General features: G+C 43.6%; 2 long non-coding RNA genes and 2 other non-coding genes across 11 annotated transcripts; 3 read left to right on the top strand and 1 right to left on the bottom strand.

Annotated features, from left to right (window-relative positions):
- Positions 1–11,450: 11,450 nt before the first annotated feature.
- trnav-aac (transfer RNA valine (anticodon AAC)) lies at positions 11,451–11,523 on the top strand. The gene has a single exon. It is a non-coding gene; the product is annotated as a tRNA-Val (tRNA).
- Positions 11,524–35,674: 24,151 nt separating this feature from the next.
- trnar-ucg (transfer RNA arginine (anticodon UCG)) lies at positions 35,675–35,756 on the top strand. Its single transcript has one exon. It is a non-coding gene; the product is annotated as a tRNA-Arg (tRNA).
- A 2,289-nt stretch (positions 35,757–38,045) lies between these two features.
- LOC148135949 (uncharacterized) lies at positions 38,046–117,141 on the bottom strand. Of its 5 annotated transcripts, XR_015754950.1 has the most exons (18): positions 117,014–117,141; positions 115,796–115,893; positions 115,581–115,680; positions 107,609–107,715; positions 104,818–104,900; positions 102,631–102,730; positions 101,568–101,654; positions 97,733–97,855; positions 83,795–83,903; positions 78,691–78,797; positions 72,054–72,622; positions 62,706–62,803; positions 51,103–51,172; positions 49,882–49,925; positions 47,435–47,483; positions 46,192–46,257; positions 44,446–44,528; positions 38,046–39,865 (listed from the first exon to the last, which is right to left on the bottom strand). It is a non-coding gene; the product is annotated as an uncharacterized LOC148135949 (long non-coding RNA). The 5 variants fall into 5 exon arrangements; XR_015754949.1 differs by lacking the exons at positions 115,581–115,680; positions 115,796–115,893; positions 117,014–117,141 and adding an exon at positions 108,337–108,403 and having other exon boundaries at positions 38,048–39,865; XR_015754953.1 differs by lacking the exons at positions 97,733–97,855; positions 115,581–115,680; positions 115,796–115,893; positions 117,014–117,141 and adding an exon at positions 108,337–108,403.
- Positions 117,142–126,536: 9,395 nt separating this feature from the next.
- LOC148135950 (uncharacterized) lies at positions 126,537–179,150 on the top strand. 4 transcript variants are annotated; one of them, XR_015754817.1, is made up of 4 exons: positions 126,537–126,637; positions 148,996–149,130; positions 166,573–166,676; positions 177,777–179,150. It is a non-coding gene; the product is annotated as an uncharacterized LOC148135950 (long non-coding RNA). The 4 variants fall into 4 exon arrangements; XR_015754816.1 differs by lacking the exon at positions 126,537–126,637 and adding an exon at positions 127,569–127,683; XR_015754819.1 differs by lacking the exons at positions 126,537–126,637; positions 177,777–179,150 and adding exons at positions 127,569–127,683; positions 175,350–175,575.
- The last annotated feature ends 109,208 nt before the right edge of the window (positions 179,151–288,358 follow it).

Consider the following 288,358-nt stretch of genomic DNA (forward strand, 5'->3'; position numbering starts at 1 on the left):
AAAATGTCTCTCGTGTCGTGTTCGTGTTCACCTCCCGCTCGGAAAATTGCAATCAGTTCTGCCGTCCCAGGCAAGTTGAGCTTTTACTGGAACTGAACGGAGACTGTTATTTTATCGCTGTTGTGAAACCAAGTCCTACGGTGACTCTACTCGTTGTTATTTGGGTTTCTAGCTGATGGGAAAATCGTTCCAATGAATTTCGATGTCATACCTTGTTGAATTTCTCCCATTTCCTTCATTTCCGTCCTGGAAGCATCGGCAGGGAAAGGTAATCTAATCGAGACTGTGTGTGGTGAAATTCACTTTTTACGGCCAATTCTTATTATGTTCTTTCTTTCTCTCTTTTCAGCATTGTCTGGAAAATGGTGGTGCACTAAGGCTGCAGAATGTTTGAAAGAGTCGTTTGGAAATGCCCTGTTGTTAGTTGTGAGATTACTTTATGACTCATGCCCTCGGATTGTATCACATTTAGCATTCATGCATCTCTGTGTCTGAAAATGCATGAGGTATGCCAGTTTTGTTTGTGTTCCGTGTTAAATGTTTTCTGTTTTGCGATTCGCTCAATACATTTCGATTTAACTGGGTTTCTGAGGTAACTTCTAGCAGCAAAAATCCCCATCTGAGGATCTGGCAAAAATTCACAGAGTATGGTCAGTCGGAGCTAAAGTAAGGAAGTCGTTCGTTTCAGCAGTGTTTCACAATACTACCTTTCCCGTGAGCAGTCGAACAGGCTAAATGATTGTGCCACAGACTGCGACGGCAAACTCCGCTAAAAAGTAATCCTTTAAAGCCTGTCGAAGCAACATGACGTTATTGGGGTAGATCGTGAAAAAAGATATTCCGGTGGACTTCGTCCACGCTCACCACATAGCCAAAATTAAACAAGTCGCGTTCCCTAGCATTTGGCCCCAATCCCTTTTAACGCATCCTATCCAGAAACTCACCCGATTACCTTTGCATTTTTCTGAGTGTAATAGCCTCCTCCACTTCCTCTGGTAGATCATTCCAAACACGCACAACCTTCTTTACAGGAAATGTGTCTCAGGTCCTTTGTCACTTTCAGCCCACTCACATTAAAGCTATGCTGTCGAGTTTTCAACTCACACCAACTTGGGTAAAACACGTAAGTATTCAGTTTACCACCCATCCAGAAGGTCATGTCGCAGCTGTTACGCTGCTGGGAAAGTCGTCCCAGCCGATTCCACCTCGCCGTACGGTACAAACATCGACGACATCTTTGTCTATATTTTGTCATCAATTTAACGTGGCTTTTTGTTTACGTTTTCAGGATGTCGATTACGCTGGACACCAACGAGCTATTGGAAACAGAAATGTGAAAAGAAGAACGGATTCAACTTTCACTGCCGGATGCCACTGTGCAGCCGCACGCCCGGCTGCGGCTGGTTTCTGCAGTGTAGTGGTCGTCACATTCGCCCAACACAGAAAGGTCCCCAGTTCGAAACTGGGCAGAAACCGCTTTGTTCTTCAACTGCAGGCTTTTATATGGACAAAAGCTGAGCTTTCTTGCATGCTTTCCCATCTGCAAACCTGCCTTCGAATTTGCTTGAACAAATCTGCTCTGGCAGTGAAATGAAATGCAATTCCATTTAATTACAGTGCAAAGCGTTGTTAAGTTTTTCTCCAACCTGGTTCTGATCATATGCCATTCTGTTCCTTCCACGAAAAGCAAGACTGCATTTGCCTTCCTTTGCGCAAGCGGCTCGGTTCAAAAACAAGAAAGAAGCAGATGCTCTGGTGTCACAGCGCACCACGAATTCCTGAACTTGTCTGTCAAATGTACACCAAGGTCGTCTCAGAAAGACCTCATTTGGAAACTGTCAATCGTTATTCAACGTGCGAGAATTGGCACCAGATATCCTGAATCATGTTTTGGTGCAATTCGCACGTTAGTGGCTCATTCAATCAGGAACAGCAATGAAAGAAATTACACTCTCAGAGGATCCTTTCGACTTGCGCATTCATAACGTCGCTAGTATTAAGTTCCGCCCCGAGATCTAAGTCATGTTGGAACTGAAACGGAGGAATCGACAGAGAGGCTACAGAATGACATCGCATTCGTTTGCTTTTCTTTAAATCACTGACGAGCAGGAAAATGTAAACGGGGAGGGCGAGTGGAGAAGTGAGGCAGTTGCAGCTCTGGTGAAATTTCTTCTTTGTGATTCACTCAGCAACCAGAGACGTGAAGGTGACTCAGGCGTAAAAGCTCTTCACATCGAGAACAAAAAGCACTCAAGGGCAGTTAGCACCTCTTTTGGAATGGGGGTGGGGTGAGGTAATTGCCTTTTGACTTCTGTCACTATGTTCAGAAACTGGCTTTTAGCTTGAGGTGAACAGAAACTGCATTTCTAAAAAGCACCACGGAATTTAGCAAAATGTATTGAGTCGCTTCTCCTCGATTCCCACACAGGTTTCCAACTCAGTTGGTATCCATGTGGCTCATGTCCAGGAGTGAACATCTCAGCAGCAAATTGCACGGTTAAGGTAAAAGGCAAGGAAAGTGGCATCTCGAACTGGCTCCGAGGCCAGAGCATTCTCACAATGTGATCTGTCGTTCTCATGTGATCTGTCGTTCTCGGATTGTAATGATACCTCCGGTTTTAGGTGGAGAACATTCTTTGGGACTCTTATTCTGAAAAAAACAGACACAGTGACTGAAACTATGCTGCACGGTATGATGTGGATCACGGCCTGCTCAGGTTTGTGCATTTTCCCTGTAGTCCGGTGTGTTTCGTGTTCCGTGTAAACGTGAAAGTCGTCCTGTTTCGAGCAATGGGTGAAATCATTTAGCAAAGCAAGAACTGAAATTCCAGTAATGTCAAGCAACTCATGGTTATTTGACCAAATCAGAAGCGAACCCATATTCTCACGCACTCACAGATACATTTGTAGCTGAAAGAAGTCTGAGAAGATAGACTCAGCTTACCATTGATTTTTGTCTGGATTGATGGGCTATCAATATCTGCTGCGAAATTGACATTGTAGCCGGGCACATTCCAGCAGCTGTGCGAGTCCGAGCGGAATCATGGAACACTTTTCATGTGACTTTGCATCTGTTGATATGCTGGAGCACAATTGGAAATAGAAGAAAATGAGGCGGTGCTGCCGAATGGTAGTGTGGCCGAGCGGTCTAAGGCGCTGGATCCAGGTTCCAGTCTCGAAAGGGGCGTGGGTTCAAAACCCACCACTGCCATTTCTGCTGATCCACTCCAACGCTGCAGCTTGTTAAAATGCTGTTTCGGTGCCCACTGTATATTGATGTTGAAAACAAAAGTAAAATGGGTTTGCATCCCAGGGAACCCTCTGTGGTTTGGGATACTGCCAAATATTTCAAAATGTCTCTCGTGTCGTGTTCGTGTTCACCTCCCGCTCGGAAAATTGCAATCAGTTCTGCCGTCCCAGGCAAGTTGAGCTTTTACTGGAACTGAACGGAGACTGTTATTTTATCGCTGTTGTGAAACCAAGTCCTACGGTGACTCTACTCGTTGTTATTTGGGTTTCTAGCTGATGGGAAAATCGTTCCAATGAATTTCGATGTCATACCTTGTTGAATTTCTCCCATTTCCTTCATTTCCGTCCTGGAAGCATCGGCAGGGAAAGGTAATCTAATCGAGACTGTGTGTGGTGAAATTCACTTTTTACGGCCAATTCTTATTATGTTCTTTCTTTCTCTCTTTTCAGCATTGTCTGGAAAATGGTGGTGCACTAAGGCTGCAGAATGTTTGAAAGAGTCGTTTGGAAATGCCCTGTTGTTAGTTGTGAGATTACTTTATGACTCATGCCCTCGGATTGTATCACATTTAGCATTCATGCATCTCTGTGTCTGAAAATGCATGAGGTATGCCAGTTTTGTTTGTGTTCCGTGTTAAATGTTTTCTGTTTTGCGATTCGCTCAATACATTTCGATTTAACTGGGTTTCTGAGGTAACTTCTAGCAGCAAAAATCCCCATCTGAGGATCTGGCAAAAATTCACAGAGTATGGTCAGTCGGAGCTAAAGTAAGGAAGTCGTTCGTTTCAGCAGTGTTTCACAATACAACCTTTCCCGTGAGCAGTCGAACAGGCTAACTGATTGTGCCACAGACTGCGACGGCAAACTCCGCTAAAAAGTAATCCTTTAAAGCCTGTCGAAGCAACATGACGTTATTGGGGTAGATCGTGAAAAAAGATATTCCGGTGGACTTCGTCCACGCTCACCACATAGCCAAAATTAAACAAGTCGCGTTCCCTAGCATTTGGCCCCAATCCCTTTTAACGCATCCTATCCAGAAACTCACCCGATTACCTTTGCATTTTTCTGAGTGTAATAGCCTCCTCCACTTCCTCTGGTAGATCATTCCAAACACGCACAACCTTCTTTACAGGAAATGTGTCTCAGGTCCTTTGTCACTTTCAGCCCACTCACATTAAAGCTATGCTGTCGAGTTTTCAACTCACACCAACTTGGGTAAAACACGTAAGTATTCAGTTTACCACCCATCCATAAGGTCATGTCGCAGCTGTTACGCTGCTGGGAAAGTCGTCCCAGCCGATTCCACCTCGCCGTACGGTACAAACATCGACGACATCTTTATCTATATTTTGTCATCAATTTAACGTGGCTTTTTGTTTACGTTTTCAGGATGTCGATTACGCTGGACACCAACGAGCTATTGGAAACAGAAATGTGAAAAGAAGAACGGATTCAACTTTCACTGCCGGATGCCACTGTGCAGCCGCACGCCCGGCTGCGGCTGGTTTCTGTAGTGTAGTGGTCGTCACGTTCGCCCAACACAGAAAGGTCCGCAGTTCGAAACTGGGCAGAAACCGCTTTGTTCTTCAACTGCAGGCTTTTATATGGACAAAAGCTGAGCTTTCTTGCATGCTTTCCCATCTGCAAACCTGCCTTCGAATTTGCTTGAACAAATCTGCTCTGGCAGTGAAATGAAATGCAATTCCATTTAATTACAGTGCAAAGCGTTGTTAAGTTTTTCTCCAACCTGGTTCTGATCATATGCCATTCTGTTCCTTCCACGAAAAGCAATACTGCATTTGCCTTACTTTGCGCAAGCGGCTCGGTTCAAAAACAAGAAAGAAGCAGATGCTCTGGTGTCACAGCGCACCACGAATTCCTGAACTTGTCTGTCAAATGTACACCAAGGTCGTCTCAGAAAGACCTCATTTGGAAACTGTCAATCGTTATTCAACGTGCGAGAATTGGCACCAGATATCCTGAATCATGTTTTGGTGCAATTCGCACGTTAGTGGCTCATTCAATCAGGAACAGCAATGAAAGAAATTACACACTCAGAGGATCCTTTCGACTTGCGCATTCATAACGTCGCTAGTATTAAGTTCCGCCCCGAGATCTAAGTCATGTTGGAACTGAAACGGAGGAATCGACAGAGAGGCTACAGAATGACATCGCATTCGTTTGCTTTTCTTTAAATCACTGACGAGCAGGAAAATGTAAACGGGGAGGCCGAGTGGAGAAGTGAGGCAGTTGCAGCTCTGGTGAAATTTCTTCTTTGTGATTCACTCAGCAACCAGAGACGTGAAGGTGACTCAGGCGTAAAAGCTCTTCACATCGAGAACAAAAAGCACTCAAGGGCAGTTATCACCTCTTTTGGAATGGGGGTGGGGTGAGGTAATTGCCTTTTGACTTCTGTCACTATGTTCAGAAACTGGCTTTTAGCTTGAGGTGAACAGAAACTGCATTTCTAAAAAGCACCACGAAATTTAGCAAAATGTATTGAGTCGCTTCTCCTCGATTTCCACACAGGTTTCCAACTCAGTTGGTATCCATGTGGGTCATGTCCAGGAGTGAACATCTCAGCAGCAAATTGCACGGTTAAGGTAAAAGGCAAGGAAAGTGGCATCTCGAACTGGCTCCGAGGTCAGAGCATCCTCACAATGTGATCTGTCGTTCTCATGTGATCTGTCGTTCTCGGATTGTAATGATACCTCCGGTTTTAGGGTGGAGAACATTCTTTGGGACTCTTATTCTGAAGAAAAACAGAAACTGAAACTATGCTGCACGGTATGATGTGGATCACGGCCTGCTCAGGTTTGTGCATTTTCCCTGTAGTCCGGTGTGTTTCGTGTTCCGTGTAAACGTGAAAGTCGTCCTGTTTCGAGCAATGGGTGAAATCATTTAGCAAAGCAAGAACTGAAATTCCAGTAATGTCAAGCAACTCATGGTTATTTGACCAAATCACCAGCGAACTCACATTCTCACGCACGCACAGATACATTTGTAGCTGAAAGAATTCTGAGAAGATACTCAGCTTACCATTGATTTTTGTCTGGATTGATGGGCTATCAATATCTGCTGCGACATTGACATTGTAGCCGGGCACATTCCAGCAGCTGTGCGAGTCCGAGCGGAATCATGGAACACTTTTCATGTGACTTTGCATCTGTTGATATGCAGGGGCACAATTGGAAATAGAAGAAAATGCAGGCTGCCCAGCCGAATGGTAGTGTGTCCGAGCGGTCTAAGGCGCTGGATCCAAGTTCCAGTTTCGAAAGGGGCGTAGGTTCGAATCCCGCCACTGCCATTTCTGCTGATCAACTCCAATGCTGCAGCTTGTTAAAATGCTGTTTCGGTGCCGACTGTATATTGATGCTGAAAACGAAAGTAAAATGGGTTTGCATCCCAGGGAACCCTCTGTGGTTTGGGATACTGCCAAATATTTCAAAATGTCTCTCGTGTCGTGTTCGTGTTCACCTCCCGCTCGGAAAATTGCAATCAGTTCTGCCGTCCCAGGCAAGTTGAGCTTTTACTGGAACTGAACGGAGACTGTTATTTTATCGCTGTTGTGAAACCAAGTCCTACGGTGACTCTACTCGTTGTTATTTGGGTTTCTAGCTGATGGGAAAATCGTTCCAATGAATTTCGATGTCATACCTTGTTGAATTTCTCCCATTTCCTTCATTTCCGTCCTGGAAGCATCGGCAGGGAAAGGTAATCTAATCGAGACTGTGTGTGGTGAAATTCACTTTTTACGGCCAATTCTTATTATGTTCTTTCTTTCTCTCTTTTCAGCATTGTCTGGAAAATGGTGGTGCACTAAGGCTGCAGAATGTTTGAAAGAGTCGTTTGGAAATGCCCTGTTGTTAGTTGTGAGATTACTTTATGACTCATGCCCTCGGATTGTATCACATTTAGCATTCATGCATCTCTGTGTCTGAAAATGCATGAGGTATGCCAGTTTTGTTTGTGTTCCGTGTTAAATGTTTTCTGTTTTGCGATTCGCTCAATACATTTCGATTTAACTGGGTTTCTGAGGTAACTTCTAGCAGCAAAAATCCCCATCTGAGGATCTGGCAAAAATTCACAGAGTATGGTCAGTCGGAGCTAAAGTAAGGAAGTCGTTCGTTTCAGCAGTGTTTCACAATACTACCTTTCCCGTGAGCAGTCGAACAGGCTAAATGATTGTGCCACAGACTGCGACGGCAAACTCCGCTAAAAAGTAATCCTTTAAAGCCTGTCGAAGCAACATGACGTTATTGGGGTAGATCGTGAAAAAAGATATTCCGGTGGACTTCGTCCACGCTCACCACATAGCCAAAATTAAACAAGTCGCGTTCCCTAGCATTTGGCCCCAATCCCTTTTAACGCATCCTATCCAGAAACTCACCCGATTACCTTTGCATTTTTCTGAGTGTAATAGCCTCCTCCACTTCCTCTGGTAGATCATTCCAAACACGCACAACCTTCTTTACAGGAAATGTGTCTCAGGTCCTTTGTCACTTTCAGCCCACTCACATTAAAGCTATGCTGTCGAGGTTTCAACTCACACCAACTTGGGTAAAACACGTAAGTATTCAGTTTACCACCCATCCAGAAGGTCATGTCGCAGCTGTTACGCTGCTGGGAAAGTCGTCCCAGCCGATTCCACCTCGCCGTACGGTACAAACATCGACGACATCTTTGTCTATATTTTGTCATCAATTTAACGTGGCTTTTTGTTTACGTTTTCAGGATGTCGATTACGCTGGACACCAACGAGCTATTGGAAACAGAAAGGTGAAAAGAAGAACGGATTCAACTTTCACTGCCGGATGCCACTGTGCAGCCGCACGCCCGGCTGCGGCTGGTTTCTGTAGTGTAGTGGTCGTCACGTTCGCCCAACACAGAAAGGTCCCCAGTTCGAAACTGGGCAGAAACCGCTTTGTTCTTCAACTGCAGGCTTTTATATGGACAAAAGCTGAGCTTTCTTGCATGCTTTCCCATCTGCAAACCTGCCTTCGAATTTGCTTGAACAAATCTGCTCTGGCAGTGAAATGAAATGCAATTCCATTTAATTACAGTGCAAAGCGTTGTTAAGTTTTTCTCCAACCTGGTTCTGATCATATGCCATTCTGTTCCTTCCACGAAAAGCAATACTGCATTTGCCTTCCTTTGCGCAAGCGGCTCGGTTCAAAAACAAGAAAGAAGCAGATGCTCTGGTGTCACAGCGCACCACGAATTCCTGAACTTGTCTGTCAAATGTACACCAAGGTCGTCTCAGAAAGACCTCATTTGGAAACTGTCAATCGTTATTCAACGTGCGAGAATTGGCACCAGATATCCTGAATCATGTTTTGGTGCAATTCGCACGTTAGTGGCTCATTCAATCAGGAACAGCAATGAAAGAAATTACACACTCAGAGGATCCTTTCGACTTGCGCATTCATAACGTCGCTAGTATTAAGTTCCGCCCCGAGATCTAAGTCATGTTGGAACTGAAACGGAGGAATCGACAGAGAGGCTACAGAATGACATCGCATTCGTTTGTTTTTCTTTAAATCACTGACGAGCATGAAAATGTAAACGGGGAGGCCGAGTGGAGAAGTGAGGCAGTTGCAGCTCTGGTGAAATTCCTTCTTTGTGATTCACTCAGCAACCAGAGACGTGAAGGTGACTCAGGCGTAAAAGCTCTTCACATCGAGAACAAAAAGCACTCAAGGGCAGTTAGCACCTCTTTTGGAATGGGGGTGGGGTGAGGTAATTGCCTTTTGACTTCTGTCACTATGTTCAGAAACTGGCTTTTAGCTTGAGGTGAACAGAAACTGCATTTCTAAAAAGCACCACGAAATTTAGCAAAATGTATTGAGTCGCTTCTCCTCGATTCCCACACAGGTTTCCAACTCAGTTGGTATCCATGTGGCTCATGTCCAGGAGTGAACATCTCAGCAGCAAATTGCACGGTTAAGGTAAAAGGCAAGGAAAGTGGCATCTCGAACTGGCTCCGAGGCCAGAGCATTCTCACAATGTGATCTGTCGTTCTCATGTGATCTGTCGTTCTCGGATTGTAATGATACCTCCGGTTTTAGGGTGGAGAACATTCTTTGGGACTCTTATTCTTAAAAAAAACAGACACAGTGACTGAAACTATGCTGCACGGTATGATGTGGATCACGGCCTGCTCAGGTTTGTGCATTTTCCCTGTAGTCCGGTGTGTTTCGTGTTCCGTGTAAACGTGAAAGTCGTCCTGTTTCGAGCAATGGGTGAAATCATTTAGCAAAGCAAGAACTGAAATTCCAGTAATGTCAAGCAACTCATGGTTATTTGACCAAATCATAAGCGAACCCATATTCTCACGCACTCACAGATACATTTGTAGCTGAAAGAAGTCTGAGAAGATAGACTCAGCTTACCATTGATTTTTGTCTGGATTGATGGGCTATCAATATCTGCTGTGAAATTGACATTGTAGCCGGGCACATTCCAGCAGCTGTGCGAGTCCGAGCGGAATCATGGAACACTTTTCATGTGACTTTGCATCTGTTGATATGCTGGAGCACAATTGGAAATAGAAGAAAATGAGGCGGTGCTGCCGAATGGTAGTGTGGCCGAGCGGTCTAAGGCGCTGGATCCAGGTTCCAGTCTCGAAAGGGGCGTGGGTTCAAAACCCACCACTGCCATTTCTGCTGATCCACTCCAACGCTGCAGCTTGTTAAAATGCTGTTTCGGTGCCCACTGTATATTGATGTTGAAAACAAAAGTAAAATGAGTTTGCATCCCAGGGAACCCTCTGTGGTTTGGGATCCTGCCAAATATTTCAAAATGTCTCTCGTGTCGTGTTCGTGTTCGCCTCCCGCTCGGAAAATTGCAATCAGTTCTGCCGTCCCAGGCAAGTTGAGCTTTTACTGGAACTGAACGGAGACTGTTATTTTATCGCTGTTGTGAAACCAAGTCCTACGGTGACTCTACTCGTTGTTATTTGGGTTTCTAGCTGATGGGAAAATCGTTCCAATGAATTTCGATGTCATACCTTGTTGAATTTCTCCCATTTCCTTCATTTCCGTCCTGGAATCATCGGCAGGGAAAGGTAATCTAATCGAGACTGTGTGTGGTGAAATTCACTTTTTACGGCCAATTCTTATTATGTTCTTTCTTTCTCTCTTTTCAGCATTGTCTGGAAAGTGGTGGTGCACTAAGGCTGCAGAATGTTTGAAAGAGTCGTTTGGAAATGCCCTGTTGTTAGTTGTGAGATTACTTTATGACTCATGCCCTCGGATTGTATCACATTTAGCATTCATGCATCTCTGTGTCTGAAAATGCATGAGGTATGCCAGTTTTGTTTGTGTTCCGTGTTAAATGTTTTCTGTTTTGCGATTCGCTCAATACATTTCGATTTAACAGGGTTTCTGAGGTAACTTCCAGCAGCAAAAATCCTCAGCTGAGGATCTGGCAAAAATTCACAGAGTATGGTCAGTCGGAGCTAAAGTAAGGAAGTCGTTCGTTTCAGCAGTGTTTCACAATACTACCTTTCCCGTGAGCAGTCGAACAGGCTAAATGATTGTGCCACAGACTGCGACGGCAAACTCCGCTAAAAAGTAATCCTTTAAAGCCTGTCGAAGCAACATAACGTTATTTGGGTAGATCGTGAAAAAAGATATTCCGGTGGACTTCGTCCACGCTCACCACATAGCCAAAATTAAACAAGTCGCGTTCCCCAGCATTTGGCCCCAATCCCTTTTAACGCATCCTATCCAGAAACTCACCCGATTACATTTGCAATTTTCTGAGTGTAATAGCCTCCTCCACTTCCTCTGGTAGATCATTCCAAACACGCACAACCTTCTTTACAGGAAATGTGTCTCAGGTCCTTTGTCACTTTCAGCCCACTCACATTAAAGCTATGCTGTCGAGTTTTCAACTCACACCAACTTGGGTAAAACACGTAAGTATTCAGTTTACCACCCATCCATAAGGTCATGTCGCAGCTGTTACGCTGCTGGGAAAGTCGTCCCAGCCTATTCCACCTCGCCCTACGGTACAAACATCGACGACATCTTTGTCTATATTTTGTCATCAATTTAACGTGTCTTTTTGTTTACGTTTTCAGAATGTCGATTACGCTGGACACCAACGAGCTATTGGAAACAGAAAGGTGAAAAGAAGAACGGATTCAACTTTCACTGCCGGATGCCACTGTGCAGCCGCACGCCCGGCAGCGGCTGGTTTCTGTAGTGTAGTGGTCATCACGTTCGCCTAACACGCGAAAGGTCCCCAGTTCGAAACTGGGCAGAAACTGCTTTGTTCTTCAACTGCACTCTTTCATGTGGACAAAAGCTGAGCTTTCTTGCATGCTTTCCCATCTGCAAACCTGCCTTCGAATTTGCTTGAACAAATCTGCTCTGGTAGTGAAATGTCATGCAATTCCATTGTTAAGTTTTTCTCCAACTTGATTCTGATCATATGCCATTCTTTTCCTTCCACGAAAAGCAGTACCGCATTTGCCTTCCTTCGCGCAAGCGGCTCGGTTCAAAGACAAGAAAGAAGCAGATGCACTGGTGTCATAGCGCACCACGAATTCCTGAACTTGTCTGTCTGTCAAATGTACACCAAGGTCGTCTCAGAAAGACCTCATTTGGAAACTGTCAATCGTTATTCAACGTGCGAGAATTGGCACCAAATATCCTGAATCATGTTTTGGTGCAATTCGCACGTTAGTGGCTCATTCAATCAGCAACAGCAATGAAAGAAATTACACTCTCAGAGGATCCTTTCCACTTGCGCATTCATAGCGTCGCTAGTATTAAGTTCCGCCCCGAGATCTAAGTCATGTTGGAACTGAAACGGAGGAATCGACAGAGAGGCTACAGAATGACATCGCATTCGTTTGGTTTTCTTTAAATCACTGACGAGCAGGAAAATGTAAACGGGGGTGGCGAGTGGAGAAGTGAGGCAGTTGCAGCTCTGGTGAAATTCCTTCTTTGTGATTCACTCAGCAACCAGAGACGTGAAGGTGACTCAGGCGTGAAAGCTCTTCAGATCGAGAACAAACAGCACTCAAGGGCAGTTAGCGCCTCTTCCGGAGTGGGGGTGGGGTGAGGTAATTGCCTTTTGACTTCTGTTACTATGTTCAGAAACTTGCTTTTAGCTTGAGGTGAACAGAAACTGCATTTCTAAAAAGCACCACGGAATTTAGCAAAATGTATTGAGTCAGTTTGGGAAGCAAACCAGAAGCACTCCCAGCCTTAGCATTTCACGCGCTTGGATAAATAGACAAAGTCTTTTACCTGTTTAGGGGAGTCCAGAACGAGAGGGCATAGATTTAGGTTGAGAATGGAAACATATTAAAGAAACCTAAAGGTTTTCTTTTTCACACAGAGGGTGATGCGTGTATGGAATGAGCGGCCAGAGAAAGTGGTGGAGGCTGGTACAATTGCAACATTTCAAAGGAATTTGGATGGGTATGTGAATAAGAAGGGTTTGGAGAGATATCGGCCGGGTTCTGGCAGGTGGGACAAGTTGGATTGGGATATCTGATCTGCATGGACGGGTTGGACCAAAGAGTCTGTTTCCATGCTGTACATCTATATAACTCTATGACTCTATGACTGCACCTTTACCAGTCATGTCACTGGTGCCATAGAATAGCTTCACGTGCTCATTTCCACCCCCACTTCCGGTTTGGTATTCGTGGCTCCTCCACGAAGTTTGTCTGATACCGGTTCTCAGAACTGGGGTTATGTGACTGACTACAGCAATGGGTACCTCCTTGTGTGGGGAAGTTGGTGAAAAAAAACTGTTATTAACACACTGTTATTTAAACATACATTACACTAATATCCCGCACTACCCCCTGAACCTTGTTGTTTCTAGAAATCTATCAAACTCAGTCATCAACATGCTGTCCTCGATGGAACCACTACAGCGTTTGGGGATATCGAATTTAAAGATTCAGCTAATTCTGAATTCCCACATGTCTACTATCGCTCGTCTAATATTCCTGTTGTGCATCTGTTACTCTTTCTAACATATCCTCTGTCACTGTGATTATCACTGTTTTAAAAGCCTGTCTCCTCATGACTCAGTGATTGTTTAATTGTTAAAATATTCTGCATTGTGGCTGCAGTAAGCTCGTTAGAATCCGAGTCACTGCATTTTCCTCCTTGTGACTCATGCTGAAGAAACACGGAAAGGAATTAATTGATTTTACATGAAAGCATTCTCACAGATTACAATTTCCCCCCATCAAAGCCACTCTCTCACACACATTTCTGCGATTCATATTTAAGGATTCAGACTCACCCATTCTCAGAGAATTCCCTCCCTCCCGCAATCACTTACCACCTTTAAGTTCCCCCTCCCATTTCCCTTACAATCACTTTCACATTGACCCTGTTCAGCCTGTGTTGCTGCGCTCACTGTTGCTGGGTGACCATGCGTAAGTCTCACCATCGGGACCTTCAAACCAGTTGATCCATTTCGATACCGCGGTTGTGAGATCAATCCTCAGGTTGCAGCTTTTACAGACATGGACCTGCGATTATTGAAACATCAGGCTCAGGAAAAGGGCACAGGGCAACATTGAGGAAAATAAACTTTATTCAAAAAGCACCAGTTTCTGTGGACTTCCGCATCATTTATTTCACTTGTTCATTCGGCTCTAGCGAGACTATTGTGTGTAGTTATGCAATTCACATTATAGCAGGGATGCGACAGCACTGGAAACAATGCAGGGGGGTTTTGCCAGGATATTGCACGGGCTGAAGAAGAGGGATTGGACAAACTGGAGACATACAAGGTTATGGGTCAAGTGATTTTAAAAAGGAGTTAAGCAATTCTTATTTGGCAACACAGATATTCCGTTCCAAGTAAGAGTTATAAATAACTGCCCTTCCATTCTCGAAGGGAAATGTCACAGGAAGAACTGTGCTATCTGAATCAATGTGGGTGAGTACTACTGGTCCCGGGGAGACAGACTGACAGTGCAAACACGTGACTTCTGAACACTGTACCTAGTGTCGGCATTGGAATGAAAATCATTTGGCAGTTTTGCTCCATTGTGAGGTGTTTTCTTATAACAGGAAGCTCGGGATGATATGCATTCTACTGCCTTTTCTTCACTAACCCATACAGCTGAATACCGGAACTGTGCAGGACGATTTCTCTCTGTACACCCTCGACCAATCCTCCTTGAACCTCCAGAACTTTCCCATATGACACCATTCCACGAAATCCCAGAAAGTGTAATGCTGCTCGATTACGATGTTCTCCTCACTGAGTAATGCTCCAGTGATTTATCTTCCCATCACTCAATTTAGCAAACTGCATTTCCGGCTCACAATGTGATATCGTCTAGACTGGGGAGAGAAAAACAGAGCGGGTGACAAACGTGAGTACAGTATACGTTCTTTTTGCAAGCAAGAAAAGGTACTGAGTTTCAAGGTCCCTGTCACTGCAACATCCCACTGTGTTCCCATGCCTCCATTTCAGTTTGGTCTGCTGCAGAGCTCCCGCATGGGAAAGCGCAAGTTGGAAGAGCGGCACGTTATTTCCTACTGAGAGACCATGCAATCTTCGTATCCAACATCAAGTTCAATCATTTTAGACCCTGTGCACCTTCTTTCACCTTCCTTCCCCACCTACACATATCATTCGTTCCAAAGGCGGATCGTTTGGCTCGAAAATCTCACCCCAGATCCACTAGACCTGCTGGTTTTGTTCAGATATTTCTGCTTTTCTTTGGATAATTTTGTTCTGTTCTGACCGCCACCACAGGCAACGTGTGTTTGCACGGGAGGGTGGTCAGAGGAGATTTACCAAGGTGGTGCACGAGCTCGACTATTCCCCCTGCGAAGATAAGCGAAAGTGAGGGCTGCAGGTGCTGGAGCTCAGAGTCCAGAGTGTCATGTTGGAAAAGCACAACACGTCAAACAGCATCTGAAGAGAAGAGAATCGCTGCTTCAGGCATAATCCATCACCAATCCATTACCAGCCGATGCCTGGAGGAAGAACGTATCATATTCCACCTTCGGATCTTGCAACCACACGGGATAAATGTGTATTTCCCCAGTTTCATCATTTCACCTCGTCCCCCCATTATTCCAGTCCATAGCCCCCAACTAGGCACCGGTCTCTGGACCCTGCCATCAATTCCCCCCCAGCCCGGAAATACCACCTTCTCCCTCACCTTCATTCACCTATCGCTTTCACCAATCTGACCAACAACCCCATTCCTCTCCCTCAACACCGACTCAAAATTCGGTGAAGGGCGTATGCCCGATACATCGATTCTCCTGCTCCTCTGATGCTGCCTGACCTGTTGTGCTGTTAAAGCAAAACATTCTCGCCACTGCAAAGATAGATGCGCTCGAATGGAGCTCTTTATCTGAGAGCGAAGAAAGCTGAGAGGAATTGTTTAACGTGCACAGAAAGGGAATAGTTATGTGATACATGAATAAACTTCTATGGGAAGGGTCAATAACCAGGGATATAGATGAAATGCTAGAGAGAGGATGTTCAGAGAAGATTTAGGAAGAACGTTTGCATCCTGAGAGTGTCGTTTGTCTGGAACTCACTATTTGAAGGTGTGGTGAAGCAAATGGTCATTAAAATGTTTCAGGAGTACTGAGCCGATCACTTGAGGGGCTAGACCATACACGGATAAGGACCAAGTACTGTAAACTGTGGCGAGAATAAAGAAATGCTTGATGAAAGACTTGAGCACTGTAACTTTGGGTGCAGTAAAATGGAGGCTAGAACAACACTGTGGCACATTAAAAGACGTGTTGGACTTCTACTGAATTGTTAAGATTGCGATTCAAAGTTTGTGGGTTTGAGTTACAACAGAATCGGAGTATAGTTCAGATTTCTGCTGAATGAATACTGATTCACCATCAGTTCCTGTCGTCTGGAGGTCTTCTCCCTGCTACTGAACAGAGAAGATTCCTCACTTTCTGGGTGGGGAGTTTTAAGGGAATCATATCACTTGAAACATGGTCACCCCAGAATCGACTTCTCATTCGCAAAACTCACTGCGGAAGCCCACTGTCTATAAAGACATCCCCCTCCCACAGTTACAGAGTTTTCCAGCTTATTCTGTGCATGTTTTCCCTTTGGGCGATATATTGATGTGGATGTTCTCGGAAAAGACATTGATGTGTTTGGTCAGTCATGGTGACATCAAATGGTGGAGTAGCGCTGGCAAGCGAAATGCCCCCCTTCTATTCCTCTCTGTCTGTGCTGTTTCTGACAGAGGGTTTTAAACAATAATATGATGAGGAACCTGTGAATCTACACGACGGAATACCATGGACCTCCCTTTATCCCACTGCTCTTACAGCTGGAATACTCAGCTCCTGTTGTAGCTTTAGATCAGACAGTAGAGGATTTTCCAGGTGCTCTGTCAACCTACATGCTCCTTCACACAAGTTTCCAACTGGACACATGGAGCAACGGCAGTGTGAGTATTGGGGATTCAGGGACAGTTCTGGCCCCGGTAATAATCCTGAATTTGGGAAATTCAGTATCTCACTCTGGATTCTTAGCACGTTACACTTTCAGTATTCAGGAAAACCATGCAACATGTCCTTGAATGTAACCATGGTGAAGATTGATGATGAGTGCAGTATCTTTCATGCTGTCAGTAGGAACTTGCAGAAGGAAGTGAATGAAGTGTGGTTGAATCGAATTCTGTGCTAAATTGAAGCCTACCGAATGAGAAGCCCTGTGACAGCTATAATATAACATTCTATATAAACAACGCTGCGACCCACGGAAACCCAATGTTCAATCAAGTCTATTTTGCTCAACATTTTCCTGTGTCCCATGTCCTGAACCTGATGATCGAATAGTCACAGGTCCATATCAGTTCCTCCTCCTCTGCCTTAGCTTTAATTTCAGAACAACAGCAAAAGTAGAACAAGCGGGTCAAAGGTCCCAGAGGTACGAGGAGGGCACTTTATAGGCTTGCTGCCGGCCGCTCCAGTGGAGCAACTGATCCGCTCCTGGCACTGAACAGTGTGTTAAAATGCTGCAGTTGTAACTTCAATCCTTATCTAACGCTGGTTTTACTGACGTTAATCAGGAATTATTGGAGCGTCAGACTGAAGCGTAGTTGAAGAATAATGTCGAATAAAGCAGCATGATTATAAAACTCCAGTTTCTGATTTGTGGGATTTTTCTGTCTTTGGGAAAGGTAACAATTATTAACGGTAAAATTGCACATATCCCCCACGTGACTATCCATCAGTGGATCAAGAAACAGAGGTGATATTTTAGCTTGATGACGTTTTTCAAATCTCTGAAACTGCACTGGATTACATTCTTGAAAGGGCTGTTAAACTCGTTTCATATCATCCTGTTTGCTGAAAACTCACACCGCTCATGTAACCGTTCGAAAGGAATTCAATTTATCTCTTAGGGTAGATTGAATGTTGTCAGCGAATCTGGTAAAGTCATGACAAATAGTTTTGCTGCTGTGCAGAACAGAGGGTTCCAACAGAAGTAAGGATAATTCTTATCGCTGGATTTTTTGGGAAGAGATCAGTGAGTTTTAAAAGGTCTCAGTCCCGTTCCTGGTCATTGTGAATAAATGTTCAAGGCGACAGATGGCAAAGATAATTGTGCTTGACATTGACAGGTCCATTCCTACTCACTAGAGTCACAATTGTATTAGAGATCACGTGAGGGGAGGAGATGATGATCATTATGGCAACCTGAGACAGTGCAACAATTAATCCCACGTTCTTAGTCTCACTCTATACCATAAACCATTTAGCCAGTGGACTGAGGTAACCGGCTTCCAATTAATGCAAAGTTAAAACAAACAACTCAGTACGTTAACAATTTGTAGTAGTTCACGTCGAATCAGCTGCTACACCTTTCAACACCACCAGCTCTTCTTACACTTAACATTTCCAGTTGCAGGTATGATGCAATTTCTTTCGAATGAACGCTAAACAATTTGTGAGTGTGTCACTTTTGCTTCCCCATCCAGGCAGCCCAGAATCCCAGCCCCTATTAAATTCGCTCTTTGTGTGTCTGCAACTGGCCTTTGAAATATGCTTGAATCATCTTTTAATTTTTTTCTGTCTGAAAGGTAATCTGCGATTTCAAAATCTCAGAATAAAAAGTACCTGCTGCAAACTTCGTTGTCTTTCCTCGCTGGTTTTGAAGCTCTAACCTTTCGTTATACACTTACCTGAACGAGATAATTTCCCTCTTATTTACCCTTGTCAACCTCACATCCGCTGGAAAACCTCCATTAGGACACAACTCAGTCATTCCTGATTTAAGTCGCGTGAATCTTCATCTATTCCACCAACTTATTAAATCCTTCTTTTCCTTTATCGTGGCTATACCTCCCAGTGAATCTAATTTCCATCGTCTCTATCGATTTTGTATCAAGGGAACTCTGACCATATCCTTCCGAACCAAATTGAACCCCCCAACCCCCGTGTATTTCATCAGTAAATCTCGCCCTGAGAAATGATGCTGGGTCTAATTCAACTCATGAAAACTTACCACTATGCTATGCAATCTCATTACTGGTACAGGCAAGATGAAGGCTATTTCACTTACAGCTGAATCTGTTGGTTGCAGCAACATTGGGTCAAATCGCAGTCACACAGTAAATTAATATTGTTAGACATAAGTAAGGAGGCGTGTTAAATCTGAGGTTAGGAGAATAGGGCAGTTTTGATTAACATAGACCAGAGATTGTTCAAATCTCAGGCACATGAGATTGACAGAGAACGATGTTGAGAGAAATAGACTGTCTTGGCAAATGCCAGTATTATGAAGTTGTGGGTGTAACGTAATTTTAATGGTGCTGAAATGTCTGGCGAGCACAAGGAGTCCAGAACAAGGCAACAACATAACATTTGGTCAAAACAACTAAGAACCGTGTTACATGGATACAAAAATCAAATTTAAATTCGGCCAATCAGTTTAAATTATGTCCCAATCAAGTTGAAATTTGGTATTTTTACAATGTTCAAACCAATGAAACGATCCGACGTTTTGTGGGACAAATGTCAGACATTTTAAACAGTTAACCAGAGCGGCAAAGAACAGCAAAGAGAGCAGCTAAAAGAACAACAGATGTAGGATGCTAGTAAAATCTCCAAGAGGTGCCTATCTGGAGATATAAATTGCATCGAAAAAAGGCATCAACACCGACCTCGAGAAAAACATCTACAGAGGAAGATACAAAGAGAAGATTCGACAACTAGCTGGTTTGTAAATTTAAACTTTTTTGTAAAAGTTATTGGGGTCGGAGTGAGGGAAGGTATTGTAGAGCAGATGGTTTAGAGAAAAGAGTTGTAGGTTGATTATTCTCTGTTATAAAAGCAGTAATGTTGTTATTTTTAACTTTAAGTAGTGATTTTTGGGTTGGTTCTTTGCCTCTGGAATTTTAACAGAATACAGCAAGGGGTGACTCCTTTCTGTTTTGCTGGTTTCGATTAGCGGAGGGGGTTTACCCCGTCACGTAACACCAGATTCTGTGGTAGCTTTGTTGTTTTGCTAATTTGTGCATTTTGCCTCAGTAACGATTTTGACGTTGTCCCCTCTACACAAAACCTCCGTGCTTTTGCACCATTGTACAAAAGTTGCAGTGTGTCCAAGCGAGAGGGATCCCAACAATAACATTCGACGCTGATTCAATCTATCTATCGTGTTATTGACCCATGGAAACAGCACTGCGCACTCTCCTCCAGTCTGGAAAACGATCCCTACACAGGTCATGTTACATCCCGCTCTCAAGGGGCTTTTCATTCCATGCTTTCAATTCCTCACAGAATCCGTTTCAACAGAATTTGTCACTGAGTCATTTCTTTGTTTGTGCTCAAGTCCGGTGAGCGGAGGGTCACAGTTGGATCGTGCTGACCCCATAGCCCAGAGATTAGACAATACTCTGTGAACTGCACTCTGCTGTTCATCATTTCACTGACAGCACGTAGACGTATCTATGCTCTGCAAATGTTCACGCCTGTTTTAAGAAGCAAGATAAACAGTTCCTGGTTCTGCTTTTGTTGTCACACAGACCAAGATTGTAAATGCTGGGAACATGCACTGGTCGAGACTGTTTGCTCTCCCACATCGGCTTTCTCCCCAACAGGTGGTAAGATGATGGTCTGAATTGCTTTCTTCTGTTCCCTGTCACTGTGATATGATGTGAGCTGTGAAATCTGTTCTCTGAGCTGTCGGTAACGTGATAAAACTTTTACACATCAGGTGCAACATGTCTGAGCGACAGGACTCGCTGCAGTGACATCCCATGCTGATTCAGACAGCAGAGCCCTCGCTGTGACTTCGAGAAGGACAAAGACACAGATGAATGGGAGAGATTCTCTCTTTCCGTGCAGTTCTTCACATTTCTATCTGTCTCAGATGGCGTTAATTGCACAAGGTTCCCTAAAGATTATTAAGTCCTGAGCATGCGCGATCTCTCTTTTGTGCAGCTTTCCTGAATTTCCATAACTCCCTCTACCTCTAAACCCCTCCCGCGCTCCACAACCCGATGTTTGAAAGTGGGCTGAAAAGCGTGTTCATGTTTCTCTCCCACAACACTAATTACCAATATAAGATGAGTTCGTCCAGCTGCCAATTATGGGAGACCGCTTGCAAAGGAAGTGGCTAGCACAGCCTCCGGGGAACCGGAAGTCAGAATGGCAAGGAGCTGCTATTAAAACTCAGTGCAGCCTTCCCTCCGAAACACCAGAAAACCCCTAATTTTTAAACAAGGAAACTCACCTACTTTATGGGTGATGCTTCTGTTGCGGTTCTGGCTTGTTGGTCTTGGTTGTGATATCGCCTCGGGTGGGTGATGTTCGTGTGAGAAGTCACACTTGAGCACTGGAGTTTTGCATATGGTTCTATTTTTGACTCAGAATGTATAATTTTGATGAGCTCAAGTTCAGAACAAGGCACCGGAGCTTAAAGACACACAAAAGCAACTTCTTGGAGGTGTTACAAGACTGAGAAATGGATTCCCTAACTTCAAATGATGCTGATGCGGTTAATGTGGATTTTGCCGAGAGCACGTCCTGTGTGGAGTAACCTGAAAGCCTTAATCAGTCCAAAATTTTGTTTTACTTATGCTGTGATCTGCACGTCCTTGATTAGTATGATCTGCCTTTACCAATCGCAGACAAAAGTTTTCACTGTACTGAGGTTCATGTTATAATCAATCAATCAAATAAAGTCAATCAATCGACCGACATAGACATTTCGTTATTGTTTGGGGGCTGCATAGCATCACTTTGCACTGTGACATATTTTGTGATTCTGAGTGAAATCACAGCTAAACCAACAGAATATGGCAAGTTAGTCACAGGTTATATTGACACAGCCGGGACACATCTGTGCTACATTGTGTCACACAATAATAGTGAAGACCTTTTGAAAACATCCTATGAGATACAAGCCACGCGCCAGACGAAAAGCTGAAGACTGTGTGAGACTGCTGTGGTCAGCGCTCACAGAGCGGCCCATTGGGGCGTATTGGGCTCATAACCATGAAATTAATGAATTGAAAGCATCCTCTACTCGTTGACAATTCCATGTTTCAGTGTGTGTTCTTCCTGTGAAATAAAAAGCTGTGAATTACAATTGGATCAATTTGTTGGAGGCAGAATTGCGATACAGGGACATCTCCACATTATTAGGACATAAATCACCAACAATGAATAACCACAGAGATATATAAGCGTCAGAGATTCGCTATGGACTCGATGGGCTGAAAAGCTTCTATCGGCGCGTGAGTGACGCCACGGATTGAAGCTGTCCCTCTTCCTGTCTCATTGTTAACCCTGTCTTCTGCATTAAACCGTCTGCGGCCCGCAGCTCAGGGACGTGGGGATGGTTCTCAGTGAGTGAGAATTTCAATCGGATTGTCTTTATCTCGGAAAGTTGGGGTTCAGATGTTCACTGCTGCCCGATTGCAGCAAAGAAGCCGATGTTAGTGTTACAAAAGCCTTTCTGCAGGATTGCTGTGTGAAGATGGATTTTGAACAGCAATCAGGCTGCACACAAATGCCCTCACATGACTTCACCTGAGGGTGGAGAGTCCGGGGTACATTTGTGTCTTACCCACCAGCTCAACATCTTTATCGTTGGTTCAGATACATGATATTTGCAGGAACCTCCCAATCAAATTTGGTGATTCGCAGCCACACTTGCCTCTCCTCACACTGCTTGCCGGTGGAGGGAAATAGCTGAATACTCTGCCGATGGAGACAACTTAGTCCAAGCAGAAGGGATAAACAGTACTGTTCTGTGAACAAGGAGACAAAATGTCAAGGTGGTATTCTCAAAACACTTTGATGCTTAAAAATCTGAGAACAAATTGGGATGTAGTTGGACCTGACCGAATCTCAGCTGGTTTGGTGTTGGCAATGTAAGAGTGTCTAGGGCATGATCTTCGCTCAGCAGCTTGTGTTAATACTGGCATGGGAGAATGTCTTACTTCAAGTTGCCATCGAGCCTTGGTTGTTTGACTTCACTTTTGCTCAGTCGTCCTATCAACTGTCTGATAAAAAGATGTAAATCATTAAGTTGCACCCTTTGAAATAATTTTGAGTTTTGGGGTCAGAAGTGTCATTGTAGTGGGCATGGCACAGTACCACATGTGGTGGAAGTCAAACAAGTGTTAGAGGATGTTCACCCACAGAACCGCACTCTGAATAAATCCACCATCTGGATATTCGCACAGTTCTAGGTGTGAAACTTTAGGAAGTGGGGACGTGAAATGATTGAAAACAGCGCTGAACAGGTTGATGGAAATAGTGTGGTATATGAGGAATATCAACAATAAAGGTCATTTGGAAAGTTGGGACAGGACTCCTTGGAGAGCAGAAGGCCAAAAGCTGGCCTTGTTCAACCTTTCCAAGACATGAGTAGGTTAGACCGAGAGAATAAAGAAGGGGAAATGCTCCCTACGCCTGAAAGGATCGAGAACGATTCGGCAGAGTTTTAAAGATATTAGTAAAAGAAGAAAAATGTACATGAGGAGAGATTTTTTCATATCGGGAGTAGTTAGGTTCTGACATTGACAAAGACGCAGTTTCAATCGAGTTGTTGAAAAACTAATTCAATGTTCATGTAGAGTTACAGGGAGAAGTCAAGAGAATGATACGAAAAGAGAAGCACATTTATCTCTGTAGAGAGCCAGCACAGCTAACGTGTTTTGTTACACATTTGTGATTCTGACTGGAATCACAGTTCGACCAACAGGATGAGGAAGTTAAAAAACGGTGATATTGGCAAATCCAGGACACATGACACAATAGAAGGTTACCAAGCACGTAAATGTCACAGGGAGGATGGCGCTGTCTGAAAATCCTACAGGATGTCCTGCGGATCAGACACAGGAAATGTCACTATTCGAACCAAATCAGCCCGATGAATGGGAGCCAAGGAGCCGGAGGCGCCTGCTTCAGAACTCAATTATCAAAGAAGCTTCGGCTCGAGTCCCCACACTGCAATTTCTGTGCCTGCGGCGTGTTGAAATAATAAGGAGGATCGGGAGTTTGCTTTATGGAGACGGGGTCAGTGTCCATCTTGTCATGACCGTGTTCGCCTCCCACATGGTAAATCGCGGGCTCAAGCTGCATTACGTTCCTGGCAAGTTGAGCTTTTACTGGAACCGAATGCAGACTGTTATTTCATCGCTGTTGTGAAACAAAGTCCTGTGGTGACTCGACTCGCCCTAATTTGGTTTTCTGGCGAATGGAAAAATCGATCCGATGAATTTCGGTGTTATATGTTATTGAATTTCTCCCATTTCCTTCATTTCCGTCCTAGAAGGGACAGTCAAGACTGTGATCTAATCGAGACTGTGAGTGGTGAAATTCACTTTTTATGGCCCATTCTTATTAGGTTCTTTCTTTGTCTCTTTTCAGTATTGACGGGGAAATGGTGGTGGATGCCACAAAGCCGCAGGAATGCCGGCAGGCGCTGATTCCGGTAGTATAGTGGTCAACGCGTTCATCTAAAACGCGAAAAGTCAGTTCGAAACTCAGCAGAATCTGTGTTGTTTTTCGACTGCAGCATTTAACATGGACAAGAACGGCGCTTTCTTGCTTGCTTTCCCATCTTCAAACTGCCTTTGAATTTGCTTGAACAAATTTGCTCTCGGAGTGAAATGTAATGCAACTCCATTTAATTACTGTGCAAAGTACTGTAAATATTTCTCCAACCTGGTTGTGATCATATGCCATTCTGTTTGAGAGTGTAGTGGCCTTCTGGTCCTTCCACTAAAAGCAGTACCGCATTGGCATTGCTTGCGCAGGCGGCCCGTTTCCAAGACAGGGAAGAAGCTGATGCGCAGGTGTCACAGCGCACCACGGATTCCTGAACTAATCGGTGTGTCAAATGTACCCCCAAAGTCGTCTATGAAAGACATCATTTGGAAGCTGTCTGTCGTTATTCAACGTGCGAGAGTTGTCACCAGAAGTCCTGAATCATGTTTTCGACCAGTTTGCACATTAGTGGCTCATTCAATCAGCAACAGCAATGAAAGAAATGACACTCTCAGGGGAACCTCTGCACCTGTGCTTTCATAGCGTCGCTAGTATTAAGGTGCACCCCGAGATCCAAGCCACGTTGGAACAGAAACGGAGGAATCGGCAGAGAGGCTACAGAATGACATCGCATTCGTTTGGTTTTCTTTAAATCACTGACGAGCAGGAAAATGTAAATGGGAAGGGCGAGTGGCTGCTTCGGTGGCCACTTTATATTGATGTTGAAAACAAACGTAAAATGGGTTTGCATCACAGGGAACCATCTGTGGTGTGGGATACTGCCAAATATTTCAAAATGTCTCTCCTGTCGTGTTCGTGTTCGCCTCCCACTCGGAAAATTGCAATCAGTTCTGCCGTCCCAGGCAAGTTGAGCTTTTACTGGAACTGAATGGAGACTGTTATTTTATCGCTGTTGTGAAACCAAGTCCTACGGTGACTCTACTCGTTGTTATTTGGATTTCTAGCTGATGGGAAAATCGTTCCAATGAATTTCGATGTCATACCTTGTTGAATTTCTCCCATTTCCTTCATTTCCGTCCTGTAAACATCGGCAGGGAAAGATAATATAATCGAGACTGTGTGTGGTGAAATTCACTTTTTACTGCCAATTCTTATTATGTTCTTTCTTTCTCTCTTTTCAGCATTTTCTGGAAAGTGGTGGTGCACTAAGGCTGCAGAATGTTTGACAGAGTCGTTTGGAAATACCGTGTTGTTAGTTGTGAGATTACTTTATGACTCATGCCCTCGGATTGTATCACATTTAGCATTCATGCATCTCTGTGTCTGAAAATGCATGAGGTATGCCAGTTTTGTTTGTTTTCCTTGTTAAATGCTTTCTGTTTTGCGATTCGCTCAACACATTTCGATTTAACAGGGTTTCTGAGGTAACTTCAGCAGCAAAAATCCTCAGCTGAGGATCTGGGAAAAATTCACAGAGTATGGTCAGTCGGAGCTAAAGTAAGGAAGTCGTTCGTTTCAGCAGTGTTTCACAATACAACCTTTCCCGTGAGCAGTCGAACAGACTAAATGATTGTGCCACAGACTGCGACGGCAAACTCCGCTAAAAAGTCATCCTTTAAAGCCGGTGGAAGCAACATGACGTTATTGGGGTAGATCGTGAAAAAAGATATTCCGGTGGACCTCGTCCACGCTCATCACATAGCCAAAATTAAACAAGTCACGTTCCCCAGCATTTGGCCCCAATCCCTCTAAACACATCCTATCCAGAAACTCACCCGATTACCTTTGCAATTTTCTGAGTGTAATAGCCTCCTCCACTTCCTCTGGTAGATCATTCCAAACACGCACAACCTTCTTTACAGGAAATGTCCCTCAGGTCCTTTGTCACTTTCAGCCCACTCACATGAAAGCTGTGCTGTCGAGTTTTCAACTCACAACAACTTGTGTAAAACACGTAAGTATTCAGTTTTCCACCCTGCCTTAAGGTCATGTCGCAGCTTTTACGCTGCTGGCAAAGTCGTCCCAGCCTATTCCACCTCGCCCTACTGTACAAACATCGACGACATCTTTGTCTATATTTTGTCATCAATTTAACATGTATTTTTGTTTACGTTTTCAGGATGTCGATTACGCTGGACACCAACGAGCGATTGGAAACAGAAAGGTGAAAAGAAGAACGGATTCAACTTTCAGTGCCGGATGCCACTGTGCAGCCGCAGACCCGGCTGTGGCTGGTTTCTGTAGTGTAGTGGTCATCACGTTCGCCTGACACGCGAAAGGTCCCAAGCTCGAAACTGTGCAGAAACTGCATTGTTCTTCAACTGCACTCTTTTATATGGACAAAAGCTGAGCTTTCTTGCATGCTTTCCCATCTGCAAACCTGCCTTCGAATTTGCTTGAACAAATCTGCTCTGGTAGTGAAATGTAATGCAATTTCATTTAATTACAGTGCAAAGCGTTGTTAAGTTTTTCTCCAACCTGGTTCTGATCATATGCCATTCTGTTCCTTCCCCGAAAAGCAGTACCGCATTTGCCTTCCTTTGCGCAAGCGGCTCGGTTCAAAGACAAGAAAGAAGCAGATGCTCTGGTGTCACAGCGCACCACGAATTCCTGAACTTGTCTGTCTGTCAAATGTACACCAAGGTCGTCTCAGAAAGACCTCATTTGGAAACTGACAATCGTTATTCAACGTGCGAGAATTGTCACCAAATATCCTGAATCATGTTTTGGTGCAATTCGCACGTTAGTGGCTCATTCAATCAGGAACAGCAATGAAAGAAATTACACTCTCAGAGGATCCTTTCGACTTGCGCATTCATAGCGTCGCTAGTATTAAGTTCCGCCCCGAGATCTAAGTCATGTTGGAACTGAAATGGAGGAATCGACAGAGAGGCTACAGAATGACATCGCATTCGTTTGGTTTTCTTTAAATCACTGACGAGCAGGAAAATGTTAAAGGGGAGGCCGAGTGGGGAAGTGAGGCAGTTGCAGCTCTGGTGAAATTCCTTCTTTGTGATTCACTCAGCAACCAGAGACGTGAAGGTGACTCAGGGGTGAAAGCTCTTCACATCGTGAACAAAAAGCACTCAAGGGCAGTTAGCACCTCTTCTGGAATGGGTGTGGGGTGAGGTAATTGTCTTTTGACTTCTGTTGCTATGTTCAGAAACTGGCTTTTAGCTTGAGGTGAACAGAAACTGCATTTCTAAAAAGCACCACGGAATTTAGCAAAATGTATTGAGTCGCTTCTCCTCGATTCCCACACAGGTTTCCAACTCAGTTGGTATCCATGTGGCTCATGTCCAGGAGTGAACAACTCAGCAGCAAATTGCACGGTTAAGGCAAAAGGCAAGGAAAGTGGCATCTCGTACTGGCTCCGAGGTCAGAGCATTCTCACAATGAGATCTGTCGTTCTCATGTGATCTGTCGTTCTCGGATTGTAATGCGACCTCCGGTTTTAGGGTGATGAACATTCTTTGGGACTCTTATTCTGAAAAAAAAACAGACACAGTGACTGAAACTATGCTGCACGGTATGATGTGGATCACAGCCTGCTCGGATTTGTGCATTTTCCCTGTAGTCCGGTGTGTTTCGTGTTCCGTGTAAACGTGAAAGTCGTCCTGTTTCGAGCAATGTGTGGAATCATTTAGCAAAGCAAGAACTGAAATTCCAATAATGTCAAGCAACTCATGGTTATTTGACCAAATCAGAAGCGAACCCATATTCTCACGCACTCACAGATACATTTGTAGCTGAAAGAAGTCTGAGAAGATAGACTCAGCTTACCGTTGATTTTTGTCTGGATTGATGGGCTATCAATATCTGCTGCGAAATTGACATTGTAGCCGGGCACATTGCAGCAGCTGTGCGAGTCCGAGAGGAATCATGGAACCCTTTTCATGTGACTTTTCAACTGTTGATATGCAGGAGCACACTTCGAAATAGAAGGAAATGAGGCGGTGCTACCGGGTGGTTGTGTGGCCGAGCGGTTAAAGGCGCTTGATCCAGATTCCAGTGTCGAAAGTGTCGTGGGTTCGATTCCCGCCACTGCCATTTCTGATGATCAACTCCAACGCTGCTTCGGTGCCCACCTTATATTGATGTTGAAAACAAAAGTAAAATGGGTTTGCATCCCAGGGAACCATCTGTGTTGTGGGATACTGCCAAATATTTCAAAATGTCTCTCCTGTCGTGTTCGTGTTCGCCTCCCGCTCGGAAAATTGCAAACTGTTCTGCCGTCCCAGGCAAGTTGAGCTTTTACTGGAACTGAATGGAGACTGTTATTTTATCGCTGTTGTGAAACCAAGTCCTACGGTGAATCTACACGTTGTTATTTTGATTTCTAGCTGATGGGAAAATCGTTCCAATGAATTTCGATGTCATACCATGTTGAATTTCTCCCATTTCCTTCATTTCCGTCCTGGAAACATCGGCAGGGAAAGGTAATCTAATCGAGACTGTGTGTGGTGAAATTCAGTTTTAACGGCCAATTCTTATTATGTTCTTTCTTTCTCTCTTTTCAGCATTGTCTGGAAAGTGATGGTGCACTAAGGCTGCAGAATGTTTGTAAGAGTCGTTTGGAAATGCCCTGTTGTTAGTTGTGAGATTACTTTATGACTCATGACCTCGGATTGTATCACATTTAGCATTCATGCATCTCTGTGTCTGAAAATGCATGAGGTATGCCAGTTTTGTTTGTGTTCCGTGTTAAATGCTTTCTCTTTTGCGATTCGCTCAACACATTTCGATTAAACAGGGTTTCTGAGGTAACTTCCAGCAGCAAAAATCCTCAGCTGAGGATCTGGGAAAAGTTCACCGAGTATGGTCAGTCGGAGTATGGCCGAGCGGTCAAAGGCGCTGGATCCAGGTTCCAGTGTCGAAAGGGGCGTGGGTTCGATTCCCGCCACTGCCATTTGTGATGATCAACTCCAACGCTGCTTCGGTGCCCACTTTATATTGATGTTGAAAACAAAAGTAAAATGGGTTTGCATCCCAGGGAACCATCTGTGTTGTGGGATACTGCCAAATATTTCAAAATGTCTCTCCTGTCGTGTTCGTGTTCGCCTCCCGCTCGGAAAATTGCAAACTGTTCTGCCGTCCCAGGCAAGTTGAGCTTTTACTGGAACTGAATGGAGACTGTTATTTTATCGCTGTTGTGAATCCAAGTCCTACGGTGACTCTACACGTTGTTATTTTGATTTCTAGCTGATGGGAAAATCGTTCCAATGAATTTCGATGTCATACCTTGTTGAATTTCTCCCATTTCCTTCATTTCCGTCCTGGAAACATCGGCAGGGAAAGGTAATCTAATCGAGACTGTGTGTGGTGAAAATCAGTTTTAACGGCCAATTCTTATTATGTTCTTTCTTTCTCTCTTTTCAGCATTGCCTGGAAAGTGATGGTGTACTAAGGCTGCAGAATGTTTGTAAGAGTCGTTTGGAAATGCCCTGTTGTTAGTTGTGAGATTACTTTATGACTCATGACCTCGGATTGTATCACATTTAGCATTCATGCATCTCTGTGTCTGAAAATGCATGAGGTATGCCAGTTTTGTTTGTGTTCCGTGTTAAATGCTTTCTGTTTTGCGATTCGCTCAACACATTTCGATTAAACAAGGTTTCTGAGGTAACTTCCAGCAGCAAAAATCCTCAGCTGAGGATCTGGGAAAAATTCACAGAGTATAGTCAGTCGGAGCTAAAGTAAGGAAGTCGTTCGTTTCAGCAGTGTTTCACAATACTACCTTTCCCGTGAGCAGTCGAACAGGCTAAAGGATTGTGCCACAGACTGCGACGGCAAACTCCGCTAAAAAGTAATCCTTTACAGCCGGTGGAAGCAACATGACGTTATTGGGGTAGGTCGTGAAAAAATATATTCCTGTGGACCTCGTCCACGCTCACCACATAGCCAAAATTAAACAAGTAACGTTCCCCAGCATTTGGCCCCAATCCCTCTAAACGCATCCTATCCAGAAACTCACCCGATTACCTTTGCAATTTTCTGAGTGTAATAGCCTCCTCCACTTCCTCTGGTAGATCATTCCAAACACGCACAACCTTCTTTACAGGAAATGTGCCTCAGATCCTTTGTCACTTCCACCCCACTCACATTAAAGCTGTGCTGTCGAGTTTTCAACTCACAACAACTTGTGTAAAACACATAAGTATTCAGTTTACCACCATTCCATCAGGTCATGTCGCAGCTTTTACGCTGCTGGGAAAGTCGTCCCAGCCTATTCCGCCTCGCCCTACTGTACAAACATCGACGACATCTTTGTCTATATTTTGTCATCAATTTAACGTGTCTTTTTGATAACGTTTTCAGGATGCCGATTACGCTGGACACCAACGAGCTATTGGAAACAGAAAGGTGAAAAGAAGAACGGATTCAACTTTCAGTGCCGGATTCCACTGTGCAGCCGCACGCCCGCCTCCGGCTGGTTTCTGTAGTGTAGTGGTCATCACGTTCGCCTTACACGCGAAAAGTCCCCAGTTCGAAGCTGGGCAGAAACTGCTTTGTTCTTCAACTGCACTCTTTTATATGGACAAAAGCTGAGCTTTCTTGCATGCTTTCCCATCTGCAAACCTGCCTTCGACTTTGCTTGAACAAATCTGCTCTGGTCGTGAAATGTAATGCAATTCCATTTAATTACAGAGCAAAACGTTGTTAAGTTTTTCTCCAAGCTGGTTCTGATCATATGCCAATCTGTTCCTTCTACGAAAAGCAGTACCGCATTTGCCTTCCTTTGCGCAAGCGGCTCGGTTCAAAGACAAGAAAGAAGCAGATGCTGTGGTGTCACAGCAAACCCGGAATTCCTGAACTTGTCTGTCTGTCAAATGTACACCAAGGTCGTCTCAGAAAGACCTCATTTGGAAACTGTCAATCGTTAGTCAACGTGCGAGAATTGGCACCAAATATCCTGAATCATGTTTTGGTGCAATTCGCACGTTAGTGGCTCATTGAAATAGGAACAGCAATGAAAGAAATTACACTCTCAGAGGATCCTTTCGACTTGCGCATTCATAGCGTCGCTAGTATTAAGTTCCGCCCCGAGATCTAAGTCATGTTGGAACTGAAACGGAGGAATCGACAGAGAGGCTGCAGAATGACATCGCATTCGTATGGTTTTCTTTAAATCACTGACGAGCAGGAAAATGTAAACGAGGAGGGCGAGTGGACAAATGAGGCAGTTGCAGCTCTGGTGAAATTCCTTCTTTGTGATTCACTCAGCAACCAGAGACGTGAAGGTGACTCAGGCGTGAAAGCTCTTCACATCGTGAACAAAAAACACTCAAGGGCAGTTAGCACCTCTTCTGGAGTGGGGGTGGGGTGAGGTAATTGCCTTTTTACTTCTGTTACTATGTTGAGAAACTGGCTTTTAGCTTGAGGTGAACAGAAACTGCATTTCTAAAAAGCACCACGGAATTTAGCAAAATGTATAGAGTCGCTTCTCCTCGATTCCCACACAGGTTTCCAACTCAGTTGGTATCCATGTGGCTCATGTCCAGGAGTGAACATCTCAGCAGCAAATTGCACGGTTAAGGTAAAAGGCAAGGAAAGTGGCATCTCGAACTGGCTCCGAGGTCAGAGCATCCTCACAATGTGATCTGTCGTTCTCATGTGATCTGTCGTTCTCGGATTGTAATGCTACCTCCGGTTTTAGGGTGGAGAACATTCTTTGGGACTCTTATTCTGAAAAAAAAACAGACATTGTGACTGAAACTATGCTGCACGGTATGATGTGTATCACGGCCTGCTCAGGTTTGTGCATTTTCCCTTTAGTCCGGTGTGTTTCGTGTTCCGTGTAAACGTGAAAGTCGTCCTGTTTCGAGCAATGGGTGAAATCATTTAGCAAAGCAAGAACTGAAATTCCAGTAATGTCAAGCAACTCATGGTTATTTGACCAAATCTCACAGATACATTTATAGCTGAAAGAAGTCTGAGAAGATAGACTCAGCTGACCATTGATTTTTGTCTGGATTGATGGGATATCAATATCTGCTGCGAAATTGACATTGTAGCCGGGCACATTCCAGCAGCTGTGCGAGTCCGAGAGGAATCATGGAACCCTTTTCATGTGAATTTGCATCTGTTGATATGCAGGAGCACACTTGGATATAGAAGAAAATGAGGCGTCGCGGCCGAATGGTAGTGTGGCCGGCCGACTTAAGGCGCTGGATCCAGGTTTCAGTCTCGAACGGGGCCATTTCGGCTGATCAACTCCAAAGCTGCAGCATTGTTAAAATGCTGTTTCGTGCCCACTGTATATTGATGTTGAAAACAAAAGTAAAATGGGTTTGCATCCCAGGGAACCATCTGTGGTGTGGGATACTGCCAAATATTTCAAAATGTCTCTCCTGTCGTGTTCGTGTTCGCCTCCCGCTCGGAAAATTGCAAACTGTTCTGCCGTCCCAGGCAAGTTGAGCTTTTACTGGAACTGAATGGAGACTGTTATTTTATCGCTGTTGTGAAACCAAGTCCTACGGTGACTCTACACGTTGTTATTTTGATTTCTAGCTGATGGAAAAATCGTTCCAATGAATTTCGATGTCATACCTTGTTGAATTTCTCCCATTTCCTTCATTTCCGTCCTGGAAACATCGGCAGGGAAAGGTAATCTAATCGAGACTGTGTGTGGTGAAATTCAGTTTTAACGGCCAATTCTTAATATGTTCTTTCTTTCTCTCTTTTCAGCATTGTCTGGAAAGTGATGGTGTACTAAGGCTGCAGAATGTTTGAAAGAGTCGTTTGGAAATGCCCTGTTGTTAGTTGTGAGATTACTTTATGACTCATGACCTCGGATTGTATCACATTTAGCATTCATGCATCTCTGTGTCTGAAAATGCATGAGGTATGCCAGTTTTGTTTGTGTTCCGTGTTAAATGTTTTCTGTTTTGCGATTCGCTCAATACATTTCGAGGTAACTTCTGAGGTAACTTCCAGCAGCAAAAATCCTCAGCTGAGGATCTGGGAAAAATTCACAGAGTATGGTCAGTCGGAGCTAAGGTAAGGAAGTCGTTCGTTTCAGCAGTGTTTCACAATACAACCTTTCCCGTGAGCAGTCGAACAGGCTAAATGATTGTGCCACAGACTGCGACGGCAAACTCCGCTAAAAAGTAATCCTTTAAAGCCGGTGGAAGCAACGTGACGTCATTGGGGTAGATCGTGAAAAAAGATATTCCGGTGGACCTCGTCCACGCTCACCACATAGCCAAAATTAAACAAGTCCCGTTCCCCAGCATTTGGCCCCAATCCCTCTAAACGCATCCTATCGAGAAACTCACCAGATTACCTTTGCAATTTTCTGAGTGTAATAGACTCCTCCACTTCCTCTGGTAGATCATTCCAAACACGCACAACCTTCTTAACAGGAAATGTGTCTCAGGTCCTTTGTCACTTTCAGCCCACTCACATTAAAGCTATGCTGTCGAGTTTTCAACTCACACCAGCTTGGGTAAAAGACTTAAGTATTCAGTTTACCACCCTTCCATAAGGTCATGTCGCTGCTGTTACGCTGCTGGGAAAGTCGTCCCAGCCTATTCCACCTCGCCCTACGGTACAAACATCGACGACATCTTTGTCTATATTTTGTCATCAATTTAACGTGTCTTTTTGTTTACGTTTTCAGGATGTCGATTACGCTGGACACCAACGAGCTATTGGAAACAGAACGGTGAAAAGAAGAACGGATTCAACTTTCACTGCCGGATGCCACTGTGCAGCCGCTCGCCCCGCTGCGGCTGGTTTCTGTAGTGTAGTGGTCATCACGTTCGCCCAACACAGAAAGGTCCCCAGTTCGAAACTGGGCAGAAACTGCTTTGTTCTTCAACTGCAGGCTTTTATATGGACAAAAGCTGAGCTTTCTTGCATGCTTTCCCATCTGCAAACCTGCCTTCGAATTTGCTTGAACAAATCTGCTCTGGTAGTGAAATGTAATGCAATTCCATTTAATTACAGAGCAAAGCGTTGTTAAGTTTTTCTCCAACCTGGTTCTGATCATATGCCAATCTGTTCCTTCCACGAAAAGCAGTACCGCATTTGCCTTCCTTTGCGCAAGCGGCTCGGTTCAAAGACAAGAAAGAAGCAGATGCTCTGGTGTCACAGCGCACCACGAATTCCTGAACTTGTCTGTCTGTCAAATGTACACCAAGATCGTCTCAGAAAGACCTCATTTGGAAACTGTCAATCGTTATTCAACGTGCGAGAATTGGCACCAAATATCCTGAATCATGTTTTGGTGCAATCCGCACGTTAGTGGCTCATTCAATCAGGAACAGCAATGAAAGAAATTACACTCTCAGAGGATCCTTTCGACTTGCGCATTCATAGCGTCGCTAGTATTAAGTTCCGCCCCGAGTTATGTTGGAACTGAAACGGACGAATCGACAGAGAGGCTACAGAATGACATCGCATTCGTTTGGTTTTCTTTAAATCACTGACGAGCAGGAAAATGTAAACGGGGAGGCCGAGTGGAGAAGTGAGGCAGTTGCAGCTCTGGTGAAATTCCTTCTTTGTGATTCACTCAGCAACCAGAGACGTGAAGGTGACTAAGGCGTGAAAGCTCTTCACATCGAGAACAAAAAGCACTCAAGGGCAGTTATCACCTCTTCTGGAGAGGGGGGTGGGGTGAGGTAATTGCCTTTTGACTTCTGTTCCTATGTTCAGAAACTGGCTTTTAGCTTGAGGTGAACAGAAACTGCATTTCTAAAAAGCACCACGGAATTTAGCAAAATGTATTGAGTCGCTTCTCCTCGATTCCCACACAGGTTTCCAACTCAGTTGGTATCCATGTGGCTCATGTCCAGGAGTGAACATCTCAGCAGCAAATTGCACGGTTAAGGTAAAAGGCAAGGAAAGTGGCATCTCGAACTGGCTCCGAGGTCAGAGCATTCTCACAATGTGATCTGTCGTTCTCATGTGATCTGTCGTTCTCGGATTGTAATGCTACCTCCGGTTTTAGGGTGGAGAACATTCTTTGGGACTCTTATTCTGAAAAAAAAAACAGACACAGTGACTGAAACTATGCTGCACGGTATGATGTGGATCACGGCCTGCTCAGGTTTGTGCATTTTCCCTGTCGTCAGGTGTGTTTCGTGTTCCGTGTGAACGTGAATGTCGTCCTGTTTCGAGGATTGGGCGAAATCATTTAGCAAAGCAAGAACTGAAATTCCAGTAATGTCAAGCAACTCATGGTTATTTGACCAAATCATACGCGAACCCATATTCTCACGCACTCACAGATACATTTGTAGCTGAAAGAAGTCTGAGAAGATAGACTCAGCTTACCATTGATTTTTGTCTGGATTGATGGGCTATCAATATCTGCTGTGAAATTGACATTGTAGCCGGGGACATTCCAGCAGCTGTGCGAGTCCGAGAGGAATCATGGAACACTTTTCATGTGACTTTGCATCTGTTGATATGCAGGAGCACAATTGGAAATAGAAGAAAATGAGGCGGCCTGGCCGAATGGTAGTGTGGCCGAGCGGTCTAAGGCGCTGGATCTCGGTTCCAGCCTTGAAAGGGGAGTGGGTTCGAATCCCACCACTGCCATTTCTGCTGATCAACTGCAACGCTGGCACTGGCACTGTGAGTAAAAAGTGAATTTCAGTCACATTAAAACTATGCCGTCGAGTTTTCGACTCACACCAACTTGGGTAAAAGACGTAAATGCTCAGTTTCCCACCCTTCAATAAGGTCATGTCGCAGCTGTTACGTTGCTGTGAAAGTCGTCCCAACCTATTGTGGGTGGCACGGTGGCACAGTGGTTAGCACTGCTGCCTCACAGCGCCTGAGACCCGGGTTCAATTCCCGACTCAGGCGACTGACTGTGTGGAGTTTGCACGTTCTCCCCGTGTCTGCGTGGGTTTCCTCCGGGTGCTCCGGTTTCCTCCCACAGTCACAAAGATGTGCAGGGTCAGGTGAATTGGCTATGCTAAATTGCCCGTAGTGTTAGGTAAGGTGTAAATATAGGGGTATGGGTGGGTTTCGCTTCGGTGGGTCGGTGTGGACTTGTTGGGCCGAAGGGCCTGTTTCCACACTGTATTCTAATCTATTCCACCTCACCCTACGGTACAAACATCGACGACATGTTTGTCTACATTTCGTCATCAATTTCACGTGTCTTTTTGTTTACGTTTTCAGGATGTCGATTACGCTGGACACCAACGAGCTATTGGAAACAGAATGATGAAACTTCGACCGGCTTAAACTTTCAGTGCTACATGCCACTGAGCCCTCCTCGTTTACATTTTCCTGCTCGTCAGTGATTTAAAGAAATCAAATGGATGCCATGTCATTCTGTAGCCTCTCCATAGATTCCTCCGTTTCAGTTCCATCATGACTTAGATCTCGGGGCGCACCGTAATTCTAGCGATGCTACGATAGCACCCCTGTTACTTCAGTGTGATGTGAGGCCATTTATTCGAAATAAAATGACCCTCTAAAGAGTAACCCACACAAACACTTTTCCCGATCATAATTCTTCACATTTACTGCTGACTAATGCACATATCCCAGATCACAATGTGCAATTTAGCATGGCCAGCTCACCTAACCTGCACATGTTTGGATTGTGGGAGGACACCACAGCGTAGTCACATAGATTGGAGGAGAACGTGCAAAGTGCCCACAATCACCCGAGGGGGGCATCAAACCGATGTCCCTGTCGCTGTGAGGCAGCATTGCTAACCACTGAGGTCCCCTGTAATCTTATGCAATAAGAAAAAGATACGAAAAAACAAGTTTCAAATGAACACTCTCCGATATTATCAAAGCATGTCAATCTTACATTCAATACGAATAAAAATCCCGGCAATTCAGGAATCAACAACAATAACAATTTAATTTGATCAAAGATCGCAACAATATTTCGACGAATTGCAATTTTTAATAACAAATATAGGTAATTAGCTGACTAATGAATAATTGGAAGTGGCATATATTTACTTAACGCCGAAGAAAGCGACTTGTTTTTCCCCTTGTTACATAGCAGAATAACATGTGTGTGTGTGCGGGTGTGTGATCGAAATATTTGAATCAAGTTCTTTCTAACAAAATAACTGATGACTTGCGATCACTTAGCTTTGTCACCTTTCAGACCACAACATTTTCAAATATTTTCCAGGAATTTGCAACCAGAAGAACTAGTTCTTTTCTTTTCATCGGAACGCAAAGACCCAAAGACACTGAGAATTAGTGAGTCAATGCAAGCATTCAACTGAAGACAACATCCCCTCTTTCCAAAAATGTTCAAAAGTTAAAAAAATCAAAATTTATTGCCATTGTTGAATGAAAGAATAAAGAGATGCTAATTAATTTTCATTTGATTTTGTTGCATGAAACATCCATGAGTCGTATTATGATTACAAATACAATAGATGTGAATATTGAAGTCAAATAATAATTGAATTCAACTATATTTCAATAGGCAAAATAAAAATTGATATTTACATTGATTGAGAGATTGTGCATTGCAATATCTTTACAGTGGTTCATGTACTGTGCTGTAAATCCACATTTGCGCAACCTAGCAGATTGAATAATAATTATTTTTATTATGAATTAGCAACAATTGAATTATGAAAATCTGTCAATGCATTAAAGAATAATGACAAATCTCTTTTTGCAAGTGATTGAGCAATGTCTGGAAAGGAACTGGAATTAATTCAGTGAAAAGTAATTACATTTTCCTGAATGTTAAGTTTGAGATTACCGTGATCATTCAAATGAGGAAACATCAGATATTTGCAATGACGTTGTATGGGAAGTCATTGGTTCGTTTATGGGTAGGTGATTTGAATAATAAAGGCATTTTCATACTGTACTATTAGTGCTCAGAAATAATGGATTAAATCTAAATATGAATCTCTCTATACTTGTTCAAAATACCTTTTTATAAATAATTGTGCCATTATTGTAATGGCAATGACTTGATAATGAATGCTGTCTTTTGAAGAATTAAAATGACTCAATGTTTCAAAAGCACTTTACTGTGATGTTGATTGGATATTTATTAAGGTCAGTAAACTGAGGAATAAAACATACTCCCTTGCTTTATGGATTGAAGAAAAATGAGCCATTCAGTGATTATTGAGCAAAATTCTTCTTTTTTTAAGTAAAAAATGTACGTAATACAAGAATTGTGCATTTCCATCCACCTGATTCCTTGTAGAGATATGTTACATCAATTTATATAATTAATATTATGATCAATGTTTATAGATTTGTGTCAGAATTAGAAAGAGAATTAGTAAGTCATGAAAGTGAGCTTGAAACTGAACAACAATGTAGTCAATGACATGTGGCATATACGCGATTGTAATAATATTGTCATTTTTGTACAATGCTGGAATAGAAATGACAAAAAAATCAACATGGTCAAAGCAGTTCTTTTCTTACAATGAAATGAAAACAATAATCATTTTGTAGCACGCATGATTTGATATAGCAGTTTTTTAGTGAGACATATACAGTGATGACTAACCCTTTTGCAAAAAACGTAGGAATTTCACAAATTTAAAATGCAGTATTTGTTCAATTTGTAATAAAAATGGTTATAATTTGAATTGTCTCTTGTACACACACAACGAAAAAGGAGCTTAAAGATTGTTAGATTGACAAAAATTTGCTTCCCAACGTTGTTGTAGTACAGTCAATATCCGTGATAATGTAGAATTATTGGTTTAAACAATATAAATCAACATTAACGAGTGAACTGAAATATAGCACATCAATTGCATTAACTGCATAGAATAGTAAATAAATGCTTACTGTTGTCATTTGTACTAGGAATAATAAGATACTAACTCAGGTTATTCCACTGAATAGTAATCAGCTGATGATGAATATCTTTGTGTCGCTTTATCTGCACTGTTTTGTGTGAACATCGATTTCAATAAATTTAGATATTTACATGAATTAGGAACAGATTGATAACTGGCTATGAAAGACCTTACTTAAGGTTAGGCAATTTTAGTATTCACTAGGTTTGCTGAACAAAACACAGTTAAGTCATTATGCAATAAACGAGATTAGAGAGAAATATACAAATTCAATTTTCAAATGAATGAACTCGCAATATTTTCACAGCATTTCAATCTTACATTCAATATAAATAGATGAGTGGAAAACTTAAAACAAATTTCAGACAACTCATAAACAGATCAATAATTAAAAATTGATATATAGCAGGAAGCAGCATTTGTTTATTTAACTGTAGAAGAACTTGATTTTCTTCTCATATTTATACCTTTGAAGGATCAAGCACTACGTGCAGTCTGAACTCAGCTCTTCAGAACAAATGAAAAATAAGGAATATCTTTACTTTGCATATTTCGTCTTTGTGAGTGCAACGTTATCAAATGTTTTGCAAAGAATATTGATTGAGTGGAAATAGATACATTCTTTTATTAGCGGACTGAAGAAAATGTATAGCAGATACTGTGATTATTGGAATGAACAACAAATGAAAACATATCTAATGTCGAATTGAAAGGCAATTCATTCGATTCTTACATATTTTCTTATCAACATTCAGAGCTGCTCTGTCACAGCTCTGTGCAAGGTTTGAATTGAAATTTGTACCCTCGGGTCTGGTAATAGAGACACGACCAGAGTTGCACTAGATTCCTTCATAACATTCCCAACCAGGCTCGGCAGGGCTGAAAAATAATCATATATTTATTATGAGAATTGGATTGGAATTAAATGATTGGATACTGTTTGTAATTTACTGAAAATTCAGCAGTAATTCACAATAATGATGGGAGTTAACAAATGTCTTAATTAAACATAATTATTATAATCACTTGTGGTACGACAACTTGATAGAATTGTGTGATTACTGTGCATTATAAATAAAATGAATTTAATTATTCGAAATGTTCAGAAGTTTACCATTTTCTGAAATGTAAATTAAAATGATTTTGATCTACACGTAAATTGGAACAAAATGATGAGTTGATCAGTCAATGTGCCTATTCAGCTGAAGACAACTTTCATTCCTTCTGAAAGTGTACGATTTCTAAGAAGTCACCATTTCCTGTGGTTGTTTAATGAAATAAGAGAGATGCCAGCCCTTTTTGTGTATCGTTCAAAACATTCATGGGGATTGAAACGATTTTCCACATGAAAAATATTCAACTGTTATTGTGATTAAAAAACACAATAAATGTTAACAATTGGAGTGATTTCCAATCAAACCAATTCAAAAGTGTTTCCAAGTTTAAAATGAAAATCAATATTTAGAATGATTTAGAGATTATACATTACAATATCCTTGCATTAGTTATTATAACAAACATAGTTTCACATGTACACCCCTTACCGAGATGAACAATTATTAGGTATTGGCAACAAATCGATTTGAAAACTTTTATTAATGAATTTAAGAATAATGAGGTATCTCCTGTTCCTATTCCACTGAGTAATGTTCACAAATGAAGAGAGATATTGCAGTGCAAAGTAACTGGTGTTCTCTGAATTTCAATGGCTGAGAAGACTGTGATTTTTCAAATGAGCAAAAGTCAGATATTTACAAATGATGCTGCAATGGCAATTATTGGACTTTTGTGGGTGTATTGGTCTTATCAAACAGGTTTTAATATTTTGCACACACACTAAAAATATGGGAGATATTAAAGGCGCATTATACTTGTTGTAAAGCCTAAGTTAAAGTATTGCGTAATTATTGTAATTGATAATTATTTCTAAAATCCTGATAGATAAATTGACATAATATTTTGAATGCACTTTGCTCTGATGTCGATTGTATATTCATTAACATTAATAAACTGAAAATTAAAATATAAAACGTGGCTTTAATAATTAAAAAAATCTCAGCAACAATTGAACATAGTTCAATTTCTTTGGTTGGTTCATGTCTATTTTATTAATGTAACTTTATCATAATAAATGTTTCGACAAATGTGAGAACTAGGAAGAAAATAATTAGGCTGGGAAAGTAAGTATTATTGTGAACGAAACATCGAGTTAATGACATTTCGTATAGGAAGTAATTTTGTAGCAAATGACTAATAATTGTGTGATTATTGTTCATTGACAACTAATATTGGAAGAAAATAAAACTATCTCAAAATGAAAATAAAATAAATATCATTTTGGAGGTCACATGATTATAAAATGGAAATTGTCAAATAATGTGACATTTCAGCTGAAGAATTGTTCTTCCCTCCGCCATCCCCACGTGTAGTATATTCAATAATTTAAAATTTAGTATAAGTTGAAGTAAATAACAAACGGATGTACCTACATTGTTTTCTTGCACACGAAAAAAAGTAATAAAAAACATGAAAATGATATCGCTCTGCAAGTAATAATTTCACAGATAATAAGTGCTTGTATTGAATTTAAATGTCACAATAGCTGTAGGAGTGATTTCCCCTTACAGGGGATGAAGACTGAGGAGATAGGCAGAACTCAGGCAAGTGGAAGATGTTTACTCATGCTGCAATCAGTTAATGCAGGGATCATCCCCCGAGGCCAATCTTGGAAGGGATGTCAATGACACACTGTAACGTGTACAGTAAAAAGCAGTATTTTTACACACTTTAGTCTGTATTACAATGTCCACATGCAATGTGGTTACAGTCCTTCCCCACTTATACAGACACCCGATCCTGTAGAACACCTAACCTTGGATCAATATCGCTATGGATAGCCCGAGCTTCCTATTGCTTCATGATGTTTTACAGGTGCTATAATCTCCAGGCCGTGGGATCTCTCTGTGCATTTTATTTCGTCAGATTACAAAATTAATTGCTGCCATCCTTTGGGCCTTTCACTCTGCCTTATTTATGATTCTCAAGAATATGTAATTAGAAACTTTTTAAATGTTCGAAGCAACTTTAAAATAGTAACTATTTCTGACAATCAAACCTGTCTGATTCCCTGATAGCAGCTGTGGAAGTTAGCTGGGCTCTATCCTGCAGTTGGTGTTTATTCATTCACTGGTACAATTATTCTTTCATTAATGAAAGTCAGGGTTGGTCATTTTTCTGTATGCTGGCATTCTCTTAAAACTATCTGGAATATCACTGTCTGGAATGGCATACTAATGGACTTAGAGTAGGATTGTACAAATGTTCTTTTTTAATTTAAGACTGAAACAGACTGTTAGTCTTATTTATCTCTCCTCCACATTTTGTGTTTTAATTCCAAGGCAAGCTGCTCGGGCCATCCCTCCAGCAGCAAATCAATAAGGATTTTAGCACTAAAATAAAAATCAGCATTCGCTACCATGAGGAAACAGTACCCTGCAATATGCTTACGTCACTGAGACTTAATTCCACACTTAAAGTCGACTCTACTTATTTAATCAATGATTAAATATTAGATATAAGTAACAATTAGTGTTAAAACTAGTCACTGTTAACTTAAAATGATTAGAAATGTCATATTACTATCCGTAACTTGTAGAATTGAACATTAATTATTGGAGTCTAAAACAATCAGACGTATCTTCATTTTGTAAGGCCGAATATTAATCCAATGAATTCTGTGAACATTTAAATGAGAAGATATCAGATATTTCCTGTCAGTGTTGGATGAGGAATCATTGCTTGGTTTGTGGTTGTGTTGACCTGGAATAAAATGACTTTGTTTCTTTGTAAAATTTGCACTAAGAAATAATGATTTAAATTGAAATGTGAATCTCACGATATTTGTTACAAAACCTAAATTGAATTACTATGTGATTGTTGGACTAACAATGAATTGGTAATCTATTTTAGAACACTGATTCATTAAGTGATTCAATATTTCGAAACGGGTTTGCTGTGATATTGATTACATAATAATTAGTATCAGTGACCTGAACATTAGAATGCTGGCATGATGTTTTAGAAAATAATGATATGGAGTCATTGTTGATCATTCAACATTCTCAGATACTCCTGCAATCTGTACTTGCTATCTTAGCTTTTCTTCTGTAGAAATACAATATATAATCCATGCAACTTTTCATGTCATCAATATTCAGACATTTGTGTCAGCATTATAAAGAAAATAAATCGACAACGAACATGGGTATCATAGCAAAAAACAGTCAACAGCATTTATAGAGGAAATTTTTAAACATTGTCTCTGAGTGAATATATGAAAAAGTTTAATGGGTATCTGTTACAATGTATTGAGCCGTATTTACATTTTTATCATGATGACTGGGGGGAACCTATCAGAAAACTCGCCTATATTTAGGAATTCCTTCATCTCAAAACATGTTACTATCAGCATCCTTAGTCGTAAATAATGAAGTCTATTTAATGGTGTGAGAAAGATGTGTGTAAATTATAAGAAGGCATCTCTTGCATATATTTGGGTTGGTGTGAAAGCGTGATGTTTGCTGTGGTTACTCATCTTGAGAACAATACAATACTGACAAAAGGTTTTGCACTAAACAGTAATTAGTTGGCCTTGAATACCATCGTGTGGCTTTATGTGCAGTGACTAATTTATTTCAAGAGCTTTGAGATATTTTCCATGATCTGTAAAATGATTAATAATTGTTTGACAAACATCCACATGTGGTCATGTGGATGTATAAAACCCTTCATTATTGACATTTCCAAGAGAGGTATATAATGCTCAGGCACTGGCTGGAAGTCAAGGTGTAAGAAAATCTGATTCATCCTGGAGCTGATTGATTCTAGGTGCTGTTTGATTGATTTTGTATTTAACCCGATTTCTCTGCCTGTAGGTGAATTTAGAACATCCAATTTCTGTCCAAGGGTCTCTTCACATCACAGGAGAGTTAAAATATCATTCACATATTGTGATAACAATGAATTTTTAATTAAAGTTTTTGTTTTAACAAACAAAACGATTTGATGTTTTCCAAGAATTTACACTGACATTGATCAAATATTTATGAAGAAAGATAAACTGAGAATTATAATCTAGTTGCAGGATTGTTGAATTGTTAAACCACAGACTTAAGAGTTTTAATTTTGGAATGGTTTGGAGGCGCCAGTGTTGGACTGGGCTTTACAAAGTTAAAAATCAAACACCAGTAGGTTATTAACCAACATGTTTATTTTGAAGAACGAGCTTTCAGAGCGCTGCTCGTTCATCAGATGGTTGAAGGAGCACCGCTTAGAAAACCAGTGCTTCCAAATAAACATGTTGGACTATACCCTGGTGTTGCGTGATTTTTAACATTGTTTTTTTGGAAGGAATGTTTTCTTTATTCAAATATTCAGGCTGTTCAAGAATTCTATCTCACCTTTCGCGATTTTCTTTTAGAGACCACTCATGTATAATTCATACAATTTTCACTGTAATCAGTATTTCAAATTTCCATCGGATCTAAGATGAAAATGAGGACCAATTAATGAGTATTTCCATGAATGGAAAGCACAATAAATTCACTTTACAGAGGCAAGATTCAAATTTGATCTGAATAAGCAAATAAACATTTTGAATGGAAATATCTGAAAATGTTTACATTTAATTTTGAACGAAGTCAAGTTACTTCTTTTTGAAATGCATGGCCTAAAATCCTGTTTGAAAACATGAACAAGTCAGGACTATCAACATGTCTTGCTGTCAGTGTCCTCGGCCAATTGTCAAAAAGAATAAATATCACTTTCAGCAACAAGTATCATGCATAATTACTGAACTGAAAAGTAAGAGGATAGCTCTTGTATTTATTGACAAGAATAATAACCAGATGGTTCCTGTGGTTATTGCACTCAGTAATAATAAGATCAAGACCAATGGCAGTTAGAATCATTCGCCACTCGTAACGAAGAATAAACACTGCTTTGAGCAATAATTATCATGGATAATTACTGAACAGAAATTTCAGAGGACACCCATTCTACTTTTTGGAGGGAATGATGACCAGATGCTTACTGTGGTGATTAATCTCAGGAACAATAAGACAATTACTCAGATTATTTCCTGAACAGTAATTAGACGGTCATGAAGACCATTGTGTGGCTTTATATATTGTGCTTTGTGTGAGCATTGATTTCAATAACATTGTGATAGTATACAAGTGTGCAGCTGAGGTGAGTTGGCCATGCTAAATTGCCCATGATGCATGGATGTTTCAGGTTAGGTGCATTAGATTTTGTTAGAGTGGTGCTGGAAAAACACAGCAGTTCAGGCAGCATCCGAGGAGCAGTGAAATCGATATTTCGGGCAAAAGCCCTTCATTAGGAATACAGCCTGTATTTCTGATGTAGGGCTTTTGCCCGAAACGTAGATTTTACTGCTCCTTGGATGCTGCCCGAATCTTTGTGCTTTTCCAGCACCATTCTAAGCTAAACTCTGGTTTCCAGAATCTGCAGTCATTGTTTTTACCTAGGTTAGGTGAATTAGTCAGGGGAAATTTCGAGTAATAGAGTAAGGGAGTGTCTGGGTGGGTTACTCTTTCGATGGTCAGTGTGGACTGTTGGGTCAAATGGTTTGTTTCAACACTGTAGGGATTCTATGATAATATGATTTTGGATTAAATTGATAAGTGAGTGCTAAAGATACTACAAAAAAGTCAACAACATCTTTTAAGTTTAGCAAAGTACATTGAAGCCATCATGGATGAAGTGAGATAAGTGAGAGATAGAGAGAGAGAGAGAGAGAGAGAGAGAGAGAGAGAGAGAAATAGAGAGAGAAATTAAATGTTCAAATGAAAACACGCCAATAGTTTCACAGCATATCAATCTTACATTCAATATGAATGGGTGAATGGAAAATAAAAATAAATTCCTGACAATTCATGAATAAGTAATAATTAGAAAATAAATTTGATCAAAGCACATACCAGTATTTAGATGAATTGCAATGTTTAGTTATAAATATAGGTGATCAGCTGACCAATGAATAACATGAAGTTGCATTTGGTTATTTTGCTGAAGAGAAATTTCGACTTTTAATATTTTCATCTTTATAATACCGGAGAATAAGGATTTATGTGCTTGAAACGTTTGAACAGGTTCCTTTAAACAGTAAAACAAATCATTATTACCATGTTGTAGACTCTTCCAACTTTAAGGTTGCAACATCGTCAACTATTTTTCCAAGGAATGTAGAACTAGCAAAATTAGATGGATCATTTTATTAGTGCACTGAAGAAAATAAATGGAAAATATGTTGATGATTGAAATGCAGAACGGATTGAAGAATATTTAATGATGTTTTGAAAAGCAGTTCAATCTATACTCAGATATTTTCTAATGAAATTTCCGAGCTGATCTGACACATCTCCGCTGAAAGTGGAAATTGAAATCATTCCTCCTGATCTTGTCGAAGAGACTGTGTCAGAGCTCCACAAGGACCCGTTATAATGTTACCATCCGGAAAGGGCAGGTGTATAGTCGCATGCTTAAGGGCGGCAACTCAAATGAAAATTAATGAGATGTTTCTTGTAATTATTTGAATGGGAATTAATTGCGTATTTCCTGTGTGTAATGAACTGACAAAAGGAATTAGTAATTTACAGTAATAATGTAACAAAGCAATAATGACTTTAATTAAATATGAATTTCATGATTATTCATGATAAGAAAAAACCTAATAATTTGATCAGTGTACACTGATGAACGAAACTCAATCAATTAAATAGTTCCATATGTCCAATGCTGTTTGTCACAGAATAAAAAGAAAATTAATATGCATTTGCAACATAAATGATTAGGAAAATAAATGAATTAGTCACTCAATACGGCTATTCATCTGAAGACAACTTCCCTTCTTTTCAGAAATGTTCAACTTCCCAAAGTTTAAAATGTACTGTGACTATTTCATGAAACAATAAAGATGTTAGTTACTTTTGTTGTACTTCAAACAGTCATAAAATGTAAATGATTTTGTTCCATGAAAGATGATTAACTTGTATTGTGTTTATAAATACAGTATATGTTACCATTGAAGTTAAACATAATTAAATCAATTCAACTGTTTCCATGGTTAAAATAAAAATTGATATTCACAATGCCCACTGCAAAATCTTTACATTATTTAATTTATGAGCCATAATTTCGTAGTCATACCCTGAACTATATTGAGCAATGATTAGATAATAGCAATAATTGAATTGTCAAAGTTATATAATTTAATTTCAGAATACTGAAAAATCTCAGTTGATTATTTCACTGAGCAATGTGGAGAAACGGCCAGGAATTATTCTAATGAAAAGTAATTACAGTTCTCTGAACGCTTCAGGCTGAGATTACCGCGATCATTCAAATGAGCAATCATCAAATACTTACAATGAGGCATCGAATGGGAAGTCATTGGTTCCATTATGGGATCGTTCACCTGAACAGTAAATTGATTTTTATGCTGTAGTGTTCGTACTAATAAACAATTGATGCAATTAAAATGCGAATAGCACTATATTTGTTAGAAAGACTAACACCAATAATTGTGCAATTATTGTCATGGCAGTGACTGGAAAATCACGTTGTAATGTAAAAAAAAATCAATATTCTAAAAGCACTTTGTTGTGATGATGATTGGATATCATTAAGATCGGTAAACTGAGATATATAATATGATAGCTAGCTTTATGATTCACAAAAATGAGTCATTCAGTCATTATTCAGCAGAATTGTTTTTGGTTCAAAAATGCAGGATTACAAGAATTACATGTTTCCATCCATTGGTTTGCTTAATGAGATGTAGCTTTAATTTACAACTTTCTTTGTTCATGACCAATGTTTGGACATTCATGTCAGACGTCAGAGGTAATAAGTAGATAGTGATAGTAGATATTGCGGTGAACATAAGATACAGGGATCTTCCATAATTTTGTGATTATTGCACATCGACAAATAACTCGGGAGTAAAAAATAATTAGAAACCAACATGCAAAGCAGTTTTTTTCTTATAGCAAATTGAAAGAAATCCTAATGAGTGGCACATGGTTTGAAAACACATCAGTCACAAAAACACCAGTCAGAAATAAAATCAAGGTCATTAAAAGCATCTGTTTAAGACAATAAGACCATTATGAAGAGTATTCTGCTCAACAATAATTAGAGGACGTTGAACATCTTCATGTCGTTCTTGCAAAGAAAAATCTTTCATTATTCACAAAGAGTTAATATCGTAAATATGTTGACATGTGTATCAGAACTAGGAAGAAAATGAGAAGCAATTCACATTATTGTTTTCATGAAAGAAAGTCAAAATAAATTAAATTTACAGTGCCACCTTTCAGTATTTTCTCTGAATAAGCAGATAAAGGTTTTTAATGTGCAAAATTTTAGTTTGCGGATGACACAAACGTCGGTGGAGTTGTTGACAGTGAGGAAGGATGTGTCAGGTTACAGCGGGATATAGATAAGTTGCAGAGCTGGGCAGAAATGTGGCAAATAGAGTTCAATGTAGGTAAGTGTGAGGTGATTCACTTTGGTAAGAGTAAAAAAAAGATGGGGTACTGGGCTAATGGTCAGATACTTGGTAGTGTGGATGAGCAGAGGGATCTTGGTTCCCATGTACACAGATCTCTGAAAGTTGCCATCCCAGGTAAAATGTGCGGTGAAGCAGGCATATGGTGCACTGGCTTTTATTGGTAAGAAATTGAGTTCCGGAGCCTTGAGGTCATGTTGCAGTTATATAAGACTCTGGTGCGGCCGCATCTGGAGTATTGTGTGCAGTTTTGGTCGCCATACCATAGGAAGGATGTGGAACTGGTGCAGAGGAGGTTTACCAGGATGTTGCCTGGTATGGTAGGAAGATCGTATGAGGAAAGGCTGAGGGACTTGGAGCTATTTTCATTGGAGAAACGTAGGTTTAGGGTTGACTTGATAGAGGTGTACAAGATGATTAGGGGTTCAGATAGGATTGACCATGAGAACCTTTTTCCACGTATGGAGTCAGCTATTACGAGGGGACATAGCTTTATACTAAGGGTGGTAGGTATAGGACAGATGTTAGAGGTAGATTCTTTACTCAGCGAGTCATGAGTTCATGGAATGCCCTGCCAGTAGCAGTGGTGGACTCTCCCTCTTTATGGGCATTTAAACGGACATTTGGTAGGCATATGGAGGATAGTAGGCTAGTGTAGGTTAGGTGGGCTTGGATCAGCGAAACATCGAGGGCCAAAGGGCCTGTACTGCGCTGTATTTTTCTAGGTTCTTTGACCTATGTTCTAAAATCAACATGTTTTTACCTACAGTTGTACTAAGCCGAAATTAAATTATTTTATTTTGCAATACTTCAACTGGAACCTTGATTGGCAAGCGACTACTTATGTAGCATCCTCGGTCATTTGTAATAAAGCATGGTTATTGGTTTTAGCCAAATATTTTGTGTGCAATCACTGATTCAAAATGTAAGAAATCAAATGCATTTATTGGATGGAACTGGTCACCAAATGTTTATTGTGGGTCTTGTTCTATGGAACGATAAGATACTTACTCCGGTTTTTCTCCTGAGCAGTAAGTAGATGACCAGGAAGACATTTGTGTAGCTGTAAGTGCCCTATTGTGTCAGCATTGATTTAATTGACATTGAGATATTTTGCTTATGCAGGAAGGGATTAATATTCGCGTTAAAATTCTTAATTAAAGTCATATTTACTTCTTAAAAAATATGAGAATGCCTTTGTGAAAGAATGATTTAGAGATGCCGGAGTTGGACTGGGGTGAGCAAAATTAAAAATCACATGACACTAGGTTATAGTCCAACTGGTTTATTGGGAAGCACTAACTTTCAAGGTGCTGCCTCTTCATCAGGCGATCTTCATCTCTTCATCTGCTCGACCAAGAGAATAAGGATTGGTGTACGTGATGTTTTGAAATGCACAATAATGATGCGTTAAATGTTTATTGAAACTCTTCTGCACAATTATATTCACAGAATAAACAATATTTGAACATTCCTGAGCTGACTGGAAGTAAAATCCTGTTCCCAATATATGGATAACACTTGGATGTATTTTGATTAAATAAAATGATTTTCATTACTTAGATACTATTTCTGACACCAGTGTCTAAATATTGATTAGATTAAATATCATATGAGTTATACATTAGTTTTCTCTCAAAGACCCGTGCAGCACAGGAATTGGCCATTTGGCCCATAACGTTGTGCTGAACGTTATGCAAAAGAAACTCATCAATTCTGCCTACCCTTGGTCCATATCCTTCCAAATTATCAAAATGAACATTAAAGAGCCTTAATGTATCTGCTTCCACCACCAACCCTGGAAGTTCATTCCAGACACCTACCACTCCCTGTGTACACAACAAATTGCCCCTTACATGCCCCTTGAATTTACCCCCTAATCTTAAACGCATGTCACATAGTTTTTGATAATTCAACTCTGGGAAAAACGTTACGACCATCAACCCCATCTATGTATCTCATGATTGTACAGACTTCCATCAAGTCTTTCCCCAGTCTCCGCCACTCCACAAAAAAACAATCTGAGTTTTTCTCGCCTCTCCAAATCCAAGCAGCATCCTGGTAAACGCCCTCTGTACCCTCTCCAAAGCCTCCATACCCCTCCTGGGACATGGTGAACAGAAGTGAATACAGTACTTTAAGTATGCCTTTACCAAAGTCTTGTAAAGTTACAACATGATATCCTGACTCTTGTAATCAGTTCCCTGACGAATAAAGGCAAGTATGCCATTTGCCTTCCTAACCACCTAATTACTTGCATGGTCACTTTCAGGGAGCCATAGTCTTGAATGCCAAGGTCCCTTTGAATAATAAAGCTGTTAGGGTCCTGCCATTAACTATCTACCTTTCCTTAACAGTTGAGCTTCCAAAGTGAAACACCTCACAGTTGTATGGATTAAACTTTACTTTTAATTACTATGCCCATATCTGCAATTTATCTTTATCCTGCTGATTTATTTGACAACCCTCTACATTTTCCAGAACTGCACTGAACGTTATATCATCTGCAAATTTATTAACTCACCCAATTAGATTTTAATCTATGTCACTTCTATATAATTGTATCGCAAACAGAAGGTTTCCAGTACAGATCCCTGTGGAAAAAAGACAGAAAATTAGGGAAATGCAGAATTCTTGAAGAAATGAGGTTTTTTCAATGACAGAACAATTCTGTTGAATAATCTTCTAAAGTGTGATTTTAAAAAAAAAATTAACCCAATATTTTAATTCTGAGTTTACTGATCTTAATGAATATCCAGTACAAACTGCTTTGAAAATATTGAATCATTTTAAGTGTTGCGTTCTCACATTACATTTTATTTAATTGTCATTTCAATTATCACACTATCATGAGATTTACATTTTAGTTCAATCCATTATTTATTAGAGCCAGTATCATAATGAAATATTAACATTCTTTTCAGGTCAAAACCTGCAATCAACCAAAGTTCTCTCACCCAACAATCATTCTAACTCTCTCATTCTCTTTCATTTGAATTCTCGTATTAATGGAAGGATCATTAATCAGTCTTATCAATTAAGAGATGCTAACTATTTTTCACATCAATATTTCAGTTTTTCCAACATATTGCACAATTACATTGCATTAAGGGTTTTTTCATCATTCTTAAATTTGTTATCAGCTATTTTAAAACTAATTATTGCCAAAATCTAACCGGTAATCATTGTTGAAATCTAATATCTCCAGCTGTAGATGTGGAACTATGTCTCAGTACATCAACTAATACAAGCAATATTGCACTCTAAAATCTCTTAATCTTAGCAAAAATAATTTTAAGTGTGGAATCTTAGCTGGATTGAATTGGTTGTGAGAAAAAGTGCAGTCTGAAGAAAGGTCACTTGGCCCAACTATTAACACTGATTTCTCTCCACAGAGGCTGCCAGACCTGCTGAGTTATTTTCCAGCAATTACTGATGTTGTTTGTGATTTCCCGCATCCACAGTTTTGTTTACATTCTTGTATTGATTGTATTTCACTTCAAATCTAACATTTCTACATTTCTAATTATTACAATAAAAGCTAAGTATTTTCCATGTTAAGCATTATTTAAATTTCACGTATTCCTTATGTAAATAAACCAGAATTAACAAATGTTTGTTCTATGCTTTTACAATAGATCTTGAATTCTTAGAAATCACAATTTTTTGAAAATGAGGGAAGTTGTCTTTCACTGAGTAGTCACATTGAATGACTAATGCGTTATTTCCAATTCATGTGCATTACAAAACATGTTAAATTTAATTTATGCAGATGAATAATTGCTTCAAACAATTTGACTTACTTGATTATCATGAGATTTATGTTTATTTAACACCATTGTTGCTTCGTTCCATCACTATTAGAAATTACTAATTCTTTTTATCAGTCCATTACACACTGGAACAGTCTAATACAATCTTAATCCAATTATAACAATAAATATCTGAGCAGTTTTCCCTGTGAATAAACACAGTAAGTATGTGATTATAGTCCTGACCTTCCTGCATGGGAATATTATGGAGGACTCTGGTAATGTGTGTACTAGTAGACCAGGAGCCATGGGTTCAATTCCCACCTTCAACAGAGATGTGTCAAAACACCTCAGTGTTGATTAGAAAATATCTAAGTGTCTATTGAATTGCTTTTCAACCAACATTGTCTCAACTTGTAACTGTTGTTCATTATAATGATCACAACATCTTGAATTTATTTGCTTAACATCACTGATTAAAGTACGAATGTTATTACGCTGCTTCTAAATACCTCTCAACTTTTAATAACTTTGCAGTCTTAAAGATTCTACGGTGTAAATAATATTTAAGGTGAGGGGTAAGATTTAAAAGGGGTCTGAGGGGCAACTTTTCCACACAGTGTGTTTCACATATTGGGATGAGCTATGAGAGGAAGGGCATTGGCTGGTACAATTGCAACGTCTAAAAGACTGTTGGACAGTTTATTGGATAGAAAACGTCCAGAGGGATATGGGACAAACACAGGGAAATGGGACTAGTTTAGTTTAGGAAACCTGGCCAGAATAGCAAATAAGGCTGATTGGCCTGTTTCTGTGCTGTATCGGTCTAGCATTCAACAATTCAAACTTCAATGTGATTGGTGTCCATAAAAAAGTGACATGAATTTTAAATAATTTTTTCGCATGAAATAGTTCGCTCTTATTGTGATTAGAAATACAATGAATGTGAGCATTGAAGTGAAATATAATTAAATCAATTCAACTGTGTTTCCATGGTTAAAATAAAAGAAATGATATTCACAATCATTGTGAGTTTGTACATTGCAATATCTTCACATTACTTCATGTACTGAGCCATTATTAGAGATTTATATCCTCTACTGAACTGAACAATAATTAGATATTAACAACACTTAGATTTTCGAAAATCTATCAGTACACTTAGAAAAAGGAGAAATTTAATTTTGCTGCATGACTGTGCAATGTGCAGACATGAACAGGAATTATTGCAGTGAAAAGTAGTTATAGTTCTCTGAATTCATAATGCTGAGGTTAATGTGATTATTCAAATGAGCAAAAGTCAGTTTGCAAAGAATGTTGGATGCAAAATGATTGGTTCCACTGTGGGTTAGTTGACCTGAAAACAATAGCATTGTTGCAATGGATTAAATTAAAATATGGATAAAAATAATATATGGATCTGACGATACATGTTAGAAAGACAAACAAATTATTCTGCAATTATTATAAGGATAATGAATTCCTAATAAATGTTGTATTCTGAACAAATAAATTGACTCAATATTTTAAAATCACTTTGCTCTGATGTTAATTATTCGTACATTAATATTGGTAAACTGAAGACTGAACTATAATACAATAGACAATAGACAATAGGTGCAGGAGTAGGTAATTCAGCCCTTCGAGCCTGCACCGCCATTCAATATGATCATGGCTGATCATTCTTAATCAGTATCCTGTTCCTGCCTTATCTCCATTACCCTTGATTCCACTATCTTTGAGAGCACTATCCAACTCTGTCTTAAATGAATCCAAAGACTGGGCCTCCACTGCCCTCTGGGACAGAGCATTCCACACAGCCACCACTCTCTGGGTGAAGAACTTTCTCCTCATCTCTGTCCTAAATGGTCTACCCCATATGTTTAAGCTATGTCCTCTGGTTCGGCACTCACCCATCAGCGGAAACTTGTTTCCTGCTGCCAGAGTGTCCAATCCATTCATAATCTTATACGTCTCAATCAGATCCCCACTCAGTCTTCTAAACTCAAGGGTGTACAAGCCCAGTCGTTTCAGTCTTTCAGTGTAAGGTAATCTCGCCATTCCAGGAATTAACCTCGTGAACCTACGCTGCACTCCCACAATAGCCAGAATGTCTTTCCTCAGATTTGGAGACCAGAACTGCACGCAGTCCTCCAGCTGTGGTCTCACCAGGGCCCTATACAGCTGCAGCAGCACCTCTTCGCTTCTATACTCAATTCCTCTTGTTATGAAGGCCAGCATGTTACTAGCCTTCTTCACTACCTGCTGTACTTGCATGCTTGCCTTCATTGACTAGTGTACAAGAACACCCAGATCTTTCTGTACTGCCCCTTTACCTAAATTGATTCCATTGAGGTAGTAATCTGCCTTCCTGTTCTTGCCACCAAAGTGGATAACCATATATTTATCCACATTAAACTGCATCTGCCATGCATCTGCCCACTCACCAAACTTGTCCAGGTCACCCTACAATTTCCTAACATCCTCATCACATTTCACCCTGCCACCTAGCTTTGTATCATCAGCAAATTTGCTAATGTCAATGCTGATACCAACTTCTATATCATGAACAATACCTAGATTTATGGGATGAGGACAATAAATGAGCCATTCAATAGTTATTGAAAAGAATTTATTTTTTGTCAAAATGCAGACAATGCAGAAGTAATGTTTTCATTCAATTAGTTTACTTGCAGAAACATGTGTTTTTAATTTACGTAATTTTATTCTGATCGATGTTCAAATATTTGTGTCAGAATTAAGAAGAAAATAAAAAGATAGTGAAAGTGAATATGAGAGTGACCACAAGATACAGTCCATGACATTTTATAGAAAAAGGAATTTGCATAATCTCAAGACTATTTAATGTTAATAAATAATTGACTCCTCAGATACTGAAGCAGTCCAAGTCCAACTACAAAAATATCTGGACAATATCCAGGCTTGGGCTTACAGGAGGCAAGTAACATACATGCCACACAAATGCAGGCTATCATGTATAACACATAACCTAACCACCATCCCTTGACATTCGATGATGTTACCATGACTGAACACCCACTATCAACATTATCCTGTGGATAATCATTGATCAGGAACTGAATTGGTCTCACCACATAAACACTGTGGCTACAAGAGTAATGCAACTCCTGGCTCCTGAAATCCTGTCCAAACGCTAACAGGCACAAGTCAGGAGTGTGATGTAATACTCCCCACTTGGCTGGATGAGTGCAGCCCTAACAACACTCAAGAAACTTGATACCATCTGGAATAAAGCAGCCTGCTTGATTGGCACTGCTGCTACTGAGCATCAGTAGTAGTGAGGGTGGATGCCTGTGGATATCGGAGCTGCAATCTCTGCCTCTTTTTATTATCAAAGATAATCGACTCTTACATTGCTCAACTTTCTCATCAACAGTATCCCAGACTAACTAACAGAAGCCGAAAGGCTCATCCCACCTCACTATTGATTATATCTCCCTCGGCAAATCCGCCACTAAAGAGTATCCTACAGTAGTGAACCACACCACTGTATTTAATGGATTAAAATTGCAACAGGATACAGACTCAGCCCTTGATATTGTGAATGGGATCCTGTGGACCTGGAACGGCAGAATAAGCTAGTGTTTACTGTCTGAGGAAAGCAGTAGACCTGGATCCAGTTACCTCTGGGATCCCATAATATTCCAGTATATCCCTCCGATACATGGCTGATGGAGTTCGTCAATTTAATCTTACCAACACCTCAATATGTCAGTTGGAGAGAAAATACACATATTACACATTTCGTTGGGTCAGGTCAGGCAGGCCGGGCTTAAAATTAACCCAGAGAGCGTGGGAAGTTAGGGAGAGATGTACCTGGGACATCACATCAGGGAAATCAAATCAGCAAAGGAGGGGGACAATCCCAGTGGAACGAAAGACCATGATTTCAAAACTATCCACCTGCAAACCGTGAACGGGATAAGGCAAACTTTAGGATTGTTTAATTATTGGAGGACTTTTGTGGAGAATTACCCAGAAATGGCAGAACTATCACGAGCCCTGACAGAAGCAGGGACATTAGCCAGGGGTCAGGGAGTCAGCATAGACACAGACAGACAGCATGTCTTTGGTATAGCTCATGACCAAGTGATGGCATGGGCTCAGTGAGGGTACATCACCTTGTCTGGGGGCCACATAGAGCATGAAGAACAGGTCAGAGAGTTTGTGGAAGCAGCTAACCTTACCAGTGAAGCAGCAGTAATGAAGATTATAGCTCACAGGAAAGTAGAAACCTCACACCATCAGGGCAGTGAGTATATGGGTAAGGCAGGTGAATAGACAATAGGCGCAGGAGTAGGCCCTTCTGCCCTTCGAGCCAGCACCACCAATCATTATGATCATGGCTGATCATCCTCAATCAGTATCCTGTTCCTGCCTCATCACCATAACCCTTGATCCCACTATCCTTAATAGCTCTATCCATCTCTTTCTTGAATGTATCCAGAGACCTGGCCCCCACAGCCTTCTTGGGCAGTGCATTCCATACACCCACCACTCTCTGGGAGAAGGAGTTTCTCCTCAACTCTGTTCTAAGTGGCCTAAACGTTATTTTTAAACTGTGTCCTCTGGTTCAGGACTCACCCATCAGCGGAATCATGCTTCCTGTCTCCAGAGTGTCCAATCCTTTAATAATCTTATAAGTGAAATACTGACTGAAACAGTGCAGACATTTGAGGAGATGGCAATGGGTGTAGCTACAGAAGTGAGAGAGGAGGTTAAAAGATATTCCCAGAAACAGTCCCACAACAGGAGAAACAGGAATTGGAAAAGGGTGGGGCAGTAATAGGACACGACAGAGTCTGGATGATCCAGCAGTGCCCCTACACTGTATAAGACAAACATTATTAAAAACATGTAATGGGCTGATCCACTCCAATCCTTGCCTGGAACAGGGAGAAATACAGCAAGGTTTTGTCGAAGGTGTGTAGTCTGTTCACAGTATGAGTCAGGGAAAGCAATCAGGATAAAATGGAGGCAGCAGCAGGGACCCAGGGGCCCATGGGAACAGTTACAGGTGGATTTTACACACACACCCATCCCAATCCCAGGGAAGGAAGCCCTACTGGGTTTTAATTAATAGGTTTACTCAGTGGATGGAAGCATTCCCCTGCAGATTCTGACCAAGAGACAAATGTTATAGGGAACATAGCTAAAGATCTATGTGCCCTGTTTGGTACTGAACAGAAATCCCACCCCCCATACCACCCACAGAGCTCTGGGACGGTAGAAAGAATGACGCAGGCACTGAAAGCTCGTCTGACTAAGGCTCTCTCAGAGACTTGACAGCGATGGGTTAGGGTAATCCCCACCAGCTTAATGAAACTGAGGACAACCCCAGCAAAGGGGACGGGGCTGTCCCCCTTTGAACTAGTGACTGTATGGACGATGCAGATGCCACAGGGTATGGTAGTGAGAGGGCCAGAGACATGTGGTAGTGGGAGGCTGGAGATGTGCAATGACAAGGATAGGGTTAAACCATTTGTGAAAGAACAGGCAAAGCAGCTGCATGAGCTGAGAGAATCCGAGACTGTGAAAGGGAACACAGAAATATCCGAGCTGACATTCCAAACCATGGAGTTCAGGTCAGGGGGAAAATATTACTGGAACATATGAAGTGAACACATCAAAATGCTGGACTTATCTGGGGGACCCAGAGAGGGACCTCTCCCATCATGTATTAGTAAGGAGCTCTGAATAAACGTTGGTCATGCTGCTCAACGCAGAACTCAAGGCTCCTTTTTGATATTTCCTCCAGCAACACTTGTGTAGTGGCATGTTGCTGGCTGGAGGTCTATGGCTAGTGCTGTTCCACAAGAATCAGAACTGAGACATCTGTTATTTGTAATGTATATAAATGAAAAGTTTGAAAATGCAAACGACTCAATTAGCAAGTTTGTAGATAGCACAAACTGTTGAAGTTGTGAATCGTGAAGAATGATGACAGGATACAGCAAGAAAGAGATGAGTCAGAAAGTTTTGTGGAGAAATTGCAGATATATTTTAACTCAGACAAGTGTGAGGTGATGCGTTTTGGAAGACACATAGCAAGAGGAATGTATACAATAAACGGAAGGGCCCTGAGCATCACTGATATACAGAGGGATCTTCAGCTGCAAGCTGAAAGGTCCCTGAAAGTGGTGAAGGAGGTGAATGGCAGGCTTGGCTTCTTTTGTCAGGGGAGTGAATATAAAACTATAATCACGCCACCTTTGGGTTATTGTGTGCCGTTTTGATCACCACATTACAGGTAAAATGTGAAGGCTTTTGGGAAGGTGGAAACAGATTTGCCAGGATGTTGTCTGGATTGGGAGAGGTTGGAAAATCTTGAATTGTTCTCTTTGGAAAATGGGGTGAACCAACTGGCACAGACAGAGTTTGTAAACCATGGTTTCCTACAGAAATTGCATCTCTTGTTAAGGAGAACAAAGAGGCTTATGTGTTGATGAGGCAAAATGGTACAGCTGAAGCAATAGAGAGTTATAGATCAGCTAGGAAGGATTTAAAAAGACAGTTACGAAAAACAAAGGGAGGACACGAACAGTCTTTAGCAAACAGAATAAAGGATAACCCTGAAATTTTCTGTAGGTATGTGAAGAATAAAAGGATGATTAAGGTAGGAATAGGGCTAATCAAAGACAGAAGTGGGAAGTTGAGTGTGGACCCTGCAGAGAGCGCAGAAGTGCTAAATGAAGATTTCTCATCGGTGTTTACACAGGAAAAGGAGAATAATGTAGAGGATAAAAATGTGGTACGAGATATTAGATTAGAAATGATTGAGGTTAGTTACGCACAGGTGTTATCAATTCTAGAAGGAGTCAAAGTAGACAAGCCCTCAGGCCAGATGGGGTTTATCCGTGGATTCTTTGGGAAGCTAGGGAGGAGATAGCTGAGACTTTGGCTTTAATATTTGAGTCACCATTGTCTATGGGTTTAGTTCTCAAGGACTGGAGGATTCAAAAAGTTGTGCCCTTGTTCAAGAAGGGCAGCAGAGATGACCCAGGTTATTATGGACCAGTGAGCCTTATTTCTATTGTAGGAAAGGTTATGGAAAGGATTATAAGAGGTAATCATCAACAAGCAACAATTTGATTATAGATAGTCAACATAGTTTCGTCAAGGGCAGGTCGTGTTTCACAAACCTCATTGAGTTTTTTGAGAAGGTGACCAAGCATCTAGATGAGACTAGGGCAATTGACTTGGTATACATGGACTTCAGTAAAGCCTTTGATAAGGTTCGACATGGTAGGCCGATGGAGAAAATGCAGAGACACGGAGTTGAGGGTGATTTAACAGTATGGATGAGAAATTTCTGAAAGAAGGCAGCGAATGGTGGTAGATGGAAAATATTCAATCTGGAGCCCAGTTACTTGTGGTGTTCCACAAAGATCTGTTTTGGAACCACTGCTGTTTGTCATTTTGATAAATGACTTAGACGCAGGCATAGGTGGATGGATTAGTAAATTTGCAGATGACACTAAAGTCTCTGGAGTAGTAGACAGTTTGGAAGAGTGTTACGGGTTGCAGGGTGATTTAGATAAACTGTAGAATTGGGCTGAGAGGTGCAAGTGGAGTTCAATGCAGCTAAATGTGAGGTGATGCACTTTGGGAAGAACAACAGGAAGGCAGAGTACTGGGACAATGGAAAGATTCTTGGTAGTGCGGGTGTGCAGAGGGATGTTGGAGTCCATGTACATAGATCCCTGAAAGTTGCCACCCAGATGGATAGTGCTGTTAAAGCGGCATACGGCGTGTTAGGTTTCATTGGTAGAGAGATTGAGTTCTAGAACCGCAATATCATGCTGCAACTATACAAAATGCTGGTGCGGCCACAGTTTTAATATTGTGTACAGTTCTGGTCGCCCCATTACAAAAAGGATGTGGAAGCATTGGAAAATGTGCAGAGGAGATTTATCGGGATGGTGCCTGGTGTGGAGGGAAGGTCTTATGAGGATAGGCTGAGAGACTTGGATCTGTTCTCATTGGAAAGAAAACGGCTAAGGGGGGATTTGATAGAGACATACACGATGATCAGAGGATTAGATATGGTAGACAGTGAAAATCTTTTTCTTAGGATGATGACGACAGCTTGTACGAGAGGGCACAACTACAAATTGAGGGGTGATAGATTTAAGACAGATGTCAGAGGCAAATTCTTTACACAGAGAGAGTGGTAAGTGTGTGGAATGCCCTACCAGTTAAGGTAGTCAACTCAGCCACATTAGGGAGTTTTAAACAATCCTTAGATAAGCTCATGGATGATTTTAGGATAGTGTAAGGGGACGAGTTGAGAAAATTTCACAGGTCGGCGCAATATTGAGGGCCGAAGGGCCTGTTCTGCACTGTATTGTTCTACGTTCTATGTTCTATAATCTGATTTATTTTCCCAGGTAGAAATGACAAATTTTAGAGGCCATAGATTTCAGGGGACGGGGGAAATTTAAAGAAAATAAAAACCGAGAGAACAACAGATGCTGTCAATCAGAAACAAAAACAGAGGTTTCTGGAAATGCTCAACAAGTCTGGAAGCATCTGTGAAGAGAAATCAGAGTTCACGTTTCTGATGCAGGACCCGAAACATTAACAGATTTGTATTTTCTCAGATGCTGCAAGACCTGCTGAGCATTTCCAACAACATGTGAATGTTTAAAGAGAATTATGTCAGGCAAGTTTCTTACGCAAAAGGTGGTAGATGACGAGAATGTACTCTCCTGGGAGGTAGTAAAAGCAGAAACAATCACAATGCTTAAGAGGCATTTGGGCAGTCACATAAGCAGTAAGGGATTGGCAGTGATATGGATCATGTCCAGGCAGGTGGAATTAGTTTGGTATAGCATCATGGTCCACTCAAACATGGTGGGCCGATTATTCCGGTGCTGTCCTGTTCTGTTTTCCAGGAGGTAGAATGTGTGGAGTGAGAAATAATATGTTGAGTGGAATATGTCTCTTCTTTAGAACACACAGTAAGTTGATGCATTTTGAGAGATGCAATATAGAAAGGGAACATATATTTGAGTGGCACAGACACAGATAGCAGGACATCAGGAATGGGGAACAATGTGTATAAATCAGTAAAGGAGAGAAAACAAAAAGTGTTTTGAGTAAAACAAATGTAATGCTGGGCTTCATTAATGGGGGAATGATAACAAACTCACGGAAAAGATGCTGACACTTGACAAAGCTCTAGTTAGGTCACAGTCAATCATTGCATTCAATTCTGAAAAACAGATTCCTGGTCAGAATGAGGAAGTTAAAATACCATAGAGGGACCAGTTCCATACCTTTTGCTTCTCTTTCAAGACAGCATGGGGACTCAAGGGTTAAACAGTCCCCTGCCAAAGGCCTTATTTCATCAGCTGAAGGCCTGTACTCTTAGAATACAGACAGAACACCTCAGAAGGGGGGAGGCTGACAGTATCTCAAAATAGAACCTCTTACAGCCACACGTATGGATTTCCCTGTAACCCCAGACAGAGGAATTTGCCATTTCCAGACAAGACTGAGAGCCCTGTGCCCAACCCTGCTAAACTGCCTCCCACTCCCATTATCTTACTTCCCCTCCATATGAGCATAGGTAAGTGAATCCCCCATTTACTGAAGGAAGAACCCTTCTGCCTTAATCTCTTCCCATCAACACATAATCATGAACAACATGATAATCAATTTCTGTAATCCATTCACACGTTATCACAGGACATTGTCATTCATCAAGCTTTGTAAGGTCAAAATTACCTACTTTAAACTATCTGTTGACAATCGCCCATGTGACTGCTATGCTTTGTTTAATTCCTATTAAATATACTGTCTCTGTGGGTAAGGCAGAGATTCGTGAAGAAGAGTTTCTACAAGTAGACACTTGGCTACTTTAGAGATGCTTTGAAACTCTCGCCGGCTGTCCAATAATTAAGCTACTGCTGTTGTGCAGAAAACTTGCATCGTCTGGATTTTTTAGATTAGATTAGTTTACAATGTGGAAACAGGACCTTCGGCCCAACATGTCCACACCGACCCGCCGAAGTGCAACCCACCCATACCGCTACATTTACGCCTTACCTAACAATACGGGCAATTTAGCATGGCCAATTCACCTGACCTGCACATCTTTGTGACTGTGGGAGGAAACCGGAGCACCCAAAGGGGGCCCGCGCAGACACGGGGAGAATGTGCAAACTCTACACAGTCAGTCGCCTGAGGCGGGAATTGAACCCGAGTCTCTGGCGCTGTGAGGTAGCAGTGCTAACTGCTGTACCACCGTGCCGCCCATTTGTGGAACAAAATAGGCCTCAACAATGAAGGATATGAGAGATCTTCAGACTGTGGCGTACATACTTACTGGAGTGGTCACAGATGAAGAAAATGCAGTCACTGGATTGATTTGAAGAAATTGCGATTTTCTTTGAAGTGAAGAAGTTGGATATATTTTTGATAGAGCTGTATAAGATAATAACAAACCTAGATTTAGCAGACAAAAATATGTGTATTCGATAGGTGATGGCACAAGGGTTAAGGTCAGATGTAAGGTTTTGAGACAGCGGGAGATGAGCAAGTGTTTCTGTTGACTGTATTGGCTGGAAAAATGCAGAACATGTTGCCTATTATGATGGTGCAATTAGAGAGGATCAATGATTGATAAAAACAATTAGATCAGTTCTGAGGGAAATAAACTTGCAGATTATGGGGTATGTATGGGAATGAGAATATTGGATTCTGCTACAGAGAGCCAGCTTGGATTTGATGGGCCACTTTCTGTGCTATAATGCATTTTATTTGGACTTCCTTAACTTGCTCTGGTCGCCGATTAAGTTGTCATTTAGGTAAATCTGCTCAGTGTTCCCACTCAGACCAACACAGGCTGTCCATCCACAGCAGGAGATAATGTTTACTGTTTTATACTGGGTTCTTTGGGGGTGTTGTGGGGGTTGGGGGGGCAGGCTAACGGTGTGTTTAACAGTCTGCGAGCATTTATCTGAAATGGCAAAACACCAGTGCAGCCACACTAGGGACCGACTCTGGAAATGTGGGGAATGCCAGAAGGGAATTATTTACCCATCCCACCTGGAAACTGGCCAAACCAGTCAAACTGGGGAGCTGTTCACCTGCTGTGTGTGTGGGTGGGGTGTGTGTGGATGGCATCCATCCTGCTGAGACACCCGTCAATTTACTGATCGCCACGCCACAGTTCAATGATTTTTTTCTCTTTTTCACGCCAAGTAATGAACAATGGTTTTGGCAGCTCACAAAATTGTGCACATAGCTTTGGAAATGTTCACAACATTGTTGAACATGCACAGATTCACACTGGGTACAGATTTTTATTTTCCTTTATTCATTCACGGGATGAGGGTGTCGCTGGCCCTGTAGCATTTACTGCCTATCCCTAATTGCCCAGGGGGTAGGTAAGAGTCAACCACATTGCTGTCGGTTTGAAGTCACAATGTTGGCCAGACCAGGTAAGGATGGCAGCTTCCTACCTGAAAGGGCATTAATGAACCAGATGGTTTTTTTCTGACAATCGATTAATGGTTATCATTAGACTCTAAATTCACAAGTTTTTTTTTATTGAATTCAAATCCCCCGATCTGCTGCAGCAGGCTTTGAACCCAGGTCTTCAGAACACTATCTGGGGTTTTAGATTAACTGTCTTGCGACAATACCAATCGGCCAATACTTCCCCACATCGCTGTCCATCTGCTCAGTGAACAGCAATTTTCTGGTTCATCAGAACTGGGTAATCACACATACGTTTACTCAATGATTGCAGGAGTTGGGTGTTGATTGGCTATTGACGTCCATCTCCGAACCATGTATTCTGGGGTTTGTTTCTGATGATGATTGGAAGCACCATCATACTTGTTATCCTTTGGGGTTAAAACCAGTTTCAATTAGCTTTCTGTTAAATGCATGGCAATCAATTCTATCTCACAACTCTCAGGCAGATTAGTTTTTGTAGAAGGACTCTCCATCTCCCCAACCTCCTCCATCCTCACCTCCAACAGTACAATAATCTCATAGAGTCTCTTTATGATTATGAATGAGACAATCTGATCGGCTGCTTCTTTCCCTAGTCCTATGTCAAGTTGGATCTTAAACCCCCCTTACTGCAGTTGTGATCCTGCTCATTGTACAGTATTGCTCGTATTTCATGTCTTGGCCTATCAGTGTTCATGATACTGCATGTAGTATATGGGGCCAACAGTGTAAGAGTTTAGCTCTTTCTTTCCAACAACAGCAGTAGAATTGTACTCCAACAAAACTTATAGAATCACGGCCAAGAATATCCCCCAATTTACCTCTTACCATCAACCCAGATTATCAATCCTCCTTCAACTGAGAGAATTCAGGAGGGCATGTCAGTCACAACAGCATGAATACCTAAAAATGAGGTGTTAACCTGATGAAGTTCTCAAAGAGAACTACTTGTGTGCCAAACAGCATAAGCAGCAAGTGATAGACAGAGTAACACAATCCGGGAAACAACAGAACAGACTTAAGATCTGCAGTCCAACCAAATCCAGTTGTGAATGAAATCAGAGCACAGCTGGAGTTCTGAAGACAAGTTCTCTTCAAAATATTAACCAACAAGAATGTCAGACTGGATTAATTATCATAAAACTCAAGTCCTTTTGATATTCATTTATTTACAATCAGTGTTCAATTCACCAAATGTAGCTGAAGGGAAAGATAATCTTCAAGTGATTGTAACAGTGGAGACATCTGAATACTTGATCAGCAAATTAAAGCCTGTTGTGTTGAGATAGTAATAATTTTAAAGATATTTTTATAAAGTAAGGTGACGAGTATAATGGAAGAAGTTGATTGGTGGGTAGCTGATAATCTTGTTTTAATCTGAAGTTAATTTAGGATTAGTGAACAAATGAACACATGGTAGGGAATCCCAGCCCCATGGAGTGCACATCCAGTTCCATGTGGGAAAACCAGGACACTTCTTGTGTGAGCGATAACCACAAGAACACGGAGGTGACGTGGGAAATGTCAGGAACACTCATTTGACCACGGTTAAAGTACTGCACACACTTCTGATCTCCTTATTCCAGGGTTGATGTGATCACACCAGGGAGGTTACATAGGAGATTGATCAGAATGTTTCTACAATTGGAAAATTTCTCATCTGAGGAAAGGTTGGATAGGCTGGGGATGATTTCCGAGGAGGATGAGCTGAGATTTAATTGAAGTGATAAAATGCTGAGGAATCCAGATCAAGTGGATACGAAGGAGCTATTCATTAACTCAGAGGTCAGAAACTGAAGGTTTTAGATTGAAACTAATTCTCAGAAAGAAGGGGAGGGAAGAATTCATTTCACTCGGAGATGGTGGGGAGCAGGAACTCACTGTTGGGGTGGCAGAGACAGTAACCAGCATCACATTAGAACAAAAGGACATGGATGTAACTGAAATGCTGGACCACGCAGGGCTGCGGACCAAAGTCTGCAGAATGGGATCATTGTGATTTATTTTACATTTCTCCAGAATATTAAAGTCAAGTCCAATTTGCGGATTTATGAACATCATCCGACCTGAATTCCAAATGTCAGAATAAATTTATCAGAAAGTTACAGCACAGATTGAGGCCACGTGGCGCATCCAGCATGTGTGTGCTGCGATAGAACGACCCAGGCTTTACAGCTTTCTGTATTCACCAACGAGTGCAACAATTTCAGACTTTGAACTCTGCCCTCTAAGTTGTTATAATCTGTTTTTATAACGTATTTCTTTTACAGTTGCACACCTTGTTACCTAGTTTCTTTCCCAGCCCTAACTCCATTCCCTGTGGCCTTGAGGGATTACTATTGCTGCTGTTTAATCTCTCCTGCCTTCCCCCGTGTGACAGACTGTCTTTTTGTCCTTGTCTCATCTCCAGCTTGCTCATAACCTGTTACATTTCTGATTCCCAGATCTCTGTGACTTCACTGCGCCCCCTGGGTCAGTGGCACGAGTTTTGAATTCTCTTCCTCATGAGATAATCGGAAATCTTTCTTTCTGCAGCTTCCCCTAGATTTTATTTTGAAAAAAAAAACAGAGGATTTGCATCAGAGTCAAGTATTTTGATCCTTCATCCACAATCCTGAGCACTTAAACGTAATTTGAGACCCTCCCACAGATGTGCAGGTTTAATGGATTGGCGGTGCTAACTTGGCCTGTAGTTTGTAGGTTAGGTGGGTTGGGTTAACCATGGTAAATGTGGGGTTATGGGGGTAGGGTGGGATAGCAGATCATTGCAGACTCGATGGACCGAATAGCCTGTTTGTGTGCCTAAGGGATGCTGTGATTCTAACTAATTGTGATTGTTGTCACATTTTCCTCATGCCAGGTTCATTCAGCTCAGGTACACATGCTGCGTTTTGTGTTTCTCTGGGTGCTCACTTAATCCTTTCCTTCAGTTTTACATCATTTTCACACTATTTGTGAGGGTGGGAATGCATTTGTAAATAAAAATACTCCAAGTGAAACCCTTCACAAGTCAGAAACTGTTTCTACAACTAGCATCACTCACCAGGAAGAGGAAAATAAAGGTTCTGTCACAAATCTGACAGAAAAGACATAATCACCAGGGAAGGCTTAATAGCTTAAAACTCTTTTCATAAGAAAAGACGAGGCTGAGAGACAACCTGGTACAAGTAGGAAGCTTTGTGTCTGTGTTTTCAGAGATTTGAGGTTGAAATCATTGGATTTGAACCATGTTTCATTGTCCCAGGTTATCAAAGGTGCTATCGAAATGTGCATCTTTCTTTCTGCCTATCTGTCTGAGTTAACAATCAGATGGATAGGTCATTGTCTCAGTGTTTTCCCAAATCCCTCATTGACTCTCCCTCCCTCTGCAATCTCAGGTGCCTCACCACTCACTGGGTCACGGAGAAACTCTGCTGTTATCATGAGAGCTTTCTTTGCTGTCACCTCTCTTAATGTTTCTGCCTAATCCCCACTTCCCTTCATTAAATTCCAGCTGCCTATAGTCCATCCACATGGACATGTTGAAGAGCATGACAGGAGAATGGATTGAAACTGACAGTTCAATAGCCAGAATGAAAGAGGAAGGAGGAAATAAACGGGGTTTGTGGATACCAGGGGATACAGACTCCAGGATTAGTCCTCGTGGGCATGCCCGCAGTGATAAGAGACAGCATTCCATGATGAGAGTTAAACGCAGGTGGCTGGAGAGGGAGCCACTGAACATGAACACGTTTAATTCAAACACAGGAGGTTTGCTCAGTCAGTACCAGTGTGTTAGACATGGAGGTGAAATGAACCGTGAGGGGAAATGTTGCCACAAGCTGCTGATGGATAACTTTCATTGGAACAGGAGGAGACCGTTCAGCCCTTCAACCCTGCTCTGCTATTCAATAGATCATGGCTAATTTGTGGCCTAACTTGCAATTTCCAAAACTCTCCAATCTCATCAATAAACTCCTCTGCAACACACAAGATGAATATTGAAAAACTAACCAACTGCAAATGCTGGGAAATCAGAAACAAAACCAAACATTGCTGATAATTTTCAGGAGGTCTGGCAGCATCTGTGGAGAGTGAACCTTTGGGTCCAGTGACCGATCAGGTGACCAGCTGCAGCTGACCATTCTGCCTTTTCTGTAACACTCTCTGAACAGGTTCTGGTGCGAGGGGAAGGAGACGTCAGTAACAACTGAGAAAACAGGAGGATGTGCTCAACCAGAATAAAACCCATTTTGGTCTTTCACTTTTAATTCAACTGCAAACATTATTCATTTTTATTTCTGAAATATGATAATAGGCCAGTAAACAACTCTTCATGTCACTGGGTCTGGGAAACTGTATTAATTCTGACCTGGTGCAGGCGACATGTGAATCCAGACCCTGAATAATGTGGTTGATCCTGAACCATCTCCTGGGCAGTTCGAATGGATGACAAATGCTGCCCCAGCAAGTGATGCCGTGATCCCATGAACAAACAAAACAAATCCAATTACTGTGGTTAGTTGTGAACTTGCCGGTGTTATTGGAAGGGGACGAATGGGAAGGTTTATGGGGTAAAGGCAGAAGAATAGCATTCAGTGAGGTGATCCTTTGGAGAGCTGATCAGACAATCAGCCTCCTTTTGTGCAGTAACAATTCTGTGAATATTTCATTCTAAGCCATCTAAGGAAATATCAGGGCAGGGTTTGTAAAGAGGTCAGATTGAATGAGTGTCTCGGTGAACACAAGTGAGAGGCTTTGGGATGGATTAAATTAAATTTTATACTTTTGAACAGTCATCAACCTTACAGCAGTTAAAAATGGGAGTGATCAAGAGAGTGGAATTAGAGCAGCAAATAAAACTTAAACATTTATGCAGCTAAAGGGAATGCTGGGGAAAAATACCGTAGTTAGATTAGACTAGATTACTTACAGTGTGGAAACAGGCCCTTCGGTCCAACAAGTCCACACCAACCCTCCAAGAGCAACTCACTCAGGCCCATTCCCCTACATTTACCCTTTCACCTAACACTACGAACAATTTAGCATGGCAAGTTTATCTAACCTGCACATCTTTGGACTGTGGGAGGAAACCGGAGCACCCGGAGGAAACCCACGCAGAACGGGGAGAATGTGAAAACTCCACAGAGACAGTTGTCCGAGGCGGGAATTGAACCCGGGACTCTGGCGCTGTGAGGCAGCAGTGCCAACCACGCTGGCACAGTAGTAGGGGTGTGGAATGCACTACCTGCAATATTTGTAGACTCGCCAACTTTAAAGACATTTACATAGTCATTGGTTCGACATATGGATGGTAATGGAGTTGTGTGGGTGAGATGGGCTTCAGGTTGATTCCACAGGTTGGCGCAACATCGGGTTAGTGCTGATTTTATTCCAGGCCCTCCAGCCTCGGAGCACATCCTTCCTGTACCTATCCTATCGAGCTGTTGAAGAAGAGTTTTGTTCATTTGAAGTGTTTCATGTTTAGATAGTCCAGAGAATATAGCTTCAAGCTCCTCAATCTCTCCTGCCAGAGCAATGCTGCTGTTAGAATTCAATTCACTGGTACAGGTTACTGGCTGCTTCACGGACTGGAACTGACAATTGAGAATGAAAGGGTACTGTATAAAATATCTTCAATGGTATTGGCAGACGTGAGTGGTTTTAGGAAAATAACCTTGACTTACGGGCATTGAGTGTCAGAGCACTTCCTGTTGTGGGGCATCCTGTTTAGATACAATATATTGATAACTATTACAACTGACTTGCAGTGGCTCTGTCAAAGTGGTCAGAGCATTATGGCTGTCATCGAAGCTGGCAACAAACTTCCCATGGGTTACAAATCGTAAATGATAGAGTAGGTACGAGGTCTGAGTGCACTGTTGGAGTATCGATGTTGTTGTTAATCACATTAACTCGGCTGGAGTTGACTGAATTTATATTGTCTCTTTCTGAATCTCAGGATGTCTCTCTGGGCAATAAGTCTCCACAAACAGCAATAGAGCAGGCGTCATCTGTTTTGATTTAAATTGCTCTATAGCACTGCTGCTTCACAGACCAGGAACAAGGTTGGAGTCCAGCCTTGGTCAACAGCCTGTGTGGAGTTTGCACATTCTCCCCAGAATAGTGTGGGTCCACTCCAGGTGCTCTGGTTTCCTCCCACAGTCCAAAGATTTGCGGGTTAGGTGGATCAGTCATGCTAAATTGTCCACAGTGTCTAGGATTGTGCAGACTTGGTGGATCAGCCATGGGAAATGCAGTGTTACAGTGATGGCGTTCTCCAGATGGGATGCTCTTTGGATGGTTGGTGGGGTTTGATGGGCCAATGCTCTCCTTCCACACGGTCGGGATTTTATTCTATGATTGAAGATAAAGGCGACACAACAGTGTGTCCATGGAGAAGGTGCATGTAGTGTGTATCAATTCTCCCGATGCCTTAAGATAGAGATGGGCACAATAGGGGATATAGTGCTTTATCTCCACCACTGGCCCCTCCGCACAACTCCAATTTGATTTAGTCCCTTCCCAATTTGTCATTTGTAATGGTTTGTTTTACCTGTAAGGGGCGTTGTTTATAAATATTCAATTGGTTACATGAGTGGTTTACTGCTGGTGATTATATGTGAACCAAAATGGTGTAATGATGAATTTGATGGTGGGAAGGTTGCTCAGCTGTGTGTGATAACATTTCTGGGTAGGAGAAATGGGGAATAAAGAACTCTTCACAGCTCACAGAATGAGAACTGAAAATCAGTTAAATCAAACCAAAGGTGCAGACAGGGAGGGAATATTTCCCTGGAGCTTGAGTAACTGGAAAGTACATGGATTTTAGTAAGGCATTTGATAAGGTTCCCCATGGTAGGCTTATGCGGAAAGTCAGGAGGCATGGGATAGAGGGAAATTTGGCCAATTGGATAGAAAACTGGCTAACCGGTCGAAGGCAGAGAGTGGTGGTAGATGGTAAATATTCAGCCTGGAGCCCAGTTACAAGTGGAGTTCCGCAGGGATCAGTTCTGTGTCCTCTGCTGTTTGTAATTTTTATTAATGACTTAGATGAGGGAGTCGAAGGGTGGGTCAGTAAATTTGCAGATGATACGAAGATAGGTGGAGTTGTGGACAGTGAGGAGGGCTGTTGTCGGCTGCAGAGGGACTTAGATATGATGCAGAGCTGGGCTGAGGAGTGGCAGATGGAGTTCAACCCTGCCAAGTGTGAGGTTGTCCATTTTGGAAGAACAAATAAGAATGCGGAATACAGGGTTATTGGTAAGGTTCCTAGTCAGGTGGAGGAACAGAGGGATCTTGGGGTCTATGTACATAGATCTTTGAAGGTTGCCACTCAGGTGGATAGAGTTTGTAAGAATGCCTATGGAGTATTATCGTTCATTAGCAGAGGGAGTGAATTCAAGAGTCGTGAAGTGATGTTGCAGCTGTACAGGACTTTGGTTAGGCCACAGTTGGAGTACTGTGTGCAGTTCTGGTCGCCTCACTTTAGGAAAGATGTGGAAGCTTTGGAGAGGGTGCAGAGAAGAATTACCAGGATGTTGCCTGGAATGGAGAGGAAGTCATATGAGGATAGGTTGAGAATTCTCGGCCTTTTCTAGTTGGAACGGCGAAGGATGAGGGGTGACTTGATAGAGGTTTATAAGATGATCAGAGGAATAGATAGAGTAGACAGTCAGAAACTTTTTCCCCGGGTACAACAGAGTGTTACAAGGGGACATAAATTTAAGGTGAGTGGTGAAAGGTATAGGGGAGATGTCAGGGGTGGGTTCTTTACCCAGAGAGTGGTAGGGTCATGGAATGCGCTGCCCGTGGGAGTGGTAGAGTCAGAATCATTGGCGACCTTTAAGCGGCATTTGGATAGGTACATGGATGGGTACTTAATCTAGGTTAGAAGTTCGGCACAACATCATGGGCCGAAGGGCCTTTTCTGTGCTGTATTGTTCTATGTTCTATGATGGTGTCCGGGAGTAGACAGGATTTGTTTTACAGGGCATTTAAAATTTTAAAAACTATTATATTCAGATAGTTTCATTTCTTTTCTTTTAGTTTTATTTATTGTGGAATATATAGCTACAATGATTTAAAACTAAATTCACAAACTATGTGTTAAAGACAAATGTTAAATAAAATCCATCAAACCATCCCTCAATGAAAACTGATGTGGAGGTGCAATCTCCTGGAGAGTCCCTGCCTACTTCTTCCTAGCCGGTCTTCATGGCTATATACATACCTGGGAGATTACAGCAGGAAGCCATTCAGCCTTTCAATCCTGCTCCACCACTCAATGGAAAATAGCTGACCATCCAACTCAGTCTCCTGTTCCTGCTGTGTTCCAATCCCTTTTTATGACTTTATCGCGAAGAACTATATCTACGTCCTCCTTTGGCTTCACTGCCTTTTGTTCCAGTGGTGTTGCTGTATTATTGTGTAGGTGTAGGCACGGGTAATGTGATGGTTCTGCCTCCTGGAGGACGCACTCAGCGTCCCTCATCATTCTGCAGTAACATCAACGGGGTTTCAGCAACTAAAGATAGAAACCGTTTCCAGGATATGGGCATCACTGACTTAGCCAGCAATTATTCCCCGTCTATAGTTACCCTTGTGAAGATGGTAGTGAGCTGCTGTCTTGAACCATTCGCAGTCAATTTGTTGCAGATAGACCGACAATGCTGAGAGGGAGAGTGTTGCAGGATTTTGGCCAAGTTATTCTCTATCTTCGGTTCTTCAAATGCTGGTTAACTTAATCACGATGTGCACGAGTTTGAGATTTCAGTCTGCAAATCTTCACCATCTAGCAGCCTGTATAAACGAATATGTACAGATTAGAAATTCAGAGCAGACAATTCTAGCTTCTCTGGAATAGCTTTTTCCCTTTCTTATGCCAAAGCTATAACGCTCCAGCCCACTTACTCTCTCCCACCACTCTTCCTCTGCTGTCCCTAATTTACCCGCCCCCATTCTCATGGAGTTACTGGTAAACGGATCCATGCCACCCCTTCCTGTCCTGGTTAGACTCTGCACCCTTTCTGGGTTTACTCCATTTCCCTTCAGTTGCTGAAAGTCAATAATATTACACGAGAATAAATCAAAATGAAATAGAAAGGGAGGTGGCAGATCCTGGACAGAAGAGGAAATTTCAGTCTGGGAGAACGAGTGAGATCTTTCCTTGTTTCCCATTGGTCGATTCCCAGCATTATGACACATTGGGGATGGAACTTGGGCCCATGTGGGTGTGGTGACACTTTAACCCCCCCCAACCCGTCAATACTACAAGCTGATATGTTCCTCCTCCAGCCAATCACAATGTCAAATGCTTTCCGCTAATTACCCCAAAGCACATGCTCCAAAATCTGCCCATATTCTGTACTTGTGTAGCGCTGGGTGTCCCCGCGTTTGCGTTGTTCCTGCCTCAGGGATTGTGGGAGTTGTAGCCCCCATGAAGCCACTGGAATCATGTTTCTGGATAGTGAATGAAAAGTGAAGGCTGGAGGGTGTTGTGAATAGGATCCCCATTCAGACACGGGCTGTTACTGGATTTTACGGAGACATCGGCTTCCACAACCTGATTTCTGATGTAAGGAACATAGATTCAGCCAATTGTGGGGTTGGGAGGTTAATAAGGCGTAGCAGATTTTAAGCAGATGTAGCTCAGTGGCTAGCACTGTTGCCTCACAGCATCAGGGACTCGGGTTTTATTTCAGCCAGAGGCAACTGTGTGGAGTTTACACGTTTTCGTAATGTCTGCGTGGGTTTCCTAGGATGCTCGAGCTTCCTCCCACAGGCCAAAGATGTGTAGGTTAGGTGGATTGTCTATACTAAATTGCTCACAGTGTCCATCTATGTACCGGTCAGGCATTAGCCATGGGAAATGCAGGGTTACAGGGATAGGGTGGGTCTGATTGGGATGCTCATCATAGGTTGGTGTGGACTCGTTAGATGAATATCCTGTTTCTGCACTATAGTGACTCTATTATATTCGCATGAAGAAGAATGAACTTGTCTCAATGTGTTGTGAATCTGTGGAATTCCCTATTCAAAATGCACTGGTTGCCAGGACAATGAGCAGATTTAATGAAGTGATGCAGATGTTTATTTTGCAATGAGATGAAGGGTGAGAGACAACAGGTGGGAAAATCCAGCTGAGACCGAGGTGAGCTCAATCATCATGGTATTAAATGGTGGAGCTGGTTCGAAGGGCTGCATTGCTTCTCCTGTGCTCAGTGCTTATCTTCTTATGGTAATAACTGGAAAGCTGAATCCAAAACTCACCACCTTCACCAAAGTAGATTTTGAAAAATTCAGGATAGTCAGGTGGATTAGCATTCCAAACTTATGTTGTGAGGAAGCACATAGGAGATAATGATTTTGCAATTTTAAACTGAGGGGAGACAGTGGTTTATAGTTTTCGACTGTGCAGTACATTCACACCGTCCAGAATACTCTGTTATGAATATCTATCCTATACTTTACTACAAAGCCAAGGTTTTTGACAATGAAACGCAAAATGCCCAAGAAACATCGCCTCAACTCGTAATCTGATAAAAGACTTCTGATAAATCTGGTTGAACTTAGAACACAGCTGGAAAGCTGGAAGACTACATCCAATCCCAAGATCTTGTGCTTAAACAAAGGAGACTACAATAGGATGAGGCAGGAGTTGGCTAATGTAAACTGGAAGCAAAGTCTTCACCTTGGGAAAGTTGACGGACAATTTTTTGAAGTGCTCAGCAAAAGTAAATATCAATGAAAAGGGAGGACTGTAGGAAAATCAGGCTGGGCATGGATACGGTAAATAGAGAAGATATTTGCCTGTAATGGGGGAGTACAGAACTAAGGGACTGGGAGGGAGGGTAGGCAGACAGGATGTGTGTGGACCGAGAGACTGGGGGACAGAGGGGGGTGAGACAGAGAGAGGGGGGCGGCGGCACAGAGAGGGGGGCGGCACAGAGAGGGGGGCGGCACAGAGAGGGGGGCGGCACAGAGAGGGGGGCGGCACAGAGAGGGGGGCGGCACAGAGAGGGGGGCGGCACAGAGAGGGGGGCGGCACAGAGAGGGGGGGCGGCACAGAGAGGGGGGCGGCACAGAGAGGGGGGCGGCACAGAGAGGGGGGCGGCACAGAGAGGGGGGCGGCACAGAGAGGGGGGCGGCACAGAGAGGGGGGCGGCACAGAGAGGGGGGCGGCACAGAGAGGGGGGCGGCACAGAGAGGGGGGGCGGCACAGAGAGGGGGGGCGGCACAGAGAGGGGGGCGGCACAGAGAGGGGGGCGGCACAGAGAGGGGGGCGGCACAGAGAGGGGGGCGGCACAGAGAGGGGGGCGGCACAGAGAGGGGGGCGGCACAGAGAGGGGGGCGGCACAGAGAGGGGGGCGGCACAGAGAGGGGGACGGCACAGAGAGGGGGCGGCACAGAGAGGGGGCGGCACAGAGAGGGGGCGGCACAGAGAGGGGGCGGCACAGAGAGGGGGCGGCACAGAGAGGGGGCGGCACAGAGAGGGGGCGGCACAGAGAGGGGGCGGCACAGAGAGGGGGCGGCACAGAGAGGGGGCGGCACAGAGAGGGGGCGGCACAGAGAGGGGGCGGCACAGAGAGGGGGCGGCACAGAGAGGGGGCGGCACAGAGAGGGGGCGGCACAGAGAGGGGGCGGCACAGAGATTGGTGTGGACAGAAAGTGGGGATTAGAGAGGAGGGGAACAGACAGGGGGAACGGGGTGTTGCGGCTGACAGAAAGGGGGAACAGGCCAGGGAGCGGGGAGGGAAGAGGGGGCAGGGGGAACAGGCCGACGGGGGTGGGGGGTCGGGCGTGGGGACAGGCTGACGTGGGGGGGGGGAACAGGCCGACATAGAGGGGGAATGGACAGAGTGGGGGAGATGGGGGGCGCGGGGAGCATACAGTGCGGGGGGAGACGGGGGGAACAGAGGGGGAAGATGGAGAGTTATGTTATACATCTAAAACTCAACCCTGTTCCTGTTTTCTCCTCCTCACCTTAATTCCCTCTGAAGGGTTCAGAGCAACTGTATAGTTCTTGGAAAGTGGAATTTCAGGGAGATCAGGTACCGAACGTGGCATTTGGGACACTAACATTAAATGGAATGTGCTGATCAAAAAGTGGACTCTGGTTTGATTCCACTCTCTGTGTGGTGTTTGCACATTCTCCCCGTGTGTCTGCGTGGGCTTCCTCTGGGTGCTCTTAATTTCCTACCACAATTCCAAAGACATGCAGGTTAGCTGGATTAGCTTTGGGTAATGGTAGGTTACAGAGTTAGGGTGGAATACTGTTCCGATGGTTGGTATGGTCTCATGGGCTGAAAGGCCTGCTTCCACACTGTGGGGATTCTATCACTGAGTATAGGGGTTAGGAGGTCAAGTTGTGGCTGAGTAGGGCATTGATGAGGCCAGTTTTAGAATACTGCATTCAATTGTGTTCTCCCTGATTTCAGAAAGATGTTACCAGAATAGGACTCAACCTCTTAATGACAAGTTCTTGTGAAGTGTTGACAGACAAACAGACCATGCAGTGTGGGTGGATAGTTCCTTGAAAGTGTGGTTGTAGGTAGACAGGTCGGTGAAGGTGGTGTTTGGTATGCTAGCTGTTATTGGGCAGTGCATTGAGTAGAGAAGTTGGGAGATCATGTTTTGGTTGTATAGTTTATTGGCTCGGCCACTTTTGGAATCCCCATACTGCTTTCAATTCCAGTCTCCCTGCTATAGGAAAGATGTTGGGAAACTTGCAAGAGTTCAGAAAGGTTTTTACCAGTATTGGCACATTTGAACCGTAGGGAGAGGCTGAATAGGTTGAGGCTATTTCCCTGCAGCACTGGACAGGTTAGGTGGCTTTATCGAACTTTATAAAATTATGAGCAGCAATGATAGGGTGACGAGTCATGGTTTCTTTTTTCCCAGGGTAGGGGAGACCAAACAAATGTGAATCTTTTTTCCAATGTGGAAATGACAAATTCTAGAGGAGAGATGGCAAGTTTAAAGGAAATGAAAACTGAAACAACTGAAGATGCTGTAAACCAGGAAGAGAAACAAAAGTTTCTGGAAAAGCTCAGCTGGTCTAGCAGCATCTGTGAAAAGAAATTAGAGTTAACGTATCTGAGGAAGGGTGACCAGACCCAAAACTTTAACTGATTTTTCTTCACAGATGTTGCATGACCTGCTGAGCATTTCCAACAGCATCTGTGCAAGGTTAACGGGACTGTTTGGAGTATATACCTGAGAGTAACTGTACAAAGTGTGAGTGAGACCACATCTGGAGTAATGACAGAGGTTTTGGTCCCTTTATTTAAGGAAATACATTATTTCATCAGAGGCATTTCACACAACATTGACTGGGATGAACCCTGGTTTGCAGGGATCATCTTTTTAAGAAAAGGCTGAAGAAGACTCTACTCACTGGATTTGGGAAGAATGAGAGGGAATCTCATTGTAACATGGAGGATTCTGAAGGAGTTGACAGCGTAAATACTGAGCGGATGTTTCCCATCGTGAGGGAGTCTGGAACCAGATTCTGGGATAGTCGCGGAATCACGGGTTCTGCTTTGGATTCATCAAGTTAAGGTGACACTGACATGGGTCAGGGGTTTCAGTAACAATGGAGCTGGGGTGAGGTGGAGATAAGCAACATTTTAAGAGTTTGAAATTCCTGGTGTTTGTGATTGTGTAGATATCTGATCAGAAGGTCACCTTGGGGTCAGATATGAGAGCAATGTTGTGAAGAGTGTGGTTCTGTCTCAGATAGTTTCCAGGGAGAGGGAGGGGCTCTGCATTAAGGGAAAGTAATTTGTAATAGCAACTGAAGACAATGGGTTTAACCATTGCAACGTTCCACTGAAGGAAACTGCAGCCAATCACGTAGTGGAAGTGTGATGAGCAGTTTGATAACTGAGTAATGGAGAAGGATGATGGGGAGGGAGAGCTGGGCATTGTCAGTGTACATGTGAAACCTAACACGGTGCTTTTGGACAATGTCACCTTCTGGCAATATGTAGGTGAGAAACAGGAGGGACCAAGGAATGATCCTTGAGGGACACCAAATACAAGGAATTCTGAAAGGAAAGGGAGAGTCGGGATGGAGTAGGTTTTTGCAACAACGGTGGGGTCAAATATTAGTTTGTAGCAGAATGGGAGAGAAGGACATAACCAGAAAAGACAGACAGATATAACAAGGAAAAATATGTGATTTGGTGAGGGGGAGTGATGAGGAGGAGGAGCAGCCCAACTCCAAAAGCACTATTCCTACATTAGTGACATCACCCAACCCTCAGCTCATTTACTGAAATACTCGTCCATCCCTGTGTTATCTCCAGACTTCATTATCCAAACACACTCCTGGCCAGCCTCCCACATTCAGCTTACATGCAATCTCAAGATTATCTCAAATCCTACTGCCCAAGTGTTCACTTGTACCAAAACTTGTTGATCCATCAAACGGCTCCTATTAACAATCAACAATTTAAAATTCTCACCCATGATGTAATTCCTGGCTGTGAACATCCCTGTCTCCCTGCACCACACAACCTGTGAGACCCCGACAACTCATTTTCTTTCAGACTCCCAACGATGAGTTTATTCATTGCTTCACCTGTCTGGCTGTTTCTACTGTTGCCAAGGCAACACGGTCTGGAATTCCCATCCGAACGTCCTCAGACCTGCTTTCCTCCTTTAAGGTATTCCTGAAAACCAGTTTGTTTGGCAATACTGTTGATCACCTGACCTAATATCCCCATCTTGGCCTTATGTCAGAAGTTCTCAATAGTATTTCTGTGGAATTATAAACATGATAAAAAAAACAAACTGTTGTTGATTTGCACATACATTGTCAACCCTTCACTGTCGCTGAGTGAATAATCTATAACAGCTCTTACCCAACCAAATTGTGGGAGCACCTTCACCACACGAATTGCAGCTGTACAACGAAGTCAAACATCACCTTCCCCCCAGGCAAAGGGGCTTTAGCACCGATCAATGGTATCTGTGGAGGGAGAAACACACAGTTGATATTTCAGGGATTGCAAAATGCATTATAGGGAGGGGAAATGGTGCAGAATTTGGATTTTGAAATTTGTGTTTTACCATGTGCACTAAGTTCTATAAAACCTCTCATCCCATACCATGAAAATTTCCTCCTCTTCCTGGTCAATATGTCCTTCCTTTCCCCTACCCTTCACCTTCACACGTTACCAATGCCTTGGCCACAACAACACTATGCTGTCAGTGAAGTTTATCACATGGTTGAGTATTGTCCCGCCCCTCATTCACTCCGATTGGTTGAAGGACAAACTAGCACTTCGAGCCCCCGTTCCCCCACTCTTATTGGTCATGCGCTGACATCAATTATCCGAGGCACATTGTGTGCTGGAGCATGCTCAGTGCTTCCTGCTTTTACTGCTGTTCATCAGGTATGAGAGAGAGAGACAGGGCTCATCCCTGTTTCTCCTGATGTCAGACAATAACAACAACTACCTGCCTTGTATGGAGCCTTTCACTTTGACAAATCTCCTAAAATGCTTCACGAATGCTGGAAACATTGATTCAAGAGAATGATTTTTAGATACATCTTTAAGGCGGACAGAGGGGGTTCGGGAGGATATTCCAAAGGTTTGTGTCCTCGTCGGTTCCAATCGTGGAGTGATATAGGTGGGCAACAGCTTACAATGGAGACAGTTAGTGGCTAACCATAGGTTAACAACCTCATGTCACAGTCCCCTACCCCACACACCAGGCCTTGTTCTCACAGCCTGCCATTATACACTACCTATGGTTAGTCACTAACAGTCTCCATTAACAACTAGTCACCCTCCCCCAGCCAGATCGTTATCCTTTATCCAACTGTTCCTCTCACTCTATCCCCACCTATCCTTTACTCCTTTTATCCTCCCCCCACACTATCTGCACATAAACTGACTTTTTTTTCAGAGTAACATCTGTTCTGTGGAAGGGACACTGGATCATAAACTTTAACTCTGATTTCTCTTCACAGATACTGCCAGACCTGCTGAGCTTTTCCAGAACCTCGTGGTTGTTGTTTCTGATTTTTATCTTCCGCAGTACTTTTGGTTCTAATTTACTGGGCGTTTGTAATTCAGCTCCAACAGCCTCTGTCCCAGAGTCTGCTGTCTCTCCCAACCCCAAACAGTGACACTGCACCCACACAGCTCATGGACTGGTGTTGTCTTGCTGGCCACACCCCTCATTCAATCCCATTGGCTGCAGGACCACACAGACTCTCCTCCCATTGGTCTGGAGCTGCCATCAATCAACAGGGCCCTATTGTGATGAGTGTGGAGGGCTCATCCCTCTCTCTGCCCTGGGATGAGCTTCATCATTCACAGTGAATGGGGCAGTATCACAGAGCACTGGGGCCGGGGGCTATTCAGCCCATTGGGGCTGTACTCTCTCCCACTGGAGATGCTGCAAATCTGTCCCAAGTTCCCTCCCATGTGCCCATAGCCCCCCAAATCTTTCCTTAAGTAAAATTCCAAGTCTGTTTCAGAAAACCTGCTGAATCTATCGTTCAGACTGTTCCAGATGCTCAGAACTTACTGAGTAAAATAGTGTTCACATTATCACCTTGTATTATTTACCAATTACTTGAAAGTAGTTACTAAAAATTGTGACATCGTTAACAATTCCTCTCTCTCTCTCTACAAATTCAAAACCTTGGAACCAAATCTGTACCAGATCAAAATCACTGCTTCACCTTCTCAGCTCCCAGGATAATTACCTGTGCTTCACCCAGCTCTCCACAAAATAGAGGAATGCATCTTAATTTATTAAATCAAAGAAACAGACCTTTGGTCCAATTTGTCCATGCCAACGAGGAATCCTAAACTAATGGATTCCCATTTACCATCTATTGGCCTGCATCCATCAAAACCCTTCCAATTCATGCACCCAATTGGAAGCCTTTTAAATGTTGTGATTTTATCAGCCTCCACTACTTCATCTGGTAGCTCCTCCCATACACACACCGCACTCAGCTTGAAAACATTGCCACTTAGATCCCTTTTCAATCTTTGCCCTCTCAACTTAAACCCACGTGCTCTAGTTTTGGATCCACCTAGCCTGAGGAAAAAGGACACCAGCTGCTCAGCTTATCAACGCCCCTCGTGATTTTATAAATCTCTCAGAAGTCACCTCTCAGTCTTTGACTCTGCAGAGAAAATAACCACAGCCTATTCAGCCTCCCCCTGTTGCCCAAATCATGCCAAGTTTCACAACATCCTTCCCAGAACAGGGAAATTCAAACTGAAAACAGAATTCCAGAAGGTGCTTAATCAACGTCCTGTTCAGCCACAATATGACATCCCAGCTTCTGTATTCAATGCATTGACCAATAACGGAGAGCGTTAATGGAGTCCCATTTGCCAGCAGTTCACCCTTAAGCCTCTAAAACCTTTCTCTTTATGTACCCAATCAAATGCCTTTTAAATGCTGCAATTGTACTAGCCTCCACCACTTCCTCTGGCAGTTAATTCCATAGTTGCAATGCCCTCAACATGAATAAGATGCCCCTCAGATCCCTTTTAAATCTTTTCCCTCTCATCTTAAGCCTGTACCCTCTAGTTCTGGACCCACCGAACATGGGAAAACGTCCCTGACTGCTCACCTTATCCATGCCCTTCATGATTTTATAAGATCACCTCTCAGCCTCCAACACTCCAGGGAAAATAGTCCGAGCCTATTCAGCCTTTCCCAATAGCTCAAACCTTCCAACCCTGGCAAAATCCTTGCAAATGTTTTCTGAACCCTTTCAAGTTTCTCAACATTATTCCAAGAACATGGAGATTGGAACTGAAAACAGAATTCTAGAAGGGCCTTAATCAGTGTCCTGTCCAGCCACAATATGACGTCACAACAGCTGCATTCAATGCATTGACCAATAATGGGGAGCGTACCAAATGCTGCATTCACTACCCCGCCCACCTGTGACTCGACTTTCAAGGAACTAGGAACCTGCACTCCAAGGTCTCTTTGTTCAGCAATGTTCCCCAGGAATTTACATTAAGTGTATAAGTCCTGTCCTGATTTGCCTTTCCAAAATACAACAGCTCACATTTATCTAAATTGAACTCCGTCTGCCATTCCTTGCTCCAATGGTCCATCTGATCAAGATCCCGTTGTATTCTGAACTAAACTTCTTCACTGTTCACTACACCTCCAATTTTCGTGTCTCCTGTAACCGTCCTGACCATGTGTCATATATTCACATCCAAGTCATTTATTTAAGGGCCCAATATCCATTCTTGCAGCACACTGCTGCTCACAGAAATCCAGTCCGCAAAGCAACCTTCCATCATCCTCTGTCTCCTTCCTTCAAGTTTTGTAATGACTTTCTCTCCCTGAATTCCATGTTATCTAACCCTGCTAACCAGTCTGCTTTGTGGAACCTTGTTGAATGTCCACATAGCCAACATTCACCGCCTGGATTAATCAATTTTCTTTGTCACTTCAAAACACTCACTCAAGTTCGTGAGACATAATTGCGCATGTCCAAAGCCACATCATTCCTTACCTTTCCAAATAGATGGATATCCAGTCCCTCAGAATCCCTTCCAACAACTTGTCTGCCACTGACTTCAGGCTCACTGTTCTCTTTTTCCATGGCCTCTCCTTACCACCTTTTTAAAAATAATGGCACCTCACTCGTCGCTATTAACGATACAAATATCTCAGGAGAGGCCCAACAATCACTTCCCTAGTTTTCCAGAAAGTTCCAGGATACACCTGATCAGGTTCCAGGGCTTTATCCACCTTGATGTGATTTAAGACATCCAGTACCACCTCTTCTGTCACATGGACAATTTTCAAGTTATCACTGTTTATTTCTCCAAACTCTTGAGCTTCCATATACTTCGCCAGTAAAAATGAAGTGGAATATTTGCATATCTTTCGCACCCCCTGTGGTTCCATAGACAGCCTTGTTGACCTTTAAGGGGACCTATTCTCTGGTCCAGTTAATCTTTTGTCTGTGATATATTTGTTTAATCACTTTGGATTCTATTCCAGGACATCCCAGAAAGGCCTACTTCATGGACCATAATTTTCCTCCGACTTGATCAACAATGCCCTCCAACACATACCCTCCACTTCCAGCACCTGTGCCTTTACCCCACCCCTCCAGCCACAACAAAGAATATAACCCTGCGGTCTTCACCTTCCACCCACTAACCTCCAGATACAGCGCATTAACCTCTGTTATTTCTGATAAAGAAAGTCAGACCCCACCACCAGAGACATATTTCCCTCCCCAACCCTATATGTGTTCCCTAGAGACCACTCCCACTGCACCTCCATGTTCGGTCCACACCGTCCCACCAACCCATGCTCCACACCCTTGACCCTCCCTTGCCGCCATGGGAAATGTAAAATGTGCGGCCACACCTCCCTCTGACCTCTGTCCAAGACCTCAAAAGGATCTTTTCACATCAGGCAGAGATTTGCCTGCACATCCCAAAACCTCATATACTGCATCTGGACACTATGGGAAATTTAACATGGTTTATCCAACTAACCTACATATCTTTGGACTGTGGGAACAAACTGGAGCACCCGAAGGAAACCCTTAAACACTGGGGAAAATGTGCCAACTTGAACACAGGCAATTTCCCGAGGCTGAAATCAAACCCAGGTCCCTGGTGCTGAGGAAGCAGCGCTAACCACTGAGCCACAATACTGTGGGATCTTTGGTGATGATGTGCTGCCCCACTGATACCTCGGTCACTCACCCTGTCTCATTTCCTAACTGGCAGTGATGACGGAGTGAAATTATCGCTAAACAGTTAATCCAGAGACCCAGATAACGTTCTGGGGACCCGGGTTTGAATCCCATCACGGCAGATTTTGGAACGTGTATTCAATAAATATCTGGAAAAATAATCTAGTGACGACACGGAATCCATTGTCAATTGTTGGAAAAACCCATGTGGTTCACTCACGACCTTTAGGGAAGGAACATACCATCCTTACCTGGTCTGGTCTGCATGGGACTCCAGACCTATAGCAACGTGGTTGACTCTTAACTGCCCTCTGGGTAAACGCAGCAATAAATACTGGCCGAGCCAGTGACAGCCTCATCCTGTGAATGAATAAAGAAAACAGATCAGGTTTTGTTCCTTCTCTAGTAGGTACATCCTACAAACTGAATCTGAAACGTTCTCGTACACACTGAACAAATACCTTTCCATCCAAGCCCTTAACAGTACAGCACTCCGAGGCCATGTTGGTAAAGTTAAAACCCCTTATCATTGTATCCATATTATTCTTACAGATAACCGAGGTCTCCTGGTAACATTGTGTCTCAATTCCCCGCTGACTATTGGGACAGAGTCTATAATACAATCCCAGTAAGATGGTCATCCCTTTCTTATTTCTCAGTACCAACCAAATAAATTGCCTGGATGTACTCCCAGGAACATCCTCCCGAAGCCGAAGCATAATGTTATCCCTAATCAAAAACACCTCTCGGTTGGCCCCTTTCTATCCTTGCTGTAGCATCTATACCCTGGAACATTAAGCTGCTAGTCCGATCCATCCCTGAGTGATGCCTCTGTAATTGCTGTAATATCCCAATGCCATGTTCAAAACCATACCCTGAGCCCACCTGCCTGATCTGTCAGGTCTCTTGCACTGAAATAAATGCAGTGCTACTGGTCCGTCGCACCTCTTTCTGGGACTTGCTCTTGCCTGCCTTGACAGTCTGACTGGTGAACACTACCAGCCTCAGGCCCACCTCTTTTCTCACTATCTCTTTAGGAGTACCCCGACTCCCTCACAGGTTTAATGCCTCCCGAGTGGCACTAGAAAATCTCCCTGCTCATCAGGGCCCCATGCTTTCCCCTTCGTATGCAATTGGTACCAATGTAAAATGTCCTCCCACTGGTTATTTTCCGTTTTGAGAATATTCTGCTCCCTCTGTGAGACATCCTTGACACTGGCACCAGGGTAGAACCACCCCATTCTGATGTCTCACTGTCAGCTGCAGAAATGGCAGACTGTGCCCCTGACTGGAGAGTCCCCTATCCCCATCGATCGTATGGAACTGGACATACCTCATTATGTTAGAAGTCAGTCTCAGTACCAGTAACTTGGCTGTCAGTGCTACATTCCCCTGAGAGTCTATTACCACCTACACTTTCCAAAACAGAATGCTTGCCTGAGATGGGGATAGCCACAGGAGACTCCTGCAGTACCGACCCCCCCCCAGCTTTCCTGGCGGTAACCCATCTACCTGACTGTATCTGCAGTATCCTGCAATCCTGAGACTGCCACCTATCACACCCCCGGCTCCTGTCAATTCCTCACTGCCTTTAATCACTCCTCCACCAATCCATGCGATCCAATAGGATTTGCAATCACACTTGCTGCAGACATAATCATCAGGATCATTGAAACTCTCCCTAATCTCCCCCATACGACAGGAACAGCACGCCAATCTACAACAGGCCATCTCTCCGCCTTAACAATCTGCAGACCAAGACAAAGGCACAGGCTTACTGCTCGAAAAATACTGCCAGAGAATAACTTAATGCTTACGGTTCATATCTTAAACATTTAATCAAGAGACCATAAGACTTTAAAAAGAAATACTTACCTGATTCACGATTGTAGTCGGTTTTATTTTATAAAATCTAAGATTGATATTTGAAGAGACTGAAACTCACCGAGCTGATTCCCGGCTCTGAGTACTTCCAAGGGTGAGGTCTCTCTGAGGGCAGCTGTGAAATGTCTCTGTTTCTCTTCGCTGCCCACTCCATTTCCAGAGAGGTTTTTAACTTCACAGCAAGTCAGCTTAGAGAGGTCACTGCTTGGTTTTATTCACTGGGGGTTGCCTTTGCTGCCCAGACCAGTATTTATTGGCCATCTATACCTGTCTTGGATAAAGTGGTGGTGAACCGCCTCCCTGAAATGCTGCAGTCCATGTACACCACAGTGATGTTTGGACAACAATCCCCCTCTGGCCCCACAACCCTCCCCGTCTCTGTAATCCCCCTCCGGCTTCAGAAATTACATGTCCATGGCATAAGATTTTTATTTGGATTCATTTTTAATAACCCCCCCCCCCAAAAAAAAGTGAAATTTTTAGCCCCCCCAAAACATTCTGTTGATTGACCTTTCGGAGAGGCTGACACATGGACGTTGCAGTATTTTATCTCAAATTGTACTCGTAGAAAGATGGAACTTTCTTTTAAACATTGCTATGAAGGGAGGCAATGGATTAATGGTATTCCTGTCAGATGAGTGATGTGTACAATGTTCCGAGGATTAGGGTTAGAATCCCAACATGGCTGATGGTGGTATCGGAATTCAATACAATATATAATGAAATGGCGAATGATGACCATGAAACCATTTTGTCAATTGTTAGAAACCCTTCAGGTTCACTAATGTCCTGTAGGGAAGGAAACGGTCATCCTCACCTGGTCTGGCCAACATGTGACTCCAGACCCACAGCAATGTGGTTAACTCTCAACTGCCCTCAGGAAAAGTACTTTAAAAACTGTTAACAAATACTCCGCAGGTGTCACTTAAAAACTGGCTGTTCCCATTGGGACTGTGAATTTCTGAACAGCCTGAACTAAAACTAGTTTCAGCTTCACCTGCTCCCTGTCCCACCTCACTGTTTACACCCAACTCCAAAACACTCTCATTGAGCCAAGTAGCCCTCACAGTGCAGCGCTGTCATTTTCATTGTCTGCTCACACCTACACAGCCCTCAGCCTCCTGTACTGTTCCAGTGTATCTCAATGGGAGCTCAGGAACAGCACCTCATCTTTCAATTCAGACCTTTGTAACCCCAGAGTCAACATGGACGTCAGTAGTTTCTGAATGAATAGACTGTTGTCAGAAGCTGGAACATTCCACCTGAAAAGGCGCTGGATTTTGTGTCCAAAAGGACTTTTAATGGGAAGCTTACAGGTAATTGAAAATATGAAGTTCACTGGTTAACATCATGAAGTGGGTGATTGGGTATAAATCTGAGAGTTCTCACAAAGAGATGACGTGTAAGTTAGATAAATCTGTGCTTCCTCTCAGGCCAATATCTCCTTTCTCAGCTGCAGAGGCCAGAAGAGAGCACATACCCAAAGGGTGATCCAACCATGAATTTGTACATCTTTCTGCTTGACAAAAATATTGGAGATATTATCCCACAAACAGAACAGACAAATCTTTCTCCTTCCACAGTTAAATTCCAATGATATTCAGATCCTGATGACTCCAATGACTGTAAAAACTTGCTTTTGAGATCCCAGCCTCCATTATTCTGATTTAATATCCTATGAAATGAATTCACAAAACAAAACTCACAGTCAGTATAGGAAAAATATAAAAACATATTTTTCTCTTCATATGTGCTTGATGTGTAAATGCCTCTCTTCAATTCGTACCCCCCCCATCCGAGGAAGGGGACATGCACATACGCCTCACTGTTCCTTGCCCCCAATAAAAATGGCGGCCATACCTCAGGGCCTATTACCACCTAAAGACCGCAGCCAGTTTCCCATCTGCTGCAAACTCGAGACTAAGAGTTTCTAATTCAGATTTACAAACCGCACAGAGTGCAATTAAAACTTCCCAGTCTAAAGTGACTCATTATCTCCCTGTCTCTGAGGCCACTCTCCCCTTCCCTGTTTGTGTCTCACACATTCAACAACGGCCGAGTCTCGTGGCACTGCATCGGCTGGTTACTGGTGACGTGTCATCCCACTGGCCACGCCCCTCATTCACTCCCATTGTTTGGATGACCAGCTGGTTCCACTTGGTCCACCAGCCCCACCACCTTTTCCTATAGGTCCGAAGCTGCCATCAATCAGCTGGACCCCATTGTGAGGTCAGTGGTGGGATCCTCCCCCTGTCTGAATCACACCCAGAAGGTGTGTGGATGGTGTCAATCAGGAACAACAAGCAGAAGGTGCTGGGAAAGCTCAGCATCTGGGAACAGAAATCTGTCCAGTGGCCCTTTCTCTGAACCGATGGGAGCAGGGAAAATTAGAATCTTGACAGCATGAAAACAGGCTAATCGGTCCAAAGCGTCCACAGCGTCCCTCCGAAGGGTACCCCACCCAGACCCATTCCCCTACCCTACTACTGTATATTTCTCCTGTTTAATGCACCTAACCTACACATCCCTGAATATTATGGGAAATTTAGCTTGGCCAATTCAACTAACCTACAGATATTTGCACTGCAGGAGATAGGAGTTAAAGTGTAAATAACAGGGAAGGACAGAACCCAAAGAGAGACTGAAACATTTGGAAAGAAAAATGAGTTGATTACGATCTGGCCGGGAGGGTGCATAGCTGTTAATGGAGGGGACAGGAACCTGTGTCTGGCAGCATCCCAGTGGAGGTGGCAGAAATGGCGGCTGATGATCTATGTCCTGCTACAAAAACAGACCCCGAGCTTCCAGCTGCCTGCCACTTTAACACACGAGCCTGTTCCCTATCTCATGCTTACTGTTGTGTTCCAGTCAAGCCAGAACATACCAAATGGCCCCGTATTTCAAGGACTGCAATTTCGCCTCCCATGTGGTCAATACCATCCAATGTATCTCCTCAACTTCCTGCACCTCTGCCTTTGAAACCCACACATCCAACTGCAACAAGGATAGAACCCCCCCACCAAGTCCTTACCTTCCACCCACATACAACACATCATCTTCGATCATTTCCACCAGCTACAATCAGACTGCACCACCAGATTCTTAAGGGGTTTGACAGAATAAATACTGATGTGTCTGAGGGTAAATACTGAGAGGGGAGTCTGAAACCAGATTGTGAGCCAGTCACAGAATCAAGGGTTCTGCTCTGGGTTTGTCAAGTTTAAGGCAACACAGGCATGGGTAAGGGGTTTCAGTAGCAATGGAGCATGGGTGAAGAGGAGATAAGCAACGGTTTAGAGATTGGAATTCCTGGTGTTTGGGATTGTGTAGATGTCTAATCAGAAGGTCAGTTTCGCGTCAGATATAACAGCAGTATTGTGAAGAGTCTAGTTCTGCCGAATAGTTCCCAGTGAGAGGGAGAGGCTCAGCAGTAAGGGAAAGGAATTTGTCAGGCAACGGGTTTAACCATTACAATGCTTCATTGGAGGAAACTGCACCAAAGCGAAGAGTGGGAATGTGGTAAGCAGTTTGATAACTGAGTAACAGTGGAGTAATGGAGAGGGATGATGGGGAGGGAAAGCTGGGCAGTGTCAGTGTACATGTGAAACCCAACATGGTACTTTTGCACAATGTCACCTCCTGGCAGTATGTAGGTGAGATAAAAGAGGGGGCAAGGATAGATCCACGAGGGACACCAAATGCAAGGAATGCAGAAAGGAAAGGGAGAATGGAGATGGAGCAGCATTTTCCAACAACCGTGAGGTCAAATGTCAGTTTCACAAAATGGGAGAGAAGGACATAACCAAAAAAGACAGAACAAGGAACAATGTCTGTGAATCGGTGAGGGGGACTGATGAGGAGGAGTAGAAAAGAGAGTTGGAAAGTCTATGGTTCAGTGAGAATAGGGTAAAGGGTCAAGATGAGCTCTGCTAAGGCTTGACATGAGATGAGATGGGAGATAGATGTAGGTTTGGACAAAAACCAGGAACACCACGTGAGGCAGTTTGACTCCGTGGGCTATTGGGAGGGAGGGAAGCAGCAGATCGGATTGTCTCAGTCTTAGTGACAGAGAAAATCCATCCGCTCCAAACTCTTGTGGATGGAGGAGACAGGATGATGGACAGTGTTTCACAAAGAAACAAAACATGGGTAAGTGATAGTTAAAGTGAGTGAACAAACCTAATGTATTTAAATTTTATCCAAAATATTAAAACAAATGACTGAAGTCCTGATTCGAATCCCATCTTGTCAGTTGGTGGAATCTGAATTCAAGAAAAAATAACTGGAAATAGGAATCTCCTGATCTCCATGGAATCATTGTCAATGGCAGAAAAAGTCCTGCCAACCTGACAGTGACCCAGCCAGATACTCACTGTATTAATCATAGCAAAGTCTCATCAAAGGAATGAAACTGGATGGATCACTCGGCATTTAAGAAGGCACCAGAAAATACAACCACAGAATCAGCCCTCTCGATGGTGCAACGTCCTCCAGACTAACATCTGGATTTTGGTGCCAACGTCTGCAGAGCTGTCTCACAGACCAATCAGGGAACAGCCTGAATTTCATACTCATGAAATCAACGTTTACAGACAATGACCAGACACCACCATCATCATCCCAAGATATTGAGATTGTGGTGATGGAAGAGCACAACAGGTCAGGCAGCATCTGAGGAGAAGGAGAACCGACGTTTCAATACTCAGCCCTTCATCACCCTGACCCGCTGTGCTTTTCCAGCACCTGACTCTTGACTCTGATCTCCAGCATCTGCAGTCTTCACTTTCTCCTGAAATCTCTGGATATGTCCTGTCCCACCGGCAGGACAGACCAGGCAGAGGTGGTGGCACAGTGGTGTACAGACAGGGAGGATTTGCCCTGGGTGTATACAGCATTGGCTCCGTAGAGCAGGAAGTCTCATGGCTCCTGCTGATTACCACGTCCCGTCCTCCCACGGCTGATGGATCACTTCTCCTATATGTTGAACAACATTTGCAGGAAGCACTCAGGCAATAAAATGGTGTCAAACTTACTCTGGGTACAGGATTTCAATCTCCACAATCGAGACTAGCTCTGCAACAGAATTACTGACTGAGCTGGCCAGGTCCTAAAGGACATAGCTGCTCAACTGAGTCTGCAGCGGGTGGTGACGGAACCAACAAGAGTGTAAAACATACTTGATCTCATTGTATGAATTGACCAGCTGCAGATATATCTTGCCATAACAGTGACCATCACACATTCCTTTTGGAGACAAAGTCTTGTCTTAAAGTTGAGAAAAACCTCCATCGTGTTGAGTGACACTGTCACCATTCTAAATGGGACAGACTTCGAAGAGATGTACGATCTCAAACTGGGTATCTCTGTGGGACATCAACAGCAGCAGAACTGTACTCCAGCACAATCAGTAATCTCATGGGTTTGTAAGTCCTGCTCTCACCCACCACAATGGACAGTAAAGGAGGGCATGCCATGAACAGCACCAGGCAGATCTAAAAATGAAGTGCCAACCTGGTGAAGCTAGCAAACGGAACTACCTGCATATCAAACAGCATCAGCAGCAAGCAACAGAGCTAAGTGATCCCACATCCAATGGAACAGATCGGAGCTCTGCAGTTCCGCCACACCCAGTTGTGAACAGTGATGGACAATTAAACAACTCACTGGAGGAAGCATCACAGAAATCCCCTCCCTTACTGATGGAGGGGCCTCACACATCCATGCATCATACAAGATGACAGCATTTGCAGCAATCTGCAGCCAGAAGTGCAAAGTGGGATGATCCATCTCAGCCTTCTCCAGTGGTTTCTTACATCACAGATGTGAGTTTTAAGCCAGTTCGGCTGAATTTGAATAGAATCAAGAAATGGTTAAGTAGTGCAAAGGCTACAGGCCCTGCCAATATTCTGGCAATAATACTGATAGCTTGTGCTCCAGGACTTGCCACCCACCAAGTCACGTACTGCTCCAGCACTGGCATATACCGACAATGTGGAACATTGCCCAGGGATGTTCAACACAAAAGCACAGGGCAATCCAACCCAGGCAATTTCAATCCATCAGTCCACACTCGATCAGCAGTAAAGTGATGGAAGATGTCATTAACAGGGCTACCAAGCAGCAGCTGCTCAGCAACAGCCAGCTGAGCGACACTTGTTTTTGTCTCCACCAGGACCACTCAGCTCCCGATGGTGTTACCGCCCTGATTCACAATCTGGCAACCAGCTGAATCCCAGAGGCGAGGTGAAGGTGACTGCCCAGTGCCACTACAAGACCACTAGCTCGAGCTGATTCCACCCTTGTCTCAGCTCATACACTTTCAATCATCTTGTGTTATCTCCAGACTTCATTATCCAAACATACTCCTGGCCAGTTTCCCACATTCAACCTCACTGTAATCTCAAGAAAAACTAAATCTCTGCTGCCCAAGTGCTCCCTCGTACCAAAACGTGTGGATCCGTCAAAGGCTCCTATTCATAATCAACAACATTGAGCCACAGCGATGTACAGCATGGAAACAGATCCTTCAGTCCAACCCGTCCATGCCGACCAGATATCCCAATCCAATCTAGTCTCACCTGACACATCCCTCAGTTTAAAACTCTCACCCATGATTTAATTCCTGGTTGTGATCATCCCGAGATCGCTGCATCTCACACCCTTTGAGACCTCGAAAACCCATTCTGTTCAAGAGTCTCAATGACCTGTTAATTCATTACTTCACCTGTGTGGCTGCTTTTACAGTTGCCAAAGCAACAAGGTCTGAAATTCGCAGCTAAAATCTCACAGGTCTGCTTTCCCCCTTTAAGACATTCCTCAAAATCTGCTTATTTGGCAATGGTTTTGGTCATCTGACCTAATATCATCAGTCTCTGGCCTTATGTCTAAAGTTCCCAATAATATTTTTGTGAAAGTATAAGCAGGATAATAAAACTACAAACTGTTCTTGATTTGGACATTACCTTCAAATCATCACTGTTACTGAATGAATACTCTGTAATGTCTCTTACCCAACCACATTGTGAGAGCACCTTCACCACACAAACTGCAGCTGGACAAGAAAGTCAAACATTACCCTCTCCACAGGCAACAGGGATTTGGCATTAATCACTGGTGGCTGTGGAAGGAGAAACACAGTTGATGTTTCAGGGAGTGCAAAACGGATTACAGGGAATGAAAATGGTGCAGAATTTGATAGTTAGAAATGGAAGGAAAATGCACTTGCTTATTGGAAAAAAGAATTCTTGACTGTCAAAGATTTTCCAGAAAAAAATTAATAAGCAGCACATGATCTGAGGCTGGGCAGCAGTGAAAAATTAACTTACAAAAGTGTCTGTAAAAGTAATAGTAAAATACTAAACAGACCAATAATACACCTATTGTTCTAGATTGAGGAAGCGAGATATTGACAAAGTGGTCATGAGGAAGCCCAGAGATGAAGCAGAACAGTGTAAGCTGTTATGATCCCACAGTCATAGAGATGTATAGCACCGACACAGACCCTTCGGTCTAACTCATCCATGGAAACCAGGTATCCAAACCTAATCTATTCCCATTTGCCAGCACTTGGCCCATATCCCTGTAAATGCGTCCTCATCATATCATGTGTCTATTTAGATGCCTTTAACATGTTTTAATTGTACTAGCCTCCACTAATTCATCTGACAGCTCTTTCCACCCACTGCATGAAAGAGTTGTCCTTTAGGCCCCTTTGAGCCTTTATCCGTTCACCCTAAAGCAATGCCCTCTACTTCTAGACACTCCTACTCCAGGGAAAACACCTTGTTCATTTACTCTATTCATGCTCCTCATGATTGTATAAACCTCCATAACATCACCGCTCAGCCTACGGCACTCCAGGGAAAACAGCCACAGCCTTTTACGCCTCACACTAAAGCTCAAATCCTCCAACCCTAACAACATCCTTGTAAGTCTTTTTTGAAACCTTTCAAGTTTCACAGCACCCTTCTGATAGGAGGCAGGCCAGAACTGCACACAATATTCCAAAATTGGCTTAACGAATATCCTGTACAGCAACATGACCTCCCACATCCTCTCCTCAATGCTCTAACCAATAATGGAAAATATACTGAACACCTTCTTCATCATCCTATCTGCCTGCAACTTGACTTGCAAGGACAATGAATCTGCAATCCAAGGTCTCTATTCTGCAAACGTCTCCAGGGCCTTGCCATTCAGTGTACAAGTCCTGCCCTGATTTGCTTTTTCACCTCACATTTATCAAAATTAAACCCCATCTGATCAATATCTCATTGTAATCTGAGGTAACCTTCTTCGTTATCCCAATACCTCCAATTTTGTATGACCTGCAAACTCATTTATGATTCCAAATCATGTAAATGAATGACGAAACAAATCCAGAAATAAACATCCATTTCTCTGAGTTTGAATGTGCTGTGTGTAAATCCTGCCCAATGACTCTGTACCAGAGAAAGGCTGCACCTGCGCCTGGCTGCACCTTGCCCCCTACAAAGCTGGCGGCTCCGCACGTGTCCAGTGAATTCTTGCCCCGAATAAAGATGGTGGCGGTCACTCATACCTGCAGCCACACTGAGGCAATTCCCCGTTTACTGAAAACACGAGACTGAAACGTTCAACTTTGTGTTTTCCGATGTGCACATTTTGTTTGTAAAACCTCTCCGCTCATACAGAATCTCTCTGATCTCCTGCGGTTCCTCAGACAGCCCTTATGATGTTTGCGGGTACCTATTCTCTGCCTGGTTACTCGTTTGTCCTTAGTGTATTTGTACAATCACTGTGGATTCTCCTTAAACCTATTTCTGAAAGCTATCACCTGTCCCCTTTTCACCCTCATGGTTTACCTCCTACTGCCCCTACACTCCTCTAGGGATTCACACAAACACAGCTCTCTGTACCTGCCATATGCCTCCTTCATTTTCTTGACCAGGTCCACAATTTCTTTCGTCAGGCAGCATTCTTTACACCTACCAGCCTTGGCCTTAACAGGAACATACTGTCTATGTACTCTCATTGTCGCAGACCTATGGAGGCAATGGCAGATGAGGATACAGAAGCAATCATTCTCAGTAAAGAGGTAATGTTGGGAAAGATACCAGCCTAAAGGTAGATGGGTCTCCTGGCCCTGATGGAATGCATCCCAGGGACTGAAGGAGATAGTGGGGAGGGGAGGGAGGGTAAATAACAAATAGATCTTGTGATAATTCACTAAAATTTGTTGGATTCTGGGATGGTTTTGAAAGAATGGAAGCTCAAATGTGGTGCCACTATTTTACAAAACGTTAGCTTAACTTCTGTTGTGGAGAAAATGCTTGAACCTCAAGGAAGTTGTGGTGGGATATCTGGGTAGAAACTGTCTCATTGAGCAGACACAGCATGGATTCATGAAAGACATGTCACTTTTAATGCATTTACTGGAATTATTTGAGGATACGACGCGTGCGTTGGACAAGGGGGACTCGGTGGATGTGGTGTACTTGGATTTCCAGAAGGCATTCGATAAGTTGCCACATAAAAGGCTGCTGAATAAGGTAAAGATGCACAGCATTGTGGGTAATGTATTATCATTGATACAGGATCGGTTAACCAACAAAAAGTAAAGAATGGGGATAAATGTGAGTTTGGATTAGTGTTGGCACTACAACTGTTTACGACTTACACAAATGTTTTGGAGTTGAGGACCAAGTGTACGGTGTCAGAGTTCACATTTGATACAAAGATGAGGTAGAGCATTGTGTGCAGAGGCCACTGTCAGTATGCACAGGGATACAGATCAGTTACGCGAGTGGGTAAGGATCTGGCAGATGGAGTTCAATGTTGGGATGTGAGGACATCCATTTTGGTCGGACTAACAGCAAACTGGATGATGAAATGGTGAAAATGTGTACCATGCTGCTGTACAGAGGGAGCTGGGTGTCCTTGTGCATGAATCACAGGAAGTTGGTTTGCAGGTGCAGCAGGTAATTAAGGCAGTGAAGGGTATATTGTCCTTCCTTGCTAGAGGGATGGTTATGCTGCAGCTGTCCAGGGTGCTGGGGAGGCCACACCTGGAGTACTGTGTACAGGTTTGGTCTCCTTACTTCAGGAAGGGTGTACTGGCATTGGAGGGAGTACAGAGGAGGTTCACTAGTTTGGGTCAGGAGTTGAGGATTGGTGCATGTGGAGAGATTGAGAAAACTGGTTCTATAGTCATTGTAATTTAGAAGAATGGGAGGTTGGATAGGAAAAAATAAAATTATGAAGGGAATAGATAAGATAGAAGCAGGGAAGCTATTTCCACTGGGGTGGGTCAATCTACAGAGCATTACCTCAAAATAAGGGCGAGCAGATTTAGGACTGAGTTCAGGAGATGCTTCTTCAGCTAAAGGGTTGTGAATCTGTGGAATTCCCTGCCGAGTGTAGCATTTGACGTTATCAACTTGATTGCCGTTAAGGCAAAAGGTAGATTTGTGAACAGGAAAAGAATTAAGGGTTATGCTGAGAGAGCAGGAAAGTGGAGCGGAGGCCATGAGAAGATCAGCCCTGATCTTATTGAACGGTAGAGCAGGCTTGAGGGGCCAGATGAAAGTCCCTGCTTGTGCCATCAAAATTGGCCTTTGTCCAATTCAGAACCTTAACATTTAGATCTGGTACATTATTTTCTGTAACTATTTTAAAACTTGTAGAATTATCAGAGACTCCCAACAGTGTGGAAGCAGGTCATTCAGCCCATCACATTGATACTGACCAGGAGAGCCTCCTAACCTCCCCCTGTAACATTGCATTTCCCAGGGCCAGCCAACCTACACATCCCTGAACATTATGGGCAATTCAGCCTGGATAATCCACCCAACCTGCACATCCCTCAACACTGTGGGCAATTCAGCCTGGATAATCCACCCAACCTGCACATCCCTCAACACTGTGGGCAATTCAGCCTGGATAATCCACCCAACCTGCACATCCCTCAATACTGTGGGCAATTCAGCCTGGATAATCCACCCAACCTGCATATCCCCTCAACACTGTGGGCAATTCAGCCTGGATAATCCACCCAACCTGCACATCCCTCAATACTGTGGGCAATTCAGCCTGGATAATCCACCCAACCTGCATATCCCCTCAACACTGTGGGCAATTCAACCTGGACAATCCACCCAACCTGCACATTTTTGGACTGTGGGAGGAAACCAGAGCACCCGGACGAAATTCATGCAGAAAATCCCAATAAGGTGATCATCCCTTTCTTATTTCCCAGTTCCATCTAACTAACTTCACTGGGCGTACTCTCAGGAATATCTTCCCTAAGCAAAATCATAATGCTATCCCGAATCAAAAATGCCACTCCCCCTCTTCTCTTGTCCCCCTTTCTATGCTTCCTATAGCATCTATACCCTGGAACATTAAGCTGCCAGGCCTATCCATCCCTGAGTGATGCCTCTGTAATTGCTATAATATCCCAGTGCCATGTTCAGAACCATACCCTGAGCTCCTCTGCCTTCCCTGTCAGGCCTCTTCTATTGAAGTAAATGCAGTTCAACTGCTCAGTCTGACCTCATTCTGTGCCTTGCCCTTGCCTGCCTTGACTATTTGATTTCTGAACTGTACCAGCCTCAGACATATCTCTTTCCTCACTATCTTCTTGGGTTTACACCTACTCCCTCACTGGTTTAATGCCTCCCGAGCATCACCAGCAAGTCTCCCTGCCTGGATATTAGACACCTTCCAATTCAGGTACAATCTACAATTACGCAGATCAACTCTACTCCAGAGGAGATCACAACGGTCCAAAAAACGTGAATCCCTTTCCCCCTGCACCACCTCCTCCTTTGTAATATGGACATTTTTCAATATGTCACCATTTATTTCCCCACATTCTATATCTCCCATGTACTTCTTCACTGTAAACACTGATGCAAAATACTTGTTTCCTATCTTGGCCCATCGCCTGCAGCTCCACACAATGGCTGCCTTGCTGATCTTTGAGGGTTTTTATTTTCTCCCTAGTTAGCCTTTTGTTCCTCATGTATTTACAAAAGCCCTTTGAATTATCCTTAACCGTATTCGCCAAAGCTATCTCACATCCCTTTTTGGCCTCCTGATTTCCTTCTTAATTATACTCCTACTGCCTTTATACTCAAAAATTTTTTGGATTGGAATAAATGCAAAATATAACATCCTGACAAAACAAACGAGGGTAGGACTTACACTCAATAAAAGTAGGACCTTGAGTAGTGATATGGGAACAAAGAAACCGAGGGCTTCACGTCTTTGAAGTGTGTGTTACATGTAGACTGGGTGGTTAAGAAGGTGCTTAGCACACTTACCGTCATTGTTCAGACCTTTGAGTACAGGAGTTGGGACGTTATGTTGAGGATGTACAGGACGTTGAGGATGTACAGGACGTTGGGCATGCCTCTTCTGGAATACTCTGTCCAGTTCTGGTTGTGCTGTTATAGGAAGGATATTATTAAATTGGAGCAGGTTCAGGAGAGATTTACTAGCATGTTGCCATGACTGGAGGGATTGTGTTCTAAGGAGAGGCTGAGTAGGCTGAGAATATTTTTTACTGGCGTGCACAAGGTTGAGGGGTGACCTTATTAGAGGTTTATAAAATCAGAAAGAGTATAAATAATGTGAATAGCCGGGAGAGAGGTGGATTCAAAACTCGGGTGCATTCATTTTGAGAAGAAATTAGAAAGATTTGAGAAAAGACATTAGGGTTTTTATAAAAAAAAATATATGTGTGAAATGATCTTCCAGAGGAAGTGGTAGCTGTGAATATAATTACAATATTTAAAAGACATTCAGATTAGTACATAAATAGGAAATATTTGGATGGATGTGGACTAAGCGGAGGCAGGTACAATTAGTTCAGTTTGGAATTATGGATGGCATGGACTGGTTGGACCACAGGGTCTGTTTCCTTGCTGTATAACATTATGACTCTAATCCTCTTTAACTCTAAATTCCTCCATCCTCAACTCTCCCGATCACTGTCACTCCACCCTGCCTCATAACTCTTCCTTATTTATATAATTCCTCACCAGCCACAGAACGCTCCCCATCTCACGTCCTCCAGTTTCGAAAATCTCTGCGACATGTGCCTTTCTTTAGTTCCAGCCTTGAGGATGCCCTCATTCACATACCCGATTGGTTGGAAGACAAACTGGTACGGCCTGATCCTCCAGTACTGCCCTCTGCCCCCTATTGGCCTGCGCTGACATCAATCATCGGGGCCCATTGTGAGGCAAGTGGTGGGATCCTCCCTCTCCCTGCCCTGGGATGAACTACAACATTCACAGTCAATGGGGCAGTATCACAGAGCACAGGGTCTGGGGCTATTCAGTCCATTTGGGATGTACCCTCTCCCTCTGGAGATGCTGCAAATCTGTCCAAATTCCCTTCCCATTTGCCCATAGCCCCCCATATCTTCCCTTAACAAGTAAAATTCCAAATCTGTTTATGAATAACTGCTGTGTCTGTCCAGCTGCCATTCAGACTGTGCCAGATACTCAGAACTTACTGAATAAAATAATGTTCACATTATTTGCCAATTACCTGAAAATAGTTACTAAAATTGTGACATTGTTAACATTTCCACTCTCTCTGCAAATTAGATATCCTAGAAACAAATTTGCACCTGGTCAAAATCACTGCTTAACCTTCTCAGCTCCAAGGACAATTATCTGTGCTTCTCTCCACAAAAGAGGAACACATCTTATTTTCATTTATTAGTGTCATATAGATGTACAGCACAGAAACAAACCTTTGGTCCAATTTATCCATGCCAAATAGGAATCCTCAACAAATGGAGCCCCATTTGCCAGCTATAGGTCCATATCATTCGAAACTCTTCCTATACATGTACCCAATCGGATGCCTTTCAAATGTTGTAACTGTATCAGCTTCCACTATTTCATCTGGCAGCTCATTCCACACGTACACCACACACAGCTTGAAAACATTGCCCCTTAAATCCGTTTTTAATCTTTGCCCTCTCAACTTAAGCCCATGTGATCTTATTTTGATCCCACCTAACTGGGGGAAAAGACCCTGGCTGTTCACCTTATCCGTGCCCTTCATTATTTTATAAATCTCCATGAAGTCACCTCTCAGTCTTTGACTCTCAAAGGAAATTAAGCCTCCCCCTGTAGCCCAAATCCTCCAACCCTAGCAAAGTCATTGTAAATCTTGTCTGAACTCTTTCAAGATTCACAACATCCTTTCCAGAACAGGGAATTTCGAACTTAAAACAGAATTCCTGAAATGTCTTAATCAATGTCCTGTCCAACCACAATTTGACGTCCCACCTTCTGTACTCAATGCATTGACCAATAAATATAAGCATACCAAACCCCATCTTCACTAGTCTGCCTACCTGCGACTCTACTTTCAAGGAACAATGAACCTGCACTCCATGGTCTCTATGTTCAGCAACATTCCCAAGGACTTTCCCATTAAGTGTACAAGTCCTGCTCTGATTTGCCTTTCCAAAATCCAACAGCTTACATTTGTCTAAAGTGAACCCAGTCTGCCATTCCTCGCTCCAATGGCCCATCTGGTCAAGATACTGTTGCATTCTGAACTTGTCCACTTCTTCATTGTCCACTACACCTCCAATTTTGGTGTTTTCTACAAACCCACTGACCATATCTCATATATTCACACCCAAGTCATTTATTTAAGAACCCAATATCCATTCCTGCAGCACACTGCTGCTCACAGGCCTCCAGTCCGCAAAGCGACCCTCCATCACCACTCTCTGCCTCCTACCTTCAAGTCAGTTTTGTATCCAAATGGCTAGTTCTCCCAACATTTCACGTTATCTAACCTTGCGAACCAGTCTGCTTTGTGGAACATTGTTCAGTGTCCATATAGACAACGTCCCCAGTCTGCCTTCATCAATCATCTTTGTCACATCTTCAAAAAAACTCAGTCAAGTTAGAGAGAGAGAATTTCCCACACACAAAGCCACGTTAACTATCCCTAATCAATCCATGTCTTTCCAAATACATGTAAATCCTATCCCTCAGAATCCCTTCCAACAACTTACCTACCACTGACGTTAGGTTGACTGTTCTCTTGTTCCCTGGCCTTTCCTTACTACCTTTTTTAAAATAATGGCACCCAACTTCCAACACCTCACCTGTCACAAACAATGATATAAATACTTCAGGGAGGGGCACTGCCATCACCTTCCTAGCTTTCCACAAATTTCTGGTATACACCTGATCAGGTCCCAGGGATTTATCCACCTTGCTACTGTTTAAGACATCCAGTACTTCCCCCTCTGTAATCTAGACACTTTTCAAGTTATCACTATTTATTTCTCCAAACTCTCTAGAATAGAATAGCATAGTATTTCTCCCACCTCCTGTTGTTCCATAGATGGCCTTGTTGATCTTTAAGGGGTCCTATTCTCCGTCTGGTTATTATTTTATCCTTAATGTATTTGTAGAATCTCTTTGGATTCTCCTTAAACTATTTCCTAGAGATATTTCAAGTCCCCTTTTTGCTCTCCTGATTCCCCTCGAGTATATTCCTGTAAAAACATGATCCTGAGCTGCCAATTCCTCCGCCTCTGCCATATCTGCTCCCAGGAGAAGCAATTCCACTCCAGGACATCCCAGAAAGGTTTCCTCTTTCAAGGACCATATTTCCCTTCCATGTGATCAACAATGCGCTCCAACGCATATCCTCCACTTCCTGTACCTCCGCCTTCCCCCCACCCCTCCAACCACAATAAGAATATAAACCCCCAGTCCTCACCTGCCACCCACTAATCTCCATTAATCTCTGCTATGTCCGCTACCTACAGTCAGACCTCACCACCAGGGATATATCTCCCTCCCCAGCCCTTTCTCTCTTCCGCAGAGACCATGGGATCTTTGGTGCTGATATGCTGCCCTACGGATACCTCAGTCACTCACCCTGCCAAATGGCCTTGTGAGATTATCACTAGATGGATAATCCAGACACCCAGATAACGTTCTGGGGCCCAGGGTTTGGATCCCGTCATGGCAGACAGTGGAATATGAATTCAATAAAAATTTGGAAGTAAGAATCTATTAAAGACCATGAATCCATTGTTGATTATTGCAAAATAAAACCTCATCAGATTCGTTAATATCCTTCAGGGAAGGAATCTGCCATCCTTACCTGGTCTGGTCTACATGTGACTCCAGACCCACAGCAATGTGGTTGACTCTTTACTGCCCTTTGTGCCCAGCCAGTGACACCCTCATCCTGTGAATGAATAACAAAGAAGGTCAAGTCTTGTATACAACCATACTATTCTTACAGAGAAGTGATCTCTTAGTAAATTTGCTTCTCAACTCCCTGCTGACTATTGGGGAAGTGTGGTGATGGTGTGAGCGGGGGGGAGGGGGGCGGTCAATAGTACCATCCCATTAAGGAGATCATCCCTTTCTTATTTCTCAGTTCCACCTGTATAACCTGCCTGGATGTACTCCCAGGAATACCCTCTTGAAGCTCAGCTGCAATGTTATCCGTAATCAAAAGTACCTCTTCCCCCTGCTCTGTTGCCCCCTTTCTATCTTTGCCATAGCATCTATACACTGGAACATTAAGCGGCTGGTCCTATCCATTATTACGTCATGCCTCTGTAATTGCTATTATATCCCAGTGCGATGTTCAAAACCATCCCCTGTGCTCCTCTGCCCGACCTATCGGGCCTCCTGCATTGAAATAAATGGCAGTGTAACTGCTTATTCTGTGCCTTGCCCTTGTCTGCCTTGACTGTGTGACGTCTGAACTGTACCAGCGTCAGACTTCGCTCTTCCCTCACTCTCTGTCTGGGTTTACCCACATTCCTTCACTGGTTTAATGCCTCCTGAATAGCACTAGCAACTGTTCCCTTCCAGTACCAGTACAATCCATCCTTCTGATGGAGGTCAATTCTACCCCACAAGAGACTCCAATGATCCAACAATGTGAACTCTTCTATTCCGATGTCATTGATACCAATAAACAACAGCCTCCCCTCAAAATGTTTATTCTCCCCTTTAAGAATATTCTGCCCCCTCTGAGACATCCTTATACAAAAATTACACATTCGAATAATAAACCTTACACTCATCAGGTCATCATAAAAGGATTACATGACACATTGAAGGTTTGGGGAGACCTTTTGAGAGAATGCAATGATTCAAAGGAGAATTTTTAAGCAGCAAATGGGATTGACCTGGAACACAATACTCACACACACACAATGCGAATATCCAGGTCCTGATATACTGAGTAATTCAGAGTTTAGCAGAATATTTACTGAGATTACCATCTGAAAGTCCACCTGTAATATCCTGTAATACAAGTTTATAAAATCCATCACTATCAGTTCAAGTTAGAAACCCACACCATCCCCTCCTCGTGGCCCAGGATGACTGCACATATTACCCTTGAGGACATCAGCAGTCAACTCAGGGGGAAATCTGTGAGTTTCTGGGAGATTCCAACTTGAGATCTCATGTGACTGAACACAGCTGTTCTTTGACACATTGACGGTTGGATCATTTTCTCCAGTGAGGTATGGGGATCAATAATTGCTTTATTTTCTTTCATTCCGTGCTGCCGCTCTGCCTCATCAATAAGACATGGGTGTGAAAGGCTAATGCCTAACGATGGGCAAGTTGTCTCCATCCTGACCAATGGGTAGAAAGACCCTCCCAATCACTCCAAAGCGTATCCCTAAAAAGATAGCAACTCTGTCTGCTTCCCACTGCCCAGTGCTCCCAGTAAATGTTTGGAAGAATGGGAAGGGGGGGGGATATCTCCTAGAAAAGGCATAACTGTAAAGGTCTAAGAGGATTATGAAAAGAGAGAGATGTACAGGAGAAGGGGGCAACAAGTTGCCAGATGGGGTGTAACTTGGAAAAGTGGGAAGTTGCTCATTTTGGAGGAGATAATAAAAGAACAAAGTACTATTTAAATGGTGGAAACTGTAGAAAGCTGCACCACAAAGGGACCAGGGGTAATTGTTCAGGAAACACAGAAAGCTACCACACAGTTACAACAGGGAATCAGGAAGGGGAATGGAATGTTTTGTTTCAAACGTTCTCAGTACTAGAGTTTGGAGTATATACCTGAGAGTAACGTGTGGAAGTGCTGATGTGACCACCATATCTGCAGTAATGAGAGCAGTTTTGGTCCCTTGAGATAAGGAAATGTGTCACTTTATTGGAGGCATTTCAGGGAAGATTCAATGAGACGATCCCTGGTTTGGAGGGATTATCTTTTAAATAAAGGCTGAAAAGTTTGGGACTCTACTCACTGGATTTTGGAGAAAGAGAGGTGATCTCATTGAGACAGATGGGATTCTTAAGGGGTTTGACAGGATAAATACTGAGAGGATGTGTCTGAGGGTAAATACTGAGAGGGGAGTCCGAAACCAGATTCCGAGTCACGGAATCAGGGGTTCCGTTTTGGATTCATCAAGATAAGGCGACACAGATGCGGGTAAGGGGTTTCAGTGGCAATGGAGCTGGGGTGAGGTGGAGAAAAGCAACGTTTAAGAGATTGGAATTCCTGGTGTTGTGATTGTGTGGATGTCTGATCAGAAGGTCACCTTGGGGTCAGATATAACAGCAATATTGTGAAGAGTGTTGTTCGGCCTCAGAGAGTTCCCAGTGGGAGGGAGGGGCTCAAAAGAAAGTTAAAGGTAAGGCAATGGGTTTAACCGAGACAATGTTTCATTGGAGGAAATTGCAGCTAATCGAGTAGTTGGAATGTGGTAAGCAGTTTGATAACTGAGTAACAGTGGAGTAATGGAGAGGGATGATGGGGAGGGAGACCTGGGCATCGTCAGTGTACATGTGAAACCCAACATGGTACTTTTGCACAATGTCACCGTGAGATACAGGAGGGGCCAAGGATAGATCCACGAGGGACACCAAATACAAGGAATTCAGAAAGGAAAGGGAGAGTGGAGATGGAGCAGGATTTTCCAACAGCGGTGAGGTCAAATATTAGTTTTTTCACAGAATGGGAGAGAAGGGCATAACCAAAAAAAGACCAATAGACAGAACAAGGAACAATATGTATGAATTGGCGAGGAGGGTGATGAGGCAGCAGCGGAGCAAAAGAGTTGGAAAGTGAGTTTCGTGAGGTTTGGGTAAAGGGTCAAGGTGAGCTCTGATAAGGCTTGACAAGAGACTGGAGAAAGATGTAGGTTTAGGACAAAAACCAGGAACACCACGTGAGGCAGTTTGGCTCGGTGGGCTAGTGGGAGGGAGGGAAGCAGCAGATCGGATTATCTCAGTCTTAGTCTCAGAGAAATTCCATGTGCTCCTCACTTGGTGTTGGAGGGGAGGATGGAGGAGACAGGATGATGGACAGTGTTTTACAAAGAAACAAAGCCAGGGTTAGTGATATTTAAAATGAGTGAACAAACCTGATGTATTTAGCTTTTATCCAGAATATTAAAACAAACGACTGAAGTCCTGGTTCGAATCCCGTCTTGGCAGATGGTGGAATCTGAATTCAAGAAAAAAAATGTCAGGAATCTCCTGATCTCCATGAAACCATTGTCAATGGCGAAAAAAATCCTGTCAATCTGACAGCGGCCCAGCCAGCTACTCAGTGTACTAATCACTGCAAAGTCTCAAAACAGGAATGAAACTGGATGGACCAGTTGGCAACTAACAAGGCACCAGAAAATACAACCACAGAATCAGCCCTCTCAATGGTGCAACGTCCTCCTCACTAACATATGGTGTTTGATGCCAAAATGTGGAGAGCTGTCTCACAGACTAGTCAAGGAACAGCCTGACAGAGTCATACTCACAGGATCATCCGTTACAGACAATGACCAGACACCACCATCACCATCCCTAGTTATCGAGAGTGTGGTGCTGGAAAAGCACAACAGTCAGGCAGCATCCGAGGAGCAGGAGAATCGACGTTTCGAGCCTAAGCCCTTCATCAGCCTGACCTGCTGTGCTTTTCCAGCACCTGACTCTTGAATCTGATCTCCAGCATCTGCAATCTTCACTTTCTCCTGAAATCTCTGAATATGTCCTGTCCCACCGACTGGACAGACCAGGCAGAGGTGGTGGCACAGTGGCGTACAGACAGGGAGGATTTGCCCTGGGAGTACACAGCATTGGCTCGGGAGACCAGGAAGTCTAATGGCTCCTGCTGATTACCACGTACTGTCCTCCCTTGGCTGATGGATCAGTTCTCCTTCATGCTGAACAACATTTGGAGGAAGCACTGAGGAAGTAAAATGGTGTCAAACGTACTCTGTGTACAGGATTTCAATGTCCACAATCGAGACTAGTTCTGCAACAGAATTGCTGACTGAGCTGGTCAGGTCCTAAAGGATATAGCTGCTCAACTGAGTTTGCAGCGGGTGGTGAGGGAACCAACAAGAGTGTAAAACATACTTGATCTCATTGTTATGAATTGACCAGCTGCAGATACATCTGTCCATGACAGGATCATTAACAGTGACCATCACACATTCCTTTTGGAGACAAAGTCTTGCCTTAAAATTGAGAAAAACCTCCATTATGTTGAGTGGCACTATCACCATTCTAAATGGGACAGACTTTCATAAATCTCAAACCGGGTATCTATGAGGCACTGTGGGACTTCAACAGCAGCAGAACTGTACTCCAGCACAATCTGTAATCTCATGGGTTTGTAAATCCTGCTCTCACCCGTCACAATGGACAGTGAGACCTAAAAATGAAGTGCCAACCTGGTGAAGCTCACAAGCAGGACCATCTGCATTTCAAACAGCATCAGAAGCAAGTGATAGAGCTAAGTGATCCTATATCCAATAGATCAGATTGGAGCTCCGCAGTTCCGCCACTCCTAGTTGTGAACGGTGATGGACAATTAAAGAACTCACTGGAGGAAGCATCACAGATATCCCCACCCTTACTGATGGAGGGGCCTCACACACCCATGCACCAGGTAAGATGACAGCATTTGCAGCAATCTGCAGCCAGAAGTGTAAAGTGGGATGATCCATCTCAGCCTTCTCCAGTGGTTTCTAACATCACAGATGTGAGTTTTAAGCCAGTTCAGTTGAGTTTGAATAGCATCAAGAAATTGTTAAGTAGTGCAAAGGCTACTGGCCCTGCCAATATTCTTGCAATAATACTGATGGTTTGTGATCCAGAACTTGCCACCCACCAAGCCAAGTACCGCTCCAGCACCGGCATCTACCGACAATGTGGAACATTGCCCAGAGATGTTCAACACAAAAATACAGGGCAATCCAGCCTAGGCAATTTCAATCCATCAGTCCACACCCGATCAGCAGTAAAGTGATGGAAGATGTTATCAACAGGGCTACCAAGCAGCAGCTGCTCAGCAACAGCCAGCTGAGTGACACTCACTTTAGGCTCCACCAGGACCACTCAGCTCCCGATTGTGTTACCGCCCTGATTCACAACCTGGCAACCAGCTGAATCCCAGAGGTGAGGAGAGTGTGATAACTCAGTCCCAAGTAAACACCACTATTTCTAGCTGATTACACCCTTGTCTCAGCTCATACACTTTCATCCACTTTGTGTTATCTCCAGACTTCATTTTCCAAACACACTCAGGCCCAGCTTCCCACATTCAACCTCCCTGTAATCTCAAGAAAGTCTAAATCTCTGCTTGTTGATTCATCAAAAGGCTCCTAATTGTAATCAACAGTATACAACCATAGGGATGTACAGCAAGGAAACAGGGCCTTCGGTCCAACCCGTCCATGCTGACCAGATAGCCCAACCCAATCTAGTCTCACCTGCCAGCACCTGGCCAATATCCCTCAATTTAAAATTCTCACACTTGATTTAATTCCTGGCTGTGATAATCCCTGGCTCCCTGCACCACACACACACTTGAGACCTCGACAACCCATTTTCTTCGAGACTCCCAACTATTTGTGAATTCATTACTTCACCTGTGTGGCTGTTTCTACAGTTGCTGAAGCAGCATGGTCTGAAATTCGCAGCCAAAAACTCTCAGGTCTGCTTTCCACCTTTAAGACATCCCTCAAAACCTGCTTTTTGGCAATTTGGTCATCTGACCTAATATCTCCATTTCTGGCCTTATATCTAAAGTTCTCAATTGTATTTTTGTGAAATTATAAGCATGATAATAAAAATACAAACTGTTGTTGATTTGGACATTATTTTCAAATCATCACTGTGGCTGAATGAATAATCTATAATGTCACTTACCCAACCACATTGTGGGAGCACCTTCACCCCTCAAACTGCAGCTGTACAAGAAAGTCAAACATCACCCTCTCCACAAGCAACAGGGTTTTGGCATTAATCACTGGTATCTGTGGAAGGAGAAACATAGTTGATGTTTCAGGGAGTGCAAAATGGATTACAGGGAATGAAAATAGTGCAGCATTTGATAGTCAGAAATGGAAGGAAAATACACTTTCTTGTTGGAAAATAAGAATTCTTGACTGTCAAAAATATTTAAGAAAAAGGTAATCTGATAACAGATTTGCACATGGTCAGGGGCTGACCCGTTTACAAAGGGTCTATAAACGTAATAATACAGGACTAAACAGACCAAAAATACACCCATGGTTCGAGACTGAGGAAGCTAGATATTGACAAAGTGGTGATGAGGGAGCCCAGAGGTGAATCAGAGCAGTGTGGGCTGCTGACATCACAATGACTCTATACCAAAGGCTGCACATGCGCCTGGCTGCACCTTGCCCCCTACAACGATGGCGGCGCTGCACGTGTCCAGTGAATCGTTGTCCCGAATAAAGATGGCGGCGCTCACTCAGGCCTGCAGCCGCGCTGAGGTCATTCCTCATTTGCTGCAAACACGGGACTGGGGCGTTCAAATTTGTGTTTTCCGACGTGCACAATTTGTTTGTAAAACGTCTCCGCTCGTAGCAACACAGATTTTCTCCCGTTTCCCTGTTTATTTCTTTCCTTACCGTATCCTTTCTCTCCATAACTTGCCGAGCATTCATTACAGCGACTGTGCGCCGCGCGCGAGGGTGATCACATGGCTTAGTTTAGCTCCGCCCTTCATTCACTTTGATTGGTTGGAGGACCAACATCCCGCTAGGTCATCCAGCTCCGCCCACCGTCCTTTCATTGGTCCGGTGCTGACATCAATCACCCGGCGTCCCTTTGGTGGCTCGACCATGCGCAGTTGATCATCCTTCAGCTGATATGTTGGGTGATGTGATGGGAGAGTTTACTGAGTGTAAGAATTCCCTTTGTGTGAGATCTGCAGTAGATTTCCTTTATTCATGGAGGGAATTGTCTTCCTACTCATGACTGTACAGCTGTGATTGATGAATCAATGCCACCTGAATCAGTACATAAACACCTCATTTTCATTCCTTTTCACAACATCTGAGATCTTTACCACATTGTATCACGCTCTTCTTTGGAAAAAAAAACAGGAATCGGAGCAGGAGTAGGGCATTCATTCCCTTCAGCTTGTTCCCCCATTCTATCAGATCATGGCTTGGCCAACCCAGACCTCAACACCTCTTTTATGCTTGATCCGCATCTGTCCTCTTTTAAAATAATTTGAGATAGAATCATAGATTCCCTACTGTGTGGAAACAGGCCCTTCAGCCCAACAAGCCAGAACAACCCTCCGAAGAGTAATCCAACCATTCCCCTCCCACACAACTTTCACAATTGTTTGGGTGCGGAAATTCTAGCCATTCACTGAGAGAAAAAGTTCTTTAATTTTTCTAAACTTAATGTTCCCTTATGTAATGTCCCTTGTTTGAGACTTCACTGGTGCTAGAAGATCTAGTCAACATCTACTCTGTCCAGCTCCTCAGAATCTTGTTTCCATAAGATCACTCCTGCTTATCTATTCTTGATAGGTCAACGTCCTCGAAGCACCTAATTGAATCTTTTTTGAATGGTCTCCGATGTTGGTTTATCCTTTATTAAATATGGGAGCTAACATTGTATACAGCACTGCAAGTGAGGACTCAGCAACAGCCAGTGTGGTAAACCAATCCTCAATCCATGCTAATACATTACGCCGATACCATGAGCCCCTAAATTGTGCAATTAACTTTTATGTAGCACCTTATCATTTGCATTTTTCAAATCCAAATACAGAACATCATTGGATTGCCCTTTATCAGACCTGCTTGTTATCTCCTCAATGAACTGTCGCAAATTTATCAAATATAGTTTCTCTTTCACAAAACCCAGTCTACCATGTTTAATGATAAGCTTTCCTAAATGTCCTGCAATTTCTTACTTTAATATTTGACTCTGTAGATTCTTTCAGTAGATTTGCAAGTATGATTCCCCTCTCTTAAATCCATGTGGACTCTGTCCAATCCTGTCACTGTTCAGTCAGAAACTTGACTGTACTCCAATGTAGTTAGTAAATATATCCATATTTATTTTAAAAAATCGATTACTTATCAATGCTGGACCCATGCAATATCAATATATTAGTGACTCTGAATTTGGGTTATAATGTTTTTTTTTGTGTTAATTCCTTTACGTACTGTATTATGCAGACAGCGCCAAGCGATCACTCTTAATTGTGAGTAACTTTGAAAATAATATATTTTTAAAATGACATCCCAAAATGCTGCCTCATTATTGTGCAAGGAGGATTTTGCATTCAATAGTTTGCAGATAAAATTGAACAGATGTTTGCTGCAATTTGGTTCAGACTGAAGATTACACCAAAGTGGCAACTCTGCTCTCAAATTCTTACTTGACACTGCACAAGGTCATACTGATGGCACTTCACTTTGCCATTCCTGTTCAACAGCTTTATTTCCAGGTTTAATCCTATAATCATTCTAGAGCTTGTACTTTAGACAACTTATCTTTTAGGTACATATTTAAATATCATACTGAAATGTTGCACTGAATGGTACCAAATCTGAAATTAGTCTCTAATCTGATAGTAACGTGCTTCGACCCTTCTACATATGTATTGGCATAAGTCGATGTCAGTTATTTTTCTGAAGCCTGTGATTGCTGATGAAGGGCTTATGCCCGAACCATCAACTCTCCTGCTTCTCAGATGCTGCCTGACTTGCTGTGCTTTTCCAGCATGACACTTTTCGACTCTGATGTCCAGCTTCTTTGGTCGTCACTTTCTCCTTTGAGTAGATTGATCAACAAAACATATTCTTGGTTTAAAGTGCAATATGAACCAATTCATGAAATTCAGATATCTCACATTTACCTTAACTATGTGAAGGCTAAGACATTACTAAATTATTGTCAGTAATTGAAACCGTGCTGACAAACTTGTACAGTATCAGTGCCTCACCTTTAGAGAATGTTCCCAGATATCGCACTGCTGCAGTATTTTGTTTTGCACTCAGCTATATGTTGTTCTCAATTGTTTCTTTGTGAAAGATTACAAAATTAACTTAGATAAATGAACTTATGATTTCTTTAACTAATGTTAGAGAAAACAATGTCAGTATTTCAAGTGCTGATAAAGTAAAATAAACTGATAATCAGTAGAAAGAGTTTAAGAGGGATATGGAACAAATGTTGGGATTAGATATTTTTGGACATCTGGTCAGCATGGGCAAGTTGGACTGAAGGGTCTGATTGTGTGTTGTACAACTGTGACTTCATTCTCTCAGTTATTCAAGAAGTTGAATACTTCGAGGAGGAAAAGGATAATTTATGCAGAGAATGCACTTGCAATGATGATTGAGGTATATCAAACTCACATTATTTCATGACCTTTTCCTCTGGGTTCATCAATGAACAAACTTGTTTTGTTCTCTGAATAACTATGTATCATGTGATTTGTTTTGCACAAAATATTTCGTTAGGATCTCGTGAACTATTAAGAAGTGTTCATTTTTAAAATTTAGGCAGCTTGATTGTTAAGCAAGAAAATGTTCGCGTTTTACTCCCACTGAATCATTGCTCTATAAAAGGTGACAAGCTTTTTATCTTTTCTGGGCACTGAATATATGGAAATCAATTCTGAAGGAAAAAATCCTCGTCGGTAATGTTCCCACATATGTGGAGTAATTGTTTCTGGTCACTCTTCAGGTTATAGAGGCTAGGAAAGAAATGAGTTGACTAAAGTTAGTCCATCCAAATGATGTTGCCAAGCTCATTGGTAAACTTGCACGATCTATTGAAGAAACACGTGTTTCAGAGTGTATGCAATAAACCTGAACATTGTTATTTTTTCACAGAGCTTGGGACACGACTGGAGCAGCAATGAAGCTCGTATTGTTTTTTTAAATTTCCGAGCTTGCCGAAATATTGTTGGTAAATGCAGGTGACTTTATCAAAGCACATTTCACACTCCCCAGCCAGGAATTTGGTCCCAATTCTGTCAGTCCATCCATTCCTATGGATCACAGGTATTTTAAATGTGAGCACTCCATTTAACTATTTGAATTGAATACTTCAGTGGTTAAGTCCTCTTGCATTCTTAATTTCAAATTAATCAATGTGATTTTTTGCCCCCCCTGAATTTGCCAAGCACTGGGCAGTTCTGGAATATTCCAAATATTTACAATAGATGCATTCACACTATTGAAGGTAACCTGGCAGATTTGAATATCATTCAGGTAGTCAACAACAATACATAAGTAACTTTATGAATTGCTTACCGTACACCAACAACACAAGCCAAGTATTAGTGAAACCACAGATTGTTTCCCATGGATTCCCAAATCTAAACAGTGCATTCCAGATATGCTCACTATCACCATCTGGGAGCAGTCTCCCAAAGTGCTACCAGAATTTAGAAAGCGCATTCACTGCCCTCCAAAGCTAAATCTGCTGTCACAGGCTTCACTCTTATTGCATACAATGACATTTATTGTCCAGTTCTTTAATGTGACAAATGATTTTATAAACAATTTATAAACTACTTTAAATCCTGAAGAAATGTGATGTCATCCCTTTGTAGAAGTGAATGGAAAGTGTAATGTTTGCTTGACATTGGGCTCTATGTATCGGGCCGAACTGAACCTTTACCAAGATGTAAAAAAGCAAAGATTATGCTCCGCGATGTAAATGTTCAATCAGGTTTAATAAAAATCTTCCCAAAAATTGAGAGTTTGACTTCAGCTCCTTTAAAGAGTCATGCTCTTGGCCTTCAATTTTGTGACATGTGATCATTCTTTGGTAAAGGTGGCTGTGTGCAACACTGCAGTATGTTGTGCTGAAGCGCCTAATTAGGTGGTGAGCTTTATTACTGGCGTAACTCGGCTAATTTTGAGACGGAATACGACTTCGAGTTAAATCTTGTTTTTAATCTGAGGCGGGCTTGTGTAACTCAAGTGTGGAAACTATGCTCATGTTTGCAATGAACCTTTCACTTTTGGAGATTAGTATATTTCCGATCTATTTTGTAAATAAAGTTCACTATAGAAAGCACAGTGCTGGAGAACCGCAGGTCCCGCAACATCTCTGAGGGGGAAAAACATTGTAAGTTCCAAGTCCAGTGACCTTTTGTCCATTCAGACAAAAACTTGAAATGTAACATTCTTTTTTCTCCTCACCGATGCCCTCAGAACTGCTGAGTTTCTCCAGCACTTTGTTTCTGGGGTTCAGATTTCCAGCACCTGCAGTTTATTGTTTTGTTATCGATCCTATGATTTGACTTGGGGAGTGAGAGGCAGCAACTGTGATCAACGAGGATAAAACTCCCCAACCATGGAAAACAAACCGGTTCTTTATACTTTGCAAAACACGACTAAATAAGAAATGAAATTAAGCTAAGTGCGAGAAGGCATACCACCTGCCTTGTCTCAAACCTGCTACTCATCTTTGAGAACTAATCTGTCAGAATTGTGTTTGCTCGCTTCCTTTGAGATCACAGTCCACAAATGTCTCAGTTCCAATCCCTGGGCTGGGCCCATTACCACATTGCAGTGGGGTGGAGAGCTTTGTGTCAGCCTGACGTTTTTGTCAATAACAACATTGCAGGTTGAAGTTGACGGTTTTGACGAATATTGCATCATCAAACTGGAGGAAATCCTTCCGAATGTATTGATTAACTGGACTGAACCTGTTTACATGCAGCTGAAACTTTATTGCTGGAGCAGCACAGCAGGGATATACCAGGCCATGAGATCTCAGATTGGGCCTGAAGAAGGGCATGTGCCCGAAACGTCGAATCTCCTGTTCCCTAGATGCTGCCTGACCTGCTGTGCTGTTCCAGCAATAAAGTTTCAGCTTTGATCGCCAGCGTCTGCAGACCTCACTTTCTCCTGTTTACATGCAGCCCTGTTAGTAGTGCTGTAATATTCTATGTTAAGAATCACACACCGCCAGGTTATAATCCATCAGGTTTAACTGGAAGCACACTAGCTATCGGAGCGACGCTGCTTCATCAGGTGTTTGTGAAGGGCAAAATTCTATGGCAGAGAATTTATAGCAAACATTTATAGTGTGATGTAACTGAAATTATTCATTGACAAATACCTTGATTGTCTGTTGAGTCTTTCATCTGCTCGAATACCATGCTAGTTTCATTTCTTTCATGTGTCAATCACCAAGCCTTATTTTAAAAGTTGCATTCCTGACAGTGTCCCACCAAATCACTCATTGTATTAATCACTGCACAGTCTCAACAAAGGAATGAAACTGAATGGACCACATTACATCTACCAATGCACTGGAAAGTACAACAACACAATCAGCCCTCTTGTCCCTGCAACCTCTGTCTCACTGTGGGCCAACAGCAGTAGCAGAACTGTACTCCAGCCCAATCTGAGATCTCATGGCCTGGTATATCCCCCATTCAACCATTAACATCAAGCCAGGGGATCAACCCTAGTTCAATGGAGAGTTCCGCAGGGCATGCCAGGAGCAATACCAGGCACACTTAAAAATGTGGTGCCAACCTGGTGAAGCTGCAGTGCAAGCAACACCAAATAGAACAATATGATCCAACAACCAATGGATCAGATCTGAGCTCTGCTGTTCTGCCACGCCTTGTCAGGAATGGTGATGGACAATTAAACACTCACTACAGGAAGCATCACAGATATCCCCACCCTTACTAATGGAGGGGTCTCACACATCCATGCAACAGACAAGACAACAGTATTTGCAGCAATCTTCAGCCAGCAGTGCCAAGTGGATGAGCCTTCTCTATTTGTCCATGACATCACAGATGTGAATCGAATTGGTTGAAAACTCATTTCAAATTAGATCAAGAAATGGAGAAGTAGTGTAAAGGCTGTCGGCCCTGCCAGCATTGTGGCAATAATACTGATGGCCGTGCTCCAGAACTTGCTGTCCACCAAAACAAGTACTGCTCCAGCACTGGCACCTACCGACCCTGGGAAATGTTTCCCATTGTTGTTCAACACAAAAACGCAGGACACATCCAACCCAGCCAATTTCCCTCCATTAGACCACACTCGCTCAGCAGTGAAGTGATAGAAGTTGTCATCAACAGTGCTATCAAGCACATGCTCACAATAACCTGCTCAGTGACACCCAGTTTGGCTTCTTCCAGGGCCAATCAGCTTCTGAGCTTGTCACAGACTTGATTCACAAACTGACAAACAGCTGAATCCCAGGAGCTGAGGGTGACATCCCAGTCCCACTCCAAGACCACTATTTCGACTTCAGTGAAATCACCTGACCTCACCACAGCCTCAGCTCATTTACTGAAACTCTACTTCATTCCTTTTGTTAACTCTAGATTTCATTATGTAAACCCACTCTTGGCCAACATCCCACAATCACCCTCCCTATAATATCCAGAATATTGAAAAGTCTACTGCCCAAGTGCTCACTTGTACCAGAACTTGCTGATCCATCAAAAGGCTCCCATTTATAAGCAACAATTTACTTTCACACCCTTGACTAAATTCCTGGTTGTAATCATTCCTATCTTCCTGCACCATACACCCTTTCACATCTCAACAACTCATCTTAGTTTAGACTCCCAATGATGTGTTTATTTTTGTGTTCAGGTGTGTGACTGTGTCTATAGATTCCAAGGCAACACAGTCTGGAATTCCCACCCTCTAAGATCTGCTTTCTTCCTTTAAGGCATTCCTGAAAAATTGCTTATTTGGCAATGGTTTTGGTCACCGGGCATAATATTTTCCAGCTGTGTCCTTATGTCAAAAGTTCTCAACATTTTTTGTGAAATTAAAAACATGTTGATTTGTACAGATATCTTCTACTTTTCACTATCACTGAGTGAATAATCTGTAACATCTCTTACCCAACCACGTTGTGGGAGAACCTTCACCATTCAAACTGCAACTGTACAAGGAAGTCAAACTTCACACTCTCCACAGGCAATACGGCTTTGGCAATGATCACTGGTATGTGTGGAAGGAGAAATACATATGATATTTCAGGGAGTGCAATATGAATTATAGGGAATGAAAATGGTGCAGAATTTGACTGTCAGAAGTGGAAGAAAAATTCACTCACTTTTGGAAAAAAGAATTCTTGACTGTCAACGATATTGTGGAAAAAATAACTTGATAATGGAGCAGCATACGGTCAGGTGTCGGGCAGCAGTGGACAATCTATTTACAAAAAGGTCTGTGAACGTAGTAGTAAAATACAAAACATGGCAAAAATACATTCATGTGAGACTGAGGAAGCTAGATAACAAACAAGTGGACATCAAGAAGCCCAGAGGTGAATCAGAGCAGTGTTCAGTTTTATGATTCCACAGTCAGAGATGTCTAGCACAAAAACAGACTCTTCAGTCCAGCCCATCTATGCAAACCAGATATTCTAACCTAAACTATTCCCATTTACCAGCACTTGACCGGCATCCCTCTGAACCCTTCCTATTCAAATGCCTTTTAAAGGTTACCATTTTGATTGTCCTTCAGGCTCCTTTTGAATTTTACCCTCTCACCCTAAACCTATACCCTCTAGTTCTGGGCTCCACCACTCCAGGGTAAACACCTTGTCTATTTATGCTATCCATGCCCCTCACGATTTTATCAACCTCTTCAACATCACACCTCAGCCTATGACACTCCAGGGAAAATGGCCCCAGTCTATTACGCCTCTCCCTGCAACTCAAATCCTTCAACCCTGGCAACATCCTTAAAAAATCAATTCTCAAACCTTCCATGTTTCAGTGCCTCTTTCTCATGAGAGGGAGACCAGAATTTCACACAATATTCCAAAAGTGGCCTAACGAATATCCTGTACAGCTCCTTTACTCAATACTCTGACCAACGAAGGGAAGAATCCCAAACAATTTCTTCACTATCCTAGCTACCTGTGACTCTACTTTCAAGGAACGATGAACATGCACTCCAAGGTCTGTTTGTTTAGCAAGACTCTCCAAGACCTTACAATTTAGTGTGAGTCCTGCTCTGATTTGCTTTTCTAAAATGCAGCACCTCACATTTATCTAAATTAAACCCTATCTGCCACTCCGCAGCCCATTGGCCCATCTGATCAATATCCCATTGTATTCTGAGACAAACTTTATCACTGTCCACAACACCTCCAATTTTGGTGTCATCTGCAAACTTACGAACTGTACCGGCTCTATTCACATCCAGATCTTTAAATGGATGAAGATACAAATCCAGAAAAAACAATCCATTTCTCTGGGTTTAAATGTGCTCTGGGTAAATCCTGTCCTATGACTCTCTACCAGGGAGGGCTGCACATACACACCTCTGAACTTTGCCCCCGACAAAGCTGGCGGCCACGCACGTGTCCACTGAATCTTTGCCCCGAATAAAGATGGCGACGATCACACGATGAGGTTATTTTCCCGTTTACTGCAAAAACGGGACTGTAAGTTTCAAATTTGTATTTTCCGACATGCACCAAATGTTTGTAAAATCTCTCAGCCCATACCAACACCATTTCCCTCCCACTTCCTGCTGTTTATTTCTTTCCTTACCAACAGCTCTCCATCCACACGTCCCACACATCTGCGCCCACCGTGAGGATGATCACGTGGTATAGTCTAGTCCCGTCCCTCATTTACTCTGATTGGTCGGAGGACCAAATGCCCCGCCAGGTCCTCCAGCGCTGCCCCTGCCTTTCCATTGGTCTTCCGCTGACATCAACCACCAGGGGCCCATTGTTGCCTGGAGCATGCGCACTGCTTCGTGGCTTTAGTTGCTGTTTATCAGTTACAAGAGTGAGAGACAGAGTTAAAAATCACACAACCACCTATTGCAGAAGCTGCAAAGCGAGTGTTTCCAAGTAAACCTGATGGACTATAACCTGGTGTTCTGTGAATTTTAATTTTGTCCATCCTAATCCAACAGCAGCACCTGAAAGTCAAGAGTGCGGGAGAAATGCAAAATATAACAACAAAAGCCCTAGGAACAGGAGAAGGCCGTCCTGCCCTTTGAGCTTGCTCTGCCATTCATTAAGACCATGGCTGATCATTTTGTGGACGGAGAACCATTTACCAACGTTCTCACCTTAATCCCTTAATTAATTAGTTATTTCTTTTAAAAAAAGCTACCTTAGCTTTAAAAACGTTTACTGAACTAGCATCAGCTACTTCCCTGGGCAATGAATTCCATAGAGGTCAAGAGGTTTCTTGTCAATTCAGTCCTAAATTTGCTGCCTCTAATCTTGAGGTGATGCCCTTTTGTTCTGGCTTCATCTGCCAGTGGAAACATTCTCGCTACTTCTGTTTTATCCATTCCATTCATTATTTTATATGTTTCCCATTCTTCCGATTTCCAATGAATATAATCCCAATCTTCTCAGTCTCTGTTAAAACAACTCCCTCAACTCCGGAATCGACCTAGTTAACCTCCTCTGCACCCCCCCCCTCCCCCCGGTGCTGGTACATCCTTGAGCAAGTGAGGAGAGAGAAACTGCATGCAGTACTCCAGGTGTGGCCTCACCAGCACCCAATACAGCTGGAACATAACCTCTGCTTTTAAACACAATCCCTTCAGCAATGACGGCCAAAATTCCATTTGCTTTCTGAATTGATTGTTGTACCTGGTGACCAACCTTCATGCAGAAAGTTACTCAGGTGCCCCCGCATAGCAAATGATGCAACTTTTAAAAATTCAAGTAATAATCTCTTTTTTAATGTTACTCCAAACAAACAGTATGACTTTACATTTATGAACATTCTTTTCCATGCTAATATTCTACTCCTAACGCCATGCACCTTTATATTATGCAACAGCCTCATGCACAGCACTTTGTTGAGGGCCTTTTGGAAATCCAGGTACACAGCATCCACTGGGTCCCCGTTGTCCAATTTGCTCAAAATGTCTTCATAGAATTCCAAAAGATTTGTGAAGCATGACCTGCCCTTCTTGAACCCATGCTTTGTCTGTCCAATGGGACAATTTCTATCAAGATTCCCTGCTATTTCTTCCTTGATAATAGACCCAAGCATCTTTCCCACTACAGAGAATAAGCTAACTTGTGTATAATTCCCCACCTTTTGTCCACCTCCTTTTAAAAAAGGGGCATCACTTTTGCTGCTTTCCAATCTGCTGGGACTGCCACAGTTCAGTGAATTTTGGAAAATTACTGCCAGTGCATTTGCTATTTCTCCTGGTATCTCCTTTAGTACCCTGGGATGCATTCCATCATGATCAGAAGACTTTCCTGTCATTAGCTCAATTAACTCCAACAATCCAACACTAGCTGTTCCGTAATAATGCTAGTTTCCAAATCCTCACCTATGTTTGTCTCTTTGCTAATTATTGGCAAGATATTAGTTTCCTCCACTGTGATATCCCATAATTAAATGTCCTTCTCATTTTCCAAAAGACCAACGTTTACTTTAGTCACTTTTCTCATTCAATATAAAATTTTGCTATCTGTCTTTATAGTCTGTGCTAGTTTATTTTTCTCATGTTCTATCTTAGTTTTCTTTATAGCTCTTCTGTGGATTTCTGTTGACTTTTAACGTTTGAGACGTTTTCCCAGTTCTAGTTTCAGGCTGTTTTTGGCCACTTTGCATGTCTTCTCTTTCAATTTGATCGCTTTCCTTAGAAACCCATCGCAGAGTATGCCTTCCTTTTCACTGAAATATACCATTGCTGAGCACTTCGTAAAGTGCCTTTGAAAATCTTCCACTGCTCATAAAATCTTTGTTTCCAGTCTATTTTATCCAGGTTCTCCCTCATTCTATTGTAGTTCCCTGTGTTGAAGCACAGGACCCAGGTATTAGATTTTATCTTCACAGTCTCCATATGTATTCTAAATTCAACCATACAGTGATCACTTCTTTCAAGAGGATCACTAACTCGGAGGTCATTAATTATTCCTGTCTCATTGCACAGGGCCAGATGCTGGATAGATTGCTCCTTGTCGGTTACATTTCATACTGTTCAAGAAAACTATTATGGATACACTTAATGAAATCAAGGCTACCTTGACTGAGCTGGTTTGACCAATCTACATGTAGATTAAAATCACCCATGGTAATAGCCGTATCATTTTTCCAAGCAATAGTTATTTCTTTGTTTATTGCCCATCCCAATGTGAAGTTATTATTTGGTGGCCTGAACACTACACCTGTCAGTGACTTTCTTGTTAGAATTTTGAATGCATCATTCCTGTTTCTCCTAATGTACAGCAATAACAACAACTACTTGCATTGTATGGAAACCGCCTAAGGTGTTTCATGAATGATCAAAGAGAATTGATTAAAGAGAATGATTTTCAAATACATCTTAAAAGAGGATAGAGAAGGTTAGGGGGGGTGTTCCACAGACTTCTGCCCTTGCCAGCACCATTCATGGAGTGATGTAAGTGGGGTGGGTTGGAAAGGGAACGTGCAAAGGGGAAATGAAGGAGCACAGGCAGTGCATAAGGTCTTAAGGACAGAAGGGGCTCCAGACTGAGTCTGTCTGTCAGAGAGTATGGCTGCCTCATGGAGTTTGAAGCTCTGCAATGGGTCCATGCATGTCACGTTAGTCGAGGAGAGTATAACGGTCGCTGAGAGAACTTTTGATGAGGACTAGTCTCCTGAGGTAGTGTGGGCTGAGGTTAGAAACAGGAGAGGAGAGGTCACACTGCTTGGGGTTTCTTTTTTAGGCCTCCACAGAATTCCAGGGAGGGGGAATAGAGGATTGGCAAAATTATTCTGGATAGAGTGAAAGTAACAGAGTTGTCATTATGGAGTCTTTAACTTCCCCATTGACTGGAAATACTATAACTCTAATATGTCGGATGAATCGGTTTTTATCCAATGTGTACAGGAGGGTTTCCTGACACAGTTTATTGAAGGGCCGACAAGAGGGGAGGCCACATTGGATCAGCTCCTTGGAAATGAACCAGACTAGGTGTTTGATTTAGTTGTAGGTGAGCTCTTTGGAGAGAGTAACCATAATTCAGTTAAGTTGAGTTTAGCGATGAAAAGGAATAAGGACATGCCACAGGTCAAGAGTTATTGATGGGGTAAGGGCAATTATAATGCTATTAGGCAAGAATTAGATGCACAGAATGGGGTAGCAAAATGCAGGGATGCAGACAATGGAAGTGTGGAGCTGGTTTAAGGAACAGATATTGCATGTCCTTGATAGGTATGTCCCTGTCAGGCAGGAGGAAATGATAAGGTAAGGGAACCGTGGTTTACTGCGGAAACTGCATCTCTTGTTACGAAGAAGAAGGAGGCTTAGATGTTGATGAGCGAAGATGGTTCAGATGGAGAATTACAGATCAGCTAAGAAGTATTTAAAGAGTGAGATGAAAAGAGCAAAGAGAGGACACGAGTAGTCTTTAACAAATAGAATAAAAGAGAACCCGAAAGCTTTCTATAGGTATGTGAGGAATAAAAAGATGATTAGGGTAGGAATAGGGCCAATCACAGACAGAATGGGAAGATGAGTGTTGACCCTGTGGAGATCGGAGAGATGCTAAATGAACATTTCTCATCGGTTTTCACTCAAGAAAAGGAGAATATTGTAGAGGAGGAGAATGGGGTATGAGATATTAGACTAGAAATTATCAAGGTTAGTTACGAACAGGTGTTATCAATGCTGGAAGGAGTGAAAATAGACAAGTCCCCTGGGCTGGATGGGATTTATCCGAGGATTTTCTGGGAAGCTAGGGAGAAGGTAGCATAGCCTTTAGCTTGGATATTTGAGTTGTCATTGTCTGCAGATTTGATACCAGAGCACTGGAAGATTGCAAATGTTGTGCATTTGTTCAAGAAGGGCAATGACCCAGGTAATTATACACCAGTAAACATTACTTCTGTTGGAGGAAAGGTTTAGAAAAGGATTAAGAGATAAGATTTATAATCATCTGGCAAACATCAATTTGATTTCAGATAGTCAACTTGGTTTTGTCAAGGGCAGGTCATGTCTCACAAACTGTAAGTAAATGTTTCCACACTGTAAGTAATCTAATCTAAAAAAAAAACCTCATTGAGTTTTTTGAGAAGGTCAGCAAGCTTGTAGATGAGGGTAGGACATTTGACGTGGTACACATGGACAAAAGTAAAGCCTTTGACAAGATTCCACATGGTAGGCTGTTGGAGAAAATGCAGAGGCATAGAATTGAGGGCGATTTAACAGTTTGGATTAGAAACTAGCTTTCTGAAAGAAGGCAGCAAGTGGTGGTTAATGGAAAATATTCAGCCTGGAGTCCAGTTACTAGTCACGTGCCACCAGGATCTGTTTTGGAACCACTGCAGGTAAAGGTGAATGGATTAGGAAATTTTCAGACGACACTAAAGTCAGTGTAGTAGTGGACAGTGTGGAAGAATGTTACAGGTTGCAAGGGGACTTGGATAAACTGCAGAATTGGGCTGAGAGGTGGCAAATAGAGTTCAATGCAACTAAATGTGAGGTGATGCACTTTGAGAAGAATAACAGGAAGGCTGAATACTGGCTCAACGGAAAAATTCTTGGCAGTGTTGTGTGCAGAGGAATCTTTGAGTCCATGTACATAGATCCCTGAAAGTTGCCACCCAGGTTGATAGTGCTATTCAGAAGGCAAACAGTGTGTTAGGTTTCATTCGTGGAGGGATTGAGTTCCAAAATTGAAATACCATACTGCAACTATACAAAACACTGGTGCAGTCACACTTGGAATATTGTGTTCAGTTCTGGTGCCCATATTTCCGGAAGGATCTGGAAACATTGGAAAAGGTGCAGAGGAGATTTACCAGAATGTTGCCTGGTCTGGAGAGAAGGTCTTGTGAGAAAAGGCTGAGAGACTTGAAACTCTTCTCATTGGCAAGAATAAGGCTAGAGGGGATTTGATAGAGACATACGAGATGATCAGAGGATTAGAAAGGTAGACAATGGAAGTATTTTTCATAGGATGATGACGTCAGCGTGGGGGGAATGGGGGTGGAACCCTGTTCATGACTCCACCTCTATTCCCCCCAATCCAGTTACAGGCTCCACTCCCACTCCCAGCTCCACACTCACACCAGATCTCAGCTCCCAGCCCTGCCGAGTTTTCACCATCCCTCCAGACATTCCCCTCACTGAGGACAAAGGGTCAGTTCTCAACAAAGGCCTCACCTTCATCCCCCTCCGTCCACATATCAATGAATTTAATACACGCCGTGACGTAGAACAATTCTTCTGTCGCCTCCGTCTCCAAACTTACTTTCAAAAGCAGGACCCCTGCCCACCTTCCGAGGACCCCTTAGCCCACCTCCAACACACTGCATCCACCTAGACACCCCACGCTGGCCTATTACCAGACCTTGACCTCTTCATTTCATACTGCCGCTGGGACATTAACCGCCTCAACCTGTCTACCCCACTTCAACCTTTCACCCTCACAGCGCGCAGCCCTCCAATCGCTTGCTCCAATCCCAAACTCACCATTTTGCCAGCAGATAAAGGGGGCGCAGTGGTAATCTGGTGCACTGACCTCTACACCGCTGAAGCCAAACGCCAACTGAAAGACACCTCTTCCTACTGCCCCCTCGACCATGACCCCACCCCCTATCACCAAACCATCATCTCACAGGCATACAGAACCTCATCACCTCAGGAGATCTCCCACCCACAGCTTCCAACCTCACAGTCTGGGAACCCCACACTGCCCAGTTCTACCCCCTTCCCAAGATCCACATGCCTAACCACCCTGACTGACCCATTTTCTCAGCATGCTCCTGCCCCACTGAACTCATCTCTACCTACTATAACATTGTCTTATCCCCCCAGTCCAGGAACTCCCCATATACGTTCGAGAAACCACCCAAGCCCTCCATCTCCTCCAAGACTTCCGTTTCTCCAGCCCCCAATGCCTCATCTTCACCATGGATATCCAATCCCTCTATACCTCCATCCGCCATGACCAGGGCTTCCAAGCCCTTTGTTTTTTCCTCTCCCGATGTCCTCAACAGTACCCCTCCACCGACACTCTCATTCATTTGGCCAAACTGGTCCTCACCCTTAACAATTTCTCCTTTGAATCCTCCCACTTCCTCCAGACCAAAATGGTAGCCATGGGAACACGTAAGGGCCCCAGCTATGCTTGTCACTTTGTTGGATACATAGAACAGTTGATCTTCCATAATTACATTGGCACCACACCCCACCTCTTCCTCCACTACATTGATGACTGCATTGGTGCCACCTTGTGCTCCCGCGGGGAGGTTGAGCAATTCATCACCTTCACCAACACATTCCACCCTGACCTTAAATTTACCTGGACCATCTCTGACACCGCCCTCCCCTTTCTTGACCTCTCCATCTCCATTAATGACGACCGACCTGACACTGACATTTTTTACAAACCCACCGACTCCCACAGCTACCTGGATTACACTCTTCCCACCCTACGTCTTGCAAAAATGCCATCCCGTATTCCCAATTCCTCCGCCTCTGCTGTATCTGCTCCCAGGGGGATCAGTTCCACCACAGAATACACCAGGTGGCCTCCTTCTTTCGAGACCACAATTTCCCTTCCAACGTGGTTAAAGATGCCCTGCAATGCATCTCATCCATATTCTGCACCTCCGCCCTCAGACCCAATCCCTCCAACCGTAACAAGGACAGAACACGGCGGCACAGTGGTTAGCCCTGCTGCCTCACAGCGCCAGAGACCCGGGTTCAATTCCCGCCTCAGGCGACTGACTGTGTGGAGTTTGCACATTCTTCCTGTGTCTGCGTGGGTGCTCCGGTTTCCTCCCACGGTCCAAAGATGTGCAGGTCAGGTGAATTGGCCATGCTAAATTGCCCGTAGTGTTAGGTAAGGCGTAGATGTAGGGGTATGGGTGGGTTGCGCTTCGGCGGGCGGTGTGGACTTGTTGGCCTGAAGGGCCTGTTTCCACACTGTAAGTAAGATAATCTAATCTAATCTAATCTAATCCAATTTAAAACACCCTGGTGCTCATCGTCCACCCTACCAACATTCGCATAAACCAAATCATCCGCCGACTTTTCCGCCATCTCCAAACAGACCCCACCACCAGGGATATATTTCCCTCCCCACCCCTTTCTGCCTTCCGCAAAGACCGTTCCCTCCGTGACTATGCCCCCCACAACCCAACCTGGCATCTTCCCCTGCCACCGCAGGAATTGAAAAACCTGCACCCACACCTCCTCCCTCACCTCTATCCAAGGCTCTAAAGGAGCCTTCCACATCCATCAAAGTTTTACCTGCACATCCACTAATATCATTTATTGTATCCGTTGCTCCCGATGAGGTCCCCTCTACGTTGGGGAGACTGAACACCTCCTAGCAGAGGGCTTTACGGAACATCTCCTGGACACCCGCACCAATCAACCCCACCGCCCTGTGGACCAACATTTCAACTCTCCCTCCCACTCTGCTGAGGACATGGAGGTCCTGGGCCTCCTTCACCACCGCTCCCCTCACCACCAGATGCCTGGAGGAAGAACGCCTCATCTTCTGCCTCCCAACACCTCAACCCCAGGGCATTAATGTGGACTTCAACAGTTTCCTCATTTCCCCTTCCCCGACCTCATCTCAGTTCCAAACTTCCAGCTCAGCACTGTCCCCATGATTTGTCCTGACTTGTCCTACCTGCCTATCTTCTTTTCCAACTATCCACTCCATCCTCCGACCGCCCCCGACCTATCACCTTCATCCCCTCCCCCACTCATCCTATTGTACTCTATGCTACTTTCTCCCCACCTCCACCTTCCTCTAGCTTATCTCTCCACGCTTCAGGCTCTCTGCCTTTATTTCTGATGAAGGGCTTTTGCTCGAAACGTCGATTTTACTGCTCCTCGGATGCTGCCTGAACTGCTGTGCTCTTCCAGAACCACTAATCCAGAATCTGTACCCCACCACATCACTTTGCCCCACAATCGCGGTATCTGGCTGTGCACAAGGAGGAGTGGCTACAGTCTGTACTGGGATGCCCTGGGGCCCTGAACCACATGGTAAAGACTAAAATGACCAGAGCATTGAGAGCCCCACCACATTGTTTGCATATTCTTTTGTTTTTACTCTGTTCTTGCCTTCCCTTGTTTTTTCTTAATAAAGCTGTGAAATGAACTCAGGCATCTCGATCCAAGACTCGGGATATTTTCACCACATCACAAGGCATCGACTCTAACTTCCCTTGTCCCTTAGCCTGCTGAGTCGCGCCTGAATCCGCAATTGGGAGGAAGGGGCGGAACAGGAGGACTGAGCAGCGGCCGGTCGTCAAATAGAGTGAGTGAGGAGCGGGGCCAACGCATTCTCGGGGAGTGAACGCTTCAGGATTGGTCAGAAAGCCAACTATTTTGCAGGATTGATCATTCTAACTACATAGTGGAGCATTAAACCTCTCCCATGAATCAATGTGAGATTTTTAAGAAATAGTTGTGATGTAAATCTGATAACGTACATTAGGGAGATTTAAACAATCCTTCGATAAACACATGGGTGATTTTGCAGGGGACGAGCTGAGAATAATTCATAGGTCGGCGTGAATAATTCACAGGTCGTTTTACACAACTCGAGTAAGAAACTTACTTTGAAACTCCCAGAACAATTGGTAATTTACTTACCTGGCTAATATGGTTAAGTTGGACCGAATAATCTATTTGCATAGTAATCATCTCAATGACTGTAACTCGACAGAGCAATTGTTAATGACTTATATTTCACCCAGGATCCTATGCAGATATAAATATTCTCTATAAATTCACTGACAATCTCAGACGCACGCGCAGTTTAGTTTCCATGTGGAGCATGCGCAGTATCACATTGATTTGGACACACAGAGAGAGACATGGAGCTGCTTTCTCCGGCAGCGGCTGCGATCGGCTTCAGAGAGCGGTGCTCAGAGCCGGTGTGTGGGAGAAAGGAGCGGAGAGATTTCACAAATCCCGGATAAAGGTTAAAAATAACTCGATAAAGACCTTCCAGGCCCGGGTAAGGAGGCGGCGGTCTCTGATCAGAGAAGGGGCCCAGGGTCACGGCCGCCATTTGTTTGAGGGAAGAGGGAGCGGAGGGCCGCCATCTTGAGAAGGTCAAGGTGCAGGAGGGCGGGGCTCTCGGGGTCTGTAGAACAATCAGAGGAAAGGGAAGACCCATTGTTACTGATTAATCCCACGGACACAGCGTCACTGGGCGGTCCTACAGGAATATCCTCTCTCAGTCAGAACCAGCAGCTCTCCTCCTCTCTCAGCTCCCCTTCTGTCCTTCCTGCAGCATCTGTCCCCTGGAACATTGAGCTGCCAGTCCTGTCCCGTCCGTCCCTCAGCTGTGTTTCTGTAATACCTGTGATATCCTAGTCCCACCTTAAATTACTTCACTAAAGACAGGAATGCACCCGAAGGGTTTTTCTTAACATCAGCAATTGTTTAATACTCACTTGCAGGTTTTTAATTACATCGTTTTTGAAGCATTTAATTCAGGTTTAATCATTTGCAATGGTGGGATTTGAACCTGTGTTTAGAGAACATTTGCTGAGTTTCTGGATAAATTGAATCACATTAATGCCACTTGGCCATCACTTCGCCTGCTCGCAGGTTGCGCATCCCAGTGCAACAAGAATCAAAACCCTTTATTCCTGCACAATTGTTTGGTCCTGCATTCTGGTGATATCACTCAATGCCTCTCCATGTGGGATCCCTCACTGTGTGGATCTACTTGCTGCCTCTGTCAGTGTCTCTCACTCTTGTAGATACTCCAGATCCTAAGCCAACAGAATTCTCCACTCCAGAGAGACGCAGCAGCGCAGGCCAGGAATGCAGACTGGGGATTTCCAGATCTCTGTGGGGCTCAGTGCCATTCTACATGTGTAACCCTCACAGCCTCAGTCTAGTTTCCCATTTTGCCTATTTTTGTGTCTTCTACAGGTACTCAGGGAGTTCCTGACTCAATAGACTTGCCAACAGCTGGTTGGGAAGATGGTTGGTCAGCCAGAAAGACAAATGTCAGGGAGGTCAGGAGCCTTCAATAAATCCTGCAGTGAGGTAAGATACTCACAGTGCACAGAGCAGAGAGCAATAAGTGGGCACCAAACATCGGCTAACAAGACATGATATAGATACAGTGCTGGAGGGGGAGCACAGTACAGGCACACCCCAGGGTCAATCACCGCCCTTACTTTAAGTTTTATTGTACTGAGACGGCATCGGGAGTTCCCAGTTTTCAATCCAGACATGTGCTGTCTTGGTGAGCATCAGGAAACCAGAGCGGAAAACAGGCCTCCCACGAGAGGGTGTTCTGGGATCTTTCTGTTCCCTGTTCCCTCACCAACACAGCATCTATGTCTTGTCTTGTGGACCAGTGTCTTCAATCATTCTAAATCCTATTACAGTTCCTGTCACTGTCATCTCCTCCCCTCTCACCAATTATTTCACATATTTGAAATCTCCAGTCCAAACGACCATCAATATCGATGTAATTTGCTTCAGTTTCTACAACATGCCTTGTCTCGATAGTCGCCTCCTCCATCAACTGGGGATATAGGGTCAGTTTCGTCCATGGTTTCCAAAATGGAATGAGTCGCATTTGTACGTGTTTGGCCCATAACCCTTGAAATCTTCTCCTCTCCATGTACCTGCCAAAGTTTCTTTTCCATGTTTTAATTGTACTTGTTTCTCCCATTTCCTCTGGCAGTCCATTCCGTCCATGCACCATCCTCTGTGGGAAATGTTGCCCCTCAGCTCCCTCTTAAAATCCTTGCTCTCTCACCACACGTTTATGCCTCCTGCTATGGACTCACCTACCCTTGGCTATTCACCTTACTTAGGCCCTACATAGTTTCATAAATCTTTAAAATGTCACCTCGTGGTCTCCTCTGCCCAGGGGAAATATAGACAACAATGTTACCAATATCTCCAACTCATGCACTCAATGCTCTGACCAATGAAGATAAGTGTGCCAATTGTCGTTTTCAACACCCTGTCGCCCTGTGATGCCAGTCCAAGGAACAATGTAACTGCACCCCTTGGTCTCTCCCTTTTCTATAAAACTGTCCAGGGCCCAACCATTACCCGTGTTAGTCCTCCCTGGTTTGTCTGAACTAAATCCAACATCTGAATTAAACTCCATCTTTCATTCCTTGGCCCACTGGCCCAGTTGATTAACATCCCCTTCGATAACTATATTCCCTGCCCACTCTTCCACTAATCTTGGTATCCACAAACATACTAACAGGGACTGCTATCTTTTCACTCAGATTGTTTATGTAAATAGTGCACAACAGTGGTCCCAGCACCAATCCTTACAGCACACTGCTGGTCAGAGGCCCCAGTCTGAACAACAACCTTCTCCCACCATCCACTGCCTCTCACTGTCATCCCATTTTGTATCCAGTTGGCAAGCTCTTCCTGATCCTTTGTTATCTATTGTTACTAACCAATGTATCATGCTACACCCTGAACAAGGGTTTGCAGAAGCCAGAAACAATGTCTGTTGCTCTGCCTTCATCTATCTTCTTGGTCACATCTTGAGCAAACTCCAGTCAAGTTTGTGAGACATGTTTTCCCATGCACAAAGCCATGCTGGCTCTTCGTAAACAGGCCTTATCGTTCCAAATGCATGTAAGGCCTATCTCTCAGAATGACCTCCAACAACTGACCCACCCTGATGTCTCGCTCATCAGTCTGTAGTTCCCTGGCTTTCTCTTGCAGCCTTTCTTAATTAATGATGCAACATTATAATCATAGTCAGGGAGTCATCCCACACTGTTCGCTTAGCGCTAACATACTTTAAAACGGATCTCATCCCACCTGCCTGTTCCTGGATCATATCCCTTCAAACCTCTCCTATTCCTGTACTAATCCAAATGTCTTTTAAACTTTGTAATTGTCCCCATTTTCACCCGTTCCTTGGGAAGTTCATTTCACACACAACCCGCCCTCTGTGTAACAATGTGCCTCTCATGTCTTTTTTTAAAAATATCTCTCCTTTTAAACATAAAAATGTAGTGCCTTGTCTTGAACTCCCATGTCAATGGGAAAAGGCAACTCTATTTATCCCGCTCATGATTTTATAAACTTCTATGAGGTCATCTGTCAACACTCAGGTTTCAGTGAAAAATACCAACCTATTCAGCCTTTCTTTATACTGAAGCCTTTCGTACCCAGCCACATCCCAGTAAATCTCCTCCCAAGCCTTTCCAGCTTAATCATATCCTTCCTGTAACTGGTCACAGTATTCCAGAAGAGGACTCACCAATGGCCTGGATAATCTCAATCTGACTTCCCAACTCCTATATCCAAAGGACTGAGCGATGAAAGCAAGTGAGGCAAGCACCTTTTTTTAAACTATCCTGTCTCTCCATGTTGCAAACTTCAAAGAATTATGTAGCTGAACCCTGAGGTTCTTCTGTTCTCCAACACTACCGAAGGTCTTGTATTAATTGTATAAGCTCTGCCCATTTTTGTTGTACCAAATGCATTACCTTGCATTTATTCAGATTGAACTCCATCGACAGTTTTTCAGCCATTCACACATTTCATCAGGATCCCTTTGTAATCTCAGAAAACCTTCTTCACTGTCCACAATGCCACCCTCCAGTCTAACAGCCGATCACACAAAGCACTCTATGGTACAAATATCTCTGCTAGGGTCCCTACAATATCTTCACCAGTTTCCCACAATGTCCTGAGATCCATTTGATCAGGTCCTGGGGATTTATCTACCTTTGTGTTTTAAAACCTCCAGCACCTCCTTTTCTGTAATGTGGACTCATTTCAAGACATTGAGTCATAGAGATGTACAGCACGGAAACAGGTCCTTCGGACCAACTCCTGCATGGCGTTTCTATTCACATTTGCCATAATTTTGCCAATATCCCTCTGAACCCTTGCTATTCATACACCCATCCACATGCCTTTTAAATGTATTTCTATCAGCCTCCACTATTTGCTCTGGCAGCTTATTCCATCCACTTTGCGGGAGCCAGTTGTCCTTTAGATCCCTTTGAAAAGTTTCCCTCATTTGGGGAAATGACCTTGTCTGTGTTGACCCTGTCGATGACCATCATGATTTTAAACACCTTTTATCGGTTAACTCCTCAGCTTCCCATGTTCAACGTAAAACAGCCCCAGCCTATTCAGGCTTCTCCCTGAAGGACAAACCCTCCAACCCTGGCAATATCTTTGGTCATTTCTTCTGAACCCTTTCATGTTCCACGACATCCTTCCGATGGCATTAAGACCCGATTTGCACACAGTATTCCAATAGTGGTCAGGCCAGACACTGTTTAGTTCCCTGAGTGCCCAGTCTTTAATCACAGTAAGTTCCAAAGTGAAATATTTGTTTCGGATCTTGTAGTTTCACACATCGTTGGCTTCAATGATCATTAAGGATACCGGGTTTGTCCCGAGCTCTTCTTTTGCTCTTAATATACTTGTTGAGTCTCTTTGGATTCTACTTAACTATCTTGTGTTCCCTTTTTACATTCCTGATTTCCATCCTAAATGTATTTCTACAGCCCCGATGCTCTTGAAGGGATTCCCTTGAGTCATCCAGTTATATCTGACATGTGATCCCTTTTTTCTTGACCACAGCCTCGAAACTCAGCCAGTGTTTCCTAATTCAGTCAGCATTGAGCTGCACACTAACAGGAACATGCTGGCGCTGAACGCTCCTTTTATCTCGGTTTTAAAATATTCCGACTTCCCAGAATTTCCTTTATCTGCAAATAGCCTCCCCAGACCTACTTTTAAAATTCATGTCTAATACTATCTTGCTCCATTGAATAACTTTAACTTGTGGACCAGGCCTGTCCTTTTCCATCGCTATTTTCAAACTAATACAATTGTGGTAACTTTCCAAAGTGCTCCCCCGCTAACACCTCAGTCCCGTTCCCGACCTTGTTTCCCAAGGGGAGGTCAGGTTTAGCCCCATTCTCCAGTTGGGCCACTTACATAATGACTGGGAGTTTTTGGAACACACTTATCAAATTCCTTCCCTCCAAATGCTTAACTTAGTAGCACTCCCAGTCCAGGTTTGGAACGGTTAAGATCCCCTATCATTACAACCTGATTATTCGAAGAGATATCTGAAATCTCCTGACATATTTGCTCCTTCATCTCCCATTGCTTATCGCTGTAGTCCGACCGTAGAAAACTAATGGCCTATTTTTATTTCTCAGTTCCACTAATATCGCTTAACTGGGCGATCCTGCATGAATACTCCCTCTAGGTACTGCTGGGATGTTTCCCCCAATCAAAACCACCAGCTCTCCTCCTGTTTTGCCTCCTGTTCTATCCTTCCTGTAGCATCTGTCTCCGGAATATTGAGCTGCTGGTCCTGTTGCTCCCTTAGCAGTGTTTCCATAATAGCTATGGTATCCCAATCCCATGTTCCCATCCATGTCTGGGTTCATCTGCCTTATCTGTCTGGCTCTTTGCATTGAAATAACTGCAGTTTAATCTACCAGTTTTCCCTAATTGTCTGCTATGTTCTTGCCTGCCTTCTCTACTTATATTGCTCTCTTGAACATTTGTACCAGCCTCAACTTTCTTTCTGGCCTTATGGCTCTTGGGGTGACACAGCCCTGTCAGACAGGTTTAAATCCTCTCGAGCAGCTCCAGCAACGTTCCCCACCAGATGTGGGTCCCTCTCCTGCTCCCAGTTCAGGTGTATTCCCCACCCTGTCTATCTGTGCTAACACCTGCAGACATCCAGGGAATTGCCCACCAAGGTCCCTGTGTTCCTCAGTACTCCAGGTGGACCTTTCATTCATGATGTATATCATTCGTTTATTAGACTTCCTGCAGTGCATTACCTCAGTGATCAGAAGTAAATTCTGTCTGACATTACTCTGCTCAGTTTATCATCTGATCGATATCAGACTGTAGCCTGAGACCATCCCCCTCACTATGGACAACATCCTCACATTCCGTGTTATCTGCAAACCTACTAATGTTACCTTCTGCTTTCACATCCGAATGATTAATGTCCATAAGGAACAGCGATGGTTCCTGCACAGATCCCTGTGGTACACCCGCTGGGCAAAGGCTTTCAATCACAAAACCAACCCTCCAACAATTGTGCAGCCAATTTACTAACTTACCTTGGATCTCATGGGATCTTCCCTTTTGGACCAGCCTTCCCTGTGGAACCTTGTCAAAGACCTTAATGAACTCCATATAAACCACATCATCTGCACTGTCCTCATCAATATCAGAGGACAGTCATCTAGCAGATCCATACGGACAATCCCTAATGAAATTGCGGGGGTATCCGTTTTTGGCGAATACATTGTATAGGTGTTCTTCTTCCTCTTTTTGCAGTTCTGGTGTACTGCAGTGAGTTGTGGCCCTTTTGAACAGTGTTTTGATGCAACTTCTTTTGTGTGTGTTGGGGTGGTTGCTTTCATAGTTTAGGACCTGGTCTGTGTGTGTAGCTTTCCTGTATAAGTTTGTGGTAAATTCTCCGTTCGGTGTTCTCTGTAACCTCACGTCTAGGAATGGGAGTTGGTTGTCCTTTTCTTCCTCTCTCGTGAATCGGATTCCTGTGAGTGTGGAGTTGATGATCTGGTCTGTGTTCTCTATTTCTGTGTTTTTAATAATTACAAAGGTGTCAACCACATATCTGACCCAGAGTTTGGGTTGAATTTGCGGTAAGACTGTTTGTTCTAACCTTTGCATTACCGCTTCTGCTATGAGTCCAGAGATGGGTGAGGCCATGGTTGTGCCGTTGATTTGTTCATATATTTGGTTGTTGAATGTGAAGTGTGTTGTGAGGCACAGGTCCAGTAGTTTGAGTATGCCGTCTTTGTTGATAGGTTCACCGTCCTGTTGTCTGTTCTGTATGTCCAGCAGGTTGGCTATTGTTTCTCTGGCTAGGGCTTTGTCGATAGGGGTGAACAGTGACGTTACATCGAATGAGACCATGGTTTCTTCCTTGTCTATGTATATATTTCTGATGATGTCCAAGAAATCCTGCGTTGATTGTACAGTGTGTCTGCATCTGCTGATCAGGTGTTTCAGTTTCTGCTGCAGTTCTTTAGCCAGTTTGTGTGATGGTGTCCCAGGTAGTGATACTATGGGTCTGAGTGGGATGTCTGGTATGTACACTTTAGGTAGTCCATAGAATCTGAGGATGTTGTTGCTTTCAGTTTTCAATCTCTGTAGGTCAGACCTGGTTATCTGTCCATTTTTTTGTTGGTTTCTCAGTGTGTTGTTTATCCTATTGGTGAGCTGTGGGGTGTGGCAAACTCCACGCAATTACATCCACAGATGCCTCAGGGAAAGACAACGGAACGAAGACATGCCACGACTCAAAAGACTAGCCACACTACCATACATCAAGAACATTTCGGAACTGACAGCCAGACTACTGCGACCACTAGGACACATAACGGCACACAAACCAACAGCCACTCTCAGACAACAACTCACCAGGACGAAGGACTTGACACCCAGCATGAGCAAAACCAATATAGTGTACAAAATCCCATGCAAGGACTGCACAAAACACTACCTAGGTCAAACAAGAAGGCAGCTAAGGATCCGCATCCTGAACACCAACTACCTACGACTAGCTATCCTTCATAGCCACACACGCAGATGACAAGCAACATAAGTTCGACTGGGACAGCACGACTATTATAGGACAAGCTAAACAGAGAACAGCCAGGGAATTCCAGGAGACATTGCACTCATCCACAGTTTCAATCAATAATTACATCGACCTGGACCCAATATACCAGCCACTGCAGTGGACAGCTGGAACTAACAACTGGAAGCGTCAGATACAAATCACTATAAATGCCGAAAGATCACAGAAGCGCTTCACAGGAGGCTCCCAAGCCCTGAGGATGTCACCTAGACAGGGGACGAAATGTCTGCAACACAAATGCCCAACTCGGCGAACAGAACCGCAACAACGAGCACACGAGCTACAATCTTCTCACAAACTTTAAAGCCCTTTAGACTCTCCGAAGCTCCGTCATGAACAAGCCACCATCTCTCTATTTCCTCAGCCTTCTTCAGTGTCTGCATCTCTCTCTGTATCTTCCAGTAACGTTCTTTAGTTACTGCAGGTCTGCCTAGCTCCCCAGATAACCTGTTCCATCCCATACAACTCCCTCAATCACGGTAACACCCTCTGCTCTGTCTAACCCTCCTCTTTCCCACTGTCTTCCAGGCACACGGCGATCCTGTAAGAGAGCAGTGCGGAATGGGATGTTATAAATCTCAGCTGAGGCTTGATGCCGACCATTCCCTGGGAGTCACAAGGGGAGAGACCCTGAGAGAGAGCAGCATAGAGCGGGAGAATATACATCAGCAGCGAGGATCAAGGCCGACTGGGACCTGGTGTTGGATAAAAAGCAGAGCAGGAGGCTCGAAATCAGCACCGAGTCACAGAGGGAGTGACCGTGTGAGGGAGCAACTTGGAGCAGGAGCTTGAGGCTGACTCACACCTGGGAGAATATAAATCAGCACTGAGGATCGAGGCCTAGTTGTACCTGGGAGTCACAGAGACGGTGACCCTGTGAGGTTGCAGACTGGAGTGAGAGCTGGACGATTACACGTCCGAGGAGACACATCACTGTGTGTGCACGTGTCCCTCCCTTGTTCTGTGTTTGTGTGTGTGTGTATGCGTGTGTGTCCCCTTCCCTTGCTGTGTGTGTATCACTCCTCACTGTGTGTGCGTGTCCCTCCCTCGCTGTGTGTGTGCGTGTCCCTCCCTCGCTGTGTGTGCGTGTCCCTCCCTCGCTGTGTGTGTGCGTGTCCCTCCCTCGCTGTGTGTGTGCGTGTCCCTCCCTCGCTGTGTGTGTGCGTGTCCCTCCCTCGCTGTGTGTGTGCGTGTCCCTCCCTCGCTGTGTGTGTGCGTGTCCCTCCCTCGCTGTGTGTGTGCGTGTCCCTTCCTCGCTGTGTGTGTGCGTGTCCCTCCCTCGCTGTGTGTGAGCGTGTCCCTCCCTCACTGTATGTGTGTTTGTGTGTGCGTATGTCTGCGTGTCTCCCTCCCTCACTTTGTGCGTGTCCCCTCTCGCTTTCTCAGCACAAATCCCACCCTCGCTGTGTGTGTGTCCCTCCCTCGCTTTGTTTGTGTGTGTCCCTCCCTCGCTTTGTTTCTGTGTGTCCCTCCCTCGCTTTGTTTGTGTGTGTCCCTCCCTCGCTGTGTTTGTGTGTGTCCCTCCCTCGCTGTGTTTGTGTGTGTCCCTCCCTCGCTGTGTTTGTGTGTGTCCCTCCCTCGCTGTGTTTGTGTGTGTCCCTCCCTCGCTGTGTTTGTGTGTGTCCCTCCCTCGCTGTGTTTGTGTGTGTCCCTCCCTCGCTGTGTTTGTGTGTGTCCCTCCCTCGCTGTGTTTGTGTGTTTCCCTCCCTCGCTGTGTTTGTGTGTGTCCCTCCCTCGCTGTGTTTGTGTGTGTCCCTCCCTCGCTGTATTTGTGTGTGTCCCTCCCTCGTTGTGTTTGTGTGTGTCCCTCCCTCGCTGTGTTTGTGTGTGTCCCTCCCTCGCTGTGTTTGTGTGTGTCCCTTCCTCGCTGTGTTTGTGTGTGTCCCTCCCTCGCAGTGTGTGCGTGTGTGTGTTTCCCTCCCTCGCAGTGTGTGTGTGTGTCCCTCCCTCGCAGTGTGTGTGTGTGTGTGTGTCCCTCCCTCGCAGTATGTGTGTGTGTGTGTCCCTCCCTCGCAGTGTGTGTGTGTGTGTGTCCCTCCCTCGCAGTGTGTGTGTGTGTGTCCCCCTTGTGCTGTGAGTATGTGTCCCTCTTGATGTGTATGTGAGTGTCACTCCCTCACTGTGTGTCTGTGTGTGTCCCCTTCGCTGTGTGTCTGCGTGTATCCCCTTAACTGTGTGTGTGTGTATGTGTGTCCCCTTCCCTCGCTTTATGCATATGTGTGTCTCTCTTGTGTGTGCGTGTGTCACTCCTTGCTCTGTGTTTGTGTCCTTCCCTCACTGTGTGAGTGCATATTCCCATTTACTGTGTGTGCGTGTGTCCCTCCCTCGCCGTGTCTGTGCATGTCCCCTCTCCCTGTGTGTGCGTGCTTCCTGTCAATGTCTGTCCACATGCCCTGCCCCTTGACGTGTGTGTGCTTGTCCCTCCTTCACTCTGAGTCCCTCCCATGTTACGTGTGTGCATGTCCTTCAATCCCTCGCTGTGTGTGTGTGTGTCTCCCTCACTCTGTGTGTGTCGCTCGCTTGCTGTGTGTGTGTCCCTCCCTCGCTGTGTGTGCGTTTCGCTCCCTCGCTGTGTGTGTGCATCCCACTGTCGCTGTGTGTGCGTACCCTTCCCTTGCTGTACGTTTGCATGTCCCTGCCTTGCTGCGTCTCTCAGCAAGTCAGTTGCTCGCTGTGTGTGTGCGCGCGCCTCTTTCGCTTGCTGTGTGTTTCCCTTCCTCTAGTGTGTACGTGTCGCACTCTCACATGTTTGTGTGTCCTCTCTTCGCTGCATGTTCTTCACTTGCTATGTGTGTGCATGTCCCTCCCTCGCTCTGTGTGTGAGAGTGTGTCTCCCTCCTTCGCTGTGAGTGTGCGTATGCCCCCTCACTGTGTGTGTGTGTGTGTGTGTGTATGTGCGTGTCCCTCCATCGCTGTGTATGTGTGAGTTTCTCCCCCTTGCTCTGTCTGTGTCCTTCTTGGTGTGCGTGCGTGGCCCTCCCTCGCTGTGTGTGCATGTACCCCTCTCTTGCTCTGTGTCTGTGTTTGCGTGTGTCCATCCCTCACTGTGTATGCATGTCCCTCCCTGACTGTGTGTGTGCGTGTCCCCCTCTTGCTGTATATGTCTGTTTTTGTGTGCTTCCACAAGCACGTGTCGCTCCCCCGCTGTATGTAGTGTCCCTCCCTCGCTACATGTGTGTTTGTGTTTGCGTGTGTCCGTCCCTCGGCACGTGTGTGTCCGTCCCCCGGCGTGTGTGTGTCCGTCCCCCGGCGTGTGTGTGTCCGTCCCCCGGCGTGTGTGTGTCCGTCCCCCGGCGTGTGTGTGTCCGTCCCTCGGCGTGTGTGTGTCCGTCCCTCGGCGTGTGTGTGTGTCCGTCCTTCGGCGTGTGTGTGTCCGTCCCTCGGCGTGTGTGTGTGTCCGTCCCTCGGCGTGTGTGTGTCCGTCCCTCGGCGTGTGTGTGTCCGTCCCTCGGCGTATGTGTGTCCGTCCCTCGGCGTGTGCGTGTCCCTCTCTCGCTGTGTGTGTCTGTGTTTGTGTGCTTTCTCATGCATGTGTCGCTCCCTCACTGTCTGTGTGTGCGTGCGTGTCCCTCTCTCGCTCTATGTGTGGGTGTGTATGTGCCTGCTTGCTGTGTGTTCACGTCACTCCCTCGTTGTGTGTGCATCCCTTCCCTTGCTCTTTGTGTATATCCCCCAAACTGCATGTGCACAATTCCACTCGCTGTGTGAGTGCATGTCCCCCCTTGCTGTGTGTGTGTGTGTGTGTGTCCCTCCCTCGTGTTTATGGATGCCCCCTCTCACTTTCTGTGCACATTTCCTCCCCCTCGCCGTGTGTGTGCTTGTCCCTTCTTCCCTGTGTGTGTGTTTGTGTGTGTGTGTGTACGTTTCACACCCTCGCTGTTTGTGTGTCTCTCGCTTGCTGTGTGTTTCTCGCTCGCTGTGTGCGTGTGCGTGTCCCACCCTCGCTGTGTGCATGTCCCACCCTCGCTGTGCGTGTGCGTGTTCCGCCCTTTCTGTGTGTCTCGCTGGCTCTGTGTGTGTATGTGTCCCTTCCTCGTTGTGTGTGTGTGTATGTGCCACACCTTCACAGTATGTGTTTGTGTGTGTCCCACTTCGCTGCATGTCCCTCACTCACTGGTTGCGTGTTTGTCACTCCCTCGTGTTGTGTGTATGTGTCTCTCTCTTGCTCTGTGTGTGCGTCTCCCTCCCTCGCTGTGAGTTTGCGTGTCCCCCCTCGCTGTGTGTGTGTGTGTCTCCATCCCTCTCTCTTTCTCTCTCTGTATATGTGCACGTGTCCTTCCCTTGCTGTGTACGTGTGTGATCCTCCCTTGCTCTATATTCCCCTCACTGTATGTGTGCATCTCCCCTCGGTGTGTGAGGGCATGTCCTCCCTTGCTGTGTGCGCGTGTCCCTCCCTCGCTGTGTGTGCGTGTGTCCCCCTCAATTTCTGTGCACATGCCCTCCCCCACGCTGTGTGTCTGCTTGTCCCTCCTTCCCTGTGTGTGTGCATGTCCCTCCCTTGTGTGTATGTGCGTATCCCTCCCTCGCTGTGTGTGTGTGCGCGCGCGCGTGTCCCTCCCTTGCTGTGTGTGCTTGTCCCTCCCTCGCTTTGTATATGCGCGTCCCTCCCTCGCTGTGTGTGCGCGCTTCACTCCCTCGCTGTGTGTCTCAGCATGTCCCTCGCTTGCTGTGTGTGTGTATGTATGTGAGTGTCCCTTCCTCACTGTTTGTGTGTACGTGTCACATCCTCACTGCATGTGTTTATATTTCCCCCTTCACTGCATGTCCCTCACTCACTGTTTGAATGTGTGTCAATCCATCGCGTTGTGTGTATGTTTCTCTCTCTCGCTGTGTGTGTGCGTATCACTCCCTCGCTCTGTGTGTGTGTTTACGTGCGTGTCTCTCCCTCTGTGTGTAAGTGTGTCTCCCTCCCACGCTGTGAGTATGCAGGTCCCCCTCATTGTGTGTGTGTGCGTATACCCCTTTGCTGTATCTGTGTGTGTGTGTGTGTGTCCATTCCTCCCTCGCTGTGTGTGTGTGTGTGCATGACCTTCCCTCGCTGTGTGTGTGCACATGTCCCCCCTCACTGTATCTGTGTGTGTGTGTCCCTCCCTCGCTCTGTGTGTGTGTGTGTGTGTGTGTGTGTGTGTGTGGTTCCACCCTCACTCTGTGTGTGTGTGTGTACGTGTGTGTGTGTGTGTGCACGTGTTTCTCCCTTGTGTGTCTGTGGGTAACCCCCTTCACTGTGTTTGTTTGTATGTCGCTCACAACTGTGTGTTGCGTCCCTTCCTCGCTGTGTGTGCACATGTCCCTCCTTTGCTCTGTGTGTGTGTGTGTGTGTGTGTGTCCGTCCCTTGTGTTTGTGTGAGTGTGTGTGCATGTGCCTCCCTTGCTCTCTGTGTGTGTATGTATGTGTGCGTGTGTCCGTCCCTTCGTGTGTGAGTGTGTGACCACCTTGCTGTGTGTGCGTCGCACCCTTGCCATATCTGCAACTCCCCTCTCGCTGTGTGTGTGCGCCCCCTCTCAATTTCTGTGCACATGCCCTCCCCCTCGACATAAGTGTCTCTTCCATGTTTTGTGTGTGTGCACGCCCCTCACTGTGTCTGTGCGTGTGTGTTCCTTCGCTGCATGTGTGTGCTTGTCTCTACTTCGAGGGGTGTGCGTGTCCCTCCCATGCAGTATATGTGCATGCCCCTCCCTCACTGTGTGTCTGCATGTATTCCCCTCATCGTAAGTGTGTGTGTTTGTCCCCTTCCTCGCTGTGTGTGTGCGTCTCTCCCGTGCACTGTGTTTGTGTGTGTGTGTGTCTTCGCTGCATGTCTGTGCATGTCCCTCCCTCGCTGTGTGAGTGTGTGTGTGTGTGTCTGTGTGTGTCCCTTGCTCTGTGTGGGTGTATCTCCCTCGTTGTGTGGGTGTGTCTCCCTCGCTGTGTGTGTGTGTGCCTCTCCTTCGCTGTGTGTGCGCGTGTCCCTCCCTCACTGTGTACATGCGTGTCTCTTCCTCGTGTGTGCGTGTCCCACCCTCGCTGCGTGGGTGCGTGTCCCACCCTCGCTGCGTGGGTGCGTGTCCCACCCTCGCTGCGTGGGTGCGTGTCCCACCCTCGCTGCGTGGGTGCGTGTCCCACCCTCGCTGCGTGGGTGCGTGTCCCACCCTCGCTGCGTGGGTGCGTGTCCCACCCTCGCTGCGTGGGTGCGTGTCCCACCCTCGCTGCGTGGGTGCTCAGGTCCCTCCCTCGCTGCGTGGGTGCTCAGGTCCCTCCCTCGCTGCGTGGGTGCTCAGGTCCCTCCCTCGCTGCGTGGGTGCTCAGGGCCCTCCCTCGCTGCGTGGGTGCTCAGATCCCTCCCTCGCTGCGTGTGTGCTCAGGTCCCTCCCTCGCTGCGTGTGTGCTCAGGTCCCTCCCTCGCTGCGTGTGTGCTCAGGTCCCTCCCTGCGTGTGTGCTCAGGTCCCTCCCTGCGTGTGTGCTCAGGTCCTTCCCTCGCTGCGTGTGTGCTCAGGTCCCTCCCTCGCTGCGTGTGTGCTCAGGTCCCTCCCTCGCTGCGTGTGTGCTCAGGTCCCTCCCTCGCTGCGTGTGTGCTCAGGTCCCTCCCTCGCTGCGTGTGTGCTCAGGTCCCTCCCTGCGTGTGTGCTCAGGTCCTTCCCTCGCTGCGTGTGTGCTCAGGTCCCTCCCTGCGTGTGTGCTCAGGTCCCTCCCTGCGTGTGTGCTCAGGTCCCTCCCTCGCTGCGTGTGTGCTCAGGTCCCTCCCTGCGTGTGTGCTCAGGTCCCTCCCTCGCTGCGTGTGTGCTCAGGTCCCTCCCTCGCTGCGTGTGTGCTCAGGTCCCTCCCTCGCTGCGTGTGTGCTCAGGTCCCTCCCTCGCTGCGTGTGTGCTCAGGTCCCTCCCTCGCTGCGTGTGTGCTCAGGTCCCTCCCTCGCTGCGTGTGTGCTCAGGTTCCTCCCTGCGTGTGTGCTCAGGTCCCTCCCTCGCTGCGTGTGTGCTCAGGTCCCTCCCTGCGTGTGTGCTCAGGTCCCTCCCTCGCTGCGTGTGTGCTCAGGTCCCTCCCTCGCTGCGTGTGTGCTCAGGTCCCTCCCTGCGTGTGTGCTCAGGTCCCTCCCTCGCTGCGTGTGTGCTCAGGTCCTTCCCTCGCTGCGTGTGTGCTCAGGTCCCTCCCTCGCTGCGTGTGTGCTCAGGTCCCTCCCTCGCTGCGTGTGTGCTCAGGTCCCTCCCTCGCTGCGTGTGTGCTCAGGTCCCTCCCTCGCTGCGTGTGTGCTCAGGTCCCTCCCTCGCTGCGTGTGTGCTCAGGTCCCTCCCTCGCTGCGAGTGTGTTCAGGTCCCTCCCTCCCTGCGTGTGTGTTCAGGTCCCTCCCTCCCTGCGTGTGTGCTCAGGTCCCTCCCTCGCTGCGAGTGTGTTCAGGTCCCTCCCTCGCTGCGTGTGTGCTCAGGTCCTTACCTCCCTGCGTGTGTGTTCAGGTCCCTCCCTCGCTGCGTGTGTGTTCAGGTCCCTCCCTCCCTGCGTGTGTGCTCAGGTCCCTCCCTCGCTGCGTGTGTGCTCAGGTTCCTCCCTGCGTGTGTGCTCAGGTCCTTCCCTCGCTGCGTGTGTGCTCAGGTCCCTCCCTGCGTGTGTGCTCAGGTCCCTCCCTGCGTGTGTGCTCAGGTCCCTCCCTCGCTGCGTGTGTGCTCAGGTCCCTCCCTCCCTGCGTGTGTCTATCGGTATCTCCATCACTGTGTTTGTTTGCATGTTGCTCCCTTGCTGTGTGTGTGTGTGTCGATTATTTGCACCATCAGTGGATTGGCCATCATAAATTGACTGTGGTATTCAGGAATGTGTGGGTTAAGCAATTACACCATGAGAAATGCACGGTTAAATGTACAGGTAGAGGGGTGGGTCTGGGTAGGATAATCTTCAGAGGTTTGGAATGGACTGGTTGGGCCGAATTGCCTGTTGCACACGATGGCGATTCTATTCAGGTTATTATCCAACCCTGTCAACCATCCCCGTCTCTTACACCTGGCCTTGTCCCCAATGTTCTCCTTAACACTGTAATCGCCTCCAGACTCTAAAACACCGCTTGCCTGTGTAACCTTCTCCAGTCCTTGCAAAGATCGATATGTCTGTCACCTCTTCCTGCTTTTATACCCCTCCCTATAACTATTACCATTTGGTACAGCACTTCCAATCATTGTTCCCTCTTGAAACTTCCATTAACATTTGTATCTCTGTAAACTCATCTGGACTGTCTCAATTTCCCTTTGACAGTTACGTGCTGAGACCTGCTCTATATCAGTGACGTAATTAACTCTTGGCAACACTCACTGTTATAATCTCCCTCCAGCCTTACAGCACTGAGGGTCTGTAGAAGCTCTTTTCAACCCAACAGCCATCTCTGTGTCTGTAATCTCCTCCACTCCCCATAATACATTCTCTCTGAGCTCCCCTGTCGTCCACTAAACACTCTCTAACAATGTCTGTATCAGTGTAACCTTCTCCAAAAACACAACCTTCCCTATCCATGTAATTCCCTACACCAGTCCCTGTCCCTCTCAGCTCCATCTAACAATACAACCCTCCATGTCTGTGTATTCACCTTCAGTCCCTACTCACCTCCCTATCTGTGTAACCTTCTCCATGCATTTTTGCTTCAGTCTCTTCAACTGTCCCTGTCAGTGTAACCTCTTCCACATGCGAAAACTCTCCTCTTTTTGACTTACTCAGACCACATAACCCTCACTGTCTATAACCTACTTCTGTCTGAGAAACCTCCCTCTGCAAATTGCTCCAATCTTCAACTCTCCATAAGCTCTTACATCCCTCCCTATCTACCAAATCTCTTCCAGTCCCTAAACACCAACAGTCTGTGGAGACCCGGCCACCATCCCTATCAGTGTAATCCTCTCAGGGCTAACAATTAATTCTGATCTGTCGAACTCACTCCATGCCTGTGCCTCTCCCAATCCAGTCCCTACAAAACCCACTATCTATTTAACACCCTCCTGTCACTATCACCCACATGTCAATGTGAGCTCCTCCTGTGTCTCCATCATCTACCCATCTCCATTATACAGCTCTTACACCACTATCTGTTTAAACATCACCCTCCCCTACAACTTCCTCCTGATTGTGCTATGCTTCCTTATCTATGAAACTGTTTCTGACCAAAATTGTTATCCCAGTCTCTGAAAAGAAACCCAGATTCCACAGCCTCCATAAACCCCAGAACCTAAGCCTTCCTATGTCTATAAACATCTTCAGTCACGACTACCCTGCATATCTCTGTTTGTTCTTCCAGTCGATACAAACATCTTTATCTCTGTAATCTGCTCAGCTCCCTAAAACAGTCCCTGTCTGTGATCCAGCCCTGGCCTACAAACATCCTTATCCCTGTAAACATCTCCTTCCCTCCCAACATTCCCAACTCCATGAAAGCTTCAGCCCTACAGCACTCCACATTTCTGTAACCTCCAGTGGGTCTATGGTCCTCCCTCCCTGTGAAACCACCTCCAGTCCCCACATCCCTCCCAATCTGTGTCCTCTGCTCCAGATCAGACCATTGCTGTCTCTGTAAACACCTCCACTCCTGACAACTCTTCCCATTTGTGTAACCTCGTTCAGATCCCATACTCTCCAGCTCCCTGCACCCTCTTCCTCCCATTGCAACCAAAACCATGTTTGTGTAACAACCTCCAGTGCTTAAACCTCCCCGACTCAGTAACCCCTTGCAGCCCTAACAAAACACCTAAACTGTGAAACCTCTCATTTCCCTACAATCCTCCCTCCCTCCCTTCCTCCTCAAATGCCTTCTTCACCTTGAAACCTCACTGAAGCCTCCTTTTGGCACTGCAACTCTCCTAATTTCTGCAAGATCCTCCTGTCCTGATATTCCTCTCTATCTCTGTAATCCTCACCACCCTCCAGTGCCCTTCTGGGGAACATGGCAGAGGAGGGAAGATTTGTAAAGTCCGAGCCATGTTATAGAGGTAGAATTCTGGGAATTACAGATTTGGTCGAATGTCTGTGGTGTGCAGATTATTGGCGAGAACTCGAAAGACAGGATTTATGACTACTAGGAAAACAATAGTTAAATTAGCCACAGTCAGAATGGGTTTGTGAGGGGTCAGGTCATGCCTCACAAACCTTATTGAATTCTTTGAGGAGATGGCAGAATACGTTGATGGCTCATTCAAAAAAGAAGGATGATTTTGGATACATGGAAATCTCTGTCTGGATACAGGATTGGATACCCCAGAATAGACAGGGTATGGCAGCAGATGGACAGTATTGAGCCTGGAGCTCAGTGGCCTGTGGTTTTCTGTAACCATTGGCCCTGGGACTCTGCTCTTTGTGATTTTTTTTTTAAAAATGATGTGCATGTGGATGTTGGAGAGTGGATTCGTAAGTTTGCCAATTACCTGAGGGTTGGTGGAGTCGTGGGGAATGTGGAGAGCTGTTGTAGGTTGCGCTAGGATATTGACAGGACGCAGAGCTGGGCTGGAAGTGACAGATGGAGTTCAATCTGGAAAAGTGTGAAGTGATTCATTCTGGAAGGTCGAATTTGAATACAGAATACAGGGTGAAAGGCAGACTACTTGACAGTGTGGAGGAACAGAGAGATCATGGGGTCCATGTCCATTATTCCCTCAAAATCGCCACGCACGTTGATAGGGTTGTTAAAAAGGCATATGTTGTGTTGGCTTTCCTTAAGCAAGGGGATTGACTGTAAGAGCTGTGAGGTTTTAGTGCATCTTTATAGCGTCCTGGTGAGACCATACTTGGAATATTGTGTTCAGTTCTGGTCCCCTGTTTACAGGAAGGATGTGCAAGTTTTAGAGAGTGCACACAGGAGATTTACCAGGATGCTGCCTGGAATGGATGGCGGTTCTTACAAAGAAAGGTTGAGGGAGCTAAGGTGGGGCGACTTTGTGGAGGTGAACAAGATGAGGAGAGGCACAGAGTGAGTGAATAGTCAGAGACTTTTCCTCCTATCGCATAAATGGCTGTTACAAGGCGGCATAATTTTAAGGTGATTGGAGGATGGATAAGAGGATAGAGAATGATAGGTGGTTGGATGGACTGCCAATGGTGGTAGTAAAATTAGACACATCTGGGATATTTAATAGACTCTTGGACAGACACATGTATAATAGTAAAATGAAGGGTATGTTGTATACTTTGATCTTACAGTTGGATAAAATGTTGGCATGAAATAATGGCCGAAGGGTCTTGGGCTGAACTGTTCTGCCTTCTTTGTTCTGTCTGATAAACTGAGTAATAAGCTCAGATCAGTGTAAAAGGATATGGCATTAAGGAGGAACGAGGGAACTGGATACAAAATTGGGCTTGATGGTTGTAGACGGAGGGTGATGGGAGACATGTTGTTTTTCTGACTGCAGGCATGTGACCAGCGATGTAGGGGGTCCTCTGTTGTTTTTCATTTGGATAAATGGTTTGGATGGGTATATTGGTTTCCTGGTAAGTAAGGTTTTTGGGTGACACTGAAATTGGTGGTAAAGTGGACAGTGAAGAAGGTTATCTATGATACCACAGGATGAACAGTCCTGCTGGGATAGTGGGCTGAAGACTAGCAGATGGAGCTTAATTAGAGAAATGTGAAGTGTTCCATTTTGGTGAAACAAACCAGGGTGGGACTTGTACTGTTAATGTTCGGGCCCTGGGTAGTGTTGTCAGTCAGAGACCCAGTGACCCAGGTACACAGTTCTTTGAATGTGGTGACACAGGTAGACAGGTTGGTGAAGCAGGTGTTTGGGATGGTTACCTTCATTGGGGAGAGCATTGAGAGTAAGAGTTGGATGTCATGTTGTGGCTGTAAAAGACATTGGTGGGCCACCATTATAACATTGTTGAGCAGTAGGAAGAACTCATCTAGTTCACTAACCTCCTTTAGGGAAGGACATCAAATATTCTAACCTGGTCTGGCCGACATGTGACTCCAGACCCACAGCAATATGGCTGACTCTGAGCTGCCCTCTGGGTAATTAGCATGGGGTCAAGAATGCTGGTTCAGGCAGTGACACCCACATCCCATGAATGAATAAATAAAAATACAATTGTCCCTCCCTACCTCTGCAAACCCCTCCAGCTGCAGCAATCCGTCCTGGCTTTGTAACACTCTGACCACTCTTTGTACCACTCTCCCCACCTCCAGCACCTTCACCTCTCCCTGTTCCTATCATGTCAATGAACCCTGACCGTGGCTCCCCTTCCCACAGCCCTCCTCCTGCGAGCAGACCCATTCCAATCCATTAACATTTATTCCTAAAAAACACTCTCACTTCAGGATTTTAAGTATTCTTTGGTGATCTTCTCAGCCTCATAATCTAGTATGATTCCTTTTGTCCTGAGTAAGGGATCAGTGTGAATTTCTTACTGAGGTTTTTACTGTTTCAATCGAATGTCCGTTTGTTGAGTATTTTGCATCGTCCCTTCAAATGTTTTCCACTGTCCATTTATAGGCACATGTTTCAGTTTGTTTAGCCTATTTACCTTGGTCAGTTCTCTCAAACTCATGCAATAAGCTATTTTTGTTTCTAGTTGTAGCTTGTCCTTTCTGTGATTTACTTTAAAATTTTATATTTATTTAAACTGCACTTTATCACAATTTCCCGAAGGATCGCTCCCGGTGACATCACTCATTCACTAAGTTTCATTACACGGTCGCTCTGCAATAGTTATATCCCGAGCCAGTTGCACAATGTGTTTTTCAAAGAAAAAAATAACCAAACTCCTCTTCCAATATCAATGCTGCCCGTGTGATTGTCCCAGATTATACAAATATTGAAGTTTTCCATAATTATCACAATGCCTTTGTTAAAAAATTCCACTGAGTTCCTGTTTATTGCAGTGATGAGCAATGAAGTGCTGTTCTGTAGCTAAAACTGTTTGATTAGATTAGATTACTTTACAGTGTGGAAACAGGCCCTTCGGCCCAACAAGTCCACACCGACCCGCCGAAGCGTGACCCCCCCGTACCCCTAACCTAACACTACGGACAATTTAGCATGGCCAATTCACCTGACCCTGCACATCTTTGTGACTGTGGGAGGAAACCGGAGCACCCGGAGGAAACCCACGCAGACACGGGGAGAACGTGCAAACTCGCCTGAGGCGGGAATTGAACCCGGGTCTCTGGCGCTGCGAGGCAGCAGTGCTAACCACTGTGCCGCCGTGCCGCCCGTGTTCTACTGCTTGTGTCCTTGGCAAGTAGTAGCCAGAATTTACATTCAGACTGACTCTACGTCATGATCTGAGACCAAATGCTTTCTCTGTGATGCCTTTCTTAGTGTTACTCATTTTGCCTGAGTTTCCGCAAGGTTGCGATCCATTGAATATTTATGTCCACATTTTGTTCACCCTGTAACCATATCTGTCTGGTGTCTAAACCTCTTTTATCTCAGTGTCAAAAATCCATCTGCCTTATTGATAAGACTTCGTCCATTCAAAATAAAACATAATTTACTCTTTCCCACAATTTCCTGTCACAAACCTGTACACTGATGTAGTTTTAGTAAATCGCTGTCCCATCCTGTTCCTTTCTGATTGCCTTCAGACACATCCCCGTGCTGTTCCGATGCTTCACCTTTTCCGTTTGGATTTGGAAAGCTACTTTCACCTGGACCCTGCCCCTGCATCCTCTTTGTCAGTTCAAAGCCCTGTCCTTAAACCTCCTGACATGATTGGCCAGGACACTGGTCCCAGCACGGTTGCAGTGGGACCATCAGGTCGGGGATGTGGGTGTCTCTGGCTGACCAGCCTTTATTGCCCAGCCCTAGCTGCCCATGAACTGAGTAGCTTGCTTGGCCATTTCAGAGGGCAATTGAGAGACAAACACTTTCCTGTGGGTATATCATGCGGACCACGTGGTGATCAGACAAGTAGGCAGCACGGAGGGCTCAGTGATTAGCACTCCTGCCTCACAGCACAAGGGTCCCAGGTTCGATTCCAGCCGCGGGCGACTGTGTGGAGTTTGCACATTGTCCCCGTGTCTGCGTGAATTGCCTCTGGATGCTACGCTTTCCTCCCACAGTCCAAAGACGTGCAGGTCAGCCGAATTGGCCTGGCTAAATTGCCCATAATGTTAGGTGTGCTAGGTCGAGGGAGATGGGTCTGAGTGGGTTACTCTTTGGAGGGATGGCGTGGACTGGTTGGGTCGAAAGTCCTGTTTCCACACTGTATGGAATCTAATCTAAGGGATTGGGATTTTTGTACATCAGCAATGGTTTCATATTTGTTTATGGATTGTTAATTGCTATTTTTTAAATTATTGATTTTAAATTACACCATATCTTATGATGGGAATCAAACCTGCCTCCCCTGAACATTAGCTGAGGTTTTGGACAAATGCCCTAACAATAATATTACTGGGCCATCACTTCACCTGCTCACTGGTTGCTCATCCCTGAGCACTAACACATGAAGCTAAACCCATTCTTCCAACATGATTGTGTGATCCTGAAGTCTTCCAGCACTCCAGTGATATCACTCAGTCTCTCTCCATATGGTATCCCTCCCTGTGTGGGTTTAATTGCTGCCTCTGCCAGCGTCTCTCACTCTGCAAGTTACTCCAGATCCTGAGCTAACAGAATTCTCCACTCCACAGAGGCGCAACAGCACAGGCCAGGGATGGAGTTTGGGATTTTCCAGATATCTGTTGGGCTCATTTCCATTCTCTTTGTGTAACCCTCACTGCATCAGTCTAATTTCCCATTCTGTCTATCTCTCTGTCTCCTGTAGGTACTCAGGAAGTTGCTGATTCAATAGACTTCCCAACTGCTGTGTGTCTCATCCATCACCTGATTGAAGATGGTTGGTCAGCCAGAGAGACAAAGGGCAGGGGGTTCTCGAGCCTTCAATAAATCCTGCAGTGAGGTAAGATCACTCATAGTGCACAGAGCAGGGAGCAATGAGAGGTCTCCAAACATTGGCCATCAAGATATGACATAGACACAGTGCTGGATAGGGAGCACAGTATAGACACACCCCAGGCCCAATCACCACGTCTACTTTAACTTATGTTGCACTGAAACAGCATCGGGAGTGTCATAGTTATTAATCCAGGCCTGTGCTGTCTTATTGAGCATCAGTACAACAGAGGGGAGAGTAGGCCTCTGACGAGAGGTTGGGAATGCTGCCTGGAATCTTTCTGTTCTGTGTTCTCCCTCCAACACTGTACTAAGATGCATTACTCTGCAACACTGTATCTGTGGCATGGCTTATGCACCAGTGTCTTCAGTCATTTTTAACTCCTATGACAGTAATTGTCTCTGTAACCTGCTCCATTCCCGATAGTCCCTCCACGTAATCGGAATGTACTGTATTCCCGACTACCAGCCCTATTGCTGTGACTTGCTTCAGTGTCTACAACATGCCTTATTTCGGTACTGTAATCCTCTTTAACTGGATACAGAGTGATACAGAACGGAAACAGAACCTGCCCATGTGACCTAAACTGAACGAGTCTCATTTGCCTGCGTTTGGCCCTTATCTCTTCTCCATGTACCTCCCCAAATGTCTTTTCCGTGCTGTAATTGTTCTTGTTTCTCCCATGTGCCTGAGGCAGTCTGTTCTGTCTATGCACTGTCCTCTGTAGATATTGTTTCCCCCTCAGCTCCCTCTTTAAATCCTTGCTCTCTCACCTCCTGTTTATACCCTCTCGTTTTGGACTCACCTACCCTTGGTTATTCACCATTCTTAGGGTCACCCCGTGGCCTCCTCTGCCCAAGGGAAATATTTAGGATAATGTTGCAAATGTCTCCAACGTATGTAACAAAGTGCTGGCCAATGTCGGCAAATGTGCCAAATGTCACTTTCCCCACCCTGTCCACCTGGTATGCCACTTCCAAGGAACAATATAACTTGCACCCCCTGGTCAAAACACTTCAATTTATTTCTTAATCATTTTGTTGTTTCAAACTGTTAATTGCTTTCATTGGAATTGCTTCTCCACATCATATGACTACTGGAAAAGTAGAATTTTTTTATCTTAAATTTTACTCAAGACTTGTTAGAACATATATATGTATGCTGTCTGGATCTCTGATTCTCCTATTGCAAACTTATTAGAAACCAGTAATTTTTTTGTTTTAAAGTAAAGAAAATTGATAATCCCAGTTATTTGCTGAAATAAAAAGCCACAGCTTTTCACGGTTTAGAACGTAAGAGTCAACCAGGCAAAGTCAAAATAGTGTCAGTCCTAAACTCCAGTTACGTATCGGAGTTAGGATGTTAGGTGGAGGTTGTACAGGACATTGGTGAGGCTTTTCCTGGAAAACTGTATTCAGTTCTGGTCACCCATTTATAGGAAGGGTTATTGAGCTGGAGAGGGTTCAGAAGTGATTTATCAGGAAGGTGTGGACTATAAAGAAAAGCTGGATAGGCTGGCACTTATTACGCTGGAATAGAGGAGGTTGAGAAGTGACCTGATGGAAGTTTGTAAAATAATCAGAGGTACAGATAGAGTTGATGGTGGTTGTCTTTCCATAAAATGGGGAATTTTAAGACACAGGGGCGTATTTTTAAGGTAAGAAGAGGGAACGTTTGAAAAGACATGAACGAATGAACGTCCTGAGAAAGTTGTGGATGAGGGCATAACTGTGACGTTTAAAAGACATTTGGATAAATACATGAATAGGAAATGTTTGGAGGGACTTAGACCAGGATCAGGCAGTGCGACTAATTTAGTTCAGGATTCTGTTCGGCATCGAATGGTTGGACCGAAGGGTCTATTTCCGTGCTGTATGACTTTATGACTCTATTTAGGATTACCTTGAATTAAACAGGAAGTAACAAGCAAATTATGGATGAATATGATTTTTTAAAAAAAGCTTTGCAAATTGGCTGTTTATTACAGTGTGCCACACATCTTTAAACTGTCTTTCCCACAAGGAATTTGAACTCATTTATTTCTGGGAGGTCGTCAACTGCAACTTTACTCCATATAGCATGGTCTTCATCCAGCAAATGACAGATGTTTTTAGAACCTGCTCAACTTAATTTGCATGGTGGGGATCCATCACTGTTATCTTTAAGAATGGGAAGCAGCTATGATTACTTATTATTTTTGCTTATAGTCAATTTCTGGACTTCTGTGTGTCTCTCTCGCTCTCGCTCTCGCTCTCGCTCTTGCTCTCTCTCGCTCTCTCTATGGTCGACAACCCTGCCCAGAGCCCTTCCATTAACTGTGTTAGTCCTCCATGGTTTGTTTTAACAAAATCCAACACCTGAATTAAACTCCATCTTTCATTCCTTGGCCCAGTGGCCCAGTTGGTCACGATCCCCTTTGATAACCATATTTAATGCCCACGACACCATTAATTTGATCATCAACAAACTTTCACACAATCACTCCTATATTTTCAACCAAATTGTTTATGTAGATGATGCACATCAGTGGGCCCAGCCCTGATCCATTCTTCAATAATGGAATAAAACCATATTCTTGTCATAGAGCCATACAACATGGAAACTGACCCTTCAGTTGATACCCACCATAATCTAAAACTAAACTCTTCCCAGCTGCCTGTTGTTGGCCCATATCACTCCAAGCCTTCCCTCTTCACCTGTTTATCCAAATATCTTTTAACTGTTGTAATTGTACCCACATCAACCCTTTTCTCAGGACGTTCATTCCACACTCAAACCACCCTCTGTGTAACAAATTGCCCCGTATCTTTTTTTTTGAACATTTCTCTCCTCTCAACTTATAAATGTGGCCCCTCCTCTTGAGACTCCCCAATCCTGAGGAAAAGGCAACTACCATTAAATCGATCTATATACCTCATTTTTCCCCATAAACCTTTATAGCATCATGTCTCAACCTCCAGGCTCCAGTGAAAAAAAGACTCAGCCTATCCAGCCATTTTTCAGAATGCAAGCCTTCCATACCCAGCAATATCGTGGTAAATCTCTTCTGAACATCCTGCAGTTTAATAATATCTTCCCTGTTAACTGGGCAACCAGAACTGGACAGAGTATTGCAGAACAGGCCTCACAAATGACTGTGCAATCTCATCATGACGTCCCAAATCCTCCACTCAATGGACTGAGCAATAGTCAGGCATGCACAACACTGTCTTATCCATCCTGTAATGCAAACTTCAAGAATTAAGTACCTGAACCCAGAGGTCCCTCTGCTCTAAAACACTAACCGAATCCTTAACATTAATTGTATAAGCTCTACCCTTGTTTGTTTTACCAAGTGCATTACCTCCTATTTACTCCGATTGAATTCCATCTCTAGCTTTTCAGCCCATTCACTCCCTTCATCAAGATCCCTTTGTAATCTCAGAAAACATCCTTCACTGTCCATGATGCCACCCTCCAGCCTGCCAGCCCATCACACATGGCTGTCAATAGTACACATACCTTTGCTAGGGGCTCCACAATTTCTTCCCGAGCATCCCACAGTGTCATGTGATACACTTTATCAAGTTCTGGGACTTGCCAAAGCTTTGAGTTTTAAAACCTCCAGCACCACCTCTTTTAAAACATGCGCTGTTTTCAAGTTATAGAGATATACAGCATAGAAACAGACCCTTCGGTCAACACTCGTCCAGGCTCACCAGAAGATCTAATTAAATCCATTCCCTTTTCCAGCATTGGCCCAATTTAGCATGGCCAATTCACCTGACTTGCACATCTTTGGACTGTGGGAGGAAACTGGAGCACCTGGAGGAAACCCACGCAGACACGGGGAGAATGTGCAAACAACACACCGTCAGTCGCCTGAAGTGGGAAATGAACCCGGATTTCTGGTGCTGAGGCAGCAGTGCTAACCACTGTGCCACCGTGCCGCCCACCATTACTATTCAGATGCCCATCCAGATAACTTGTAAATGTTGTAATTGTATCAGTCTCCATTACTTTCTGTCTCAGCTCATTCCATACACACATCACCATGTGTGTGAAGAAGCTGTCCCCTCAGTCCCGCTGTAAACCATTCACCTCTAATCTTAAACTTATGCCCTCTAGTTTTGGACTCCATAACTTCTGGGAAAAGGCCTTGAATGCTTACCCTATCCATACCGCTCATGTTCATATAAACCTCTGTCAGGTCATCCCTGCGTCTCCAATTCTCCAGCGACAGTAACCCCAGCTTATTCAGCAACAACCCGGGCAATATCTTGTTAATCTTTTCTGAGCCCTTTCAAGTTTCACAACATCCTTCCTGTAGCAGAGAGACTGGAATTGCAGAGAACTCCAATTGTGGTTTAATGTATTACTCATGTTCCCTGATTTCCCCAGTCTTTCTCCACAGTAAGTTCTGGAGTGAAAAAATAGTTTACGATCTTAGCAAATATCCTGCAGTTCCACACATCGATGGCCTCATTGATCTTTAATGGACACTATTTTGTCCTGAGTTACTTATGCACTCTTAATATACTGATACAATCACTTTTGGATTCCCCTTTCCTTCTCCTTTCCTGTTTTCTACTCAAAGTGTATTCCTCCAGCCCCTGTATATCCTCAGGGATTCCCTTGATCCAGCTGGCTATACCTGACATGTGCCCCCTTTTCCTTGAGCAGACCCTCAATAGACAGCCAGTGTTTCCGAATGCTGTCAGCATTGAGCTGCGCACAAATAGGAACATGCTGGCGCTGATCGATCAGTTTATCTCACATTTAAAATATTCTCACTTGCCAAAGTACCCTTTTTCCTGTAAATAGTTCCCTTCCCCAATCCCATTTTGAAAGTTCCTGGCTAATACGGTCAAGATTGATCTGGCCCCATTTTATAACTTGTACTTGTGGACCAGGCCTGTCCTTTTCCAAAGCTGTTTTCAAACTACTAGAACTGTGGTCACTTTGGGAAAATGCTTTCCCACTCACACCTCAGTCCCTTTCCCGACCTTGTTTCCCAAGGGGAGGTCAGGTTTTGCCCCTTTCTCTTTTCAGGCCATTTACATATTGATTGGGAGTTTTCTGGAACACAATTACCGAATTCCTCCCTTGCAAACACTGAACACTGGCAATCCCTGTCTAGGTTTGGAAAGTTCACAAACCCTACTATAACAGCCTTATTACTATGGTTGATATTTAAGATGTCCCGACATATTTGAAACTCAGTCCGCCACAGATTATTCGGGGTCAGCTGTCCGATCGTATCAAAATGATGACCCATTCTTATTTCTCTGTTCCACTAACATAGCTTAAGTGGGCGATCCCACAGTAATATTCTCTCTAAGTACTGCTGTGATGATTCACGCAATCAAATCCCACCACCACACGTCCTCTCTTGCCTCCCCTTCCTGTAGCATCTCTACCTTGAAACAATGAACTGCCAGTCCTGCCCCTCCCTCAGCTGCGTTTCTGTAATAACTATAATATCCCAGTCCCATGTTCTAATCCATGCCTTGAGTTCGTCTGCCTTAGCTGTCTGGCCCTTGGATTGAAATAAATGCAGTTTAATCATCAGTTTTCCCCCATTCCCTGCTATGCTCTTGCTTGCCTTGTCTGCTGAAATTGCTGTCTTTAACTCATGTACCAGCCTACGTTTATTTAAGGTCTAACACCCTGCCAGACGAGGTTATATCCTCTCAATTCACCCCACCAGGATATGGGTCCCTCTCCCGCTCCCAGTTGAGGTGCCTTGCCCACCCTGTCTCCCTGTGCTGACACCTTCAGGGATCTATGGACTTGTCCACCAAGGTCCCTGTATTCCTAAGTAGTCCACAAGGTCCTACCATTCATTATGTCTGTCTTTCGTTTATCGTACCTCCCACAGAGTATTACCTCACTTCGATCAGAACGAAACTCTGCTTAGATTATCATCCGATCGACATCGGATTGCAGACGGAGACCATCCCCCTCACTGTGAACAACACCCTCACCTTTCATGTCACCTGCAAACCGACTAATGATATCGTCTGCTTTCACATCCGAGTGATTAATGTTCAATGGTTCCTGCACAGATCTCTGTGGTACACCCGCTGGTGAAAGTATTCTATCCACCAATTTTGCATCCAATTTGCCAACTTGTCTTGAAACCCAATCCTTTTGGACCAGCCTTCCATTTTGCATCTTGTCTAAGGACTTATTCAAGTCCATGTAAACCACATCATCTGCACAGTCCTCATCAATATACTTAAGTACCATTTCAAAAAAACTGAGCTGAATTCGTCAGACAGTATCTTCCTCTGCCAAATCCATGATGGCTCAACTGAGTTGATCCTTACCTTTGCAAGTGTTGATTCATCCTCACAATTGTTTCCAATAAATCCCTCCCCCTGCTGTCAGACTATCTGCTCTGTAATTACCTGGCCTATCCCTGCTGCCCTTCTTGAACAAAGGAACTATGAGTGATCCTCCTGTCATTCAGAAGTTCACCTGTGGCCAGCAAAGTATTAAATATATCCACCAGGGCCCCAGCAATCTCTGGGTAATTAGCATGGGGTCAAAGAATGCTGGTCCAGGCAGTGACACTCACATCCCATGAATGAATAAATAAAAATACATATGTCCCTCCCTACCTCTGCAAACACCTCTAGATGCAGCAATCCGTACTGGCTTTATAACACCGTTCAGGCCCTTACCACTCTCTGTAACTCTCTCACAACCTCCAGCACCTTCATCTTTCCCTGTTCCTATCGTGTCAATAAACCCTGACAACGATTCCCCTTCTCACAGCCCTCCTCCTGCTCGCAGACCCACTGCAATCCTTTTAAAACTTACTCCTAAAACTCTCTCTCACTTCAGGATTTTAAGTACTTTGTGCTGATCTTCTCAGCCTCATAATCTAATATGATCCATTTTGTCCTGAGTGAAGGACGGGTGGGGATTTCTTGCTGAGTTTTAATCTCTTTCTGTGGAATGTCCTTTTGTTGAGTGTTTTACACTCTTCCTTCAAATGTTTTCCACTGTACATTTCCAGACACATATTTCAGTCTGTTTAGCCTGTTTAGCTTGGTCAGTTCTCCTCTCAAACCCATGTAATTGTCTATTTTTGTTTCTTGTTGTCCTTTCTGTGATTCACTTTAAAACTTTATATTTCTTTAAACTGCACTTTATTACAATTTCCCAGAGGATCTCTCCAGGTGACATTACTCATTTACTATGGTTTATCACACAACAGTCGCTCTGAGACAGTTACGTCCCTCGCCAGTTGCGCAATGTGTTATTCTAAGAAACACTGAAAAAAATTCTCTGAACTCCTCTTCCAATATCACTATTGTCAGTGTGATTGTCCCAGACTTGGCAAATATTGACATTTCACTAAATGTTCACCATGCCTTTATTAAAAATTCCAATGAAATCCTATTTATTGCAGTGACGAGCCAAGAAATGCTGTTCGGTGGCTAAAACTGTTCGGCTGCTTGTGTCCTTGGCAAGTAGTAGCCAGAATTTACATTCAGACTGACTCTACTTCATGATCTGAGATCAAATACTTTCTCTATAATGTCTTTCTTACCCATTATTGTTAGCGTTGCCCATTTTGCCTGGGTTTGCACAAGGCTGTGAAACATTGAATATTTATGTTCCACCTTTTGTTCGCCCAGTAACCACATCTCTCTGGTGTCTAAATCTCTTTTATCTCTGTGTCACAAATCCATCTACCTTGTTGCAGAGACTTTGTCCATTAATAAAAAAACACAATTTACTCGTTCCCACAATTTCCTGTCACAAATGGATTTGCTGATGAAACGTTTTAGTTAAACTTTGTCCCATCCTGTTCCTTTCTGTTGTCCTCGGTCACATTCTCCGTGCTGCTCTGATGCTTCACGTTTTCTCTTTGGATTTGGAGAGCTCCTTTCACCTGAAGCCTGTCCCTGCATCCTCTCTGTCAGTTTAAAACCATGTCCATAAATCTACCAATGTAACTGGCCAGGACATTGTTCCACTGGAACTGTGCTGGGACCAATCATGCATGAATTTTTTTAAAAATCCGGTATGGGATGTGGGTGTCTCTGACTGACCAGCCTTTATTGCCCATCCCTTGCTGTCCTTGAGCTAAGCAGCTGGCTCGCCCATTTCACAGGGTAATTGAGAGGCAAACACTTTGCTGTGGGGATGTCCTACAGACCACGTCAGAGTGAAGTGTTGTCTTTCTCTGAAGGTCAAGTGTTTGGATTTTATCAATACTTATTTATGGATTGTTAATACCAATGTTTAAAACATATATTCATTTAAAATTCTACATGGTTAGAAGTTAGAAAAAAGAGAGGGGTGATCACTTTGTTGGGACTGTACTGTAGACTGTTGTAGACCCAACAGATACCAGAGGAGCAGCTGTGTAGGGAGATTACAGATAACTATAGGAATAATAGATGAGTGCAGGCTGGAGATTTTAATATTCCCTGTACTGACTGGGCCAGCGAGAGTATAAAAAGGCCTGGACGGAGGGCAATTTTTCAAATGTGTCCAAGGAAGGTTCCTAAATCAATATGCAGAGGGCCCTACTCTACTCAGGCAGGTGCAACACTGGACCTCCCCTCAGAAAACGTGGTCGGGCAAGTGACTAAGTGTCATTCGGAGAGCACTTTGGGTCCCGTGCCCACAACTGTCTTCATTTTAACATAGTTATGGAAAAAGATCAGCAGGTCCACAGATTGAAGAGGAAACCTGGAACAGGGCCACGTTTGGGACCATTCTGAAGGATCTGGGCAGCGTCAATGCCGTGAATTTAAAATTGCACAACGCCCAGTTATAATCCAACTCGCTTTGGAAGCGCTGGTCATCACTGTAACCGATGAAAGGCTTAAACTAAATTTGTTTGATATTATATTCCATGACACTGCCATCCTTTACCTTAGGATTGTGCCCCACAACCACCTGATGAAGAAGCAGTGCTCTGACAGCTAGTGCTTTCAAATAAACCGGTTGAACTGGAACCGAGTGTTGGGTGATTTTTGACTTTATCCACGCCCAGTCCGACACCGGCACCTCCATATTATGATTTCAATTGATTGGGTGAGTCTGATTGAAGGAAAAGGAACAACTGGCAAATGGGAGGCTTTTCAAAGTGTGGTATCAAGAATCCAGGGCCAGTATGGCTGATGAGGGATAATAAGGCTCTGGTCTTGAAATGTAGACTGCATGCATTGGGTTTAAGATTTCCGTATCTACATATTCTTAAAGACATGATCAATCTGTGGAGACCCTACGATCCTTTCAATCCCTGTAATACTCCCAATCTGCAGAAGTCATTCCAATGCCTGTGACTCTTTCAATACATTTCCTACAAGACTCACTATCTGTGTGATATCTTTTCATTGCCAGCACCCACCCTGTCAATGTAAGCTCCTCCAGTGTCTCCATCCATCTACTCATTTCCATAATCTTCTTCAGCTCTTATATGTGTAAACATCACCCTCCCCTACAACCCTTCCCACTCTGACCAAACTGGAGGAGGTTACTAAAGCTCCCTAATCTGTGAAACTGTCTCCAACCAAATTTGCTGTCTTTATCACTTGGAGAATCCGTCCGATTCCACACCCTCTTTATCTAAACAACCTGCAAAACCTAGGCCTTCTTGTGTCTATAAACATCTTCAGTCATGACTACCCTCCATATGTCTATTTGTTTTTCCAATCCGTACAACTTTATCTCTGTACTCAGCTCCATTCACCTGAAACATTCCTGTCTGTGTAAAACACCCCATCCTACCAACATCCTTATCCCTGTAAACTGCTCCATTCCTCCCAACCTCCCCATCTCCATGAACTCCTGCAGGCCTGACAGCTCTCCACATTTCTGTAACCTCCTGTGGCTCTATGCTCCTCCCTCCCTGTGAAGGCACCTCCAGTCCCCACAATTCTCGCGGTCTGGTCATCTGCTCCAGACCAGACCATTGCTGTCTCTGTTACCTCATACTGCTTTACCAATGCCTCCTATTTGTGTCACTTCATTCAGATCGCATCCTCTCCCGCTTCCCGAAACCTCTTGCTGCCACCATAACCCTTGCTATTTAGAACGTGGAATAGCACATTTCAGTACAAGCCCTTACGCCCTCAATATTGTGCTGACCGTTTATCCTACTCTGAAGATGAAACGAACTTACATACCTTACATTTTACTATCATTGAAGTGCCTATCCAAGAGTTGCTTAGATGTCTGTAATGTGTCCGAATCTACTACGATGGCTGGCAGTCCATTCCAAGCACCCACCACACTATGTGTAAATAACGTACCAGTCCCTTCCATGCCGACAGGATATCCCAACCCAATCTAGTCCTACCTGCCAGCACCTGGCCCATAGCCCTCTGATATCTAAGCTAAACCTTCCGCCAATTACCTTAAACTTATGTCCCCTTGTGATAGCCATTTCGCCATGGGTTATCCACTCTATTTATGCCTCTCATTCCCTTGTACATCTCTATCATGTCACCATTCTTCCTCCTTCGCTGTGATCAGAAAAGCCCTAGCTTCCACAAACTACCTTCTATGGGCATGCCATCCAGTCCAGGCAGCATCCTGCTAAATCTCCTCTGCACTGTCTTTAAAGCTTCCACGTCCTCCTTATAATGAAGCGAACAGAACTGTTCACAATATTCGAAGTATGGTCTAACTGGGGTTCTGTACAGCTGCAGCAAAATCTCACATTTCTTAAACTCAATCCCCCTGTTAATGAAAGCGAACACACCATCCGCCTTCTTAACAGCCTGTCACCTTGGGTGGTAATCTGAGGGATACAGGATCCCTTTGTTCCTGCACGCTTCTAGGAATTCTGCCTTTAATCACGTAAATGTTTTCTGCAGAATCCTCCAAACTAAAACTATCCCTATCTTTGCAAGTTCCTCCAGTCCCTACAACACTCAGAAACTGTGAAACCTCCTCAATTCCATATATTCCTAATGTCTGCAAAATCCTCCCGTCCTGATGTCCCTCCATATCTCTGTAACCTCCACCACCCTCCAGTGCCCTTCTGGGGAACATTGCAGAGCAAGGAGAAGTTAGAGAGTTTGGGCCATGTTACAAGATATGAAGGGCTGCAGAACCTGGAGGATGGTACAAAGTTCGGAAGAGACGTGGGACTTGCAGAAGGTTAGAGATTCCGGGATTCATTGAACCTGCAGGATGGGACAGCGGATGGCTTGTGGAACCTGGAGGATATTATGATTTGAACCACAGGTAATTTTTGATTGGACAATTCAGCCGATCTTACAGTCATAGAGATGTACAGCATGGAAACAGACCGTTCATTCCAACCCAGCCATGACGACAGGATATTCCAACCCAATCTAGTCCAACTTGCCAGTACCTAGTCTCTATCCCTCCAAATCCTTTCTATTCATATATCCATCCAAATGCTTCTTAAGTGTTGCAATTGGTCCATCTGTAAAATTGGCTGAAAGATCCAATCAAACATTACCTGTGGTTCAAATCATAACATCCTCCAGGTTCCACAACACATTCATGGTCACATTCTGCTGATCAGTCCCACCTGCTAGCACCCAGCCCATCTCCCTCGCAACCCTTCCTATTCATATACCTATGCAGATGCCTTTTAACGGTTGCAGTTGTACTCGCCTCCATTACTTCCTCTGGCAGCTCATTCCACACATGTACTATCCTCTGTGTGAAAAAGTTGCCCCGTTTTATCTTTTATATTTTCTACTCTCACCCTAAACGTCACCCTATAATTCTGGACTCGCACACCCCAGGAGAAAGACTTTGTCTATTTACCCTTTCCATGCCCCTCTTGATTTTATAAACCTCTATGAGGTCACCCTCAGCCTCCGACTCTCCAGGAAAAACAAACATCACCTGTTCAAACTCTCCCTATAGCTCATCCCTGGCAACATTAATGTAAATTTTTTCTGATCCCTTTCAAGTTTCACAAAATCCATCCGATCGGAAGTAGAGCAGAGTTGCATGCAGCATTCCAAAAGTGGCCTAACCACAGTCTTGTACAGCTGCAACATGACCTCCCAACTTCTGTACTCAATATTCTAACCAATAAAGGAATGCATACCAAGCGCCTTCTTCGCTGTCCTAACTACCTGTGACTCTACTGTCAAGGAACTCTGTATTTCATTTGAAAAATTGCATAGACAGGTAGAGTGGCCCGAGGTCTTCTGGGTCATGCCAGTTCAGTCTAAGCTGGTAGGCAGAGCCAGTGAAATATTTGTAGCGCTATCTGATAAATGGTCGAGAGATAATGCACATTTCAAATAGGCTATTGTAAGTGCTTATGTAACAGAAGCCACTTTAATTCTTTTTACAGTACCATCGCTATCTGTGAAAGCTCCTTCAGGTCTATATCCTCCGAATTGTTGAAACCTGCTATCACCATTGGAACTCCCATTATTTCCTAACATTGTTGAGTGTCTAAAACTTTCCTTTCAGGTTAATCTCCTCCATTGCATACAACACTCCTAGCCTGTGTAATCTCTTCATTTCCTTCAGTTCCTATTTACCTATCTATAGGTATAACTGCTTTGTGGCCATTGCATCCTTATTTATATCTGCAAAAGGCTCTGCTCACTGTAGCACATCCTATGCTCATAAGCGAATCTGGTCTCTCACAAGACTCTCTATCGCTCTCTCCTCTAGTCTCTGCAAGCTTCCCTACCCCTGTTATATCTTGCAGCATGCACACCACTCACTCTCTCTGACATACCTTCCAGTGCATAGATTTATCTCTCCTTCTAACTGCAGCCAGTCTACAACTTCATCCCTGTCCGTGCAACATCCTCCAGTCCATATACTCCTCTCTATTGCTGCAGCATTCTCCAGCTTATATCATCTTCCATGTGCTTGCAACATTCTCCAGTCCATACCACCCTCCCTTTCCCTGTAATATTCTCCAGTCCATACCATCCTCCCTATCACTGTGATATTCTCCAGATCCCATAACTGTTGTTAAATGTACGATATCCTGGAAGCTTGTGAATGTTTCTACGCCCTACTCAACATAGTCCATGTAACGAGCCACAACCCTATCTCTGGAATCTAATCAAAGATGCTTTATCTCTCTAACTTCCTCCAAACAATAATATGTTTTCTCCTGTGGACATTCTGTAGCAACTGTAACTATGTTTAACCCTGCAACATTGTCGCGCCCCCAAACAGTTCTCCCACTCTGTGACCTCTATCCATCCCTCAAAGGCCCTCTCTCGGTGGCATGCGCCATGCATTTGCAACAAGGCAGATGGAATGACAGCATTAACTGAAGGGAACAGATATGATCGAAATGTTATTGTGGAGGTGTGGCTGCAGCATGCCCATGACAGCAATGTGATTATTGAGGGGTTGTAGGGATTTAGGCAGGATCAGCAAACACCCAAACAAGGTTCTGTTTTGTTGTGAAGAAAGGATGCAGTCAGTGCATTAGTGAGACAGCCAATTTAATCTGGGAATCAAAATATAGAGTCATTTTGAATGGACAGCTTCCAAATAGCAAGGGGGATCTGGAAGATCAAATCACAGTCCATGCTCGTTGGTAAGTTGGATACAATATTTTCTTGGTGATAGTAGACAGAGGCATGTGCAGTGGTCAGTTTCTGATTGGACGTCTGTGGCCAATGGTGTTTCACAAGGATCAGTGCTGCGATGCCTGTGTGTAATTTATATCTAAGATTCAGATGGAAAGGTCAGCAGTTTGGTTAGTATTTTGCAGACGACATTTGTAAAGGCATGTAATGATCAGGGATAGTTAGGGGAATTGTGGACAGTGAGGAAGAGTGTTAAAAGTTGCAGCACTATGTAGATCAGCTGGAACGTTGGGCAGAGATGTGGCAAATTGAATTTCATCGGGACAGGTGTGAAGTGATGCATTTATGAAGTCAAATGGAAGAGAGAGGTACACTAATTGACGAGTTGGAAACATTGATAAACAGAGAGAAGCAAATTCATAGCTCCCTAAAAATAGCAACACATCAGGATGTGGTGGTAGAGGGGCAGTATGCTTTGCTTACCTTTAATGGGCACAGTATTGAGTACAGACGTTTGCGTGTCATGTTGTGACTGAATGAAACTTCCGTCGGCCACGTTTGGAAGGTTGCGTGTCGTTCTCATCAACACACCACAGGAAGGATGTGGGGAGGTTGCAACAGAGGGTTGGCAGAATATTGCCTGGCTGAGAATATGTTTACTGTAAGAAGGTTGAACGCAGTTGGGTTGTTTTGCGTGAGCATCGGAGACTGAGGGGTGACCTGGTAAAGGTATATAGCATTAGGAGAGTCATGGATAATGTGGATAATTGGAATCCTCCTTCCAATGTAGACATATCGAATAGTAGGGCGCATCGGTTTAAGGTGAGAGTGAGAAGTTTTAAGTGAGATGAATGAGGCCAGTTGTCTTTACCAAGAGGGTAGAAGCTGCTCAGGAGGTGGGAGAGATGGCAACGAGAGCAAAGATTTGAAGGGCATTTCAACAGTGAAATCAACAGGCAGAGAATAGAGGGATATCGCCCATGTGCAGGCAGATGGGATTAGTTTAGAATAGCATCAGGGTCAGCACAGCGATGGTGGGCCAAAGGGCCTATTACTCTGCTGTACTGTTCAATTTTCTAACTTAACGACATTTAACCTGTCAAAGCCCCTCTGAATCCTGGATGTTTCATTCAATTTCTCTCCCATTCTTCAAAACCCCAATATGTTCAAGGGCAAACTACTCCACCTCTTCTCATTGGAAAATCCCGCCATCTCCAGGATCAGCCGAGTGAACCTTCCCTGGCCTGCCTCCAACACAAGAATGTCTTTCCTTAGGGCACGCATACTATTCATTGTAATCTAGGTGTGGTCTGACTTGTATCTTGCATCGTTTTAGCAAGACCTCTCTATATTTAGACACCATTCCCTCTGTCATCAATGCAAGCATTTGATTTTCCTTCTCTATGACCTGCTGATCCTGTAAGCTACCTGTTTCAGATTGATCCACAAGGATTCCCAAAATCCTTTGTGCAATCAGTCTGAAACCAAATGGTGTTAGCCTGACAGTAAGTCGGGAAGGTGCTGGAATGTATTATAAAGGATATGACAATAAATGATAACTGGATGCTTAGAAACAATGGGAGGCGCATGATTTTATAAAAGGGGAATATTTTAACAATTGTTGGATTCTATATTTTGGTGTGTCCTTCAATGGCAGAATAGATGAGGGTGGGGGAGGCTAGTTGCGGTAGAGGGATATTTGACATTTCAGAAGCATTTTGACAAGTTTCAACAAGGGCTAAAAATTAGCTCGGGAGAGAATAGGGCCCCTAAAAAGTCAATGAGGCTGTCTGTGTGGAATCACTGTAGATGGGGGAGACACTGAACAAATATTTTGGGTTCGGATTTACTACGGAGAAAGACATGGAAGCTCTGGAACTTCGGAAAAAACATAGGGATGTCTTGAAAATAATTCACATTGGAGAACAGGAGATGCTGGATATCTTAAAATGCAAGAAGTTAGATAAAACCTTGGGACATGATCAGATGTATCCCAGCGCCTTGTGAGAAGCGAGGGAGAAAATTGCAGGGCTCCTCCCAGAGATATTTGCATTATCAACAGCCACTAAGCCCAGTAAGACTGATGCAGGGGTGGTACGTTGTTGGAGGAGATTCTGAGGGAAACGATCATCATGCCTTTGGAAAGGTAAGGACAGATTAACGATCGTCAGCATGCCTTTGTGCATGGGAAATCATGTCTCAAATGTGAGTGTGGAGATAGACAAGTGAGAGGTCAAAGCAGAGCAGGACATGAGGTCGACGTGAACTTTATCAAGGCCTTTGACAACGGTCTGCATGGCAGACTGGATAGTAAGTTTAGATCACTCATAACCAGGGAGCGCTCACTAACTAGATACAAAACAGATTGACGGTAGGTGACATAGCATGTTCATAGAGGGTTGCTGCTCAAACTGCAGGCCTGTGACCAACGGTGTGCCATGGGGTTCGGTACTGGGTCACTTTTGTGCAGCATTTATATAAACAGTTGGGATGATAATATAGGAGCCATGGTTAGCAAGTTTGTGAGTGAGACTGAAATTGGTGATAATGTGGATAGTGAAGAGGGTTATCGAAGAGTATAAAGGAATCAACAGTACTGCTGGGCCAGTGAGGTTACAAGATGTTGTATTGTGGTAAAGCCGACCAGGCTGGACTTGTACAATTAATGTTTAGGCCCTGGGTAGTGTTGTCAATCAATGACCCAGGGATGCAGGTACACAGTTTTTTGAAAGTAGCATCCCAGCTAGACAGGCTGGTGAAGCAGGCGTTTGAGATGATTACCCTTCATTGGGCAGAGCATTGAGAGTAGGAGTTGGGATGTCATGGTGTATCTGTACAGGATATTAGTGAGACCACCGTATAAGCATTGTTGATTATCTTGTAAAAACCAACTTGCTCACGTATGTCCTTTATAGAGGGACATCTGGCATTCTTGCCTGGTCTGGCTTATATGTGACTCCAGATCCACAGCAATATGGCTGACTCTGGGCAATTAGCACTGGGCTAATGTATGCTGGTCCATCCGCTGACATCCTCAGGCCATGAATGGATCATGAAAATACAGATGCCCATCTCGACCTCAGCAAACAGCTCTAGTTGCAATAATTCGTACTGTCTTTGTAACATTGTTCAGGCCTTTGCCCTCACCACCTCCAGCGCATTCAATTCTCCCTGTTCTGATCATCTGATTAATCGCTGACGTTTCCTCTTCCTACTGCACTCCTCCTGCTCGGAGACTACCTCGCGATTTCTTTAACAAATGTGTCCACATTTCTAAATGTTGGCTTCTTCAGAATTGATAGTGTTTTTTTCATCTTTTAATCAAATCCGTTAAGTCCTGGGCCAAGGCTGTCTGAAGTGGGGAAGGAACATTGGGAAGGTGTTGAGCACCTCGACTTGCTGTGGGGAAAATTAGGAATCCAGGAGAAAACAGCAAAGGAGCGTGCTGCCACACTAACGCCCCACCAACCCGCTTCCCATGGCCACCTTCTGCCCCAAATTTAACAGAATCTGTGAAAGGCAACATCAGTGTGTACAGCCAACTCAGGACCCGCACCGCCCAAGAGTGGGAGAGAGTCAGCCTCGTCTGTGACCCACCGCCAAAGAGATGATGAGATAGGAAGGTTGAATCCCCTCACAATTATCCCAGTGCCTTTCTTACAAATTCAAACAATTCCCTGTTAATGTAGTGTGTAATAATGTGTTATTACTCAGTATCTCTCCATGTGGTATCCCTCGTTGTGTCAGTCTATTTGCTGCCTCTGTCAGCATTTCTCCCTCTTACAGATGGTTTGAGATCCTGAGTCAACATAATTCTCCACTCCATAGAGATGCAGCTGCACAGGCAAGGGATGGAGACTGGGATTGTCGAGATCTCTGCTGGACTCTGCATGTGTTATCCTCATTGCATCAGTCTAATTTCCCATTCTGTCTCATACAGGTAATCAGGATGTTCCTAACTCCTGTCTCATCCATGACCTCATTGAAGCTGGTTGGTCAGCCAGAGAAAGGGAGATCTGGAGCCTTCAGTAAATCCTGCAGCCGGTAAGATCACTCACAGTAAACAGCACAGGGTGGAGGTAGTAGACTTCTATTTTCAGACCTGGAGGACCGGACATAGATACAGAGCTGGCCAAGGAAAAGCAACATTCTAGGTTTCATTCCCACCATCTTGTGAGGGTCCTGCCTTCACCTCTGCTGTACTGGTCCTCGATGCGACAGCACAGGGGATCGCAGGCATCAATCCTGGCCCATGCTGTGTTAATGATCTCTGTAATATCCTCCAGTCCCGATAATCCTACCTGTGTCTGGAATCTCCTCTAGTCCACACCATTCTCCCTGTCTCTGTCTCTGTCAGATTCTCCAGTCCCTAACACACTTAATTCCTAAGCTTCTCCAGTAGATACTAAATTCCTTCATCCCTGTAAACCCTGACAGTCCTGTCTATCCTTGTATGCTCCTCCCACCAATACCCACCTCCATGTCAATGTATTTGTCTTTAACCTTCCATCCGTCCCTACCTATGTAATCTTCTCCAGCTCCTACAACCCTTCCTTAGCTGTGCAAAATTTGTAATCTCCTTATCCTTTTCCAATTCTTTGATCTTTGTCTTGTTAACTTACACCCTCATTCGCAACACCATACCCCTCCCGACCACAGGAACCTCCTTCAGTTTGTGCAACCCTCCCCATTTGTGTAACTGTCTCCAATCCAGCAACCTGGCATTCTCCATTGCCTTCCTATCTATGTAGCCTCCAGAGCCTAGAAGCCTTCTTATATCTGTAAATGTCTTCAGTCACGACAACCTTCCATATCTTTGTTAGTATACACAATACTCTCCTAGATGAAACAGCCCCCTCTTTGTGCCTCTTCCTTTCTCCATCCCTATCCCTATCCTTATCCCTATCTCTAGAATCTAATCTAGCTCCCTCTATCTCTGTAAATTCCTCCAATCCTCAAACCTCTTTGTCCCATTGACATTCTTGACCAGATGTAACTCTGTTTATCTCTAACATCCTCGAGCCCCTGTAGCCTCCCTATCTCTGTCACCTGTACACATCTGTTCAACCCCCCACTACTGAGGAGTGACTCCCTGCATTCGCCAAAAGGCAGATGGAATGACCACGAACAGATATGATGGAACTGTCATTCCGGAGATGTAGTTCTGAATGACCATCACTGGGAGGTGAATACGGAAGGCTTGTTGGGACAGAGTCATAGAGTCAGAGAGATGTACAGCATGGAAACCGACCCTTCGGTCCAACCCATCCATGCTGAGAAGATATCCCAACTCAATCTAGTCCCAATAGGCAGACTAGGCAAAAAGCCAACAAGTTGTGAAGGAAGGATGAGGTTAAGGCATTAATGTGGCAGTCATGTGGATCTGAATATCAAAAGTGGAGCTGAGAATAAGCAAGCAGCAGCAACCGTTAGCAGGAATTATTTTGCGAGCACCAGACAGTGATGGTAATGTCAATATGGTTACAGTCAGGACACTGAATATATTTCTGGCAAGGGCAGTCCAGTAACTGTGTGTGACAGTGGTCTCCATGCCAGGAGGCTTTGGAGAGGGTGCAACAGGGATTTATCAGCACGTTGCCTGTGTTAGGGTTTTTAAGGGTGTGTTAGGTGTAAGAGGAAATTAAACAAAGTTGGATTATTTTGTGAGAGTATCAGAGACTGACAGGTGATCAGGCACAGGAATATAACATTTAGAACAAGGATAAATAATGTAGATAGTCAGAATCTCTTTTCCAATGTGTAAGTTTCAAATACTGGAGCGCATAGGTTTAAGGTGAGAAAGAGGAAGTTTAAATGAGATGTGTGAGAGAAGTTTTTTTTACGTAGAGTGGATGTTACCGAGGGAGGTCGTAGAAGCAGAAATGTGAGTAAAGTTTTGAAGTGGGATTTAGACAGAAACATGAACAGGCAGAGAATAGAGGGATATGGACTATGTGCAAGCAGATGGTATGAGTTAGAATAGTATCTTGGACAGCATAGACGTGGTGGGCCGAAGGGCCTGTGGCTGTGCTCTTCTGTTCTATTTTCTAACTTCCCAGCATCTGCCTGATCAGACCCCCTCAGAAACTTGCTTGTTTCATTCCATTTCTCTCTCATTTTCTAAACTTCATTGGCTTAAACCTCAACTTACTCCAAATCTTCTCATTAGAAAATCCCTGCATTCCTAGGATCAGCCGAATGACCCTTCTCTGGACTGCCTCCAATGCGACAACATCTTTCTTTTGGGCATTCACACTGTGCATAGTATTCTAGATGTGGGCTGACTTGTACCTTGCATAGTTTTAGCTAGACCTGCCTATTTTTTAGACTCAATTCCCTCTGTAATAAATGCCAGCATTTTATTTGCCTTCTCTATTACCTGCTGACCCTGTGAGCTACCTTTTTCAGATTGATAAAGAAGAACTCCCACAACCCTTTCTGCTGTCAGTCTGAAACCAAATAGTGTTAGCCTGACAGTAAGTCGGGAACATTCTGAAATTGTTAGAAAGGCTATGTCAATATACAATAACTGGCCACTTAGAAACACGTGATAAAAGCAAATTTGTTTTTGAGCCTGTTGGGTTTAATTGTTGTTGTGAATATAAATGGCCGAATTGTAAGGGTGTAGGAGGGGTGGAGTGGTAGAGGGGATATGGTGTATTTGAATTATCAGAAGCCTTTATGCAAGTTTCAATAAGGTCTAAAGAGTAATAGGGCCCCTTAAAGATCAATAAGATCACCCATATGTGGCACCAGAGGAGATGGTTGAGGTATTAGACAAAATAATCTATTCAGTATTTACTGTGGCGAAAGACATGGAAGCTCGGGAACTTTGGGAAATAAATAGCGATGTCTTGGAAAGTATCCTCAACAAAGAAGAGCAAGTGCTGGAATCTGAAAACAAATAAAGGTAGATCAATCCTCAGTAGCTCATTACGTCAATCCTAGAATATTGTGGGAAGCTAGGGAAGAGATTGCAGTTCCCTTACAGAGATATTGATATTATCAACACACACAGTTGGATGTTGGAAGACTGAAGGGCAGCTAATGCTGTTCCATCACTTAAGGGCTGCAGGGAAAAAGGCAGGAAATTACAGCCCCGTGAGCCCAGTGATGGGGAAGTTGTTGGAGAAGATTCTGAGAGAAAGGAGCTCCTTACATTTACAAAGACAAGGGCTGATTCGAGATGGTCAGCAGGGCTTTGTGAGTGGGAAACCCTGTTTCTCAAACCGGATTGACTCTTCGAGGAGGTGGCCAAGAGATAGATGAAGGCAGAGCAGTAAATGTTGTCCACATGGACTTTACCATCTAGTCAAGAGGAAGAAGGAAGCTTGCTTAAGGTTGAGGAAGCAAGGATCACACAGGGCTCCAAAGGAGGAACAAGAGGATGTTCAGAGTGAGGATAAGGCCAATCTGGGATAGTGGAAGGAACTTGTGCCTGGAGTCACAGGAGGTAGGGGAGACCCTTAATGAATACTATGCCTCAGGATTCCAGGATGAGAAGGGTCTTGTCGTTTGTGAGGACAGCGTGAAACAGGCTGATGTACGTGAACAGGCGGATGTTACGAAGGAGGATGTGCTGCAAATTTTGTAAAAGATAAGGATAGACAAGTCGCTGAACCAGACTGGATGTGTCCAAAATTACTACAGGAACCGAGGGAATGGATTGCTGAGCCCCTGGTGACGACCTTTGCATCCTCACTGTCCACTAGAGTCGGATCAGATGATTGGAGGCAGGAAAATATTATTCTCTTGTTCAGGAAAGGGAATAGGGATAATCCTGGGAATTGCACACCTGTCAGTCTTATGTCTGTGGTGTGCAGATTATTGGAGAGGACTCTGGGAGACAGGATTTATTATTCATTGGGAAACCGTAGTTTGATTAGAGATAGTCAGCATGGCTTTGTAAGGGGCAGGTCATGCCTCACAAATCTATGGCTCATTCAGAAAGTACGGAGGCATGGGGTACAGGGAAACCTGTCTGTCTGGATACACGATTACTGGCCCACAGAAGATAGTGGGTGATGATAGATGGAAATAATTCATCTTGGCACTTAGTGACCAGTGGTTTTCTGCAGGGAGAGGTTCCAGGACCTCTGCTCTTTGTGAGTTTATGAATGACTTGGATGTGTGAGTTCAAGAGTCGGTTAGTAAGTTTCCCAATGATACAACGGTTGGTAGAGTGGCTGATAGTGTGGAGGGCTGTTGTAGGCTGCAACAGGACATTGTGAGGATGCAGAGCTGGGCTGAGAAATGGCAGATGGAGTTCAATCTGGGAAAAGTGTGAAGTCATTCATTTTGAAGATTGAATGTGAATACAGAATGCAGGGTTAAAGGTAGAATTCTTGGCAGTGTGGAGGAACAGAAGGATTTTGGGTTCCAAGTCCCTAGATCCTCAAAGTTGCCACCCAAGCTGATAGGCTTGTTAAGAATGAATATATTGTGTGGGATGTCATTAGTTTGGGGATTGAATTTTAAAGCCGTGAGGTTATGCTGCAGCTCTATAGAGTCCTGGTTAGACCCCACTTGGAATATCGTGTTCAGTTCTGGTCCCTTCATTACAGGAAGGATATGGAAGCTTTAGAGAGGTTATAGAGGAGATTTACCAGGATGCTACTGTACTGGATAGCATGTCTTATGAAGAAAGGTTGAGGGAGCTAAGGCTTTTCTCATTGGCATGAAGAAGGGTGAGGGGCGACTTGGCAGAGGTGAACAAGGTGGTGACAGTCATAGATAGAGTGAATAGAGAGATTTTTTTTTACCCTGACACAAATAGCTATTACAAGGGGTTATAATTTTCGGGTGATTAGAGGATAGTTAAGGGGAGATTTCAGAGGTAGATTCGTAACATACAGAGTGGTGGCTGAGTGGAATGCACCGCCAGTGGGGGCAGTAAAATTAGATGCATTAGGCACATGGATGATAATAAAATGAAGGGAATGGAAGTTAGAGTCATTGAGATGTACAACATGGAAACAGACCCTTCGGTTCAACCTGTCCATGCTGACCAGATATCCCAACCCAATTTATTCTCACCTGCCAGCACCCAGCCCATATCCCTTCAAACCCCTCCTATTCAATATATCCATCCAAATACCTCTTAAATGTTGCAATTGTACCAGCTTCCGACACCTCCTCTGGCAGCTCATTCCATACACGTTCCATCCTCTGCGTGAAAAAGTTGCCCCTTAGGTCTCTTTCATATGTTTTCCCTCTCATCCTAAACCTATGCCCTCTAGTTCTGGACTTCCAAACCCCAGGGAAAAGACTTTGTCTATTTACCCTATCCATGCCCCTCATAATTTTGCAAACTTCTATAAGGTCACCCTTCAGTCTCTGATGTTCCAGGGAAAACAGCCCCAGGCTGTTCAGCCTCTCCCTGTAGCTCAAATTCTCCAACCCTGGCAACATCCTTTTAATTTTTTTCTGAACCCTTTCAGGTTTCCCAACATCTTTCCGATAGTAAGGAGACCAAAATTGCATGCAGAATTACACCATTGGCCTACCCAATATGCTGTACAGTCGCAACATGACCTCCCAACTCCTGTACTCAATACTCAGGCCAATAAAGGAAAACATACCAAACGCCACCTTCACTATCCTATCTACCTGCGACTCCACTTTCAAGGTGCTATGAACCTGCATGCCAAGGTCTCTTGGTTCAGCAGGACTCCCGGATTTATCTGAATTAAACTCTATTTGCCACTTTTTTATTGTACGGTCGGATAAAAGATTGGCATATTATCACGGCCGAAGGGTCTTGTGCTGTACTGTTCTGTGTTTTACGTTCTGTATGGTAAACTGGCTAACAAACCCAGATCTGTGTAAAAGGATATGGAGGAGCAAATCAACTGGACAGAAAATTGGGCTTGATGGGAGGAAACAGAGGGTGATGGAAGACATGTTGTTTTTCTGACTGGAGGCATGTGACCACCAGTGCAGTGGGCCCACTGTTGTTTGTCATTTGGAAAAATGGTTTGGAGGGGAATATTGGTTTCCTGATAAGTAAGTTTTTTGGGTGACACTGAAATTGTTGGTAATGTGGACAGTGAAAAGCGTTATATAAGATACAACAGGATGAACAGTACTGCTGGGATAGTGGGCTGAAGAATAGCAGATGGAGTTTAATTAGATAAATGTGAAGTGTGCCATTTTGGTGATACAAACCAGGGTGGGATTTGTACAGTTAATATTCATGCCCTGGATAGTGTTATCAGTCAGTGACCCAGGGATACAGGTCCACAGTTCTTTGAAAGTGGTGTCACAGGTAGCCAGGCTGGTGAGGCAGGCATTTGCCATGGTTACCTTCATTGGTTAGAACACTGAGAGTAGGAGTTGGGATGTCATGTCGTGGTGGACATTGGTGAGACCACCATAAAAGCATTGTTGATCAGTGGGAAGAACTCATCTGGTTCACTGACCTCCTCTTGTGTAGAACATATGACATTCTAACCTTGTCTGACTAACATGTGACTCCAGACCCATTGCAATCTGGCTAACTCTGAGCAGTCCTCTGGGTAATTAGCAGTGACACCCACATCCCATGACTGAATAAATAAAAGTACATATGTCCCTCCCTACCTCAGCAAACCCCTCCAGCTGCAGCAATCCATACAGGCTTTGTAACACCGTTCAGGCCCTGGCCACTCTCTGTAACACTCTTACCACCTCCGGCACCTTCACCTCTCCCTGTTCCTATTGTGACATTAAACCTTGACACTGATTCCCTTTCCCACTGCCCAACCCCTGCTAGCAGACCCTTTGCAATCCCTTTAACACTTACTCCTAAAACACTCTCACTTCAGGATTTTAAGTACTTTTTGGTGATCTTCTAAGCCTCATAATCTAGTATGATACATTTTGTCCTGAATGAGGGGCCAGTGGGAATTTCTTGCTGAGTTTTGGTCTGTTTCAATGGAATGTCCTTTTGTTGAGTGATTTACACTGTTCCTTCAAATGTTTTCCACTGTTCATTTACAGGCACATATTGCAGTCTGTTTAGCCTGTTTACCATGGTCAGTTCTCCTCTCAAACCCATGTAATTCGCTGTTTTTCTTTCTAGTTGTAGCTTGTCCTCCCTATAATTCACTTTAAAACTTTATATTTCTTTAAACTGCACTTTATCACAATTTCCCGGAGGATCTCTCCAGGTGACATTACTCATTCATTAAGTTTCATCACACAACGGTCGCTAAGAGATAGTTATGTCCCTAGCCAGTTGCACAATCTGTCATTAAAAAAAACGAAAAAATTCTCTGAACTCCTCTTCCAATTTCGCTCTTCCAGTATGATTGTCCCACACTTTGTGAATATTGATGTTTCCCAAAATTATCACAGTATTTGGTAAAAAATTTCAATGAGTTCCTGTTTAATGCAGTGATGAGCAATGAAATGTTGTTCGGTGGCTAAAACTGTTCTGCTGCTTGTGTCCTTGGTAAATAGTAGCCATAATTTACATTCAGACTGACTCTACTTCATGATCTGAGGTCAAATGCTTTCTCTGAAATGCCTTTGTTATCCTTTATTGTTAGTGTTACCCATTTTACCTGAGTTTCTGCAAGGTTGTGATCCATTGAATATTTCTGTCCACCTTTTTATCGCCCTGTAGCCACGTCTCTCTGGTGTCTAAATCTTTTATCTCGTTGTCACAAATCCATCTATCTTATTGAAGAGACATTATCCATTCCTTAAAAAAACCATAATTTACTCTTTCCCACAATTTCCTGTCACAAGCCGATTTCCTGATGTATAGTTTTAATTAAACTCTGTCCCATCCTGTTCCTTTCTGCTTGTCTTCAGTCACATTCCCATGGTACTCCCATACTTCACCTTTTCTCTTTGCATTTGGAAAGCCCCTTTCACCTGAACCCTATCCCTGCATCCTCTCTGTCAGTTTACAACCCTGTCCATAAACCTACCGACATGATTGCCAGGACACTGCTCCCAGCACGGTTCCAGTGGGACCATCCTAATGGATTAATTTTTAAACCAGGTATGAGATGTGGGTGTTTCTGGCTGACCAGCATTTTATGCCCAGCCTTAGCTGCCTTCGAGCTGAGTAACTTGCTCGACCATTTCAGAGGGTAATTGAGAGGCAAAAACTTTGCTTGGGGGTATGTCGTGCAGACCACACGAGGATGAGCAGATGTCGTTATCTAAAGGACAAGTGTTTGGGTTTTTTATACATCAACAATGGTTTCATATTTATTTATGGATTGTTATTTACTATTTTTAAAATTATTGATTTCAAATTCCACCATTTCTGATGATGGGATTCAAACCCACTTCCCCTGAATATTAGCTGAGTTTTTGAACACATGCTCTAGCAGTAATACCACTCGGCCATCACTTCGCCTGCTCAGTAGTTGCTCATCCCTGAACACTGATACCAGGGCATCATGAAGCTAAACCCATTCTTCCAACATGACTCTATGATCCTGACATCTCCCTGCATGCTGCTGATATCACTCAGTGTCTCTCCACGTGGTATCCCCCACTGCGTGGGTATAATTGCTTCCTCTGTCAGTGCCTCCCACTCTTGCAGTTACTCCAGATCCTGAGCCAACAGAATTCTCAACCCCAGAGAGACGCAACAGCACAGGCCAGGGATGGAGTGGGATTTTCCAGATATCTATGGGGCTCATTTCCATTCTCCATGTGTAACCCTCACTGCATCAGTCTAATGTTCCATTCTGTCTATTTCTCTGTGTCCTGTAGGTACTCAGGAAGTTCCTGATTCAATAGACTTCCCAATTGCTGAGTCTCATCCAACACCACTGAAGTAACACCACTGAAGTATCACCACCTCAATGTGCAAATGGTGTATGACCCTGCACTGAGCGTCACATTGTTCACAACTCTGTTAGAAGCTACAAAGCCTTACTTCTGAAAGAGTTAGCCATTCCCAATAGCTTCTGCCCTCCATAGAGAACACCAGTCTACCTTCTCAGAGATGAAAGATGCTTCCTTGAGACTTCACATCAAACATTTGTCTTCTCTCGTCACCGTCACCAAACGTATCAATTGTGTACTATTAGCAATGGAGCCAGGAGGAACAACATGGAGCAGTGTATCCGTGTAGTCTCTCCTATTCATTGGTTTGTCATGTTGGGGCATCTATAACATCCTCCTATTTCTGTACAAGCGGCTTGAGGGGCAGAATGGCCACCTCCTGGTATCAGTGTAGAAGCTCAATGGCCTGATGAGGCAATCCCTTGTTCCTGTTTAACAGCTCAATGTGTTTGACTGGGCTCCTTCTCTTCCTATGTAATAGGCAGGAGGGATTAAATGGGCTATTATTATCCAGTAGTATTCATGGACTGAATGAACTCCTCACATTTCTGTGAAGCGAGCTTGAGGTGCTGAATGAGCTCTTCCCTTTACTGTCGTAATGCATAGTGTCCAGCAGTACTGTTACATGAATGTTACCGACTTTTTAACAGCACAATCATGAATAATGCCCAGGTCTTGCTGAATATGGACACAGGTGCTGAGGGACGACACATAATTCTGAACATTGTGTGATCTCCATTGACTTTCCCCACTTCTGAGCTTATGATGGGGGGGGAGCGGAAGACATTGAGGAGAAACTGAGAAGGCTTGGGCTGTGGATTAACCGCAGAGATGTCCCGGGACTGAGGTGGTGGATGTCCAAGAACCACAGCCATCTTCTTTGTACTGAATCACTCGAACTGGTGGGGAGATTTCTCCTAATATCCATTAAGTTCCATTTTCTTCAGGTTCATTGATACCATCATCAGTCAAATACTGCCTTGTTATCAGGGCCAGTCATTCTTTCCTAGTGTTCATATATTTAGTTGATGTCAAAAGGTCACGCTGTATGTGTGCGATGTGTTTTCTCTTCACAGAGGGGAGTGACCATCGGCACGTCCCTTTTCCAAAGAGGTAGGGGATATAGATTACTGAGATATTTGAATGACAGGGATGTATGGACGTTTGACACGTTAGGCCCTGCGGGATTTGGGGCCGAGAGCAGATCAGCCATGACCCTATTAAAGGGAAAGGCAGGCTGTAGGAGCCAAATGACATATCCTGCTACTAATGTTCTTGTATTCTGTTATTGGAAGTTTCATCGTTGTTATTTTTCTGGAAGGGCTGCGAAGGATTGTTGAAGTCAAAGAGACCAGAGGATTTTGTGATCACTATCTGGATACGGTTTGGGGGCATTATTCACTTTGAATCTAGGTCTACAACATGATCAATAAATGGAACCAGGGGAACATCTGTAAAGAGAGAGGAGGGGACTGTTCCACAGTAACACCCACTCTTTTCGCAAGAACGTTTTCCAATGCACACCAAATCATGTCTGACTGTATTCAAGGGCTGAATGGTCACCTCGGTTTCTGTGCACCAGGTAGTAGGAGCAAGTGGTCTCCAACTGCTCTTGAGTAGCAGGTTGAGGGATTGAATAGAATGGGGCAAATTAGAACTGAGAAACAGGTGTGGGTCCCTGCCCCAGCAGGAACTAAGATTGTGACTGATCAGGTTGCGGTTCCAATCCCACGTTCCCAACTGCAGATCATTATCTTTGAGTCACTTTTCTGTCAAATATTTAACTAACACATCTTTGAGTAAATGCAAACACACAGGTACCACAAATCTGTGGGACCGACAATTTGCACACAAATGGCCTTTTGAGTATTCGTCCTTATCCCTGTAACTACCAAGTTTAGAGAGTCATTGTTTCTTTTTCTAGTCCCACTCCTCTAGAGATCACGACAAATTATCAGTGTAAGTGTGTGATATTGAAAATGATATCCATCTCAGACTGGGTCAGGTTCAGCATTAGGAACAAGTCAGATCAGTCTAATCTAAAAATGTCTAATCTAAAACCAAAGCATCGTTACTCGAATTGCAATGGATACATAAATGATATACAATTTTGACATTGACAATATGTACATCAACATTTATTTTCTATAAATCTGAGACATAGAAACACACAAACACACACACACACACACACACACACACACACGTCTGAAGGCAGAAGAGAAAAAAATGCAACAGTACAGAATCTGAGATCGGAAGAGCATTGTCCAAACAACACTTAATTTCATGACAAAAGCAAATCTGAAAATGTTTCAATTGTTATTCTGCGTCTGAAGTTATTCTGCCTTATAGAAGCTGCTAGCACTGGGGTTTCTTCCTGGAACAGTTGGATTTGGCTGAATTCCCTTTGCTGCAGTCAGTGGAGAGATCCCAATGAATCCTCAGCAGGAACCCTCAAAGAGCGTAGAAGATGGCTGATTGGTTTTCAGCTCTCATATGTTGCTGTAGAGAAGTACAAGTAGAGATGGAGCAATGGCTGTTTGCTTCTTCGACAGGTTACATTTTTCTCTCTCTCTGATCTGGAACATGCAATAATGTGACCCGAACACCAACCTGGTCTATATCAGGTCTGGTTGAACATTTCCCTGATTGCACGACTCCATCCCTGTTATCTGCACCATTTTGAAATGATTTGTAATTTATAATTTGAAGGCATGTTTATATGTGTCCGCCTAATTTCTTTATAAGGCAATGCTCAGACTACATCGGATATTTTGTGTGTGGTAATGAAACCCTAAACTGAAAGAAAAAACATGCAACTGGTTTAGAAGCTTTTTACAAATGTTTCACTTTACTCTTTGCTAGAATGAAGGCCAGATGGAATCATAGCTTCATACAGCAAGGAAACAGACCTTTCAGTCCAGCTAATCTGCACCGACTAGATATTCAATCTGATATAGTACCATCCATACAGTAAAACATACCGATGATCATACCCAATTGCCTTTGCACGAAACAGCATTATTCGCTACACTTTCCTAATCACTTGCTGAATCTGCTGACTAGCTTTATGTGGCTCATGCACCAGGACGTCCACATCTCTCTATACCAATGAGTTCATTGATGTTTCTCCATTTAAGTAGGTTACTGTTATTTTATCTTTTCAACACAACACTGACTTCCCTATACCGACATTATACTGTTTTCTGCCAAAGATTTGTTCATGTCTGTACCCCATTGCAGAGTCTCCATGTCCAGTTAAATGACTATCTAGATGAATGAGCTAATTGAGCTCCAAGCCAATCAGTCCTCTCATCCAAGTCATTGGTTTAGATTTTAAATAGTTGATAATCTCACTCTGATCCCTGAGACACTCCACCAAGTTACAACTTTACAACCTGAAAATAATCATCTATCCCGAATGTTTATTCCCACATAGTTAACTGGGTTTCCCTTATTGCTGGGCAGAAGGCTGGAAAGGTTGGATGGCCTCATCTTACACTGTGTAATGTACCTAGCGGGCTGAATGACTTCAATCTATTCTTGCATAAATCCATAGAGGGCAGAATGGTCTCCTCCTGTCTCATTATAATTATGCTGACTGGCTGAATGAGGTCTTTCTTTACCCCTGTAAGATTACGGAGCGCTTGAGAGAACAACAGATGGGTTAGAAGCAACAGCTGGCCATTCAGCCCCTCGCACTTGCTGCACCATTTAGAATGTGTATTATTGATGTGATTGTAACTAAACATCCCCTTCCTGTTTGTTCCTAATAAATATGGATTATCTTGTTCATCAAAGATCTATGGAACTCGACCTTGAGTGTTTTCAGTAACCCAGTCTTCACTGCTCCTTGGGCACGAGAACACTACAGATCACACAACCCGAAAGAGAAACAAACATCCCTGTCTCAGTCAGAAATGGGAATGCCCTTATTCTAAACATGTGTTCTCCTCAAACCAATCACCACCCTTTTGATACATGAGGAGTCGACAATTAGGAACAGATATCAACCACACAGCCCCTCAAACCTGTCCACATTCCTATTAACTCTCCAAAATCAAATCCGTAGCCAATTCAGCCTCCACTGGCCTCGTGGAAAGACAATCCCAGGCACCACAAGATCAAATGAGCAATGAACCCTGCAGCAGAATTAGACCATTCAGCCCATCTTGTCAGCCACGGCATTTGATCGCTGCTAAATTATTTCTGAATCCCATTCCCCTGCCTTCTCCGACTGACCATTGACAACTAATTAATTAAAAAAAACATGTTTCTGTATTAAAGACAGTGTGTGCCTGTATGTAGGGTTATGTCCATCTGTATGTATGTAAATGTCCATATCTACGTGCGTATCTCTGTGTGCATGTGTTATGTGCGTTAGCGTCAGTATCTCAGTTTGTGTGTATGTCTGTCTGCATCGCTATGCATTGTTTTTGAAGTAAATAGATTGAAATTGGAAACAAAGCCTCCCTCCCCCTCGGTCTCTGTCTGTCCTGTTGTTCATAGAGTTCACAGAATCGCTACAGTGTGGAAACAGGCCCTTTGGCCCAGCGCATCCACACTGACACAATTCCCTACTATCCTACGTTTACCCCTGATTAACGCCCTTAACTAACACATCCCTGGGCACTATGGACAATTTAGCATGGACAATTCACCTAATATCCACATCGTTGGACTGTGGGTGGAAACCAGAGCACCCGGTGGAAACCCAGGCAAACACGGCGAGAATGTGAAACTCCACACAGACAGTCGCCCGAGGGTGGAATCGAGCCTGGGTGCCTGGCACCGTGAGGCACCAGTGCAAACCACTGAGTTTTATGATTAGATTCTTATAATACCTCCCTCTGCTGGCCTGCCCACACCACTGCATCAGTGACACTGTTTTTAACTCTCTGAGAAGATAAAATTCCTTTGCTGTGAATCTTCCAAATTGCACAGCCGTTTGATTTTTCAAATAATATCATTGGAAGCACAGAACAGTTTTGTCTAATACTAACCAATGTTGTATCTGCGTCATTACCAACACCCCTGGGCCTTTTTCGGGACTTTTCAATAATTTCTCGCATAAATTTTAAGCATTGCAAGTCACAGAATGAGAAATAAATTCACCTCATCTCCTGACAAAATGGTTCACTCAGGGGTGAGCATTTCCATTCTAACAGGCCCAAGCATATTTGCAACCCTCCAGCTACCAGCATTGTTTGTGTGTGTTGTGGTGGGGGGAGGTGTATGTGTTGAAGGTGCTGTCAGTTTGGATGGTGATGTGAGCTGCTGCCCTCTCTCCCACCCAGACTGAACCTTCGAAGGTTATCACCCTCTGCCGCTGTCACTGAAGTAGGATGGGGAGGCTAGGTGAGGGAGAGATTGTGTCATTTTAAACTCCACAGACACTGTCAGACCTGCACCTATGTATAGATACTCACAGAGTCAAATGCAGACACACAGGTAAATTGGGCGTGGGGGTGGGGTGTAGAGATGGATATCGGGCACTTCACCACCCGGCTTCACTCTTTCAATCCTATTCCGAGCTGTTTCTCCTGGAATAGGAGACAGTGTAGGTGGGGGCGGCGTGGAAGGTGGTGACATGTCCAGAGGGAGTCAGTCAACAGTGTTGTATCCATGTGGCTCTAATAGTTAAGGAGCTATAGTAGAGGGGAAAGAGAGTGAGAGAGAGAGAGAGGGGGGAATGTGCTGCGTGCTGGGTGGTGGTCCCCCTCTGTACTAGACTATCCAGCAGGACCCCCGTGCCCCTCTCGTCAAACCATGGTATAATTGCCCCTTATCTGCCATGCTTAGGGTAAATTGTGCGGGGCAGCTCTAACCTGAGAAAGCTCAACCATGTGCTATTGGTCTTTTAAAGATGGCACCTGTGTCAAGGATCACGGAATACCAAGGGGCATGCGGATGATGGTGAGTACCTCCAAACTTGATGGGTGGGAGAATCGGGCTGGTATTGAAGGAGAGGGATACCATGGGGTTGGATGGGTAGCGAATGAGGTGAGTCCGATAAAATAGCACCAGGAAACTAGCTCAAACTTGTGCAGACAATCCCTCCGTCACACTCAATGAAAATGGCACTGAGACAAATTATTTTTAGATTGAAACCAATGAGACGAAGACACTGTTGACCCCAATCCTAGTTACAACGCTGCAGCTGCTTGACCAATGCTCTCCATCACAGAGAAGGAGCTAAATGTCACCTTACCCTTGGGACATAAGGCAGTGGGGAGGCGGTGGTTGAGGTATCAGTGGGGGAACACTTTATGGCAAGTCATCATAAGACTATCAGTTTTAAAATAGAGATGGGAAGAGATGAAGCAGGTCTAAAATTTCAAGTTCTACATTGTTGAAAACCAATTTTGATGATATTAACTAAGAATTTTCCAAATACGACTGGGACAGATATTCGCAGAGAAAGGGGTTCAGTTGAGAAGTGAGAAGCCTTCAAAAATAAGATGTCAGGAGTACAGAGACATTATGTCCCGGTTAGGGTGAAGGGTAAGGCTGGTACGTGTAAGGAATGCTGGAGGGTTAGAGAAATTGAGGTTCTGGTCACAGATAAAAGGGAAGCATGTGTCAGGTATAGACAACAGGAATTGAGGGTTTTTTCTTAATTCATTCACACGATGAGGGCGTCCCTGGCCAGGCAAGCATCTATTACCCGTTCCTAATTTCCCAGAGGGCAGTTAGCAGTTAACCACATTGCTGTGGGTCTGGAGTCACTTGTAGGCCAGACCAGGTAAGGATGGCAGTTTGTTTCCTTAAAAGGTGTCAGTGAACCAGATGGATTTTTCCAACAATCGGAATGGTCATCATTAGCCTCTTAATTCATGATTTAAAGTGAATCACTAGAAGATTCTGAAGGCAACAAGAGTATACTTAAGAGAGAAATTGGGAGCATAAAAAGGGGACATGTGATAACTTTGGTAAATAGAGTTAAGGAGAATCCAAAGAATTTCTACAAATACGTCAAGTACAAAAGAGTAACTGTGGAGCGAATAGGACATCCTTAAAGATCAGCAAGACTGCCCATGTGCAGAACCACAGGAAATGGGGGAGACACTGGACGAATATACAGGAGGATATGGAAGCTAGAGAACTTGGGAAATAAGTAGTGACATCTAGGAAAGTGTCTGCATTTCAGCGGAACTGCTTGAGGTCTTAAAACATGCAAAGGGTGGAAAATGTCCTGGCTTTTATTGGATGTACGCTAGAACTCTGTGGGAAGATATGGAAGTGATTGCTGGGCCCCTTGCTATCATCAATAGCCACAGGTAAAGTGCCGGAAGACTGGAGGTTGGGTAACGTGGTGCCACTACTTAAAGGATTTAGAAGGGCAATACGGAAAAGCTAGTGAGCCTGACGTCAGTGGTGGGTAAGTTGTTGGAAGGGCTTATGAGTCATCGGATTTTCACGCATTTTGAAAGGTAACGACTGATTAGGGACAGCCAACATAACTTTGTTCAAGGAATGTTGTGTATCACTGTTATGACAGATTTTTTTCAAGAAGCGATTAAAAAGATTAATTAAGATAGAGTGGTGTACATTGTCGATATGGACTTCAGTAAGGCGCTGAATTACATTGTGCGTGGTCATCTGTTTAACAAGGTTGGTTCATTTGGATGCAAAACTAGTTCAAAGGTAGGAGGCAGAGGGTGGTGGTAGAGAATTGCAATATCCTGGAAAAGGTTTGCATTGCTCCCATGTTGTGCAGATAGGCCTGTTTATGGAATATACCTCTAGCACAGCCTCCACAGCTCTCCTTCCCAGCCGCTACCTTACCACAGTTTATAGTGTCTGGGCTGGTTCTCCGAAGCAGATTCAGGATTTGAGGCAATGGACCATTCCAGCATATCTGGAAATGTCTTTATTCTTTGTTGCATTCTTGTGAATTGACCAACTGTTGTCTCATTTATCCAATTATTCCAATCCCTCCATCTCCTTATTCATATTTTCAGCAAGTTATCAGTTAATTAATGATTTGTTATTTTTTTCTGTACCTTTCCCTGGCCTTAGTTTTTGACTCCGTCCTGTATCGATTTCTGGCATTGTGAAGCTCAGAAACAGTGAAAAGGTGTGTTTCAGGCTGTTGTTCTCTTCCCGATGTGTCCCATGTGGTTCTCCATGGACGGGTGTTCCAGCAGCTTTGACTCGCGTGTTTGAAACTTGATATGAGCCTGGTCACGGAACACCTGTTTGTATCTCTCAGTTGATCGTGCAGTCAGTAACACGAGGAAAATTCTGGAGAATAAAGAAACAGGTATCTAACTTGGAGCGGAGGGGCTTCTGATTGACTCCTGTTATTGAAAAGCTAGTGGGGTGGCTGGGGATGGTTTGCTGGAGGTTGTGCTATGAGCTGCGTCAGACATTCAGGGAAACCTTAGGATTTGCTGACCCAACTCTGGGTGGAGCATGGGGACTGTAGTTACTGCATCTGGGTGTGCAACATGAACAACAAATGGAGCAGAGGCTGAACAGAAGTGAAGGTCTGGAACCACGCAGTGAGTGTGAGGGGAGAAAGGGATTTGCTGTATCTGTCTGTGTTTTCGCCTGGACAAGCACATACTCTCACTCTCCCCGTTACATACACTGATGCACACTCTCCCTATCTGCTCCACACACACTCTCCCTCTCCCTCTCTCACATGCACACACGTGCACTCCATTCTGTCACATGCAAGCACTCTCTCCCTCCCCCACCCACACACACACACTCTTCCTCACTCTCTCTCACGTACATAGAGTGCCTCTCTCCCCGCTTCACACAAACACACCCCTCTCTCCTACATACGCACACACACATGTATGCACATATTAATCTGCGGGGTGAATTTGCATTTGTCATTTGTATTTGCAGATGCATTTTATTTTATTCCAAAAACATAGAATTTGTAGATAGTCAGTCAATGTGATATTTTACAAACTCCTACTTTGTAAATAAAACCAGTCTGACTCCAGATCAAGTCACAGACAGCGTCCAAACAAGGTCTCACGCTTAGAATACATTCTCTGACCGCAAGTGTTACTTCATTTACTTGAAGGTATTTTCAGGAGTGACTTGAAATAAATTCTGCTATTTGCATATTAATTAATCAAATTTGAATCTCTATTCTAACTGATTAAGTATTTAAGAGCCATCTTAGGTGTGTACAATTCATGTACATAAGTTGTACAACCCTTTGATCTTCTCTTATAACTTATGTGTTTAAGGACTTCCTCTCTCTTACACCTGATAAAGGAGCAGCGCAAGGAAACCTTGTGTTTCCAAATAAACCCATTGGACTCTAACCTGGTGTCGTTTGATTTTTGACCTTGTCCAAACCAGTCCAAAAGCAGCGACTCCATATCATGGTTTTTACTGGTCAGCTAATCCTCTCCCCTGGCAAGTAAATTGTTCCTAACCCCATGTGGCCTTGTCTTCCATATTAATATTTTGCCAGGCTCGTTATGCTCTAATGTCTGGAAGTCCAGATATAATACATCTATAGGATCCCCATTATCCAACTAGCTTTTTATGTTTTATTTAATGAAAGTTACTCAAATCATTCAAGCATGATTTCTCCTGTGTATAACTATGTCGACTCTGCTGGATTGTGTTTTGATTTTGGAAATCTCCTGTTATTAATTCCTTCATAACAGTTTCTAAAAATTTGTCTTCAATCCCAATAGTTTTCTCACTACGTTTCATTCCCCAGTGAAGCGGATTATTCGCAGTCCTTCCCTTTCGATAACCTCTATGTTCACTTTCACAATTCCTGTGTAACAGGCATAAGGCTGTAAAAGATCTGCTCGAATTGCTGTGTAAGAGGCATGAGTGGCTGATTGGACTCATTCTGTTTCTGCTTTACACACCCGCTTTGATGAATGTCCTCCTGTTGTTTCGACATTATTGTCTAAATGGACTTGCATGCCCTGCTCCTGTTTCTGATCAAGCCGCTCAAGTTCTCAATGTCCACCTCCTGTTGATCAATGACAGGTTTAGGGTCTTATGGAATCTTCCTGGTCAAATGTCACTTTTCAAGGGCTGAAATATTTAGGAAAGTTGTGTTGCCCACACTGGTTGGCTCAGTGGTTAGCACTGCTGCCTCACTGTACCAGAGATCTCAGTTCAATTTCAGTCTCCAGTTTCCTCCCACTGCTCCCAAGATGCGCAAGTTAGGTGGATTGGCCAAGCTAAATTACCCATAATGTCCGGGGATGTGGAGGCTAGGGGCATCAGTCTTGGAAAACGCCAGATTATAAAGACTGGGTGGGGATAGGATGGGATAGTCTTCGGAGATTCAGTGTGGAGTCGATGGGCCAAATGGCCTGCTTCCACACTGCAGGAATTTTATGATTAACACCTTTGTTGCAGAAATCAGTTGTGGGAACAATCTTTGATTTTAATTCAATTATCCTTTCCTCAGTGAGGAGATTACATCTGTGTGCACTACTCCAGATGTGATCTCACTAAGACACTGTACAGCAGCAGCAACACTTTACCAGCCTGCTGTAAGATTCCCACAAAGGTTAGAGCAGTCTCAGCTCTCTGAGAATTACACAGCATTGTTGAAAGGTCGTTGTCCTCTCTACTCCACCAGCATAACGGCAGATCTGGTGATAACGTCACAATGACACTTGAGAAGAACAGGTAAGGTGTGGCAAGATGATATCAATGTTAAGATATGCCTCATCAAACATCTCACCTGAATCTTCCAAGAACCTCGCCAGAGCCCATGTCACGCAGATTCCACAGAATCTGGTGCGGGGAGCTCAGAAACAGCAAAGAGAAGCAAACATTTATTATAGTTATATATCAAAGTCAAAATTGTGGTGAAAATGTTGTGTAGGGTCCAAAACCGGAAATTAGATATATAACTTTGTGGGTACGGCAGTAATAATGGGCAGCTTCAAATTGCATCTAAAGAGTGTTAACCCAAGGGAATGTTAATGCTGGGAAAATGGATTTCAAAAGAGTCTATGAGATGGGTTGCTTTAACGATATATTGTACACTGAGCTAGAGATCAGGTTGTTCTGGAATTGATGATGCGTGATCAGAACAGCTAATTGAAGACTTTGTTGTAAAAGAGATTTTTGGAATAGTGACCTTAATATTTTGAATTTAAGTGACATCTTAATAAAAAACAGTTTTTTTTCTTATATTAATGGTACATGCCTGAGTCATGCAAGCCATTAAGTTGCGAGGATAAAGTTGGCTTCAGTGAATTTGAAAAGTACATTAAAATGATTTAATGAAAGACAGGCAATGTATTTTATTTATACAAACACTGTAAGGTCTGTAAGGACATTCTCGAGATTAATGCTTCAGATGGCAAGATTGTCTGATCAGGGAACACTGTCTGTGTCCCAGAGAGGTTCAGAGAATGAGAGGTGATCGAAATTAAACTTAAAAAAACTCGCACAAAGTGGAGTGACGAACATGGGCATTGACAAGGGAGAGCAATATTAGCGAGAATCCCAAGATATTCCACAAGGACATCAGCAGTGTAGAATAACCAGGGAATAGTTAGGGCCCATTATACACCGAGGGAGCAATCTGTGTTTGAAGCTGGAGAAGATTGCTAGATTGTGACATGATAGCTTCACATCTTTTAATTGGGAAAAGAAGGAGACAGGTACATATTTCAAGAAGACTGGACTGGGAAGCTCTAGAGCAGATTGATATAAGATATGAGCAGGAAATGATTGTTTTGGCTGGTATAAAATTTGACGAGTCGCCAGGTCTGGAAGAGTTGTATCATAGCTGCAATGGGAGACAAGGGAGGAAATGCCCTGACTCAAATGTTTAAGTAGAACCTAGTAACAGGGGAATTGGCAGAGTAATAGAGAGCACCCTTTACAGGAAAGGTTGGTGCAGGTAGACCAGGAAACTATAGATCAGTGAGTATCAGATCAGTGTCAGGGAAACTATTGGGCAAACAGGGAAGGAGACAATTGATCTTCACTGAGAGAGGTAATGTTTGATCAGAGATCGGCAGCATGAAGTTATGAGAGGGTGGTTATGCCGAACAAATTTTTAATTTTTTTTCCAGGAGGTCATTTATATGATTTCTTTTTGAGCAACACCTTTGACAAAGCCTAACGTGCAAAACTGATAAAGAAAGTACAATATCATGGTATCAAGGGTAAGTAGACAAATGATATTCAAATTGTCTTAGAGGCAGGAGAAAGAGGGTGGTGGGAGAAGGATGTTTGTGTGACTGGAGACCAGTGACCACTGATGTAGCCCAGGAATCAATGCTGTAATCCTTATTATTTATGTTATTCATAAATGATGCAGATGTGAATGTGGAGACAGTGGGGTGTGTGTGATAAATCAGTGTATCTTTCACACAATGATTGGCCGGGTAGTTGGCAGTGAGGTGGAAGGCCTTATGTTACAGGAAGATAGCGATGGAATGGTCAGGTGAGCAGATCAATAGCAGATGGAATGCAACCCTGATAAATATGAGGTGATGCGTTTTGGGAGAAGGAATCAGACAGGGGAGTACTCAATGAATGTCAGCCCACGAGGAAGCTCAGAGTGTGCTTCTCCACACATCCCTGAATGTGACTGGACAGGGTAATAGTTGAGTTAAGAAGGCATTGGGAATAGTAAATAGACTTTACTCATCGGAACATCAATTATGAGAGCTATACAGGACTTTAGTTCGGCCAAGGTAGAATACTGTTTGGAGTTCTGGGAGCCACATTACAGGGAGGATGTGGTTCCACTGGACGGGGTGCAGAGGAGAGTCACAAGTATGTTTCCTAGGTTGGAGCATGTCACCTCTGGAGAGAAGCTGGAAAAGCTTGGTTTGTTTACTTTGGAGCAGAGAAGACTGAGGGGTGTGTGATTCAGAAGGATAAGATTACGAGGGACATGGACAGAGTGGATAGACAGCAGCTGTTCCTTTTAATCAAAAGGGCAAAACCAGGGAAACACACTTTTCAAGTGAAGGGTCTCAGGATTTGAGGATCGTTTTTCATCCAGAGGGTGTTGGGTTCTGGAATATACTTCCTGAGAGGGGAGCTGTTATGATAACCACATAACAGCTAAATAGTACTTGGACGAGCTCTTGAAGTTACATAACATTCCCAGCTACAGGCCTCATGTAGAGAGCGTGGGATGAGTGTAGACCATGTTATATGTCTGACGGTATAAAGACTATGCTCCTCTGATTGTATGGTGTGGACTTGAATTGATGGGTTCTGAAGAGAATATTAACAAGAATTTTAAGGGTGAACTGTCAATGGAAAAGTTTAGAGAAAACAAGTACAGCTTCGGTACAGCCTGAACCCAGAGGAAAGAGAATACAGAACAGGGCAATAGTGGAACTATGAAGCAAATACTTCATTTCTGTCTTCACAGAAGGAAACAAACCAAATAAATCAAATCTTGCCAGGAAGACTGGAAAGCGTAAGTCTCGAGAGAAAAAGAATGAAATTAGAAATGAATGCTTTGGGAGAAATTATTGGGACTGAAAGTATGTTTGAATTTAGAATACAGATGGAAGGTGAGAAGATAAAGTACAAGACCAGGGTCCTGAGCTGAAACAGATTAGACACCAATAGGATGAGGGAGGAGAGGCTAAGGTTGGCTGGAAGCAAAGACTTTAACGTGGAACCATTGATGAACAGTAGTTGGCTTTCAAAGCAGTTTTGTTTTGCAAATGGGCAGAAACAGCATATAACAGTGAAATGGAAGGACTGTAGGAAAAGCGATCTGCCATGGATGTCTCATGAAATGCAGGAGGCTATCAAAATAAATAAATGTAATAAATAATGGCAAAGACCAGTGGGAAACTAGACGTTTGGGAAAGTTATAAAGGTTAAAAGAAAGCAACAAAAAAAAACCTGTCAAGAAACATAAAAGTACGTGTATCTGTGAGTTGCCAGAGGATGTCGTGGAGGCTGGTACAATTGAAACATTGAAGAGGCATTTGGATGGGTATATGAATAGGAAGGGTTTGGAGGGATATGGGCCCGGGTGCTGGCAGTTGGGACTAGATTGGGTTGGGATATCTGGTCGGCATGAACTGGTTGGATCGAAGGATCTGTTTCAATGCTGTACATCTCTATGACTCTATGCCTCTATAAGATAGATAGATTACGAGAGCAAACTACCTCATAATGTAGAGACAGATATGAAAAGATTCTAAAAATAAATAAAGTGAAAAGAATGGCTAAGGTAAAAATTGGTCCTTTAGAGGGCGAGAAGGGTTATTTAGTGAGGAAGTGGCCGAGGAATTGAATCGATATTTAATTGGTCTCACAGTGAAGGACACTAATAAGATGCCAGAATTGTCAAAGAGAGGAAGACCGGTGAGTATCTGGAAACAGCCATTCCCATGACAGAGGTAGTGTTGGGCAAGTTCATGGATCTAAAGTTAGATAAGTCGCGTGGCCCTGATGGAATGCATCCCAGAGTGCTAACAGAGGTGGTCGAAGAAATAGCAAATACATTTGTTTTCTAAATTCACTGGACTCTGGTACAGTTCCAGCAAGGTAGAAAACAGGAAATCAGACGCCACTATTTAGAAAGGGTAGAAAAAAGTGGTAATTACAGACCAGTTAGCCTAACAAGTATATTGGGGAAAATACTTAAAGCTGTAATCAAGGAAAAAATAGAAATGCATCTAGATAGAAATTGTCCCATTTGACAGGCACAGCATCAGTTCATGAAAGGAAGGTCATAATTAACCAATTTACTGGAAAGCTATGAAGACATTATGACCAAGGGGACCCAGTAGAATTGGTGTAAGGAGATTTTAAAAAGTCACTCGATACAGAGCCGCCATAAAAGCTGCTGCATAAGGTAAAGATGTGTGGCATTACGGGTACTATATTCACATGGGTAGAGGATTGGTTAACTAACAGGAAGCAGAGATTGGGAATAAATGAGTGAGTTTCTGGTTGCTGATCAGTGACTAATTCTGTGTCTCTGGAACCGCAATTATTTACAGCTGAGACGGACGATTTGGAGTTGGTGACCATGTGTAATATCTCAAAGATTGTAGATGATCCGGAAATGAGTGGCAGAGCAAATGTGCAGAGGACTGATAAACTTTACAAAGCGACAAAAATAGTTAATTGTGAGTGGGCAAAGGTCCGGCAGAAGGAGTGCAATTATACTAAATGTGATTTCATCCATTTTGGTGGGAATAACAGTAAAAGAAAAGCCATCAATTGAATGGTAAAAATGCAGCATGCGTCTGTGCAGAGGGAGCTGGGTGTCCTTGTGCATGAATCGCAGAGGTTGTTCTGCAGGTGCAGCAGGTAATTAACAAGGCAAATGGAATTGTGTTCTTCATTGAAAATAGGATTGAGTTTAAACACAGGAACGTTATGTTCTGCTGTACAGGGTGCTGGGAGGTCACACCTGTAACACTGTGTGCAGATTTGGTCTCCCTACTTGAGAAAGTATGTCATGGCACTGCAGTGGATGCAGAGGAGTTCGCTAGGTTGGTGCCAGAGTTGAGGAAGTTGGCTTATGAGGAGAGACTAAGTAGACTATAATTATATGTTGATTGGAATTTTAAGGAATGAGGGATAATCTGGTAGAAACAGGTATAACTATGAGAGGAATAGATAAGAAAAAAATAGAGAGGATGTTTCCAGTAGAAGATGAGAATAGGACAAGAGGACAAAATCTCAAAATTATTTAGAGCAGATTTAGGACTGAATTAAGAAGGAACTTCTTGACCAAGAAGGTTGTGAATCTGTGGAATTCCGGCCCACTGAAATAGTTGAAGCTTTATCATTGAATGCCTTTCAATGTCAGATAATTTTTTTTGCAGTAAAGGAACAAAGGGATATGGTGAATGTGCGGGTAAGTGGAGCTGAGGCTATGGAATGATCAGCCATGATCTTATTGATGCTCGTAGTTCTTATGTAATGGTTCAACATGAAATGGAAATCATATTTAAGAAACTGACTGGTTGATACATACGGAGAAGCAATGGATGCAATGCATTTGGATTTTCAGAAGGATCTTGGTAAAGACGCTGGCAAATGTTACAGTATTCGTGTTAAAATATGAAAATGGTTTTAGAATAGGAGAGCTAGCAGGAAACAATTAACAGGAATAAAACATTGTGTTTTGAAGTACAAGGATGATTGAGTGTCGCAGGGATTGAGTCTTGGGCCCCAGCGATTCCCAATGCTTGTCAAACGTTTAGTTCAGGTACTCCAATTCAATATTTCACAACCTGCCGACAGCACTAAACGAGGTTGGAAAGTAAGTGGGTGAGGAGGATGTACAAAAAATTCCAAGGTGGTTGAGACAAGTGGAGTGAATGGGCAAATGCATGGCACATGGAGGATAATGGGTTGGGTGTGACGGTAGGTACTTTTGTGGGTATAGTAGAACAGCAAACTATCATTTGAAAAGAGATTAGTTGAAACATGTTGATCTTTAAAGGGATTAATGTTCTTTCTTTGTTTCTTCTCTGCAGACCTCCAATGCAGAGCAGTGAGTTCTGAACCTAGAAGTCAGTACTGTGAATGGCATTGGCACGCGCCCACTGTACACAGACCCACCAAGTAGGTAGCTGTAACATCGAAAAAAAATTATATCTCCTTGTACACCAGTCACTGAAAGCAATATTGTAGGAGCAGTAAGCAGTTAGGAAGATAAATGATGTGTCAACCTTTATTTCAGGGAATTTTGAGTACAGGAGTAAGGGTATCTCACAGCAATTGTACAGGGCCTTGGTGAGATCCCATCTCAAACATTGTGCTGCATTGTGTGCAGTTTTGGTTTCCTTACTTAATAAAAGACAAACCTGACATTGAGGAATTACAGTGAAGGATGACCAGACTGATCTCTAGGATGACAGGCTTGTTTTGGTAGCAGAGTTTTGGGTGATTGGACCTGTATTCTATGGGCTTAAGGAAAATGAGTGAAGATTTCTGTGACGTATATAAAACTCTGACAGGGCGAGACAGGTTGGAAGCAGGGATGGCAATTCTCCTGGCTGGGACGTCTAAAATAATGGACCAGAGTATTCGGCATGGGCAGATCACTCTGCATTGAGATAAGAATAAATGTCTGTACTCCGAACCTGGTGAACGTGGGGCTTTCTCTCCCACATAAGGGAAAACGTCCTGAGGATGCCAGGGCATTAAATATAAAAAGGATTTCCGGACACTAAATGGATCAGGAGACAGTTGGAGTACAGCTATCACATGCATTCAGATGTTAGGAAGGAGATCTCTGCAGTGTCAACAGGACTGTTGACAAACAGTCATATTTACAAATGAGAGGGACCGTATTGTTGAAGAGGAGTTTGTGAAACGGACTAGCTAGAAAAGATACTTGTTAGGAAGGAAGATGTGTTGGACATTTTGAACAACGTGAGGATCGATAAGTCCCCCGTCCTGACGGGATATATCCCAGGATTATGTGGGAAGCACGAGAGGAAATTGCAGAACCGTTGGCAATAATCATTTCGTCTTCACCGTCAACAAGGGTGGTACCAGGGGACTAGAGAGTGGCGAATGTTGTGCCCCTGTTCAAAACAGGGAATAGGGATAACCCCGGGAATTACAGGCCAGTTAGTCTTACTTCGGTGGTGGGCAAAGTAATGGAAAGGGTACTGAGGGATAGGATTTATGAGTATCTGGAAAGACACTGCTTGATTAGGGACAGCCGGCACGGATTTGTGAAGGGTAGGTCTTGCCTTACAAGTCTTATTGAATTCTTTGAGGACGTGAATAAGCATGTGGATGAGGGTAGAGCAGTGGATGTAGTATACATAGATTTTAGTAAGGCATTTGATAAGGTTCCCTATGGTTGGCTTATGCGGAAAGTCAGGAGGCATGGGATAGAGGGAAACCTGGCCAGTTGGATAGAAAACTGGCTAACCGGTCGAAGTCAGAGAGTGGTTGTAGATGGAAAATATTCAGCCTGGAGTCCAGTTACAAGTGGAGTTCAGCAGGGATCAGTTCTGGTCCTCTGCTGTTTGTAATTTTTATTAATGACTTGGAAGAGGGAGTCGAAGGCTGAGTCAGTAAATTTGCAGATGATACGAAGATTGGTGGAGTTGTGGTTAGTTAGGAGGGCTGTTGTCGGCTGCAAAGGGACTTAGATATGATGCAGAGCTGGGATGAGGAGTGGCACATAGAGTTCAACCCTGTCAAGTGTGAGGTTGTCCGTTTTGGAAAGACAAATAAGAATGTGGAATACAGGGTTAACGGTAGGGTTCTTAGTAAGGTGGAGGACCAGAGGGATCTTGGGGTCTATGTTCATAGATCTTTGAAAGTTGCCACTCAGGTGGATAGAGCTTGTAAGAAGACCTATGGTGTATTAGCGTTCATTAGCAGAGGGATTGTATTCAAGAGTCGTGAAGTGATGTAGCAGCTGTACAGGACCTTGGTTAGGCCACATTTGGAGTGCTGTGTGCAGTTCCGGTCGCCTCTCTTTAGGAAAGATGTGGAAGTTTTGTAGAAAGTGCAGGGAAGATTTATCAGGATGTTGCCTGGAATGGAGAATAGGTCGTACGAGAATAGTTTGAGTGCTAGGCCTTTTCTCATTGGAACGGCGAAGGATGAAGGGTGACTTGATAAAGCTTTATAAGATGATCAGGGGAATAGATAGAGTAGACAGTCAGAAACCTTCTCCCTGCGTGAAACAGAGTGTTACAAGCGGACATAAATTTAAGGTGAAGGGTGGAAGGTATGGGGAGATGTCAGGGGTGGGTTCTTTACCCAGAGAGTGGTGGGGGCATGGAATTCGCTGCCTGTGGGAGTGGCAGAGTCAGAATCATTGGTGACCTTTAAGCGGCAATTGAATAGGTACATGGATGGGTGCTTAAGCTAGGACAAATGTTCGGCACAACATCGTGGCCGAAGGGCCTGTTCTGTTCTGTATTGTTTTATGTTCTATGACTGTGTTGCCCGTTCCCTTTTCCAATATCGAGTTTCCTGTCGATTTTATGCTTCCACACCTCGGAGTACTTTGATATATTTGTGTGCCTTGCTTGACCGTTTTCGAGATCATTGAAGAGTTTATCACATGTCTGTGTATCTGGAGTCACTTTTGTGCGTCTCTGTCTCTCGCTGCATCTGGATGTGTGTGCGTGTGTCTGTGTGGGAGTGAGATTTCTGTCAGTATGTGTGTTTGTGTCTGTGTGCTGCTGTATGTGTGTCTGCGTGTGTGTCTGTTTCTGTGAGTGTGTATGCATCTGTATATGTATCTGTGTTTGACTGCGTGTGTGTGTCTACATCTGTGTGTGCCTACTCCTGTGAGTGTGTGTCTGTGTCTGACACTGTGTATGTGTGTGTATGTCTGCATCTGTAGTTGCCTGTTTCTGTGAGTGTGTGTGTGTGTGTGTGTCAGTGTGTGTGTGCGTGTCAGTATATGTGTCTGTATGTGTTTGTGTGTGTGTGCTTGTATGTCTGTGTGTGGGGGGGGTCTGCCTGTGTGTGTCTGTGTGTCTGTATGTGCGTGTGTCAGTGTCTGTGTATGTGTATGCATGCGTCTGTGTCTGTGTGTGTTGATGGTGCTGTGAGCTGATGCCCTCCCTCTGTCCCTCCCAAACTGAGTCCCTGATGATTTTTACCCTCCACCCCCACTTGTACAGTGGTGTGGGGAGGCCAGCAGAAACTGGCAGGAGCAGAAAGCTCAGCAGTTCTGACAGCATCTGTGGACAGAAATGAAAGGTCCCTTCCTCAGATCTCATGTCGGGGCTTGAAGCACTTTAAGCACCACAGAGACTGCAGACTCGCCTCACACTGATACACACAGATAAGCACACACTAATACCGAGACATAGAGATACTCACTAATGCACAGAAACGAATATAGACATGGACTGTCTGTCAGTATTTCTCTTGCTCCACGGTGAACTTGTCAATATTTCAATTATTCTGTCTGGTGTGTGTCAATATTTAAGTCTGTACTTCGGGAGTGTGTTAATATTGTACTTGCTCACAATAGTGAGTGAGTCAGTACTTCTGTATGGAGTGTGACTGTATGACAATTTCAATGTTCGCAAATACCAAACCTGGAAGAATTATAAAGTGTGTGCGGACAGTGTGGAACTCTAACAGTACAGTGACACATGGGTGTAGTTTTCAGTTTTATGGCAGATCAGGATCAATTTAGAGCAGTGTGAGGTGATGCACCTTGGTAGGAATAACTCGGAAAGTCAATATAAAAAATTCTGGACCATTATAAAGGGGTGTAGGAGCAGAGGGTGAATATGTGCACATCTTACTGACGATGTCAGGACAAGTGAGGAGAGCACGAAATATCACAGATTGGTTTCAGTATCTGAGCTGTTCACAGGAGGAGGTGTAGGAGGGAGCCTCAGTGCTCCCTTCCTGGGAGGTGGTGGCGGCGGTGTGTTTTGACTCACCCTCCTGTCCACTGAGACTATGGGGATTCCATTTGCACCAGCTCGACACGAAAGGGAGATGGCATCAGGGCCACGGCTTCTATGTTGTGCCGGGGCGAAACGGAACTGCCAGTGGGTTTAAAGTGAGAATTGTCCTTCACTGAACATTGCTCTTTACTCAGTCGGTTGGACGTGGATGTTTCACACGAGTGTGGAGTCACCACACGAGGCGTCCCGGGCCTCTCTCGGCTCATACCATGGTCCTCCCCACATGGGGTGGGTAAGGTTCGGATATCGGGAACTCCACCACCCAGCTTGGCCCTTTCTGTCCTATTCGAGGCTGTTTCTCCTGGAATGGGAGCGAGTGAGGAAGGGAGGGAGGGAATGGGTGGCCTTGCTGATGGTCTGGTACAGGTGGGGTGGTGTCCAAAGTGGAGACGGTCGACAGTGTTTTATCCATGCAGTGTTATTTGTGTTGGAGGTAAAGTGGAGCGAGAGAGAGAGAGAGAGAGAAAGAGAGAGAGAGATACTGCATGCAGTAGTGAGAGTGGTGGAGCATGAGCCTTGTTCGGGGGTAGGCGCAAATAATAGATATACAGTGGATTTGCGGGAGCAGAGAGAATATGGTGATCCTTATCCTGATTGTTGTGGTTCTGTTTGCCGAACTGGGAATTTGTGTTGTTCCTGATAGAGCGGGGAAGGTTACTGATGCTTGTTCTTTATTGCTGGACATTTCTTCAGATTGCAGATACTGCACTGAGCTGGGTGGTGAGCTCAGACCATGCTCGCACCAATATCCTGTTCACCCATCATTCCTGGGAACATTGGCTCATGGTGCAAGATACGGTAGAAATTTCTTCATTTCAGCATTCTGGAACCATGCACACATCCTTCCATGACACTGTCTCTCAATCTCGCTCACTTTGTCTATTCCCCAAACCTCTCCCATTTGTTGATACTTTAACTGATTTCCCCGCCATCTCTCCTGGCAGTGATGCTCACACCCACAGCACCCCCTTGTCAGGGCACAAAGGAGATATGGAGCTGTAATTGGATTGGAGCTGCACATCCTGTCACTTTCAGCATGGGCTGCAAGTTTCCCCTCACTGGGCCGTGGTCTCACACAGTTTTACTGAGCAATGTACTAGGGTGATGGACACAATTCCACACCTTGGTCACATAGCTTATCTGGGTTTATAGATCAATGCACTGCTATAATGTGCACAGTGTTCCCCTCTGGACTGATTGCAGGGTGGTGTTCAGCAGTACACTAGACTGGTCTGCGCAGTGTTTCATGCTGAACTGATATCTCCTCTGGGTTTATTGTGTCTGGTCTGGTTCTGTGATGTAGATTGAGAATGTGATATAACTGATCCTTTCAGTTGATATGGCAATGCCTTTATTTTTGTTCTCAATCATGTGATTGGACCCTCCAAATCCTGACTCCGCCAGCCAGTCCCATTCTTCAGTCTAACTCCATAGTTCAGCAACGTGTTGTCCCGTGAGTAATTGTCCAGTTTCAATGGAATAAATATTCTGTCTATTTTCCTGGCCTTGGCCTAGCTCATCCTGGAGCATCAGAATTCACTGCAATAAACCTCAGTAAGGTCACTCCTCAGAACCAACGCTCCAGGGAACATAGCCCCAAGCCATTCATACTCTCCATGTGGCTCAACATCACTCGCCACCACCACCCCGCACAACACTTTCAATAAACTTGGAAATCTTTTCTGCATGCTTTCAAGTTTAACCACATCTTTCCTGCAGCAGTGTGAACAGAATTAAAGGCAGTATCTCAGAAGTGACTACAACTAGCGAAAGTGAGTATTGCAGATGCGAGAGATTCGAGTCGAGGGTGTGAAAACTTCGAAGATTCCAGCTCCTCGAATGCTGCCTGACCCGCTGTGTTTTTCCTGCATCACACTTTGAACCCAGTATATATCCCAGATGGCCTCCTTCTTCAAAGACAGCAATTTACCCTTCCGCGTAGTCAACGATGCCATCCAGTGCATCTCCTCCACTTCCCACACCTCCGACTTCGAATCCCACCATTCCAGACTCAACAGGAAACGAACACCATGTCCCTTACCTTACATCCCACCAAACGTCCAGATACAACGCAGTATCCTCCCCCATTTGCGCCACATACAAACAGACCCTACTACCATGGACATATTTCCCTTCCCACCCTGATCTGTATTCCATAAAGAACATTCCCAGCGTGACTCCTTTGTCAGGTACACACCACCCAGCAACCCAGCCTTCACTCCTGGCACCTTCCACTGCCACCACATGAATTGGAAAACCAGAACCCTAACCTTTGTCCGAGACCCCAAAGGATCCATCCACATCCTTCAAAGTTTTACCTGCACTTAAAAAGTCACCTACAGTATCAGTTGCTCCTGTTGTCTCCTCGACATTGGGAAGACAGGATGCCAATGTGTGGAGCACTTCAGAGAATACCTCTGGGACACCGGCACCAACAAACCCCACCACCCCGTGGCTGAACACTTTAACTACTCCCCCCCCAATCCGCCATAGACATTCAGGTCCTGGGCATCCTCCACCGCCAAACCTTAACCATCCAATGCCTGGAGGAAGAAATACTGATCTTCTGCCTTGGGACCCTGCAGCCACATGGGGTCAATGTGGATTTCACCAGTTTCCTCATTTTCCCTCCCACCTCCTTATCCCAGATCCAACCTAACAATTCAGCACCGCCCCCTGACCTGCCCTACCTGTACATCTTCCTTCTCCCCATCCACTCCACCTTCCTCTCCGACATTTTACCTCCTACCCCAACGTCATCGACCTATCACATTCTCAGCTACCTTCCCCCAGCACCATCGCCTTCCCATTTATTTCTCAGAACCATTGGGCCACAAACGTAATTCCTGATGAAAAGCTTACACAAGAAATGTCGATGCTCCTCCGATGCTGCTTGACAGCCTGTGCTTTTCCAGCACCATATTCTCGACTCTGATCTCCAACATCTGCAATCCTAATTTTGTCCCTTGAGTTAATGCATCCAGTAATTTCCCCACCAGACATCTTAGTTAGCTTGTCTGTTAATTTACCCCTGTCCCTTTCTCCTTTGTAAACAGAGTGGGACATATACAGCCCCACAGTGCTCTGGCAATACTCACACATACAATGAAAACGTTTTTATAAATTGCAAGATTTATAGGCCATTCATCAGTACCCTAATCCATTCCATTCAGATTGAATAAATATTCCCTTTTATTGTAATGCGAAATGTTATGTAAAGAAAGGGTTAACTGAACGTGTTTGTTTCGTCACTTTGATTAATGTCAGTCACCAAGTTTTGTAATTATCCCAGTGGAGAGTTTCCATCTTTTAATGATCAATGGGCTCCATTCATTGTGTTATGCCAGAATATGAGCGGAAACATCACCGACAGCACTAACAGGGATCAGCAACTGCAGAGAGAAGGGGAGGAGAGATAATTATCTGAGGACGTTAGACTTGAATGTTACAACTATAGATCAGAATCTGAGAACATTAGACTGGAATGTTCCAACAATGGATCAGAATCTGAGAACATTGGACTGGAACGTTACAACAATGGACAGGAGTTTATCCTTTTATGTTTGGTTGCTTTCTACATATTATGATAGGTTGTCATTGCATTCGCAGATTTATTATGCTCTTCGCATTATTCAATATTTTTATTATCCATTCCTGTCTATCGTTGGTGTTCCTGGTAAGTCTCACTGTCCAGATATGTTTTCCTTTAAACTCGTCACAACTGCATTACTGTTCTTTCTTATAATCTTCACTTCTTTTCACTATTATTGTTCATGTGAGACTCTGAATCCAGATATTCACTCTGCAGATCACATCTAACGGCATCAGTGAACTTGTTCAAATACGTTCTCCCTCCTTGCTTCTGGCAGTGTTACTCATGGGTCTCTCTGTTGACCTACTAACTTTCAGATGTGAACCATTGTCTCACTGTCCTTGTTAATTAAATATTGGTAGCGTGGAGGTCATTGTCCTCTATTATGTTTACAAACTCCGTTTCCTTCCTGGGACTCCATCTCATCCCTGGCCAATATTTTTATTCATTTATTTCTGTGACTTGGGTGTCACTGGCTGTCCAGCATTGATAGCCTCCCTCTATTTGCCCTTGAGAAGGTAAAGGTGAGCTACCTTCTTGAATCGCTGGAGTCCACTTGCGGTCGCTTGACCCATAATGCTAGTAGGGAGGGAATTCCAGGATTTTGACCCAACGACTGTGAAGAAACAACGGTATATTTCCAAGTCAGGGTAGTTAGTGGCTTAGAAGCGAACCTGTAGGTGGTGTTTAAACTAGACGATTCACAACATTGGTCATCCCTTTAGCCATGAGCTGATTCCTGACATCATGCCCTGACCATTATTAATTTTAACTATTCACTGTTCCAGAATGTAATTCACTGGCTTAACCCATCTGCTGTTTAAACCTTGAGCTGTGTAACACAGATTTAATGATGACAACAATCTGCTGTTGACACTCTCGGTTTGAAATTTGCAGAAAAAAATCTGATTCAAACTCAGACCAAATTTCTATCCATCTGACATTCCTGAGAACGATGATCTATATGGCTATTGTGTCTGGCAAACCTTTTATTTTACTATTCTCAAGTACTTTTACTCATCTGCCCATGAAACTTCCCTCAGTCCCTCCTTGAGGATTATCCAAATCCCTGCCAGTCGTTCATTTTTAACCTGGTTTCCTTTAAGTATAGTTTTCAATACTCCTCATGCTGGACAGATAATCCAGTATACTGAGCAATGCAGTTGCATAGTCTGCACAGCTCTGCATGTTGGCCTGTCATCTTGTCACAGCGTATGTAGTTTGAAGTGTTCCGTGAAACCGATTCAGAATTTGAGTAAACAATCCATTTCAGTTGATCCGAAAATACCTTTATTCAATAATCTCGTTCTTGTAATTTTGTTCTCTAAGTGATCATTTCTCCAGTTAGTTCCACTACCCAGTCTTTTTCTCCATAGTTCCACAACACGCTCTCAGTTAGTTAATTGTCTGTTTCTGGCTTTAATGTGAATCTATCTATCCCCCTGTATCTTTCCCTAGCCTTGGGCTTTGACTCTCTAGTGTGTTGAGTGCTAGCATTGTGAAGCTCAGAAGCAATGAAATGGTGTGGGTCAGGCTGTTGTTCACTTCCCAGTGCGTGCCATGTAGTGTTCCACGGATGGAAGGTGCGAGGTGGGAAAGAGTAGGTAGTGTGTGTCAGCCTGTTATTCACTTCCATGTGGTGTTCCATATTGAAAAGGGGTGTATGTGTGTATCGGTCGGTTGTTCACTTTCCAGTATGTCCCAGGTGGTGCTCCATGTTGGATAGGGGTGACAGCAACTTTGACTCATGTCTTTGAAAGATGGTCTGTGCCTGCCCACTGAACGTCTGATGTCTGTATTTGTCCCTTTGAGCTGATTGTGTGGTCAGTAACACGAGGAATCCCCTTGAGTATTATTGTAAAAGACCAGGTGTCTAACATCTCTGACAATGCTCTCACTTTAAAAAATAATGTTTATTTTCTCCTTTTATTTAAACAGAGACCTTAAAGGCCGAACTTCCTACTTCAATCGGCTGAAGTAAATAACTTAGGAGGCTTTTAGGGTTTTTTTTTAATAAATAGTGATAACAATGGCCAGCTCTCACAGACCGGACTTTCCAGGTTTGTTGAGCTGTAACCATCACCAGATGCTTGGGATGGGAGAAGGGTTGGATGCTTCAGTAAATGATCCCTAGCTATGTTATCTCTGAAATCTGTCTTGATGCTGTTTCCTCCTGGATTGGATGTGTCTTTTTGCCAAGGAACGAGTTAATGGGATGTTAGTACATTGGAACTCTTGATTAGTGAAAAGTACTGTATCTAATATTCTGTTAAGATTTCCAATAGTTCAGTTATTCCAAACCTCTCTTCTTTTTGTATGTGTTTTTATGATGCTGTTTAAATAAATTGTGTTTTGGTTAAGGTTGAGTGGTTATACCCGTCGCATTACACCTGGAGCACACATTTCACATCTACCTTTACTAAAAGGTAGTGGGGCGACAGCACCAGGGACCCAGGTTCAATTCCCACTGATGACTGTGTGGAGTTTGCACATTCTCTCTGTATCTGCGTGGGTTTCCTCTGGGTTCTGTGGTTTCCTCCCACAATCCATCGATGTTTAGGTCAGGTGAATTGGCCATGCTAAATTGCTCAGAGTGTTAGGTGCATTAGTCAGGGGTAAATATGGGGTAGGGGAGAGGGGCTGAAGGTTACGTCTTCGGTGTGTCAGTGCGGACTTGTTGGGCTGTATGGCCTGTTTCCATACTACTGGGAATCTAACCTAACACAAGTTTGGCGTCCAGGCTACCATCTTAAAGCATTTTAAGGCAGTCTGGTCTTTTCCACAGCAAAGTGGGAACACTTGTCCAGTTCAAAATCGATAATTCCAAATTGGGTTCAGCATCAGACTCCCTACAGAGTGGAAGCAGGCCATTTGGCCAAACAGGTTCACACCAACCCTCCGAAGAGTAAATTACCCAGACGCATTCCCCTCCCCTATTACTCCATATTTACCCCTGACTAGTGCAAATAACCTACACATCACTGACCGTTACGGGCAATTTAACATGGCCATTTCGCATAAATTACATATATTTGTACTGTGGGAGCAAACTGGAGCACCTGGAGAAAACCCACATAGGGACGGGGAGAATGTGCACAGGGAGATTGTTGGGCTCAAAGGCAGCATTTTGTAGTTGTTAGTATCTTTTGTTGTGGGTGTTGAATTCGGTTGGTTTGTACAATGTTTTGTGTAGTAATTGCTATTTCTGTCACTAAGAGTTCTCTGGGTGAGGACAAAGTGAAGGTCGAGATTTACAAAAGGTGAGCAAGGCAAAGCGTTTAGGATTGGCAGACAAGCTGGAGTTGGTTTGTGTTTGTCTGTGAGAAAAGGAGATAATTGCAGCTGCAGCTTGACATTTAAAGTTTTGCGGAAAGATCATCAGAAACTTTGGAAATGGCTAGAATTCATTTGCAGATGGAGCAGCTTGGACACAGAAAGGAATTGAGACAGTTTGTAATATGATTTAAAGTAGAATTAAAAGAAGAGGAAGAAAGACAAAAAAGGAATGAAGAAAAGCAGAAAAAGAGAGAGTTTCAACTTCAAACGTTAGCAATTTGAGAGGAAAGTCGACTTGGCAGGGTGGAGATGAAGGGAGTTAGTACGCTGGATGAGGAGGATAGTGAGAATGAACAACTCTATGGTGACCAAAGGCCTGAGGAGGATCTGTTTAAATATGTACAGACATTGTCTAAATTTGACGAAAAGAATGTAGAAGTCTTTTTAATTTCATTTGAGAAAGTGGCTAAACAGATGCACTGACCAATGACCAAGTGGGTTTAGTTAATCCAAACAAAGCTGGTCGGTATTACGAGTGAGGTATTTTTATCCCTATTGGAAGAGGTATCTGGAGAGTATGAGAAGGTGAAGAAAGACATTTGAAGGGCATATAAACTTATGCCAAAAGCCCACTGACAGTGAAATAGAATGCAAATTGTGTCCCTGGTTAAACGTACATTGACTTTGAAAGGATTAACCAATGTAATTTTGAAAGGTGAGTCAGGGTATTAAAAACAGAGCAAACTGTGACACTCTTAGACAGACTCATACTTTGGATGTTCAAAAGCTCACTTCCTGCAGTCGTGAGAATGCGTGGGGAAGAGCGGAGAGTTGAAATGGCACGATTCGAATCTGAAATGGCTGATGATCATCAGTTGGTCCATAAATCAAAGTTTGGCTTTTGGGAGGGATTGAGGAGAATGTGCAAGATCTTAAAATATATACGTGTGTGTAAGATTTAGTGGCATAGGCCAGGATTACCATTTCAAGAGGTGACAGCATTAAGTCGTACAGGAATATGTAAATCCTTTAAGCTGAGACATGAGGAGATATGTCATTGAGAAGGACTATGTTAGAGATGAGAAGTGCTCCATTATGTAAATTTGCTTGAAGTGTCCGGTGACGCCATCAATTGTAAAATATTTCACAATTGGGAAGGGGGTCTTGAATTTGGTGTGGATGTTACAACATTGCAGCATCTAAGTTGCCAATACTGTGTCAAGACAAATATATATACTGATCATAACGCCCGAACGATTTGGGACAAATTTAGGGAGAATGCTTCCAGTCCTTTCAAATAGAGGTTATTATTGTTGCCATTCAATTTGGAAGTTATACAGGTGACCGGAAGAGAGCCCGTACTTGCTGACAAGTTGTCAAAACTTAGATGAAGAAAAACAGAGGTGTTCAGTCGCAGAAGTAAACTGACTGAAATAGAATAGAGTTGTGAATGTTAGCACACTTAGTGTCAATGTCATATATATGTATTGCAGTCTACTGGAACAATAAGAATAAAGGGTTTACATGATGCCATCGTGTGTACTTATGTTTTTTTTCACTTTAAAAAGGTTATTTTCTCTTGTTTTTTTTAAGAGAGGTGTTTAAGGCAGAGATGCCGAACTGTCAACTGAAAAGAGCTTAAGTAAATAATTGAGAAGGCGTTTAGGTTTTATTAAAGCATTGGAAACAATGGAAGGGTAGTGGCCAGGTTTTCTCGTTTTGTTTTTGCTGCAGCATTCAGAAGCTGCTTGGGATCCCAGAAGGGTTTGAAGTTTCAGTGCATGATCCCCAGCTGCTATTCTCTCTGAAAACTCACTTAAAGTTGCTTCCTCCTGGATTGAGAACTGCACATAAGATTCTGTGTTTGAATTTACCTTTTTGCCAAGGGGTGCGTTTATGGGATGTTCCTATATTAGCGCAGTTAATTAATAGAAGGCACTGTATCTAATGGTAGCATAGGTGTTCCAGTAGAGAAGCTATCCCAAATTGTTCTTCTCTTTGATTGTGTCTTAATTGGAGCGTTTTAATGGATTGCATTTTGTTTTACGTTGAGTGGGTTGACCAATTGCAACACATCTGCAACACGCAGTTAACATCTACATTTAAAATAAGGCAAAGTTGGGATCTAGGCTGCCTACTGCAAATATTTTGAAGAGGTCTGGTCAGGTCCATAACACTTGTGGCTGAGGGGCTTCCGATTGTCTCCTGCTATTGAAAATTTAGTGGCGTTGCTGGGGATGGCTTTCTGGAGGTTGTGCTGTGAGCTACCTCAGACATTCAATGAAACCTGAGGATTTGGTGATCCAACTCCGGATGGAGCACGGGGACTGTAGTTACAGCATCTGGGTCTGGAACATGAACACCAAATGGAGCAGAGGCTGCAGAGAGGAGTGCTCTGAAACCACGGAGTGAGTGTGTCTGGGGAAACGAAACTGCTGGATCCACCCCGGGTTTTCCAGAAACAGCTTGCCAAGCTACACCTAACACTGGAGCAGAGTATGAGGGGACCCTGACTGAACACGGAGCTCGTCACAGAGCGGTATCACCTACTTGAACACGATCTGCAGCTTAACACCAGGGGCAGGACTGTGCTGCCAGTGACTGTTAGGGTCAATGTTTCATTCAGCTTCTATGATCAGGAACTTTCCACGCCGAAGTGGGTTACAAATGCATCTCTCCTGGCACCACGGTGGCACAGAGGTTAGCACTGCTGCCTCACAGCGCAAGAAACACGGGTTCAATTCCCGCCTGTGTGGAGTTTGCACATTCTCCCCCTGTCTGCGTGGGTTCACTCCGTGTGCTTCGGTTTCCTCCCACAGTTCAAAACTGTGCATGTTAGGTGAATTGGCCACGCTAAATTCACCTGACATCATCTGCGGGCGCAGCTTAATACGTGGCTGCGCAGCTGGTGTAGGAGTGAGGGCTTCAGATACGTTGATAATTGGGATGCCTTCTGGGGAAGGTGGGACCTGCACAAGAAGGACGGGTCGCATCTGAACTGAAAGGGAATCATTGTCCTGCGTGGAAGGTTTGCTAGCGTAGTTCGAGAGGGTTTAAACTAGAATGGCAGGGGGTGGGTGGGAACCTGAGATGTATACTGGCGGTGAGAGATAATACAGATGAGGCAATAGCAAGAGGTAGACCAGCTCGTGGGAAGGGGTTTCCTGGAAAGGAACTAAGGTACCAGTTAAAGTGTGTTTGCTTTAACGCAAGGAGCATCGGGAAAAAAAGTGATGAAGTTAGAGCATGGATCAGCACCTGGGGCTATGATGTTATGGCCATAACAGAGACAAGGGTTTCTCAGGGGCAGGAATGGTTGTTGGATATTCCAGGGTTTAGAGCATTTAAAAACAATGGGGGGGGAGAGGAGGGGGTGTTGCACTACTAATTAGACAGGGTACCACAGCTACAGAACCTTCCATTGTCTAGGAAGATCTGCTACCGAGTCAGTATGGGTGGAAATTAGGAACAGCAAGGACCAGTCACCTCTTTAGGGGTTTAGTACAGCCCCTCCCCAATAACAGCAGGGAGATGGAAGAAAGCATAGATCGGCAGATTTTGGAAAAGTGTGGACGTAGTATGGTTGTTGTAACGGGTGACTTTAACTTTCCCAATATTGATTGGAACCTCCTTCAAGCAGAAGATTTGAATGGAGCTGTTTTTGTAAGGTGTGTTCAGGAAGGCTTCCTAATCAGTACGTTGACAGGCCGATGAGAGGAGAGGCCATTCTAGACTTAGTGCTCGGAAACAAGACGGGGCAGGTATCAGATCTTGTGGTGGGAGAGCATTTTGGTGACAGTGACCGCAAATGCCTCACATTCTACATAGCTATGGAGAAGGAGAGGATTAGGCAAAATGGGAGGATATTGAATTGGAGAAGAGGAAACTATGATGCTATTAGACATGAGTTAGGAAACATGGATTGGAGCAATTGCCCCATGGTAAAGGCACTATAGACATGTGGAGACAGTTTAAGGAACAGTTGTTGCAAGTGATGAATAAATATGCCCCTCTGAGACAGGCAAGGAGTGGTAAGATAAAGGAATCTTGGATGACAGGAGCGGTGGAGTTTATCTTCAAAAGGAAAAGGGTAGCTTACATAAGGTGGAGGAAGCTAGGGTCAAGTCCAGCTCTACAGAATTACAGGCAGGCGAGGAAGGACCTTAAAAATGGTCTGAGGAGAGCCAGGAGGGGGCACGAGAAAGGCTTGGCAGAACGGATTAGGGAGAACACAAAGGCATTTTACACTTATGTGAGAAATAAGAGAATGGTCAAAGAAAGAGTAGGGTCGATCAGGGATAGCATAGGGAATTTGTGTGTGGAGTCTGAGGAGGTAGGAGAAGCCCTAAATGAATTTTTTTGCTTCTGTCTTTACGAAAGTAACGAACTTTGTAGTGAATGAAACCTTTGAACAGCAGGTGTGCATCCTGAAATGGATAGAGATAGAGGAAGCTGATGTGCTGAAAACTTTGTCAAACATTAAGATTGACAAGTCGCCAGGCCCGAACCAGATTTGTCCTCGGCTGCTTTGGGAAACGAGAAATGCAATTGTTTCGCCACTTGAGAAGATCGTTTCATCCTCGCTCTCCACTGGGTCGTACCTGAGGGCTACAGAGAGGCAAATGTAATTCCTCTCTTCAAGAAAATAAACAGGGAAATCCCCAGCAATTACAGACCAGTAAGTCTCACGTCTGTCGTCTGCAAGGTGTTAGAAAGGATTCTGAGGGATAGGATTTATGACCATCTGGAAGAGCATGGCTTGATTAAATGCAGTCAACACGACTTTGTAAGGGGCAGGTCATGCCTCACAAACCTTATCGAGTTCTTTGCGGATGTGACTAGAAACATTGATGAGGATCGAGTTGTGTATGTGATGTATATGGACTTCAGCAAGGCATTTGATAAAGTTCCCCATGGTAGGCTCATTTAGAAGGTCAGGAGGAATGGGATTCAGGGGAACATAGCTGTCTGGATACGGAATTGGCTGGCCAACAGAAGATAACGAGTGGTAGTAGAAGGAAAATAATTCTGCCTGGAAGTCTGTGGTGAGTGGTGTTCCACAGGACTCTGTGTATGGGCCTTCATTGTTTGTAATTTTTATTAATGACTTGGATGAGGGGATTGAAGGATGGGTCAGCAAGTTTGCTGATGAAACAAAGGTTGGAGGTGTCGTTGATAGTATAGAGGACTGTTCTAGGCTGCAGCGGGACATTGACAGGATGCAAAGATGGGCTGGAGGCCGATGGAATTCAACCTGGATAAATGCGAGGTGATGCATTTTGGAAGGTCGCATTTGAAATTTGAGTACAGGATTAAGGATAGGATTCTTGGCAGTGTGGAGGAACAGAGGGATGTTGGTGTGCAGGTACATAGATCCCTTAAAATGGCCACCCAAGTGGCCAGGGTTGTTAAGAAAGCATTTGATGTTTTGGCTTTCATTAACAGGGGTATTAAGTTTAAGAGTCATGAGATCTTGTTGCAGCTCTATAAAACTTTGGTTAGACTGCACTTGGAATACTGCGTCAAGTCCTGGTCGCCCTATTATCAGAAAAATGTGGATGCTTTGGAGAGGATTCAGAGGAGGTTTACCATGATGCTGCCTGGACTGGAGGGCTTATGTTATAAAGAGAGGTTGACTGAGCTCGGACTTTTCTCATTGGAGAAAAGAAGGATAAGAGTGGACCTAATTGAGGTATACAAGATAATGAGAGGCATAGATGGAGTCGATAGCCAGAGACTATTTCCCAGGGCAGAAATGACTAACACGAGGAGTCATATCTAGTTGGAGGAAAGTGTAGAGGGGATGTCATAGGCGTGTTATTTACACAGAGAGTTGTGAGAGCATGGGATGCGTTGCCAACAGCAGTTGTGGAGGCAGGGTCATTGGGGACATTTAAGAGACTCCTGGACATGCATATTGTCACAGAGATTTGAGGGTGCATACATGAGGAACAGTGGTAGGCACAACATCGTGGGCTGAAGGGCCTGTTCTGTGCTGTACTGTTCTATATTCTATGTTCGATCTATGTTCTAAATTGCCCGTAGTGTTAGGTGAAGGGGCAAACGTAGGGGACTGGGTCTGGGTGGGTTGCTCTTCAGCAGTTCGGTGTGGACTTGTTGGACCGAAGGGCCTGTTTCCACATGTAGGTCATCTAATCTCAACATCAATGCCACCATTTGGTGACGGAGGATATATATTGTGGATGAGGTGAATGTTTTCTCTCTGAGCAGAGAGCTGCCAGGTGTATCCATGTTTTCTCAGTATAGCAGGATTCCCGATGAGGGACATGGCTCTGTGGGCTCCTCATGATAATGGGGAGATCTAGAGGAAATGAAGAAACTCTCACTCCATTAATATTACAGTGTGCCCATGCACAGGGCATCCTGTTGGTGAATACTCACTGTCCTGACAGGTACCACTGCATCTTCATTCTGGAGCAGTCAGCCATTCCCATCATCTTTGGGTCTCCATTCGGAAAGAAAGGATAGTCTCTCGGCCCTTGATATACGGCTCAAAACATCCTCCCCCTCACCACTCCCCACCGCCAACCAACCACCACATCAAAATATCCCGTGTATACTGAGAGCAATAGGACCATTGGAAATATCAGGGAGCAGACCATCAGGGAGATGGAGCAACACTTTTCATGTCTGAATGGGTTAGAGTAAACCCTCCAGAACACACTGTATCTCTATGTTGAGTAATCCTTCTCCATTTCAGTAGCATGCTGCCTTCTATTCTCCCTGAAAAAGCTGGCAGGTTATACATTCCATTATATTCCACTTTGGGAAGTATTATTCATTGACTTTACCTGTCCATATCAATTTGCAGATTCTCCACATTCTCTTGATAATTTAATGTCTTGCTTATCTGAGTGTCATCAGTAAACTTTGTAGCAGTACATCTGTTCTATCATCCTGATCACTGATATCGATTGTAAACAGTTAAGGACTCAGCACTGGTCACTGTGTGACGCCACTGGTTACTTTCTGTCAAACTTATTAAGACTGATTTATCCAGAGTGCCTGCTTCCTGATAGATAACCAGTCCTCCCCCGTTCCTGTGGAGCACATTCGAAGGGCTGAATAAGAAAGAGGAAATATCTAGCCTCTCAAGCATGTTCCGCCATTGAATACAATCATGACTGATGTCATCGCCGCCTCAGTTCCATTTCCCTGCCTGCTCTCCATATCCCTTAATTTACTCAACGTCCCAGCATCCCCTGCACGCTGGGGCAGTGAACTACACAGATGCACAACCCTTTGAGAGAAGTTACTTCTCCTCAACCATGTTTTAAATCTGCTCTGCCTAATCATAAAACCATGATCTCTTGTTCTAGTTTGCCCCAGATGAGGAAATATCCACTCCATACCGACATTGTCAATCACCTTTAACATCCTTCAGGCCTCAATGAGGTCTCCTCTCATTCTTCTAAACCTGGAGTGCATCGGCCTGAACTGTTCGAACTTGCTTCAAAAGACAAATTCATCTCTGGAATCAATCTAATGAACTTGTTCTGAACTGCCTTCGTTGAAACAACATCACTTCTGCAATCAGGACAGCAAATCTGAAGACAGTACGTCAGTTACTGTCTCACTAATACTGTGCAGAGTTGCAGTAATTCTTCCCTCTATTTATACTCTATACTTTTCTAAGTAAATGCTGAAAATGCACTTGCTTTTCCCATTCCCTGATGTACCTGCATGTGAGTTTTCTGTGGTCTGCACAAGGACACGCAGATTCCTCTGCAAGTAAGCACTCTGAAGTTACTGTCCATTTCCATAACATGTTGGATTCCTCTTGGGAATATCCTCGTTAAGTTTGTGCTTCCAGATGTTGGCACATTCATCTGAACTGTTCATGCCCATTTGTAAATATTCTACATTTTCATTACATCAACCTACTTTTCCACTTGTTTTAGTGTCAGCTAAAAATGTGGCTGTGGATGTTAAATTGTCAGATCCTGCGGTCTGAACTCTGTGGAACCCCAAAAGTTGCTAACTACTAACGAAACAACTATTCTATCTCTTTGAATTTTGTTAGCTCACCAGCCCTCTATCCAGGCGAATGGACTTCTCCCAAACCCATGACCTCTTATTTTACAGCTTAATATTTTGTGCAGCGTTTAATCAATGCCTTTTCAAAGTGCAGGTACTTTACTCCTCCGGGATACCTATTGTCTAACATTGAATGTCACATCTTTAAAGAATTCGAGCAAACAAATGCTTAAAAATGCTGATTCCGATGTATTCTGGTTTTACTTTGAAAATCCGCTGTTGTTAATTTATTAATGATCGAGTCTCACAATTTCCCTTAATACCCAACAGTTTGCTCACAACCTTTTATTGACAAGTGAAGATGATTATCTTAATTCCTAACTTTTCTGTACCCTCTACGTTCCCTTTCCCGTGTTTCTCTGAAACTGGTACAAATCATTAAAAGATCTGCTCCAATTGCTGTGTAATAGGCATGAGTGTCTGAATGGATTCGCTCAGTTCCTGGTTTATACGCTCAACGGGCTGAATGTCTCCATGGATTTCATTAGCGTATTTGAGATGGTTTCCTTTAACAGTATGTTGAGTACTGAGGTAGAGGTGAGGCTGTTTTGAAAATGATATTATGTGATCAGAAGAGCTAATTGAAAACCCAGATGAAAAGGAGGTTTCGGGAATAGTATTTATGATATATTGAATTTTATATGACGTCTGAATTCGCAAACACTTCAACCATTTGGTTGGCGGGATTAATTGCAATATATCTCAGTCTGCTGTAGGAGAAATGCATTGAGGCGATTCTCAGCAATGATTAGAACGTGGGAAGCTCAATGTGTTGAATGACGTACTCTATTCCAAAGGTTTCTATGTAGTCTGTAGATAAGCATTGCCAATGTTGTCACAAGCGCTCAGATGTTAGGACGGAGGTCTCTGCAGTGTTGACAGGCCTGTCTTTCCCTTTTCTGATGCAGAAGCTGATGCTGGGTGTTCTGACCGGTTTTATCCTTTAAGAATTCGGAGCGGTTTGATACAATTGAGTGTCTTGTATGGCCATCTCAGAGACCATTGAAGAGTATATTGCATGTCTGTGTGTCTGGAGTCACTTTTAGGCCAGACCAAGAAAACTCGGGAGATTCACTTCCTGAAAGTACATTGGGGAAGCAAATTCATGTTTATAATTGACATTGGCTTCAAGGTCATTATTACTGACTCAAGATTTTAGATCTAGATATTTTATTAATTGTTATTAACTTCCACCAGCTGCCAGAGCATTAGCCTGGTCTGAATTAGAAATCCAGTGATATTTCCATCTCCACATAGTAACCTGTCGCAGACCACACTGAGCAGTTTATTTCTGTGCTGCTTGACAACTCTGTCAAAAAGAACTCCCAACAACTTGACTGTCAATATGGAATTGAGGGGGTGATGTTGGTCATACTGTAATTATTCTCCTCTTAAGGGACTTGTTATAGTTGAGTAATTTTCCATATTGCCATATAGATTTCAGAGTTGGAACTGGAATGAAACAGCTTTCCCAGGGACACGGCGTGTTGTACATTGCCTTTGTCATATCGACTGTTTTCAGATGTTTCTTCATGTCACATAGAGCGAATCGATTGTTTGAAAACTGCCATCTGTAATTCTGTGGGCATCCTGACGAGGTGAGTTGGATCATTGACTCATTACTTCTGGCTGAGTATGTCGCTGATAACTACATGTTTGTCTTTTGCACTGATGAGCAGGGCTGTTCCATTATTAAGGACGGGGACATGTGTTGGGTCCTGTCCTGCAGTGAGTTGTTTAATCCATTTACGCCTGGATCTGGCAGGACTGTCGAGCTTCGAACTGATCGGTTGGTCTTGCTATCATTCCGCTCTCCCTATCAGATGGTAGTTCTGCTGTTTGGAATATAAACAGTCAAGTGTATTTGATTTATGGTTTGCCATCAGTTTTAGGTACATATAGTTCTGCCCTGGCATGTTCACCACACTCGTCGCTGAAGCATAGCTTCGCTTATTGGTAATGGTAGACTGAGGGATAATCCCAGGCAAAACGTTACAGATTATGGTTGAATATAATTTTACTTCTGTTGCTGTTGTGGTCTACAGCATCACATGTAACACGCAGTTTGAGCTGCAATATCTCCAAATTAGTTCTGCCCCCAGTTCACACCAAGTCCCACTCACCGATCAGCCATGTACTCCATGGCCTACTCTGGTTTCTGACGTGGCACACTTCCAGTTTTATATTTTCATTCTACTGAGGGTCTCTCCATGGTGTCACACTTACAATTTGTCTCATAGCCCTTCACTCTTTAAAATAATCATCTGAATCCTTACCTTTCCAGTATGTGCTACCTTCTGTGTTTAGAGTGAAAGCGTGTCCCTCGTTTCTCTCCCTGACTAACAGTAAGAACTCTGTAGTTTCAGTGATGCCACATTTACGTCATTTCAGAGACATGGAAATTGTGCACCTTGTGTTATCTTTCACTTCCCGGTATATGTGCTCCAGGTTGAACAGGGCGTTTGAGCCACGTTGACACATGTCTTTGAAACGTGGTGAAAATCTGCGGAGAGAGAGAAACACAGTTAGCATTTCAAGTCCAGTGTGACTCCTCTTCAGAACATTAAAGGATTGGAAAATGGGCTTTTAACTCCCTTGGCCGAGGTAGAGGAGGGGTGACGGGAAACAAGATGGTGTGGAGAAACAATGCCACTGACAAATTGACTTTTATTTCTGGTAAAAGGGAATCAAATGTAAAATAAGTATTAATTATATTGTGAAGGCTTTGGGAATGGGTTCCTTAACTAAGTGCAAGACAAACGATTCACAAACAGGACAAGTTCATTGGGAGATCAGGAGAAAGAAAGTGTGAAGAATGGAGAACAGCCATAATGCGGTCAGGCTGTGCAATATGGAATTGAATAAAAACTCCTTAAGTATAGAACGTACCAAGGTCTAAAGTGAGGTGTTACTCGAGGTTGAGTTAGAGCATTACAGCAGCCCAGGACTGAAATATTAGCACGACAGTAAGGTAGATAATTGAAATGGGAAGCAATCAGAAGGTTAGGGTTATTCCCACAGACAGTGTGGGAGTGGTCTTCAAAAGAGTTTCTGTTTGGTCTCCCCAATGTAAAGGAGACTGCATTGTGAGCAGCAGTGACAGGAGACTGGGTTGAAAGTGTACAAGTGAAATGCTGCTTCATCTGGAATGTGTGTATTTGTTTGTAATGAAATAACGAATGTGTCCGCGATCTTTTCAAATGTCCAACTGTATTTATTCTTATATGTGGACCTCCTAGTTCCACAGCTTGGAGAGAGGTGAATCTAGAGGGGCGGGAGGCCAGAGTTAATAAACATGGAGCTGGGTAAACACAGCAGACCAGACAGAATCAGAGGAACAGCAAAGGCACTATTTTGATCCAGGACCTTTCGTCAAGACTGATGAGGGGGAGGGGAGCCCAGAAATGGAGTGATGGGATATGGAAGGGTGGCGGGTAGGTATGGCGTTGGTAGGCATTTGCAGGTATGAGGTTACTGTGATTGGTCAGTGGGAAGAATGGAGCAGATACAGGTGTGACTGGTCAGGGAAAAGGGACATGGAATAAGGCTGTTGGTGGAGGGCTATTGAGGCGGCTTCAGTCAATATTGAGGCATTGGGCTATCAGCTTCAAAGGCAAACTCTCAGGTGGTGTTCCTCTGATAGTGGACAGGCTAAGGATGGGCATGTCGCCGGGAGTGGGAGTCGAAATTAAAATGAATTATAACCCGAATGGTCGAGATGTTTGTTTCGTGCAGAGCACTAATATTTCACACAGAACCTGATCCTGACCCACCGAGCTCGTCTCCAACTCCCAACGTGGTCTCCTCTATGTTGTGGAGGCAAAAGGGAGATTCAGGGACATATTCATGGAGCATCTGCTCTCTGCACGCTTTAACAAACTCAGCATTCTAGTTGCCATCCATTTCGATCACTCCCCTCCCCTTGCTCATCCAGGAACAGGTCCATCTTTGGCCTCCACCACTTGCAGAGTGAAGCCGAACAGAAACTAGGGAACACAACTTGATATTTCAGCTGGAGAACTTACAGATCAATGGTCTCAATATTGATTTCACTGGCATCAAATTTCTCTACCCACAGCCTTACCCATGTCCCCTTCCCTGACCTGACCAAAGCTGTCCATCTTCCAATTCGTATATCTGTTGCACTCTTCCCACTGACCAATCACAATAATTCCCTGCCTGCATTCCCCTATCGCCATTCCACCTACCCTTCCTCCAGCCCCACGGCCCTCCATCTATTTTCTTCCCGGCACCCCTTTCCCACCCCAATCCTGATGAAGTATTTCAGCCTGAAACGGTGACTTTCCTCTTCCTAGGCTGCTGTCTCACTTGCTTTGCTTTTTCAGCTTCATATGTATTGACTACATAGTAGCACGTTGAGACCTTACCAGCAACAAATTTTATTGTGCATTTTATGCATTCCTTGTTGTCTGTTTACTGACAAGCTTATCTCAACATTCTCACTGCAGGATCTAGGAAATAGTCTTTTTGTCACTAATGCTCCTGTCTGCTTCGAACTGATTTCCTTTGTTTTAACCATACTTTCACCTTTGATATTCGCAAGTCATTGTTAACATAACTGTTTTTATGCTGTAGCTTAATCACACCATATCCAATATACTTCACAACTTCCTTGTTCTTATACTGCACACATCTATGCATAAACCCCAAGATCCAATAAGTCCTTCTATAATTTCCTGTCTTCTGTGTCCCTCTCTCCTTAAACAGGGAGGTTACATTTACCAGTCCTCCCTCACTCCAAGATTTCCTGAAAGATCACCAGCAATGCCTCCACAATTACCTTCGATATCACTTTAGCATTACGAGCTGTTGTCCAACTGCTCTCACTGATTGATTCAACTTCACCTTCCCTAGCACCTTCTCCTTATTGAGGTCAGTATGCTCACCTCTATACCCTGACTGTCTTGACGTTCTGGCATTTTGCTGGTGTCTTCCAACGTGAAGACTGATGTAAGGTATCTATTCAATTCCTCTGCCATTCCATTGCTTCCCATAACTACTCAAGCCTCATTTTCCAGCAGTCCTTTGTCTGTTTTTTACTCCCTGTCGACCTTGTTATATATCTAAAAATCGCTTTCCATATTTTTTTACATGATTAAGAAGCGTAATATTATATTTCACCCTCTCCTCCCACTTGCTGTTATTAGTTATCCGTGCTGGAATTTGTAGACTTTGTAATCCTTTGATTTCAAATAATCTTCACCACATTGTGTGTATTTTCTTTTGTTTAGGGCAGTCCAAAAACTAGAGCACATAGATTGAAGGTGTGTGGAGAAAGATTTACAAGGGACAAAATTGTAACTTTTCACAGAGTGTATGGAATGAACTTCCAGAGGAAACGTTGGAGGCTGGGACAGCTACAGTATTTAAAGCCATTTGAATGAAGCCATTTGAGTGAACACGAAGGTTTTATGGGATATGGGCGAAGTGTTGCCAAATGGAACTTGATTAATTTAGGGCACCTGGTCAGCATGGACATGGTGCACCGAAGGGTCTGTTTCCGTGCAGTATGCCTTCTTTCCAAGTACAGTGAAACATCTTTGCAAATCTTCTAAAGCGATTGAGTATATTTATTTTTGAGTTTATGAAATCACAGCCCACAATACATCAGATGTTGACTCAAAGATCCCCTGTACAGATGCAGTAAAGCTTCCTGATAGCCTTTGCATGAAGCAATCATTCAATATACCTTCCTAACTACTTGCTGCATCTGCATACTAACCCCGTGTGATGTATGTACCAGGGTGAACAAATGCCTTTGTACAACTCAGTTTTGTGATCTCTCTTCTTTTAATTAGTTTACTGTTGTTTTACCCTTCTGCCACAGCACAAACGTCAGTAACCCTTGTTATCCTATTTCTGCTGAAGATTTGCACATTAACCTTCCCTGTCTATATCACATTACAGACGCTCTGCCTCCATTTGACATCTTATCGAATGACTATCTTTGTGGTTGAGCCAATTGAGCTCCATCCAATCAGTTCCCACACGCAAATTATTGACAGATTCTGCATAGCTTTTGATATTGCTCTGATCTCTGAGGTACTTCACCAAGTTAAAGATTTCCAAACCGAAAATAAACATTTCTCCCGACTATCTATTTTCTGGTAGTTACCCAGAACTCCCCTGTTCCTGTTTAGCAACCTAGAAAGTAGGTGTGACCTCCTCTTGTGCTGGGTAATGTACTAAAATGGCTGAAGAGCTTCATCCTATTCCTTTGTAAATCCTTAGAGGGGCAGAAAGGTCTCCTCATGTCTCATTAAATCGATCCTGAATGGCTGAATGCGATCTTCCTCACCTTCTGTAACAGCATTGTGGGGTTGAGTGAGTGAACAACACATGAAGCAAAAGCAGCAGGTGGCCATTCAGCCCCTCGAGCTTGCTGCACAATTAAGAATGGGCGCTGTTGATGTGATTGTAACTAAGCATCCCTTTCCTGTCTGTTCCCAATAAGCATTGAGTCTCTTGTTCATCAACGATCTATATAACTCCTCCTTGCATGTTTTCATTGGCCCAGTCTTCACTGCTCCTTGGGCATGAGAAGAACACAGACCACAAAATCCTAAAGAGAAAGGAACATCCCTTCCCCAGTCTGAAATAAGAATGCCCTTATTTCAAAATGAGTTCCCCTCAAACCAATCATCATTCTTTTGGCACAACGATTGCGAACAGATATAGACCATTCCGCCCCTCAAACATCCCCAAATTTCCATTAACCCTCGACAATCAAATACTGACCAGATTAACTTCCACTGAAGTTAAAGGAATTCCAGGTACAATATTTTCACAAGAGTTAAAGAAATTAGAACAGTACAGCACAGTAAGAGTACTTCAGCCTCAATGGTGTGCCGACCTTTTATCCTACTCTAAGATTAATATAAACTGTAGAGCCTTCATCCTAATATCATCTATGTGCCTATCCAAGAGTTACTTGAACGTCCCTAATGTAGCTGATTCTACTACCACTGCTGGCAGTGCATTCTATGCACCTGTCACTACCTGTGTAAACAACCTGACTCTGACATCTCCCAAAAATTTTAATGTGATTGGAGGAAGGTTATGTTTTCCTCATTTTTGCCATTTCACCCTATAAAAAAGACTCTACTTATCCATTCTATCTGTGCCGCTCATCATCTTGCACATCTCTGTCAAGTCACTGTTCATTCTTCTTTAATCTAATGAGAAATGTAAAGCTCCCTCAAACCTTCTTCATAAGACATGTCCTACAGGGCAGGCAACGTGCTGGGAACTCCCGTCTTCACCCTCTCTAAAGCTTCCACATCCTTCCTTTAATGGGGCGAACAGAACTCAACACAATATTCCAAATGTGGTCTAATCAGGCCTCTATGGAGCTGCAGCATAACCTCACTGCTCTTAACTCAACCTCCCAGCTTATGAAAGCCAACACATCATACACATTCTTAACAGACCTTTCACCTTGAAGGCTTTGGCAACTTTGAGGAATCTATAGCCGTGGAGCGCACGATACCTTTGTTCCTCCACACTGCCAAGAATCCTACCTTGAACCCTGTAATCTGGATTCCAAGTCAACCTTTGAAAGCGACTCTCTCCTGAAAATGGGACAATGGAACAGAATCATGCTACTTCGTCCATTGGATCTGCTATGCCATTGGGTTAAAACTGAAATGTTTCTCACCAACATTCTCCTGCCTTCACCAAATGATCATTGATTCCCGAATTAATGAAAAGCTTATTCAATTTTTGTTAAATAAACTGTGTGCATGAGTGTGTGTGTGTGTTTGTTTTTGTGTGTCCGTATCTGTATGTATATGTGTTGTGTGTTTAACGTGTCTGTGTATGTTTGTGTGTATCTCTGTGAGACGAGGTCTTGCCGTTTTTTTGGTCCATTGAAATTGAGATCAACCCCTCACCACCCCCCACAACTCTACGTCTGTCCCTGTTAAGTTTTTAGTTACACAATGCTCTGCTCGCCTCCCCATGTCTTTGCACTAGTGTCAGTTTTAGTTTGTTTCTTTCAGAGAACATCAAATACTGTCAATCTCTCTCATTGCATGGCTGTTTGGTTTTTCAAATAACGTCTTTGGAAGCACAGAGCAGTTTCATCTGATACCTAGCGATATTGTTCCTGAGATATTATCAGCACCACTGAGTCAGGTTCAGGACTTTTCAATCTTTTATCATTTATAATTTGTCGGAGTATATTGTAAAACTTTTCAAGATAGTGAACGTGCAATATATTCATTGCATTGACTTAGAAATGGTTCCGTCAACCTTGCTTGGATGCATTTGCGGTGGAAATATTCTTTAATTTGTGCACTCTGTGTCATGAATAATCTTCAAAGATAAATCACTTCCACATTGCAGAGCGACCATAGACATAACTGTACATGAACATTCTCCACTGTAAGGATCCTCAGTACGATTACAATCCTCAATATACAAAACTGCGTGTGTGCATGTGCAGATGGTTCTGTCAGTTTGGATGTCACTATGAGCTGCCTCCCTCCCTCTCCCTCCCAGACTGAATTCCCTGATGGTTGTCACCCTGTGGTGCTGTCAACGCAGAGGAATGAGAAGGCCAGCAGAGAGGGACATGACATCACTTTAAACACCAGAGATGCTGACAGATCCTCTGTGCACATGGACACACATATACACACAGCGACGAAAACAGGCACGCAGACAAAATGCAGAGATGAAAACAGACACGCAAATACACTAAGAGACAAATACAGAGACACAGAGATGAATACAGGTGCACAGGCACACAGAGACACGAATACAGATGTGCAACGACAGACAGAAACAAATACAGGCACACAGAGAAAAACACAGATAGGCAGATATACAACAGAGATTAATACAGGCACGCTAGTTACACATAGAATCGGATACAGACACGCAGATGCAGAGATGAATACAGACACGCAGATACACACAGAGGCAAATATAGACATGCAGACACACACAAAGACGAATAGACTCACCCAGATGCCCATAGTGATGAATACAGACACATGGATACACACAAAGATGAACACAGACACACAGATGCACACAGAAACAAACACAGACCCGCAGGTACACACAGAGACGAATACAGACACATTTATACTCACGCATGAATACAGGCATGCAGATTGACAGAGACGACACAGACATGCAGATACAGATATGAATACAGGCATGCAGATAGACATAGAGACGAATACACACACGCATATACAGACGTGAATGTAGGCACACAGATGCACACAGAGACGGAAGCAGACACGAAGTTACACACAAAAACATGCAGATCGACACAGAGATGGATAGAGACACACAGATACACACAAGATGAATACAGACATGCAGATCCACACAGAGACGAATAGAGTCACACAGATGCCCGCAGAGAAGAATACAGACATACAAATGCACACAGAGATGGAAACAGACACACAGATACACATAGAGACAAACACATACGCGCAGGTACACATAGAGACTCGCAGGTACACACAGAGACGAATTAATGACACACACAGATGAATACAGGCATGCAGACACACATAGAGATGAATACAGACACACAGATTCAGAGATGAATGCAGACACCGATGCACACAGAGACGAATACAGAGACACAGAAAGACAAATATAGACACGTAGTTACATACAGAGATGAATAAAGTCACAGAGATACCAACAGAGACGAATACAGATACCCGTATAGACATAGAGTTGAACACAGGGGATAAACCTACATACAGGGACAAAAAGAGACGCGCGGATACACACAGAGATAGGCAGATACACACAGAGACGAATAGAGACACACAGATGTACACAGAGATGAATACAGACACGCCGATACACATCGAGGTGAATATAGACAGTCGGAAACGCACAGAGAAGAATACAGGCATGCAGCTGCACACAGACACAAATACAGGCACGCAGATATGCCCAGAGGCAAATACAGACATGCAGAGACACACAGAGATGAACACAGATGCACACGCACACACAGATACCAAGTCATCAATACAGTCGCACTACACGCAGTGCCACACTGACGTTTACATCGACATCGGGAATCTGCCAGTTTTTATTTTTTCACCTGGTGACTTTCTCAGTATTTCACTCACTCTGTGCGGCTAGTGTCAAAGTTTCTGCTGTTCCATAAGTAATTCTCTACATCCTCTCTATATCTTCCATCTCTTTCCGTCAATGAGGTGACTAGAACACGGCATTACAAGAATGATGTTATGACACGGCGATGAACCCTTCTGTTAATGAAACCAAATACTCAGAAAAGCTCATCTCGCTCAGAATCCGTTAAAGTCGAGTGACAGAGAGCTCACAAATTCCACAACTTAACAGGAAATAATATCAATGTATTCCTTAATTCTACAAGTGAACATTGAACAACATAGTTATTCCCAACTCTAATCTTCCTGTTCTCTGAACTGTTTGTTATCTTCCTCCACCTTTAACAATATGCGCTTCCAATTAAAAAAAAACTGTATTAAAATTACATAAACCAGACAGTGGCTGTAGTCTCCAATGCCCTCCTTCTTTCCACTGAATATCTCCCTGGGTCATGTTCTGTCTTTTAATGCAAGAGTTTTTCGTCCAAAAAATGAATCTTCCACACAGAATGTTGTTCATGGCAGACTCTCACGCAGGCAGTTTACTCTCGGTCTAACTTCCAAAATACGTGCCTCGTTATTCCCTCAACATCGGTTCATCTCCTTGATTTAATGTTGGCAAAACAATAAATTTAAAATCGATTGGGTATAGTATAGTGGGTCATAATTTCAACTTGATTGTTTAAATTCGAATAGTTGTCAAAAGCGCAACCACATCTCAATATATCTGTTTCACAGCCAGATGTTGCATAGTTTCAGTCCAGTACACTTTGAAAATATTAGCTAGTCATATGACAAGTACTTGCAAGCTCTCAATGCAGAACAGAACTCAACTTCATCACAGTGGGTTAAACTGTGGAATTATAGAGCTGTAGCATAACCTCACAGCACTGAAACTGAGCTCGCCGGCTGTGAAAGCCAACACATCATACGCCTTCTAAACAACAGCATCAACCTCGATGGCAACTTTGAGGATCTATAGACATGGACCCGAAGATCCCGCTGTTCCAGATTTATCTCAATCTGTCACTCATCAGCTCAGTTCTGTCAATGCCCTGTTGCAAGCTACAACAGCCCTCCATACGAACCAACAACTCCACCAAAGTTCGTGACATCGGCAAAACTATGAACCCACCCTTCCAATTCGTCATCCAACTCTCTTATAAAAAAACATCACAAAGAGCAGAGGTCTCAGGACCAATCACCAAGTTAGTCACCAAGCTCCAGGCTGCATCTGTTCCATCTACCACCAACTTCTGTCTTCTGTGGACCAGTCAATTCGGCATTCAGACATCCAGACCTCCCTGTAAGCCATGACGCCTTATCTTGTGAATGAGCTTACCGTGGATAACTTTATCAAACGCCTTGTTAAAATTCATATATATCCACTGCTCCAATTCATCAACGTGTTTTGTCACATCCTTAAGGAATTCAATAAGATCTATGAGGCATGACCTGCTCCTCATAAACCCATGTTGACTGTCTCTAATCATTTATGATTTTCCAAGTATTCATAAATCTTGTCTCTCAAATCCTCTCCAATACTTTGCCCGTTACTGGTGTAAGACTGGTTGGCCAATAATTCCCAGGATTATCTCAATTCCCTTTCTTGAACCAGGGAATAACTTTTGCCAGCCTCCTGCCATCTGCCACGACTCCAGTGTACAGTGAGGATGCACAAATCATCGCAAAATGCGCAGCTTCCTATAGTATCCTAGGGCATATCCTGTTTAGCCAAATAGATTTATCTATCCGTGTGTTTCTCAATCTTTTCAAGACATCCTCCTGTTCTAGCATATCCGCCTCTTTCATGCTGTCCTCAGAAACGTCAAGGTCCATATCATTAGTGTATACTGAAGCAAGCATTCATTAAGAAGCTCCCCACCTCCTCCGAACCCTGGCGCAAGTTCCCTCCACTATCACTGATCAGCCCTACTCTCGCCATCCTCCTGTTCCTGACATAAGTGTAGAACGTCTTAGGTTCTACCTTAATTCTCCCCGCCGAGCCTTTATCATGTACACTTTTATCTCTCCTGAGTTCATTCTTCAGTTCCACCCTGGTTATCTTGCAACCTTCTAGAGCACTGTCTAACCCTTGCCTCCTCAGCCTTATGTATGGTGGATGAGAACAATAGGCCCGCTGTGTACATCAGGCAGCAGACGATCAGGGTGAAGGAGCAACACATGCCATGTCTGAACGGCTCAGAGTGAACCCTCCAGTACACACGGTGTCACTAAGTCCTGTAATCCCTCTGTATTTCAGTAACATACTGCCTGCCGTTCTTCCTGGAAGAAAATGACAGGTTATATATGACGTTAAATGCCACCTGCCAAACTTTTATCGATCGACTAACTTGTCCATACCCATTTACATACTCTCTAACTTCCATTGATTATATATTTTCCTGCTTATCTTAGTTCCATTTGCAAACTTAGTTACAGTACATTTGTTCCACTCCTCTAGATCATTGGTATAGATGGTAAATAGCTGAGGACCCTGCACTGGGTCACTGTGTGACACTACTGGTTACATTTTTTTAAACTTATTAAATCTGATTTATCCGGAGTGCCTGCTTTCTGTCCGATAACCATCCCCCCCCCACCCCACCACCCCACCCCCCCACCACCACCAAATTCCTGTGTAACAAGTTCGAAGGGCTGAATAAGGACGCGAACATCAGTCATCAATCCAGCCCCTCCAACCTGCTTCACCATTGAATACAATCATTTCTGATGTCAGTCTGCTCCACCATTGCATACAATCATGGTTGATGTCAGTGCTCTCCACCAATGAATACTATCTTATCAGATGTCAGCGCTTTCCACTATTGAATACAATCATATCTGATGTCGTCCTGCTCCACCATTGAATACAATCGTATCTGATGTCAGCCGGCTCCACCATTGAATATAATCATGGCTAATGTCATCTCGGTCTCAGTCCCACTTTCCGGCCCACTCTCCGTATCCCTTCAGTTACTCAACATCCCAGCATCCACTGCTCTGTGGAACAGTGAATTACACTGATTTACAATATTTTGATAGAAGTTATCTCATCACTGTTTTAATTCATCTCCGAGCATCTTGGAACTGACTGCCAGACTACTGCGACGCCTAGGACTCATAACGGCGCACAGACCAACAGCCACGCTCAGACAACAACTCACCAGAACGAAGACCTCGATACCCAACATGAGCAAGACGAATGTAGTGTACAAAATGCCATGCAAGGACTGCACTAAACACTATATCGGACAAAAAGGAAGACAGCTAAGAATCCGCATTCATGAACATCAACTAGCCACGAAACGACACGACCAGCTATCCTTAGTAGCCACACACGCAGACAACAAGCAACATGAATTCGACTGGGACAACACTACTATCATAGGGCAAGCCAGACAGAGAACAGTCAGCGAATTCGTAGAGGCTTGGCATTCATCCACAAACTCCATCAATAAACAAATTGACCTGGACCCAATATACCAACTACTAAAGGGGACAGCTGAAACTGATAACCGGAAGAGGCCGGGACAGACCACGAGAAAACCCGTGGAAACATCAAAGAAGCGCTTCGCAGGAGGCTCCCAAGCACTGATGATGTCGTCTAGCCAGGGGACGAAAAGTTTGCAACAAAAACTTCCAGCTCGGCGAACAGAACCACAACAACTAGCACCCAAGCTAGAAATCTTCGCACAAACATTTTTGCAATATGGATGAGGATACCAGATCCCTCTGCATCTTAGCACTATGTAGTTTCCTTCTGTTTGGATAGTAAGTTGCCTTTCTGTTACACCGACCAAAATGGCCTCACACTTTTCAATTTTTCATTTCATCTGCTAAATAATGGCCCAACCTATCCTCAACTGTTCATTACAATTTATCACCTGAGTCAGTGTCTTCTGAATAACTGATTATAGCTTGTCCATCCCTTCAAATAAGTGATAGTATTGATTGCTAATAGTTGGGGCCTGGCGACTGAACCCTCTGGTATTTTTGGAAACAGAAAATGAACCAGTTATTCCATCTCACAGCAATTCTTTGTTTCGCCAATCTTATATCCATGCGAATAAATTACTTCTAACCATATGCGATCTTATTCTGCAGATTGATCTTTAGTGCAAACCTTATTCAATGTCTGCTACATGTCCTGATTTTACATCTCCACGATCCGAATTATGCAGCTTGCTTTTCACACTCTGTACGACTCAAATAAATAATGAAAATACGATTCATCCTTTGTAAAATTATGTTGATTCTGTGGCTTGACTCGGCAAATGTCCTTTCATTAATTCCTGAATAATCGATTTTAACAATTTTCTTAAATTCCAGCCGTTTTCTCACTACTTTATATTCCATCGTGAAGGTGATAAGCTTTAATTCTCACCTCTCTATATTCTCTTCGTTCCCTCCAATTCTGTATAATTGATACATGGTGTGAATGGACCGACTCTGGTTGCTGTGTAAGAGGCATGAGTGGCTGAATGGACTCTTTATCTTCCCTGTGCACAAAATCAATGGCTGATATCAAAACAAAATCAAAACAAAACATAGATTAAACCGAGCTGAACCAAGGCAAACTAAATTAAATTACATGAAATTACAACACCCTGCACAATATGGCAGATATGGCATTGAGGGTGAGTTGGAGGTTTGGATTAGGAATTGGCTGGATGGAAGAAGACAGAGGGTAGTCGTTGATGGCAAAGTTTCTTCATGGAGTGCCGTCACTAGCGGTGTTCCGCAAGGATCTGTTTTGGGACCATTGCTGTTTGTCATTTTTATAAATGACCTGGAAGAGGGGTTAGAAGGTTGGGTGAGCAAGTTTGCGGATGATACGAAAGTCGGAGGAGTTGTTGACAGTGAGGAAGCATGTGGCAGGTTACAGCAGGATATAGAGAAGCGGCAGAGCTGGGCAGAAAGGTGGCAGATGGAATTCAATGTAGCTAAGTGCGATGTGATTCACTTTGGGAAGAATAACAAAAAGATGGGGTACTGGGCTAATGGTCGGATACTTGGTAGTGTGGATGAACAGAGGGATCTTGGTGTCCATGTACACAGATCTCTGAAAGTTGCCACCCAGGTAAATAGTGCGGTGAGGAAGGCATATGGCGTACTGGCTTTTATTGGTAGAGGAATTGAGTTCCGGAGTCCTGAGGTCATGATGCAGTTGTATAAGACTCTGGTACGGCCGCATCTGGAATATTGTGTGCAGTTTTGGTCGCCATACTATAGGAAGGATGTGGAGGCTTTGGAACGGGTGCAGAGGAGGTTTACCAGGATGTTGCCTGGTATGGAAGGAAAATCGTATGAGGAAAGACTGAGGCACTTGGGGCTGTTTTCACTAGAGAAAAAAAGGTTTAGGGGTGACTTGATTGAGGTGTACAAGATGATAAGGGGGTTAGATAGGGTAGACAGTATGAACCTTTTCCCGCGTATGGAGTCGGGTATTACAAGGGGGCATAGCTTTAAATTAAGGGGGGGTAGATATAGGACTGATGTTAGGGGTAGGTTCTTCACTCAGCGAGTCGTTAGTTCATGGAATGCCCTGCCAGTAACTGTGGTGGACTCTCCCTCTTTATGGGCATTTAAGAGGGCATTGGATAGGTATATGGAGGATAGTGGGTTAGTGTAGTTTAGGTTGGCTTGGATCGGCGCAACATCGAGGGCCCAAGGGCCTGTACTGCGCTGTATTCTTCTATGTTCTATGTTCTAATCCTACCAAAGTTCCCCATCACCGGTAGCATGTGTTGCCATACCCGTATTATTTTCAGAATTCTTCCTCTCAGAGCCCTCATTGTTAAATAAATGTCCTGACCAATGTAGCCAAGAAAACCATGTATATATGTTTGAAATAGGGCCGTCACGTCCTATAACAATGTTCTTTTTTTAATGGCCATACTCGTAAGGAAGTCCAGGGGAGTGGGCTCCATAACTAATCTACAGCAGGATCAAAGTCCTGGGAGGTTTCCTGGAACCCAGTTCATCAGAATGTTCTTCCTCGCACAAAATGAAAGAATACTAAACAATTTATTCCAATGCAAGTCCAAAGAGGGAAGGTTCAGCGAACCCAAGAGGAGGGGAACCAGATTTGCCTCGACCTCAGATCCCAAAACCCCTTCCAAAACACTTGCTGCGAAGCTTGTGGCATGATCATAAGCAGTAAGTAAGTATACCACATCTATTGTACATTTGGGGCATATTGGGGACGCTCCTGTCTTAAATGTGACGAGCTGCTCCGGTGTCAATTAAACCCTGTGGAGTACCTTCAACTGCATATCCTACGTCCTATTGCAAATTGAAATCTTCCTTACGGTCTCCCAAATATCTTCCCACTCCTCTGGTGAAATCTCCACCCACAATTCCTGAGCCCAGATTCGATGCAGCCGCTCTATTTCATTTGAGACACTACACCTTAATAAATTATAGAGTGTGCTGACCGAGAGAGCACCTGTGGACGAAGCACTCTTCTCTCCATCTCCGATCTATGGGGCATAACCATGAATGTAGTCTTTTTTTCTGTCTAAAATTGCTCATCTGAAAGTAACGAAAGTGGCCCCTCCAAGATAAGTCATATTTCTGGCTCAACTGATCGAAAACCATCATGACTACCACGTCAAATAATTCTCCCAAACAGGAAACTCCTCTGGACTCCCAGATCCGAAAGCCATAATCCATCAGTCCTAGCTGGGATCCTACCAGTCCTACAATGGGAATAAAAGGGCAAGTGTATTTTTATAAATTGCCCTCACTTTTTCGCATCATTTTCCAGGCTTTAATTATTTTAAGGACAATTGGATTTCTGCAATGGTCCATGGCAGTCCTCGTCTTGCCCACGAACAACAGATTAATGAGAGGACAGTTTGCCTGGGATGCCTTAATGTCCAGCCAAACTGACCACAGGTCTTTCCAAGCTCAATCAGCTACATCCGATTGCAGAGAACCTCGTTGGTATTTCTTAAAGTCCAGAAAATCACATCGTTCATCTCCCGCAGACACTGCAATTTGGCGAGCCACCTATGGTGCCAGATAAACAAGCTAAACCGACTGTAAAGCCACCATAGCCCCGACATGAAGAGCATCAAAAGGACCATTTGCGTGGGATAGAAGAAATGAAGAAGTTCATTCCGATTAACCGGAGGTATTCTACCCAATCAGGATATTGGAATATCTTCCCAGAGCCGAAGATTCTGTCTTTTCTTCTCGAGCATCCGCACGAAGTTTGCTTTATGTAATTCATCGAAGGCTGATGTGACAAGAATGCCTAAATATATGAAGCCTCCTTGTGACCATCTGAAAGGGAATCGGATTCCCCCCCTCCCCCCCCCATGATCAGGTACTCAAATAACACCACGACAGGCATGGCCTCGGATTTCATAACATTGATGTTATACCCCGAGAAAGATCCAAATAAATCAATCACTTCAATTAAATGTAGCAATGATATAATCGGATTAGGGAGAAAGAGAAGAACGTTATCTGTGTAAGGATGATGTTATGCCTTCCTGATCCGACCACCTCTTTAGTTATATTGGGGCCCCTCTGGGTGGCCTCTGCCAACGGCTCAATCACCAATACAAATAATAACGGTGAAAGGGGCACCCTTGTCGGCTCCCTCTGCCGATGCTAAAATCATACCATTAGTGAGAACTGCTGCTGTTTTAGCGTCACTATATAATTCTGCCATTCACCATGCAAAGACACTCCAAGGCCAAACGGTTCCAACACATAAAAGAGGTATGGACATTCCACCCAATCAAATGCTTTCTATGCATCCAGCGAGACTAACAAGCCTGGATCGACCTTGCTGGCACACCGAACCATATTTAGCACTCTCCTGATATTAATAGGGGACTTGCGACTCATAATAAAGCCTGTCTGTTCCTCTTTCACAATGAAGGACCAGATCTTCTCCACCCTCACAGCTAGTATTTTCGACAAAATTTTAAAGTCCACAGTTTTAATAACAGTATAGGCCTATACGAATAGGCAATCCTCTGGGGTTTTCCCTCTCTTGAGAATAATATAAATATTTGTTTTTCTCTGAGAGGATGGGAGGCTGTCCTGTATATTAAAATAATTTAATATATCCAACATTGGACCAGCGATCATGTCTATGAACTCCTTATAAATCTCACTCAGCAAGCCATCTGGAGCTGCTTTACCGCATACTGTAACTCTTGGATTGTCAAATGGGCATTCAAAAGAGACTCCTGCTCTGAGGTCCAGGGTATTAAAAAAGGACTCCGTCTTCACTAATGTGTCCGCACAGTCATCTGATTGGAGCAACGCAGAGTAGAACCTTCTGAATGCTGCATTAACCCTTTTCGGATCGTAGGTGATAGTAACAGCACCCTCTCGGATGGATGTAATAGATTGGGGGCACTCTTCTTTCTGGCCAAGTGCGCCAAGTACCTTCTCAGTTTAGCTCCATACTCTAATAACCTCTGTTTCACAAAGGAAGTCTCGCTCTTTGCTGTCTCGGTGAGTGCAGTGCTCAGAGTAGCCCAGAGGGCTGTAATCTGCTGCACCTTTGTTACAGACAGTCTGTCAAAGTATGCTGTCTCAGCTGCCTTCATTTAAGTCTTAAGCATACGCTACTGCTTTCCCTTCTGCCGCTTCCTAGTCACCGAGTAAGAAATAATCAAAACCCTTGCATAGGCCTTAGAAGTCTTCCAGAACACCGACAGATTACTGGCCGTATCTAAGTTAATGTCCCAATAAAAACTTAAATTCCCGTGAAAAGTACTCAATGAATTTGTTATATTTCAGGAGGCAAGCATGCATGCGCCAGTGCTGTGAGCCTGTTCCACCGCCATCGGCCTTAACATCCACGTACACTGCTGCATGATCAGAATCTTGCAGGGCAGCATCGAATTTAAAAAGGGCAGTGGGGCAAAAATATGTCAATCCTGGTACAGCACTTATGTGGGTTAGAAAAAAGGTGAGGTCTCTACCTTCAGGGTGAAGATATCTCAAACGTCCACTAACGCAGCTCCCCGTTCAGGTCTATCAGCTGCCTTCTTGGCGGGGAGATACCCGTGAGACCCCTTGACAGCCTATCCACTTCGGGGTCCATAAGTCGGTTCAAGTCTCCCCTTTAATTGTACGATGTTCACCAATGGTCATCAACCTGGAGAGCGCATCAATTAGACATTTGAGGGGGTGTGCTGGGGGCAATAGTATACAATGTCCCATATTCCTCTACACGTATTAAAGATTTAAGGATCAGAAACCACTCACGTTTGTCCTTAATTTGGTCAAACAACTGAAGTGGAAGATTTGTATGAATGAGTGAAGCTACTCTACTTTTCGAATTAAAGGGTGAAGGAAACAGCGGGACGAAACTTCCCTGCTGTAACTTTAAGAGCTCCTCATTAGTTAGATTTGTTTCTGGTAGCAAGGCTACATTGACCTCTTCCTTTCTGAGGCTTGAAAGTATCTTTTTTCTCTTAATCGGCGAGTGACTCTCCTTAACGTTCCACGTGCACCATTTAAAGGAGTGGTTAGCCATAGCCAAACGAAGCAGCCCATAACCCACTAGGAGAAGAACCCCATTTATAGAGCATCAAATGAAAGCAGTAAACATTTCATCCCATCTTGAAAATGTAACTCCAATAACAACCAAATCAAAACTTCTCACAACTATTTCTGAAATAAGCCAGCATATAAGAGAAATAAATGGAGAGATTCCTCCTTCCTGCAGAGGGTGTTCATATTGCTCATTAATCCCCCATGGCTACTCCATTTGAAGCCGCTCCCCAAACCCAGGCAAAACAAAGTTTAAGAAAAGTTGCAGCGTCTTACAACTTACAAATTAAAAGTGTGCATTCAGTCAATCCCATGCATAAATCGATTCGAGGCAGTCCCGGTGAAAGAAAATGCAACCACCCCCACCATCCCCAAACCCTTTTCTCATTCCGATCTAAGTGAGAAATACGAAAAGCAAATGATAGGAAAATAAAGGATAATGGGAATGGAGGAAGAACGGAGAAGAGAGAGAAAAGGGAAAAATGAGACTTCCACATACTAAAAAAAGGAGGTAAACCAGGCAAATCCCAGAGAAAGGAAATGTGTTGCTGGAGAAGCGCAGCAGGTCAGGCAGCATCTAGGGAACAGGAGAATCGACGTTTCGGGCATTAGCCCTTCTTCAGGAAAGTGTGCATTCAATCAATCCCATGCATAAATCGATCCGAGGCAGTCCCGGTGAAAGAAAATGCAACCACCCCCATCATTCCCAAACCCTTTTCTCATTCCGATCTAAGTGAGAAATACGAAGAAGGGCTAATGCCCGAAGCGTCGATTCTCCTGTTCCCTAGATGCTGCCTGACCTGCTGCGCTTCTCCAGCAACACATTTCCATCTCTGATCTCCATCATCTGCAGACCTCATTTTCTCTTCAAATCCCAGAGAAATCAAAGAGAACATCATTGTCCATACTATTTGAAGCAGACAGTCTATTTTAATGTGCACATGAAGTCCTTTGAGTTTTCCGGTGAGACAAAATTAAACACAGACCCTCCATGGCTGAAACATAATATTACCAGATAATTTACCAGAATATTGACATCCCTCAGGCTCCTTTTTACCTTATCAAAAGCCTGCCTCTTGCGGGTCATAGCCGTAGAAAGGTCTTCGAAAAACATAATTCGTGATCCTTTGTAGGTCAGAGCCTATGGATCCTTCCCCATGCTCGAGAAACTTACAGCACCTTTTTTTCTCTATCGTGCTGGACTTGCACTTGGACTGGGTGGGAGTGCTGGTCTGATCCGGTCTTGCACACTGCGACCCAGTGGGCCCACTCGACCCGCACCCAGTCTGCCCCTCACTTCCAGCTTCAAAAATTGCATGAGCCATTCCTCCAAGAAGCTGACGAGCTGGCCTTCTTCTCGTTCCAGCAGCCCGGATGTTCTTCTGACGGACCGGATACTCTATTAAAACCCTTACCTACCATTCCAGGGCTTAGGCCCGACCCACTGAGGATTCTTCCATAGCCGTGGTCCGCAGTTCCACCTCGACGATGCGTGGCTCGAGACGCTGGGTCTCCTGGTCCTACTTCTGCAGCTTGGCTGCGATCAGTTCTAGCCTGGTTCTGGTCTCCTCAGTTTCTGAAACAATTAGTTTAGATTAGATTAGATTACAGTGTGGAAACAGGCCCTACGGCCCAACAAGTCCACACTGACCCGCCGAAGCGCAACCCACCCATACCCCTACATTTCCCCCTTACCTAACACTACGGACAATTTAGCATGGCCAATTCACCTGACCCTGCACATCTTTGGACTGTGGGAGGAAACCGGAGCACCCGGAGGAAACCCACGCAGACACGGGGAGAACTTGCAAACTCCACACAGTCAGTCGCCTGAGGCGGGAATTTACCCGGGTCTCAGGCGCTGCGAGGCAGTAGTGCTAACCACTTTGCCACCGTGCCGCCCAATGTTCTCTGGCAGGCAATAAACTCCGAGACCAGGCTCTACTCCACATATAAGTCCCCTGGAGCATTCTTAGAGGCCGACATCACAGCCGAGGACGTATCCATTGCTGCAGTGCCCTACTAGTTGTGATCCTCGTGGTCCTTTTCCCTTCGTCATTTTCCTTACTCACTTAAAATGGCAGAGAGCAATAATGGGGATGAAAAACGGCCGATGACATAACAATAGAGAAGAATGAGATGGTGAATACATCATTTTGTCTTGGTTCTGGTGCTGAGCTCAACAGGGCAGGCCGACTAGATCGCCGCCATCTTGGATCTCACGCGAATAATCAATGTTAACAAACGTTTTTGAAATGGTTTGCAGATGTTTCTTAGGTTAAAAACAATGACTGCAGTTGCTGGAAACCAGAGTTTAGATTAGAGTGGTGCTGGAAAAGCACAGCAGTTCTGGCAGTATCCGAGGATCAGTAAAATCAACGTTTTGGGCAAAACCCCTTCAGCAAGAATATATCAGAAGATGTTTCTTGTAGGGGGAGACAATGGAGGACTATTGGATGTGATATAGTTAGACATTAAGGTGGATGTTTAAGAGTTCAGCAAGTGAATAGTAAATAAAATTGAACCAACGTGGTTCTGGGCGACTTTTGGAAATCGAAGGTTATGAGTGAAGTTGGCCTTCAGTTAACGGAAATTGGAATATCGAAGTAAAGGCGTTCTGCACAGACTGCATGCAGTGTGGATTAGATTATACCTGTGTTCTGTACTGTTTCAAAGAATGAGAGGTGATCTCAGGGAAACTTAGAAAATTCACCCAAAGCAGACTGACTAACACAGGGGCATGGAGAAGTGCAGCAGGCAAAGTTAGGGGGGAACCCACGATGTTCTACAAAACATCAAGCTGAACAGAATAACCAGGTAAAAATTAGGACCCATTTCGAAACCAAGCGGGTAATCAGGATGTGAAACTGGGGAACATTGATAGCCTGTGAAATGAGAGCTTCACATCTGATTTAGTTGGGAGAAGGAAGATACAGGTACAGAATTCAAGAAGATGGACTGGGAAGCTCATGAACAGTTTGATATAAGATGCAATTTGGGATTGATGGTTTTGGATGATGTAAAGTCAGATGAGTTGTGTCGCATGATGCTGTTGGAGACAAGACAGGAAATGACCTGACGTAAATGCTTAAGTCGAATCTGACCACACAAGGAAGGTGCTAGAGAACTGGAGAACATCCATGTGGTCCCAAAGTTACTGGAAAGCTGATAGTGATAGACCAGTATCTGGTGGTGTACCACAGCGAGCAGTGCAGTGTATCTAATTATTTGTGGTATTCATAAATGATGTAAATGTGAATGTGGAGGGGGTGGTGGTGGGAGTGGGGACTGAGTGTAATAAGTAATTTTGTGTTTGAAACAAAAATTGGCCAGGTGATTGGCAGTGAGGAGGAAGGCCTTGCATTACAGGAAGATACTGGTGGAATGGTCAGATGGTCAGATCACTGGCAGATGGAATGGACCGCTGATAAATATGAGGTAATGCACTTTGGAAGAAGGATCCAGACATGGATGAATTCAATGAATAGCAAAACACTAGGGAGGTCAGAGGGCGTTTCTCCACACATCCCTGAATGTAACTGGACAGTGCAATAGCCATTTCAGAAATCACACGGGACTGTAGACATAGTGTTCGTTCATCGAGGCGACATAATATGAGTTGAACATGCCATTGGTTAGGCCATAGTTAGAATACGTGGGCAGTTCTAACAGTCACATTACAAGAAGGGTTTTGGTTACTCAGTGACATCAGAAGCTATTGGGGTCTCCACAGAGTTGAAAGCTTCAATTGAATCCTCCTGGCTGCATTTCTCTCTGAATTTTCACTTGATTTGTTTTCCTTCCTCGATTGGAGAACTGCATTTGAGATTCTGTGTCTGATCTTTCCTTTTTGTCAAATACATGTTTATGGGATATAACTGTGTCAGAACACTTAATTATTAATAGCGTCTAATACAACGCCTTCAAATTTTTTTGAGGAGCTCTGCTGTCATCCATAACACGTGACTCCTTCTCTTCCAGTGAATTTGGTTGGAGGCACTAAATGGGCTATCTCTATACTTCTCCAATAATTTCATTGAGCTAAATAACTTTCTCATATTCCTGTGAAGCTATCGTGAGGCGTTGAATAATCTCTTTCTTTTAACTGTGGAAATGTGCAGTGTCCAGCAGCACTGTTACATGAATGTTACCGATACGTCCAACAGCACAAGCCTGAATGTTGTCCAGGTCTTGCTGCACATGTACACAGAATAGTTTAGGAGCTGAATGGGGGCATTTTTTCTGAATATTGTGTGATCGTCAGTGAACACCCCCATTTCTAATCTTATGGTATGCACAAGATATTTATGAAGCAGCTGAAGATGTTTGTGCTGAGGAAGCTACCTTGAGGATCTTTTGCAGACATGTCCATGACTGCATGGATTTTTGTCAAAAAACCACAATCATTGTGCTTTATGCTTAAAATCACTCTACTCAAGGAAGTTTGCAACACATTCCCATTAAGTGCAATCTTGCTCAGGCTCCCTGATAGCAACATCAGTTAAATTCTGCTTTGATGGCAGGGCTGGTCACTCTTCCTTGAGCCCTTGAGTTCACGTCTTTTGCTCATACCAATAGGTCACAGTGTGGGGGCAGGGAGTGCTTTTTGTCCAGTCAGAGATGAGGGCTGTGAAGAACCGGACATGAAAGAGGATATTAGACCTTATGATCTTATTGATGATGAAGACATGCTTGTGGTGGTGGTGGGGAGGCGTGTGGATGAATGACATACCCCTGTTTATTGGCGTCCTCACATTCTATTATTGGAAAATAGAGGGTGTTATTTTCCTGGAAGCTCTGTTGTTGAATGTTGCCAGATTGTCTTGACGATCTCTGGTTGAAGTATTGGGAATGTATTCACAGTGAAACTGGGTCTACAACATGACCAACAAATGAAGCATAAGTTGCAGGGCGGGGTGAGCGACCTCTTTCCTACCTGCCTGAGTTTTCCAATTACATTTTCCAAACCAGCCCAAATTGTGTGTGACAGTTTTGAGGGACTGAATGATTGTGTCTGTTTCTGTGCACCAGCGTATAGCAGTAAGTAGCCTCTAACTGCTCCTGTCTAACAGGTTTGAGGGGCTGAATGGAGCACAGAAACACGGGACTGAGGAGTAGCAGTGGGTCATTAGACACTTTGAGCCTTCTCCACCAGGTACAAAGAATGTGGCTGATCAGGTTGTGGAATCAGACCCACTTTCCTGTCTGTACCCCACTATCCATGACTCACTTCTCTGTCAAATATTTAACTAACTCAGCTTTGAATCAATGTAAACAAAGAGGCATCTCAAATCTTTGGGGAAGAGCATTCCCACATGAAATACCTGTTTAGAATGTCTCCTCATCCCACTTATAGAGTCATGTAGAATGCAAGTTTTTTTCCGTACTGATCAGACATCTCAATATGATCGAGTCTGATTTTTTCAGCATTTGACTCATATTCCTGTATACCTCCTTATTCAGATACCCATCAAGATACCAGACCCCACCAATTCCTCTGGCAGATAATCCCATATGCACATCTCCCTCTGTATGAAATCATTGCCTTGAAATTATATCTAAAATATTTCCCTTGCAACTTAAACCTATACCCTCTATTTTTCGAATCCGAAATTCTGGGAAATATACCGTGTATATTTACAAAATCCATGTCCCTTGTGATTTTATAAACCACTATAGGGTCAGCCCTAAGTCCGTGATTGCACAGGGATAACCGCTTTAGCATGTTCAACCTCTGCTTAAAGCTCAAACTCTCCAAACCTGGCAACATCCTCGTAAATCGTTTCTGAACCCTTTCAAGTTTCACAACAACCTTCGTCCAGCAGGGAGACCAGAACTGCACACAATATTCCAAAATGTGGCCTCACTGACATCCTGTACAGCTGTAACATGACATCCCAACTCCGAAACTCAATCCTCTGACCAATGAAGGCAAACATGCCAAACATTATCCTGTTCACTTTCAAGCAGCGTTGCACCTACATCTCTTTCTCTCTCGTTGCTCACCAACATCCTCCAAAACATTTCCATTAAATACTCCGATTTGCTTTCCAAAATGCAGCACTTCACATTTATCTGAATTAAACACTATCTACCAATTGTCAGTTCTTTGCCCCATCTGATCGAGGTCTCATTGCACTCTGAGATAATTATCTTCATTACCCACAACACCGACAATTTTAATGTAATCTGCAAACTTGCTACCATTGCCACCTATGGTCACATCCACCTCATTTATATAAATGACGAAAAGCAGTGAGCTCAGCATCTTTGTGGCACACTACTTTTCACAGGCCTCCAGACTGAAAAGCAATCCACTACCGACCACTGTCGACTCCCTTTAATTAAATTTTGTATTCAATTGGCTTGGGTGCGCTGTTTCCCATGTGACCTAACCTTACTAACTTGCCTAATATGCAGAATCTTGTCGAAGAATTGCTCCAGTCTATATGGAAAGTATCCACAACACTGCCTTCATCAATCTGCTTTGTCGCCTCTTTAACAGACTCAGTCAAATTAGTGTGAGACGATTTCTCATGCAAAAAGCTATGGTGACTATCCCAAATCAATCCTTACCTTTGAAAATGCATGCAATTGGCTATTCCTCAGAATCCCCTCCAACAACTCACCGACCACTGATGTCAGGCTCACCAGTCCAGAGTTCCCTGGGTTGTTGAGTAACTGTTTTCTTTTCTACTGCCTCTCCTCCGTTGGTCACAGCAAATTATCGGTGCAACCAGTTTGATGATATGACCTATGATATAGGTCGCATATTAGGTCATGGTCGTCCTAGGAAGAAGTCGTGTAGATTTCATTCATCTGTTAAAATAACAAATTCAAGATGGAAACAAAGTTCCTCAAGCTATGATGGAAAGATGAATGACAAACAGTATAGAAATTACAAAAATGTACATTAAAATTTCCATTTCTAAAAGTAATGATTAACACAAACATATATTGACACACACACACAGATATATACACAGACTGGCATATATAGACACACTCAAACACTCACACAGACATACACACACAGACACTCTCAAACACATACACACAGACGTGCGCACACAGACACACTCAAATGCACAAAAGTACAGACACCCAAAAACATGGCCACACAGACACACATGCACATGTAAATACAAACATTAACACGTACAAATGCATGTACCATAGAGCGTAAAACATTAGAGCAAAAAAGGCCATTTGGCCCATCCAGTCTACTGAACAATTGATCATGGATGACATGTTTTTCAAGCCAGTTCTACTACCTTCTCGTAACAATCCTTGAGCATCTTTAATCATAACTTATCGACTTATGTCCTAAAGACCCTAAGATGTGTGAGTGTATGGCATGCGCATGCACGTGTGTCTCTCTGTCTATGTGTCTGAGCGTGTGTGTGTGTGTCGAGTATGTGTATGTCTCTTTGTGCGTCTATGTGTGTCTGTGTGCATGTGCTGTCTCTGTTTGTGTGTCTGTGTGTGTGCATGTGTCAGTGTGTCTCTGTGTACGTGTCTTTATGTGTATGTATTTGTGTATGTGCATCTGTGCCGGTGTGTGTGTCTGTGTGTGTGTGTGTCTGCGTGTGTATGTCTGTGTACGTGTCTGTGTACTGTCGGTGTATGTTTGTCTAATAGCAGCAGACAGCATTATCGGGGAGGGGTGTTTTTCAGACTGGAGGTCTGTTGTTATGGACTAGGCCAGACCACTCAAAATTTTCTTAACCAGGCTGTGCTGACCGTAACTTTGTAATCTGTTTCAGTAAGTGCACAGTGAAAATTGTCAGGTTTTAAAACAGACAAAAAAATTCAAAACTACACAATGAAACACATAAAACAGAATAAAGAACACCTACAGAACTCAATCTATTCAAGCTTGACTTAATTTGCTGTTCTGGAAGCACACAATCATCCCAATAAGCAAACCCCCTTACGAACAGTGCAAATGGAACAAATGTTTAATGGTTGAAGCTAGAAGGGCAGAAGGAGAGAGAGAGAGAGAGAGAAGAGAGAGAGAGAGAGAGAGAGAGAGAGAGAGAGAGAGAGAGAGAGAGAGAGAGAGAGAGAGACTATCCACACAGCTGAACTGTAAACTGGTTCTGGACTGAACTGCTCACATAGAAAGCTGACCACTCCCCTTTCATTACACCTTGAATCACAAAACCGTTTAATCTCTGTACCAAACCAATCAACTTGGAGCCGGGAACTATTTTCGACCCTTCTGAAAAAAAAAATCAAGGACACAGTATCTTTGAGAAAAGGAAGCTTTAAGAGAAAAGGTACCAGCTTTGTGACACTGTGCACAGTGGTGTTCCACGGGGACTTATGCTCAATCCATTTTTGTTGTTTGACATTTAGACAAATGATTCAGATGAGAATTATAGAAGGCGTGGTTAGAAAGTTTGTGCATGAAACCAATTTTAGCTATATAGTGGACAATGAAGATTACACAAGAACCTAGATCAAATGGCGTGATGAATCTTAGAGTTGTACAGCAAGGAAGCAAGCACTTTTGACCAACTGGTCCATGACAACCTGATTTCTGAAATTAATCGTGCCCTACTTGGGACGGTGCAGTGGCTCAGTGCTAGTACCTCACAGTACCTGCGACCTGTGTTTGATTGCTGGTTCAGGTGACTGACTGTGTGGATTTTGTACATTCTCGCTGTGTCTGCGTGGGTTTCCTCCCACAGTCCAAAGTTGTGCAGGTTATGTGAATAGGCCATACTAATTTTAGACTTCCAAACATGGAGAAAAGATCTTGACTACTCACCCCCTATTCATGCACTTCAGGAATTTATAAACCTCTAGAAGGTGCACATGCGCCTCCCACCCAAGATCTGTGCTTACTGGGTTTAAATTCTGAAATTCAATACTTGAATACATCTTCCATCGTGATCAAACCACAATTTTAAATCATTTTATTCAACACGTTCAGACATACTATAAAACACCTCTAGTAGGATTAGAACGTAAACCTTTGGGGCCAGAGGCAGGGACACTACCACCACCCCACAAAAGATCCAACAGTCTCAACATTATTCTCCTGTGTGTTTGTTCATCAGCCTGAGCTGACACGCTGCACCAGAACCTAGACAATTTGGTCTCGAGCTAGGGACACTACCAGACAAGTTCACGAATGGGAATAGAATCCAGAGCTCTTCCTCAGAGGCAGGGATACTACCCACTATACAAGATCTGAACCATGCCCAAACTTTTAACTTTAAATGCCATCTTTCAGATCGGTATGGATTCATTGAAATGTGGTTCACGTTACTGAATTACCCAGTTTGAATAATAACGTTGTTAAAAATGCAAGGTACTTGCCTCAACTGTAGGATATCGAGTTTATGTGCTTTGCCTTCGAGATAAATTATGAACATCTTTATTATAATTTCCAGGTTAAATGGGTATTATCTGTAGTCTGCAATATGAGGAATGAAATCCTGTAGAAGCACTCTTCACTGTGAAAGAATTCAAATAGATATCAACACTGAACATTAGAGACAAAGACGAGCATACTTTCTGCCCTGAAAAACCGATCACTGTTTCCCATCTCTAACGTGTGACTGTCCTCTTCCTGAAACCATTAAATGATACAAGGCAACTGATTAATTTCCAGCCTTTCTTCCCCATTATTATTACTCACTGGGCTAAATAGTTGTAGATGGAATTTAATTTTGATAAATGCAAGGTATTGTACTTTGGTAAAACAAACTAATAAAACAATTATACAATTAAATGATGAGCCAATGGTAGTGTTGTACAACAGAGCAACCTAGGGTTTCAGACATAATTCTTTGAAGTTTGCTTATATGTAGACAGGGTGGTTATGAAGATGTTTCACGTGTTGGCCTTCATTATAGAGACATGGAGTCACAGAGATGCACTGTAGGGAAACAGACCCTCTGGTACAACTTGTCCATGTCGACCAGATACCCTAAGCTAATCTTATCAATTTTGCCAACTCTTGACCATATCCCTCTGAACCCTTCCTATTAATACATTCATCCAGATGTCTTTTAAATACTTTAATTTGACCAGCTTCTGCCAACTCATTCCATACACATACAAACCTCTATGCATAAAAAATGCCCCTGAGGTCCCTTTTACATTTTCCCATCTCACCCTAAACCTGTGGACTCGCCCACTCCGGGGTAAATGCATGCCTCTCATGATTTTATAAACAGCCCCAGCCTATTCCGGCTCTCCATACAACTCAAATCCTCCAGTCCTGGCAACATCCTCTTGCCCTGGCAACATACTTGTAAATCTTTTCTGAATCCTTCCAAGTTTTTCAACATCTTTCCGAGAGGAATGAGACAATGTCCTGCACAGCCACAACATGACCTCCCAACTCTTGCACTCATTGGTTTGAATAATAAAGGGAAGCATATTAAACAGCTACTTCACTATTCTATCTACTGCAACTCTACTTTCAAGGAAATATGAACCTGTATTCCAAGGTGTTTTGTTCAGTAACACTCTCCAGGACTTTATAATTAAGTGTGTAAGTCCTGCTCTGAATTGCTTTTCCAAAATGAAGCATCTCACATTTTTCTAAATATAGCTCCATCTGCCACTCCTCAGTCCATTGACCCACCTGATCAAGATTCCAGTTCACTCAGTGGTAACGTTCTTAACTGTTCACTACACCTCCAATTTTGGTGTCATCTGCAAATTCACTAGCTATATCTTCTATGTTCATATCCAACCCATTTATATAAATGACGAATAGTCGTGGCCAGTCCTTTGAGTACAGGAGTTGGGGTGTTATGTTCTGGTTGCTCAGGACTTGCGTGAGGCATGTCCTGGAGCACTGTGTGCAATTCTGGTCGCCCTGTTATATAGAGAATATTATCAAGTTCGGGAGAGTTCAGAAGAGGTTTGTCAGGATGTTGTTGGGAACGGAGTGTTTGAATTATAAGGACAGGCTCAATAGACTCAGACATTTTCTACTGGAGCGTAGGAGGCTGAGAGGTAACCTTGTAGAGGTGTATAATACCATGAAAGGTATGGATAATGTTGAATGTTAGGTCTCTTTTCCCTCCATTGGGGGATTGTTTTAAGGTAAGAGTAGGAAGCTTCTTAAAAGGCATAGCGTCATACAGCTGTATAGCGTGGAAACAGACCTTTTGGTTCAACGTGTCCATGCTAACCAAACAGCAAAAATTATTCTCATGCCATTTGCCAGCATTTGGTCAATTTCTATCTAAACCCTTCCCATCCATCTGTCCATCCAGATGCGTATTAAATATTGTAATTGTGCCAGCCTCAATACCTTCCTCTGGCAGCTCATTACACACGGACAATCCTCTACATGAAGATGTTGCCCATTAGAACTTTTTTTTCTTTCCTATCCCACCATAAACCTTTGCCATCTAGATTTTTACTCTACTACCCACGGAAAAGACCTTGGCTATTGACTCTATCTGTTGCACCAATGATTTTGTTAACCTCTAACATCAACCCTCATCCTCAGATTCTCCAGGGAAAACAGGCTCAGCCTATTCAGCCTCTCCCTCTAATTCAAACCCTCCAACCATAAAGAAATCAGTGTAAACCCTTCTTGAACCCTTTCAAGTTTCACAATATCCTTCCTACAGAGCAGGGAGATCAGAATTGCATACAGTATTTCAACAGTGGCCGAACCAATGTCCTGTACATTCGCAATCCAGTCTCCTAACGCATATACACAATGCACTGACCAACAACATATCAAATACTTTCTTCACTGTCCTATCTACCTGCAAATCCACTTTCAAGGGACTATAAACCTGTACTTTGAGGTCAATTTGTTCAGCAACACTCCCCAGGACTTTACCAGGAAGTGTATAAGTCCTGCCAAGATATGCCTTTCGAATATGCAGCATCTCACAATTATCTAAATTAAACTCTGTCTGCCACTCCTCGGTCCATTGGCCTATCTGATTAAGATCCCGCCGTAATCTGAGGTAACCTTCTTTGCTGGCCACTACACCTCCCAATTTTGGTGTCATTTGCAAACTTACTAAATGTCCTATGTTCATATTGTAATCATTTTTATTAATGACGAAATGTAGCCGACCCAAAACAAATCCGTGTGGCACTTCACTGGTCACAGGCTTCCAGTCTGCAAAACAGCCCTCCACAAGCACCATCTGCCTCTACCTTTAAGCCAATTCTGTATCCAATTAGCTAATTCTCCCTCTATTCCATGTGATCTAACCTTGCTAACCAGTCTCCATTGGGAACCATGTCGAATGCCTAACTGAAGTCCATATAGATCACATCCAGCATTCTGCCATCACCAATCCTCTCCATTACTTCTCAGCAAAAAAATAAATCAAATTAGTGAGACATGATTATCCACGCACAACCACATTTCACTCTCCAGATAAAGGGTTTTTGCCCAGAACATCGATTTTCCTACTCGTCAGATGCTGCGTGACCTACTGTGCTTTTCCAGTACCAATTTCATCTAGACTATGATCTCCAGCATCAGCAGTCCTCAATATTGCCTATCTCTAATCGGTTCTTGCCTTTCCAAATGCATGTAAATCCTGTAGCTCATGATTCCCTCCAACACCGTGCCCACCACTGATGCCAGACTCCCCAATCTATAGTTCTCGGTTTTCTTTCCATTTTGTTTAATAGCAAAACTTTAGTCAAACTCATGACTTCCAGCATCTCACCCGTGGCTATTGATGATGACATAGTCTCAGGAAGGGACCCAGCAATCACATCCTTAGCTTGCTACAAATTGCTTGGGTCCACGTGTCACGACCTGTGAGTTGATTATTTTTTTAGACAGCATGTGGATCGTGTAGGGAATGAATTTCCTGAGAAAGCGATGGATTTTGGGTCAAGTTATAGTTTTTAAACGCATTTGGTTAAGTACAAGAATAAGAGAACACTTGGACAAATCTGGGCTCAGTGCAGACAGTGGGAATGATTTAGCTTGGGATTATGGTCAGCAGGGACTGTATGGGTCGATAGGCCTGTATGCAAATACCCTGTATAACTCGATGAGTGTACGTGTATTTGTATGTCCAAGTATGTCCAAGTATGTGTCTGCATATTACTGTTGGTGTTTGTCTATTCCTGCAAGTCTACATATGTCTCTGTTAACCACTGTGTGCATGTCGATCTCTCTGTGCTTGTTACATGTGCTCCTGCATTAGTGTGTGGATCTCTATCTCTGCATCTCTGTGCAATGGGAGTTCTTCTTGTTTTTGGTATGAATCACGGAAACGGGGTCGAAATCACTCTTCCTTCCTCTCCCTTTTCCTCTTTACTTTAAAGTGATACAAGCCCACACTGTGCTGGTCTGGTGTAGGTCTTTTCAATCCTTTCTCAAAGGTAAGATTACTTGTAAGAGTAAAGCATTAATAATTCCAAGTTAAAGGAATTGCATACATATTAATCTCATTGCCTTGGAAAGGGGTTCACTCTGTGTGTTGGAAATACTACCCAGTGAAAAACCATTTTCACATTGCAGAAAGAGCACAGACATTTTTCCACATGAAAATGTTCCACTCTGAGGGCCTAAGTGCAATGACATCCTCTCCAAACAAACTTAGTGTGTGCATGTGCATGTGCATTTATGTATGTTCACGCACACGTGTATGCACGTGTGTGTGTTTGATGCAATCAAACTTCATGTTAGATTGAGCTGTGATCTGCTTCCCTCCCACTTTCCCTCTCAGACTGAATCCCTGGTCCTTTACACATTTCCGCAAAACGATTGCAGTGGGGTGGGGCATCGGGGTGGGGGTGCAACAGAGATTGAAAACAACAGAAATCTCAGTAGATCTGGAAGCTTCTTTGGACAAAAATGAAAGTTGACGTTTTGGATCGATTGACCATTACTCAGAACTCATATCGGGGGATATTACATCACTTTAAACACCACAGAGACTGCCAGACCCGCCCACACAGATACATACACGAATACAGGACACATAGAAGCACGCACTATACATTGACAGTAATACAGACATGGAGAGCGTGTCAATATTTAACTCGCTCTGTCTGGTGTTTGTCATTATTTTTGGGTGGAGCGTGACTGTCGGACAATTTCAATATTTGCAGATACCAAACCTGAAAGAATTGTGAAGTTTGTTGAGGACGGTGTGGGACGCCCACAGGAAAGTTATAAATTGGTGTAATTTTCAGTTATATGGCAGATGAGGATCAATGCAGCGCAGTGTGTTGTGATGCTTTTTAGTAGGAAGGACATTGAAACACAATATAAAACAGCTTCTACCATTATAAAGGATGTGCAGGAACAGAGGGCCGAAGGTGTATATGAGAACAGATGATTGAAGATGTCAGGACAGGTGGGGAGAGCAGTAAATCTCATAGATTAGTTTTATCATCTGAGCTGTTTGCAAGGGGAGACGTAGGAGGGAGTCTCCATGCGCCCTTCCTGGTGGTGATGATGTGTTGTGAGCCCACCCTCCTGCCCAACGAGACCGTGGGAATTCCATTTGTACCAGCTCGACACAAAACGGAGATGGCATTAGGGACACGGCTTCTAATTGTGCCGGGGGGAAAGGGAACTGGCAGTGAGTTTAAAGTGAGAATTGCTTTTCACTGAATATTGCTCCTTAATCAGTCGATGGGACGTGGATAGTTCAGAATCTCCACCTGAGGCTTGGTCATTTCCATCTATTCAAGGCTGTTTCTCCTGGAATGGGAAAAAGGGAGGGAGGGAGGGTGGATGTGAGTGGTTGCCCCTGCTGTAAGTGCTGGTGTAGGTGGGGGGAGATATGGTGAGGTGTCTGGAGGGAGTCAGTCCACAGTGGCGTATCCATGCAATGTTATTAGTGTGTGCGTGTGGGGGGTATAATGGGGAGAGAGAGAGAGAGAGAAGTTGTTGCAAGCAGCAGTGAGAGTGATGGAGCATGAATATTGTTCTGGGCGTCTGCTGCAACAGACACATAGTGAGTGTGAAGGAGCAGAGAGAATTCGGTGACCCTTATCCTGAAAAAACGGGGCAGATTATTGATGTGCTGTATTGCTGGGCATTTCTTCAGAACGCAGATACTGCACTGAGCTGGGTGGTGAGCTCAGGCAATGCCAGGTGTGTCTGATAGTGTGAGCCCCCTCTGGGAAGAGAATGATCCCCCAGTCCTAGCCTATCCACCAGGAAGTCCGTGCCCCTGTCGACAAATCGTAGTGTAATTGCCCCTTATCTGCCATGCTCGGTGTAAACTATACAAACCAGCTCCAAAATCAAAAAAAGCACAACTGTGTGCCCACTGGCCTTTTAAAGATGGCACCAGTGCCAGGGATAATATAATATCCAAGTGTATCAGTGCGATGGTGAGTACCTGCAGCCGTGATGGTTGGGAGAATAGCGCTGTTGTTGAATGAGAGGGGCACCATGGGGTGGTGAATGTAGTTAATGAGGAGAGTTCGATAAGGTATCACCAGGAAACTAGCTCGACCTTGTGCAGACAATCCCTCTGTCGCAGTCAATGAAAATGGCACTGAGATAATTTATTGTTCGATTCAGCCCAATGAGACGAAGACACCGTTGACCCCAATCCTAGTTACAACGCTGCAGCTGCTTGACCAATGCTCTCCAGCACAGAGAAAGAACTCAATGTCACCTTCCCCTTGGGAAATATGGCAGGGTAAGAGACTGAGGTATCAGTGAGGAAGCACTTTTAGATACATAATCATAATTCTACTAGTCTTGAAATAGAGATGGAAAAGAACGAACTGGGTTTAAAAGATAATGCTCTAAATTGGAGGAAGGCCAATTATGATGATATGAGCAAGAACTTCCAAACGGGATTGGAACAGATATTCGCAGTTCAGGTGCCAGCTGAGAAAGGGAAACCTTCAAAAATGAGATGTCAAAATGAGATGTCTGTCCCTGTTAGAGTGAAGAGTAAGGCTGGTAGGTGTAAAGAATGCTGGAGGACTGGGGAAATTGAGTGTCAGGTTGCAAATAAGAGGGAAGCATATGTCAGGTAGAGAGAGAGAGAGAGAGAGAGAGAGAGCAGGAGTCAAGGTTTTCTTCAGTACTCTTTCACGGGATGTGAGTATCACTAGTTGGCCCTGCATTCATTACCCAACGCAAACACGTTGTTGTCGGTCTGGAGTCACGTGTAACCCATTCCAGGTAAGGAGGCAGTTTGCTTCCTTCAAGGCCATCAGCGAACCAGATGGGTTTTTCCAAAAATCGAAAATCGATGCATCGTCTTCATTTGGCTCTTAATTCCAGATGTAAAATGACTGTCGAGAAGGGTTTAAAGCCAGTAGGAGTACACATAAGAGGGAAATCCGGAGGCCATAAAGGGGACATGAATTAGTTCTGGCAAATAGGATGAAGGAGAATCCAAAGGGACTCCACACATACATTAAGGACAACAGAGTAACTCAGGAGAGTTTTGGGCCACTTAAAGATCAGCAAGGTTGCCGATGTGAAAAACCGCAGGAGATAGAGGCGATACTAAACAAGCGTCGTGAGTCAGTATTGGCTGTGCAGAAAGACATGGAAGCTAAAGAACTTTGGAAATAAACCGTGACACGTTGAAAAGTGCCTGCATTACAGATAAGGAGATGCTGGAGTTCATAAAGCGCGTAAAGGTGGGAAAATCTCCAAGACCTGATCAGATGTACCCTAGAACTCTTGGGAAGCGAGTGAAGTGATTGATGGGCCCATTGCTTAGATATTTGTATCGTCAATTGTCACAGATGAGGTACCGGAAGATAGGAAGCTTGCGAATTTGGTGTGACTATTGACAACGTTTAAGAAGGATGGTAAGGAAAAGCTAGTCAGCCTGACTTCAGTGGAGGGCAAGTTGTTGGTAAGGATTATGAGGCACAAAGTTTGCATGGATTTTGAAAAGCAAGGACTGATAAGTGATATGCAACATGGCTCGAAGCATGGAAAGTTGTGTCTCACTAAATTGACTGAGTATGTTTGAAGAAGTGACTAAGAGGATTCATTGAGGCAGAGGTGTATATTGTTGGTATGGACTTCAGTAAGGCATTTGACAACTTCCTGCATGGTAGGTTCGTTAACAAGTTTAGTTCATATGGAACACAGAGAGAACTAACAGAATTAGCCCGAAAGCAGCAGATGGAGGGTGGTGGTGAAGGATTGTTTTTCGAACAGGAGGGTTGTGACCATTGGTGTTCTACAAGCGTTGGTACTGGATCCGCTACTTTTCACTATTCACATAAATCATTTGGATGTGAACATTGCAGCAATAGTTGCTAAGTTTGCAGCTGAAACCATAATCGATGGTGTAGTGGGGAGCAAAGAAGGTTTATCTCAGAGTACAATGGGATCTTGATCAGATGGGTAGATGGGCTGAGAATTGGTAGATGGTTTTTAATCTACATAAATGGGAGGTGCTGCATTTTGGAAATGCAAATAAGGTCAGGACATATACACTTAATGGTAAGGTCATGGGGAGTGTTGATGAACAAAGAGACCTTGGGATGCGGGTTCATGGCTTCTTGAAAGTAGAGTCGCAGGTAGATAGGATAGTGAAGAAAACATTTGGTATGCTTGCCTTTACTGGCCAGTGCTTTGACTATTTGAATTGGGTGGTTATGTTGCTGTTGTACAGCACATTACTTTGGCCACTTTTGGAGTACTGCATTCAATTCGGATCTCCCTTCTTTTGGAAATATATTGTGAAAATTGAAGAGAGTCTGTAAAGATTTACAAGGATGTTTCCAGGATTGGAGCTATAGGGAGCATGCGAGTAGGTTGGGTTCTTTTATTCCTGCAGCGTCAGGAGTATGTATAGGGTGTATAGCCATGGTATTCTTCCCCAAAACTAGAGTGCATCGATTTCCGATGAGAGGGAATAGATTTAAAAATGACCTAAGGAGCATTTTCTTCCCACAGAGGGTGGTGCATATCTGGAATGAGCTGCCAGAGGGGGTGGTGGAGGCTTTTACAATTACGACTTCTATATGAAATTTGGATGGGTACATTAAAAGGAAGGGTTTACGTCGATATTGGCCAAATGCTGGCAAATGTGATTAGTTTAATTTGGGATATCCCATCAGCATGGACGAGTTAGTCTGAAGCGTCTTATTCTGTGCTGTACAACTCCGAGACTCTGACTCTATCTGATCTTGCACCAATATCGTATTAATTCACCATTCCCGGACATACTAACCTATATTGCTAGATATGATCGACATGTCTTCATTTCAGCATTATGAAGCCTGCAAGCACATCCTTCCATAACACTGACTCAGAGTCTCTCTCCCTCTGTCCATTTCCCAAATCCCTCCCATTTGTTGGTGTTTAAACTGCTTCCCCACCATCCAGTTTTAATTGTCCAGTTTTAATGTGAATAACTGTCCTATATCTTTTCCTGCCCTTGAATGTTACTCATCCAAGAGCATCAGCTTCCAACACTAAGAAGCTTAGAAACAATGTTCAAAAAGTATTGCTTCCCAGTGTCCTGCCCTGTGCTCCATGTTGGATAGTGGGGTTTTAGCAGTTTTGAGTCACACCTTTGTAACTTGCTCTGTGCCTAACAATTGAAAGCCTATGTTAATCACTCTCTGCTGCTCATGTACTCAGTAACATGTTAGTGATTTATACCAGGCTTCTCACTTGCATTTGACTGACATTTGACTTAACTCTAGTTTTTGTGCCTTCATGGAAATGCTGGGGATGGTTTTCTGGAGGCTGTGTTTTAAGCTGCTGTGGAAATTCATGAAGACCAGAGGCTTTGGTGACCCAACTCTGGATGAAACATGGTGACTGTAGTTGCAGCATCTGGATTTGCAACATGACCAACAAATAGAGCAGAGGCTGCAGAGAGGGGCATCTCTATAAAATGGGATGAGGGAATCACAATCAGATTAGCCATGGTTTTGAAAAACATTGGAGCAGGATTGAATTGCTCTCTAATGCAACTTATTCAGATATTCCTGTTAGTAACAAGCCAATTTTCCTTTTCTCCCCGTGTCACAGACTGGTGGCTAGTGAGTCGCCTCCTCCTATTCGCGGGAAACAGAAATCCTAGCCTCCAGGTTTCCCTGTATCCCAGTCTCTAACAATTCAGTGACTGCCTCCTCTTCCTGTGTTCCGGTATCGAGCAGTTGAGTGTCTACCTCCTGTCCCTGTGTCTCAGTCTCGAACAGTTGAAAGACTGCCTTCTGTTCTTGCGTCCCAGACTCGAGCAGTTGAGTGTCTACCTCCTGTCCCTGTTTCCCAATCTTGAGCAGTTGAGTGACTACCTCCTGTATCTCCCTGTTCCTGAGCGGCAGTTTCAATGCTCTGAATGATGTCACAATGTTAAGAAACGACTTGTTAACAGGGAATTTCAAACTTGGAGCAGCATTACACAAAGATATCTAGAAACTTCTCCACCAAACATTTTTTGCAGCTGTTACTTTATTCCTGTCTCCTTTTAGAAACAGGGTGAAACGTATACATCAGTGCAGGGTTCCGACAATGCTCCCACATACAGGGAAGACAGATTATAAATATTGAAAGATTTATGCTCTATCCCTCACCAACCCTCATCCATTCCATCCAAACCAACTAAATGTTCCCTTTTATTGTGTTATGTAAAATGATGCAAGGAACTGGTTAACTGAACCTGTTTGTTTGGTGACTGTCACTAATGTCAGTTTCCATGGATTCTAATCATCCCAGTGGAGGGTTTCCATCTTTTCATGATAAAAGGGCTCCATTCAATATGTTATCCCATGATATGGGCGGGAGAATCACCGATAGCACTAACAGGGATCGACTGCTCCAGAGAGAGGGAGAGATCAGAAACTGAGAATATTAGACTGGAAAGTTTCAACAGTAGATCAGAAACTGAGAATGTTATACTGGAATGCTACAACAATGGATCAGAATCTGAGAACTTTCGACTGGAATGTTCCAATAATGGACAGGAGGTTATCCTATTATGTTTGGATTCTTTCCACATTTTATTGGTGCCGTTAAAATCGCGGATCAAATATGCACTTTACATTATTCAATGTTTTTATTATCCTATCCTGGCTATTGTTGGTGTCCCTGGTAAGTTTCACTGTCGATATATTATTTGCATTAACCACGTGCGACTGTATTACTGTTCTTTTCATTTACTCTACTCTGTAAGTATTCACGCTCCAAACCACAACAAACAACAGTGAACTTGTTCAATCTTTCTCTCCTTCTTTAGTTCTGGTACTGGGCCTTGTTGGTTGACGTACTCACTTTCAGGTATGAACCAGGACGCATTGCATCACTGCCCTTGCTATTTAAAGATTGAAAGCTCTGAGGTCACTGTCTTCTGTTCTGGATGCAAACTCCATTCCCTTCCTCTGACTCCATCTCATCCCTGGCCAATAACTGAGGCTGAAACATACGAGTCACAACTATGGTGGTCCCTTTGACCAGAAGCTGATTACTGACATTATATCCTGAACATTCCTAATTTTAACTATTGACAACTGCAGATTATACTTCACTGGTTCATCCCATCCCATTAAAGCCTTTACTTTAATATTCACAAGCAAGTCGTCACCTCTGTCTATGACACGGTCCTCAGTCTCCCTCTGTTAATGACAAAATGCCCTGTCAGTTTTTCACATTTAAGCTGATTTCCTCTATGTGTATTCTCTCTCAAATAGCAATTTACAAATCTACTGCTACCAACACACACACACACACACACACACACACACACACACACACACACAAAAACAATCTCTTGCCTTATATTTCGGCAGTGGAGATACAGAGCCATACATTTGTGGGAGCCCATTTACTGTCACTCACTGCATGGGTTACAAATCTTCCCGTGCAAGACATTTCTGTAGTGCATGTATAGTAGTAATATATTGGCAAAGGTTTGTAATGGTCCCCATGCTGGGCAGGTAGAACAGTTTATAGAGTAGTCCACGAGCATGGTGTGCATAGCTTGCCATTCTGGCTGGTCCCTTGTCCAAGTTTATGTTGCCTGGGATCATTCTGTGATGAAGATTCACTATTTGATGTAACTAACCATTTCAACTGATCTGGCAATAATTGTATTGAATACTCTCATTCTTGTGATTAGACCCACCATTGTCTCAGTTCTCCAGTTACTCCCACTCCCTTGTCTCCTTAGCCATATTTTCACAACATGTTATCAGTTAATTAATTGTTTGTTTTTCTGTACCTTTCCCTGGTGTTTTTATTTAGCTCCCGAGTGTATAGATTCCTGGCATTGTGAAGCTCAGAAACAATGAAATGGCATCTGGCGGGCTGTTTCTGCAAGTTGGAAAGGGTGTCCCAGCAGTATTCAGACACGTCTTTGAAACTTGGACTGTGCGTGACCACTGAAAGCCTGTGTTTGTCCCTCTTACATGATTGTGCGGTTCATCACATGAGGAAGCCCCTCGAGTAATATTCTCAAGTAACAGGTCTCTTACTTGGATCTGAGAGGCTTCTGACTGACCCCTGTTATGGAAAGGTTAGTGGAGGGGCTGGGGATGGTTTTCTGGAGGTTGCACTGTGAGCAGCCTCAGATATTCAGTGAGACCTGAGGATTTTATGACCCAACTCTGGATGGAGCATGGGGAGTGTACTTACAGCATCAGCATCTGCAAAATAAACAACAAATGGAGCAGAGACTGCAGAGAGGGGAAGCTCTCAAACGACAGAGTGTGTGTGGGGAAAGGGATCTGCTAAATCTGCCTGTGTTTTAACGAGGAGACACACATCATTTCCCTCTCCCCTTTAAATACACCCATGCAAATTCACGCTCTCCTCTCCGAACACAAACACACTCCCCCTTATGGGCGGCACGGTGGCACAGTGGTTAGCACTGCTGCCTCGCAGCGCCAGAGACCCGGGTTCAATTTCCGCCTCAGGCGACTGACTGTGTGGAGTTTGCACGTTCTCCCCGTGTCTGCGTGGGTTTCCTCGGGTCCCACAGTCCAAAGATATGCAGGTCAGGTGAATTGGCCATGCTAAATTGTCCGTAGTGTTAGGTAAGGGGTAAAATGTACGGGTATGGGTGGGTTACGCTTCGGCGGGTCGGTGTGGACTTGTTGGGCCGAAAGGCCTGTTTCCACACTGTAAAGTAATCTAATCTAAAAATCTAATCTAATCTCTCTCACATGCACACACATACTCTCCCCTCTCTCACGCTCTCTCACCCTCCCAAAGACTCACATGCTCACCCTCATTCTCTCACAAACACACACACTCACTCTCTCTCCATCCCACAGACACTCCAAATTGTTTTCAAACACACACACGCACGTGCACACAGATACATCGACAAGCACACACATCTAATATGCAAGATGAATTTTCATTTGCTGGCTTTTATTTCCATATGCATTATATTTTCTTAAAAAATATACAATTTGCAGACAGTGATATTTTATGAACTCTACTTTGGAAATAAACCCAGTCTGATTCCTGTTGAAGACACATACAGACCCCAAACAAGACCGTATGCCTAAAATACGTTGTCTTTATGGAAGGGTCACCTCCTTTACATTGCTAATAACTGAAGGATCTCCAGGCAGGAGTTGAAAGGAACTCTGGAATTTGCACATTCATCACTCAAAACCTGCATCTCCATTCGAACGGAATTAAGATTTAGCAGCCATCTTAGGTGGGTTCAATTCATGTGCATGTGTTGTATAAGCCTTTCATCTTTTCCTAATATTTTTTGTGCCTAAGGTCTTCTCTCTCTAACACCTGACGAAGGAGCAGGACAATGAAAGCTTGTGTTTTAAAACTAACCTGTCAGCCTATAACCTGGTGCCATGCGATTATTGACCTTACTCAACCCTGTCCAAAGCTAGCACCTCCATATCATGGTTTTTATTGGTTATCTAATTTTCTCTCCAAGCAAATAAATTATCCCAACCTCACGTGCTTTTGTCTTGCATATTAATCTTTCGTCAAGCATGTTATTCATTGCCTTCTTTAAGTCCAGATATAATACATCTTTCAGTTCCCCCTTATTTAACTTGTTTGTCGCACTTCTTAATACGAAAATGCTAGATAAATCATTTAAACATGATTTATCCTTAATATAATTATGTCGACTTTGATGGATTGTGGTTTGACATTCAAAGTCTCCTGTTGTTAATTCCGTAATAATAGATTTGAACAATTTGTCTTCAGTCCCAATCGTTTGCTCATACCTTTCCATTCCCGAGTGAAGTTGGTTATTCTAAGTTCTTCCTTTTCCATAATCTCGACAGTCTGTTTCAATTCCTGTGAAATAGGCACCATGCTGTGAAAGATCGGCTACAATTGCTGTGTAAGGGGCATAGGTGGCTGATTGGATTCATTCTGTTCCTGCTTTACACACATGATGGGCTGAATATCCTTCTGGTGTTCCTGCACTATAGCGTCGATGTCTTGCATGTCCTGTGCCTGTTCCTGACCATGCTTAAGATATCATTGTCCTCATCCTGTTGCACAATGACAAGGTTGGAGACCTATGCAATCTCCCTGCTGTTATGCCACATTTTGAGTGTTGAATTGAGCAGGCAGGTTGCGTTGTCCACAGTAGGTAGCTCAGTGGTTAGCACTGCTACCTCCCAGTACCAGAGATCTGGTTCAGTTTCAGTCTCGGGTCACTGTTTGTGTGGATTATGCACATTCCCCCAGTGCCTGCAAGGGATGCCTGTCGGGTACTGCAGTTTCCTCCCAAAGTCTTAAGATGTGCCAGTTAGGTGCATTAGTCATGAAAAATTTTAGGTTTCAGAGTTTGGGTTGGAAGGGGGTTACGGAGTGGGGTTTGTATGGTATGGCCTTCATAGGATCAGCGTGGTGTCGATGGGTCAAATGGTCTGCTTCCACATTGTAGGGATTCTATGATTAACATCTTCATTGAGGAAATCAGTTGAGGGAATACTATCTGAGTTAATATCAATACCCTTTCTTAGTGAGGAGATTAAATCTGTGCACATTACTCCAGATGTGATCTCACTAAGATCCTGTACAGCAGCAGCCACACTTTATGAGCTTGTTGTAAGCTTCCCACTCAGGTTAGAGCAGGCTCAGCTGTCACGGGAAAAAAACAATTTTGTTGAAAATGAATGGTGTGCTGACCTTCATTTCAGGATGTTTTGAGTACAGAAGTAAGGGTCTCTTACTGCAGCTGTACAGGCCCTTGGTGAGACCCCATTTTGAACACTGTGCAGTATTGTGTGCAGTTTTGGTCTCCTTACCTAATAAAGGAGAAACCTGACATTGAGGGAGAGCAGCGAAGGATGAACAGACTGATCTCTGGGATGACAGGCTTGTTGTGGGAACAGAGTTTGGGCGACTGTGCCTGTATTTCATGAGGTTTAGGAAAATAAGTGAACTATATAAAACTCTGACATGACGAGATAGATTGGAAGCAGGGATTATAATTCCCCTGGGTGGGACGTCCAAAACACGGGCTCACAGTTTTGAGTACAGACAGGCCAAAGTGCGTTGAGATGAGACTAAATGTCTGCACTCAGAGACTGGTGAACTTGGGGAATTATTTCCCTGATCAGGTTGTGAAAGCTACGGTACTGAATGTAAATAAGGATTTCAAGACACAGAAGGGAGAGGTGTGGACAGTGCAGGAGTTTGGTTGTAGAGGTATAGAATCATCAATAATTACAGGCAGTGATCCAATACTGTGTCAGCCGTGTTCCTGTGGAATACCGTAATATAGAAAATGGTGCAATATCAATAATGGGACCAATGGAAAAAAGAGGCTTCCGTGTGAACCGCCAAATTACCAATAAAAATCAAAGCAAAAGTATTAGTCAGCCTAACGCAAACAATAGCACAGGCTACATAAATTTTTAAACTGTGTATTGTAAGGAGTTAATGCAGTAAATGTCACACTTTAACACTATAGTCACTGACTACAGCACTGTACGTTTCACCAAGATCTTCACCAGAAATCGCGCGAGCTAACTGACCACGTCATGCCGATGCGGCACTCCAGTTCTCTCCAAAATATTTCCCTCCCGGTTTGAAATAAAATTCCTTCTAAATGTAGACCACAAATCCCACATTCAGGCACAGTTTCAAGGCTTGCAGAGCAGATTACATTCCTGCTTTATCTGAACACACTGGGGGTGCATTTGGCAGACAGAGGAATCCTGAGGCTGGGATTTGATGTTCAGCTGGTGCCAGAGACGGACTCCCATAACAGTGAACGGGAGCTCGCATTATAAAGAAAGGGGCACAATTCACGAATTGTGTTGCGTCGAAATTGCGTTTAATAAACACACCTTATTGGATAACTGCCTGTAAATTAAATGGAGGATCAAAATTGATGGACCAACGCGAATACAGTAGTTCCTATTTTATGTGTTCTGATGTTTAAACATACTAAAGGATATGAACACTGTGTGGGGAAAACTGAATTGAGGAGATTTTCACCATGAACTAGAATGGAGGATGCCCAGTGTTTTGAATGACCTACTCCATTCCCGATGTTTCTGTGCAGTTTGCGGGAAAGCTCTGCAAATGTTGCCACCAGCTCTCAGATGTTAGGAAGGAGGTCTCTGCAGGTTCAATAGTATAGTGTTTCCCGTTCCAATACTGAGGCTGGGTGATCTGTGCGGTTTTATTCTTTAAGACCTCGGAGCAGTTTGGTACAATAGAGTGTCTTGCTTGGCTGTTTCCGAGACCATTGAAGGGTTTTTTCATATATCTGTGCGTCTGGAGTCACTTTTAGGTCAGAACAGGAAAGCACCCGAGATTCAATTCCTGAAAGTACATTGAGGAAGGACATTGGCATTTACAATCGACATTGGCTTCAAGGTTGCTGTTAATGACTTCAGGTTTTACATCTCGATATTTTATTAAGTATAACTTCCAGTGGCTGCCAGAGCATTAGCCTGGTCTGGATTCGTAATCCAGTGATATTTCTACAACAACACCATCTCCATATGGGGACCTATCTGAAACCACACTGAGCAGGTTATTTCTGTGCTGCTTCACAGCTCTGTCAAATAGAACTTCCACCAATGTGAATATTGCGAGGGGACTCAGGGCGTGATAAATGGTCAGACTTTAGTTATTCCCTTGTTATGGGACTGGACATAGCTGAGTAATTTTCCACATTGCCAGGGAGATATCAGAGTTGGACCTGGAATGAAACAGCTTCCCCAGGGACACGGCTTGTTGTGCAGCACAAGTCTTCAGTCCTATTGCAGGAATGGGTCAGGGCACATTGCCTTTTTCATATCTACTGTGTTCAGCTGTTTCTTCGTGTCACATGCAGTGAATCAGCTCGATTAAAGACTGGCATCTCTGATTCTGCGGGCAGTATTGGGATTGTTAGTTGGATCATCAACTCAACACTTCGAGCTGAGGACGGTGCACATAATACAACCATGTAATTTACACCGATGTACAGCGCTGTCCCCTGATTTAGGATGGTGTTATTTATGGAGTCATATCCTCCAATGAGTTGTTTAATAGTCCATTGACATTTACGTCTGGATGTGGCAGCACTGCAGAACTTCGATCTGATCTGTTCGTCTTGGGATCATTTCGCCCTCTGTATCAGATATTAGTTCTGCTGGTTCTAATGTAACCAGTCAAGTACAGTAGCGTTAATAGATTATCATCAGGTTTAGATACACAGGTTTCCGACCCTATTATGTTCACTCATACTCGTCACTGAACCAAAAATCGGTTTGATGGTAATGGCAGGCTGAGGGATTATTCTGGGGAAAACGTTACAGAGTGTAATTGAATACAATTCTACTGCTGCTGTGATTGTACCGCACCACATGAATCCCCACTTTGAGGTCCAATATTTTCAATTCAATTCTACTGACTGTCCCCCAGTTCACATCAAGACCCATTCACCCGTCAGCTCTGTATTCAGTGTCTTAAACTGGTTTCTGATGTGGTAATGCTTCAATTTTCCTATTCTCATTGTGCTGAGGGTCTATCCCTGGTGTCACGCGTCCAATTTGTTACTTTATTCAAATCCCTGAATATATGCATCTGAATCTTTTCCATCCGCCCCCCCCAATGCCATATTATGTGTTTGATGTGAATGTGTTTCCTTCTGCTTCTCTCCCTGACCATAATAAAGAGCTCTGCAGTGTCAGTGATGCCAGCATTATGCAATTTTCCATCAATGAATTTGGGCGCCTTGCATTATCGGTCAATTCCCAGTGCATGGCGTTCCGTGTTAGACAGGACGTTAGAGCAGCTTTAACACAAGTCTATAGAACATGTTTAAAAACGGAAATTGCTGACGAAACTCGGCAGTTCTGGCAGTATTTGTGGAGTGAAAGCAGAGTTAATTTTTCAGGGCTAGTTACCCTTCTACATAGCTCCCATTTTCTCCAGCAATTTTTGCATTTTCATTTCCAGTATCCATAGTTATTTGTATAATTGATAACTTGTTCTGAGCCTATTCATTTCTAGAGAAAGTCAACAGGTCTGGCATCATCTGCAGAGACAGAGAAACAGAGTTAGCGTTTCAAGTCCATATGACACTTCTTCAGAACTGAAAAGGATTGGAAAATGAGCTTTATAATCCTTGACAGATGTGGGGAGTGGATTGAAGGGTAAAAGAGGGTGCGGCAAATGATAAACATGCTTTTAGTAGTGGTGAATGAAAATATCATGTGAATTAGCTTGAAATTAAGCTGTGAATGGGGAAAAGGGATTCTCTCTATTGAGTGAAAGATAAAGAAGATACAACCACACAAGGTCATAGGGAGACAGGAGGGAGAATGTTCGGAAACTAGAGAACAGTTATAATGGGGTCAGTCTGTGAAGTTGTGAAATTGTACATAAACTCTTAGAAGATGTAACTACGAAAGTGTAAAGTGAGTGGTTACTCGAGCTTGGGCTGTGCTTCCTGTGACATTCAAGCAGATATCCCAAACCGCTCAGTAATTGTTCAAGATGAAGAACTCCATAAGAAGGTGAACCACCCATGGATGACAAAAGGTCTCAAGGATATTATTGATGAGCATTAGTGGAGGGCCAGATTCATAATGTTTATTTCCGGGACAATAAGCAGATGTTAGGCTTGAATTTCAGCTGTGCTTCCTGATTTACCCCCAAGATAACCCTACCATTGCTGCTCCATCCTCTTCCCGGCTCGTCTCCCCTTCCTTATTCCAGCTTCTTCCTCTCAAATTACAGAGTACATTCTCTAACATTATGGTCCCTAACCACTTCATCTGAAACTCTTTGATCAAGCCTACCTACTCTGCAGTAGCATCAAGCTGAGTTTTATGCTGCCACTTTGCCTCTGGTCTCAGTGTGGCTCGGCCTCTCCATTCATGCTGTTTTACCCCTCCCATTCACATCTCATGCGGGAAAGTTTCCTTCTTGGAGTAAACCTTATTGAAAACACCTCTCCCCCTTTGCACTGAATTCACAATGTGATCCAAACTTCAAAAAGTATACTCAGCCTTCATCTCACTCTGCTAACGGCAACTGCACGCTGACCGTGTGGTATGAATAGAGTGACCAGCCAAAGCCTTTTCCACGGGATGGGGGAGTTCACCCATAGAAGGCGTAGGTTAAGGTGAAAGAGGGAAGATTTGTAATGGACGAAGGGTCAATGTTTTCACAGAGGGTGATGGGTGTATATGGAATGAGCTGTCAGAGGAAGAGTGGGAGATGCCAGTACAGCGACAACATTTAAAACTCATTAGGGCAAATATATGAATGGGAAAAGTTTAGAGGCATTTGGACAAAATGCAATCAGATGGGATTAGTTTAGTTTGGAAAATCTGGTCAGCATGGACAACAAGCTGGACCAAAGGGTTTGTTTGTGCGCTATGACTGTATGAGTCCAGAAGGCGAGGAAAAGGGGAGAAAAGACATGATGTAGTAAATTGGCGAGAAATACAAAAAACATGCAGCACAAGCTTTTTCGAGCATATAAAAAAAGTTCAAGATGAGTGTGTGACTTGAAGTGTAATTAAGTAAATAAAGTATTCTGAGGATAATTGGAGGGTGTGCCTTCCTCTGTGCTGAAAGATGTACACCATAGTGTACATCTTTCAGCACAGAGGAAGGCACAGTAAGTATTTCAATGATGTTAACAAAATGGTAATAGGAGGGAAGTTCTTGAACCGTCTCTACCAAAAGGTACAAGGATTTTTCTATCAGATAAGACTAAGAGTAGACAGGCCAGCAGTAATTCATAGCTGGTTTTAAAAGAAATGGTCACAGTTTTGGGGTCATGACGCCCTCTCTATCAGCTATTAGTTCTACTGTTTAATATTGTAAGCAGTAAGTGCGGTAGCTGGAATGGGTTGTCATCAAGTTTACGTACACATGGTTCTGACCGTGGCATGTTCACCAACATTCATCACTGAAACAGAGATCGGCTTCATGGTAATGGTAGACTGAGAGATTATATTGTGATTGAATATAATTCTACTGCTGCTACTGCTGATACTACTACTACTGTTATGATTTACAGCATCACATGAATGCCCAGTTTGAGCTGCAATATCTGCAATACAATTCTGCTCAATTCGCATGGGGACCCGGTCACCCTTCTCCCCTGTATACAGTGCCGTATCCCGCTTTCTGATGTGGGAACGCTTCCATTTTTAAAAAATTCTCATCCTGTTAGGATATCTTCATGATGCCATGCCTCCAATTTGCCGCATTCCTCAATAGCATTTAACGTTTTCACCTGAATATTTTCCCCTCCAATAATGCCATCTTCCGTTTAAAGCGAATGTGTTTCCCTCTGTTTATCTCCATGACCATGATTAAGAGCTCTGTAGTGTCGGTGATAACAGCCTTATGTAGTTTCAGAACAAATGAATTTGTATACCTTGCGTTATAATTTACTTCCCGGTGTATGGCGCTCCATGTTGGAAAGGGCGTGTGAGCAGCTTTGACACACATGTTTGAAACTTGTTCAAAAACAGAAATTGCTGAAGACAGTGACAAGTCTGACAGCATCTGTGGAGTGCAAGCAGAGTTAATCTTTCGGCTTCTGTGACTGTTCCTCAACGCACGCAGTAAGTCCAACAATTTTTGTTTTTGTTTCAGATTTCCTATATCCAATTATCTTTGCTATAATGAAAATGTATTCTGTAACTTCATTTTTGAAGGAACTCAGTGAGTCTGACAACATCTGCAGAGACAGAGAAACATTGTTAATGTTTCAAGTACAGTCTAAATCTTCTTTGGACCTGGAAAGGATTGGAAAGTGAGCTCTTTAGTGTCTTGGAAGAGGTGGGAAAGAGTGTTTGGAAGCCCAGTGTGAAAGACAAATGGGCTTTAAATTGTGGTGCAAGAGACAAAGATATATTAATGTGTAAGTAGTAGAAATTGATTTTCTCTGTTGAATGCCACATATACAAGACACGAACTTAGGGAGCCCAAGATGGAGCGTGTACGGAAAATGGAGAACAGCCATAATGGGGTCAGGCTGTGAAATTATGGAATTGAACATTAACTCCTGCAGACTGTAAAGTACTAATGTGTAAAGTGAGGTGTCACGCGAGCTTGGGTTGTGCTTCATTGGAACATTGCAGCAGCCTGCATTTTCTTAGAATCCCTACAGTGTGGAAACAGGCCCTTCAGCCCAATAGGTCTATACTGACCCTCCAAAGAGTATGTGAACTAATCCCATTCTCTACCCTAATCCTATGCATAAACCCTTGTGTATAGCGCCAAACCTCAACATCCCTGAACATAATCGGCTATTCAGCACGGCCAGTTCACCTAACCTGCACAACTTTGAACTGTGACAGGAATCCGGAGCACCCAGAGGAAATCGAACCCTTTTCCCTGATGCTGTGAGGCCGCAGTGCAAACCATTGAGCCACTATGCGATCCAGGACCGAAATAGCATCAGACCACACGAATATACGAGCAGAAATGAAGCCATTCGGACCATCAAGTCTGCTCCACCATCGATCACGACTGATAGATTTTCAACCCCATTTCCCTGCTTCCTCTCAGTAACCTTTGATTCCCTTGTCAATCAAGAACTTATTTACCTCTTTTATAAATATACTAAATAGAACATTGAACATAGAAAAGTACAGCACAGAACAGGCCCTTTGGCCCACGATGTTGTTCCGAGATTTAATCCTAATGTAAAATATAATAACATAATCTATGCAACCCTAAACTCACTGCTCTCCATGTGCATGTCCAGCAGTTGTATAAACGTCCCCAATGGCTCTGCTTCCACCACCAGAGCTGGCAGCGCATTCCATGCATTCACAACTCTCTGCCTAAAGACCCTACCTCTGACGTCTCCCTTATACCTTCCTCCTTATACTTCAAACTATGACTTCTCGTACTAGTCAATCCTGCCCTGGGGAAAAGTCTCTGGGTATTGACTCTATCTATTCCTCACATTATTTTGTACACCTCGTTCAGGTCTCCTCTCTCCTCCTTGTCTCCAGAGAGAAAGGTCCAAGCTTGTTCAACCTTTCCTCATAAAGCAAGCCCTCCATTCCAGGCAGCATCCTGGTAAAACTTCTTTGCAATCTCTCCAAAGCCTCTGTATCTTTCCTATAGTAGGGCGACCACAACTGCACGCAATATTCCTAGTGTGGCCTCACCAGGGACTTGCAGAACTGCAGCAAAACTTTGCGGCTCTTAACATGATCACACTGTTAATGAAAGCCAAAACACCATATGCTTTCTTGACACACTATCCACTTGGGTGTCAACTTTGAGGGATCTATGCACTTGCACACCTAGATCCCGCTGTTCCTCCACACTGCCAAGAATCCTGTATTTAATGCTATATTCAGCATTCGGATTTGACCTTTAAAAATGCATCACTTCGCATTTATCCAGGTTGAACTCCATCTGCCATTTCTCAGCCCAGCTGTGCATCCTGTCTATGTCGCACAGCAGCCTACAATAGCCCTTTATACTAGCGACAACACGGCCAACCTTTGTGTCATCAGCAAATTTGCTAATCCACCCCACAACCTCCTCATCCAAGTCATTTATAAAAACAAACTACAAAGGGCAGAGGCACAAAAAAACATGCCTGTGGGATCCCACTCAAAACTGTCCTCCAAACAGAATACTTCCCATCTATAATCACTGTTTGCCTTCTGCCAGCCAGTCAATTCTGAATCCAGAGGGCCAAATCACCCTGTATCCCATAAGACCTGACTTTATGAATGAGCCTTCCATGGGAAACCCTATCAAATGCCACGCTGAAGTGCACATGCACCACACCCACTGCTCGACCGTCGTAAACCTGTCTTGAAACCTTCTCAAAGAAATCAATAAGATTTGTGGGGCATGACCTGCCACTCACAAAGCCATACTGACTGCCTTTAACCACACAATGTTTTGTCAAATAGTCATAAATTCTATCCCTCAGAATCTTTTCCAAACTTTGCTCACCACAGACGTAAGACTGACTGGTCTCTAATTGCCAATGACTTCCCTATTACCATTCTTGAAATAAGGAATAACATTTGCCTCCTTCCAATCCTCCGGTACGACTCCTATGGAGAGTGAGGAGGAAAATATCCTCACCAGCGGCTTGGCAACCTCCTTTCTTGATTCCCGGAGCAGTCTAGGGTAAATCTGGTCCGGCCCTGGGGATGTATTCATATTAATGTTTCCCAAAATTGCTAGCACATCAACCTCATCAATCCTGACCGGGTCAAGAGTGATCTATTCCAGTTCCTCTAAATTTTCATTTATAACAAGTTCCCTTTGCTTGGTGAAAATCGAAGCAAAAAGCTCATTTAGGGCTTCCCCTATCTGCTCAGACTTCACGCATAGGTTCCTACGCTATCCCTGATCGGCCCTACATTCTCTCTGATTATTCCCTTATTCCTCACGTATGAGAAAAATACCTTTGGTTTTTTTGTAATCCTTCTTGCCAAGCCTTGTTAGTGCCCCATCATGGCTCGCCTCAGTCCATTTCTGAGCTCCTTTCTAGCAATCCCTGTAATCCTCTAAAGCTGTGCTAGATTCTTGCTTCCTCCATCTTACGTAAGATGCCTGCGTTCTTCTGACGAGACATTCCTCTGTGCTCATCATCCAAGGTTCCTTAATCTTGCCCGTTCTTACCTGTCTCAGAAGAACAAATATATGTATTAAACGTAACAACTGTTCCTTAAACAGTCTCCACATGTCTGCTGTGCCCTTTCTGTGGAACAATTGCTCCCAGTCTGTACTTCCCAACTCCTGTCTGATAGCATCATAATTTCCTTTTCCAAAATTAAATATCTTCCCTCGGAAACTGCTCCTTTCACTCTCCCAGACTGTGCTACATGTGAGGCAGTTGTGAATACTTTCGCCAAAGTGCTCTCTCACCGTGAGTGCTGACACCTGTCCAGGCTCGTTGCCAAGCACCAAATCCAAAATGGCCTCTCCCCTCTTCTGTCTGTCAACATATTGAGCAAGGAAACCCTCTTGAACACAGCTGAAAAAAACAGCTTCATCCACAACATCTGCACTTAGGAGGTTCCAGTCGATATTGGGAAAGTTGAAATCATCCATAATAATAACCCTGCTAATTTTGCATTCTTCCAGAATCTGCCCGCCTATGAGATCTTCAATCTCTCTCCTGTTATTAGGTGGTCTGCAGGAAACCCGCAAATGCGGTAACTGTTCCCTTGCTGTTCCTACCTTCCACCCATACCGACTCAGTAGTCAAACCTTTCTCAACAACCTTCATTTCTGTAGCTGTGACGAACTCACTGATTAGCAATGCTACACCCTTCCTCATTTTCCACCCACCCTGTTCTTTTTTAGATTAGATTAGATTATTTACAGTGTGGAAACAGGCCTTTTGGCCCAATATTTCACACCAACCTTCCGTAGAGCAACTCACCCAGAACCATTCCCCTACATCTAACACTACAGCAATTTAACATGGCCAATTCACCTCATCTGCGTATTTTTGGATTATGGGAGGAGACCAGAGCACCTGGAGGAAAACCACGTGGAAAATGTGCAAATTCCACACAGACAGTTCCCTGAGATAGGAATTGAACCCGGATCGCTGGCACTGTGAGGCAGCAGTGCTAATCACTGTGCCAACGTGCCGCCCCGAAACGTTTCCAAACGTCCTAAACCCTGGAACATCAAGCGACCATCCCTGTCCCTGTGAAACCTACGTCTCCGTTATAGCCACGACATCGTGGCCCCAAGTACTGATCCATGCTTTAAGTTCGTCACTCTTATTTTGAACATTCCTTGCATTAAATCTGACACACTTTAACTGATCCCTTTGTTTCAACACGCGAGAAACCTTCCTGATAGATTCAATATATCCTGTCACTGTCCCGTCTGCAACTAACCCACTCTCAGATATGTGGTCTTATGTGTGGGCAGCTCCAAACTTAGAAAGCTCACCATTGTGCCCATTGGCCTTTTAAAGATGGCAGCACTGCCAGGGTTCATGGAATATCCAGGGACATCCGGGGCGATTCTGAATACTTCCAGCTATGATGGGTGGGAGAATCGGGATGGTATTGAATGAAGTGGGTCGGGTAGTTAATGAGGTGAGTTTGATAAAATAGCACGAGGAAAATAGCTCGGCCTCGTGCAGATAATCCCTCTGTCACATTCAATGAAAATGACACTGAGACAAATTAATGTTAGATTTAGCGCATTGAGTCGAAGACTCTGGAGACCCTGCTCCCAGTTACAAAGCTGCGACCAAATACTCATCCAAAAATCTCCATCATCTGACCACACACAAATATCCCGTTCACCTGGATACAGTGACCCAAATTGCTAGATGCTATTAAATGTTTTCATTTCACAGTTTTTATACCTAACATCAGATCCTTCTCTGAAATTCGTTCTCAATCTTCCTCCTCTTTTAACCAAGATCCTCCCATTTTGTGGTCTTTCAACTGATTCATGGTCTCTCTCTGGCAGTGAATTCAATACCCACAGCACCCATTGACATGGTCGAATGGAGATGTGGAGCTGTAATTCCTGTCACTTCCAGCATGTGCTGCAAGCTCCCCCACACTGGGCAATGATCTAACACAGTGTTACTCAGCAATGCAGTGTTTGGTGTAGACAGCTGCACATGCTGGGAAGGTAACTGCTCCAGATTAACACATAACATCACTTCTATTCAATTTCACTGCACAGCTCCCTATGATGGACAGACACAGTCTGTGTTTATCGAACAATGAACTGATGTGTTCTGCACAGCGCCCTGTGCTGAGCAGGTTATTTAGTCCAGTTTAAATATCATTGCACTGTTTGAGGGATAAGAAATGGACTGGTGAGCTCTGAACATTGTTCAATCCTGGAAAGATTGCTGAGCAGTGCACTAGCCTGGTCTACGCAGTGTTTCTTGATGAACAGATATCTCATCTTAGATTATGCATGTTCAGGTTTGATCTGATAGGTGGATTGAGTATCCGACATAACTATCACTCCTCCTGCTCCGCCCATTCCACTGCCAACCCCCATATTTCTGCAATATTTGTTCATTCAGTAATTAGCGCTGAAAACATGTTGCTGGAAAAGCGCAGCAGGTCAGGCTGCATCCAGGGAAGAGGAGAATCCACGTTTCGGGCATAAGCCCTTCTTCAAGAATGAAGAAGGGCTTATGCCCGAAACGTCGATTCTCCTGTTCCCTGGATGCTGTCTGACCTGCTGCGCGTTTCCAGCAATACATTTTCAGCTCTGATATCCAGCATCTGCAGACCTCACTTTCTCCTCATTCAGTAATTACCCAAGTAAAACTAACATATGTGTCCGTTTGTTATAGACCAGAGCAAATCCCCTCCAAAAACACGGAGAAATTAACCTCGGGCCGAAAGTTTTCTTATCTTAATGGTAAATGTGAGGTGTTATGTTTTAGATGCAATTCGCTTGTTCAAAATATTCGACATTAAGCAAAACACAGTTTATTCAAACATTACCGACAATATACAACAAATGGAAGTGGAACTTAGAATAACTTAATTCTGTTGGAAAACTTAACAGAATAATAGTTTATTTAACTACGATACAGTAACTGCTCAAACATGGTAACATTCAATAAACACAGACGTGTCCAAAAAAACAAATTCAGTAAACATAAAGTTCTCCAATCCAGAAGGAAAGAACATCAAAAGACAATTCTGAGAGAAATCTCAGATAGGAAGTATAGCATAGGGGAGAGATTTCCTGCCTTCAACCCTGCTAAGACCCCAGCAATAACTGGTGAAATATAAAACTAAGAATTCTGGTTATGTGAGAGTTTGAAATTACTCCACATGACCAGGCCGCTGCTGCAAGGACCACACGGAATGCACCGTAGAGCCTGTCAAAAATGCCTAAACCCACCGAAGCCTTTAAATGATGGTAAGATAAATGTCAAGGTTGAACATAAATAAATAAAACAAAAGGATGTGGCAGGCCTGGTGATCAGACACGGACGGCCTCGTGATTCCACAATTCCTTCCCTGCTAAAACATAATAGGATTATCGAGCTTGTGAAGAGACAGCATCATCTCTGCCCCTCACCTCTAACTTCACAATTGAGATGTGCCATTCACCCAATAGTCAGCGATGTCAACATCCCACCCACACCAAGTATTATTGAGTTATATCAGGGTTATCGTGAAAGGGGTTAACTGGATCTGTTTGTTCAGCGATTGTGATTCATATCAGTCTTCCTGGATCACTGGAGGGATTTCCTCTTCCATAATTAGGTGATTCTTTCAACTTGTTATGCAATGTGTCTGGACAGCGTCATTCTCAACACGATTGAGATCAGCAGCTACAGATCGAAGGTTGGATCAGAATCTGAAAGCATTAGAATGTTCCAACAATGGATCTGAATTTGAGAACATTAGACTAGAATGTTCCAATAATGCATCAGAATCTGAGAACATTAGACTGGAACGTTTCAACAATGGATCAGAATCTGAGAACTTTTTTTACTGGAATATTCCAACAATGGACAGGAGTTTATCCTGCGGTCTTTACCATCTTTATTGGGAGTGGGCATAGTTAGAGTTGCGGATACAAGCCATACTGATGATTATTCAAGCTGTGTGCTATCCCATCCACGCTATTGTTGGTGTTCCTGATAGGCTTATCTCTGTCAATTCTATAACCTATGATGAAGATTATTGCTATTCAAATTAATTATATTTTATAAATATATGAACTCTCAGTCACAAACTCGACTTCCTTTTCATGCATTTTCACACTGCTTACTCACAAACAAAAGTAACATGCCCGTTCGGAACTTTGAATGTCCTTTTTGCTCTGAACTGTTTTATGTCTCCATATTCTCTCTGTCATCAAATTTGCCGACACCAACATCCGTAATATTCCCAGTCACCAGCTCTGCCTCCGTGCTGTTGCTGAATTAGCCATCATCTACCCCTTTGTCAATGACAGATTTTATGGCTCCAGTTCTCTTCTGACGTATCTTCCAGTTTCAAATATTTTGCCCACAAGCAATTTCTTGTCTCTACAGTTACCTCACAACAGGGACTCTGTATCAGAGAAAAAATGTCAGTGAGAATGTAATTCAGAGGCATAGGTAATGACTCTAAAAGCATTGTTTGAAATTGTACCATCGCCAATGACTAAACTTAAATTCAAATGACAAAAATTGGAATGAAATCTAAAATTTCACTCATGGCAACCATAAACCATCAGGATTATTTTCCTTATTTTACTGGTAACCTTTTGTAAAGAAACTTAGGATTTTTGCCTCATCTGGACTAAGTGTAACTTCAGACACACAACAATGTGGTTGGTTCATATTGCCTTGACTAGTAGCCGCGTGGTCAAGAGCCATTAGAGGTGGACAACAAATGCTGCCCTTGTCAGTAGTGCTGGCATCCTGTCTCACAACAACATTAAAGGTGAAATGACGAAGGAAATGTGGATGCTGTAGATCTGAAATAAAATTATCTGGTGTCTGAAAGAATGTTGGATAATATCAACAGGTATGGCAGTCTGTCGGACTGGAGAAACACAAATAACGTTTCGAGTTCAGTGACCCTATCAAAACTGAATGCAACTACGAAATAATATTATTTGTATCAGGGATGTTTGCCAGGGTGAGTGGGAGGATTGAATGGATGGAGAAATGTCCAGCAAGAGGGAAAGTCAGAGAGAGAGAGGGGGGAGAGATAAAAGGAGAAAAAGAGAGAGGAAAAACAAGCAAAATGATGGTTAATGATGGACCGGAAGTAAAATAGGATGGGAAGTTATTTTAACATTTCCCCCTTTCTCATATTCCTGAATACCACCTCCATTTCGGCATGTACTGTTTAAAGTGAGTCATGTTCCCACTGTCCCTCTTCTCTGAGTGTGGTGATAAAAGCCATCGGCAATACTGGTGCTGCCCTTATAGTTGCTGAGATAAAAAGAAACGCAATTTTACACTGTCAACTGCTCCTTTGGAGAGATAAACTGTTACTGTGGGACTGCGTGGAGATATAACGGCTTTCTCAGCTATGAAAGGAAACTGAGGAGACGGATGTATTTTCAACACTGAATGGGTGAACCATGTGTGTGGGGAATTGACTCACTGCTGTCATTAGAAAGTCAGTGGAGATTCTGTGCATAGTGTTTTCAGGTTTGAATTGTCAGCGGCTGCGTTCCTTCAGGGAGACCGAGGGCCTGTTGGCCCCATTCTAGACACTGCATTTACAGTTTATCTAGGTTCAAGGGAAGCTGTGTAAACAGGATGGGGCTGGGCACTGCTCATTTCTCCCTGGGATTTCCAAAAATATTTGTCTAATCTGGACCCTTTCCAATGTGTAAAGTGTGAAAACAGTTTGTTTCAAAAATGAGGTAGTCACTTAGCTGTATCCCTTCCTTCAGTATAACCTGAAGCCTCACATCAGTGACAGGACAGTGCTAACTCTCACCGAGAAGTGAACTGGATTGATTCTGGAACTTTCCAGGCTGGAGTGGGTAATATATGCACCATCTCTGAAGTGCAGTCCTCCGATGTGTTCACGAGCTAACAGAAGCCATCTGCCTGTTAAGAGAAATACATTGGTTCCATCTCCACAGGAGAAGGTACAGAAACTAACTTCCAGAAATACGAAAAAACAGAATGACTGGTAAAAATGAGAAACCACAGGAAATTGGAATTAAGGATGAATATGAATTTGAATTTCTAATTGAATTGAGGTTTCAAAAGTTGCTACATCTGATGAGCTACATCCCAGAGTATTGAGGAAGTGGCAACAGAGCCAGTGAAAGAATTATTGGTTATTCTTCAAAGCTAGTTAGATTCAGGAAAGGATCCTGCAGACTGGAAAGCAGCTATTATAAGCCTAAATATTTAAAACAGAACGGAGAGGGAAAACAGAAAACTAAATAGCTTTATGTCAGCTATGAGAAAAACATTGTAATCTTTTATTTGAATATGACAACTGGACACTGGAAAACAGCGATATGATTTGATATATTCGGTCTAGATTCAGGAAAGGGAAATGATCATTGATAAACCTGCTGTAGTTTGTGGAGATTATCCATTATAACATGAAACAATTGAGAACCAATGGGAGCGGAATACCTGAATTTTCAGCAGACGTTTGACACGGTTGAATATAGGTGAGTGGGTATGTTAAATTCCATGGGTAGGTACGTTTGGAATATATACGACTTGGATTAAAAATTGGATAAAGGAGACAATGAAGGGAGTAGTGTTTTTCTCTGGACTGAAGGCTTGTTGTGTATCAGAAGGATCCGTGTTTGATCAATGGCTGTGCTTAAGGTATAAAAATGGAATCAGATGGGAACAATAAATATCAACTTTCATCTTTATATTTATTAAATGGTGAGAGGTCGGCGAGTGCTTTTGTCGAAAAGGAACTGGATGTCCTTGGTCATAAGTCACTAACAAAATTCTTACGGGACAGGAAGTAAATGATATGTGGCTCTTTTTACAAAATGATTGGAGTACCAAGGTTAGTACATCTTCCCAATGGTAGTGATTTGTTGAGAGAGTATTTGGTGCATTGTGTGCAGATTTGGTCTGTTTTATAAATAATGATCTCTTTGTCAGTGCAATGGAGTTTCACCAGACTAAACCCTGGTATGATGTGCCGTGACGAGAGAGTTCAGGACCTATGTGTTTAATCTGTAGCGCTGTCAGAGCATAAGAAGTTGAAAGTTGATGGCTATGGACGGACACTCATTATGTCCCTAACAGCTGAATAGTGCGACAATTCCATACTTTTCATGGCATGTTTGATTCCTGACGTGTGCCTCTGCAGAACCCCCATGTCGTTTGACTGAGAAGTACACGCTCTGAATGAACTCTGAACACTTTAATGCACAATTACTATGTGACACTGAATTGAATGTGACTTTGTAGACAATCCTGTCAGCAGTCAAAATACCTTCAGCCTGAAAGAGTTAACAATTATGCACCAGCATCTGACCTCCATAGGGACCGTGAGTCTGTTTCTTGAAGATGGAAGACATCTTGGAGAACGGTTAAAAAAGGTTGGCTTCATTCATACTACCGGAAAACCATGTTAAAGTAACACATAGATAGTATGAGTAATTACTCCATGTGTAGCAGATTGGAGCAGTCTATCCATTCAGTCACTGCTCCATTTGTTGTGATGTTGGAGGATCTGTGACAACTTCCTGTTCCTGTATTAATGACATGATCAGCTGAATGACCTCTTCCTGTTTCATTTAATCACTCCGAGTGTGAAATGATCTCTTTCTGATCCTGTGTAAGTGAAGTGTGGGAGTGAGCAGATTTCTTCTCTTCCAATGTAATAGGCAGGAGGGACTGAGTGAGCTACCACACGTCCTGTCCAATAGTTTGATATACTGAATTTTTCCCCATATTTTTGTGAACTCAGCTTGAGGTGCTGAATGAGCTTCTCCATTTATTGTGGCAATTTGCGGTGTCCAGCAGTGCTGTTACATAAATGTTACCCAGACTTTAAAAGCATGGTCTTGAATGGTGTCGAGTTCTAGTTGCATACTGACTACTTCAAGAGCTGAGGAGTGGCAACTTGTTTTGAACATTAACTAACCTTCCATGAGTATCCCCACTTCTGCTCAGTTTGGAATCAATGAGCTGAATGACCGCTTCCCACATTTTCTATAATAACTAATTGTACATGCCTGGGCTGAGGGAGCTACCCTGAAGATCTCCTAGAGATGCGTCCTATGGCTGAGATGATTGATGTCGACTGACGATAAACATCTTCCCTTGTGCTATGAATGACTCTAAACAGTGGAGCGATCACTACCGATTCTCATTAAGTGCGATTTTCCTCAGGATCCTTAACGTCATCCTCAGTCTAACACTGCCTTGAGTTCAGGGCCACTCTTTCTTACCTGAGACCATGTGTTCCCTATTTTGTTCATATAAATAGGTCATGGTGTAGAAGCAGAGAATGTTTTCTTCAAACAGACGATAGTGACTGTCAAGAAGTATCTTACAAGAGAGTTAGGGGAGCTAGCTCACTGAAATGGACCAGTGATGTTCCGCAGGGATCGGTTCTGGCACCTCTGCCCATTGCGAATTTTATACATGACTTGGATAAGGAAGTGGAAGGTTGGGGTTAATAAGTTTGCCAATGACACGAAAGTTTGTAGAGTAGTACATAGTGTGGAGGGATGTTGTAGGTTGCAACGGGACATTGACTCTAATGCAGAGCAGGGCTGAGAAGTGTCAGATGGAGTTCAAATTGGAAAAGTGTGAAGTGATTCCCTTTGTAAGTATGCATTTGAATACAGAATACAGGGTGATATGCAGGATTCTGAGCAGTGTGGAGGAACAGAGGGATCGTAGGGCCCAGGTCCATAGATCCCTCAAAGTTGCTGCTCACATTGATCGGATTGTTAAGAAGGAGAATGGTGTGTTAGCTTTCATTAACAGTGGGATTGACTTTAAGAGCCGTAAGGTTATGCTGCAGCACTATAAAGCCTTGGTTAGACGACGCTTGAAATATTGTTTTCAGTTCTGGTCACCCAATTATAGGAATGGAGATGGAAACTTTAGAAAGTGCAGAGGAAATTTGTCAGAATGCTGTCTGGACGGGAGGGCGGGCTTTAGGAAGAAAGATTGATGGAGCTAGGGCTTTCCTGGTTAGCGTGAAGAAGAATGAGAGGTGACTTGATAGAGATAAACAAGGTGGTGAGAGGGCTACATATACATTGCATAGCCAGAGACATTTTGTCAGGGCAGATATGGCTATCAGAATGATGCATAATTTGGATCAAGGTTTCGAGGAGATGTCAGAGGTCAGTTCTTTACACTGAGAGTGGTGGATGTGTGAAATGCACTGCCAGCAATGGTACATTATGGACATGTAAGAGACTCTTAGATAGGCACATGAGAAGATAGTACAAAGTAGTGCATGTAGGTTAGTCTGATCTGAGAGTAGGACAAAAGGTCGGTGCAACGTTGAGTGGCAAAGGAACTATAATGTACTATAATATTCTATGTTCTGTCTTCTATGAGACTATTTAAAGAGGATTTAGATGGATTTTGACCGATCAGAGAGGTGAGGGCTATTAGCAATCGGGCATGAAAGAGGCTTTGAGACCTAGAGCAGATCAGTCATGATCTTCGTAAGAGCAAGGCAGGATTGGGGTTTGAACAATTTCCTCCTGTTTCTGATGTTCTCCCATTCTGTTATTGGAATGTTAGTGGGTGATATTTTCCTGGAAGGTCTGTTATTGAATGTTGCAGTCAGAGAGACCATAGGATTCTGTGAGCCATCCCTGGGTGAGGTCTCGTGGCTGTATTCACAGTGAAACTGGGTCTACAACATGACCAACAAATGGAGCCCAAGTTACAGAGATTGGAAGCTCCGTACAGAGAGATGAGGGGCCTGTTTCATACCCAGCCTGGATTTTCCAATTCTATTTTCCAAATCTCCTAAATCGTGTGGGACAGACTTGAGAGGCTGTTTCTGTGCACCAGGTTATAGCAGTAAGTAGCATCCAACCGCTCCTATCTAGCAGTTTTGAGGGACTGAAAGGAACATAGAAATATGCGACTGAGGAGTATGAGTGGGTAATTAGACACTTTGACCCTTCTTGACCAGGCACTAAGACTGTGTTTGATCAGGCTGTTGTCTCAGCTCCACTGTACTGTCTGTATCCCATTCTCTGTGACTCACTGCTCTGTCAAATACTTAACTAACGCAGCTTTGAATAAACGTAAACAAAGAGGTTTGTCAAACTTCTTGGGAAGAAAATTCTCACTTGAAAGGCCCTTTTAGAATTTTCCCCTTCTCTCTCATAGAATCTGAGTGTCATACAGCATGGAAACAGATCCTTTATTTCAGCTTGCCCACATCGGCCAGACATCCCGATCTGATCTAGTCCCATTTGCCATTATTTGCCCCATATCCCTCTGAACCATTCCTATTTACGTATCTATCCCAATATATTTTTAATGTGTAATTGTACCCACTTTAAACATTTTCTCTAACAGTACCACCTTTGGCATGAAAATGTAACTCCTAAGGTCCACTCTAAATCTTTCCCCAATACCGTCTAGTTCTGGACTCCCCTAACTCTGGGAAAAACACCTTGGTCATTCAGACTATCCATGCCCCTCAGGATTTTATAATCCACTTTCATGTCACCATTGACCCTCCTGCAGTCCAGGTGAAAAGCCTGAATCTGTTCATCCTGTACCTAAATCTCAAACCCCACTGTAGCGAAAAATCCTTGTAAATCTTTTCTGCGCCCTCTCAACATGCTCCCATCAGCAGAGCCAACGGAATTGTGCGCAGTATTCTTAAAGTGGCTTCACCAGCGTCCTGTATAGGGGTAACATGCCACATCAACTCCTATACTCAAAGTTTTTACCAATTAAGGCAAGCATGTCAAACGTGTTCTTCACCGTCCTGTCTACCTGCGACTCCACTTTCAAGGAACTGTGAACCTGCATCTATAGGTCTCTTTGTTCTGTAACATTCCCGAAGGCACGAACCTGCTTTAATTTACCAAAATGCAAAACTTCAAAAATATCTAAATTAAACTCATCTGCCATTTCTTGGCCCATTGATGGTCAACGGTGCCGCTGTAGTCTAAGATAATCTTCTTCCTGTCCGCTGCAAAATCTTGTTGATGTTATCTGTAAACTTATTAACCATGCCTTTGATATTCACATCCAAGTTATTTTTCCCCATGATGAAAAGCAGTGAGCTCAGCAGTGAATTTTTCAGCACACCTCTGGCCACAGGCCTCCAGTCTGGAAAACAATCCGTTACCTTCAAGACAATTTTGTATCTAAATGGTTAATGTTCCCTGGATTCCATATGACCTAACCTTAGTAATCTGTTAGGATGAGCAACCTTATTAAACGCCTTGCTGTCGCTTGTGTAAACAATGTATATCAGAGAACCTTCGTCAATCTTGTTTGTCACGTCCTCAAAATACACAATCACATTAATGATACTTGATTTCCATCGCACAAAGCCACGTTGACTATCCCAAACCATTCCTTGTCTTTCTAAATGGATGTAAATAATATCCCTCAAAACACCCTCAAACAACCTACTCTACACTGACGTTAGAATCACTGAGCTGATAGTTAACTGTGTTTCTAAATCACTGTTCCCTTTTCCAGTCCCATTCTTCCACTGGCCACAAAAAAAATAATTATTACTAGGTTAATGAAATGGCCAATGATATAGTTCTCAGAGTGTGTCGGGTCAGTCATAGAGTTATAGATATGTACAGTATGGAAACAGACTCTTCGGTCCAACTCGTCCATGCCGACCAGATATCCCAACTCAATCTAGTCCCACCTGCCAGCACCCGTCCCATATCCCTACAAACCCTTTCTATTCATATACCCATCCATTTGCCTCTTAAATGTTTCAATTGTCCCAGCCTCCACCACATCTTATGGCAGCTGATTCCATACATTTACTCTGCGTGAAAAAGTTGCCCCTTAGGTCCCTTTAAAATATTTCCCCTCTCACTCTAAACCTATGGCCTCTAGTTCTGGGCTCCCCAACCCTAGGGAAATGACTTTGCCTATTTTTCCTATCCATGTCTGTCATAATCTTGTGTATTTTTTTAACAAACCCGTCCCACCATCAGTCCCCCTCAGTATCCTATGCTCTAAAGAAAAATGTCATTGCTTGACCAACTTCTCCCTGCAACTCACACTGTTGGATCATGTCAACATCCTTGTAAATTTCGTCTGCAATCTTTCCAGTTTAATAATATCCTTTCAATAGCAATGTGACCAAAACTGGACACATCAATGCAAGTGAACCTCACCAACATCCTGAAACGTGCAACAGAACTTCCCAACTTCCAGACCGATGAATGCCGATGTGCCAAAAGCCTTCTTCACTTCCCTGTCTGCCTGTGACTTTACTTTCAGAGAACCATGCACCTGTACTCCTAGGTCCATCTGTTTCACTACACCATTTATCGCCCTGCCATTCACGACGGAATTCTTGCCTTGATTTGACTTTCCAAAATGCAAAACTCGCGTCTATATATATTAAACTATATTTTCCTATTTCTCAGCCCAATTTCCCAGCTAATCAAGGTCCTGCTGCAATTTCTGAAAACTTGCCTCACTGTCATCATAAAACATGCTTAGGCTTACTGGTCTATATTTCCCAGGTATTTCTTTCCTTCCCTTCTTGAATAAGGGAACAACATTCGCTACCCTCCAGTCTACAGCGACCCCACCTGTAGTTAACGATGATGCTAAAATATCAAACAGGCTCCCTGTAGTTTCTTCTCTAGACTCCTGCTGTGTTCTTTGATACATATGGTCAGAACCAGGAGATTTATCCACCTTTCTACATTCTAATACTTTTACATCCAACACCGCCTCTACTATGATATTCATTGTCCCCAACGATATCACCACTAACTTTCATAAGCTCCCACACCAAGTCTTCACGTATTTCTCTACAGTAAATACAGAGGAGAAATATCAATTGAGAACCTTCAGAATTTCCTGTGGTTCCGCATATACATATACACTTTGGTCCTTGAAGGGTCCTATTCTCACTGTAGTTATTCTCATTTCCTTAATATATGTAAATAAACTCTTTGGATTCGTCCTGATCTTCTCAGCCAAGGTTATCTCGTGCCCCCTTCTCACCCTCTTAATTTCCTTCTTCAGTAAACTCCTGTATCTCCAGTATATGTCCAGGGATTCCTTTGGACCTTACTCGCACCTCCTCCTCTTTTTTTTGGTTAAAGCCTCAATATCTCTTGTTATCCAGGTTTCCCTCTTCATGACAAACCTTGCCCGTCACCCTCACAGAAATATATCGACATTGAGCTCTTGCTACCTCACTTTTGAATGCCTCCAGTTGCGGGGGGTCCCTTTGCCTGCAAACAAACTACCCCAAACAGCCCATGCAAGTTTCAGACTAATTCCATCAAAATTCACCTTGCCTCAAGTTAGAACTTGCACCTGTGAACCAGTATGTCCCTCTTCATAACTGTAATAAAATTAATAGAACAATGGTAACTGGTCACAAAGTGCTCTCCCACTGTCACCTCACTCACCTGTCCTGCTCTATTTCCCAAAAGTATGTCGAGTGTTGCCCCTTCCCGAGTAGGCCCCTCTACACACTGCTTGAGGAAACTTCCCTGAAGACACTTAATACGTTCACCCAATCTACGCCCTTAATTCTGTGTCAGTCCCAGTCTATGTTCAGAAAGTTAAAATCTCGTGCAACGACAATCCTATTGGCCTTGCTTCTCCCCAAACTCTCCACATATATATGTTCCTCGAATTCCCGTTGACTATTTGGGCGCCTATAGTAAAACCCCAATAATGTCACCATTCCCTCCATATTTCTTAGCTCCGTCCATAAAGCTTTATTGGATGATTCTTCAATTGTTTTATATTTGATCAGAGCTGTGATACTCACCTTAATCAAAAATGCAACTACCCTTCCGGTCCTTCCAGCACCACTATCACGCCAAAAGCAGCTATAACCTGGTACCTAAAGCTGCCAATCCTGTCTCTCCCTTAGTCCTGTTTATGTAATGGCTATAATACCTCAGTCCCACGTACGTATCCACGCCCTGAGTTCATCAGCCTTAGCTGTCAGCCATCTTGCTTTGAAACAGATGCAATTTAATCCGACAGGCTTTCCTTGCCCTCTGTCGTGTTCCAGCCTGACCTTTCTCTTCACTTTACTGTTTCTGATTACTGTATCTCCTTCCATCCTCGCACCTTTCTCCCTGCTATTGAGGATCCCACGCTCAATAGCCTCCCCGGCCCCAGCCAATCTAGTTTGAACCCTCCCTTGTAGCACGAGCAAACTTGCCTGGCAATATATTGGACTCCCTCCAGTTCTGGTATAACCCGTCCCTCTTGAACAGTTTGCTTGTGCCCCACAAAAGATCCCAATGATTTAAAAATCTGAATCTCTGCCCCCTGCACCAATTATGTAGCCACACATTCATCTGCCATAACCTTTTGTTCTTACCGTCACTAGCATGTAGTACTGGAAGTAAACCCGATATTACCACTGTCATGATCCTGGCTTTTATCTTTTTTTCCTAGCTCACTACGATCACTCTGCCGTATCTCATCCCTATTTCTACCTCTGTCATTTGTACCAACGTGCACAATGACTTCTGGCTGCTGCCCCTCTCCCTTGAGAACGATTTGCAGCCGCTCTGAGACATCCTGGACCCTGGCATGTGTGGGGCTACACACCATCCTGAATTCCCATTTGCAGCCACAGAATCCCACAGAATCTCCTGCACCCCCCCACCCCCTATCGTGTCTTAGTAATTACTTCTGAAGTTATTTGGCTCACACAAGATTCTGAAAATGTGATTCCTTCCCGGAACAGATGAATTTGGCTGAATTTCCTTTCCTTCAAGCAGTGGGGAGATTCCAATGAATCCTCATCCGGAATCCTCCATGAGTGATAAAACCGACTGCGCTTTCTTTTTGCTTGCACACATTGCTGTGATGAGGGAAAGGGAAAGAGAAAGGGAGGAACAGACTGTTCCTTCTCAGACAGATTACACTTTTCCATCTCTATGTTGATTCAATGACCTTATTACTCCCCAAACTGGACAATGTGAAATCTCCTTGTACATTGTCTGAACGATATGACTCCATCACATTTCCTGCCTCATGTAGGTGCAATAACCAATAACCAATTTCAATAAACAATAATTTACACTACTTGATTTGAGGATGTGTTTATATGTGCCTGCGTAATATAAAAACAAAACGTTTAATGTCTTCACCATATGTACGTTAAAATGCATGTGTTTTATTCTGAAAGAAATACAGAAATTGCTGGAAATGCTCAGCAGGTCTGGCAGCATGTCTGAAGAGAAATGAGAGTTAACGTTTCTGGTCTAGTGACCCTGCATCAGAATTTGTCTTATTCTTAAACTACATTCCCAGTTTTAATCTCCCACACAAGAGGAAATTTCCGTCAGATATTCACCAGCTGCACTCTCCTCGTGATCTTGTATGGTCAAGAAGAACATCTCTCATTCTCAGGCATAAACTGGTAATCCGTCATGTGCCTTCATCCGAAGGCCAAGTAAACATAAGCATCTTTGTAATATTTGAAAGCAATTTAGCTTTTTTTCAGTTGTGGGGATCATAACTTCAAACAATATATCAGACGTGGTCTCTGCAATGCCTTGTACTGATGCAGGAAAATATCGCTAAGTTCAAACCCGATACCCATTGCACAAAACAGCATCATTCCGCTTCCCTTCCAAATCAAGTGCTGCATCTTCATAGCAACTTGATGTGATTCATCTACTAAGACACACAAATCCCTGCATACCACCAGGTTCTGCATTCTCTCTCCATTTAAATTATTTACTGGTGGTTTGTTGTTTCCCCAAAACACAAAGTTCCATTCACGCTCATTGTACTGCTTTTTTGTCACAGGTTTACTCACTGCCCTCCCCTGTCTGTATGCCATTGTAGATGCTCTGCCTCCACTTGACACCTTATTGAATGTTTGTCCTGGTGTATGAGCAAACTGTGCTCCAGTCCATTCAGCCCCTTCATCCAAGGCATTAGTCTGGATTGTAATTGTTGATAAACGCACACTGACCCCGGAGGAATTCAACTAGTTACAGCTTTCCAAGCTGAAAATTATCTCTACACTATATTTCCAGCTGGTTATCCAGACCTTCCCTGTTCCTGTGTAGCTGTCCAGAAAGGTTGTATAACCTCCTCCAGTGATATGTAATTTAGTCATTGTGTTGAATGATGTATTCTATTCCTGTGTAACTCCACAGAGGGGCAGAATGGACCCCTCCTGTCTCATTATTACGCACCTGTCTGGCTGAAAGGCGCTTTCCTCTCTCTCTGTAACAGTCTCGAGGGGCGAATTGGGAGTAACACATGTGGGATAAGAGCATCATTTGGCCATTCGTCCCCTCCAATCTGCTGCTCAGTTTAGAAACATCAGGGCTGGTCTGAGTGTAGCTGACCACATCCTTCCTGTCTCTTGTCAATAAATATTGACTCTTCTGCCCATCAAAGATCAGTCAAGATCAGCCTTGAGTATCTTCAATGACCCAGTCTTTACTGTTCCCTGGGGATGACAGCGGCACAGATTGCACAATCCGAAGGAGAACAGAACAACGTTATCTCAAATGTCAATGGGAGATCTTTTAATTTTAAAGTGTGCTAACCTCACAGAAGGTCGCCTCCTTTTCTGGGAAATAACAGCACAACAAATGGGAACAGACGTAGACTAATCAGCTCCTCAAACCGATCCCACAATCGCAATTAACTGTTCAGTAAAGTATTTCTCAAACTCAGCCTCCATTGCACTCTCCAAAAAAATATTGCTGTCATCTGACGGTCACACAGTATAGGAAATTGAAATAAGATCATTAGGCCCATCAACTCTACTTTGCTGTTCGGACCTGCCTGACATGTTTCTCAACACAATTCCCCTACATTCTCAATGTAACTCTGGACCCATGTTTTAATCAAAAATTATATATCTCTGTATTAAAGATATGACTACCTGCATCTCGATATTGGTGTGTGTGTGTGTGTGTGTGTGTGTGTGTGTTTGTGTGTGTGTTTATCTGTTTCATCGCAGGACACAGGGTGGCGGTGCAATGTTATGTGTGCGTGTTTTGTATATATCTGTTTAATGGCAGGGCACAGGGTGGTGGTAGAGGGATTTGTGTGTTTCTATGTGTAACTGTTTAATGGTAGGAGACAGGGTGATGGTGGAGGGTAGTGTGTGAGTGTTTCTGTGTATATCAGCTTAATTGCAGTGGGCAGTGTAGTGGAGGTGGGTTTTGTGCGTGTGTATGGTTCTGTGTATGTCTGTTTAATGGCAGGAAACAGGGTGAAGGTGGTGGGTTGTTTTTAAACTGGAAACCTGGGATCAGAAGAGATTCACAAGAAAAAGTGTTGGATCCCCTTTTGTTTGTCATTTATATCAAAAACTTAGATTAGATTTGTAGAAGCCATGATTTGAAAATTTCCAGATGACATCAAGATTGGTTGCATCGTGGACAAAGTTATTTAATGTTTTACAGTCTGTGATTATAACGATATCTTGATCAATTGAATATGTGATTCGTAGAACTGTACAGTAGTGAAACCGACCCTTCGACTCATCCAAGCCGACCAGATATTCTGGATTAATCTTATCCTATTTTCCAGCATTCGACCCATCTCCCTCTGAAACCTTCCAATTCATATACTCATGCCTTTTAAATGTTGTAATTGTACCATTCTCCACCACTTCCTCTGGCAGCTCATTTCATACACGCACTATGCTTTGCGTGAAAACGTTGCTCTCTAGGTCCCTCTTCAATCTTTCTCTTCTCACCTTAAACCTATGCCCTTCAGTTTTGGTCTTCCCTAGCCTGGGAGATAGACCTTGACTATCTACCCTTCCCAAGATTATATAAACCTCTAGAAGTTGCAAATGCGACTCCAATCAACACGAATGGCTGTGCTTTCAGTCTTCATGGGCCTAAATTCTTAAATTTAAACATGACACTTCTTCTACCTCCATCAAGTCACAATTCTAAAATGATTTTAATCCACGTGTTCAGACATATCATGAAACATCTCTGTCGGATTAGAAACTTGAACCTTTATGTTCAGAGGAAGGGTCACTACCACTAATCAGCAATAGCCCCGAAAGCTGCAACATGATTTTCCTGTGTACTTGCTCATCAGCCTGTTCTGATATGCTGTAATACACCTCCACAACAGGCAGGACATGAATCCAGATCATCTGCTCCAGAGATTGTGACTCTTGCACAGGTTCATGGAATGAAATCAAATCCAGAACTCTGGCACAGAGGCAGGGCCACTTTCCATTACACAAGTCTTACACCATGCCCAGTATTTGGGTCATATTTTAAGTGTCAGCTTTCAGCTCTGCATGCATTTATTACATTCTGATTAACATTACTGATATACACAGGCAACAGTTCTCATTGTTAAACAAATAAAAGGTATTAGACTTAACTACAGGATGATGATTGCATGTGCTCTGCTATTGAGATAAACTATGAACATCTTTAATTGCTTGGCTATGATTTCCAGCTTAAATGGTTATTATCAGTTGACTGCAAGAAATGCAGGCACACTCTGAAGGATCTCGAAAAGATATCAATGCCGAACTCCAGCGATGAGGAAATTGCCCAGTTTCTGGCCAAAACACACTGTTCACTATTTCCAATCTCATACATGTGGTTTCCGTCTTCCTAAAACCATTAAGTGATACATGGCAACTGTTTACTTTCCAGCCTCTCTATAACCACTGCACAATCTGCCTACATAAGGCAAACCAAGCTCTGAGTCTTTCGAAAACTCAATGTTGGTGCCTGTAGGCCTTTGGTGAGGGGAGGTTGTTTTAAATCTGAAGGGGGAGGATGAGGGGGCATTAATAACACTCACGGGCTGAGGTGAGGCAGATGGTGTTTAACTTGGATAAATGCGAGGTATTGCATTTTGGTAAAACAAACAAGGGAATGACTTATACAATTAATGATAGTGCGTTGGTAAAGTTATAGAACACAGGGATCCACGGGTGTTCAGATCATTGAGTTTAGAAGTTAGGAGTCATGCTGAGATTGTGCCAGACATTGAAAAATTCTCTTCCATTGTACTATGTGCAGTGCTGTTATAGGAAGGAGATTACTAAGCTGGAGAGTGTTCAGAAGAGATTTCCTAGAATGTTGCCAGGAACACCTCATCTTCTGCCTCGGGTGCTACAAACACATGGCATGAGCATTCGATTCACAGATTTACAAATCTCCCTTCACCCACCCAGATCCCAGATCCAGCCCTCCGACTCAGATCCACCCTCTCGAGGGGACCTACCCGTCCATCTTCCTTCCCATCTATACACTCCACACTCCAATCCTACCTATTACTAGCACTGTCGTCCAAGTAGTGCCGACCTTTCCCCCTTCCTCACCCCCACCAGCCCCTTTCCCCCTTCGCAGTTCTGAAGAAGGGTTCTATCTGAAATGTTGACTCTCTTGCTCCTCGGATGCTGTCTGATCTGCAATGCCTTTTCCACCACCACATTTTATGAACACTCCAACATCTGCAGTCACCATTGCTTCTTAGGTACAATTCCCAGTTAACATACAATGCCGTCTTTATGCTTTAACTCCAGGTTGTCTTAGGAACATTTTCTCTCCTGATCATGGACTATAAAAGTTTTCTCAATGTTTTATTGATATTGTAATGTCTGAGAAGAAGTTGCAGGATGTATGTTTCCATTTATAAATAGAGAAACATGTTAATGTTCCGATAAACCACCAGGATTTCTCCCATATACAAGTCAGATTGAATGATTATACTCAATTGATCTACCAGCCCCAAAATTTGTTCCCTCAGTCACCCTCACATATCCCATCCAGAATATGTAAATTTTAATTTTTTTTTAGATTTAGTAAAACAGTATTGAACTGTATTCCACGTGTTACCCCGTAGTATGAGTGGGAGCATCACCGACAGCACTAACAGGGATGAGCAGTTCCAGAGAGAGGGGGAGGAGAGATCAGAATCTGAGACTGGAATGTTCCAACCATGGACAGGAATATATCCTCAGGCCTTTACTGGCTTTCCCAGCCTTGGATATCAAGAGCATCACGGATCCAGGATATCCTTTGAATTATTCAAGGTGGTTGCTATCCCATCCTCGCGATCATTGGTGTTCCTTGTAAGTCTTTCTAACTGTCCATTAAAGCCGGTTAAAATGAATTGCTGCTCATACTATTTAAAATATGAAAAGCTGGAAGTCAAAATTTTCAGTTCCAACCAAATCTTCCATTCGTTAGAAATAATAACTGGTAAATTACTATTTAAAAATTTCTCACCAGTATGCGGGCAGGAAGTAGACTGTTATAAAACTCTATAATCCTTCTAGCCCTGCAGAGATGTGCATTTTCATAACCTCTCCACTCAGTCATCCTGTCCGATACCACCAACAGGGTTTCCCAGTCTCCTCCTCAGCCTCATTGCAACTTCTGTGTAAACCATTATTTGTGCCTTTGTTAAATCCAGATTCATCTAACCACATATCCATTAGAAAATAATTCCATTTGAGATATTTCTCTTGTTCTCTGCACAGACTCTGTCGGACGACAATGTCGATAGTGCATTGTGCTCAAGTCATTCACTCACAATCTAGAGCCACAGAATAATAATCTGTTGATATGTCATGAAGGAAATTGGTGCCATTGAAATGAAACCAACATCATTTTTTATAAAAAGCCCATCTGCTTATCTCATGTCCTTGAGATGGCAATGGTCATCCTTCCCTGGTCAGGTCCCTGTGCGACTGCAAACCCACAGCTATTTTTTTTTTTACTCCTTACTGTCCTGTTGGAACAGTTCAACTAGCCAATCATTTCAAGGTCGGCATAACATGCTGGCCTGCCCAGGGCTGCACACATCCCGTGAGGGAAGAACAATAAGAAAGATAGCTCTCTCCGACTGCCTGTTTCCCATATTCCTACAGCTCATTTCCATTCAAGTTGGTGACAATTTCTTATTTCAAGTGCATTCTTTCTTCGTCTCTCCCTGACAATGATGTTCATCTCCATTAGCACCTCTGGTGCTGGCTTTTTTGATGCTGACATACAGATGTAAGGAACTTCTACATTCCACATCATTCCCAGTGCATAGAGAAGGAATAGGGATTTTATAGAACAGGAAAGAAACGGAGATGTCTCAGTAAGGAAAATTAGTTATTGCAATCAACACTGAGTGTGTTGTTGAGGCAGTCTTTGGGATATTGTGGACTGATTTTCTCTCCTTTATAAAGAATGATCGCTTGCCACCGAGAGAGTGTAACGAAGTTTCACCAGACTAATCCCTGGTCCGATGTTACCATGAGGAGTGAGTGAAGATTAATCCCTAGCGCTGGGAAATAATGAGAGTTGATTGTATTGAAACTTGAGGGGGAGCGACAGTCACTAACGATGTCTAAACAGTCACTGACATGGTGATTACATTCCATGACTTATGTTTTACTTGGGTTACATGATTGTCGATAGTCTAAGAGCCTCTGAGAATATTCCCCTCACACTACCCCACTACCCACGTCCATTGAGAGAGACAGAGGGCCTGTCTTTGAATTAACTCTTCCTACATTAAAATGGTTCGTCTCGTGTGTGATGCTGCACTGAACGTCATGTTATTCTCAATACTGACAGCAGCCACAATATCTTCATTCGAAAACAGTTACCTATTCCTACCATCTTCTGACCTCCATGGAGAACATGTGCCTGTGTTCTTGGAGATGGAAGATGCCTCCTTGAGACTTGGCACAAAACATCTGACTTCCTTCCTCACTGCCAGTAAACCACATTAAAATATTACGTGCACCACAGGAAACGATGAGTCACGATGAACATCGTGGGACCGTCCATGAGTGCATTCGTTGGTTTGTTATGTTGGAGAATCAATGATATTCTCCTATTCCTGCATAAGTATCTCGAGGGGCTGAATGGCCTCCACCTCGTCCCATGGAACTGGTTCAAGCGACTGATTGAACTCTGCCTGTTCCTGCGTCACAGTTCGATGTACTGACTAGACCCCTCCTCTTCCAGTGGAACAGGCAGGAGGACTGAATGTGTTGTCACATTCAGTAGTTCCGATGGGCTGAATGGCTTCCACATATTCGTGTTTAACCAGCTTGAGATGCTGAATGAGCTAATCTTTTAACAGTGGAAATGTGCAGTGCCTGGCTGTGCTGTTTCATGAATGTTACTTTAACAGCACAAACCTGAATGCTGTCCAGGTCTTGCTGCACATGGGCATAGATTGGTTCAGGAGTTGAGGAAGGGACAAAATGGTATGGGGAGGATTGGGGTAGGGAGTGCAACCATTGATGAAGCAGCTTAAAATGTCTGTGCTGAGGATCTACCCTGTGGATGTCCTGAAGAGATGTCCCAGGACTGAGAGGTTGTCGGCCACTGACCACAAGCATCTCCCTTTGTGCTCTGAAAGACCCCAAGCAGTGGGGAGGTTACACCTGATTCCCATTAAGCTAAAGTAAGTAAGTGGCCCAGATAACATCCTCAGTCTAAAACTGCCTTGCTATCAAGGTCATTCACTCTTTCCTGAGCCCCTGTGTTCCCCTCTGGTTCATATCAATATGTTACGGTGTATGTGCAGGGAGAGTTTTGCTCTCACAGAAGGTAATGAACGTCAGGAACCTTTTGGTCTTGAGAGCTGGGGAGCTTCATCACAGAAAGTATTTAAAGAGGAGGTAAATGGATTTTTGACCTGTCAGAGATCTGAGGGGTGTGAGGAATTGAGCATTATTGAGGAGTTCATTTTAACAGTAGATCAGCCATGATCGTCCAAATTAACTGATGCTGTTCCTTATGTTCTCATATTCTATAATTACAAAGTTAATGGTTGCAATTTTCCTGAACATTCTGTTAATGAATTTTGCAGTCAGAGAGAGCAAAGTATTTTGTGACTCATCTCTGAGTAAGATATGGGTGCTGTATTCATAGTGAATCTGGGTGTACACCATAACCAACAAATGAAGCATAATCTGCTGAGAGGAGACACTGTGTAAAGAGACCAGAGGCATCTTTCGAACCCAGCCTCGATTTCACATTACCATTTTCCAACCCACTCCAAATTATATGTGACAGGCTTGATGGACTGAATGAGATCCTGTGTTACTGTGGACCATGTATTTGGAGCGTATCACCCTCATCTGCGCCAGTGCAGAAGGTTTGATGGTCTGAATAGAACATAAGAATATAGGACTGAGGAGCAGGAGTGGTTCATTAGACACTTCGTCACTGCTTCTCCAGGCGTAAGATCTTACCTGATCTGATTGTGATCGAGCATCACTTTTTTGTCTGTATACCATTTTCCTACATTCACTTGCCTGTCAAATGTTTCAATGCAACTCAGCTTTGAATAAGTGTAAGCATCCAGGCATCACAAAAGTCTGAGAAAGTGCATTTCCACTCGAATAGCACTTTGTGAATTTCCTATTTGTTGGAGGATCATTGTTTCCTTTTCCAGTCCCATTCCTCCACTTGTTACAACAATTTTTAAATGGAACCAGTTTAGGGATATGACCAATGGCATTGGTCTCAGGCTGGGTCATTTTCGAAAAAAAAAAGTGAGACATAGGAATTTGAACTCATAACAAATGGTAAAACAATAAAGTCCCAAATTTTATTCTGCCTTTTAAGTTATTCTGCTCACACAAGCTGCTGGTATTGGAATTTCTTTCTGGAACAGTTTGAATTGGTTGGATTCCCTTTGCTCCGGGCTGTGGAGATATTCCAATGAATCCTCGTTAGGAATCCTTCACAAGTGGTAAAGATAACTCAGGGATTTTATGGTCTCACGCTTTGCTATCGGGCAGTACAAATGAGAGAGATGGATCAATCGCCTGCTCTTTCCTAGCTTTGGAAAATTATTTCTCCCACTCTGTGTTGAACCGTGCAGTAATGTCAACCGAACACCAAACTGGGACACGTACGGTCTCTATGAACATTCTCTGGAAAAGATTATAATGGTTATATGCGGGTGCATCATTGCTGTTGTTGTACATAGTGCCTGTCATTAGTAAAAAAATGTCCCCACTTTATAACTTGATGACATGTTTCTATGCATTTGCGTAATTTTAAATATTGGTCTGTACCTTCATAATATGTGCGTTCATATCAATACATCTTATTCTTAAATTTATTCTCTAGCTTTCGTCTCCTTAACAAGAGAAAACGTTCATCCAGCTGATAGACTTTCCAGAATGTCATGTATGGCTCAATAAAATTTCTCATCTAAGATCGAAACTGATAATTCCCCAGAACAAAACACCTTCATTCCAGGATTGAGTAAAAGGAAACAGCTTTGAAAATCTTCTGAAAGAATTATATCCTTCTTTTAGTGTAGTGGATCAAAATTGCACATAGTGTTTTAGGCGTGTTCTCAGCAATACCCTTTGCAGAAACAGCATAATTCCATTTACCTTCCAAATCACTTGCTGCATCTGCAGACTGACTTCATATGATTCATGAACTAGGAACATAGAAAACACCTATATCACGCGGTTCTGCAATTTCTCCACATTTAAACTGACTACCATTGCTTTAACTTTTCTTCCAAAATGGACAACTCGTGGTATGTTATTTCTGCTGAAGTCTTGCTCACTAAACTTCACTGTCTGTATCACAATGCAGACTCGCTCCCTCAATTTGACGACATAGTAAATGACCATCTTGGCTTACGAGCTAATTGGTCTTCATGTCATTTAGTGTCCTTCCTCCAGATCTTTGACACAGGTTATTGGTCATTGATAACCCCACAGTGATCTCTGAGGCATTCCATAAGTTACAGTCTTGCAACCTGAAAATGAACATTTATCTCTACTCTATTTTCTGTTCACGACAGCTTCCCTGTTCCTATGCAGCAGTTCAAGCGGTTTTAATGGCCTCCTCCTGGGCTGTAATGTACTCGACGAGCTGAATTACTTCATTCCATGTTCATGTGTAACTCCTTCAAAGTGCAGAATGGTCTCCTCCCATCTCATTGTAACAATCCTGTTTGACAGAATGGGGTAGTCCCCTACCCTGTAACAGCATCAAAATGTGGATTGAGAGAACAA

Source organism: Chiloscyllium plagiosum, unplaced genomic scaffold, assembly GCF_037043375.1.
Source record: "Chiloscyllium plagiosum isolate Xiang-an unplaced genomic scaffold, Cpla_swu_hap1 HiC_scaffold_48, whole genome shotgun sequence".
Lineage (NCBI taxonomy): Eukaryota > Metazoa > Chordata > Chondrichthyes > Orectolobiformes > Hemiscylliidae > Chiloscyllium > Chiloscyllium plagiosum.